Raw genomic sequence first — 281,731 nt, forward strand, 5'->3', positions numbered from 1 at the left:
CTGCTGCCTATACCTGAGCCACGCCTCCTTTTCCTGGTCAAAGCTTCAATATCTCTTGTCATCTAGGGTTCCCTATTCCTGCCATGTTCGCCATTCACCCTAGGAGAAAGTGATGACTGCAGATGCTGGAGATCAGAGCTGAAAAATGTGTTGCTGGAACAGTCAGGCAGCATCCAAAGAGCAGTAGAATCGACGTTTCGGGCATAAGCCCTTCTTCAGGAATGAGGAAAATGTGCCAAGCAGGCTAAGATAAAAGTTAGGGAGGAGGGATTTGGGGGAGGGGCGTTGGAAATGCGATAGGTGGAAGGAGGTTAAGGTGAGGGTGATAGGCCGGAGAGGGGGAAGTGGCGGAGAGGTCGGGAAGAAGATTGCAGGTCAAGAAGGCAGTGCTGAGTTCGAGGGTTGGGACTGAGATAAGGTGGGGGGAGGGGAAATGAGGAAGCTGGAGAAATCTGCATTCATCCCTTGTGGTTGGAGGGTTCCTAGGCGGAAGATGAGGCGCTCTTCCTCCAGGCGTCATGTTACCATGGTCTGGCGATGGAGGAGGCCAAGGACCTTGGCAGAGTGGGAGGGGGAGTTAAAGTGTTCAGCCACAGCTGGTTGGGTTGGTTGGTGCAGGTGTCCCAGAGGTGTTCTCTGAAACGTTCCGCAAGTAGGCGGCCTGTCTCCCCAATGTATAGGAGGCTACATCGGGTGCAGCGGATGCAGTAAATGATGTGTGTGGAGGTGCAGGTGAATTTGTGACAGATATGGAAGGATCCCTTGGGGCCTTGGTGGGAAGTGAGGGGGGAGGTGTGGGCACAAGTTTTGCATTTCCTGCGGTTGCAGGGGAAGGTGCCGGGAGTGGAGGTTGGGTTGGTGGGGGGTGTGGACCTGATGAGGGAGTCGCGGAGGGAGTGGTCTTTCCGGAACGCTGATAGGGGAGGGGAGGGAAATATATCCTTGGTGGTGGGGTCTGTTTGGAGGTGGCGGAAATGACGAAGGATGATACGATGTATCTGGAGATTGATGGGGTGGTAGGTGAGGACCAGTGGGGTTCTGTCCTGGTGGCGTTTGGAGGGGCGGGGTTCAAGGGCCGAGGAGCAGGAAGTGGAGGAGATGCAGTGGAGAGCATCGTCAACCACGTCTGAGGGGAATTTGCGGTCTTTGAAGAAGGAGGCCATCTGGGTTGTTCGGTATTGGAATTGGTCCTCCTGGGAGCAGATGCGGCAGAGGCAAAGGAATTGGGAATATGGGATAGCGTTTTTACAGGGGGCAGGGTGGGAGGAGATGTAATCTAGGTAGCTGTGGGAGTCGGTCGGTCGCCCAAGATAGAAATGGAGAGGTCTAGGAAGGGGAGGAAGTAGTCTGAGATGGTCCAGGTAAATTTGAGGTCGGGGTGGAAGGTGTTAGTAAAGTGGATGAACTGTTCAACCTCCTCGTGGGAGCACGAGGTAGTGCTGATACAGTCATCGATGTAGCGAAGGAAAAGGTGGGGGGTGGGGCCAGTGTAGCTGCGGAAGATGGACTGTTCCACATATCCTACGAAGAGGCAGGCATAGCTGGGGCCCATGCGGGTGCCCATGGCTACTCCTTTGTTTTGGAGGAAGTAGGAGGATTGGAAAGAGAAGTTGTTCAGAGTGAGGACCAGTTCAGTCAGTCGAAGGAGGATGTCAGTGGAAGGGTACTGGTTGGGTCCGTGGGAAAGGAAGAAGTGGAGGGCTTTGAGTCCTTCGTGATGGGGGATGGAGGTGTACAGGGACTGGATGTCCATGGTGAAGATAAGGCGTTGGGGGCTGGGGAAGCGAAAATCATGAAGGAGGTGGAGGGCGTGGGTGGTGTCCCGAACGTAGGTGGGGAGTTCTTGGACTAAGGGGGACATGACCGTGTCGAGGTATGCGGAGATGAGTTCGGTGGGGCAGGAGCAGGCGGAGACAATGGGTCAGCCGGGGCAGTCAGGTTTGTGGATTTTGGGCAGGAGGTAGAAACGGGAGGTGCGGGGTTGTGGGACTATGAGGTTGGAGGCGGTGGATGGGAGATCCCCTGAGGTGATGAGGTTATGGATAGTCTGGAAGATGGTGGTTTGGTGGTGGGGGGTGGGGTCATGGTCAAGGGGGCAGTAGGAGGAGGTGTCCACGAGCTGGCATTTAGCCTCAGCGGTGTAAAGGTCGGTGCGCCAAACTACCACCGTGCCTCCCTTGTCTGCCGGTTTGATAGCGAGGTTGGGGTTGGAGCGGAGGGAGTGGAGGGCTGCACGTTGCGAGGGTGAGAGGTTGGAGTGGGTAAGAGGGGTGGACAGGTTGAGGCGGTTAATATCGCAGCGGCAGTTGGCTATGAAGAGATCAAGGGCAGGTAAGAGGCCAGCACAGTGTGTCCAGGTGGATGGGGTGTGTTGGAGGTGGGAGAAGAGGTCGTCAGAGGGTGGGCAAGAGTCCTTGTTGAAGAAGCAGGCGCAGAGGCGAAGGCGGCGGAAAAAATGCTCGATGTCTCACCGCGTGTCAAACTCATTGATCCGGGAGCATAGGCAGATGAAGGTGAGGCCTCTGCTGAGGACTGATCTTTCATCCTCAGAGAGAGGGAGGTCTGGAGGGATAGTGAAAATACGGCAGGGCTAGGAGCTAGGACCTGGTGTGGGGCTGGAGCTGGGAGTGGGGGGGGCGGGGTTAGGCATGGGGGCAGAGTTGGGCGTGAGGGCGGAGATCGGCGTTGGGGCAGGGTTAGGCGTGGGGGCAGAGATCGGCGTGAGGGCGGAGATGCATGCGGCAGGTTGTGCAGGTGAGTGACATCACTGGGGACAGAAGTAGATGCGGCGACGGCAACTCCGGGGGCAGAAGTGGCTGGAGTGGGGCTGACTGTAGAGAATGTAGGTAGCAGCGCATGGCTGCAAGCATGGAGCGGAGGCTTCAGATTTGTTGTAGGTACTGGTTGTCCTGGTTGGGTCCAAATTTTGTTGGTCTGAATGTAGTCCGGAGTCGATGCGGGGTCAGTCGGTTCCGTAGACAGGTGCTGAGGAAGGAGATGTGGCTGTGGTAGCGAGTCCGTTTGAGGACGTGGCTGAAGAGCTTCAGGGCAGAGGAGGGGATCTGGGAGGTGCAGTGAGAGAGGGACTCACTGAAATCCTTGTAGAGGGAGGAAGTGAGCTTCTACAAGGAAGGCATCCTTGCAAGAGGATTCGCAGTAGGTTAAAATCAACTAGGAGAAAGGGAGGACTGCAGATGCTGGAGATCAGAGCTGAAAACTGTGTTGCTGGAAAAGCGCAGCAAGTCAGGCAGCATCCAAGGAGCAGAAGAATCGACGTTTCGGGCATAAGCCCTTCTTCAGGAATGAGGAAAATGTGCCAAGCAGGCTAAGATAAAAGGTAGGGAGGGGCGTTGGAAATGCGATAGGTGGAAGGAGGTTAAGGTGAGGGTGATAGGCCGGAGAGGGAGTGGGGGCAGAGAGGTCGGGAAGAAGATTGCAGGTCAAGAAGGCAGTGCTGAGTCCGAGGGTTAGGACTGAGATAAGGTGGGGGGAGGGGAAATGAGGAAGCTGGAGAAATCTGCATTCATCCCTTGTGGTTGGAGGGTTCCTAGGCAGAAGATGAGGCGCTCTTCCTCCAGGCGTCGTGTTGCCATGGTCTGGCGATGGAGGAGGCCAAGGACCTGCATGTCCTTGGCGGAGTGGGAGGGGGAGTTAAAGTGTTCAGCCACGGGTTGGGTTGGTTTCCAAGGGTTGGGACTGAGATAAGGTGGGGGGAGGGGAAATGAGGAAACTGGAAAAATCTGCATTCATCTGCCATTCACCCTCACAGGAACATATAGGCCTTGAACTCTAGCTAGCTCGGTTTTAAAGGCCTCCCACCTGCCAAAGGTCCCTTTGCCTGCAAACAAACTACTCTAATCAACCCCTGCAAGCTTCTGACTAATTCCATCAAAATTCTCCTTTCCCCAATTTAGAACTTGAACCTGTCGACCAGTTTTCTTCTGAGATTCTCCTAGTATTTCTGTTTATGTTTCAGATTTCCAATATCCGTAGCTCTTTGTGGGTTTAGAAGGTGCTGTCTAAGGATCTTTGGTGACTTTCTTCAATGTAACTTGTAGATAGTGCATACTGTTGCTACTGAGCACAGCGGTAGAGGGACTGAGTGATTGTGGATGTGGTGCCAATCAAATGGGCTGCTTTCCTTTATTCATTCACAGGATAAGGGCATTGTTGCTCAGGCAGCATCAATTACCAATCCCTAATTGTTAAGAGTCAACCACATTACTGTGGATCTGGAGTCACATGTAGGCCAGACCAGGTAAAGACAACAGCTTTCTTCTCTAAAGGAACATGAAGGAAGTAGATGGGTTTTTCCCCCAACAATCAGTTCACAGTCATCGTTAAACTCTTAATTCCAGATATTTACAGAATTCAAATTCTACCACATACTGCACCAGGACTTGAACCCAGGTCCCCAGAATATTATCTGGGTCCCTAGGTTAACATTCCAGCAATAATACCACTCGGCCATAGCATCCTTTGCCTTGACTGGTGTCAAGCTTCTTGAGTGTTATTGGGGCCGCATTCATCCAGGAAAGTGGGGAGTATTCCATCACACCATGATTTGTGCCTTATAGATGGTGGAGACGCTTTAGGAAGTCAGGAGGTGAGTTAGTCACTGCAGAAGTCCTGGTCTGTGACCTGTTCTTGTAGTCTCTATATTGATAATGGGCAGTCTAATTGAATTTCTGATCAGTGGTAAGCCCCAGATTATTGACAACGGTTTCAGTGATAGTAACACCACTGAATGTCATGGGGTAGTGGTCAGATTTTCTCTAATTGGAGATGGTCATTACCTGACACTGGCAACACGAATGTTACTTGGTCACTTGTCAGCCTAAACCTGGATACCGTCCAGATCTTGTTGCATTTGAACACTGACTTCTTCAGTATCGGAGTCACGAATGGTGCTGAACATTGTACAGTCACCAACTTCTCACCTAATGATGGAGGGAAGGTCATTACTGAAGCAATTGAAGATGGTTAGACCAAGGACACTACACTGAGGAACTCCTGCAGAAATGTCTTGGAGTTGAGATAGCTGACCTCCAACAATCACAACCATCTTTTTATGTACCCAGGTATGACTAACCAGCTAAGAGTTTGCCCCAATTCCAGTTTTGTTAGGGTTCCTTGATACCACATCCATCGAATACAATACTGACATCAATGGCTATCACTCTGATGTTACCTCTGGAGTTCAGCGCATTTGTCCATGTTTAAACCAAGGCTGTAATGAGGTCAGGAGTTGAGTGCCCCTGGCAGAACCCAAACTGGGCATCACTGAGCAGATGCTGCTTGACTGCGCTATTGATGACACCTTCCAGAACATGACTAGCAATTGAGGATAGACCAATGGGGCAGAAATTGGCTGGGGGCTGTATTTGTCCTGGACAGACCTAGGCAATTTTCCATTGTCAGGTAGATGCCAGTGTAGCACATGTATTGGAACAGCTAAGCTCGGGGAGCAGCAAGTTCTTAAGTACAAGCCTTCAGTCCTATTAATGGAATGTTGTGATGGCCCATAGCCTTTGTAGTATCCAGTGCCTCCAACCGTTCCTTGATTTCACATGGAGTGTATTGAACTGGCTGAAAACGGGCAGCTGTGATGCTGGGGACCACTAGAGGAGATTGAGGTGGATCATCCATTCGGCACACTGGCTGAAGATTACTGTGAATACCTCAGCCTAAACTTCTGCACTGTTGCATTGGGCTCTTCCATCATCAAAGATGGGAATCATCCACAATTCACAACTGGATGTGGCAGGACTGCAAAGCATAGATCCGATCCATCAGTTTTCAGATCACTTTGCTCTGTCTATCATTTCCTGCTCATGCTATCTGGCATGCAGGTAGACCTTTCTGGCAGCTTTATCAGGTTGACACCTTATTTTTAGGTACGCTTGTTATTGCTTCTGATGTGGCCTCCTGCACTCCCCATTAGAGTCTGTCTGATCCCCTGGCTTGATGGTAATGGTTGTGTGGGGCATATCCCAGGTCGTGAGGGTGCAGAGGGTAGCACTTTATGAATGCCCAGTGTTGAGCTGCTAGAGCTGTTTGAAGTCTGCTCTATTTAGCACAATGTTAAAAATCACACAACACCAGGTTATAATTCAACACGTTTAATTGGAAGCACTAGCCTTCAGAGGCCACTCCTTCTTCAGATGGTTGTGAAGCAAGGCCATAACACACAGAATTTATAACAAAAGTTTACAGTGTCATCCAAGTAAAATGATATATTTAACAAACCTAGACTATTGTTAAGTCTTTCACCTTTAGAATGGGTTATATTCTCAAGTCATATTCTCAAGGTTTTATATTTAAAAGTGATATCTCAACTCAGACAATGTATTAAAGGTGTGAGGTTAGAGTCTGTCTGTATCCCAGTGTCGAGTGAGACTGGTTCTATTTCCAACGTGGAAAGTGCAAAATATTATATGGATTGATTTCCTGCAGGTTGTGCATTTTTTGAGCAAATAAGAATGCATCTGCAAATACAAATTCACCCCATCGACATAGGTGTGTATGTGTGTGCAGGAGAAGCACACAGAGAATGTGAATGTGTGCATGAGTGGGTGCGCATGTGAGAGTTTGTGTTTTCGCGTGTGCAGGCTTGGTAAAGTTTGGGGGGGTGTGTGTATTTATTTTTTATATATATATATGAGAGAGGGTGTATGTGCCTCAAGTGCGTGTGTGTGTCTATAGTGCAGTTGGGTCACCTGTAGTGTGACATGAACCTAAGGTCTCGGTTGAGGCCATCCCCATGGGTACCAGCTTCACTATAGCCTCTGCTCGGCCACTTTGCATTGTTGCCTGCTCCCAAAGTCAACCTTGGAGGATGGTCGCCTGAAGTTCCGAGGCCAAATGCCCTTGACAGCTGAAGCGTTTCCTGACTGGGAGGGAACACCCCAGCTGGCGATTATAGTGCGCTGTCTATTGATCCATTGTCATAGCATCTGCTTGGTCGCACCAATGTACCATATCTCAGGGCACCCTTGCCTGCAGCATATGAAATAGGCCACATTGGCTGAGTCACATGAGTACTTACTGCATACATGGTGAGTAGTGTCCCCACATGTAATGGTGGTATCCATGTCGCCACTCTGACACGGCTTGCAGTGGTTGCCGTGACAAGGTTGTACAGTATTGTGGTTGACGCTGTCCTGAAGGCTGGGCAGTTTGTTGTGAACAATGATCTGTTTAAGATTTGGCAGTTGTTTAAGGGCAAGAAGTAGAGGTGTGGGGAAGGTCTTGGCAAGGTAATCATCCTCATCGATAATGTGCTTCAGGCTGCGAAGAACATGGCATAGTTTCTCAGCTCCCAGGGAATACTGGACAATGAAGGGTACCTAAGTGTGCGCAAGGATGCCCTCATGTGAACGGGATACAATACTCAACTCATTGATCACCAGTTCCAATGTGCCACAGCGAGAAACTGTAATGACATCCTCAGGAGACAGACAAGGGGTACAACCAATAGGCTATCCTTCGTTGTCCAGTGCTTCTATATATATACACACAAACACACAGGCTTATACACCATCACACTCACTCTACCAAGCCTGTGCGCACACGCAAACACACATGTGCACACTCATTCACACAACCATCTCTCTCTCCTACATGAGTACACACACAAATAAGACTATGGGGTGAACTTGTATTTGCAGAATTATATCGGCAGATACATTCTATCTTGCTCAAAAAACACAATCTGTAGGCAGTCAATCCATGTAGTATTTTGCAATTCCCACTTTGGAAATAGAACCAGTATGATTCTAGATTGGGATACAGACAGACTCTAACCTCTCACCTTTAATGCACTGTCTGAGCTGAGACGTCACCTTTCTTTCATAAAACCTTAAGTTATCTCAAGAATGTGACTTAAAAGTAGTTTGGGATTTACATATTAATGAACAGAAACCTGCAACACATTTTAAAAGATGAAAGACTTCATCTAGGTTTGTTAAATATAGCATTTTACTTGCGTGACACTGTAATCTTTTGCTATAAATTCTGTGTCTTATGGTCTTGTTTCACAACCACCTGATGAAGGAGCAGCGCTCCAAAACCTAGTGCTTCCACTTAAACCTTTTGGACTATAGCCTGGCAGTGTGAGATTTTTTAACTTTGTTCACCCTAGTCCAACCCCGGCACCTCCACATCACGACTATTTAGCAGAGTGATAGTGTCACACAACACAATGGAGGCAATCTCAAAGTGAAGGCAGGACTTTGTCTCCATAAGGACTGTGTAGTGGTCACTCTCACTGATACTGTCTTGGACACATCTGTAGTCAGCACATTGGGAAGGATATTCCATCAGATCCCTAACTAGTGCCTTGTAGATAGTGGACATACTTTGAGGAGTCAGGGCTTGAGTTACACTGCAAGCTTGCTTGCCTCTCTACTGTCAGCATTTACCACTTTGCTGAGCATTTCTGGATAGGAGGTTTAGAATATGACTGATATCCATTAGGCTACAGTATAAACATTGAGATTTCCAAATTCACCACTGAAGACCAGATGGCAGGAAAATGTAGGAATGGTCTTCATGTGATGCACATCAACCCTGCTTGGACAGTACTCCCTGTTCCTGCAGTGTCGTTAGGTCAAAGCCCTGTAACATCCTGCTGAAGCAGCACTGTGAGAATCCTTACAGCACAGGGATGACAACAAGTCAAGATTTAGGCCATCGCCATAACCTCAAGAACAAACCTCTTGCCTTGCCAGTGATGCTAGAGATTTTTAAGTGTGCTGGGGACTACCTATAATTCCCAAGTGAATCCAGCAGGCAGAATCCTCTGGCTTTGGGGAAATGGTGTAAACAAGCTGGTGTTCAACCAGATTCAGTGTGCAGCAAGAGAAACCTTGAGATGCATTCCAGAATTTAAATGCTTTTGGCAAAGTACAAAACGTGCCAAATCTTTGTCAAGACCAAGATTTTCAATAACACAAACAACATTTATCTGGAAAATGCTAGATTTCTTATTAAATAAATTTTGGTGGAAAAATAGGGATGTTTATGATAGTGTTTCACACTTGGAGGAACAGGGCTGAAACAGTCATTTGGAAAAACAAGGGCAAAATAGACTTCAAAAACAAAAAAGGTTTTCCTCTACTACACAGTAAATGCGTTGATCCACAAAACCCCTACAAATACTTAAAGACTCGTTAATAAATGGAGAGTCACTGATAAGAGAGTTGGGCATCAGCTTGAATAGAGGATTGGCTTAAAGACAGAAAAACAAGTTAGAAAACAGGACATGGTTGCTTGTTTTGACTGAAGGATGGTGATGTTTCTGAAGAGTCACTGCTAGAACCACATGTTTTTAGGTAAACAAATGACTTGGATATTGAAATAGAGCAAAGTTTCAAAACTTTCAATGGCACAAAGCTGGGAGGTGTGGCTCTACCTCTGAGCTTAAAGACCTGGGTTCAAGTCTCACCTGGAATAACAATTCTAAACAGGTTGATGGTTTTTCATTTTGGAGGTGTGGCAGACAGTGAGGATGAAACCAATCAACTGCAACAGTATTGATCTTTACCGCAAGTGGAAATATCATATGCTTAACCTATCAAGCCCTTTCATAACCTTAAAGATATCAAATGGATCACCCCTCAGCTTTCTCCTTGTTGGAGAAGAGGAACTCCAGCCTGTTTAGACTCTCCTAGTAGGTGTGACGCTACACATCTGGAGATGTTTGCACCTTCTCTGGTGCTTCTATTTTCTTGTAAACCGAACATGAAAATTGTGCTCGTTATCCTAAGCATATGCTAACAAAATTCGACAGCAAATTAAAATGTAGGCAGAAAAGCAAGCATTTCCCTGTAATTACAGGCCCCACCCATGTCACTTAGCAAATCACCCTGAGACCTTCACAACAATCACATTCAGGTGGAACAATAGATTCTGCTTACAATTAACTAATGTTTCTAATTATACATTCCCACAACAATGTGCTCCTAACCAACCCAGCTGTAGCATGCTATGTCTGAAGTAAATAAGACAGCCTCAATCACAACAGGTTGTAACACTTTCCACAATTACAGTAAACATGCAGCACTTTCCTGCACTTCTCACACATCCAATTTCCAGAGAGAAAATATATTTAGTATGTCAAACAAACAAATATTTTAAAATCTCACACAGGGATTGGTGTGTCTTTTAAACCAAGGAGTTTCCCAAATTCAATTCCCCAGGCTGATCTGGGTTAACATCTCAACCAGGTTGGTAAATGAGTGGGGCGTATGGGAACTGGAAGCTCAGGGTCTTTTGTGGGTGGAACGTAGGTATTCTGCAAAGCAGTCATCCCCCAGTCTATGCTTCATTTTCCCAAAGTAGAGGAGACCACATTGTGAGTAGTGAATGCAGTAGACTAGATTGTGAGAAGCTGGAAATGTGTTGCTGGAAAAGCTCAGCAGGTCAGGCAGCATCCAGGGAACAGGAGAATCGACGTTTCGGGCATAAGCCCTTCTTCAGGAATGGGGAAAGTTTGTCCAGCAGGCTAAGATAAAAGGTAGGGAGGAAGGACTTGGGAGAGGGGCGTCGGAAATGTGATAGGTGGAAAGAGGTCAAGGTGAGGGTGATAGGTCAGACTGGGGTGGGGGCGGAGAGGTCGGGAAGATCTCAGGTTAGGAAGGCAGTGCTGAATTTGATGGATTTGACTGAGACAGGGTGGGGGGAGGGGAAATGAGGAAACTGGTGAAATCCGAGTTCATCCCTTGTGGTTGGAGAAGTGCAGGTGAGGTGCTGCTTCACCTGGAAGGTATGTTTGGACCCTGAGATACTGGGGATGGAGGACGGAAATGGACAGGTGTTACATCTTTGCCTGTTGCAGGGGAGGTTGCTATAGACCAAGGCGTCCTGGAGGGAATGGTACCTATGGAAGGCGAACAAGGGAGGGGAGGGAAATGTGTCTGGTGGTGGCATCTCACTGATGGTGACAGAAAAAGTGGCTAACGATCCTCTGGATGTGGATGCTGATGGGATGGTAGTTAAGCACAAAAACAATCATATTGCTGTTGCTAGAAGAAAGAGAGGGGATGAGGGCAGAAGTGCGGGAGATGGGTCAGACCCGGTTAAGGGCCCTGTCAACAACAGTGCTGGGGAATCCTCGGTTGAGGAAAGTGAATATTTCAGAGGCTCCTTGTTGAGGTTGATCTCATCGGAACACACGTGGAGATGGAGGAACTGGGGGAATGAAATCGAGTATTTGCAGGAAACAGGGCGTGAGGATGGATAGCTCAGGTAGCTGTGGGTGTCATTGGGTTTATAATAGTGAATATTAGTGGCTAGTCTATCCCCAGATATGAAACAGAGATGGTGAGGAAGGGAAGGGAGGAGTCAGGCTAAAGTGAGAGCGGGTGGAAATTGGAAGCAAAATCAATGAACTTTTCCAGTTCCAGACGAGAGATAGAAGCAGCACAGATGATATCATCGATATATCGGAGAAAAAAACTGGGTCCCCAGTTATGCCTGTCTCTTTGTAGGATATGTGGAACATTCTTTGTTCCAGTCCTATTCTGTCCCCCTTTCAAACTCCTCCTCCAGCAACATCTATTTTTGTTTCTGATTTACAGCATCCACAGTTCTTTCAGTTTTTATTTTCCAGTTAAATCCAACTTCAGCGACTCGTCAGAGTGATTCACACTCGGGGAAATTTTTATTTTCTAACTAAGAACATCCTCCTCCCTCACTGAAGTGATTTTATTGCTTGTTGCTAATAGGCTTTTACTCTCAAATCTCTCTACAAGCCATTTCATGGTATATCCTGCTTTACATGTTTTGCAACAGCAGGGTTTCTCCTGCTCACTGTTAAACATAAATATATAGAGTACTTTAAATCATGGGGATACAATATATATATATGTCAACCCCATTTTTCTTGCCCCAAGGATCATGTACTCAGTACAAGCTGACCCTTTCACCTAATTTTCAGCCACAACTTTTCACCCCACAATTGCATGTTTTACTTACCAGTGCTTTAGAACCAGGCGCATGGGACTCAGCAAGTGTTGGGAACCACGTTGCAATGATTGCTAGGAGCTTATGTCACACCCAGTCCAAAATGGCAATCAAACATACTGACTATTCACCTTTAAACTAAGTATAAACTGTCCCCAGTTTCTGGAAGACTTTTTTCTGTGGTTTCTCACACTCAACTTATATTCCAACATCTACACTAATATTACTGTCCCTTTATGGTTGTGCATTTCAGGTCAATTTATGAAACAAAATGTGTCCCTCAGTTAAAAAACACAAATCTATTCCCAACATGGCCGTCCCAAAATTCAAGTTGATTGTAAAACCTTGTGACATGATACAGAGGATCCAGATATACTCCCATACTTAATGCAATTCTCATTTTGCAGTGACGCACAGATGATTTGTGAAACTGTAGAGTAAGGTTGGACTGTAAAACACAGCAGGCACTCACAATTCAGGACAAGGCTGCCTCTGTAATCTGGAACCCATCCTCCACCTGAAAACATCTTGTCTCTCTACCATCTGTGGCCAGACTAACCACATTCAACTTGCCAAGTCTGCTCTGTCAACACCTTCCAAATGGCAACCTTAATCGCCTCGAAAGACAAGGGCAGCAGGAACATGGGAGTTCTGTCACCTACAAGTGCCCCAAGGAATGCACCATCCTGAACTGACGATCTATTGCCATCGCTGAGTCAATACTCTGAAACTAACAGCACATGCTTTGCAGCACTTCAAGACCAGTGACTTGTGATCAATGATGGCTTTGCCAACTGCACACACTTCCTAAGAGTGATTTTTCTTTTCCAAAAAACAAAAAAAAGCTCACTGTTGCATTAAACAAACCTCCAGGGAAACAAGATGCTGGATTTAAACAAAAGCTCAAGGGAGCCTGTATGACCTCCCAGATTCTTTATAACCAGAATATTTATAATGTTGCGAGAACAGGACCCTCCCAATAGCACACAAAACAATTATAACTTTGTCAGGCAGCATGCAGCTCTGTACATGAGCAATTGAAGGTACTCGCTCTCATTCTGAGGTTTAGGGTGCAATTTGTAGCTTGCCATTTAATGCAGCAGTTACTGAATGAATGTACTGGTACATTCCATTCATTCAGCACCTATATTGTGTGATAACTGCAACAGGATTCTCGCCAAATGCATTCCTGAAGACAGGAGAAGCTGCTGTGTTTTCATTGTACTGCAGACAAAACCACAGTGAAGCTTCAACATCTGAGTTTAGCTGTATGTTTTAAACAATAACACATCATTATAAAATGTGAAACATGGTCTTTGGAATTGGTGAATGTAGTTTTTGTGCTCAGCTCGTCCCCAGTGCTTTCTCAAGCTCCACGCTATTTCAGGCAGCTCAACTCTGCTTGATAAGAGGAGCTATTTCGGGCAGCCTCTCCAATGTACAACAATTACGCAATTCTATAAATAGGTATAATTCACGAGTCCTAATTTTATCCGAGTAATACACAAATAAAACTGATTTTTTTTGTGTATACATGCGTTTCTGTCCGACTAAGCATGATGTTCAAACTGAACACTGGAATTACAGACAGACTGACACAAGAGGGCACTGTGCCCAAGTCTGGTATCAGCTGAATCCCATCGCAGACTGGAACACAACATTGATGGAATACAGGAGCCAGTCAATAAACAACAGTAAGATGGCATCTCAAAGCAGAAAGGTTGGTTAATCCACTGTCTGTATTTAAATCCTCTGCTTAATCCGTTTTCTGACCTGGACGAGCTGACATTGGGATGATCTGTTTTTTTATCTTTGAATTCCGTCTAATCCGTTTTCTTTGCAGGTTTCCTGCTTTTCCACATAACAACAGCAATGAACGTTCCTGGAAGAAGAGGATACAGTAAGCACAAGTCCACTTTTGCACAGAATGTACATCACAGAAACGGGCTCATCAGACCAATTTCAGTACAGGCCTCCTCCTACATTCACCCATCAACAACACAGCCTTCTACTCCTTCCTCCCCCTGTCTACCCAGATTCCTGTTAAACATATTAATTGTAACTTCTCCTTGTGATTCCACATTCTTACCTCCCCCTGGGTAAAGTTTGTCTTGGATTCTTTACTTGAAATATTGGTGGACACCTTTTCTTAAAAAAAGAATTCACAGGATGAGGGCATTGCTGGCTAGGCTGCCCGTCCCCAATTGCCCAGAGGGTGGGTTAAGAGTCAATCACATTGCTGTGGGTCTGGAATTACTTGTAGGCCAGACCAGGTAAGGATGGTAATTTCCTTCCCTAAAGGACGTTATAATCTGACAATTATGGGCTCTCGTCTAGTCACCATTACAAATGGAAATCATAGAATCTCGACAATATGGAAGCAGGCCATTCAGCCCATACTGACCATCCAAACAACATCCCACCCAGACACACCCCATCCCTGTATCCCTACATTTCCCATGGCCAATCCACCTAGCCTGCACATCCCTAGACACTATAGGCAATTTAGCATGGCCAATCCACCTAACCTACACATCTTTGGAGTGTGGGAGGAAACCGGAGCACCCAGAGGAAACCCTAGCAGACATGGGTGGAGGTGCAAACTCCCACATGGACAGTTGCCAGAGTCCCTGTCGTTGTGAGGCAGCAGTGTTAACCATTGAGTCTACATCCATCCCACCAAACGCTTCACAATTTTAAAGTGCTCTATAGCATACCCTCAGGCTTTACTGTTCTCATGTAAAATGAAATCCAGTCTGTTTCCAACAAATTCTAATCTCTTATTTCCCTCACAAATGGTGACTATACTTTATTTCTTTAGGCATTGCTCAGTTTCCTACTGGCTACAAATATCACCTTCTCCAATAGCAAGTGACTCAAATGCTACTTTCACAGGCTAAAAACAGACATTGAAAGAACTTTGATTTGTCCTGTATCTTTCATATCCTCAGGGTGTCCAATAGCACATCAGTCTCAGGGAAATATTTTTCAAGTTTTAGTCATTGTAGAAGGCAGCATTTAGATACAGTAACGGCCCACAGACTACAGCGTGACACACAGGCAGATCACCTGGTTTTTGTGATCTTCGACAAGGCAGAAACATTGACCAGGACATGAGAGTCAACTCCCCTGCACTGCTCTGAATAGTGCAACGAGATCTTTCACATCCAGCCGAGGGGGCAGATGGAAAATTAGATTAATGTCTGAAAGCTGGAACTCTCTCGATGCTGGGCTGTATGTTTATTTTGACAGCGATGTTAGGAATGAATCACAAGTTCTTAAAGAAAGTGAATTTGAAAACATCTCAAAGCAGAGTCTCGGAGCATCAAAAGACATTGGAGGAGTGTACAAGGAGGCCATTCAGCCCATTACATCTGCACTGTCATTCTATGAGATTATATTGATTCGATAACCCTCAAATCCACTTCCCCGCCTTTTCCCCACATTCCTTATTGATTAAAAATCAGTCTATCTCAGCCTGGAATGTACTTCATGACCCAGCCTTTACAGTGAAGAATTCCACAAACTCAAAGATTTTATCCCCATCTGTATTAAAATGGGTGACACTTACAATCCTCAGATTCTACCCTCTGCTCCTAGACTCGCTCAAGGGAAAACAATTTCTTCGCATCAACCCTGTCAAGGTGCTGATGTTATGTATTGTTATGTTTTAATAAAATCACCCCTCATTCTCTAAATTCCAGCAAATACAAGCCCAACCTACTCCACTTCTCAAAATCCCTCGATTTTGAGGGTGAGTTCAGTGAATCTTCTCTGAAATGCCTCCAAAGCCAGTGTATTTTTCATTATATAAGTGGACCGTATTCCACCTGTGGTGTCACTTGTGCCTTGTAGAGTTCCAGCAGATTTCCCTAATTGTTTTATTCCACTCCTTTGGAATAAAGGTCGACGATTCATTTGCCTTCCCTATTACCCGTTGTACCTGGATGTTTATGATTAAAGCACAGGGACTCAGACTGGAGGTTGGCTAACATGGTGCCACTGTTTAAGAAGGGTGGTAAGGACAAGCCAGCGAACTATAGACCGGTGAGCCTGACCTCGATGGTGGGCAGGTTGTTGGAGGGAATCCTGAGGGACAGGATGTACATGTATTTGGAAAGGCAAGGACTGATTCAGGATAGTCAACATGGCTTTGAGTGTGGGAAATCATGTCTCACAAACTTGATTGTTACTTCTTCAAAAAAACTCAAAGAGGATTGATGAGGGCAGAGCGGTAGATGTGATCTATATGGACTTCAGTAAGGCGTTCAACAAGGTTCCCCATGGGAGACTGATTAGCAAGGTTAGATTTCATGGAATACAGGAAGAACTAGCCATTTGGATACAGAATTGGTTCAAAGGTAGAAGACAGAGGGTGGCGGTGGAGGGTTGTTTTTCCAGACTGGAGGCCTGTGACCAGTGGAGTGCCACAAGGATTGGTGCTGGGTCCTCTACTTTTTGTCATTTACATAAATGATTTGGATGTGAGCATAGGAGTTACAGTTAGTAAGTTTGCAGATGACACCAAAATTGGAGGTGTAGTGGACAGCAAAGAAGGTTACCTCAGATTACAACAGGATCTTGATCAGATAGGCCAATGGGCTGAGACGTAGCAGATGAAGTTTAATTCAGATAAATGTGAGGTGTTGCATTTTGGGAAAGCAAATCTTAGCAGGACTTATACACTTAATGGTAAGGTCCTAGGGAGTGTTGCTGAACAAAGAGACCTTGGAGTGCAGGTTCATAGCTCCTTGAAAGTGTAGTTGCAGTAGATAGGATAGTGAAGGCGGCGTTTAGTATGCTTTCCTTTATTGGTCAGAATATTGAGTACAGGAATTGGGAGGTGATGTTGTGGCTGTACAGGACATTGGTTAGGCCACTGTTGGAATATTGTGTGCAATTCTGGTCTCCCTCCTATCGGAAGGATGTCAGAAAACCTGAAAGGGTTCAGAAAAGATTTACAAGGATGCTGCCAGGGTTGGAAGATTTGAGCTTTAGGGAGAGGTTGAACAGGCTGGAGCTGTTTTCCCTGGAGCGTCGGAGGCTGAGAGCTAACGTTATAGAGGTTCATAAAATCATGAGGGATAGGATAAATAGACAAAGTCTTTTCTCTGGGGTGGGGGAGTCCAGAACTAGAGGACACAGGTTGAGGGTGAGAGGGGAAAGTTTGGAAGGGATCTAAGGGGCAATGTTTTCATACAGAGGGTGGTGCATGTGTGGAACAGGCTGCCAGAGGAAGTGGTGGAGGCTGGTACTTCCAATATTTAAAAAGGCAAGTGGATGGGTATATGAACAGGAAGAGTTTGGAGGGATATGGGGCGGGTGCTGTCGGGTGGGACTGGATTGGGTTGGGATATCTGTTTGGCATGGACAAGTTGGAACAAAGGGTCTGTTCCCGTGCTGTACATCTGTGACCCTGTGTTGAGGCTTTCGGCCATGGCTCTCCATTTAAATAATACTCGGTTCTCCAACTCTTCCTGCCAAAGTGCAACATCTCACATTTTCCTACATGACATTTTTTTGCCCACTCAATGTCTACAGCCATCTTCAGGCTCAGTGCATCATCCTCACTACATATCTTCGCATCTACCCTTGTGTCATCTGCAAACTTAGCTATAATGTATGCACTTCCCTCAAAGTGATAGATATTGTAAGTAATCATGGCCCCAGCACTGAACCCTTTGTCAAGTCAGTCATAGAACATAGAAGAATACAGCGCAGTACAGGCCCTTTGGCCCTCGATGTTGCGCCGATCCAAGCCCACCTAACCTATACTAACCCACTATCCTCCATATACCTATCCAATGCCCGCTTAAATGCCCATAAAGAGGGAGAGTCCACCACTGCTGCTGGCAGGGCATTCCATGAACTTACGACTCGCTGAGTGAAGAACCTACCCCTAACTTCAGTCCTATATCTACCCCCCCCTTAATTTAAGGCTATGCCCCCTTGTAATACCCGACTCCATACGCGGGAAAAGGTTCACACTGTCGACCCTATCTAACCCCCTAATCATCTTGTACACCTCAATCAAGTCACCCCTAAACCTTCTTTTCTCCAATGAAAACAACCCCAAGTGCCTCAGTCTTTCCTCATACGATCTTCCTTCCATACCAGGCAACATCCTGGTAAACCTCCTCTGCACCCGTTCCAGTGCCTCCACATCCTTCCTATAGTATGGCGACCAAAACTGCACACAATATTCCAGATGCGGCCGCACCAGAGTCTTATACAACTGCATCATGACCTCAGGACTCCGGAACTCAATTCCTCTACCAATAAAAGCCAGTACGCCATATGCCTTCCTCACCGCACTATTTACCTGGGTGGCAACTTTCAGAGATCTGTGTACATGGACACCAAGATCCCTCTGCTCATCCATACGACCAAGTATCCGACCATTAGCCCAGTACCCCATCTTTTTGTTATTCTTCCCAAAGTGAATCACCTCACACTTAGCTACATTGAATTCCATTTGCCACCTTTCTGCCCAGCTCTGCAGCTTCTCTATATCCTGCTGTAACCTGCCACATCCTTCCTTACTGTCAACAACTCCTCCGACTTTCGTATCATCCGCAAACTTGCTCACCCAACCTTCTAACCCCTCTTCCAGGTCATTTATAAAAATGACAAACAGCAATGGTCCCAAAACAGATCCTTGCGGAACACAGCTAGTGACGGCACTCCATGAAGAAACTTTGCCATCAACCACTACCCTCTGTCTTCTTCCATCCAGCCAATTCCTAATCCAAACCTCCAACTCACCCTCAATGCCATATCTCCGTATTTTCTGCAGTAGCCTACCATGGGGAACCTTATCAAACGCCTTACTAAAATCCATATATACCACATCTACCGCTTTCCCCTCATCAACCTCCTTCGTCACCTTTTCAAAGAATTCAATAAGGTTTGTGAGGCACGACCTGCCCTTCACAAAACCATGCTGACTATCCTTGATCACATTATTCCTATCCAGATGTGCATAAATCCTATCCCTTACAATTCTCTCTAAGACTTTGCCCACAACAGAAGTGAGACTCACCGGCCTATAGTTACTAGGGTTATCCCTACTCCCCTTTTTGAACAAGGGAACCACATTTGCTATCCTCCAGTCTTCTGGCACTACTCCTGTAGACAAAGAGGACATAAAAATCAAGGCCAATGGCTCTGCAATCTCCTCCCTTGCTTCCCAGAGAATCCTAGGATAAATGCCATCAGGCCCAGGGGACTTATCTATTTTCACCCTTTCCAGGATTTCCAACACCTCTTCTCTACATACCTCAAAGCCATCCATTCTACTTATTTGTGACTCAGTATTCACATCGACGACAATGTCCTGTTCCTGAGTAAATACTGAAGAAAAGTATTCATTCAGTGTCTCCCCAATCTCTTCCGCCTCCACACGCAACTTCCCACTACTATCCTTGACTGGACCTATTCCAACCCTCGTCATTCTTTTATTCCTAATATACCTATAGAAAGCCTTAGGGTTTTCCCTAATCCTACCGACTAAGGACCTTTCATGTCCCCTCCTTGCTGCTCTTAGCTCTCTCTTCAGGTCCTTCCTGGCTACCCTATAACTCTCAATCGCCCCAATTGAACCTTCACGTCTCATCTTGAGATAGGCCGCCCTCTTCCATTTAACAAGGGATTCCAATTCCTTATTAAACCACGGCTCCCTCGCACGACCCTTTCCTCCCTGCCTGACAGGTACATAATTATCAAGGACACTCAATAGTTGCTCCTTGAACAAGCTCCACATATCATTTACACTCTTGCCTTGGAGTCTACTTTTCCAAGCCACACATCCTAAGTCATGCCTCACCGCATCATAATTTCCCCGACCCCAGTTATAACTCTTGCCCTGTAGTACACACTTATCCCTCTCCATCACGAGAGTAAAAATCACCGAATTATGGTCACTATCCCCAAAGTGCTCACCTACCTCTAATTCTAACACCTGGCCTGGTTCGTTACCCAGAACCAAATCCAGTATGGCCTCACCTCTTGTTGGCCTGTCTACATATTGTGTCAGGAAACTCTCCTGCACACATTGAACAAACACTGACCCATCTAACGAACTTGAGCTATAGCTTTCCCAATCAATATCAGGAAAGTTAAAGTCCCCCATAACAACCACCCTATTACTGTCACTCATCTCCTGAATCACCTTCCCTATCCTTTCTTCAATGATTCTAGGACCATTAGGAGGCCTGTAAAAGACTCCTAACAGGGTGACCTCACCTTTCCTATTCCTAACCTCAGCCCAAACTACCTCAGATGGCAAGTCCTCATCCATCGTCTTTTCCACCACTGTAATACTAAAATTTTCAGATGGCAACCAGTCGTTACTGGTTGCCATCTGAAAATGCCTCCTTTATCCCAATGCCCTGTCTTTTACTATTAGATTAGATTACATTACAGTGTGGAAACAGGCCCTTCTGCCCAACAAGTCCACACCGACCCGCCGAAGCGTAACCCACTCATACCCCTACATTTACCCCTTACCTAACACTATGGGCAATTTATCATGGTCAATTCACCTGACCTGCACATCTTTGGACTGTGGGAGGAAACCGGAGCACCCGGAGGAAATCCACGCAGACTCGGGGAGAACGTGCAAACTCCACACAGTCAGTCGCCTGAGGCGGGAATTGAACCCGGGTCTCTGGTGCTGTGAGGCAGCAGTGCTAACCACTGTATTTAGCCAAACCTTTACCCATAGACTCTTATCTTACTAAGTAGCCTTCTGTGCAATACCTTATCAGAAGGCTGTTGAAAAGCTCAATATCTTTGATTGACTGGTTCCTCAGTATTTATTCTGCTTGTTATCTCCTCAAAGAATTCTTATGAAATTGTCAGGTTTGATTGCCCCTTTGAGGAGCCAATGCCAATTATTGCTAAACTAAAGAGCTACCAAGTTTTAAAAGCCAAAAAGAAACCAAAATAAAAAGAGAGAAAATAAATGGAGGTCAAACAAGACAACAGGATTAAAGTGAACATCAAGAGCTTCTTTATAAATATAAAAAGGGACAGGGAAGCCAAAATTCAGATAGGTCCTTTAGAGAATGAGGCTGGGGAAATAATAATGAGGAACTAGGAAATGGCAAAGGAATTAGATAAAGTATTTGTATCAATCTTGGCGGTAAGGATGTTAATTGCCTTCCAAAAATACAAAGTAATCAAGGGACAAAAAGGGCAGAGGGAATTAATGTATTAACAAATCACTAGAGAAAACATACTGGGAAGTGAATGGATTAAAGGCTAGTAAATCCACTGAATGTGAAGGCTTGCATCCTAGAATGTTAAAGGAATTGGATGCAGAGATAGTGGACGCACTGTAGTAACATTACCGGAACCCTTTCACTCTGGAAAAAGTCCCAGAGGATCGGAAAATTGTCAATGTATTATTCTTGTTCAAAAAGGAAAGGGACAACAGGACAACAATAGGCCATTTCGCTTGACATCTGACAGTAGAGAATATTATAAGAGAATAACAACAGCACAGCATTTAAAACGTGTAGTATAATCAAGTAGGGTCTTCTGGCTCAGAGGTGGGGACACTTCCACTACAGTCCTGTTTTGTAGTGAACTTTGGTTCCTGTAGGAGGAGGAAACTAAAGGGGTCAGCAGTAGTTTCTGGCTGACAAAGCACAGAGTCTTTTGTTGAAACAATTACTGAGCAACAGAAAGAGAAGCCAGGGTACTCACTTACCTACTAATAAAACCAGGAGAAGACCAGCAACTGCAGGCAGGATCACAGCATACTCACGTGGCAGGAAATAACTGTGAAGGATATGGCTACTGTCCACAAATGGCTGCAACACAAGAATAGTTTTGATCATTGGATTTATTCGCAATTTTTCAAGAAGGACAGAGAGTGAAAAGCGTCTTTATTCCAGGGGCAGGCTGCAAGATTGGACAGTAAACTTAAATGTTTGCAGATTGGAGCTTTTAAGCAGTGAATGACATTAGGACTGCTCAATGGCGATTATTGTACATGTAAATAGCCAGATTGCTACCTCACAGGCTGAAAAGGAGATTAAAAATGGAATCTCACTGCAGATTGGGTGGCACAGTTGCTCAGTGGTTAGCACTGCTGCCTCTCAGTGCCAGGGACCTGGGTTTGATTCCAGCATCGGGCGATTGTCTGTGTGGAGTTTGCACATTCTCCTCGTGTCTGTGTGGGTTTCCTCCGGGTGCTCCAGTTTCCTCCCACAGTCTAAGGATGCGCAGGTTAGGTGAATTGGCCATGCTAAATTGTCCACAGTGTTCAGGGATGTATAGGTTAGGTGCATTAGTCGGGAAACGTAGGGTAATGGGTCTGGGTGGGATACCCTTTGGGCCGAAGGGCCTGTTTCTACACTGTAGGAATTCTAATTCAAAGTGATTGCAACACACTTGGTCTCCACAGTCATTTTTGCTCTTGTTGAGTGTTCAGAGCCTCTCCGTGATTCCATGCATGTAGACCAGCGATGGTACGCTGATGATGTGGCATTGACTTTGGATTCCAGAAATCACTGCCACACATGGACCTCAGAGGTCCACACAACTGGAAAGAAAACTAGAGATAATGCTGGTGGCAATCCCCCAGAACAAGGATGACATTTAATCACGGCAGGAACATGCAATTAGTATTTAGGACAGGGAGGCAACTGCAGTGCAGTTCCTGGGCCAATCAGGAAGCTAAAGTCATCTATGTATGGAAATATAGGAGATGGATGAAGTACTAAACATGTAGTTTGAGTCAGTATTTACTATGGAGAAGGATACAGTAGCTGGAGAACTTGGGGAAGTAAATAGCAATATCTTGAAAAGTATTCATATTACAGAAAAGGAAAAGCTGGATGTCTTAAAATGCATAAAAGTGGCAAAATGTCAGGTCCTGATCAAGCATATCCAGAACTTTGAGAAGCTAGGGAAGAGATTGCTGGGCCCTTTGCTGAGATGTTTGTATCATCAATGGCCACAGGTGAGGTGCCAGAAGACCGGAAGGTGGCAAATGTGGTACAATTATTTAAGAAAAAAGCCAGGAAACCATAGCCTGATATCAGTGCTAGGTATGTTGTTGGAGGGACAGGATTTACATGTATTTGGAAAGGCAAGGATTGATTAGGGGTAGTCAACATTGCTTTGTGCGTGGGAAATCATGTCTCACTAATTGATCGAGATTTTTGAAGAACTGACAAAGATGATTGATGAAGGTAGAGTGGTAGAAGTTGTCTATATGAACTTCAGGGAGGAGAAAGTGAGGACTGCAGATGCTGGAGATCAGAGTTGAAGAGTGTGAAACCGGAAAAGAACAGCTGGTCAGGCAACATCTGAGGAGCAGGAAAGTCGACGTTTTTTGCATAAGCCCTACATCAGGAATGAGGATGATGAAGGGGTTATGATGAAGATAAAGATGATGATTCCTGATCAAGTGCTTATGCCCAAAATGTCGATTCTCCTGCTGCTCAGACGCTGCCTGGCCTGCTGTGCTTTTCCAGCATCACACTCTTCGACTCTATAGGAACTTCAGTAAGGCATTCAACAAGGTTCCGCATGGTAGACTGGTTAGCAAGGTTATTTCACATGCAATCCAGAGGGCTAGCCAATTGGATACAAAATTAGCTTGAAGATGGGGGACAGAGGGTGATGGTGGAGGTATATCTTTCAGATTGGAGGCCTGTGACCAGTGGTGTGCTGCAAGAATCAGTGCTGGGTCCTCTACATTTTGTCATTTACATAAATGATTTGGATGTGAACACAGGAGATATGATTAGGAAGTTTGCAGATGACACCAAAATTGTTGGTGTAGTGGACAGTGAAAGAAAATTACCTCAGAATATAACGGGACCTCAATCAGATGGGCCAAGGAATGACAGAAAGAGTTTAATTTAGATAAACATGAAGTGTTGTGTTTTGGTAATGCAAAACCGGGGCAGAACTTATACAGTTAATGGTCAGGACTTGACAAGCGTTACCACACAAAGAGACCCGGGGTGCAGGTGAGGAGTTCCTTGAAAGTGGAGTTGCAGGTAGATAAGGTGATGATGGTGGCATTTGGTACACTTGCCTTATTGGTCAGTGTATTGAATACATTAGTTAGGATGTCACGTTGCGACTGTACAGGACATTGGTTAGACAATTTTCAGAATACTGCATTCTATTATGGTCCCCCTGCTATAGGAAATATAGAACATAGAAATGTACAGCACAGAACAGGCCCTTTTGCCCAGGACTAATCCTAATGTAAAATAAAATAACTAACATTTGCACCTCTCAATTCACTGCTATCCATGTGCCATTGTTGTTAAACTTGAATGAGTTCAGAAAATATTTACAAGGATGTTGCCCAGTTTGAAGAGTTGATCTATAGGGAGAGGTTGAATACGCTGGGGTTTTTTCCCCTGGTGCATCAGAGGCTGAAGGGGTGACCTTTATAGAGGTTTATAAAATCATGAGGGGTATGGATAGGGTGATTAGCCAAGTTCTTTTTCCCAGGGTTGGGGAGTCCAAAGATAGAGGGGTATAGGTTTAAGGTGAGAAGGGAAAGATTTAAGAAAGAACCTGAGGGGTAATGTTTTCACACAGAGAGTGATGCATGTATAGAATGAGATGCCAGAGGAAGTGGAGGAGGCTGGTGCAATTACAGCATTTAAAAGGCACCTGGATTGGTACATGAAAATAGGAAGGGTTTAGAGTGATATGGGCTAAATGTTAGCAAATGGGACTAGATCATAGAATCCTTACAATGTGGCAGCAGGCCATTCGGCCCACTGAGTCCACACCGATCCTCCAAAGAGCTTTCCATTCAGATCCACGTCCCCTACTCTATCCCTGGAATCCTGTATTTCCATAGGTAGTCTACGAAACCTACACATCCCTGGACACTATGAGCAATTTAGCCGGCAATCAACCTAACCTACACATCTTTGTACTGTGGGAGGAAACCGGAGCACCCGGAGGAAACCCAGGCAGTTAAGGGGACAATGTCTGCATGCTTCTCCAAGGGTGAATCGAACCTGGGCTCCTGGTGCTGTGAAGTAGCAGTGCATGGTGCAGTCACAGTTTAGGATTTCTGATTGCATGGATAAATTGTTTCCATGTAGTGTAACTATGAATCCTGCTCTTACCACCTTTGTTAGGTGCACCAGAATGTGATGATCTCCGTCGTGAGCTTCTGGCCTAGAGATAAAGACACTACCCACTGCACGATAAGACATCCTATTTGGAGGTCAATATTGTAACATGTTTCATCATCTTTTCAGGCAGTATCTTTCAGATCACAACAATTTACCTCACATGTACATCAAACCGCCAGCTTTCCTACCTATGGAAATCTGCAACTTCTGGAACTGGCCAACAACTTAATATTCAGACATTACTTTAATAGAAATGGTTAATAATAGATTATACAAATTATGTTGAAACGTTAGAGAACTGTGAGCGCTCAGTGGCCAAATACCTTCCATTCAGACATTGATAGAATTCTGGACACAAAGTGAATTGAAGGATATGGGGAGCAGGTGGGAAAGTGGAGTCGAACTCCAAGATTACTCAATCATATGGACTTGCCTAGAGGGGTCACAAAGTAGGAAATTTAAACAATTCTGGAAATTAATCCAAATGCTTAGCATCTTCTTGTTTCATGGAATTGTTTAAACTATTATCTAAATCTATCTGATGTTGAATAATTTTACAATCAGCACTCACCAAGACAATGACCCAGATTGTGTAGTACGTGAAAACCACCAAGCTGAACCCTACCAGGCCCATTCCAACCACTTGGTCTGCTCCTGTTGCCTGAGAGAAAGAAAATGGGGAGATTAGATTCTCTACAGTGTGGAAACAGGCCCTTCGACCCAACAAGTCCATACCGCCCCTCCGAAGAGAAACACACCCAAACCCATTGAATCTCAGGGAGTCCCTCTCCCACTGCAACTCCCAGGTCATTTCCTCTGCCCTGAAGCTCTTCAACCATGTCGTGAAACAAACTCATTATGCTACTTTCTCCCCACCCCACCCTCCTCTCGCTTATCTCTCCACGCTTCAGGCTCTCTGCCTTTATTCCTGATGAAGGGTTTTTGCCTGAAACGTCGATTTCGCTGTTCCTTGGTTGCTGCCCGAACTGCTGTGCTCTTCCAGCACCACTAATCCAGAATCTGGCTTCCAGCATCTGCAGTCATTGTTTTTACCTCATTGATTTTAACCCTACTGCGAATCCTCTTGCAAGGATGCCTGTCTTGAAGAAGTTTTCCTCCTCTCTCTACAAAAAACTCAGGGAGTTCCTCTCCCACTGCAACTCCCAGGTCAAAACCCAATTCACATAGCATCGTGAACATACATAAATATCCAAGGGTTCTTCACACAAGTCACAAAAGGAAATATTAAGAAAACTAAGAGGAGGAGGAGTTCAATTAACATTTAATGAACATCTTAAAAGAGGAATTCCAAAGGTCAGCCTGAAGGCAGGGTCACCAACGGTGCAGCAGTTAAAATAGCAGGACTAAATGATCAAAAAGAATTGCAGAAGCGTGCATACAAAAAATATTAGGCAGAGATCATCAATACCTGGAAAGTTTGTTCACTCGAGAGAAATTTTATTAAATAGGAATGTAGGTGCAGAAGCCTGATGCTGCATGATCAGTCTAGACCATGGCTGATCATCTACATCAATATCAGTTTCCTGTGCTATCTCCAGACCCCTTGAAGTCATTGCTAACTATAAATCTATTGACCTCTCATGAACTCACTTACTGACTGAGCTTCCACAGTCCTCTGGAGGAAAAAGTTACAAAAATTCACTATCCTCAGGTCAAGAAATTCCTCACCATCTCTGTCTTAAATGGCCTGCCTTCCCTCTCACCTTGGAATAAATCTACTTCAGAGGAATACGTGCAGAATAGTTAAATACTTGCTATAACAAGCAAGTTGGAAAGTTAACAGAATGCTGTTCTTTATTGAAAGGGGAATTGAATACAGAAGTAGGGAGATTTTGCTTCAATTAAACAGGGCACTGGCCAAACTACACCTGGCGTACTATGCACATTATAGGTCTCCTTAATGAGAAGGAAAATATCTTGAAAACTTCAAAGAATGTACAACAGACTAACACCTGAGAATGATTGGTCATCTTATGAGATGTTTGACAGGCTTTTCGGCAGTACTGAAGAACAAGAGACAATGTGATTGAAATATTAGACTCTGAAAGGTGGGCGTGGAAATGGTACCTCGATGTAGAATCGAGAAATAGGAAGTCACTTTAAAAATAAGAGGCCCCCTTTAGGGCAGATCGGCCAACTGTCTAACACAATGGCCATGAATCTTAGGACACTGTGACAGTGCCTGCTCCCTCAGCACTGACCCTCCGACAGTGCGGCACTCCCTCAGCACTGACCCTCCGACAGTGCGGCACTCCCTCAGCACTCACCCTTCGACAGTGTGGCACTCCCACAGCGCTGACCCTCCGACAGTGCGGCACTCCCACAGCGCTGACCCTCCGACAGTGCGGCACTCCCTCAGCACTGACCCTCCGACAGTGCGGCACTCCCTCAGCACTCACCCTTCGACAGTGTGGCACTCCCACAGCGCTGACCCTCCGACAGTGCGGCACTCCCACAGCGCTGACCCTCCGACAGTGCGGCACTCCCTCAGCACTGACCACCCGACAGTGCGGCACTCCCTCAGCGCTGACCCTCCGACAGTGCCGCACTCCCTCAGCACTGACTCTCCGACAGTGCGGCACTCCCTCAGCACTGACCCTCCGACAGTGCGGCACTCCCTCAGCGCTGACCCTCCGACAGTGCGGCACTCCCTCAGCACTGACCCTCCGACAGTGCCGCACTCCCTCAGCACTGACTCTCCGACAGTGCCCACTCCCTCAGCGCTGACCCTCCGACAGTGCGGCACTCCCTCAGCACTGACCCTCCGACAGTGCCGCACTCCCTCAGCACTGACTCTCCGACAGTGCCCACTCCCTCAGCGCTGACCCTCCGACAGTGCCGCACTCCCTCAGCACTGACTCTCCGACAGTGCGGCACTCCCTCAGCACTGACCCTCCGACAGTGCGGCACTCCCTCAGCGCTGACCCTCCGACAGTGCGGCACTCCCTCAGCACTGACCCTCCGACAGTGCCGCACTCCCTCAGCACTGACCCTCCGACAGTGCCCACTTCCTCAGCACTGACCCTCCGACAGTGCCCACTCCCTCAGCACTGACCCTGTGACAGTGCCCACTCCCTCAGCACTGACCCTCCGACAGTGCCCACTCCCTCAGTACTGACCCTCCGACAGTGCGGCACTCCCTCAGCACTGACCCTGTGACAGTGCATCATTTCCTCCCACCTTCACTCACCATTTCCAGTCGCTGCGGCCAACCTTCCACTTCCGGGGTCACGGGGGAGGAGAATTCGCCCAATTGACCAATCAATGAAAGCAGCCCCGCCCCTAACCCGGACCATCTCCCGTCTCTTCCTCTTCCCCGCCCACACCTCAGCATTGGCCCTCTCTGATTGGCCTATATTGCTGCCAATCATCGCCGTCCGTGCCGGAACGCGCATGTCCGTATTTACGATGACGACACGTCCCTTTGCAGCGCCCCATATCGGCGCAATACGGTCATTACCTCAATACACCCTCAGTGCAAACCCAATCCATATTCCCCAACCAAACCCAATCCATATTCCCCAACAAACCCAACTCCCAATCCATATTCCCCAACCAAACCCAATCCATATTCCCCAACAAACCCAACTCCCAATCCATATTCCCCAACCAAACCCAATCCATATTCCCCAACAAACCCAACTCCCAATCCATATTCCCCAACCAAACCCAATCCATATTCCCCAACCAAACCCAATCCATATTCCCCAACAAACCCAACTCCCAATCCATATTCCCCAACCAAACCCAATCCATATTCCCCAACCAAACCCAACTCCCAATCCATATTCCCCAACCAAACCCAATCCATATTCCCCAACAAACCCAACTCCCAATCCATATTCCCCAACCAAACCCAATCCATATTCCCCAACCAAACCCAATCCATATTCCCCAACCAAACCCAATCCATATTCCCCAACAAACCCAACTCCCAATCCATATTCCCCAACCAAACCCAATCCATATTCCCCAACAAACCCAACTCCCAATCCATATTCCCCAACCAAACCCAATCCATATTCCCCAACCAAACCCAACTCCCAATCCATATTCCCCAACCAAACCCAATCCATATTCCCCAACCAAACCCAACTCCCAATCCATATTCCCCAACCAAACCCAATCCATATTCCCCAACAAACCCAACTCCCAATCCATATTCCCCAACCAAACCCAACTCCCAATCCATATTCCCCAACCAAACCCAATCCATATTCCCCAACCAAACCCAACTCCCAATCCATATTCCCCAACCAAACCCAATCCATATTCCCCAACCAAACCCAACTCCCAATCCATATTCCCCAACCAAACCCAACTCCCAATCCATATTCCCAAACCAAACCCAATCCATATTCCCCAAGCAAACCCAACTCCCAATCCATATTCCCCAACCAAACCCAATCCATATTCCCCAACCAAACCCAATTCCCAATCATTATTCCCCAACCAAACCCAATCACGATCCATATTCCCCAACCAAACCCAAACCCCAATCCATATTCCCCAACCAAACCCAATCCCGATCCATATTCCCCAACCAAACCCAATCCCCAATCTATATTCCCCAACCAATCCCAATTCCCATCTATATTCCCCAACCAAACCCAATCCATATTCCCCAACCAAACCCAATCCCCAATCCATATTCCCCAACCAAACCCAATCCCCACCCATATTCCCCAACCAAACCCAATCCCCATCCCAAACCCAATCCCCATCCATATTCCCCAACGAAACCCAATCCCCATCCATATTCCCTAACCAAACCCAAACCCAAACCCCATCCATATTCCCTGACAAAACCCAATCCCCATCCCAAACCCAATTCCCATCCATATTCCCCAACCAAACCCAAACCCCATCCATATTCCCCTTCCCAAACCCAATCCCTATCTATATTCCCCACCCCAAACCCAATCCCCATCCATATTCCCTTCCCAAACCCAATCCCTATCCATATTTCCCTTCCCAAACCCAATCCCCATCCATATTTCCCATCCCAAACTCAATCCCCATCAATATTTCCCTTTCCAAACCCAATCCCCATCGATATTCCCCATCCCAAACCCAATCCCCATTGATATCCCCCATCCCAAACCCAATCCCTCATCCATATTCCCCATCCAAAACCCAATCATCCATCCCAACTCCTCATCCCATCACCCCTCAGTACAAAACTTCATCCCTGCACCCATATTCCCCATCCCATACCTAATCCCGCATCCCAATTCCAATCCCCTATCCAACCCAATTCCCTATCCCATCATCCCCTTAGTCTAATAGATGATAGTACGAATGGTCTGCTCTCTTGTCTCTCTGGTGTCGTCCCTTTCTCCTCATAGAGTTATAGAGGTGTATAGCACAGAAACAGACTCTTCGGTCCAACTCGTCCAAGCTGATCAGATATTCTAACCTAATCAAGTCCCATTTGACAGCGCTTGGCCCATATCCCTCCCCATTCATGTACCCATCCAGATGCCTTTTAAATGTTGCACTTGTACTTTTACAAATTCACTCAGAGGATGTGGGGTATTGCTGGCAAAGCCAGCGACAGCTTGGTTAGCTGTTTCAGAGAGTAGCTAAAAGCCACCCACATTGCAGCGGGTCTGCAGTCATGTGTAGGCCAGACCGGGTAGGACAGGAGAAAGTGAGGACTGCAGATGTTGGTGATCAGAGTCACGAGTGTGGTGCTGGAAAAGCACAGCAGGTCTTCTGCCTCGAAATACTTCAACCCCAGGGCATTAATGTGGACTTCACCAGTTTTCTCATTTCCCCTCCCCCCACCTTACCCCAGTTCCAACCTTCCAGCTCAGCACTGTCCTCATGACCTGTCCTACCTGCCAATCTCCCTTCCCACCTATCTGCTCCACCCTCCTCTCTGACCTATCACCTCCATCCCCACCCCCATTCACCTATTGTACTCTTTGCTACCTTCTCCCCAGCTCCCCCCCACCCCACCCTCTCCACTCTGCAGGCTCCCTGCCTCCATTCCTGATGAAGGGCTTTTACCCGAAACATCCATTTTCCTGCTCCTCGGATGCTGCCTGACCTGCTGTGTTTTTCCAGCACCACTCTGATCTAAACTCAGGTTTCCAGCATCTGCAGTCCTCACTTTTGCCCAGGTGATTCTCATGCTCCTCGGATGCTGCCTGACCTGCTGTGCTTTTCCAGACTAGGTAAGATGGCAGATATCATTCCTTAAAGTAAAGCAGGTGGGTTTTTACGTTAACAAGTGATTTTTTTTCTGGCCACCTTTAGATTAGCTGTTAACTTCACAACTACCAATTTCACCAGAGTCCCTGGTGGGATTCAAACCTGTGAGCCAATGCTAACAGTGAAGTGTAGCAGTCCAGCGATGATATCACTAAACCACTGCATCCTCTGTCACCAGCCTTCTTCTCAAAAAAGGACTCTGCTGTCCTTCCCACATCTCCAACCTCCCATTCCTCTTCAAAGTTCTTGAACATGCTGCTACAGGAAGGATATTATTAAGTTGGAGAGGGCTTAGCAAAGATTGACCAGGATGTTAACGGGATTGGAGTATTTGAATTATAAAAATAGGCTGGGATGTTTTTCATCAGAGAGTAGGAACTTGAGTATAGATGTTTATCACATTATTAGGGGTTTGGATAAGTTGAATAGCACAGGGTTTTTTTTCCCTAAGGTAAGGGAGTTCAAAACAAGGGGGCATATTTTTAAGGTGAGAGGATTGGTTCATGTGTGGAATGAACTGCCAGAGGAAGTGGTAGATGCGGATTACAGCATTTAAAAGACATTTGGATAAGTACGTGGATGGGAAAGGTTTGGAGGGATATGAGCCAAACACTGGCAAATAGGACGAAGTTAGTTTGGGATTATGGTTAATGTAGACAGGTTGGGCTGAAGGATCTGTTTCCGTGCTGTATGACTCTATGACTCTACAATGTGCTATTCTCTCCTAAATTCTGGTCTACCCGTCCTTAACTCCAACCAGGCTTACACTCCTACTCCAGTTGCAAAACAGCTCTAATCAAATGTCACAAATAACATCCTGTGACAAGGTTGAATTTTCCCTCTTTGTTCCTCTCCACCTGTCCTTCCCCTTTGGCCCCACCGACCACATCATTCTCCAACTCTACAGCCTCCCTGTGCTATTCTGTCCAGGGGGTGCTGCTCTTTTACCTGGTTCCACCTATCTCATTGTAGCCCCCCATGGGCTCCTCTTGCTGCCCCTGTCCCACTGTTTCCGGTGTCCCCTCTTCCCCCACCTCTGGAACACATGGGACTCGAACCTGGAACTCCTAGCTGAGAGGTACAGGGCAGGAAATGATCTACTGGTATTATTGCTGAACTGTTAGTCCAGAGACCCAGTATTGTTCTGGGGCCCTGGGTTCAAATCCTGACTAAGATCTAATGATAACCATGAATCTGTTATTGGAAAAACCAATCTGGTTCACTAATCCCCTTCAGGGAAGGAAACTGCCATCCTTACCTGGTCTGGCCTACACGTGACTCCAGACCCACAGCGATGTGGATGGCTCTTAACTGCCCTCTGGGCAATTAGGGACCGGCAATAAATACTGGCCCAGCCAGAGTCACTTACATCCTGCGAACAGATTACTACCACAAGAGCCCTTCCCACCAAGGATGTTCAGTTGGCTCTGTCTCCTTTACACGCTGCCCCTCACTAACATGATCTAAAAGCACTATGTTGGTTTTCACACACCGAGCCCCTCCTGCTAAACCAGGGATCCAATCAGCAGAAAGATCCCGGCAATCACGTCCTGGAAAGGCAAAATCTGTTGGTGTTGTTAACCCCCCTCTCTCCAAACTCTGCTTCCCGACGACCTTTCCATCCCCCTCCCTGAGAACAAACCCGCCTATTACCGAAATAAAACAAAAGAAGTGCAGACACTGGAGATCTGAAACAAACAGAAACACAAACACTCCCTTCGGGTCACGGGACCTGGAATGTTAACTCTGTTTCTCTCCACACAGATGCTGCCAGACCTGCTGAGTTTCTCCAGCACTTCCTGTTCTTGTTTCTTTCTAATTGTTGTGCGCCTAGTCCTGAAATGAGCTTCTGACTGGTATGTTTCTGTGCCGTCACAGAGACTGCCTGTTTTCACCTCTGTAACAGTACCCAAATTTACCCTCACCTATTGAAACCCTCATTTGCATTTTAATCATCTCCAGACTGACTGTCTTTCAGTTAAATTCCCCATCACAATGCTGCACTCTCTGACCCAGTTGTTCCTCAGTTTATCTCTCTGTTTTTCATCCGTGTGTTAAATAAGGACAGAGAGAAGGCACAGGAATTATCGAGTCATGATAGTGCACAGAAGGCAAACATCTGCTCAGCAAGATAAGCTGCAGTGCTTGGGTAAACAACAACAATCCACACTTACTTAGCGCCTGTAAACATCTCTAGTTGCTTCACAGGTGGAAGCACATAAGGAAATATGTGAGTACAAAAGCAGAGAGGTGATGCTGAATTTTATTTAAGACCTTGTTAGATTGCAGCTGGAGTTGTATCATACAATCTCTACAGTGCAGAAGCAGACTATTTGGCCCATCGGATTCATACTGATCCTCTGAAGAGCATCCTACCAAACCAAGCCCTCTGCCCTTTCCCTGTAACCCTGCATTTACCATGGCTAATACACCTAGCCTGCACAATACAGCAATTTAGCACAGCCATTCCACCCTACCCTGCACATCTTTGGACTGTGGAATGAACACATAGCAAACCCATGCAGACACAGGGAGAATGTGCAAATTCTACACAATCACCTGAGGCTGAAATTGAATCCGGATGCCTGCCTCTCTGAGGCAGCATTGCTACCCACTGAGCCACCTGAAAGCACTGTGTACAGCTGTGGGCAATACATTATAGGAAAGATGTGAATGCATGGGAGAGTGTGTATGAATGGTCCCAGGGGATGAGAAACTTCAATGATGAGGATAGATTGAAGAAGCTGGGATTGTTCTCCCTGGAGAGAAGAAGGAAGATAGGAAACCTGGTGGAGGTTTCCAAAGTCATGAGTGGGCTGGACAGAGGAGATAGGGAGAAATGGTTTCCACTTGTAAAAGGAACAAGAACAAGAGGACATAAATTGAAAGTGATCTGCAAACGAAACAAGGGTAATGTGAAGAAAATATTTTTCACTCAGCGAGTAATTAGAGTGTGAACTAGGCCTTGAACTGTGGTGGAGGCAGGTTCAACTGGGGCAGTCAAGAGGGGCATTGGATGGTTATTTGGTTAACAATAAAGTGCCAGGGTATGGGGAAAAGGCAGGAGATGGATGTCATGTCACGATGCTTGTTGACTGAGCAAGTGCAGGCCGAATGGCCTCCTACGCCATAACAATTCAGAGATTCATCAACATGACCAAAAGCTTAATTGGTCACAGAGGCAGATGTTAAGGAGTGACTTGAAGGAGACAGAGGTTTCAAGTGGGAATTCCCGCTAACTAGCTAAAGGCACAGTCACCAGTGTTGGAACGATGAAAGTCCAGGGGGAATGCGGAAGGTTTTGGAAATAGAGGGTGTGGAAATCTCCGAGGGATGTAAGACCATGCGACAAAGATGAGGGAAGGATGTGGAAACCAGGGAACGGTTTGAAATTAAGGATGAGAATTTACAAATAAACAAAGAACTGTGGATGCTGGAAATCTGAAAACAGCAATCGCTGGAGAAACTCAGCAGGTCTAGTAACATCTGTGGAGAGAGAGAGAGCAGAGTTAACATTTCCAATCCAATAACCATTCCTCAGAATTAGTAGTAACTAGGAAAAGGCTGGTATACCTGTCAAAGACAGCAGGTGGGGAAAGCACTGGGGCTAAAGGAGTAAGTGATAGGTGAAGCCCAGATAGAGAGGGAAAGACAGATAGGCAGACAGGAAGAAAGACAAGCCGCTAACGAGTCGCTAAAAATGGGTTTGCTGAAAGTAGCCCATGCTGTGACAAGCCTGGGCTGTGAGGTGGGTAACAGATGTGGAAGTTACTGTTTAGCCCTTAAAATTGTTGAACTTGATATTGAGTCCTGAAGGTTGCAGGGACCCCAAATGGAAAATGAGGTGCTGTTCTTCCGGCTTGCACTGAGCTTCACTGGAGCACTGCAGCCAGCAGCCGGTGACTCAGTGGTTAGCACTGCTGCCTCACAGTGCCAGGGACCCGGGTTTGATTCCAGCCTTGGGCGACTGTCTGTGTGGAGTTTGCACATTCTCCCCATGTCTGCGTGGGTTTCCTCCGGGTGCTCTGGTTTCCACCCACTGTCTGCAGATTAGGTGGATTGGCCATGGGAAATTGCCCATAGTGTCCAGGTTAAGTGCATTAGCCCTGGGAAATACAGCGTTAGGACTGTGTGGGATACTCTTCAGAGAGTCGGTGTGGATTTGTTGGTCCAAATGGCCGGTATCCATACTGTAGGTATCCTATGGAGACAGAGATATTGGCTAGGGAACACCCAAAGCCCCAGATACACCTTCCAGGTGAAGCAGCACTTTACCTGCACTTCTCACAATCTAGTCTACTGCATTTGTTTACCACAATGTGGTCTCCTCTACACTGGGGAGTCAAAACACAGACTGGGCGGCCACTTTGCAGAACACCAATGATCTGTGACGCTGAGCTTCCAGCTACCTGCAACATCAACACACCTCCATGTTACCTGGCAAACATCTTTCCACTTTGGTGTGACGAAAATTTTAAATGGATGAGCAGGAGATATTGTAAAACCAAGTGGCTATCCCAGTTCTGACAAGTGGGCCTGTCCTGTTCCCCAGAAGTTAACGTCATAGCTCAGGCTCCAGTACAAATAACTGACTGCAAACAGTTTCCCTTCAGTTGCCAACTGCAGGACACTTCTCACTCTGATGGTACGTCAATGTGGAATCAGTGTGAGGAATTCCTCTCTGAGATGCCGAGTGTTTGGAATCTCTGGAGGTTGTGCCTGCTGCTGATGTTATGGGTTCCTACCTCTGCCTCCCTGTTAACCGGCTGCATTAAGGTGAACCCCTGCAAATGTATAATGCAGGATGGATCTGGGGTGATAAACCTGGCAGCAATGGGAGACGCCGATGGATTCCTGGAGAGGGATGCACCACTAACAGGTTCGGGCAAGGAATCCGATCCTGAAGGTTCACTCTCATTCAGTCCCTGTCTTCCCTTCAGTGAACCTGCTGGGCTCGCCTTTGAGTGCTTGGAGGTGGCCGTTTGTGTTGTTGTCAGGCCCCGAGCTCCAAACGGGGAGACAGTGGATTTTCTCAACTTTGGAAGACATGGGAATAATGTGTTCAGCTATGACAACGATTCACGAAGCCTTACTGTCACCTACCCTGGTAAGACTCCAAATTGGTTTGCCTTTTGAAAAGAGCCATGCCGGGCTTGGATTGGGGTAGACAAGGTCACACGACACCAGGTTATAGTCCAACAGGTTTATTTAAAATCACAAGCTTTCGGAGCACTGTCACTTGACGAATCATTTCACCTGGTGAAGGAGCAGTGCTCCGAAACTTGTGATTTTAAATAAACCTGTTGGACTATAACCTGGAGTCATCTGACTTTTGATTTTAGAAAAGAGGTGATATGGTGGCTCAGTGGTTGTCACTGTTGTCTCACAGCACCAGGGACTAGCCTCGAGTGACTGTCCGTGCGGAGTTTGCACATTCTCCCCGTGTCTGCGTGGGTCTTTTCCGTTGCTCTGGGTTCCTCCCACAGTACAAAGATGTGCAGGTTAGGTGGATCAGCCATGGTTAAAAATCCCATTTGAGGTTACAGGGATGGGTGGGGATGCTTTTTGGTTGGGTGCAGACTTGATGGGCCAAATGACCTTTATCTGTACTGTAGGGAGTTTTATAATTCTAAAACCAGAGTAAAGTCATTGATCAGACTTCAAAAGACGAGGAGAGTGACACCCTCTCTGGAGGAGCTGAATGGCCTTCCTTTGTTCCTAAATAATGACATTCATGTTGATGTTTAAATTGCTACATGGAAAACGGCAGGAGGAATGAGGGAATGGAAGGAATTTGGAAAGTTCTTGGGAAAAGAAGATTTCTAACAGAGTGAGGGACTGGGGAAGCTATGCAATGTAAAGATGTAGCACGGGAGAGCTAGTGGGATGGATGTGAGTGGGATGCTCTTCAGAGAGTCAGTGTGGACTCGTGGGGCTGAATGGCCTGTTTTCCACTGTTGGGATTCTTTGGAACTGTGGCCAGCCGCATTCAATACCCAAAAATGATCGATTTTCAAAGTTCATTTTGTTTCTGTGAATTTTCAGAAACTATCTTGAGTAAATTGGAACAGCTGCAAAGGATCAGCCTCTGATCTCCTGATTGTGGAGCTAGGTGACTATGAATCCCTGAATCCTGCAGCCAGTTAGTGGGCAAGGGTTAAATGTAGCTCCTATGAATGTGGAGGGGATAGGGGAAGAGCAAATGCAGCCTGTCTGGGTGTGGGGGGGAAATAGTGAATGTACTAGGTCTATATGTTTTGCTTGAAACCATTAAATGCGCTCCATCTCGAGGGCTGTTTTGGAAAAGTGGTAGTGATACTATCTCTTAGCTTCTAGGATGGGTTCCTGTCCCATCTGGTCCAGGTGTAACGACATCTTTAAACAGATTGATTCAAAATTACCCTGTAAATCTACCTTGTATGTGTGCCATACTTTTAAGAGAGTTCATCTTTAAGGACTCCATGTACTAGCGAGTTTTGAGAAGATTTGTAGCTCAGGTTGAGGTTCTAGATGTAAGTTTGCTCGCTGAGCTGGAAGGTTCGTTTTCAGATGTTTCATCACCAAACTAGGCAACATCATCAGTGAGCCTCTGGTGAAGCACTGGTGTTACATCCCATTTTCTATTTAGGTTTCCTTGAGTTGGTAATGTAATTTCCTGTTCTTTTTCTCAGAGGAGAACCAACCCAAGGAAACATAAACACATAAATAGAAAGTGGGTCACTAACACTAGTGCTTCACCAAAGGCTCACAGATGATATTGCCTAGTTTGGTGACGAAACATCTGAAAACGAACCTTCCAGCTCAGCGAGCAAACTTACATCCAGAACTCCATGTAGTGTGTGTGAACAATGTTGTGACTCTGCCTGTTAGTCTGCTTTGGGTTTGCAAGCTGTGCAGACAGAAATCGTCTGTAATGTCTGTTTTATAACTTATAATGTTTTACTCTTTTAAAATAAACCAACCAATTGTAACCCAGAGTTAATCAGTCCTTGAGCAGTGATTGATCAGCGGATGGTTGTCATTAACATGGCAGTCTGGACCAATCATGAAAAATCATCTGATATCTCCATCATTAGCAGAACCAACTTCTGTTTAAAATAATTATCCAATATCCTCAGAATTGTTACAATGCACAAGGAGCCCATTCAGCCCATCAGTGTTAGCACTGGCAATCTGGGCGTTATGACTTGATGCCAAACTCTTGCCTTTCCCCAGAATCTGCGCAGTGTTTCTGTTTAATCAAACCCAGGAGACAGATAAGATGCCCAGTTTTGTAGGTGCCTGTTTGTTAATGTTTTAAAGTTTAATTTTGTGTTTACTGAGCTGACGGATAACGTGGATTTTGCCATGTTGTTCCCTGTCGTACAATTACTATGTAGTTCAGTGATACGTTGTGCCTGATACCGAGACTGAGAAGGTTCTTGGGATGTTTTACAATTAAAGGGGCTATACAAATACAAGTTGTTGTTGAGTTTTACACATTTTCCTCAATTTCTTGTTATCTTGCAGCATCACACAGCAGCCCTCTGCATACAGTGGTTCGGTTTAACTGCAGCTCCAATCACTCTGTGGTCCTATCACGCACTGCGGAGAATCCCAATCTGTTACAGATTGATGTTGACGATCCTTGTGCCTGTCCCAACAGCTGTGAACCTCAGGATGTCGGTCCGAGAACCATCATCTTAATCATGTTCGGCATAACTGTCACATTCTATTTCCTGTTTGGTGGGTGAAACAATTTGCATTTAAATAGTTCTTCTTGTGAACAGAAATCCCCAGGTATCTCACAGAAATGAACATGGAATGAGAGCACACGCTAGTGACAGTGATCAGCGGTTTGATTAATTGATTAGGTGATAGAACCAGTGCAGGCACAATGGGCCGAATGGCCTTCCTCTGTGCCAGAAACTGAACAGGACTAGCAATTATAAATACAGTGGCTACAAGAGCAGGTTAGAGGTCAGGATTACTGCACTGAATAACTCACTTTCTGACTCCCCAAAGCCTGTCCATCATCTCTAAGACAGCAGTCAGGAGTGTGATGGAATACTCCCCACTTGCCTGGATTAACACAGCTCGAACAACACTCTAGATTTTTGACATCATTCAAGACAAGACAGCTTGATTGGCACCACATCCACAACATTGATAAAAATGCACAGCAACAATTCACCAAAGATCTTTAGCACTTTCTCAAACCCACGACCACTTCCAGCCAGAAGGACAAGGGCAGCAGTTACATGGGAACACCACCACCCTGACTTGGAAATCTATCACTGCTCCCTTACAGTCATAGATCTGGAACTCCTCCCCAACAGAACCCACATCCTAAGGACTGCAGTGGTCCAAGTAGGCAGCTCACCTCCACTTTCTCTGGGACATGAGAGGATGGGGCGACAAATGCTGGCCGTGCCAGTGACTCCCACATCCCACGACTGAATAAAAAGAAACTCCATTCCTGTTTGTGGAACCTGGCTGTGTGCAAATTGATTTTTGCTTTTCCTACATTATAGCCAATAAAATAGAATCATAGAATCCCTAGTGTGGAAACAGGCCCTTTTTCCACCAATCCTCCAAAGAGTAACCCATCCAGACCCATTCCCTACCATACCATCCTATATTTACCCCTGACTAATGCACCTAACCTACACATTCCTGAACGCTATGGGCAATTTAGCATGGCCAATTCATCTAAACTGCACATCTTTGGACGGTGGGAGGAAACCAGAGCACCCAGAGGAAGCTCACACAGACAGATGGAAAGTGCAAACTCCACACAGTCACCCGAGACTAGAATCAAACCCACTGAGCTATACCCGCAAAATGTACGTCACTGGTTGAATGCCTTGCTAGTGACTTTATAGAGATTTATAAAAGCATGAGGGGCATGGATAGGATAAATAGACACCGTCTTTTCCCTGGGTTGGGGAGAGTCCAGAACTAGACGGCATAACTTTAGGATGAGAGGGGAAAGATTTAAAAGGTACCCAAGGGGTGACATTTTCATACAGAGGGTGGTGTGGGTATGGTATGAGGTGCCAGAGGAAGTAGTGGAGGCTGTACAATTGCAGCATTTAAAAGGCATCTGAATGGGTATATGAATGGGTAGGGTTTAAGAGGGATATGGGCCAAGTGCTGGCAAATGGGACTAGATTAGGTTAGGATATCTGGTCAGCATGGATGAGTTGGGCTGAAGGGTCTGTTTCTGTGCTGTCTAGCTCTATGACTCTAGTATCTTAAAGCAAAGTGTATGATTGAATCCTGGTGAACCCTGCTTTAAGAATTATCAGGGCGCTTTTTACAATGTGCTGTTTTCACAGTGCACAGACACTGTTTCTATTTCAGGTTTGTAGTAACATTCCACAGTATTTTGCTTTGGACAATATTTTAAATTACAAATACCATCTCCAACACCCTCCCCTCATCACAAGTGCTTGTTAATGAGAGCCACTGAAGTGTAGAATCTGAGATCCCTCTGGTTATTTTCTCAGGGTTGTGCGCGCTTAGTCCAGTCAGAACTCCTAATGGTGTCGAAATCATTCCCAAAGAAAATATCTGGTGCAGTTTGTACTACGCGTGTGTGGAGAGAAAAAGAAGAAAGCAGTGGGACCCAAGACGTTACAATTGAAGTAAGATTCACCAAGCTGGAATTTGTATCGGAAACAATGTTGTAAAGGGTTCAGATCTCATCTTTCACAGTCTCTATTGAGGGATATGCTGCATAAACCAAAAATACTTTCACAGGGTTGGTCTTGGATTGTATTTTCCAAGCCTGCTCCTTGAAGTTCACAACTATTACCTTCAAAATACAAACAGATCTTCACATATTGAACGGGAGAGATAGATGGGGAGGGTGGGTGGCGTGGGGAGAGGTGGTGGGGGAGGTGTAGAAAAGAAAGCGGAGATGGAATCAGCCATTTACAGTATGGAAGCCCATAAAGCCCTCCTCCAGCCTCTCTGACTAACAATCCAGGCAGTCTCAAACCCCTGTAAACCTGATGTGAAGATGCTGGGGTTGGACTGGGGTGGACAAAGTCAGAAGTCAGGGGACACCAGGTTATAGTCCAACAGGTTCATTCAAAATCACAAGCTTTTGAAGTCATTTCATCTTACAAAGGAGCAGTGCTCCGAAAGCTTGTGATTTCAAATAAACCTGTTGTACTATAACCTGGTGTCATCTGACTTCAAACCCCGTAAACCTGTAAGTTATTCCCTTCGAATGCCCATCTGATTTCCTTTTGAAACTATTGCCATTTCTACTTCCATCTAGTTATTGGCAGAGAGTTGCAGGTGGTTACTATAGGCTGCATAAATATTATTACTCATTTTCCCTTGCATCTCATCCTTAAATTCTGAAATCCGGGCCATCCCCCTCTCCCCCACCAAAGGCCTATTATCATCATCTCGTGGGTCAAGATTTTACTTGGTCTAATGTATCCAAGATATAATTTATACACCTCTATAAAACCATCTGTCAGTGCTCGGAGAACAAACCCATGCTTTCCACTACAACCTAGGAACATCGCTCTTTCCTCATCCTCCAATCCCTCCACCCTACAACACACAAGGTTCGAGCCTCTCAAATATTGTGAGATTGTTGCATCAAGGAAGTACTGACACCTGCAGGGACAACCTGTAAATACTAAGTTAAAAATCACACAACACCAGGTTATAGTGCAACAGGTTTAATTGGAAGCACTAGCTTTCGGAGCGCTGCTCCTTCATCAGATGGTTGTCAATCACCTGAAGGAGCAGCGCTCTGAAAGCTGGTGCTTCCAATTAAACCTGTTGGACTATAACCTGGTGTTGTGTGATTTTTAACTTTGTACACCCCAGTCCAACACTGGCATCTCCAAATTATGACTACTGCAAATACTAACACACTTCCAGAGATCTCCAGTTGTAAGTACTGAGACTTGCAACATAGTTGCCATAGCAGCAATGGAAGTGGACTAAAACGTGAAAGTGAATTCAAATGCCACCCAGGGAAATTGAGGATCTGAATTCAGAGTTTTTGCAAAGAGTACAATGGTGGAATGATTTTTACTGATGGATGAGTCATCCAGAGTTCCAGACACACGAGTAACAAGCACAATGGGTTGAATCGACAGGTGCTAGATCCTGCCATTAATACCTTGGAAAGTTGTTTTGTGAAGCAAATACCAAACTGTCCAGACTGCGATGCATGTAGGACCAAACCGTTCACTAGTGCTCGATTGGCTAATCTCACACAACTTCAAGAATTGAAATTTATCTCCCATGCTTTAAACACAAGGGAACCTTCCAGGGTTCCCACTGCAGACTACTAACCGGTGAAGTAGCCTTGTAAAATGTGATGAGCAGAAATTACTGAGATGTGTTAATGAGATGAGGAGAAATTTTTTCACCCAGAGTGTGGTGAGCCTGTCACAGGAAGTGGCTGAGGCCAAAACATCATGCTTTCAAAAAGAGGCAGTAGGTGCAGCTCTTGTGGCTAAAGGAATTAAAGGACATGCGAGGAGGGAAGGATTAGGATATTGAGCTTGATGATCAGCCATGATCATATTGAATGGTTGAACGGACTTGAGGAGTTGAATGGTCTTCTCCTATCTTCCATGTTTCAATGTGCCACAGCGCACAATGTATGTTTGCACAATGGCCACTTGGACAAGGCAAGAAAATGTCACAGGAGTTTAATAGAACCCCAGCAGTAAAGTCTTAAAGGTCCAAACAAAGTCAGATGGAAAAACAGATTGTGCCTTATCCAGCTCACTCAATGAGGACAGCACACCTCGTAGGACCATACATCTCCTGAGAAACAGGTAAAAACCCCAGCAATTGTGTTAAAAATAAGATTCTTACGCTAAACACAAAATAACAGCTTTATTGTTAATACAGGTACCCAATATTATTTATTTCCCAGAAAACAGTATTACATGATACTGCTCCTATACACTTCAAAATATGAAACAAATAGCCTTATTACAAATATTTTTAACCAATTACAGTACATTGTGCATTCTAAACATATCTAAATGTTATACAATATTCCAGCTGATAAACATTTCTATAAATTCCACATCCTCTGGGCATTTTGTTTTAAGAAACCTGTACACTCATCTCCATAGGATCACAAAAATAAGTGTCTAAATATATCTTTCGGAATACATTCTGTAACACCTTTACTTTTAACAAAACCATAAAAATCTGTCATCATTTACCTTTAGTTCAGAGTTAGGTCTCAAAGTGTTAAATCCATCTAGGGAAGGGCCTAATCTCCCAATGCATAGCTTCAAATGCTTTCAGAAATATACAGATTTACTTAAGGCAAGCAGAGTGCCAGGGAGCCACACGTCATTTGCCCAATTACAGCTGATTAAAGGAGTTGTTCAGGATCATTGTTGTACTGTAGGTGCCACATGGTCAGATAACAGGCACATCTGGTCATCTTCAGAATTCCCAAATGGGTGCTTGCTGCTGGCATTTAACACCCTGTCAATTTTTTAAAAAAGCTTAAAAAAATCTTGTATTCCAAATCAATCCAGATTTGAGGGTTGCCGCTTTTTATCCAGAATCTAAAAGATCCCCACAGCTCCCAGGTAAAGCATGGGAACCTCAAAAGAATTCCAAAAGGGAACAAGCAACATCTTACCCAAGAAGTGATTAAAACAGCATTGGTATTTATTTATTTATTTTTACACAAAGCCCCATTGGTAACTGGATGCTGGACTAAATCAGCAATGCTCACATCTTACTGTGGTAGTGAATCTCTGCAACTCCTTTAACCAGCCAATGGGCCACCAGAACACATTATCAGCAGTAGGAAGGACTTCATGGAGTATGCAGCAATTTCAATTTCCCTCATGCCTGGCTTGTTTTGAAAGTGAAGTTTCCAGCACTATCATTAGTTAACAAACTAGAGTTATCCAATTTGCTGAAGTTAGCACAGCTTCAGCAATAAACTTTCCCACAGGGAATTAACTGTTCTTTTGCTTGGAATTAACTCTAGTCTCTTAATGAATTTTCTTCTCTCCACCACCACGTCTCAAAACATTACTGGTCTCTCTCACACACACACACACAAGTCCATCCCTCACACCCTACATGCACACACTCTCCATCCATCTCCCTCTCTCTGGTACAGAAGCTCACAGCCTGCCTGTCAGTCTTCCTTGCTCTCACACAGACTCTGTCTCTCTGTCACACACAACAGTCCCCCCAGTTGCATCAATTAGTTCAAAATAAATAACTGTCAAAATCAATCTTTGGAATTAAGAATGTGCTTCCTTCAGGTTCTATGGCAGATTTTAGTTGCTTCTAAAAATTCCAAGCACAAGGTTCTTAAAGTTGAGGCTCTCACAAAAGACAGCAAACAACTCTGTAGGTGCCTCGTTCAAATGGAAACATCATAACCAGGTTGTCTGCTGCCCACTGAAGCAGCTTCTTGTGGAATTCGAAGGAAGTAGGATGAGGTATTGTGAAATCTATGGACCAAAGGGATTAAAGGCTTTAGCTTTGATTTGGTTTGATATTGCTGCAAGTTTATATTCTTTGGCCTTCCCATCCCTCTCTAATTTACTGAATGATATTCAGCTTTGATGGATTTACCCATTATAAAGTGAGCACACTGTGGCCTTCATAGAACTCGTCCAATTAACTACAGGCAGCATGCATTCTAACAGCCAGAAGTGAATGCATTTGATTGCTGCTGTTATATCCTGAACTGTCGTAGAGCAAAACAGGGTTCTCATCGATAGTTTCCCGATATTGCTGCTGATAAACCATGAGAATGAAAAGGAGTACTGCAAGATTTTGACTAATTAATAACTGGGCAGAGACTGCCTTCGTCAGTGTGGCCTGTTGGCACTCCATCATGCAAATGTCTTTAGTCAGAGGTTACAACAGTCCAATATAAATTCCCACACACTGTAATACCAAAACAAAAATGCTGCCTTTTACAAAAGGAAATCAGGAACACGATCAACACTAATGTGTAACATTCTGAACACATTTTCCGATGTCACACAGGGAGATATTCAAGGGCTATCATCCCATTGTGACAATAACGCAGTCTCCAGTCAGCCTGCTGGCCGGAAACACAGACAGAAAGGATCAAAATAATTCTGAAACAATTTTAAAAAATAAACACAGCTCCTACAACAGTGGTCAATTTTGGACAGTTTCACAAATAAAAGCAATCACCAAGTAGTTATTCTTGTTTTAAAATCTGTGATCAACATCTGATTGGCGGAAGAAATTAAATAGGACTTGGAAAGTAAAAAGTGCACCTGAGCTCTAAAATGGATGAATGGCTACGACAGGATTTTCATTGTAATGGATTGGGTAAAGCAAACTACATGCAAAAAGACAAACATTCTATCCCTGCATTTGTGATCTTACGGGATCTGCAGTTTCCACGTGATGCAGTTCCATTAACAAAGCAGCCCCATCTGCTACCTTGTGTCGTAATTAGACATTTCTGCCATCCCTCCCTTCCAAATGACTGGTTTCACGAACTCTCATCAGTAAATACAATGCGCAGGAAGACTGCTTTGCAAGCCTGCTGTCATTGCTGCCCAGGTGGCAAGACCACTCTCCTACTTAGAAGAGGACCTTGGGTGGTGAATTGGTGTTCTAACAATGCTAGGCCATGGAGTGGTAGCAAAGGAGCCCACACAGGGATAAAAGAACAAAAGACAACGGAAAAAGAGGTAGGTGCCCACTTAAAAGCAACCAAGCAAATTGGGGGGGGGGGGGGGCACGAGTGCATGTCCAGGGGGAGCAATAAAAAAGGGTTTATGAGACAACTGGTCCCAGTCTCAATTATCAAGATGTTCTGCTTTGGTCAAATTAAATTACTTCCTTCAAAGGCAACAGCCACAGCACAAGTGGAGCTCTGAGTTGGTGACAATTTAGTTTGCAATCCCTGCACTTAAAGTAATATACAAACTGAAGCTCTGTTAGTATGATCTGTAGCAAGGTGCTATGCTAACTCCTAACAAAGCAAGTCAAAACAGGAAAATACTGCTAGAAAAAAATACCTCAATTAAAAAACTATTCCAAGTGAATTTACACTAAATTTTGATTAACTAAACACATCAATGCCAATAGTCAAATGTTACTAAAATGTAAAAAAAACGTAACCCTTGATTCAATCTTAACCCTTGATCTGCTGGTTTTATTGATGCTGAGAATATCTGAAAAGTTTATTGATTCTTTTAACAAGCTAAGTTGATTTAGGGAAGGACTGTGGTATTTATGGATGATCTCCGACTTGCATCAAACTCTATTTCAACAAAGATATTCTGTAGAAATCCCTGTAGTCAGCTACTCCATTTCAGCCTTCTAAAGCTGATTACATTGTTTAAAATAAACAAGTTGAAAAACTATATGATCAAGGGCTAAATTAAATACAATCTAAAGGTGGGGCTATCTAATCAAAGGGGTCATGAAACCGTTGGCTTTTTCATCGATAATGACTAAATATACTGGTAGATAGTGTTGGGGTTATTCTTGTTTTAAAATCTGTGATCAACATCTGATTGGCGGAAGAAATTAAATAGGACTTGGAAAGTAAAAAGTGCACCTGAGCTCTAAAATGGATGAATGGCTACGACAGGATTTTCACTATAATGGATTGAGTAAAAAATCTGAAAAAGAAAAGTCACCATAGTCCCAGAGGATCATGGAGCTGCTCTCTCATTAGAGATAGACAACTTGTAGTGGTTTAACTTGAAGTTCACCACGCCTCAGGCAAAGGGAGAGATGAAGGAGGCAGGACCCACACGGAGAACTGGATGTGCACCGTTGGGAGTCACTCTGCATTACAAACTAGCTGTCCAGCCAACTGAGCTGACCAGCTCCCCAAATGCAAAACACAACTGCATATTCAAAATTTTAAGTCAAATGAAAAAAATATTTTTCAATTTAGTATAGTTTTGTCAGTGGGACAGCATTTCACCTTGCAGACGTACGAATAAATATGTTGGCATAAGTCTTTTTAGTTATTCACTCACATTGTCTATCTGTAGGGAGTGTAACTGTGTAGCATCGTATTGCACTCTGATTAAATGTCTCTGGCATTCACTGCCTCAGGCCCACACAACGATGTCTCACTTTGGAATGATTTGGAGATGCCGGTGTTGGACTGGGGTGCACAAAGTTAAAAATCAAACAGCAGGTTTTGTCCAGCAGGTTTAATTGGAAGCACTAGCTTTCAGAGCACCGCTCCTTCATCAACCACCTGATGAAGGAGCTGCACTCCAAAAGCTAGTGCTTCCAATTAATCCTGTTGGACCATAACCTGGCATTGTCTGATTGTTAACTTTGTTCACTTTGGAATTACTGAACACACAGGAATCTCACTTGCAAACATGTTTTGGATAGAACCAGCTTTGGCAGGGGATTAGCATGAAGTCAAGAAGACATCCACTCAGTAAAACGGGAGGGTGAGCTTGATGGGGTTTTACATCTCAGTGTCAACACTGAGTACAAGATTCATTATAATTAAAATGAAAGACCTTCTATTTCTATATTATTTGACTAAATGGGCATTCTTTTGCATCTTCAAGTAACCTGTACTTCAGTGGTTAAATAAGAGGGGCCAGAAAGATGTTTTTGAACGAATATGCAGATTTTAGTTGCTTGAAGGTGGTACCTTTTGTTATTTATGAACCAGTCTGTGCAACAGAGGTAATATCCCAGCAGGTTAAGTGTTAATTTTGGCTCTGCATTTAAAAAAAACTTAAGATTTTCCTCACACTAGTTGTCACAGAACAGTTATTAAAACAGTACAAAAATCAAGAGTTAAGATTCATTGTAGCCTTGAGTTTTAGGCCTCAAATTTACCACAGATACAGATAGTGGACAAGTTAACTGTTCACATTACGTTAAACTGAGCCACAATATTCACAAGTGGCATGCAATAAGCAAGAGGACAAGGCTAGTGTAGGAAATATACAAGTCTTCAAAGTGCATAGCTAACCAAAGCCAGCATGTTCAGACAGGAACAGGAAAATGACATTTTTAAAGAGCTACAGCCTCTCGCGATGAATCACTGGACTCATTTGTTACACCAGTGGCAGCAAACTGGCTCAGGCCTGAATAGACCAAGATCTGGACCCATCAGATTACACACTCGCAGCCCAACAGGTCAGAGACAAGCAACGTGGAGAACTGCAATTCCCAAACTCTCAATTCTCCTCACTAGACACTTCAATGGGCTAGAATCGAGTGTTGCACTAGCACAGTATTGAACAAAATACGCAGCCAGCTGTTAATACTGTGTAGCAAAAATCCATGGCACTTCTTTAGCAAATCCCTCAGATTGATTGGGAAGTAAAAGTGTACTCTAATGGCCCATAATCAATCTGGAACAAAAACAAATTTCACCCCCAAAGATTTACAGTAACTTTGTTTCAAAGCAGGAAAAGCCTGTACTAAAGGCCACTTACTAACGGCTTATGAGACAAGACCAAAGTTTGGAATCAGTAGCTGTCCCTTCCAATATAATTCAACAATAAGGAAACATCAGAATTTCCACAAGGTCAGCATTTGCCCACTACCATTCTGAACAGCTGAGCACAAATAAAAGGTATTAATAGTCATCCAGTGGCTGGTTCAGTGGTGCATTATTAGTCTTTGCAAGAAGATCGTACAGCACACAGGATCCATTTCTCTTCAGAATACCTTCTGACTAGGTTACTGTTATTGCAACAGCACTCCACTAGACTGGAGTCTTTAAAGCCAGCCTTTTAGTAACCGTTCAGATAGTATGGTTAAAACATATATCGGATTTATCTTCTTTTGAAGCTCAACTATAAAAAAACAACTGATTTATGAACATGAACGAATCTGCTCCATGCCCATAAAGAAATACGTTCCAACAACATGCATTAAGGAACAATATATGTGCATGAATATGTCAAGTTCTTGACATGAGTCAGAAGCATCAGAAATCACAAAAAGTGTCACTACTGGACATAGAAACAAAAAAATCCTATTACTTCATTTCAAGAGAAATCCAACACCCCACAGATACACAAATACTCCGTGCAAAGACATCACCGTATTTGATGTGTCCGTTAATAGCATCATGGTTGATACATTGATTTAGAATTGGGACGATCACTATTTTGATTTTTTTTAAAAAATGAACCTCCTTCACTTGACAGCAATTATGCTGAAACTGTTATAATTAAGTGAAAAATTTGTGTTTTCTAGTAACCAAAATCACAATCAATTTTGGTGGATCAAAACAAACTGATTTCCTCACACGCACAGCAACTTAAATGTCTGGGGCGAAACAGAATAAAATTTTCCAAAGCATTTAAAAGTGTCCTCTTTATGCAATATTGACAGTGCGATGTGCAGTCTTTAGCCCTGGTCTCTAAATGGTCGAGGAGGAGGGTAGTGAGCGCACTGCTTTACCATGGAACAACACTGGGAGGACAATATTTCAAGGAAAACCCGTCCCCTTTAAAAAAACACTCAGCCACAAGTGTTTTGGCAATTAATTGTTGTGTTTCAAGAGGATTTCTTGAACAACATTTCAATGTCACAAAAACAAACTATTTCTGAAATTAAATCCTGATCTCTGTACTGGTTCAGTAAGCACTGCAACAGAAATAATGGGAGGTCTTTTCTTTAAAATGGGAGCCACGTCCCAACCAATTCCCTAAATACTTCAATGAAGTCAGAATCAACATCAGCCACTTCTTGAGGTGGGGAGTGGGGCTGTTGTTTGATGTAAGTGGCCACCCTCCTTCTTCAGTCCAGCTGAGCTGGTGGGTGGCATGACCTGAAGGATAAGACTAGATGTGCTGTAGGCAAGGAGCTCAAATGGAAAGTGGTTAAGTAGATGCAGAGTGGCTCAAGTTTCTCAACGGCTCTCAATAACAACAGGCTCAAAGACACCCGCAGACACCCTGTGGAGAAAGAAACAGCACTTGTTACTTGCAGAAAACCGACTGTGAAAATACTCATTGTATTATCTCGCTTGAGCTTTTGACATCTTAAGCATAAGGACTGTAAACACACATTTGAATACAGCACAGGTTGGAGAGTACAAAATGCATTTTCCAAAACTGTAGAAGCAAGGTGCCCATTATGAGAATTAAAACTCTATTGACATGAGAAGGAATAGCTGACAACCCATATTTATTTAACTTTTCACCTTGTAAAACATAACCAAACAAAACACTACCTAGTTGACAGCAGAGGAGGGAACATTCCTTGCATAAAATATTTAATGATTTTAGAAAGAATGTGTTTATAATTTTAGTACCACTGGCACATGAGGAAATGCTTTCCTCAGGAGGTACTGTTCACTGAGATAATGTGAAATAAACCTTCAATCAAGGAACTGGCAGGTCCATAAATTACTGCATCACATTCGAACATTTGCAGCTTTAAATGATCAATAATCTTACTCCAAATTATTTCTCTGAGCAAATAGCAGAAAGACAAGCTGATGATTGAAAGGGCCCAAGTTTGTTAGATAAAATGGAAAAGAGTTCTTATTTCAAAAGTATTAAAGACTCATTTTGAAGAAAATCCCACACCAATAATCTGGGGTCCAGGATAAATTACACAATGGTACAAGACCACTCTGCTGCAATTTCTGAAACTCACCTGTTCCCCAGCTGAATACCACCGAGTGCTGTTGTTCCATCTCTACTTACAAACAGCCTCAAATTACTGTCTGAAAATGAGAAGAATACACAACATCAGCACACTGGGAAAAAAAAACAGCATACATATACGTGGCTGAAGAATCTCTGCCCTCGGCTGCAGCCCTCAGTTTGAGAGCACTGACTCAAATTTGAATTCATGTAGCACCTCAACATGTCTATTAAAGAACGTAATGTATCACAGCACAAAAACAGTGGTTTGGCAGGCAAAGACCTCAGCCATTCGGAGAGTATATTCAAAGCGAAGACAGATAGATTTTTAATGGGTAAGGGAATTCAGGGTTATGGGGAGGGGGATAAAAGCAGGAAAGTGGAGTTGAAGATTATCAGACCAGCCATGATCTTATTGAATGCTGAAGTAGATTCAACAAGCTGAATAACTTACTTCAGATCATGATTTGGAGATGCCGGTGTTGGACTGGGGTGTACAAAGTTAAAAATCAACGAGGTAAATGAAGGGCTTTTGCCCGAAACGTCGATTTTGCTGCTCGTCGGATGCTGCCTGAATTGCTGTGCTCTTCCAGCACCACTGATCCAGAAGAAAGTTAAAAATCACACAACACCAGGTTATAGTCCAACAGGTTTAATTGGAAGCACACTAGCTTTCGGAGCGTCGCTCCTTCATCAGATGGTAGTGGTGGGCTCAATCCTAACACACAGAATGTATAGCAAAAATTTACAGTGTGATGTAACTGAAATTATACATCGAAAAATTGATTGTCTGTTACTTACTTTAGATCATATCTTAAGGTCTGATTTCACAAAAATAGGGAGATAAATTGGCCAGTTAATTATTGCTTGAGGGAGTTTGTACAGCAATGTTATATCAGGACAGCAGGAGAGCTCCCAGCTCTCCTTGACACAATGGGGGCCTCATTTCTTTGCCATTGTTTTTATTGTCATGGTACAAGTCAGTGAAAAAAAGGTGAAGTCTTGGATTTAAAGATTCATTGAAGAGTTGGGATTTCTAATAGGGCAGTGCCCCATCGGTAGCGCAATAGACTGTTGCGCTGAAATGGCAACTAGATCGAGACAGAATCAATTAGATCATTTCTCCAATTTGTGTTTGTGTGACTTTCTCCCTCAAAGGTCAGGTTGCAGGATTAGTGGTTGCCTGATAAGTGTTAGAGGCCTGAGAATGAAATGGGTATCAGTGGAGAAAAATCAGAAAAGGGGCCTAAAATAAAACACAAGACATTAGAAGTCGATCATATGGCATAACGAACCTGCTCTGTCATTCAATTTATCACATCTCGATTTTCAATTTCCTACTCACTCCCCAAAACATGACACAGCTAAATCACAGCTATCCTGGCTTTGAATCTATTCAACAATGCAGCATTTAAACCCTCTTGTGATAGAGACTTCCCAAGATTCACAACAATAGACAATAGGTGCAGGAGTAGGCCATTCAGCCCTTCGAGCCTGCACCGCCATTCAATATGATCGTGGCTGATCATTCCTAATCAGTATCCTCTTCCTGCCTTATCTCCATAACCCTGGATTCCACTATCCTTGAGAGCTCTATCCAACTCTTTCTTAAATGAATCCAGAGACTGGGCCTCCACTGCCCTCTGGGGCAGAGCATTCCACACAGCCACCACTCTCTGGGTGAAGAAGTTTCTCCTCATCTCTGTCCTAAATAGTCTACCCCGTATTTTTAAGCTGTGTCCTCTGGTTCGGCACTCACCCATCAGCGGAAACATGTTTCCTGCCTCCAGAGTGTCCAATCCTTTCATAATCTTATATGTCTCAATCATATCCCCTCTCACAGTCTTCTAAACTCAAGGGTATACAAGCCCAGTCGCTCCAGTCTTTCAACGTAAGGTAGTCCCACTATTCCAGGAATTGACCTCGTGAACCTACGCTGCACTCCCTCCATAGCCAGAATGTCTTTCCTCAAATTTGGAGACCAGAAATGCACACAATACTCCAGGTGTGGTCTCACCAGGGCCCTGTACAGCTGCAGAAGAACCTCTTTGCTTCTATACTCAATCCCTCTTGTTATGAAGGCCAGCATGCTATTAGCCTTCTTCACTACCTGCTGTACCTGCATGCTTACCTTCATTGACTGGTGTACAAGAACACCCAGATCTCTCTGTACTGCCCCTTTACCTAAATTGATTCCATTTAGGTAGTAATCTGCCTTCCTGTTCTTGCCACCAAAGTGGATAACCATACATTTATCCACAGTAAACTGCATCTGCCATGCATCTGACCACTCACCTAACTTGTCCAGGTCACCCTGTAATCTCCTAACATCCTCATCACATTTCACCCTGCCACCCAGCTTAGTATCATCAGCAAATTTGCTAATGTTATTACTAATACCATCTTCTATATCATTAACATATATTGTAAAAAGCTGCGGTCCCAGTACTGATCCCTGCAGTACTCCACTGGTCACTGCCTGCCATTCCGAAATGGAGCCGTTTATCACTATTCTTTGTTTCCTGTCAGCCAACCAACTTTCAATCCAAGTTAGTACTTTGCCCCCAATACCATGCGCCCTAATTTTGCTCACTAACCTCCTGTGTGGGACTTTATCAAAAGCTTTCTGAAAGTCCAGGTACGCTACATCTACTAGATCTCCCTCATCCATCTTCAGAGTTACATCCTCAAAAAATTCCAGAAGATTAGTCAAGCATGATTTCCCCTTCATAAATCCATGCTGACTCTGACCTATCCTGTTACTACTATCCAGATGTGTCGTAATTTCATCCTTTATAATAGACTCCAGCATCTTTCCCACCACTGAGGTCAGACTAACTGGTCTATAATTTCCTGCTTTCTCTCTCCCACCTTTCTTAAAAAGTAGTATAACATTAGCCACCCTCCAATCCGCAGGAACTGATCCCGAATCTATCGAACTCTGGAAAATAATCACCAACGCATCCACGATTTCTCAAGCCACCTCCTTCAGTACCCTGGGATGTAGACCATAGGCCCCAGGGACCTATCAACCTTCAGACCTAACAGTCTCTCCAACACCAATTCCTGGAAAATATAAATTCCCTTCAGTTCAGGTCCTTCAGCCACTGTTACCTCAGGGAGATTGCTTGTGTCTTCCCCAGTGAACACAGATCTGAAGTACCAATTCAATTCTTCTGCCATTTCTTTGTTCCCCGTAATATATTCCCCTGTTTCTGTCTTCAAGGGCCCAATTTTAGTTTTAACCATTTTTTTGCCTTTCACATACCTAAAAAAAACTTTTACTATCCTCCTTTATATTATTTGCCAGTTTACCTTCGTACCTCATTTTTTCTCTGCGTATTTCCTTCTTAGTAATCCTGTTATTCTTTAAAAGCTTCCCAGTCCTCCGTTTTCCCACTTATCTTTGCTATGTTATACTTTTTCTCTTTTAACTTTGTATGTTTCTTAACTTCCCTCGTCAGCCACGACCACCCATGCCTCCTCCTAGGATCTTTCTTCCTTTTTGGAATGAACTGATCCTGCACCTTCTGCATTATACACAGAAATATCCACCATTGTTCCTCCACTGTCATCCCTGCTAAGGTATTGCATCATTGAACTTTGGCCAGCTCCTCCCTCATAGCTCCATAGTTCCCTTTATTCAACTGAAAAATTGTGGAGAAAGGAAACTTATCCTCATGTCAGTACAAAATGAACAGCCTCTCATCTTGAGGCTTGATCCGGTCTTCTAGATTCCCCTGCCAGTGCAAGCAACCTCAGTGCCTGCCTTGTCAAGCCCCTTTAAATTTGGCCATGTTTCAACGAGATCACTTGCCCAGAGAATAAATGTCTAATTTACTCGGCCTCTCGTCATAGGATAACCCTCTGCTCCCAGGGACCAAACTCGAGAATCTTTGTTGTACTGGCTACAATGCATTGTCTTTAAAATGGAAAACGCTCGATCAACACCCTTTCTACCCCAGCACTCCCTCCTCCCACCCACCACCCCTCTACCCCAAAGTATTGTATAAATGCTGTCTCCTCCACACTTTGTGTCAGCTCTGATGAAGAGTCAAGGAGATGCAAACATTCGCTTGCTCCCCCTCCATGGATGCTGCCTGAGCCACTCTGATCTCCACCATTTGTTGTTTTCAGTTCATCTTTAGATATAAATTATGTAATTTTCTGATACCCTAGATTAATATAAAAGAACCAGGTCACAGAAATTAGGGTTTAACTTGGTTCTGCACTTATTAAAAAGCTTTAAAAAAAAAAATTGAATTTAAAAATGCTGAGAAGGTAGTTCAATAGCCCCTATCCAGAAGTTTGCTCAGATGATCATTTTGCTGACTGCGATTTGTTGTTCTTCAATCTCTCTTCCCCAGGTACTTTTCACTTCTTTGCAGAGAGCAAATAGTTCATAACTTACAAAGCCTTTCTCTGATTGGATAAAAGTAATAGCTTACAGCTATTGGTGAGGGAAAATAAACTGGCTTTCTTCAGGTTTCAGGTATGTTCTACTGCAAGGAGAGATGCACCACCTTCCCTTTTGGGCATGTGATAGTTTCTGGCCATATTGATCACATCCACAAGCTGTTCACTTGCACAGGAGCTAATCACAATTGTTAGCAGACAGAGAATTGCTCAACACTCCTCAAATTAATCAGCCTCTTGTTGCTGGCCAAATCTCATTTTGCATACACCCCTAATTGTGTCCCATTTGCAACTAACCTCCCCCACTGGTTGAACAAAGCAGCTACCTAAACACTACCTACAACAAGTATTGGTAACTGTCTTTTAAGTACATTAATCCCTTCCACAATCCTCAAATTTTTAAAACAGTTCTTTTCCCAGTTCTAGAGGGGGGTCACTGGTCCCAAAACGTTAACTCTGATTTCTCTCTATAGATACTGCCACCTGCTAAGATTTTCTAACAATTTGTGTTTTTTCCCCCCCCCATTTCAGTCTACTATCAAAAATACAGAAAAAGGTAGAGTTTTTATACTAACCATAATTTCCCATAAACCTTGTGAGCTGTGATAATGTACTGCATACTTCAGTTTCACTCAAGAATCCAAGATAAGGCAGATTGACTGTCTTATCCTATGTGTAGGCAAGGATGTCTCCCTACGATCAGCTGATGAACTGTTATTCTTTCATGTTGAGCCCACTTAGGACAAATCCTGAGGTTCCAAGCACAGATGGCACTCTGGATGAGGGTCTTCATTCTCCATCATCAAAAGTGACTTGCTATCACCACTACTGACTGAACTGTCCAAGTCCAAAACAACTGGACCTGTAGCAGCTGGTGAGGAACCAAGAGGGGAAAGCCTACTAGACCTTCTCTTCCCAAATCCACCAGTCACACGTGCATCTTTTCGTCAGTAGGAGTGATCACCTCACAGCTTCAGCAACAGAAAGTGGAGCTTTTGAACAACACAGCAGAGGAGAAATCTATTTTCTCCATCAGATCTGTGCCCATTCTTTGTAAAAATTATCCAGATTAGTTCCACTCTTATGCCCTTTCTTCAGAAAGCAGCCAACAGTTTTCCCTTTCACGTACACATCCAAACCTCTTTTGAAAATTACTGAATATGTTTCCACAGTCCTTTTAGGCCTGATTATAACCTGCTGTCTAAAAGACCATTCTCATGCCACCTCTGGGCTCTTTTGCCAATTCCTTAATGTCAGAAATTAAAGGAAAATACTATGTAGGCTGGAGATCTGAAATAAAAACAAAGTGCTTGAGAAACTCATCTGTGGAGCATCTGTTAACTACACAGGAGCTAATCACAGCATCTGTGGAGAGAGAACAGAACTAATGCTCACATCCAATATGGCTGTCCTCTCCACAGACACGATCAGACTTCCAGCACTTTTTGCTTTTATCTCAAATGTTCTCTGCTATGTGACACAAAGATTTTGAAAACATATTACAGCCTCAGCCTCAAATTGTGGCATAGCTGAGAAAGTGACTGGACAAATACTTGGAAAGGGAGCATGAAGGAGTGTGGGAAGGGCAGTTAAGTGGGATGAGATCAAAATGGAGATATAGATGTGAACAGCCTAATCTCCCTGCCCGTGCTGTAAGTTCTACAATACTTGTGTGGTCCAATTGGCAATAGAGAGATAAGATTTGGCAACTGCTGAAATCAACATACTTTTATAGTTGTCTCATCGCAGAGCACACAACATTGTGGTTTTCCCCATGAATAATTGAGGCATTTGACAAACTTTGTGGCAGAGCCCAAATTCTTTACAGTAACATCAATCACACTGTTAGACAGAGATGGAGGTCAGCACACACATCTAAACAACACTGCCTTTTCTTGTGAATGCATATATCATACTAACTTCACAATATATCTGCAATATTAAACAGCATTTTGGAAGAAGGCAACGCTCCAGTTTGGGTGATTTGACCTTTAATAGTCCTCCTGTACACTAAAAAGGCAGCATCGCCACATGGATGAATAGTGGACAATGTCCCTGAATTAAGAGTGGGAACGTGGCAAGCTTACCTTCAGCATTACTGACATCTGTGAAATCTTGACTCTGCACAATTTTCTCCACAATGTCATCTGCATCGATTCTGGTATCATCAACCCAAGTAGGTTGACTCTCGACAGTTTCCTTTTTTCGTCTGTGGAATGAGAAACCAATTAGGAGCAGTACAACAATGCACTTAAAAATTACATCCACAGCCCGTGCATGAGGAGCCCTGAAATTCAGAAGTTAGCACAACCTTTCCAACCAATACTTTACTGGAGTGCCAACTCTGGCAGGCCTTTCCGGTCAAAAACATTTTAGCTGCAATATGGCATTGCATCCTGCAAATCACCAAAATCAGAGCAAACTTTCCCCCCAGCAATCTACACACTTGCATTTTCCAGCTGAGGCTGTAAAATTAAAAGACCAACTGCAGCATCATCCAAACAGGCCAGGTAAAGCAGCACTGCACTGGGATCAATTTCGTGATTTAGACAAGTACTTGCTTGCCAAGCCACCGGGGCAGCAGCACTCTGGTTTCATTAAAGCTCTGCTAGTGATCCACAATCAGAATGGAATTTGCAGTCAGTACTCTGTGGTGCTGATAGATTGCACAATACTTTTGTGGCACAGACACAAATAGCATTGGCCAAGGTCACAGACCCAACGATACATTAAGTTGCTTTTTTGTCCCTACATTATCAGGAGTACATTGTTGACGCACTCCAGGTTTGATAATTATTTCTAAATTTTATGGGTTTTTTTTGCACAGTTGAATACAATGCAGGTCAGATAAAGATTTATGTACTTTTGACTCTGACCACATTCCTGCAAGACCAACTCTTGAATTCTTTTTTGAAGGAGGCTGCACATTCAATGCCAAACAATAATGGAATATTTCCATCTCTGGCCACACAGAATCACCCACCAGAATATCAACTGGGATTTCCAGTGGTCACTCCATATAGTACATGTGCTACCAGCAGAAACAACTTCCTTCAAATGAGCCTAAGTTGGATTAGATTGGCCTGTGAGGTCAACTTGTCTCTGCAGTCTGTACTGTCTATTTTAAACACAAATCAATACAATATCTCTGAACACCTTAACTTGGCTATCGGACTGGTTACACAGTCAGATGCTAAATTCTAGACTTTGAGCTATTTGAATCTTGCTAATTCCAATTCTTTTTTTTTAAATAGAATCATGCAGCATAATTTCAACTTGAATAAACAGAGAATGGAAAGTTGCTTCATTTGAGTCATGAATAGAATGCCTGCAAAACCCAAGCATCTGGAGCTATAAAGCATCCACCCATTTAGTGAGGCTTTTCCAGTTCGGGAATGCAGGTTGTGAAGATGCATTTGCTGACAGAGTAAAAACCTTGAATTGGACAGGAATGTTTTATCCACCATTTTTTAATTTCATAAAATGTGAAAAAAGTCAGACTATAGACAAACATTTTCCGATCTGGAACAGACAGATCTCAGAAACAGGACAGTGTGGAGTTTAAAGAAATGCAAAGACAAAAAATATCACAAACTGGTAACAACAACACCCTTCAAATCAAAACGGTACACACAACATTCCGTGGTCTCACCTTCTGTGGGTCCTGCTATCAGGATGTGCACTATCCAGAGATAGGGAACTACCTCTTTTAAACAGAACAGCTGTGTACCTGGGTGGCCTTTCTGGTGGGTGTGCTGGCCTTGGGGGCCTGGGTGGTCGCTCCACTTTGTGTTCCTTCTCTCCATCTGTGCTCTCAATGGTTATGCTGAGCCCTCCAGAGGCACTGCTGCTGCTGGATGTGTTACGCCGGTGAGTTAGGTCCGAAAGGCTAGAGGACCGAGAGTGCTCAGTGCTGTAACCTGTGTTTTAAACAATATTGAAATTGGAAATAAATGTCTCAATTACAAACAAAGATGTTTCCCTATGGATCTCAACCATGCACTAATTTTCCAATTTTGGGATCATCCTTCTTTTTAGTTCTAATTTTAGTTAATGACAATTAGCTAAAAATTGTGATTCCATTTGCGCTATTAAGAACTAAGCTATTCATTTGCAGCATTACTTGTACAGTATGACTAATACAATAATTTGACTTGCCCCCAGCACTTGAAAGAGCAAACTACCTCAAGGGGACATGGGCGTCATGTAATAAGCTGTGAATCATGTAATTCTACTCCTCTGCATATGATCATAATAGGCTTTTATTGTGGCATTAATTTTACTTCATCAAGATCATTTTCACATGAGATTACAATGTGCATTAAAATAATAACTGGGAGTAAGCAGAATCTGGTGTTTAATCTGTTCATGACATCACCCAAAGTGTAAACAAACTGCAGCTGCAATATGCATACCAGATGTTTAATATCTCATTATGACAGTTACCATGATCATCAACATGAGCATTCTTAGCTTAGTAAAGACTTACATTTTTCCCAAATGGGACGTGGGTATTGCTGGCAACGATTACACGGATTCCTGAGGAAGGGTCACTCGACCCTAAATATTAACTCTGACTGCCCTCCACAGATGCTGTCAGACCTGCTGAGATTTTCCAGCAATTTCGGTTTTTGTTCCAGACTTACAGCATCCGGAGTTCTTTCGGCTTTTATTAAGGATTACACTGGTTGCCCTTGAACTGAGGGGCTTGCCAGGCCATTTCAGAAAGCAGTCAAGAGTCAATCACATTGCTATGGATTTGAAGCCACACGTAGACAGATCAGCTATGGACAACAGATTTCCTTCCAAACAAGCATTTAATATGGTAAGAGATTTGACAGTGTAAATAGAGAAAATGTTCCTTGATGGGGGACTCCAGAGTAAGTTGGTAATGAATATTGGCCTTGTCAGTGTCATCCATTTCCATGATCTTGACAGCATTATCAAAACAGGGGAGATGAGACCTAGACTACACCTCCTCCCACCCTGCCTCCTGTAAAAACGCCATCCCATATTCCCAATTCCTTCGTCTCTGCCGCATCTGCTCCCAGGAGGATCAGTTCCAAAACCGTACAACCCAGATGGCCTCCTCCTTCAAGGACCACAATTTCCCACCAGACGTAGTCGACGATGCCTTCCACCGCATCTCTTCCACTTCCCGTTCCTCCGCCCTTGAGCCCCGCCCCCTCCAACCGCCACCAGGACAGAACCCCACTGGTCCTCACCTACCACCCCACCAACCTCCATGTACAACGTATCATCCGCCGTCATTTCCGCCACCTCCATACGGACCCCACCACCAGGGATATATTTCCCTCCCCTCCCCTATCAGCGTTCCGAAAAGACCACTCCCTCCGTGACTCCCTTGTCAGGTCCACAGCCCCCACCAACCCAACTTCCACTCCCGGCACCTTCCCCTGCAACCACAAGAAATGCAAAACTTGCGCCCACACCTCCCCCCTTACTTCCCTCCAAGGCCCCAAGGGACATTTCCATATCCGCCACAAATTCACCTGCACCTCCACACACATCATCTATTGCATCCGCTGCACCCGATGTGGCCTCCTCTATATTGGGGAGACAGGTCGCCTACTTGCGGAACGTTTCAGAGAACACCTCTGGGACACCCGGACCAACCAACCCAACCACCCCGTAGCCCAACACTTTAACTCCCCCTCCCACCCACTCCACCAAGGACATGCAGGTCCTTGGACTCCTCCATCACCAGACCATGGTAACACGACGGTTGGAGGAAGAGCGCCTCATCTTCCGCCTAGGAACCCTCCAACCACAAGGGATGAACTCAGATTTCTCCAGTTTCCTCATTTCCCCTCCCCCCACCTTGTCTCACTCAAATCCCTCGAACTCAGCACCGCCTTCCTAACCTGTAATCTTCTTCCTGACCTCTCCGCCCCCACCCCACTCCGGCCTATCACCCTCACCTTGACCTCCCTCCACCTATCACAATTCCAACGCCCCTCCCCGAAGTCCCTCCGCTCTACCTTTTATCTTAGCCTGCTGGACACACTTTCCTCATTTCTGAAGAAGGGCTTATGCCCGAAACGTCGATTCTCCTGTTCTTTGGATGCTGCCTGACCTGTTGCGCTTTTCCAGCAACACATTTTCAGCATTATCAAAACCCATTGATCTGGACAGGCAAACCCAGATCATCAATCTCAGCCACCTATGTAGTGGCGCACTGTCATAGAATTAATCTATTCCACTGGCCTAAGAGCAACGAGATTAATTTAGTCCCCAAAGCCAGTATAGAGGAAATGTTGGAGAGACTAGGTTTGTATCTATTGGAATTTAGATTAGAAAGTACTTTGATTTAAACATAAAAGATCCAGAGGAGTCTTGACAGAGTGGACATGCAAAGGATGTTTCCTTTTATTGGAGAATCTAAAATTAAGGGGTCACTGTTTAAAAGTGTTGGATCACCAATTTAAACATTTAAATATTTTTGAGTCACATGTCTTTGAAACTCTCTCCCCAAAAAGGCAGGAGAGATAGAGTCATTGAATATTTTAAAGAGAGAGTTGGATAGATCCTTGGTAAACAAAGGATGCAGTGTTACGGGGGAAGGTGGGAATGTGGATATCAGGAACAATCAGATCACCCAGGATCTTATTAAATAGCCGATTTAATAAAGCTGTATTTTGGGCGGAGGGGTACATGGCAACTCCTGCCTCTCGTTCATAGTTTGTAGAAGACGTATGTAGAAGACAGGCTATATGTAAACTCTGTTAAATGCGCTTGGTTTTTTTGCACCTGTATCCCCGCATTGAAAACACATGCTGGGACAGACACAGCGGATTCCACAGCGGGCAACTCCATTCCACTGCACTGCTTCTGAAGCAAGTATGCAGATTTGACAGATTAGCGGAAAAAAAAGCTGTGTTTTATGACCTTAATCGTAAACAGCTTTAGTTCGTCATTACTTAAACTTGACTCAGGTCAAGCTGCTGCAGCTTTCCCAGGACTTGCTTTGAAATGGTTAGAAGTCAGGCTGCATCCAAAGCATGGGACAAGAATTTACACAATACCTGAAAGAGTGTATTTTAATTGTTTATATGAGTAAGACAATAAGAGTTAAATCAGATGGCTTAGGGACAAAATAAGAGGTAGAAATGAGCAATATTTCCTTTCCTGGTAGCTTGGGATTTGTTGTGTAGAATGTAAGGAGCTTTGGTCTGCAACTGCTTGGAATTATAGATGCACTGGTGTGAATGACAATAACAAGGTGTTGAAATAAATCAGCTCTCCTTTCCTCAGAATTGACCCGCTTTGTTTTAATGCCTTGCTGAATGAGAGTTAAAAATCAGTTTAAAGAAACAAATAAAACAAACACAAAAGATGACAATCCAGGATAAGATACATTACACTGGAGCGTTAAATCTGAAAAACAACTGAATTGTACGCCACCCCTAAAACAGGATCGAGTTACTTTCACAAAATGGAACAAAAGACAAAGATGTTTGCCGACAAATCATTGACAAGGTCACTGCAACAGAAAAAGCCACCAGGAATTCTCTGAAGTCTTCTGCTGCTGTCAGTTCTTTACATTTGCTTCACCTGAAAGACTGGGTCATAGGGCATTTCTTTGCATCTTGTTCCAATCCCTAATTTTTTTTTTTAAAACTTCAATCCTTTATCCTAGGCCTAGCTAGTTATTACTGCTCGAATCAAGTTCCCATTTGTCAAACTGAAAGTGCACTGGATAAAAGAGACTAAAAAGATCAGATATTTTCTGAAGAGACACTACATAGAGTAGGGTTGTTTTCCTTAGTGTAGAGAAGGCTGAAGGGAACACCTGATTGAGGCTTACAAGATTAGGAAGGGAATAGATAGTCATTAGGAATGAACAATTCCCCTTAGTAATGACTAAGGGGCACAGTTTTAGGGTAAGGGGAAAGCAGTCGAGAGGAGGTTTAAGAAGAATCTTTTCACCTAGAGGGCAGTGGGTATCTGTAAGGGTGGTGGAGGCAGGAACTATCACAGCATTTAAGAAGTCTTTAGATGATCACTTGGAATCCCACAGCATATAAGGCTATGGGGCCAAGAACGGGGAAATAAGATTAGGTTAGATAGGTACTTGTTGACTGGGCCAGACACAATAGGCTGGAGGGTGTCTTTCTGTATTGTAAAACTCTATGTCCATAAGTTGCTTTTACTGCAGTACAGGAAAAATCAATTAATCTAATCTTAAAACAAAGCAGCAACTAGAAAATGGGATTGAAGGGTTGTGTGGAAGTATTTATTCAGCTTCTAATCACATACAGCTTTGTTTCTCTGAAAATCCAGCCTCATCCTCCTGTTAGCTCTGCATCCTTCCTTGGTAGCCTCATGTCTCCTTGTTCTAAAATCTTCTCATCTACACCATCCAGTTTTACTGTCCGAGAATTCTTTTCCCTCTTTTTAAGATAATTTACTATTCCACCGAGGCCAGCTGTGTATTATGTGCTGAACACAAGGCTGGAGCAAGAAAATTAGCCAAACAATAATGAAACCCACATTCCTGTCATTAGATCAGTACTGTATTACTCAGCACTTTACAGACAGCATTATCCTGAACGTCTAAGACTGCAACTCCGAGCCTACAGGCTCCCCAGAAGATGGCAGAGACACAGGAAGAAGCAAAGGAAACACTTACCTGACACTTTTGAATGCTGACTGGCATAGCTGGAATTCCGAGAATGACCAGTTTGAAATACTTCATCTGGGCTGGACGGGGTCTGATCGGCATCTTCAGTCAGACCTAACAGAAACAGTACAAACACAGGAGATACTGCAAGCAGTTCTTGGTTTTCTTATAACGTGATTAATTCAAGATTCACTCAGGACAACGGCAAACTGGAACACAATGGTGCAAAGAGACTGTGGTGAAGGTAGAAAATGTCCCACCCTGAAACTTGCAGAAACCTCTCTCTGCTCAGCTAATCAAGCACTTCGGGGGCTCTGGGTCCAGTCTATTCCACCTGCCTGAGGACAGGAGCTTCTGCTGTGGAATAACGAATGGGTGGGAGAAAAGCCATATTTATATTTGCCTTTATAAACAAAAGCCATTACAACAGGAATGAGACTCCCTACCCCAGCACCATCCAATATATTACACTCAATAACATTCTAATCTTAAAATATTGTCGCAGTGTGTGCACTGATCACTTGGCCTTTTAAACAAAAACATATATTCTAGCAAACTTGCCACGGCATCGCTGGTGGTATGGTGGATGATGACTGGCAAAGTGTCAGAGGTGGAAGGAAGAGGAATGTCTTGAAACAGTCTGCTAATATGAACTGGAATGCAGTGCCTGAAAGGATAGTGGAATCTAGTTCAATAACAATTTTCAAAAGGGAATGTAATAAATACTTGAACCTAAGAAAACTGCAGAGCTATGGTGAAGGAGCAATGGAGTGCAAGTAATTGAATAGCTCTTTCACAGGGACTACAGTAGCTGAATGGCTGTAATGTTTTGCAATTCTTGATGATCTATTGTCTATCTTAATGGTAGCTTCATACAATGAAACACACAAATCATGCTGCTAATATGCAGTTGGGTATAACTAGCGTGCCCCCTCAGAGGACACAAAACACAAATACTGTAAATAGCTATATCCTAACATCAATTGATGAGGTAATATTTTCTCATTTTAATTGTAAAGTTTACATCCCTGACTCTAATGCTGAGGAGCCAGCAATTGACTGCAGTGAGTGAGATGGGTCTGATCCACACAAGCAGTAGCGGAGGCCTGCTCAGGTTACTAAGGACGGTAAAATCCAACAGAAGGAAATGACAGTTTACTTGCTTGAAACACAAGGTTTGCACAGACTGCTTCAGAGACACATCCAATGTGCTTCTTAAAAATAAAAATACCAATCTGTATTTCCTTCCACAGGCTGGAAGAGGAATAGAGGAGCAAACAACTCAAGGTACCCAGTGCAAATTATGAGACTTTAGAAACCCTCAGATAATGAGGAATAAGTGAATGATAAACAGTAGTGTCTGCCCTGTTTAACCAAGTCAGATTAATGGGTCTGTTGCATTAGATCATCCTTAACCTTTTCAGGAAATGTAATGACTCTGAGGAAAGCTGTGCTGTTAGAATCATGGAATGGAATCATTGGATCCCTACACTGTGGAATCAGGCCCTTCGGCCCAACAAGTCCACACCAACCCTCCAAAGATTACTCCATCCAGACGCATTCTCCTACTATTCCACATTTACCCCAGACTAATGCACCTAACCTACACATCTTTGGATTTAGGAGGAAACCAGAGCACCCAGAGGAAATCAACACAGACATGGGGAGAATGTGCAGACTCCACACAGACAGTCTCCCAAGGGTAGAAATCAGACCTGGGAGCTGGCGCTGAGAGGGAACAGTACAGAGCCACCGTGCCACCCCAACCCTGAGCCCCTGTGCCATTAGCTGTAGATTGGTCAAAATGACTATAATAGCAGCTGCATTTCATAATTTATATTTATATAATCATTAAAACAGCCTAAGGCACTTCACAGGAGCACTGGAAAACAAATCCAGCATCTTAAGCAAAGCACAGAGATATTAGGTTAAATGATAAAAAGCTTGTTCAAGGAAGTAGATTTTAATGAGTATTATAAATGTGGAAGAGATGTGGAAGGGAATTCCAGAGATTATCCAGATATCATAGAATCCCTACATGGTGAAAGCTGGAAGCACGGCCATTCTGCCCATCAGGTCCACACCGACTCTCCGAAGAGCATCCCACCCACCCAAATATGGGTCAGTGAGCACAGTGTAAGCAGAGAATGAGACTTCCTGCAAGTTAAGACAAGGAAAGTAGTGTAAGTAACATCAATATGTGGAGGGTACAAAGTGGGAGGCCAGCTGCAAGTGCATAGGAATAGAGGTCTAGAGCAATGAAGGCAAGAATGAGGGTTAACATTCATTTACTTAAAACCCATAATATCATGGTGAGAAACTGATATTATTCAGGTCATAAAGATAGAAAACAATGTGGCCTTGGCTACGACTAGAATAACATGTACCTGAACTGAGTGGAGGCCGAGGTTTTGGCTGCCTCACTGAATGCAAGCCCCCGGAGGCAACAGTATTGTCTATGGTCCCATCTCCCTTACAGTCCAGCTGTAAGGAGCTGTCTTGGCCTGGTATTGAAATAGACTTGGCAGTACACGCAGGCCTGTGGAAACCAACACAAGGAATTAGCTGCAATATTTTTGAAATTCCACACTTTCGGTTGAAATACTTTGACTGGCAATACAATTTTTACAGTTAGGCAGATGATATGGCAGACGGATCTTATGCCTGGAACTACAAACTTTATTTCAGTTCATCTCTCAGCTGGGCTGGTAAAGAGATTGTATTAATCTGCAGGGCAACCTCTTCAATTGAAACCATATCAAAATGCCAGAAGGGTCCATAAACCTACGTCCCTCTGATGAGAAACAATATTTCTAAAGGAGATCTTCAATTGTTCAGCTGAGCAAAAAAAAAAAAACAGACAAGCTGATGGTTTGTAAGTTTCTGGCAGTCTGTAGAATATTAGCCAGTGCAGTCTAAACAATGGTCACTGCAAACAAGTTAATTTCAAGGGTATTGCAGAGTTTCCATGTTAAGATAAAAAGGATATAAATAAATTCAAACATTTATTGTCATGAGTTTGATCACTCATCTTAGATTAGGCAGTGGTGTGGCTTTAAGACCAGAGTCAATGTCCTTGGCCAGAGGTACCATAGGTGGGGCAATAGGGGAGCGAGGAGTTGGAGGAAGTCAGGCAGACTGCTGTTTAGTGATGTAGTAACGTAGTGATGTGCTGAAGTACTACTAGTTGCCATGAACACCCACAAGCACTTGGCCTGCTGAGACCTTGGGCTTCAGCAGAGAATAACTTGTCAAAGAGTGGGCTATTAGCACCTGTGTAACACCAGTTTGTTACATTACCTTCAGGAGGGAAAGTGCTGAAAAGAAATCACTAGAAACAACTTTGTAAAATTCTCAGAACAAACTCCCAGTTAACGATCTAAAAGTACCTCCAGGAATCAGAACAGCACTTTTGTCATCACTGCAAGCATGCAGAAGGATGTGTGCCGGAAGTAAACATCGGTGTCAATAGATCTCTGAAAACTTGATGGGGTGAGGCAAACAGCTTGACCACTAATCTCTGAGCTCGAGGCTGGGAGTATTCCATGCTGCCTCAGAATGGCAACGTGCCCATCAGCATCGTTTAAGATACCCTTTATCTTCAGTAAATGTCAAAAGGAAATCTCCCCTACACCATGGACAAACTCCATTTCAGCTTCCCTTCAGTGAAGGACACAACATTTTTCAGTCCCAGATAAAAAGAGAGAGAGAGATGAGAGAGGTGGGGGAGGAGAGACAGAAGAATTGGAGGGGGGTGGGGGGGGGGGGGGGGGGGGGGGGGGGAGAGCAAGAGCGAGGTGAGAGTATCTAAACGCAAGCCTCCAGAATTGCAGTCAATGTCTCTGGATGACCATTGTTAGAGGCAGCAGTGAAGTGGGAATGTCACAGGGCTCATACTCCCAAACCTTAGGATAATCGTCTATTAAATTATTTTGAATCCCACCATAATAGATGGTAAAATTAGAATGTAACAAAAAACAAAAGTGTGGAATAAAAATGGTGACTATTCAGTGATCACCAACTGTTGTAGAAACCCATCTGATTCATTAATGTCCTTTAAAGGAAAGGAATTCACTGTCCTGATCTGGTCTGGCCAGTCACGCCATGACCATTCAGCCCATCATGTCTATGCTGGCTATCTGGAAGATTAAGGAGAAAGTGAGGACTGAAGAAGGGCTCATGCCCGAAACGTCGATTCTCCTGCTCCTTGGATGCTGCCTGACCTGCAGCGCTTTTCCAGCAACACATTTTCAGCTCGTGGCTGAAAGATCAACTCAGTCTCACTTCTCTACCTCTTCCCATAGCTTTGCAAGTTCTCTCTTCTGATAACTGAACAACTCTTTTGAAGATGTTGATTGAGTTGCACATCCAGCATGTTTGTAGGCAGAGTAAGGTAATGAGTCTTACCAGACCTTAGGGCTGCTCTCTCATTATAGATAAAGACAATGGTGGTGGCTAAACCACAGGGTCACTACTCTTTGGGTGAGGAGAGAGGTTGAGGAGGACAGTCCTTCATGGTAACCTTAGCTGGTGCAGAATTGAACCCACGTTGGTGGCATCACTCTGCATTGCAAACCAACTATCCAGCCAACTGAGCTAACTACATAAAGAAAGAACCGTTTTCATCTTGACTGTAGACATTCAAAGCTCACAATAACTTTGTTAATTATCAAGCAACTGCTGCTAGGCAGAGTACTCCAGACCCTAATCACATACTGTGTACATTTTTAATGTTGCCATTGCTGATCACCTTAAGATCAGTGTCCTCTAGCTCTAGACCTTTATGCCAACCTGTGCAGTTTCAACCTATCCAATCTGGCCAGATGTTTATGTGATTTTGAATACCTCTCAGATCTTGGTATGGAATATGACCCAGACAGCCAAGAGCACTAGAGGGCAGCAGACACACACACACACACAGGCACTTGGTACTCCGAAACAAAATGGAGATTCTCTAACTGGAATTATAAAGTAAGATTGGTTCGTGACTGCAAAGGAAACACTGATAGGTAGCAAGTTAGCTTCAGTTCTGTATGTACCGTGAAGCTAATAAAAATTCAAAACATTCACAATGCGAAGAGTAATTTTGGAGAGCCAAGAGCACAGACTAGAACCTGCTGAAAAGTCTGCCTTTGACAGATAGAGGATTACTGACAATATTTCCCCTTGACTGTGCTGTGTCCAATCATTACTACAATCCCGAAATGTTGCCAGCTTTGCCTCAGTGGCTTTAGATCAGTGACCCCTGAGTTTAAGTATCATTTCAACGATTCAAACATCCAATCGCCCAGATTACCTAGAATTTAAATCAGCAGCAGAATCACCCTTGCAAGGAACCTCAAGCACAAGTTCGTTGTGATCTAAATAGATCCTGGAAGTCAAGGTTTAATTGTTCAGTTATGTATTGATTATGGAAAAAAAAAATGGAGATTGTTATGCAGTAACAGGCCCAGGCGGTGTGTATGGATTGCTGGCGAATGCAGACACGAATTAGGCTGGTGTTGACTCAAACAAACACAATGGTCAATCTCTATCTGAGGCCATTCTCAGTAATTGCCACATAGATGTGCCCAAATGTGGTGTCAACACTCCTGCAAACTGAAGTAACACCAAAAGTCTGCGACAGAATGTAACTCAGCAACTCTGTCTCCAAGTTCCGTTTTCTCTTCTCCTGAAGGTCATTATTTGATATAGAGTTCCTTGGACCTGTCAGATCCCTCAATCATTTGTCCAAAAATTCCTTAACTTATGCTGAGACTTGCATTGGCCACCCGTTACCCTGTCCTCATCCAACAGCCTCACAGTAGGGAGACTGTGGCAGGATGCTGACCAGCCACAGCCCAGACTAGCACACTGCATTTAGTAAATGTCCTGCGGCTGTTGGAAGTTAAATTCAATGAATACTTCATGGAGTTAAAAACTTACCTCAGTAATGAAAAGCATGGGACAATCATTGATGGTCATATACATGTGACTGCAGATCCACAGTTAATACGCATGATCCTTAACTGCCCCTGAAATGTCACAGCAGGTTACTTGGTTAAGGAACAAGTGTGGATGGGTAACAAACATTGTCCTTGCTAGCAACGCACAGATCCCATGAAAGCAGAAAGAACCACCCATCAAAGCCAGTATGTTACCCTCTGCAGGCTTCAATTCCACACTGTATCACGTCACTGCTAACCAGCAGGAGCCGTAAACAATATGGTTATATATAAAATCACACCGCTCAACCGAGCGGCAAGAAAATCAATCAAGGTTTCATGTGATACCTGAGGTGCTCTTCATAACCTGCCACCTAGTTTAGATTTGAGAATGTTCAATTTTTAAAAAGAAATTTTGGCATCCATTTGAAGTCTCTTGTGATATGATATGAGGTCAACCTCCAAGTGTCCCATAATTACTGCTCTTTCCAGCAAGAGCGCTCTTCCTGCAGTTACTGACAGCTTCCTTTTGTGGTTTCTTCAATCTTTTTGCAATACTCCGCTTATTGTTCAAAGGTTACAAGCTGGATTTTCTTCAGTTTGTCACACAGAGTCAAAAAAATAGTCTTAAGTCATTCTTCAGCAATGTAGCCTTGGCACCATTTTGCATTATGCCTGGTTCTGCAAAACCTGTGATTGCTGCTACAGTTAGTACATAAATAAAGGACCGTTTTCATTTTTACTATAGACATTCAAAGCTCACAATAATTCTGTTAATTATCAAGCCACTGCACTCATCCTCACATGGACACCCCATCTCATAACTTAATTGACTGAGTAAATGAAGTGCTTTCAGAGTTCCTTTGGACACAAAGAAGGGGAGAAGGGAAGAGAAAGATGTGAAGGAAGCATCAGTCTGTTAGCAACTTCTCACAATCAATCAGTTACACTGATGTCCAGACTGCAAGGGGTAACATCCTAACATGCACTCTGTCAGAGGCAGAATACCAAGCTCCAAGAAGTGAAGCAGAATTTTTACAAGAGCGAGTACACTCCTCAATGGTTGAGAAGAGTGATTCTGTAGTTCAGTGCACTACTGAGCCAATCACAGCAGCATTATCCATGATTTCTATCTGCGCTGGATCAAAACATAACAACCAGAGGCAAGAGAGAAGACTACCAATTCTAATGCCCATTCTAACAAAACTGGCCATTTAGTCAAGATCTTGCTTGCCTATGAAATTGTTGTATGAATTTCACAAGGGGAAAAATACTAAAAGACTAATGTTTTAAGTGCTGATAGCTGATGGATTTTCATGCATTGCATGGTGCCATTTATCAAGGTCTCCCTTGTATTACTGTACAAGCAGCAGAGTTAATGCACATCCATCACATATTCAAAGCCGAGATTGATTTTTAATCAGTAAGAGAATCAAGGGTTATGGGGAAAAGGCATGAAAGTGGAGTTGAGGATTATCAGATCAGATCAGACATGATTCCATTCAATGGTAGAGTAGACACTGAGCTGAATAGATTACTTCAGCTCCTAAGCTGAAAAGTCCCAGTTTCGGAGAGGGCAGGGAGATGATATATAACTACAACCTAACAAAGAGGAGAAAATAAGGAAATTATGGGGATATTTGGGAGGAAAGATTCATGAACCTCAAAATGCTAACTGCATTAGGCACCAGCCCCCTTCACAGACTTCAGTTCAATGTTCTTTGCAAATTGATTTTCCAAGAACTGATAGAAGATTTCACCAACATGTTTCAACTGGAACACCAGATCTTTAAAGTCTACGGAACATTAAATGAGGATTTAGATTAACAATATACTCAATTCTTATGCAAATATAGTCACAGAATTGAATCTGTTCTTCACAACTTCAATTTTTCAATAACTGAAAGGATTATATTAATAAATAGAGTTATAATTGCTAAGATTAAAGCTACTATATGTGCACAGTGCAGCAATAAATCATTCTGTTGATCCTACTCTGCTGCATTTTGCTAATATCACTATGCCAACAAGACAAATACTGAAGTGTATTTTTAGTAGTTAGTTCATTATCTAGACAAGTGATGTGCATATATTCATCTGAAAAATGTCACAGAACAGCATCAGCTGGATGTCAACCAACCTTTGTTCAATTTGTTGAGTATGCATTTTAAGAGAAAGGGAGAGTGTGTGTGTAGTGCCAGAGGTTAATCCATCACACCGATAGATTCTTTGTCTCTGTACAAACCTCACCGGCAAGACTGCATCAAGAAAATGTTTTCTAGCCTATTTGATTGCTTTTTCTCTCCAAAGTGAGAGTATGGAACCATCCTTCACCATCAGTACAACCTCGGTTTTAGAAAAAGATTGTATAATAATTCCATCAAATAAATGTCTTTGTGAAGAGTATAAATCAACATAAAACTATACTGAAAACAAAACAATGCTGGCGATCACAGTGGGGTTAGGCAGCATCCATGGATGCGCCAACACAAAACTATAGTTAGGAAGCCTTTCAAATAGAGAGAGCAATTTGTTTTGTTCATTCATGAGATCTGAATGTTGCTGTCATCTGTAATTGCTCTTGAGGTGGTGGTAGTGAACATTCTTGACAATAAAGTGGTTTCCCAGACCATTTCAGAGGACTGTTAAGAATCCTGAAACTTTTAAAAGTCAGCCTCCCATGTCATCAGCTCAATGCTTCTTATAATATTGAGTCAATCGGGGTATTTTACTCAACTTGATTACTATACTTAATTTCTCTTAAAAAAAAAGGGGAAATGGAGATTAAGAATTGAGACTTAAGCTTCATTAGAAATTATAACACCAGAGGATCTCTACACATTGCATTGAAAGCAATGTACAGCATCGCTGCACTTACTGTTTAATTTTGGAGAGCAACTAACCCACACAGGAAGTTTCCCAGGTAGAAGAGTTTCAAGCTAATTAGCAAGATCCCACAGATTGCGAAGCACACTGCATTCTGAAAGGAGAACTATTCTGAATCTCTGCCCACACAATGAAATCCAGTAAGAACAGGTTATACCAGCTGTTGATCTATTGCAGACACAATCAACCTTGAAGAAGATCTGTCCCAATCTACCATTTCAGAAAGCAACAAAGTGGTAAGATTTTTAAAAATCCAATGTATAGCTCAGTGGGACAGCCACTAAGATTAATGCAGATTAGTCCCTTTTAGTAAACACTTTCAGAGACTTCAAAAAAATTCCATCTGCCCTTCTTGATATAGTAAGCAACTGTTCCATGCAAAAACTTGAAAAACATCTGCCTTTTAGATTAGATTAGATTACCGACAGTGTGGAAACAGGCCCTTCGGCCCAACAGGACCACGCCGACACTCCGAAGAGCAACCCATTTAATGTGTGGAGATTCACAATTGAATCTCGTAATGAAGTTAAGTTCGATATGGATCCCAGAAGAAACTGGCATTTTTATTCTGGAAAACTCAACGCTGAAAGGTTTCTCATTGGATAAAACAAACAAACAGTCACTTTACCGTTTCAATTGCTGAGCAATTAATACAAATTGGATCTATTTTATTATACATGGATAAAGTTATTGTTTTGTCCTGACCAAACAAATGTGAACAGCTTTAAACATTTCAATAAAATTGTTTTAAAACTTTCAGTATCATTTTACCACCTTTTCACAGTTATCAGCCTACCGATCATCACTAAATACTGTCTAAGGATAATATTTAAGCAATTTGACCAGTTTAGTTTTTTTTATATGGAGGGAATAGACAGAGAATGAGATATATTGTCATACTCAAATGGAGTGATTCATTCAGGCTGCTTCACTGAATACATTTGGGGTTTTGCTTGAGCACCTAGTAAACGTTTCAATGAAGGGAAGGAAACAATTTTTTTCGAACAGCCCTGCCGCTCTCAAACTACATTATTAACAACTTTAAAACAAAATCTGTATCAGAGGTTGACAGTCAGACTTCAATCTGGGTCACTGCTACACCAGAACGTAAAGGAGTAAATACCCCTCTGCTGCATTGATTCTGGTTTTTCCTGTGTTCAGACAGAGATGGGAGATGCAAGGCAGCCTCCGAGTGACTTCTTGCCACAAGCGGTTTCATTTGACTGAAACAGGCTGCTGGTAACTGCGGTGTCAGTATCTGATCTTTAAGGTGACAGTAAATGCAAAATGAAGGAACTGATGTTTGGAGCTCAATCTTCCTGGTGCATTGCTCTGCTGCTGACCCAGAACCAACATCTATGTGACTCTCAAGAAAATCTGAACCAGCCAAAATCTCAACATAAAAAACTTGGAGCTAGAGCAATCAGTTACTTTATTTTCCTGTTTTACAAAGTATGTCACAGGGGGTTGGGAGGGGAGCATAACATCCTTTACATTATATCAGCATCTAGAAAAAACAAGTCAGATGATTGATTCTTTTGCTGTGGGCTCAGCAAATTGCTGAATTCAAGCTCAAAGCTTATATGGTTGCTGTTGAAACACTTACGTTTTGAAACAAGGATCTCCTGACAACAGTTGCATGCCTATAGTGACCTGTGAAGAGAAACAGTTTGAAAGAATAACTAAATAAGACCTTTACTAAGAAAATTAACTTTTGCTTTTGAAGTAGCCATGAGAATGAGAGATATAGCTGTTAAACAAAATTAAATAATAGATAATGGTGAGACTAAAGTACTGATTTTGTCCTGCAATCAGAGAATCTCAAACCAAAAGGTTATAAGTCAGCTAAATTCCAGTACAAAATTGCAAAGCTGTAACTACCGCAAATCCCTTCCCTTCCAATTATATTTGATAATATCTTTGCAAGTTTGAAAACATGTTGCTTGTATTCTATTGGCGGCATGCAGATCTGTAGTTGACAACAGAACAGTACTTTTTCAGTGGGTCCATGAAACCCAATCCACACAGCAATCTGTCTGCTAGCAAATCTGAGAAGGTAACAAGCAGGACAGGTAACGAGAAACCAGGAGATGAAATATTTTGAGTTCCAAAGGCATTTGATAAGGCCTAATTTGCATAAGGCTACTCAATAAATGCCTCAAAAGGGATATATAGTTGGATTAATCGAGCAGGCAAAAACTTAGCAAACTGAATATAACGTGGGCAAATTTGTGGTTATGCACTTTGGTATAAAGACTAAAACTAATATAATTTAAATGGAGAAAGACTGTGGCAAGTTGCAGCACAGAGGGATTTGGAGGTCGCCATGCATGCATCATTAAAAAATTAGCATCCAAGTTTAGGAGGTAATTGGGCAGGCAAATGGACTGCTGATCTTTATTTCAAAGGGAATGACATATGAAAATAGCACAAGATACTAGTCAGACCACTAAGGGAATGCGTGAACCGTTTTGATTCAATAATCTGAAGAAAGATGTATTGCAATTGAAAGCAGTCCAGTGAAATTTCACTGGGTTGATTCCAGAAATGGAGGGATTTTCTGATAAGACGAGGTCGAATGGGTTAGGACTGTATTCATTGGAGTTTAGTTTTTTTTTAAAAAAAAGGTGACCTTATTGAAACATACAAGTTTCTTAGGGAGCATAACAGGGTAGATGCTGAGAGGTTACTTCCCCTTGTGGCAGAGGCTAAGACCAAAGGGCACACAGCAAATGGCTGCCCCTATTTAAATCAGAGATGAGGAGAAATCTCTTCTCCCAGAGGGTAGAGAATTTGTGGAATTCTTTATCGCAAAAAGGCTGTCAAGGCTAGGATGCCATAATGTGGCGGTGCTGGTGCTGAACTGGGGCGGGTCAAAGTTAAAAACACAACACCAGGTTACAGTCCAACAGGTTTATTTGGAAGCACTAGCTTTCAAAGCACTGCTCCTTCATCAGGTAACTAGTGGGACAGGATCTTAAGACACAGAATTTAAAGTAAAATATCACAGTGTCATACAATTAAAATGATATATTGAACAAACTTAGATTGCTGTTAAGTCTTTCATCTTTTAGAATGGGTTGCAGGCTTCAGTTCATTAATATGTAAATCCCAGAACTACTTTTAAGTCGCATTCTCGAGATAACTTAAGGTTTATTCTCTAACCTCTCACATTTAGTACATTGTCTGAGCTTAGATGCCACTTTTTTTTAAAATATAAAACCTTGTTAGCTCAAGAATGTGACTTAAAAGTAGTTCTGGGATTTACATATTAATGAACCAAAACTTGTAACCCATTCTAAAAGATGAAAAATTTAACAGTAATCTAGGATTGTTCAATATATTGTTTTAATTGCATGAGACTGTGATCTTTTGCTATAAATTTTATGCCTTATGATCATGCCTCACTAGTTATCTGATGAAGGAGCAGCGCTCTGAAAACTAGTGCTTCCAAATAAACTTGTTGGACTATAACTTGGTGTTGTGTGATTGTTAACTAAGCCTGGGATGAACATTTTTAATCTGTAAGAGAATCAAAGTTTATTGGAATAAGACAGGAAAGTGGAGTTAAGGATTATCAGATCAGCCATGATGAGACGAGGTTCAATGAGCAGAATGGCTTACTCCTGCTCCTGTATCCTATGGTCCAAGTCTTTTTTTCGGAAGAAATAAATGCTACATGCTTCTGAAGCTGTAGGCCCTGTGACTTGGTCTGCAGTCTCAGGAACACACGGCGCGGTGGCTCAGTGGTTAGCACTGCTGCCTCACAGCACCAGGATCCTGGATTCAATTCCCAACTGTCTGTGTGGAGTTTGCACATTCTCCCTGAGTCTGCGTGGGTTTCCTCCAGGTGCTCCGGTTTCCTCCCACAGTCCAAAGATGTGCAGGTCAGGTGAATTGGCCATACTAAATTGCCCATAGTGTTAGATGAGTTAGTCAGGGGTAAATATAGGGTAGGGGAATGGGTTTGGGTGGGTTTCTCTTCGGAGGGATGGTGTGGACTTATTGGGCCGAAGGACCTTTTTCCACACTGTAGAGAATCGAACCTAATCTAAAAAAAAAAAATACCTGCTGCCCAAAAACTAGACAGAAGGCCCATTGGGATCCTCTTAATTAATCACTTCCTTATGGGAGGACTCCTGGATATTTTAGTTTGGGTCAGAACTCGGAAGTGATCCTGACTGATGCTCATATTCCAGTAAGGGATGCTTCCTTTAATGGCGTCTCAATATGCATATATTGCCAGATTTGCTGAGTTATGCCCATTTTCTTTTATTAATTATTTATTTCTTTTTATTCCTTTTATTAATGAAACAAGTGACCTATTCATGCTGTTGAAAAGAGGTATAACAACCAGACACTAGAAGAATTATCTTTTTCGAATAATAAGTCATGGGATTTAAAAAACAAATTGACCTGCCTACTCACAGAAGCTGCAATGATCTTAGTTCAGCTTTGTTATTTTTAAAAATTATATTTTACACCTCAGTATCCCCTCTCTCCCCAACAGTACCTTCAGGATAGAGTTGTCCTGTCGTGTATTCTTTGTGTCATAACCCTCCAATAAACAGCAGCGAGCAGTGGAGCCTGAACCTGCAAACTCCGCTAGGTTGAGGTCAGCAAATCCGAGCTAGTTGAGAAAAAAAGAGCAACAGAGTTCGATGAGATTCATTTGACACATCCTCACACTGATACACAAGTTCATTAAATCTTAGAACAGAACAGTTCAGCACAGTACAGGCCCTTCGGCCCTCAATGTTGTGCCGGCCTTTTATCCTTCTAAGATCAGACTAATCTACATACCCTACATTGTACTATCTATCTTCGATGTGCCTATCCAAGAGTTGCTTAAATGTCCCTAATGCATCTGACTCTACCGCCACTGGCAGCGCATTACACAGAGTGTGGTGGGTGCGTGGAAAGAACCTACCTCTGGTATCTCCCCTCAACCTTCCTCCAATTACCTTACAATTATGCCCCCTTGTGATAGACATTTCCGCCATGGGAAAAAGTCTTTAGCTGTACACTCTATCACGTCACCTCTCATCCTCCTTCGCTCCAATGAGAAAAGCTCTGGCTCCCTCAACCTCTCTTCATAAGGCATGCCCTCCAGTCCAGCCAGCATCCTGGTAAATCTCCTTTGCACCCTCTCTAAAGCTTCCACATCTTGGCTATAATGAGACAACCAGAACTGAACACAATATTCCAAGTGTGGTCTAACCAGGACTCTATAGAGCTGCAGCATAACCTTGCAGCTCTGAAACTCATTCCCCTAATGAAAGCCAAACATCTTAAGCCTTCTTAACAACCCTACCAACTTGGGTGGCAAATTGCGGGTTCTGTGGACATGGACCCCAAGATCCCTCTGTTGCCCTGAAGTCTGCATTCAAATTCACCCTTCCAAAGTGAATGACTTCACACTTTTCCTGGTTGAACTCATCTGCCACTTATCAGCACAGTTCTGCATCTTATCAATGTCCCATCGCAAACTACAACAGCCCTCCACACTATCCACAACTCCAGCAACCTTCGTGTCATCGGCAAACGTACTAACCCACCCTTCCACTTCCTTGTCCAAGTCATTTATAAAAATCACAAAGAGCAGAGGTCCCAGAACCGATCCCTGCGCTACACCACTGATCACCTAGCTCCAGGCTGAATACTGTCGAGCTACCATCACCCTCTGTCTTCTATGGGCCAGCCAAATCTTCTAAAATATCCCATTGGATTAGCATCACTCAGCCTTAAATTTATTAAAAGTAAATAACTCTAGAGAAAGACACACATGCTATCCTTACGTTGAAGTTCACATCTGTAATCAAATTTATAGTTTTATTATTAGATAGCTAATAAGATTTTTAAAAAAATTGTAACTGAACTTTATAATTGCGTCCCCAGGCCTCTTAGAATAAAAGGAAACTGTATCACCAAGGAAATCACACTGGATAGACAGCGACAATAATGCATGACTTTCCCAGAAAGTACACTGAAACAATGCTTACGTGGCAGTGGCTACAAATCAAAACTATAAACTACATTTTCAGGGACTGGTTAAGCATGACAACAGAGAAAGATGACCTCTAATCACTTCCAGCAGTTAAAACTTGTAAACTAAACAACACAATTGCCCTTGGGTGAAATGTAAAACTGCATATTTTAAAGCTGCAGTCTAAGTTTTCCCAGAAAAACAACCACATCAAGCTGCAAGTTCCCTGAACTGAACCGTAAACAGTTTGGAACTATCAATGTTAAGGAAAGACATTCAACTTCCAGAAACTGCAGACAATCAGTTCAAACACGAATGTAAAAATGGAGATCAATTACAAACTTTGAAGTAGTGGGAGACAGTGCAAGCTTACAACAAACCAGTGACTCCAGCTGCACACTGTCAGCATACATATGGAAAACGTCAGTTTTCAAATGTACACTGATCAGTCAGCTCTCTCGCTAGCACCTCAATTCTTAGTGTCTACATGGTCACATTTCACGACTAACATCCAGTCTTCCAGAGTGCTGGTACCTACTGAAATCATGTCCATTGCTTCCAGGGCAATTTGAATGTGCCCATTCATGTTTCAGTCCCCACCAGACAACCAAAACGGCCATCTCCAAATTCACAAATGACATCCTAAATGACTGTGTCAAATGTAAACTAGCCCTCATCATTTTCAACCTGTCTGCAGCCTTTGACAAGGTTTTCTACTCCATCCCCCACAACATCTCTCTCTCAGTGTCCAGAAGGGTGTCACTGATCTCACTGGGTTCCACTCTCTCTTCAGCACAGCCAGAGAGTCATTTGCAAAGGTTTCTTTTCCTGCTCCAATGCCAATATCGCTGGTGTGCCCCAGGGTGTATATTTGGCCACCTCCTAGTTTTTATCCACATCCACCCATATGGCGTTGGTGTCTACATGTACATTGGCAGCTTGCAGCTCCACCTCACTACCACCTGCTTGGCATCTCCACTGCTGCTAAATTATCAAACTTCTTATCTGGGAAGAAACTTCCTCCAGGCAAATTCTGGGATGATAAACTACTGATTTCAAATCCCCTCCAGATTCCATCAATCATTGATTCCATCCCCACCTGTGGCAATAATCTGAGACCAAACCAGACTGTTTGGAACTTGGTATCATACTTGACCCCAAGATAAGCTTTTGATCCAAGCTTTATGTCATCACTAAGACTATTTTCACCTCCATAACATTGTCAGACTTTGTCTGTCTGAACAGCAGATGAACTGAAACATTTGTGCCTCTGATACCTCAAGATTTAACTGGTACAACACATTTGCAGCTCGCTTCTCGCATCCTACCCTCCCACGTAAGTTCATCCAAGCTCTGGCATCCACATCTTAACTTGCTCAACTTCTGCCCATATGTGACCTTTGCTCAGTCACCTACAGTAGCAGGAGCCAAGCAATATGCTTATAAAACTGATTCTTATTTTCAAATCTCTGCCACAACCCTGCCCCACTTCCCTAGCTTTATAACCTCCTTCAGCCCGCTAAACTCCGAATGTTTTTACACACTAATTCAGGACTCTTGACCATTCCCACTTTTAACTACTGATGGCTAAGCTTTCAAGTGCCTTAGCCCTAAATTCCGGAATTCCCTTCCTATGCTTCGCCATCTCTCTACTCCCTTCAAGACATTCCTTACAATTTGCCTGTTTGACTCAGACATGGACGCCTCATCTGGCTGTGTCCAATTTTGTTTGATAACGCTCCTGTGGAACATCCTGGTAATACTTTAATACGATCCAGCACTTTGCAAATGCAAGTTGCTGCTTATTTCTGGCAAGATAAATAGTTAGAGACAGTCAGACATATCTACTGCCTAAGCACAATTTGCCCTGCTACATATTCCTGCCACAGCTTCATCGACATCCAAATTAAAGATGTACGATATTGTTTGCACGTATGAAAAAATTGTGAAACATGAGTATTATGGCTAAGGAGCTGTTCCAACAGCTCAAAGTCCAAAACAAACAGTAATACATTGAATTCATCCAGTGGATTTGAGCAACGCACAAATGAATAAATATTCGTGAAAAGATACCAAAATATTTTTTAAAATCTAAACATGAGTTTTCATAAAATATTTTGAAAAACTTCTGAACAAAACGTCAAAAGAAAGGTCACTGATGAAGGTGGCCTCCCACGGCCTTAGCCAATTAACGCAGTGACTGGTTCTGCTTGACTGGCGTCTTGCCCTAAAGTAAATCAGTTACATTTTCCAGTAGGAAAGACTTTGTGCATTCACAAAGTTCACAATATAGCTTTGTATGCAGTCAGGATGTGTCAATCTTTTAAAGATGGAAATTATTTTTCATATATCCATAAACACTTATTAAATTGACCTGCACAGTGCTGAATAACATAAGCAACAATGTGGGTCAAAATAAGTCATTTTGAGTTAACAATTTTTATCTCACTGCTAATCATCTGTTCAATCGTCACTGTTTCACCCCCACAAACTAAAATCACATTATAGAAAATTGCAGCAAGATAAAGAGGAATGTGATGCCACCAGAGATAGAGCTCCCTGCTGATCTCTCAGCTGTTAATGTTATTCTACAGACACACAATATACATACATTTGCAAAAAGAATTGTTTATCAAACATTGTTTTCCCAAACAAGTTGCCCAGATTATTAGAATTTTACTAAGCATCTTCCACTGCTACCCTGTAGAAAGGGCATTACAGTAAAACTCCAGAGTATTGGAAATATTAACAGAAAGAAAGTTCCCGAATTTTGCTATGTTTACAAATCTACATGACGAGATTTTCATTCAAAGGCCTTGATGTTCAAAAAGCACCAAAAATCAATATTTTTTTCTCAATATAAACATATTCCTCTATAAATACTTGAACAGTAAAACAGCAAATCAAAAAGAATTGCGTTTCTAGCTCCTTATTGCTATGATACACAACAGGCAACTACTTGGTCTACACTATACACGCTGCTGCCATATTATTCTAAGTAACAGACACTTTTTTAAGTATCCACAAAGGAGATTCTGTTCTCATTACATTTAAAAGACTCACCATCTGTAAAATGCCCTTAGGCAAGACATGCCAGTTAATGGGTTATCCCAGATATACAAGCAGGTGTTTGCCACCGAAGGAGTTTAATTGCATACTCTTGTTAACGATGCTGATTAAATTGACAAATTTAGACTATGCAACTCTGTTTAGGAGGAGGTCATTTCAGAATGAAACAAGAGCCTCATTGTTGTAGTCCCTTCAGAGCCTATCCTAGGAGAGCTGTAAATACTGTTTTAGAAAGTCAAACTTCCTCTAACCCGCAATGTAAAGGATAATTTAAGCTTTTGCACATTTTCTCAAACAAGCACAAGATGTTAGCATTTTTCCTGCCATTTGTGTGAGAATTGATTTATCAACTGCAGAACAGACCTCAAGTATTTTGTGCTCCTTGTAACAGATGCCCTTCTCGTAATTGGGGGTGGACAGAAACACACAAAAAAGCATCACATGCACAAGAACGGCACAAGTAACAGTTCTGCGTGCCTCAGAGCTTTCTCAATATTTCTGTCAATGTCCAGATATTGTCAACAGCCTCAAAGTCAATGGGCTCTTGACATTTAAATTTAAGTAGAAGCCACATTATCCACAGGGTGCACAACTATTTCCATCTTCGCATTGAGATGGTTGGCAGCCTCTATTGTCTTTCAAAACAAAAACAAGCACAATCTAATGGAGAAAAATTCAACAAATGAAACTTGAAAAGATTGGAGGGTTTGCTCTATAGGCAGAGGTTGAATAGGCTGAGGCTATTTTCCCTGAAGCCTCGGAGGCTGAGGGGTGAGCACATAGAAGTTTATAAAATCCTGAGGGGCATGGAATAATTTAAAGGGATATGGGTGAAATGCTGGAAAATGGGACGAGATTAATTTAGGATATCTGATCAGCAATGGATGAGTTGGAGAGAAGGGTCTGTTTCCATGATGTACCCAACTCTATGACTCCATTTAAAAAAAAACTGCAGATGCCTTAAATCAGAAACAGCTGAAAAAGCTCAGCAGGGCTTGCAGCACCTGTGAAGAGAAATCAGAGTTAATGTTTTGGGTCCAGTGACTCGTCTTCCTGTAAAGACTTTACTGCATTCTCCCAGTTCCTCAGTCTTTGTCGCATATGTGCAGACGATGCCAACTTTGACAAGGAAGCCTCCAAAATGTCCAGCTTCTTGCTCAACCAGGAAGTCCCCAGAATCATTGTTGACAGGGCCTTGAACCAGTTCCGACCCATCTCTCGCACTTCCATCCTCACTTCCTCTCTTTCCCCCCCACAACAGTGACAGGATTCTCCTTGTCCATATCTACCATCCCACCAGCAAACTCAGTGTAAGCTGGAAGAACAATACCTTATTTTCTGCTTGGGCACCCTGCAGCCTTCTGGACTCAACTTTCTGGCTTGAACTTTCCTGTGTCTTCTTCCCCCATCCCACATTATCTGCTATTACACACAACCCATTGTTAGTCACAAACACACTCAATTAACAGCTATTCACCGTCCAAGCCAGATCCTTGGTCTGTCCAATTGTTCTCCCTCTTTGGGGCCTATCCCCACCTATCAGTTACTCCTTACCACCTCCCCCCACCCTATCTTCTGCATAAAACCCAACATTTTCCTAACGACCATCAGTTCTGAGAGATGGTCACCAGACCCAAAATGTTAACAGATTTCTCCTCACAGATGCTGCCTACCTGCTGAGCTTTTCCAGCAATTTCTGTTTTTGTTGTTGTTGTCTATGACTCTACAACTGTCAAAACCTGGCATACAAGTACTGGCAGCAAAACCTGCAACTTGTGTCAGATTATTTTGAGAGTTGAATGCAAAAATATGCTAACAGCATGGAACAGAACAATAAAGTGGGTTTTATTTGTTCACAATGGAGATGTCAAGTGATCTTATTCCCAAGGTGGGATGCAAAAACATTGAAAATGCCTCCAACTGTGCTTGCTGTCAGCTAACTAGGATGCATAGGAGAAGTCTTTGTGATAAACAAAAATAGGACAGATGTAAACAGCTGAAAACTTGGAGAATAATGAAATGGTCAAGCTAGTTGTGAATGAAGGGGGAAGGAGAATGAGAAGTTTTAAAACAATTTAAGGCTAGTGGAAAGAGATTAGATCTTTTGCTTTTTAATACATGCAATCTAAAAAATCCACAACTATTATGAATTAATGTAAACTGGTAAAACAGAAAATCATGTTAACTTTCTCTAAAATAATCCCATTTAATATGGGAGTGAGGCACCACTTTTGATCAGGTGTAAACTGGTATTCAAAATATTGCTCGAGCATTGTTCATGATCTGACTCTTGATCCGAATCCTTAGGTGCTCAAGGAAATAAAATGTTTGCAAATGGCTTACTTTACCAAAAATTTATATGCAATCATAGAATCTCTACAGTGTAGAAACAGGTCATTTGGCCCAAGTCCCACCAACCATCCGAAGAGTATCCCACCCACACCCATTCCCCTACCCTATTACTCTGCATTTTCCATGACCAATGCACCTCATCTACACATCCCTGAACACTATGGGCAACGTAGCGTGGCCAATTCGCCTGCACATCTTTGGATTGTGGGAGGAAACCACGCAGATACGGGGAGAATGTTCAAACTTCACACAGTCTCCCAAAGCTGAAATTGAACCCGGGTCCCTGGCACTGTGAGGCAACAGTGGTAATCACTAAGCCATTGTGCCGCCCTAGTAAGATGTTTTAATTCAACCTTTGAGTCAAGACATCAGATACAACACATTTCTTATTGCCACAGTTTTGAGAAAAGCAAAACACATTGAACCAATGAGTGGTTGAAGCAGTCAGCGTTTCCGACTGACCGACCCTGAAAGTCAGAACAGGAAGAGGAACAGCACCGAACAGGATTTTGTATGTTTCTTTGTTAAAAACAGCTATTAAAAAAAAGTATGAAAATAAATATCTAGCAAGGCCATGAAAATGCAGTCAGATTGTACAGACCCTCAAACCATAAAACCTCTTCAAATATCAGACCAATGGGGAAAAAAGTACTTGCTCAGCATGGAAATAGTATAATGCTGTATACAAAAATAACCCTCCCCTCCTTCAGTCACAGCACAAAACATAACTAACACAGCCTGTGTTATTTAACTGGCCAGTTAACACATTGTTCAGCCTATTCATTATTGTTCAAACACTGAGAAACACGGCAGGCCTTGGAAATAATTTGCCTCTGGGTGAATATTCACTGTATGTAGCAACACAACCCTTAAAAATAGTCCAGTGACAAATTTGGTGCATATCCAATAACCATTTGAGGTCATACTGAAAGTAAAATGCGTATTTGCATTGACTGCTATCTTGCAGCTTCACCATGGCAACTGCAACTGGCAAAATAAAACTGTTGACTCTTTTGGAAAAATTATGTCACTGTTGAAACTTGCATTAATCAGGGAACCATGCAATCTTTTCCTTTCAGGGTCAATAGACAATATTCAATCATCGCAGGAAAGTGTTATTTTAACAGGTCATTATTATAGGCCTTTACAAAAATACAGATATATCATGCTTTGCTGGAAGTAGTGCTAATGACCAAAAGGCTATGAGCTCTAATTCCTGGCACAGGGCAATGACAGCACATTAAATTTTCCCAATCCACTGCACTTCATAACCACATCCAATCATTAAGGCAAGGAAGCAAAAAAGCATTTATTACAGATGTTTGTCATATTTCTGAAAAATATCTCTTAAGTGTTTCACACATTATTATTACTGAGAATGTATAATGTTTTTATCCTATAAACTGTATGGACCAAATTACCCAAGCTGATTTTTTTTTTGAAGCAGTGTTGGTTAACTGAGGAATACTGGCCAGGATAACCAGAGAACTCCAAGCTATTCGCTGGCATTTTTAATACCTATCAGAAACAGTGAAAATGCAGGCAAAACTTGTTTTTAACATGAGCCAAAGGACAGAATTGTACAAGTCCATTGTTTATTTATTGCTGCATTGTAACATCAGGTGAGATTAGCCACTCGTGTTCTGGATAGGAAGGTCCTAAACCCACTAGCATTCAGGAGAAGCAAAGACTTTACCACCTGAATCAAGGGTTCTACGAGACTTTGGGTAGAGTTAAATTCTACGGTCAGGAAACATTTGCTATGAGTTGGGAAAAAGGGGACATTTGGGCTGAAATTACAGTTAATTCTTTGACAGGAGGTGGCAAGACTGACATTTGCTGCCCATCCTTAACAGCTCTTGAACTGAGGAGCTTACTTGGGCACTGCAGAGGGCAGTAAAGAGACAATCTTGTGGATGTGGGTCTGAAGTCTTTTGTAGGCCAGACTAGGTTAATAAAAGAACAGCAGATTGTGTTCCTTAAAGGACATGAGGGAATCAGATGGGCTTTACAATGACCAAGGTGGTTATCACAGTCACTATCATTAACAATTGGTCCATCAGTTACTGTGATTTAAATCCATTTATAGCATTAGCCTGGGACTGTGGATTACTTGAATGTAGCGTTGGAAAAGCACAGCTATTCAGGCAGCATCCGAGGAGCAGGAGAGTCAACGTTTCGGGCATAAAGCCTTCATCAGGAACATTCATACTTTTCGACTCTGACTCGCCAGCATCTGCAGTCCTCACTTTCTCCTCTAGATTATTAGCCTAGTGATACTACCACTATGCCACCATCTTGCCCAAATAGGTGGTTCACTGGGTCAATTCCCTCTGAAGTGACTTCTCAGCAGATGCTACTTGTCGAACTCAAAAATACCAACAGCCTGACTGCGTGAATCTTGTAACTCACTACCTCAGTCTATGCTTTATACGTCAATGTCTGTAAAAAGATATGTAATCCTACCTTAGAAAATGCCTTTCCACCTTTCAGTTCCTGAAACAAAATAGAAAGGAGCAAAAATTACAAAAAAACTCTATTCTTAGCATTTTGAGAGAATCGCAGAATGGACAACAAAATTTACTCTATTTGCAGTGAGGGGTATTAGAAGGAGCTCCAGAAGCACTTTTCTTGCTGAAATTTAGTTGCATGTGTAATACTTCAAACAGGAAAATACGTATTTGCAAAATATTTCAACAATATTCCGAGATGAATAAAGGACTGTGGAAACTATTAAATGTTATGTTGATTAAAGAAAGAATCAATTAAGATATATGAACCATGGTGAATGGAAGGACAACTTTCTGAACATCAAATGTTTAAAAGGAATACGAAAATATGGTCAGAAACTTGACTGAGCCATGAAAATCTTGTGAAGCCATACATAATATTGACCTAAGATCACAATGTTCCAATAAATCCAATGTGATGCACAGGCCTTTTCACTTATAAAACAATACTGTAATATTCTTTTGCATTAAAAAGAAGAAAATTCATTACAAATTGCAAGTAGGGAAATACATTAGGAGAGGAGGAGCAATAATTGTGTATTGAGAAAATAGCTAACAAAAACAACAGGCTGGAATAGCAGTTGAGAACAAAATCTTTAGATCTCAGAGATCATTAATCCATTTCAGACACTGAAAGGGACATCACTTTTGAGCTCAGAGTTCTGAAATATTGTTACTGGACTCGAAATTTTAACTCTGCTTTCTCTCTAGAGATACCGGTAGACTTGCTTCAGTTTCTGCAGCAATTTCTGCTGTTATTGCTTTTCTGAGAGGAAAATCTAGGTCATTTGTAAACCCCATTCATTCAACTCATGTACAGTTACTCAGGCTTGTCTGCAGAACTTCTACTGATCCTTCACTTCAAACGTTGTGTTCTTAGTGTAAATGTGGAATCATAGCAGGCATGCTCCATGAGATTCTTTAACCAATCAGATAAAAGAATTCTCACTGACAGGTTCAGCGAACATGAAAGAGGAAGAGAGAGCGAGAGTGCAAAAGAGTGAGGGTGCAAAAGAGCGAGTGTAAAACAAAAATATTTTAATATATTAATTTATATCTCTCACAATAATTGTTTTCTGACAGAATGAGACTCCACACTTGCAATTTTCTCTTCCCTCGTACAATCCCAACCACCACCACCCCAGGCCAGACAGGCTGCTCAACAGGAGTACTCACTTATCATTCAGTCAAAACAAACTTACATTAAATGCCCTTACCCTAATTTTAATCCCATCATTACTATTAGAATAAAATTTGGGCCACTTTGAAATCAAGTTCTTCATGATTACAATGCGCAACATAAAAAGGTATTTATTTTAAGATCCTCTAGGAACACACAGGTTGCCCCAAGTTGGGAAGTAAAGTTACATATGAATAGATTAAACAAAAAAAAAAAATCTGTTCAGGCAAAGGAATCTATTCCCACATGTGAAATTCACTAGTGTTGAACACAATGCAACACATGGTGGTTATGTCATTTCACAAAACAAAATTCAAAGTAAAACAGGTCTCTTACATATGTTTTGCACTGAGATAAGATTGAAGTCTAACATTCTGGGATACCCACCTTTCGTACTGATACTCTGCAGATACAAGGATCCAGTACACCAGTTGCTGGATTTGCACTCATCTTGCAAATGAAACTGAATTTCTTCTGCCAACGAACACAATTCTCTTGAACTTCCTCCCTGTGAAAAAAAATGACAAATTTGTGCCTTGGATCTGACATCGCATTTTCGAAGTAGTACGGTTTTAGGATCAAGTAAATTGGAATTTTACCCTCTATTCATCTGGCCAATTTTTAAACTAACAGATTTTGTACCACAAACACCACTGGATACCCCTTCCCACCAAGGCTTTCAGTATCTGAGGTCAGTTCCAATCAAAGCCCTCTCACCACTGGTCAGTCTGGAGGGAGACTCATGATTTTGTTTTAAGCTTGTGGCCACACTTTGTAAAGGTTTAAAATGGAGGTTAAGATTGGGAAAACACCTTCAAGGGAAGAAAGGAGAGAGGCTCCGCTTTATTTATAATCTACATACACGTGGCAAGACTAGGTCAGACATGACCTTTAGAACTGGGCAAGTTCTGTTTAGCATTACACATTCATAAAGAAAGCATATCATTTTGAAAACAGAATACAAATTATCTGTCAAACATCTCGTGCTGGCGTCATTGAATGATTTTCTTCAGGCAAACCAAAGTAAGTTGCTTTTATTTAGTACATTTAACACACTAAAGTATCTCAAGAACTACAGCAGTGCTAGCAAACAAAACTTATTTGATGCAAAACCATCCAAGGGAGATATTAGAATGGATGGCCAAAAACATAATCAAAGTAGTAGGTTTTAACAAGCATTGTAAAGGAGGAGACAGTGTAAGCCAGTGAAGACTACCAAGGCAATCACAGAAATTAAAGCCTAGGCAACTGAAGGTACAGCTGCCAATAGTGCAGCAATATGAATTGGGGGGGGGGGGGGGGGGGTTAAGTGGCCAGAATTTGAGGGATGTGGCAAGTTGACTTTAGACTTGGGGGAGGTTTCGGAGCAGAACATGGAACTATTAAGCCAAGATGAATATCTACCATGTAGTCAAGAGCATCAGGTCATTTTATAACAAGAAGCAATATAATTTTGGCAATAAAATTTGAATAGGTTGATTAGGATGAATTTTGATTACATGGGATATGGGGTACAGAAACAGCCATTTGAGTAACAGGTTCCACACGTTCTCCACTCTTTGAGAAAACAAATTATTTCAAATTCCCGAATGGATTTCTTGGGAAAGCATTGAGCTAGATGGAACACTGGATTGAGGATCAATTAAATGTCAGTTTGAATCTTGTGGTGTCAATTTAATTAATTTGACTCCTACTCTTGTGTCACTGATAGAACCTGCTTTTCCCATGCTAAATGTGGATCTCCAACTCTGTAAATATAATGTGCCTTGTTTAAAAGGAAATGTTGAAGATATACAGTTTCAAATCAGAGGCAGGTATATTTGAAATACTTTTCTCTACTCTGGTTGTAAAACAAAATAACCAAGTTTTCAAACAAAAATCACAAAACTAGGACAGCTTTCCAACAGTTAGGCGTCATACTTGGTCTACATAGGGTTATTGTCAAAAGGTGTGGCACTACAACAGCATAGGAGGTTAGGCAACATCGGAGGAGCAGGAGAGTCAATATTTTGGGCATAAGCCCTTCATCAGGAATGCTGTACTTTACCACACTTTTCAACTGGAGATAACAAGACTCCAGAAACAGTATATTCCTGTCAGGGTGAAAGGAAAGGCTGGTAGGTATAGAGAATGCTGGATGACTAAACAAATTGAGGGTTTGGTTAAGAAAAAGAAGGAAGAATATGGCAGGCATAGACAGGATATATCAAGTGAATCCTTAGAAGAGTATAAAGGCAGTAGGAATATACTTGAGAGGAATCAGGAGGGCAAAAAGGGGACATGAGAAAGCTTTGGCAAATAGAGTTAAGAAAATGTATTTGTAAAAACCCTTTGAATTTAAGGGCAAAAGGACAACTAGGGTGAGAATAGGGCCCCTCAAAGATCAACAAGGCAGCCTTTATGTGGAGCCGCAGGAGATGGGGTAGATATTAAACGAGTTGTGCATCAGTGTTTACTGTGGAAAAGGACATGGACAATATAGAATGGAGGGAAATAGATGGCGACACCTTGAAAAACATCCACATTACAGAGAAGGAAGTGCTGGATGTCTTGAAATGCATAAAAGTGGATAAATCCCTAGGACCTGATCAGGTGTACCCTCGACTTCCATGGGAAGCTGGGGAAGTGATTGTTGGGCCTCTTGGTGAGATATTCGTATCAGGTGAGGTGCTGGAAGACTAGAAGTTGGCTAACGTGGTGCCACTGTTTAAGAAAGGTGGTAAGGACAAGTCAGGGAACTATAGACCAGTGAGCATAACGTCGGTGGTAGGCAAGTCACTGAAGGGAACCCTGAGGGACAGGATGGACATGTATTTGGAAAGGCAAGGACTAATTAGGGCTAGTCAACAAGGCTCTGTGCCTGGGAAATCATGTCTCACTAACTTGACTGAGTTTTTTGAAGAAGTAATACAGAGGGGCTGGTACAATTGCAACATTTAAGAGGCATTTGGATGGGTACATGAATAGAAAGGGTTTGGAGGGATATGGGCCAGGTGCTGGCAGGTGGGACTAGATTGGGTTGGGATATCTGGTCGGGTTGGACCTAAGGGTCTGTTTCCGTGCTGTACATCTCGATGACTCTATGATTGATGAGGGCAGAGCGTTAGATGTGATCTATATGGACTTCAGTAAGGCGTTTGACAAGATTCCCCATGGGAGACTAGTTAGTGAGGTTAGATCTCATGGAATACAGGGAGAACTAGCCATTTGGATACAGAACTGGCTCAAAGTTAGAAGACAGAGGGTGGTGGTGGAGGGTTGTTTTTCAGACTGGAGGCCTGTGACCAGTGGAGTGCCACAAGGATCGGTGTTGGGTCCACTACTTTTCATCATTTATGCTATGCCCAAATCATTTGTATAAAAATGTATAGTTAGTAAGTTTGCAGATGACACCAAAATTGGAGGTGCAGTGGATAGCAAAGATGGTAATGTCGGATTACAATAGGATCTTGATCAGATGGGCCAATGGGCTGAGGATTGGCAGATGGAGTTTAATTCAGATAAATGCAAGGTGCTGCATTTTGGGAAAGTAAATCTTAGCAGGACTTATACACTTAATGGTAAGGTCCTAGGGAATGTTGCTGAACAAAGAGACCTTGGAGTGCAGGTTCATAGCTCCTTGAAAGTGGAGTCACAGGTAGATAAGGATAGTGAAGGCGGTGTTTGATATGCTTTCCTTTATTGGTCAGAGTATTGAGTACAGGAGTTGGGAGGTCATGTTGCGGCTGTACAAGACATTGGTTAGGCCACTTTTGGAATAATTGTGTGCAATTCTGGTCTCCTTCCTATTGGAAGGATGTTGTGAAACTTGAAAGGGTTCAGAAAAGATTTACAAGGATGTTGCCAGGGTTGGAGGATTTGAGCTACAGGGAGAGGCTGAATAGGCAGAGGCTATTTTCCTTGGAACATCGGAGGCGGAGGGATGACCTTATAGAGGTTTATAAAATCATGAAGGACAGGGTCTTTTCCTGGGGTGGGGGTGAGAGGGGAAAGATATAAGAGAGACCTAAGGGACAACCTTTTCATGCAGAGGGTAGTTACGTGTATGGAATGGGCTGCCAGAGGAAGTGGTGAAGGCTAGTACAATCGCAACATTTAAAAGGCACCTGGATAGGTATATGAATAAGGAGGGTTTGGAGGGATATAGGGTGGGTGCTGGCAGGTGGGAGTAGATTGGGTTGGGATATCTGCTCAGCGTGGACGAGTTGGACCAAAGGGCCTATTTCCGTGCTGTACATCTCTATGACTCTAGGTTGCAACTCACAGAGCAGTGGGTGCAACTCCTCCAGCCTTGGTCATGACACTTTTTGAATTTCATGATAGCAGAAACAGATATCTTGCATGAGAGATTGCAAGCACCTACTTGTGAATCCACTAGTATTAGCTTAATCATCTCAAGTTATTTCATTACAGGTCCAAATTTTCTGGACATTACAGCTACATGTAGAATTTAAATAGCAAATTATTTGAAATATACATTATGCTGTTAACAAACAAATGGAGAGAGAAATTTACCCAAACAAAAATAAAAATGCCAGATCAACCTTACCAAGAATTTGGAAATCAGAAGTAATAGCAGTTGTTTTACTACAGCCAGTCACAGCAGTGGGCAGCAACAGCACAACCCAAGGCAGCAATGGCTAATCCTGTTAAGGGTGAGAGTAATAGCAAAAGAAATGCTCCAATCTTGGAAGTCTTTCCATACAATAAATTGCAGGCAAGAGCTAGTCAGAAACCATCAGGCAATGTAGCAGTCATAGAGAGAATACAATATAAAACTGGTCCTTCATCCAAAGCACTTGAGTTCTGAATTTAACCAAGATGAATAGTTTGATTGAATTATGAAGATGAAATACTGCAAAAGCATTATGCTATACTTCAGTTAGCAATGCTCAAAGTTAATATGAATGCAAAAAACATTAAAAACATTGTTTCACAGCATCAACACAGTTCTTCTCAAACAGCACAAAATTCACCTTCTGATCCAAAAGAATTAAAAACATCCTGGTGCAATGACTCACGGGCAATCTTAACGCAGAATAACAACCGGGTACATGCTGTGTTGCACGATTTCGGAAGGTATTCATGGAACACAGTATGCACGGTTGACACATTCAGGATGAAACAAAGGCGTCTTAACTTTCTTACTGTTACAAATATGATGCAATTCTGGTGATGTCAGAATTGAGACCTTCAAGGACTGAAATAAATTCAACCTCAAATTTCATCAGAATAAAATCAGTCAATTTGAGGGTGACAATGATGGACCCAGACATTAAGAGGGAAAGAGAGGTTTTTCTTGGGAGGGGGCAGGCACTGGTTGCAGAGACCCACAATTGGTCCACTCTCAAAAATACCAAATAGCTATAAATAAGAGTCTGCATATTTTCCATAAAGCAGATATAACAATATTAAAATTTAAACAACAGAGTTTTAGCAGGAGTGAAGATAAATAATTTTCAGTCCTCTAACAGAATTACACAGTGGAAATGATATATTGCTATTAAAAAGCCAGTGGCCCCAGACAGAAAGCTTATAATGTTCGGCAAAATTAAGCTAACACAAACTGCAAACACAAATAATTGAGTTTGCACCAAAATATGTCCACTGACTACACCACAGATGACTCAAAGCATAAAGGCAGCACACAGTCTTCAAAGTGTAGCAGTGATCTGCTTCATGCTAAAACAACAGCTGTAGAGAAATGCAGCTCCAACTGTCTGCATAAACATTGCATTTGGTAAAGGAAACACTTTTTTTCAAATTAACATGTCTGCACAGTGCTTCCCTGCAGCCTTGTGAATAGGTTTGGAGACTGAAATTGGATTCAGGTCAAGTGTAACCAGTGACGTTCTGTTCACAAAAGGTTTGAGGCTGTGCGAGGATATTGGCAGTCCCTGCCCCCAACCCCAAATTTCTTCCCCAAAATCCCCCCACCCCACCACAATTCCTGTTTGCGCGCACACAGCACAGCCACGGGGAATCAAGATGTGCTCGGCTCTGCTCAGCAGATGCCGAGTCAACATTTGTAACACAAATGTCCGTTACATCTGCCATGCGCGTAGTGTGGTGGGAAAATACCTGCAACATTTGAAGCATACACATTAATACTGAGGGATAGATCAGTGCTTCTCAAATCTTTTCTCACTGTGACTCCATTTTGAGGGTGGAAAATTGTCACGAGCTTCTCACTATGAACTGAGACTGAGGCAGGGTATGGGGGGGGGGGGGAGGTGGAAAGACTTGAGAGAGTCAGATGGCTCCATAAGGAGCTGCACAGAAGCTATTGCTGCTTCTGAACCGGAGACCTGAGGATTTCATCCTGTGGGTAGCAGAGATAAATTCACATATTGTCAAAGCAAATCTTCATGATGTTGATTGCATTCATTTCAAATCCACATTTGAGTTAGTTACATGTCAATATTTAAAATTCAGTTTTTTTTGTTTAGCTTACTGCTTTAATCAGCATTTCAGAGATGTTACTAAACACTCCTGCAGCAGGGGGGCATGAACCATGGCCTCTCTATTCAGGGGTAGGGACGCTACCACTACTGTTAAAATTAATTTCATTTGATTTTGAACAGAAATCTCTTAATGAAGCTTACATCAGCATCAGGTGCTGCAGATGACAGAACAACAAGGCACGTTGAAAACTGAGGCAGAATCAAAACACTTACAGCCAGTGAAGTAACATTTAAGTACAAGGGGTGGAAATGAATGCCCCTGTAATCAATGTTTTTCTTCTTTATTCTTTACTGAGATGTGGCAAGGCCAACATTTGTTCCCCATGCCTGAGGTGCCTGCGAGGCTATTTCAGAGAAGCAGTTACAAATCAACGAAATTGCTGTGGATGGAGAGGTGATTTAGGTTAGGCTAGATAAAGACAGCAAGTTTCCTTGTTTTTTTTATTAACCAGTGGGTTTTTATAACAATTCATGATAGTTGCCATGGTCACTGTTATTGGGACCAACTTTCAATTTATTGACAATTTAAATTCAAAAGTAGTCATTGTGCAATTCGAATTATAAAAACCGTAAGTAATAGGAACAGGAGCAAGTTGTTTCAACCCTCGAAGCTGCTGTTATTCTATAGGATCAGGGCTAATCTGATACTCCTCACGTTCACTTGCCTGCCACTGACCCATTACTTTTGATTCCTCTACAACGTGCACACAGCATTTGTGTGGGCCTCTGGATTAACAATACAGTGCCATTGTCACTACGCCATCATTGTGCCCCCTTAACTGAGCTGATACGACCTACATCAACACCCTGGCAAAGGAAAACTTCTTTTTGCTTCATATCCCCAGTCTGTCAAAGGCCAGGAACTGACATTTCCCCTTGTGTAATCGAAAACATGTAGAGTCTTTGGTCAAGGATACATCTGTGTACTGTAGGTACGTCGGAATAAGGATACTAAAATGTTAGAAAAATGTTACAAAATAAAATCACTCTCTTCCGCCCCACCTCTAAAATGATGTGCCATGCCAAAAACCTAGGAAAACGAAAACATTGACGGAACTTCAGAAAACGTTTTGCTTTGGGGGTCCCAAAAGCCACACTAACTCATTCTGGAAAGCAAGGTATTTGAATCTTATGTACATCTTACAGCTGCAGATACTTCACGGCAACTTTGCTATATTATAAATTCTTACAAATTTACAAATGGAAGTTGCCTATATAAACTTGTGACATTGTAATTACACCTCCCACCAATGTGTCTCCGTAATTACACCCTAGCACCCCTGGCCTGCTAAATTTGCAGGGGTAATTTCCATTGCAGACATGTACTCAAGCATTTAGAATTGGAAATCCAAGAGAAAAGGTACATTATTTTAAAATGAGGACTAATTTAACCCTTTGTAACTTGATCACAGTATTCCCAGACCTCTATCTACTTCCCAAAAAAACAATGTCTGGCCCTCACCTCTAGTGTTGTTATACAAGTTAATCGGGTCTAAGCAGAGCTCCTTTACTCTGTGTGGAAAAGCACCAACACCAAAGATAGAAAATGTGATCATTCCCAGCTTCATACTCTTGGCTCTCAGCACAAGACTCATTCTTTAACAAAATATAGCCTTAGAATTTTAAATATTATCCAAAGTACTAACACTAAAAGTTTTCAAAATAAGTTTCAATTTTACAAAACAATAAACACTAGTCAGTTTCATGACTGGCTGTTATTCACAGATATTTTATGGGAACACCTTGAGACCATAAACAATCTGTTGCTTACTAGTTGCAAGGAATGCCATCTACTGAGATTGGACTAGTCCCAGCCAAACACTTCTGAAGATTAGAATTAAGGGAGCTGTTCTTTTCAAAGTCAAGCTTAACACATAGCTCCTGTACTCTGGAATCACTGTGGTATCAACATTTATTTTATTGCATGTTTCATGCAAGAAGAATTCAAAACTAATGTACTGTAAGATAAATTATTTTGAAAATTCTGAAACACTAAATACACCTTCCATTCAAACTTACTTATTTGGCAAAAACGTTTTTATTACTAACTGAACACATGCTCCCAAATACAAAATTTATTTTCCTCAAGGTGAGGAGCCCTTGAGCTATGCAGCACTTTTACAGAGGTTGAAAAGTAGGAATGGAAAGCAGCCAAAAATGTAATCAGTCCACAGACATGCTGATGACTTTGCACATCGAAAAGGTCAAATTTTCAAAAAAATTTGCAGAAGCAATATAGGTTGTGCTATTTTTAAAAAAAAGGGCTTGATCACCTTGCATGTTGGGTTCAATTGTTTTAACAATGTCAGCGAGGGCAAGTGCATCACATCATTCTTACAATTCAGAAAAGTCTCTCATCTCTAGTCTGCCCTAACCTAGCTAATCTTGCTGTGGTTTACAGCATAGGGGCGACAAAAGTCAAGCCGTCCTTTGGATATGGAGACAGAGGAAACAAAAATATCCAAGTTCCCATTTCTTAATTGCTAAATAACACAGAAGAACTTCAACTGAGACCAGAGGTCGGTTCACTATGATAATAGATCCCTTAACCAATTCACCATTCTTAGCAATCATCCATGAACTGGGGCAAAACTTAAATACACCACACGAACAAACGGGAAAACCATCTTCTAAAAGAAAAAGTCAAATCAGAGGAAAAGATTAAGGATGCAATCGAGATCAAATTCCTGCGCTAAACTTGAACGCTTAATTTTCAAAGTTATACAAAATCTATGGTGACAAAAGCAGGAAATAAGGCAATGGAGACTAAAACTGGTGACCTTAGGAAGAATGCACAAGTTTGTCTAAAGAACTCTTACTTCCTCATCCCACCTCCTCGATTAGGCCACACGAAATAAAACTTCAAATTCAGTAATTTAGAACAATTTTACTTTGTCGTGGGGCTCTGGTGAACAAAGAAGCCTTAATCTCCAACCACTAATTCCAAGCATTGGATGCTCCAGATCCAATTACAGGCCCAAAATCAAATGGCTGATATTGGTGTAGAACTACAATCATAACTTTACCATACAATTGGCCAAACCAATTAGTTGCATTGGGAGTAACAAAGTATATCACACTGATGCTTTCTTCACAATTGGAAATCCAGCATTAAGTCATTATATGTTTCATAATGGTTCTGGGTGCCCACTATCACACATCAGGCTGCTTAAAGTTTATTCTTATGCACTCAGCATCCATATCTGTTATGGTTTGTAGAGATGCAGTTTGGTGAACACAATTGGGCTTTCCAAGCTTCAGCAAGGTCAAAGATTAAGTGCACGAATCCAAAGGATTCTGCCTTTGGTCCTGGCTGACAGAAATGTTGGTTTCCTACAACTTGCAAAGCATTGCAGTGTCACAGTAAATTGATGAGGCAGCATTTTTTTTAAAAAAGGTCACTCTGGGATATGAGTATTGCAGTCTACGCCAGCATTTATGTCCCATTCTCAATTGCCCTGGAGAAGCTGATAGGTAAATGCTTTCTTGAACTGTTGCAGTCAATTTGGTGCAGCTCCACCAACAACACTGATGGAGGGGTTTCCAGGCTTTTTGGGAAGAGTTTAAATTAACACAGTAGGAGTTTGAGAACCAGGAAGAAACCAGAAAACCAGGATGCTCAAAAGTAATACCAGGATGCTCGAAATGCTAGGAGAGGCAGATAGCACTAAATTACAGACTATTTATTAAAAGATGAAGTCAGAGTAAGGAGAAAGTAATGAAGCTTAAAGTCAGGGTTATACTGCAAAAATGTGAATGCACAGAGTACGATTAAGATGACCGGGGCATTACAGACACAGATTGCTATGTGGGATGATGATATTGTGGCGGTAATGTAGATCTGACTTAAGGGAGGGCAGATCTGGGTGTTAATTATTCCTGGTTAAAAGATATTCAAAAACAATAGGAAAGGAAATAAAACAAATAGTATCATTTGGGGTAATGAAAGCTGTGCTGGGAAAAAAGGATATTCCAGAAGCTTCAAGGACAAAATCCAATTTGACTAGAGACAAGGAACAAGAGTGCAATTACAGTGCTTGGTTATCTGTGGATCACTGACTAGCAGGAAAGATTCAGGAATAAATCTACAATGAAATTACAGAGAGGTGCAAACATCATACAGTGGCTATAATGGGACATTTAAATTACCCGAATATCAAGTGGGAAAGTGGTAGTGAAAGGGATAGCATGGGGCAAGTGCTCCTGGATTGTATTCAGGAAAATTTCCCACAGCAGGATATGTCCAGCCCAACAAGAAAGGAGGCACTGCGAGACTTGGTTCTTCAGAAAGCAGTGGGCCAAGTTAGTCAAGTGACAGTGAGGAAACATTTAGAACAGTGATCATTGTATCAAAGTTTACACTAATGGTGGAAAATTACATTAGTCAATCCAGAATAAGAATAATCAACTGTTTGCCAGTTCCAGCTGTTCATTGTAGTGGCTGGTATTCTCTGGCTGTCCTCTGTTTGGCTTGTCCTATGACCATTGTGTTGTCCCAGTTGAATCTGTGTGTATGGCTACTAGGGAGGGCTAGTCATGGTGTTTAGTGGCTAGTTGGTGCTTGTGAATGTGGATTATTAGTTGTCTGCCTGTTGGCCCTATATAGTGTTTGGTGCAGTCTTTGGTGGAATCTTGTGAATCACGTTAGTTTTGCACGTGATGGGTATAGAGTCTTTTGTCCAGCTACTGGCAACTGGAAGCAGCAGGAATTGAACCAAATAAATTCCACAAGACACAGTACAGCAGCGCTTCACAGGAGATTCCAAAGCCCTGAAGATGTCACCTAGACAGGGGATGTAATGTCTGCAAACCAACTTCCCACCTCAGCAAGCATACCCACAACCACAACAACCAGCACTGGGCTACAAATCTTTACACAAACTTTGATAAAGAGTACTACTTCAGAAGAACTGGGTGCATTTTTGCATAATTCATTAAAGGTAGGCAAGTAGAGAGAAGTGCTTAATAAAGCAGTATTACAACAGTATTGTAAAGGCAAAAAAAACCATAGTAGGAATTATGTACAGACCTCCTAACAGTGGTCAGGACCAGGGGTGCAACATGTACCAGGAAATAGAGAAGGCATGTCAGAAAGGCAAGGTCACAGTGATCATGGGAGACTTCAATATGCAGGTGGACTGGGTAAATAATGTTGCCAGTGGATCCAAAGAAAGGGAATTCATGGAATGCTTACAGGATGGCTTTTTGGAACAGCTTGTCATGGAGCCCACAAGGGAGCAGGCTATTCTGGACCTAGTGCTATGTAATGAACCAGACTTTATAAAAAATCTTAAAGTAAGGGAACACTTAGGAAGCAGCGATCATAATATCGTAGAGTTCAGTCTGCAGTTTGAAAAAGAGAAGGCAAAATCAAATGTAATGGTGTTACAGTTAAATAAAGGTAATTATGAGGGCATGAGAGAGGAACTGACGAAAATAGACTGGAAGCAGAGCCTAGCAGGGAAGACAGTAGAGCAAAAATGGCAGGAGTTTGTGGGTAAAATTGAGGACACTGTACAGAGGTTCATCCCCAAGAAGAGAAAGATTATCCGGGGAGGGATTAGACAGCCATGGCTGACAAAGGAAGTCAGGAAATGTATCAAAGAAAAAGAGAGAGCCTATAAGGTGGCCAAGAGCACTGGGAAATCAGAAGATTGGGAAGGCTACAAAAACAAACCGAGGATAACAAAGAGAGAAATAAGGAAGGAGAGGATCAAATATGAAGGTAGGCTAGCCAGTAACATTACAAATTATAGTAAAAGTTTATTTCAGTACATAAGAAACAAACGACAGGCAAGAGTAGACATTGGGCCACTTCAAACTGATGCTGGAAGCCTAGTGATGGGAGATAAGGAAATAGCAGGAGAACTCAATAAGTACTTTGCATCAGTCTTCACAGTGGAAGACATGAGTAATATCACAACAATTAAAGGGAGTCAGGGGGCTGAGTTGAGTATGGTTGCCATTACAAAAGAGAAAGTGCTAGAAAAGCTAAAAGGTCTTAAAATTGATAAATCTCCTGGCCCTGATGGGTTACATCCTAGAGTTCTGAGGGAGGTGGCTGAGGAAATAACGGAGGCGTTGGTTGAGATCTTTCAGAAGTCACTGGAGTCAGGGAAAATCCCAGATGATTGGAAGATCGCTGTTGTAACCCCCTTGCTCAAGAAAGGATCAAGGCAAAAGATGGAAAATTATAGGCCAATTAGCCTAATCTCAGTTGTTGGTAAAATTCGAGAATCCATCATTAAGGATGAGGTTTCTAAATTCTTGGAAGAGCAGGGTCGGATTAGAACAAGTCAACATGGATTTAGTAAGGGGAGGTCATGCCTGACAAACCTGTTGGAGTTCTTTGAAGAGGTGACAAGTAGATTAGACCGGGGAAACCCAGTGGATGTGGTCTATCTAGACTTCCAAAAGGCCTTTGATAAGGTGACACATGGGAGGCTGCTGAGAAAGGTGAGGGCCCATGGTGTTCGAGGTGAGCTACTGGTATGGATTGAGGATTGGCTGTCTGACAGAAGGCAGAGAGTTGGGATAAAAGGTTCATTTTCGGAATGGCAGCCGGTGACAAGCAGTGTCCCGCAGGGTTCAGTGTTGGGGCCGCAGCTGTTCACATTATATATTAATGATCTGGATGAAGAAACTGGGGGCATTCTAGCGAAGTTTGCCGATGATACAAAGTTAGGTGGACAGGCAGGTAGTACTGAGGAAGTGGAGAGGCTGCAGAAGGATCTATACAGTTTGGAGGAGTGGTCCAGGAAATGGCTGATGGAATTCAATGTGAGCAAATGTGAGGTCTTGCACTTTGGAAAAAAGAATAGAAGCATGGACTACTTTCTAAACGGTGAGAAAATTCGTAAAGCCAAAGTACAGAGGGGTCTGGGAGTGCTAGTCGAGGATTCTCTAAAGGTAAACATGCAGGTTGAGTCAGTGATTAAGAAAGCGAATGCAATGTTGTCAATTATCTCAAGAGGGTTGGAATATAAAAGCACCGTTGTGCTACTGAGGCTTTATAAAGCTCTGGTTAGGCCCCATTTGGAGTACTGTGTCCAGTTTTGGTCCCCACACCTCAGGAAGGACATACTGGCACTGGAGCGTGTCCAGCGGAGATTCACACGGATGATCCCTGGAATGGTAGGTCTAACATATGAGGAACGGCTGAGGATCCTGGGATTGTGTTCATTGGAGTTTAGAAGATTAAGGGGAGATCTAATAGAAACTTACTAGATAGTACATGGCTTGGAGAGGGTGGACGCTAGGAAATTGTTTCCGTTAGGCGAGGAGACTAGGACCCGTGGACACAGCCTTAGAATTAGAGGGGGTAAATTCAGAACAGAGATGCGGAGACATTTCTTCAGTCAGAGAGTGGTGGGCCTGTGGAATTCATTGTCACAGAGTGCAGTGGAGGCTGGGATGTTAAATGTCTTCAAGGCAGAAATTGATAAATTCTTGATGTCACAAGGAATTAAGGGCTACGGGGAGAATGCGGGTAAGTGGAGTTGAAATGCCCATCAGCCATGATTGAATGGCGGAGTGGACTCGATGGGCCGAATGGCCTTACTTCCGCTCCTATGTCTTATGGTCTTATGTAGGTCTCATTAAAAGGGACACAGAATACAACAGCAGGGAAGTTATGAAGAACTAATATAAGACACTAGTTAGACCTTAGCTGGAGGAATGCAAATGCATTGGAGAGTATACAAGAGTTTTATGAGAATGATCAAAAGATGAGACACTTTTTATGAAGAAAAAGTTGGGACTGTTTCCTCAGAGAGAAAACTAAAAGGAGGTGAGATAAAAGTTTTCAAAGTCACAAATGATCTAAACAGAATACACAGGGAGCAACTACACTTGCTCGTAAACCAGATAGTGCAGTGCAGTCTAAATTGTTTTGCAAAAGAGGTGTATAGTGACAGAAACGAAGCAGGGCTCATGCCCGAAACGTCGATTCTCCTGGTCCTTGGAAGCTGCCTGACCAGCTGCGCTTTTCCAGCAACACATTTTCAGATCTCCAGCATCTGCAGTCCTCACTTTCTCCTATAGTGACAGAAACCTTTATTATGTACAGAGCAGTTTGGGTCTGGAATGCACTATTTGGAAGTTGGTGAAGACAAGTTCAATTGAGGCATTCAAGATGACATTGGACTATTATTGAAAAAGAAACTATGTGCACAGCTACAGGGAAAAGGCAAGAAGTTGACACCAACTTAAAATTCTCAGCGATAGTGCAGCTACAGTGGGCTAAATAGCCTCCTGCACCGTAACAATTGTGATCTTGAGCCAGCAGCAGTGAAAGGATATAGTTTCAAGTCAAGATAATTAGTGGTTGGGAGGGAAAGTTGAATCTACTGCTCTTGTTTTTCTAGATGGTAACAATCATGGGTTTAGAAGATATTGTTCAAGTTGGCTTGGTGATATGAAAAAGTATAGGCAGCCAGACAGGTGACTCAAGTGATGCTCTACCTTGCAGAGTTCAGACCAATCACTTAAAAGCCTCTACTGCCCCTTTTTTTTGATGTTTTGCAAATAAACATTCAAGGTGAGGTAATCGGGGTTTGGGATGGGGCGGGGTAATGGGGTGATAGTGACACAGCTGCTTAAAACCGACAATAATTTAGATAATATTGTAAAGGAGTGGTTCACAAACTGGGGATCATGACCCACAGAAACAGTGAATGAAATTTCAAGTTTCTCCAACACAATCTTCACCCCACACCAGCACCAAGACTAACATGGCACCCCCAGAACTATGCTCATCTTGCTATCTCTCTCCGTCCAGGTCATGAACTGTCTGCAGCCAATTCACTGAAACTTCTGTCTCTAGATAGCTATTCTGGAGGCTACACCAAACAGCTGTGAAATGTGGCAGAAGTATTTTTAAAAGTGGAGAGGAAAATAAAAGCACACTCAAGAGTTCTTTCAGAATTGTAATAATGGCATGGGAGTAAACTGAAAACTGAAAAGGTTAATTTAGCCCATGAGTGGTCACAGGGCTTGTTCTCAACTGCTGTTGTGGCATCTGCAAGCTGGATGTATAACTAATACATCTGAACAGAGTCTTTCACATCCTCAGGATGTGATAAGTACTTTATAAACAGTTTCTGAAGTGCAGGCACTTCTGGTTTGCAGACAAATGCAAGGGGCCAGTTTGCACACAGCAAGGCTACAGCAATGAGACGACAGCTCTGAAACACACTGGTTAGCATAATTCAACATCAAACTATCACTGTCTGAGGTACAGCAGTTGATTTGTTACTTCCAGTTCTGGTAGATTATATTTCTGGGCTTATCCAAATAATCTAGAGTCCTTGAGATATACAGCTTGGAAACAGTCCATCCAGATGCCTTTTAAATGTTGTAATTGTACCAGCCTCCACCACTTCCTCTGGCAGCTCATTCCATACACACATCATCCTGTGCGTGAAAATGTTGCCCCTTCGGTCCCTTTCATATTTTTTCCCTCTCACCCTGAACCTATGCCCTCTAGTTCTGGACTCCCTCACCCCAGGGAAAAGATCTCGTCTATTTATCCTATCCATGCGCCTCATGATTTTATAAATCTCTATAAGGTCACCCCTCAGCCTCTGATGCTCCAGGGAAAACAGTCCCAGACTATTACTCTTTTTAAAAAATATATAAAAATATGCACAAAAATATAGTCTGAAGTACTGAGAGCAAAATTGTTTTTTTGCCTTACAAAAATGTGACAGTGGTCCCTCAGGGAATATTTGTGCCGGACAATAAGGGGAACTAAGACGATTGTGGTTTCCAAAGTGGTTTAAACAAAATGCAGAAAATAAAGACAAACTTTCAATGGAAATAAGATTAAACACAACTTATGGAACCAACTGGTTCTTTCCAACAAGCAAGGCTGAATATTGCAGAGTTGATAGTGCCCACAAATTAATCCATTTAGAACTTAATATCAAGATTAACAATACAACCAAGAGTAATGTTTTGGAACTGGTCATGGGAAACAAGACCTTTGCTTACTATCATATGATTCAATTGCAACCGTATCCTCTGGTAATTATCTTGTTTCTCTATACAGCAGATTTAGGAGTTGAAATGAAAGTGATGATAATTTTTTAAAAAGCAACCCTGATCCAAAGAAAAGTCTTTTTTGGGTGACTTGGAAAGCTAATTGTCATCTCTCTGCCTCTCCACATACACTTCCAGACCTGCTGAGCTTCTCCAGTATTTTCTGCTTTTTTACAGAAACTTAAGACTTGCTGTGCCAAAGTTTTATCAAGAATCGACAGCATAAAATGAAGGCCATTCAGGCCAACTGGTTAATGGTGTTCCTACTCCTTACAAAACTCCTCCCCACTTTGCCCCTTCCCCCCCTTATTTATACATCTGCTACAACCACACCACTTGGTGCAAATTGCATTCGTCACTAACTTGGGAAGGAAATTCCTCCTAAATCATTTATTTGATCTACTCACATATGGCTACCGTACATTTAAATGCCATGTTGGGGTCAGCCCAGAACTAGAAGCAATTTTCCCAAATCGATTCTGTCAAGTTCTTTCTCAACTTTAAAAACATCTTAGCAGGTCTCATTATAGCCTTTGCTCTCCTAGTTCATCCCACCCCCTCTCAACTGAGAATGGAGCTTCCAACCTACTTCAGTTTTCCTGATAGTTGCATCCTCAGTTCCAGGAACATCTTTGCAGATACTTAATGCTCTTCCTCCAGTGCTTTGGTACTTTTTCTTGTAATATGGAAAGCAGAGATACAGACAGCACTCCTAGTACAGATGCTACTTTTATATTTCAGCACGATTCAGTGAATTCAAATTCAACTAGCTGCCATGGTTAGATCTGAGCCCACATCTCTTGGGCATTTGCCCAGGTTTCTGAATTACAAGTCCAGCGATATTACCACAATGCTGCCTCCCTCCTTAAATGAGCTGGATTGTTGTCTGGTGAGAGGTGAAAGGTGCAAGTGCAATACAACAGGATAACACCAGAGCCACAAAGGAAAAGAAGAATCCAAAAGCGTGCTGAGATTACAACATTGGACAAGTGATCCAGAAACAACAAATTTGATCCTAAACTTTTCAATCATGAATCAGAAACAAGGACTTTATTTAAAATCCTCAGTTCTCTCTCTTGCTCTCATCATTTTCCTGCTGACACCAACAATTTATACACTACACTTCCACTGATATTGGCCGACTTCCAGTATCTTAACGCCTGATCCCAGATTGTGTCAGTGAGCTTAATGACCTTGACAGGCACTGGAATGGAGCCCAACACTGTCATCAACTAATATTTGTCACAAGCAAGTCAGTTGACAGCAATGGAAACCAATAGTCAATGCATGCTCAACACAAGGTTTGTTTTTTTGAGATGGATTGTACATCTGTGCTACCCAGTGCAATGCAACTTAGTGCTCATTTTGTTCATCCACTACAAATTCTTAGCTGGATAACAGGATTTTTATTTGGTGGGAAGGGGAATGGAAAATATGATGGAACCAGGACACTGAAAAGATGGAATCTTCTGATAAAAGGCAAACTGTTCCAGTAAAATATTCTTCTGGCTCAAATAATGAGCAGACATGATTGAAGTGCTGCATGCTGATGATATTCACTTTACAAACACAAAGATATTAACAAAAGAACTTTACTCCACATCGGCAGAAGCTGGATGTATAAAGATACACCATTCTTTGTTTCTAAATCAATGTTAAGCAAACAAGATAGATTGGTACTAGTATTGATGCCTGCACTACCTGCATGGTATCTCAGTGCGATGCAGATTACTTTTGCTTTTGAATCACAGAATGGTTACAGCACAGGAGGTCATTTAGCCCATCATTCTGCCCTGGTTTTCCAAATGGAGCAATTAACAGGATGCACTCCATTAGAGAATTAAAGAATAGATCTATGACTGAGATAGGGTTCTGATAAGAGTGGTGCTGAAAAAGTACAGTAGGTCAGGCAGCATCCGAGGAGCAGCAAAATTGATGTTTCAGGGAAAAGCCTTTCATCAGGAAGCCCTTCCTGATGAAGGGCGTTTGCCAGAAATGTCGATTTTCCTGCTCCTTGGATGCTGTCTGATCTGCTGTACATTTTCAGCACCACTCTAATCCATGACTGAGATAGATAGGTTCCAGTGTATCAAGGAGATCAAGGCTTACAGGGAGAATGGGGCCGAGAAACTTATCAGCCATGAATGAATCGTGGAGCATACTCGATGGCCTGAATGGCCTAATTCCTGCTCCTATGTCTTACGGTTTTATCAAGGATGTTTTGTAGAGTCTTAGAGATGTACTGTACGGAAACAGACCCTTCGGTCCAACCCGCCCATGCCGACCAGATATCCCAACCCAATCTTGTCCCACCCGCCAGCACCCGCACCATATCCCTCTAAACTCTTCCTATTCATATACCCATCCAAATGCCTCTTAAATGTTGCAATTGTACCAGCCTCCACCACTTCCTCTGGCAGTTCATTCCACACACGTACCACCCATTGCGTGAAAATGTTGCCCCTCATGTCCCTTGTACATCTTTCCCCTCTCACCCAAAACCTATGTCCTCTAGTTCTGACTCCCCACAAAGAGACCTTGGAGTGCAGGTTCATAGCTCCTCGAAAGTGTAGAGGCAACACTGCTGCAGAGGTAAAGTACTATAGTCGATGTTTTATTTCATGACAAATCAAGGAATTTGTAGAAATTTTCATTTTTAAAACAAACGCATACAAAAAAGGAAATACTAATCTTCTACATGGAACATGAGACAGAAAACAATCATACTCTAAGGGATTTAGAACAGAATGCTTGAAGGTTATGAGAACAATCACAGTTTGCTTTTAACTTAAAACAACTGTTACCAGCCAGTGGTTTCAAGTGCCATTAGTGTTCAAGGAACATTACTCCCTTGAAAACTGGGTAGATTTATTTCCACTTTACACAGAGCGGAATGTTAGGTCACATACTATTTTCAGAATGTGACCTGATGCAAAACTGAGATTCCTCCCAAAAGTACATGGCTTTTATTTCAAAAGATAACTATCCAAAACTGCAGCTATACATGTTAGGCTTGTTCATATGGCTCCAGGTTTCACTGTCGAATCACGACAGCTTAGGAATAATGGACTTACACAGGTTTTAAATCACAGTGCAGCCAAGATCTTGAATTACGCTATGCAGAATTTCATCTCAACAACTGCACATCAATTCTAGCAGGGAACAAAATCAAAATACACAATTACTATGCCTAAAGAAAGAATAGCTACGACTAGCTCTTTATTTTCACAGCTTTCTGATGTATCGTATGTAAATGAATATATTGTTTTTCATTTGTTTAACACCTCCATAAAAACTGTTGCATCTAAACAACTTCAAATAAAAGGTTAAACGCTGTAGGGTGCCAAAATAATGCAGAAAATACATGAGAAATGCGAGAGAGAAACAGTTAACGCTGAGTCCAATATGACTCTTCTTTACAACAATTTCAAATGTTTTATTCCCTTGTACGAAGCCCAAATCAATCTAGTGTCACTTATGAAACCAATTGCACCAACAAAATGGCCATCTTTACCCCCAGCTTCCCGTGCAATCACTCCCATATTGTCGAGATTGCCTGCTGGGACTCGTGAAGCTGCGACAAAAAGCAAGTTTTAAAAAAAAAATCCTCATCCATACAGTCACTGGTTCAGATGAGTGACTGAATCAGGGACAGCAAAGTAATCTCAAGATCAATTCCCAAGTTCATATTGTTTCAAAATCACATGCAGTCAAGGTAGTATGAGTGGGACTTCAGCATTTATAGATTGACAAAAGGTTGGTAGGATTAGCCAATGTTCCCACTAGTGATCGCTAGATGAAATTGCATGCAAGATGATATTTCCTGTAATTATGATACACCTCATAGCTTCACTCAAGGGAGCTCCAATAAGGAATCAATATCTTCAGGGGAGACAAAGAAGGGACAAAGTTCACATGAAATATGGTCGGAGAAGCAAAGAAAATAAATCATTCATTTTGGATTGACCAAGGACTCCTGAACAAAAGAACTTCAGAGTGATGCATTGCAGTGGTTAGAGGAGACAAGAAAAAACACTGCTGAAGGGAGATCATGATAGGGGGATCAGAAAAATTGTCTTGCGTAACAGGAATACAAGGGCACAAGAAAGCAATGAGAAATAGTCCCCAATTAAAAATTGAGCACGTTCACTTTCCAACTCCAAGTACCTTTCATTATGGGAAGTGTAAAAATGTGAAACACAAGCATGGAAAAGCTGTCTCTGGTATACTACAAAATAATTGTAGTATTTTCTTCCAAATGAGGAAAGTTAGTCTGGGATCATTTACTTTTCTTCTTCTAATACTGGCAAGATTTGCTCATCAAGAGAAATTGCATTATGACTGGAAACCTTAACTTAGCAAATTGCTGTCTGCCAGGATGTGGTTTTTAAATTGCAATGTCTACATACAGCAAAACAAAATGGGTGGAAAAGATTTTGCATTAGTTGGATAATGGAAAGGAAGACTTTCAAAAAGGTGCACAGACCATTTCTTTATAAACGTTGCAGACGTGGAAGAGATAGAACATACATAGAACATTACAGCACTGTACAGACCCTTTGGCCCTCGATATTGCGCCAACCAGTCATACCAATCTGAAGCCCATCTAACCTACACTATTCCATGTACGTCCATATGCTTGTCCAGTGACGACTTAAATGTACTTAAAGTTGGCGGAACTGCTACCGTTGCAGGCAAAGCATTCCATACCCTTACTACTCTCTGTGTAAAGAAACTACCTCTGACATCTGTCCTATATCTATCACCCCTCAATTTAAAGCTATGCCCCCTTGTGCTTGCCGTCACCATACTTGGAAAAAGGCTCTCCCTGTCCACCCTATCTAACCCTCTAATTGTCTTATTTGTCTCTATTAAATCTCTCAACCTTCTTCTCCCTAACGAAAACAGCCTCAAGTCCCTCACCTTTCCTCGTAAGACTTTCCCTCCATACCAGGCAACATACTAGCAATTCCCCTCTGCACCCTTTCCAAAGCTTCCACATCCTTCTTATAATGCGGTGACCAGAACTGTACACAATACTCCAAGTGCGGCCGCACCAGAGTTTTGTACAGTTGGAGCATAACCTCATGGTTCTGGAACTCGATCCCTCTCTTAATAAAAGCTAAAACACTGTATGCCTTCTGAACAACCCCGTCAACCTGGGTGGCAATTTTCAAGGATCTGTGTACATGGACACAGAGATCTCTCTGCTCATCTACACTACCAAGAATCTTACCATTAGCCCAGTACTTTGCATTCCAGTTACTCCAACCAAAGTGAATCACCTCACACTTGTCCTCATTAAACTCCATTTGTCAGTTCTGCAGCTTATCTATGTCTCTCTGTAACCTACAACATCCTTCGTCACTATCCACAACTCCACTGACCTTAGTGTCATCTGCAAATTTACTAACCCACCCTTCTATGCCCTCATCCAGGTCGTTTATAAAAATTATGAACAGCAGTGGACCCAACACCAACCCTTGCAGTACACCACTGGTAACTGGACTCTAGGATGAACATTTCCCATCAACCACCACCCTCTTCCTCGGTCTTCTTTCAGCAAGCCAATTACTGATCCAAACTGCTATATCTCCCACAATCCCATTCTTCCACATTTTGTACAATGTGGTGCAATCCAGAGGTCTGTGCACATGGGTTGAAATTCAATTAAAATCTGGAAATTAAAACTAATGGCAACCATGAAACACACAGTTTTCATATACTAAAAAAAACAACCTGATTTCTACAGGGGAGAAAATCTGTTGTCTTACCTTACATGCAATGCCAGACCCACAGCAATGTGGCTGGCTCTTAATGGCCTCTGAAATGAGTGAGCGCGCCAATCAGTTCAAGGGCAATTAGGTTTGGGCAGCCATGGACAACATCAATAAAGTTAAGAATAAAACTAAGTTGGAACGGTCTTCTCAAATATGTACCAGCTACACTGGTACCAGTTACCAGTGTAGAAAAAAGAAACCTGAAATAAGCAGTTGCCAACAATCACTTCATGCTACGATACATTATCTCTTACTTTTTTTAAAAAAACAACAGCTCTTTGTATCTGTTTGAATAATGAATGAAATTCAAGAAACTAAACTCAAACCTGAAGGGGAGACAATGAATATTTTACTGCGCTGAAATATCAAACAACTTATTTCATCATCACCCTTGTGGCATTCAAACCAACTGCAAAAAAACTTTAGAAAGGAAGGAAAGCAGTAGGATTTTCAAACATACATCCTTTTATTACATTATTTGTGGTTTAGTCAAAGGAGCTTCGAAGTAGCATAGCTTGAATAAGGTTCTGATGTCAAATGTATTTAAACACACATATCAGATTAAACGTGAATTTCGATTAGACAGACCGCAAGATCCTTTCATCTCATAAAAGGATCAAGACTGATTATACAGAATGTGGTCCCAGAATACATCAATAGCTTAGAGACACAGGCAGACAGCCGTTACCCCACTCTATACATCCGTATAGTCCAACAGGATTTAATTTGCATTAGCTGCCTCAGACTCCAAACAGGTTACCTTTCTTATTATTATCCAACCATATACAAAAACAAAGTAGTGATGTGCATGTTATAGGGTAGGCTGGATCCAGAGGTTGTGATGGGTGCAAAGATAGATTTGAAATTGTATTGTGCCTTTCATAATCTCAGGACACCCAAAGCACATTATATCCAATTAAGACCTTCTGACGTTTAGCCATGTGTGTAATATATCTATTTGAGTGCAGCAAGGTCCCATTAACAGCAATGCAATGATGCTGCGATAATCTGCTTTAGTGATGGTGGTTGGAGTATGAATCTTAGTCAAGTTAAAATTGATGAAACAGCCCTGCTTTTCTTTGAAAGAGAGGCACAAGGTCTCTTGCCCTCTTTGGGGGATATAGTTGGGAATTTCATTGAGCAGCTCACCTAGAAGGCTTTTGTTTCTGAAAAGTGTGCATTAACTTTAAACATAACTTGTTACATAGACTGACCATAAACAAACTCAACCTGTTGAAATGGATTTCTCTTGGTAGGAAACTGACTCAGTCTGACCTGAATGATCAGCATTCATCAAATCTGTAAATTTCTGATGGTTTTTCAGCTGGGGTGACCAAACAGTTTATTTTTAGTGGTCAGGGCAGTGAACAGAGGATATAAATCTTTAAAGGTAATTGCTAAAAACAAAAGGAGAGGGCAGGAAAAGTTTTAAGCAGAGAACTACAATGACCTGAAATGGATTGCCTGCAAAAGCAGGGGGCATAACCTTTGAAAGCAGGCTGGATGCATATTTGAAAAGTAGAAATCTGGTGGCAAGCACAGGAGTAGAATTTAACTGGAAAGCACGATCAAAGAGTTGATATAGTGTTGATGGGCTAAATGGTCTGCTTTTTGTGCTGTATCATTCTATGTGGGATAAGGGTTTGCTGACAGAAATCTGAACATGCCAAGAGTTGAAATAGCTAAAGTCAATTAAAATGAAAACTGGACACTTTTCAGAGTGGAGATTAGAGTGATGCTGGAAAAGCACAGCAGGTCGGGCAGTATCCGAAGAGCAGGAAAATCGACATTTTGGGCACCCTATTCCTGATGAAGGGCTTTTGACCGAAATGTCGATTTTCCTGCCCCTCGGATGCTGCCCGACCTGCTGTGCTTTCCCAGCACCACTCTAATCTAGACTCTGGTTTCCAGCATCTGCATTCATTGTTTTTACCTATTTTTAGGAGTGTGCCTTATCAAAAAGAACTGTGTCAAATGTTATATTTTTAGCATTTCCAACCTTAAGAGGCCAGAATTAACCTAAGAGTCGCCCAAGGTTAATTGTGTGCAACATTAAATCTATCATACAATGGACCAACAACTCTAACTTTGCCAGAAAATCTGGGCGCCATCATCAAATACTTGCATTCTGTTGCAGTCGAGCATCAGTACCATCTTCAGTGGTTGTTGGCACTGACCAGCACCTCAACACTGAAAAGCGTCTCACTGTATGCAAACATGCAACATCTAACATGGCATGAAATTTTGACCGGTTCAGTTGTTAAAAAGCAATTATCAAGCCTGTGGAGCGCATCTCACTAGAGAACCAACAATGCACCACATGTCCTATGGTCAACAAAAACAAATGTTCAAATAACTCACTGACAACGCAAACAACGTTTTCTGTGGGATTGGCGAGAGAGGAAAAGGAGAGAGTGAGCATGAATGTGAGAGGCATGAAAAGTTTTGAAAAACACTAACAAGAACACAATGTGCAAGAATTTATAAAATGTTATCTGCAGCACACTACAAAAAAAAAGGTCAAGTTGAAAGGCTTTTCTGCACCATTTGAAACTAATTTGTGCAATAGACAGATCACATTTCTCAAGCAAAACCAATGATTTTAAGAAGAAATCATTTCCATTCCTTGTCTGAACCATTTGAAAGGTTCATTCGGTCACCTTATAATGTAGAGTATGTACAGGTTAAACCGCGACACTAAAATTTAAAGAAATTGCAAGGCAGATTGATGTTTGGTAGCTTTGCTGCTTACATAAATTGTAGTTGCACTTGTGAATTAATTTTCATTTAAAACCTGCCGACTATTCATAAAAGTTGGAGCAAAAAGTTGCCATGCAGCTATTTGGAAGATGGTAAACAGGAAAATCAAAAACTGAGTGACACTCATGAAAGGAAGTCACCTTCCCTGTAATTAAGCAATCATGTCAAGCTTGGACAATCAGCAAGAAAACAGGAAGAGTCAAGCGCAACACAATATTTGCTCCAATCCATCTCCAACTCCACTAGCGTGCACAAAACACCAAGGCTGGGAGCCAAATAAATGCTTTCCCCTCACTCTCAAGAGTAGGAAGTCCGTTATTAAACTGGAATATTCCAGTCTGAAAACGTCAATAAACCGGCTACAAACAAGTTCCTCATTTCCACAGATTACTGGACCAACTGGAGGAACAATAAACTTACAATTACAACAGCCCCCTTCAAAACTTCAGGATGTTCCAGTGCACTTTGTAGCTAACTAAGTACATTGTGCTGTACAGGTACTATTGTAATGCAGGAAAAATGGTAGGCAATTTGAACAAAACAAGGTTGCTTAAACAGCAACATAACAATGGCCAGACCATCTACTTAAGTCATGTCAGGTTGAGGACTAAATGCCTGTCAGGACACAAAGCAGCACGACTGCACACTACTTGGAAATAGCAACTCAGGCGCTTTCACATTCAATTGAGAAGCCATGTGAGCCAGTGGTTTAATGACTCATTCAAAAGGCAGCACTGTGAACAGTGCAGCTCACCCCTTGGTACTACAATGAAGTACAGAAAGAAAAATAGTCTAAAAATGTCCACTTTTTCTAAACTTTTGCAATTCAGACATTTAACCATAATTTTTAACCGTACTTCAATGTTTATTTACATTTCACATTGAAAGTGGCATCTGCAATAATCCATTGCCAAAGTGATGCATGATGTACATGTGGAAATGGCTGAATGTTTCCTCCAGGTTACCTTTGTCACTGTTACCTGAAGATAGATGATGATAAATATCAACAGTATCATTTAGCTCCCCCCCTCTCCCAACAACTCTGTGAAATAGCATCACAGGATTGTATTTCACGCAGTATACAGCTGAACCATGCAAACCAGCAAAGCTCCAGAATCAAACAAGAGAACATTATCAAATTCACATAGACATCATGTAAGGATAGAGCTGTTATGGTCTCCCACAAACAAGCAGCATGGCAGCTTTCAATGTTTAAAGCACCAAGTGCCAAATGAGGTAACAAAGCACAGCTCTTAGTGACATATCAGTGAACTTATGATACCAGAAATGTACTGCAGTCAGCAATTAATACGAGAATAAAAAGGAAGAGAAAGAATTAAAAGGAGTCAGTCCCAACTCCCAAAAAGCAAGCAAGTAAAACATGGGTTGCAATTCTGTAGAAATGCAGCACAGGAGGCTGTTGGTCCATCGCCTCAATGCTTTCTGGAATGTTGAACTCACCAGAAACAACATGCTATTTTCTCTGGGGCTGTTGGACAACATGACCATGTAGGAGTGGACCTTCTCACCAATGAATGCGCAGAACTCCAATCTAGATAGCCAAATCATTCATGTCACATAAAGATCCTTCGGTATGTGTGCCAAAAGGTTAAAAAAATTCACAACTAGTTGTAACAGACACAAATTAAATCAGGCAAAAAAACAAAATACTCTTCTTGGAGCCCTATTGGACTCAAAATGTTAATTCTCTTTCTCTCCACACATGCAACCAGACCTGCTGAGTTTCTCCAATTAATCAGGTGTCCTATGGTACTTCACATTTCTAATCTAACAGTCACCTACAGTGAATCATATTGGATTTACACAGAAAAAGCATGGATTGATTTCCAACTGCAAGATGCCCACCATCTGGAGTTATTCTGTTTATACTACCAAACTAATTTCAATACATAGGCAAGTGAAAAAGTGAACTGAATAGATTACAGAAATAATGATGGAAAACTGAAAAACAGCCAGGACAAGAGGTCCATATTAAAAAAAAACTGGATTTCAACAGCCACTAACCACCACCTGACAGCTCTTCCACACATTCACTCGTATGCCAAAACAGTGGTACCACAGTCAAATCTGAGCTGAGCTAGTCTTGTAAGCTCCACAGGTGTACTGGTTGATAGTTCCCATTCTGAGTTTAAGAATACAGAGGATAATTTTGGTTACCCTATTTTGCCCCAGCTAAAATCAGGCAACACAAAACAGAGTAATATGAACTCAAAGTCACTTATTCAGTGTGGTTAAGTAATGCACGCAAGATATGACAGGACCCATCTCATGACTGATGGTGGAACCACAAAGATTCTATCAGTAGCTGTCTGTGCTGAAAGAATAATACATGTATATTCATGATTTAGGAAATAAGCAACTTTGCATTTTTTAAAAAGTGTCCGCATGACTAAAAACAAATGAAAATCTTTGAACTTCTTCGTATTCATGTCAATTGAAATTTCTGCTCTCCAGCCAAAAAGCAGGTCCACAAAATGGCATGGACTTAGCAAGTGATAGACAAGTTCAACACTTAAAGCAAGATGAGGAGATAACTTCACAACTTCAAAGAAAACCCTAAATCACTATCTAGAACATTTTGAAGGTTAAGGTTATGCAGATCATCTGAAATGAACAGGCCACGATGGTTGGGTGAGGAAGAGAAAGACAAGTTCCCAGGCTAAACTATGTTCCAGAGAAGGTAAAACAGATTCCATCTGGCTTAAACAATTAGCTAAATAATCACACTCTAGAAAACCATAATAATAAAAATAATCTCACTATTAGCTCATTAACAGCTAGCTACCATTAAATTTCACCTGTGAAGTATTGAAGAGTTAGTCACGTCATTAATAACATAACTACACTGTGCGTTATCTATCCAAAACTGGCATGATCTGAAGTAATGCTGCACTTGAAACAATGAACTACCAATCGTGCGATGGTTAACCAAGGAAATAAAACCCATTCTGGCTTTCAAAACTGAATGAAAAGCAATTTTGAGGATAATTTGAAAAGAAAGTTATTGCATATTTTAAGGTTTCAGCTCTCAAACCACTAGCGCTGAAACTTTACTCTTCAATTGACATATGCAACATAAACATTCACAGACAATTATAAAAAATGGGATGAGAAAGCCATCAAGTCTGCTCCGCCATTCAATATAATGGACCCCAAGGTGCAGCTTTTTCATGTGGATGGAATGAGATGCCAGAGGAAGTGGAGGAGTTTGGTACAATTACACCATTTAAAAGGCATCTGGATGGGTATATGAATAGGAAGGGTTTAAAGGGATATGGGCCAAATGGGACGAGACTAACAGAAATCTTGGCGATGTGGATGAGTAGGACTGAAGGGTCTGTTTCCATGCTGAAGCATCCAATGTTTTGGTCTCAACCGTTTTCTGTAGCAGAGAATTCAACTGGCTCACCACTCACTGGGTGAAGACATTTCTCCTCATCTCGGTCATATATGGCCCCCCGTGGGAAAAGATCTGCCACCTGGCCTACCCATAAAGGCCCACACAGAACATAGGAAAGCAAGCTTGGCCAAACTATACCAGAAACACCCAGAATGCCTCAGCACTGACCAAACAGACTGACAAGTGAAACCAGACAGAATTATAGTCACTCGCAGACAAGGGAATACACTTCCCAAAACACACCAACAATATCCGGTCAACACAGCTGTCCCAAAGCCCCAAAGGCAGTCTCAAAACACAGCAATACCAAAGCCACACAAAGGACAGGTCAGACAGAGAGGCACCAAAGGACCTCACTCCCAGGACAGTAACAATGGAAGCACCTTACTGTTTCAGAAGAACCACCTGATGAAGGAGCATCACTCCGAAAGCTAGTGCTTCCAATTAAACCTGTTGGACTACAACCTGGTGTTGTGTGATTTTTAACTTTGTTTCAAAAGAGACATTCTCACCTACCTGCAGAGAGTGCTTGAATCTCCTGATCCCATCATTAATACTGTCAGGATGTTACATTGTATCGAGAATCAGGACATTCTTCCAATAACTGTTTTTCAATTATCATCATTGTAACTGGATTACTTAATTTCCAAATACATTGTATCTTTCCCCATTTTTAATTAACCTCATTGTACAAGATTCCTATAAAACCTGGCTTCATCCTCAGCTCAAGGAAGAGAATTCTCAGCTACCTGGACAGACTGTCTCTGTGTTGTTTCAGCTTAGTCAATTTCTCTTCCACCATAGCTGTACTAATTTCACTTCGAACTGTGCTTTGTGATCTCTAACTTATTGGGCTAATTTCTCAGACACCCTCCTTATCCTTAAACTGATACCCGGTTCTGGAATTCTCAGTTATCGGAAACATCCTTCCTGCATTTAGCCTGTATATTCCTATTAGAACTTTGTAGATTTCAATGTGATGCCCACCCCCCTACGCCATTCTTCTGAACCCCAATGTATATAGTCCTAAACAATCCAGTCTCTCTTCAGATGTCAGTCCTATCATCTCAGGAATCGGTGGAATAAACCCTAATTTGTACATTCTTCAGAGCCAGAAAACCCTTCCAAAGAAAAGAAGACCAAAGTGCACACAAATCTCCAGGGTATGGTCTCACCAAGGCCCTGTTTGCAGCAAGATATCTCTGCTGCTGTACCTGAATCCTCTCACTAGCAAGGGCAAACATTTGCCACCTTCACCATCTGCTGCACCTGCATGCTTACTTTCAGCGACTGGTTACAGCAAGCCTTTTATTAATCGGCATCTTTGGGGCAGAGAGTGTGCCGTTGATAAAAGGTCCACATAATTAATATGAAAACACACACAAGTAATAGAAACATAATGCAGGAGTTATACACATTGTTATAATTTACAGTATTAATCATTTAAATAATAATGCAACTTTGCCTTAAATAAAAGTTACTGGCAGACAGCCTTTTCATTCGCATCCTCAACTGACAACTTGGACATTGCAATAATATAGTAAACGTCTGGTATTTCAGGTATATAACTTTTGCCAGTTTAGAGTGCGCCAATTAAAACAAAATTTGCTATACAAGAACACCAAGTCTCATTGCCTCTCTGTTTTCCAAACGATGTCCATTCGTATAATATTCTGCCTTCCTGTTTTCGCTAACAAAATGGATAACATCACAATTATTCACATTATACTTCATCTACCATGCATTTGCTCAACCACTCAAATTGTCCAAGTCACAATAAAGTACTGCTGCATCCTCATCAAAGATGCAAGAATCTATGATTTGATTAGATTAGATTCCCTGCAGTGTGGAAACAGGCCCTTCAGCCCAACAAGTCCACACCGACCCTCTGAAGAGTAACCCACCCAAACCCATTTCCCTCTGACTAATGCAACTAACACTGCCAGCAATTTAGAATGGCCAAATCACCTGACCTGCACATCTTTGGAGTGTGGGAGGAAACCGGAGCACACTGAGGAAACCCACACAGACACGGGGAAAATGTACAAACTCCACACAGGCAGTCACCTGAGGCTGGAATTGAACCTGGGTCCCTGGCGCTGAGAGGCAGCAGTGTTAACCACTGAGCCACTATATAAATATTTAAAGAGTTAACTTATAAGGTTAGGAGAAAGTGAGGACTGCAGATGATGATGTCGGGTTTATGCCCGAAAGGTCAACTCTCCTGTTCCTTGGATGCTGCCTGACCTGCTGTGCTTTTCCAGTGCCACACTTTTCAACTTACAAGGTTAGATTGCTTAAATTTGATTTGCATACCTTTGAGTTTGGAAGGTCAAATTATGTGATTTTGCAGACCTAGCAACAGAAAAATAGTTGTTCTTATGTAAATATTGTTCCAGAGTCATGTTTGCTCAAGTCCGACTATGGAACTTCCCGATGTTTGAGTAAGGCCTGACAGGTTAACATGCAAATGTTGTTGCTATCCTGAGAGTTGAGCTCTTTAGCAGTTAGACGAAAATGCTGAATCCAGTCACAGTCTTCTATCTCAACTGATGGCATGTGTCTCCTTCCATAGGCAGAGAACTACCATTTACAATGATGTTCTCCATGGCCATGTTAATGAGGTTCCAAGTACAAATTTTACTGAACCACTGATTCCAGATTGGGATCAAGGGTAATACTATTGAACCAAAAAAAACCTCACAGGAAAAACAAACATGAGCAATTTATTTCAACCAAGAAAATCTATCAAATATTTTTCTTAGTCAAACTGTTGCTTAATATTTTCTCTCCTTTGTATAACAACTGAAACACTACTTCTATCAGCAAAACAACCACTCAATACAATGACCATGGCTTGCAAAAAGAAATCTTAACTACTCACTTTAAAATGTTTGTTAAATTGACTGTGACCCATCAATACCCATTACTCGCACAAAAGTCTCTAAAAACTGACAATAAAGATGTGACATTAAGAGTTAAACACACCGCTCCTGTTCATTACATTTCAGCAAAACGAGACAGACAGCATTTGAATTTCAATTGCTGCAGCTTCCCCCAAACATCCCCATCGAAGGAAAGCTAATAATTCTGGCCAGTGTTTTTGAAAAATGTCAGGCCATGTAACAAAGATATTTCCTCAAGTGTTAAGAACTGTGGAATTCTGAGGGAATGTCAATTACTTCTCCAGGTCAGGGTAGTTTGTGACTTGGAGATATAATTATTATGTTACCATCTCTTTCGGAGGTGGAGCAGAGAGCTAGCTGTGTTGCTGAAACAGGTTCAAATGAATTGTTACAGTGCACCCGATAACAATATACTGCGGATGCAGTACCTATTAGCAGAAAAAGAAATTACTGTGCAAGGAGACAAAATTACTAAATGTTTAGCAGATAGTTTTGTTTTCTACAAGTTGTTTGACTATGGCTATTGAAACAAGTACTCGTATGACTATAGGCCTGATGCCTTCTGCATTAAACAAAATAATTTTAACATTTCCAGAGAGTCATTTTCCTCACATACTGACTAAAGAAAACGAGGCAAGCACTGACTCAATCCTAAGTGAACTTAGGGTGTGTGGAATACTGCATCATCTCGGCTCAACCAGTTAACCTGTTGTTAAATCGAGATGTTGGAACATTTATATTCAAATCTATGCACAAAATTTGTTGTCAAAAATTGCCAGCGAGAAGTCAGAGATTGGACTAGGGACCCCATCAATGACTCACTGGATTAATTACATTCCATACAGATCAGGCTTTCTGTCTTGTTGATTATTCACTCGTCAGGACAGCAATGGCCATGATACAATTGGCCTACTTTCCAAGGCAAATGCTGTTGGGCATCAGCAGGCCATTATTTAGTGATGCTTCAGGACTGTGGAGAAAGTGAGGTCTGCAGATGCTGGAGATCAAAGTTGAAACTTTATTGCTGGAACAGCACAGCAGGTCAGGCAGCATCCAGGGAACAGGAGATTCGACGTTTCGGGCACAGGCCCTTCTTCAGGAATGAGCAGAGAGTGTTCAGCAGGAGAAGATAAAAGGTAGGGAGGAGGGACTTGGAGGAGGGGCGTTGGAAATGTGATAGGTGGAAAGAGGTCAAGGTGAGGGTGATAGGTCGGAGTAGGGTGGAGGCGGAGAGGTCAAGAAGACGACTGCAGGTCAGGAAGGCGGTGCCGGGCTGGAGGGATTCGGCTGAGACAAGGTGGGGGGGAGGGGGGATGAAGAAACTGGTGAAGTCCAAGTTCATCCCCTGCGGTTGGAGGGTTCCCAGTCGGAAGATAAGACGCTCCTCCTCCGACCGTCGCGTTGTTGTGGTTTGGCGGTGGATGAGTCCAATGACCTGCATATCCTCGGTGGAGTGGGAGGGGGAGTTGAAATGCTGGGCTACAGGGTGGTTGGGTTGGTTCGTCCGGGTGGCCCAGAGGTGCTCTCTGAATCGCTCCGCAAGTAGGCGGCCTGTCTCCCCAATATAGAGGAGGCCACACCGGCTGCAGCGGATGCAGTAGATGATGTGGGTGGAGGTGCAGGTGAATCTGTGGCGGATATGGAAGTTTCCTTTGGGGCCTTGGAGAGAAGTGAGGGGGGAGGTGTGGGCGCAAGTGTTGACAGCTGACAGGGCGCCAGCTGACAAGGGAGGCGTGGGAGTAGTTTGGCGCACTGACCTTTACACCGCTGAGGCCAAACGCCAGCTCGCAGATACCTCCTCCTACCGTCCCCTTGACCATGACCCCACCCCCCACCACCAAACCATCATCTCCCAGACCATCCATAACCTCATCACCTCAGGGGACCTCCCATCCACCGCCTCCAACCTCATAGTCCCACAACCCCGCACCGCCCGTTTCTACCTCCTGCCCAAAATCCACAAACCTGACTGCCCCGGACGACCCATCGTCTCAGCCTGCTCCTGCCCAACCGAACTCATCTCGGCATACCTCGACACGGTCCTGTCCCCATTAGTCCAAGAACTCCCCACCTACGTTCGTGACACCACCCACGCCCTCCACCTCCTCCAGGATTTCCGCTTCCCCGGTCCCCAACGCCTCATCTTCACCATGGACATCCAGTCCCTGTACACCTCCATCCCCCATCACGAAGGACTCAAAGCACTCCGCTTCTTCCTTTCCCGCCGTACCACCCAGTACCCTTCCACCGACACCCACCTTCGACTGACCGAACTGGTCCTCACCCTGAACAACTTTTCTTTCCAATCCTCCCACTTTCTCCAAACAAAAGGAGTAGCCATGGGCACCCGCATGGGCCCCAGCTATGCCTGCCTCTTCGTAGGGTATGTGGAACAATCCATCTTCCGCAACTACACTGGCCCCACCCCCCATCTTTTCCTTCGCTACATTGATGACTGTATCGGCGCTACCTCGTGCTCCCACGAGGAGGTTGAACAGTTCATCCACTACACTAACACCTTCCACCCCGACCTCAAATTCACCTGGACAGTCTCGGACTCCTCCCTCCCCTTCCTAGACCTTTCTGTTTCTATCTCAGGCGACCAATCAACACGGACATCTACTACAAACCAACCGACTCCCACAGCTACCTGGACTACACCTCCTCCCATCCTGCCCCCTGTAAAAACGCCATCCCATTCTCCCAATTCCTTCGTCTCCGCCGCATCTGCTCCCAGGAGGACCAGTTCAAAACACGTACAACACAGATGGCCTCCTTCTTCAAGGACCGCAATTTCCCCCCCGACGTGGTCGACGGTGCCCTCCACCGCATCTCCTCCACTTCCCGCTCCTCCGCCCTTGAGCCCCGCCCCTCCAACCGCCACCAGGACAGAACCCCACTGGTCCTCACCTACCACCCCACCAATCTCCATGTACAGCGCATCATCCGCCGTCACTTCCGCCACCTCCAAACAGACCCCAGCACCAAGGATATATTTCCCTCCCCTCCCCTATCAGCTTTCCGTAGAGACCACTCCCTCCGCGACTCCCTTGTCAGATCCACACCCCCCACCGACCCAACCTCCACTCCCGGCACCTTCCCTTGCAACCGCAGGAGGTGCAACACTTGCGCCCACACCTCCCCCCTCACTTCTCTCCAAGGCCCCAAAGGAAACTTCCATATCCGCCACAGATTCACCTGCACCTCCACCCACATCATCTACTGCATCCGCTGCAGCCGGTGTGGCCTCCTCTATATTGGGGAGACAGGCCGCCTACTTGCGGAGCGATTCAGAGAGCACCTCTGGGCCACCCGGACGAACCAACCCAACCACCCTGTAGCCCAGCATTTCAACTCCCCCTCCCACTCCACCGAGGATATGCAGGTCATTGGACTCATCCACCGCCAAACCACAACAACGCGACAGTCGGAGGAGGAGCGTCTTATCTTCCGACTGGGAACCCTCCAACCGCAGGGGATGAACTTGGACTTCACCAGTTTCTTCATCCCCCCTCCCCCCACCTTGTCTCAGCCGAATCCCTCCAGCCCAGCACCGCCTTCCTGACCTGCAGTCTTCTTCTTGACCTCTCCGCCTCCATCCTACTCCGACCTATCACCCTCACCTTGACCTCTTTCCACCTATCACATTTCCAACGCCCCTCCTCCAAGTCCCTCCTCCCTACCTATTATCTTCTCCTGCTGAACACTCTCTGCTCATTCCTGAAGAAGGGCCTGTGCCCGAAACGTCGAATCTCCTGTTCCCTAGATGCTGCCTGACCTGCTGTGCTGTTCCAGCAATAAAGTTTCAACTTCAGGACTGTGAACAGGAATGGATATTGAGTAAAATCTGCTGTGTTTTTCCCACTCCTCTCAAATAATATTCTCCACACAAAGGCGGAAGGGAGGACACCTGAAGGGGGCAATAAAGGAAATAAAAACAATGGCTAACTGGTGATACAGTAGTTTACAAAGTTAAATAATAGAAGCACAGAATTTAGCAAGATAGAAAGAGCCATTAAACGCATTGTACCAGTTCTGGCTCCTGAATAAACTACCCAGCCACTCCCACTTGCCAGCCCTACCCCCACAGTCCTCTAAATTCATCACTTTTCAAATATATATCCAGCTCACTTTTGAAACGTCCTATGGAATCCACCTCCACCACTCTCCCAGGCAGTACATTCCAAATCCTGACAAAGAAGTTTGTCTTCATCTCACTCCTGGCTCTCTTGCTGAATCTTGAAATTGTGACTACCTTGTGACCAAAATACCAACTAGTGGAAAAATAATATCGCTCTTTATCTTGTCAAAATTATCTGTAATCTTGAACGCTTCAAAACAGGTCAACTCTTAATCTTCAATGCGATAAGGAGAACAAGCCCAACCTCTCTAATCTTTATTTGTATCTAAGATCCTTCATCCCTGGTGTTATTGTAGTAAATCTCCTTTGAATGCTCCCTCTAGGACTTTATCATCATTCCTTATTCAAGATGCCCAGAACTGAAAAGAATACTCCAAATGTGGTCGAACTAAATGATTTGTAGAGGTATTGTGTCACTTCCTAGCTTTTATACTCTGTGCCTCTATTTACAAACCTGAGGATCCGACAAGTCTCCTTCCTAACTGTTTCAACAAGACTAACCATCTTCAGTAAATCATGTGATCCCCAAGGTCCCTCGGTGCTCCCCTCTAAGTTGTACCATTGAGCCTGTATTATCTCACTGTCAATGTGCCTCCATAATCATTAAGCACCACCCTCACAAATCATTATTCTCCCGAGCTGAGAATCATCTGCAAATTTAGAGATTTTGTCCCCAGCACCTATCTCCATATCACTGATATAAATCAGGAAAAGCAAGGGTCCCAAGTTCAATCCCTTCCAACTCGTCACCGATCTGAGTAATGCGCATCTATTCCTACCCTCAGGTTCCTAACTTTTAGTCAACTTCTAGTCCGTACTAGGCCAAAGTGAGGGCTGCAGATGCTAGAGATTGAAGTCGAGTGTGTGGTGCTGGAAAAGCAGAAGATTCAATATTTCAGGTGAAAGCCTTTCATCAGGAGGGCTGATGAAGGGCTTTTGCCCAAAATGTCGATTCACTTGCTCCTTGGATGCTGACTGACCTGCTGTGCTTTTCCAGCACCACACTCTCGACTCTAATCCATACTGCCAAGGACCCATCAACCCCAGACATGCCTAGTTTGATTAGATTAGATTAGATTACTTTACAGTGTGGAAACAGGCCCTTTGGCCCAACAAGTCCACACCGACCCGCCGAAGCGCAAACCACCCATACCCCTACATTTACCCCTTACCTAACACTACGGACAATTTAGCATGGCCAATTCACCTGACCTGCACATCTTTGGAACTGTGGGGGGAAACCGGAGCACCCGGAGGAAACCCACGCAGACAAGGGGAGAATGTGCAAACTCCACACAGTCAGTCGCCTGAGGCGGGAATTGAACCCGGGTCTCTGGCGCTGTGAGGCAGCAGTGCTAACCACTGTGCCACCGTGCCGCCCACTGCCACCGTGCCGCCCACAATAACTTGCTAATAACTTGTCTTATACACCATAACAAATGCTTTCTGAAAGTCCACTGTCTATGTCACCTCAACAAAGAACTCTAAATGCAACTCATACAAGCAGCACAAGGCATTGATTAGAAAGAGGCGGAGGCATCACTAGATATTTCTGCAATGTGAAAACTGGTACAATTCGACAAAACTGGAATTATCAAATCAATCTGTTGGATGCCTCTGATCAACGTAAATAAATAATTCAACTGACTGACCAGATTTCAGCACTCAATTTCATCAAATGAAAAAACAACTTTTGAAAAGAAAGACTTTTCGTGCTCTTTGAAGATTTATTCAGTACTTCGAATGAATGTTAGCTTATTTTAACTCCTTCCAATTTTTGAACTTTTAGAAATCCTGAACCTCCATCCCCATTAATCCCACAACCATCTGGTATTAGCCACACCAGGAAGCAAGATGATTAAACAAATACACTGCAATGATGGTGCAGTCGCAAATTCTTTTCCTTACAAACTTTCTGTCCCAACCACCATTTAACTCTTTTGATCTAGGTTATCTTGTTACTCAAAAAAAATTACACAACTCTGAACTTGTATTTATTTTAGAAATAGAACCAAATCAAGATGAGACAGTAAATAGCAACAGAACAATTTAAATTCTTGTTTGTTCCTCCAAACCTGCAATTAGGCAGCTCTTAAGGAATCAGACATTAAGTTTTTAATTCAGATCATCCTGCCAGAGACTAGATCAGAAATATAGACTTGTTACGATGTGATTTGGCTACTTAAATGTTAAATACATCAGCGTCAGGAAGAGGAAACCAGGAGCCAGTCTTTCCATGTCTTCAACATTCCACAGCAGTGGCAGCAATCCAAACTGAAAGCATTCAGGAAGACTCCTGGCTAAACGTTACCATCTGATGTAAAATGTTCTCACAGCTTTTCAGTTTCTTCTTTCCGGCCTACCTTCATGAAACAGACAGCAGTTATTTTATGGAGTAGAGTGGTGCCGGAAAAGCACAGCAGTTCAGGCAGCATCTGAGGAGCAGGAAAGTCGACGTTTCGGGCAAAAGCCCTTCATCAGGAATACTATTCCTGATGAAGGGCTTTTTGCCTGAAACGTCGATTTTCCTGCTCCTCAGATGCTGCCTGAACTGCTGTGCTTTTCCGGCACCACTCTAATCCATAATCTGGTTACCAGCATCTGCAGTCATTGTTTTTACCAAGTAGTTACTTTATGTAAAATACGTTCACAGGATATGGGCATTGTTGGCAAGCCCAGCAATTTTTCCCCTAGAGAAAGCAGCTTCCTTGAATTTCTGTAGTCCACTTTTATTAGAGAGGGCATTGTAGAATGTTGACCTGGCAAGCATGAACAATCAGCCCGAGACGTGCAAGCAGTGTGGTGTTCCCAACTACTAACTGTCGTTGTTCCTTTATATAGTAGAGTTAGCAGGTTTCCAAAGGAAACCTTGGTAACTTGCTGCAGTGCCTCTTGTGTATGTTGCCCACTGCAGCTATGCTGCACCTTTGGTGGGGGGACTTAATGCCTGAGATGGTGGATAGGACATTGATCAAGCAACCTGGTGACTCTTGAAGGCGTGCAGATCCTTGAATGTTGTTGTATCTACAGTAGCGCCTCGACATACAAACGATTTGTTCAGGAACAAATCGGTTTACGAACAGGATCGTACGTAAAATTTTGCTTCAACGTACGTACGAAATGCAAGGTACGAACGAAGATACAAACGAAGGTACGAACGCAAGAAGCCCGTGTGCGACCATGTGGTTTCGTTGTTCTGCTTTGTTACGCGCGCTTTGAACGCAAAAGCTCTCGGGCCCTGTGTGATCTCATTCAGTTAGTCTTTGGCGCACGTGCTGTGAATATCGTTCGTTGCTACGTCCAAGCATTCTTACACCTTTTTTTTGAAAAGTGGTAGTGATAGTGGTGTTAAGAAGCCCAAACGTATTATTGTGGAAACGAAGAAGGAAATAATAGCTGAACACGAGAATGGTGCTCGCGTATCTGATCTGGCTAAGCAGTACGACATGGCGAAACGGATCAATTGGCATTCCATTAATTCAAATGGGAAAAATTGATTCAGTTCGCGAACTTTTCGGTTCGTGAACCGGGTCCCGGAACGGATTAAGTTATATTCGTCCAGGTAGTGGAGAGTGGTCCATACACTCCTGACTTGTCCCTTGTAGGGGAGACACTTGAAAAAGTTAGGTGAATTACTCATTACACAATTCCCAGCTTCTGATCTGGTATTGTGGTCAAGAGTATTAATCTGGTTGGTCCAGTTACACTTCTGATCAGTGGTGATGTTCAGGATGTTGATGGCAATGGATTTAATAATGTTTTCTTGCATAATGCCATTCAATGCTGAGGGATGGGTTAGACTCTTACTCATTGGAGATGGAGACAAGTATCACAAATGATAAACGTCACCACGTACTAAACAGGCCAAACTCAAATGTTTACAGAATCTCAGAAATGTCACACAGCATTAACCCATATTGCACGCATCGGATGTCTAAATGAGCACCATGATCGCGTGGCTATTGTCCCGCTCTTTCCCCACAACCCTAAACCTTATTTTTATTCCAATTATTATCTGATGTCCTTTTGAATGCTTTGACTGAATAAGCCTCCATCACATTTCCAGGCAGCGCAGTCCTGACCTGAACCACTCACGATGAGCAAATGTTTTCTCAAGTCACACTTGCTTCTTTAGCAAAACGCTAAACCTGTGCCTTCTCATTGTTGATCCATTTGAACTTCGTAGCTTTCTCCTCTCTAAGCAATGTCGTTCTCGGAGGTGATTGTTTAATGGTATTGTCACTGGATAAGTAATCCACAGACCCAAGTAACATCTGGGGCGCCCAGGTTCAAATTCTGCCATGGCAAATTGTGGAATTTGAATTCAATTTTAAAAATCTAGAATTATGAGTCTAATGATAACCATAAAACCTCTGTCAATTGCTGGGAAAACTCATCTAGCTTAATGTCCTGTAGGGAAAGAAACCGCCATGCCCACCCAGTCTGGCTTACAAATGACTCCAGACCTATAGCAATGTGGCTGATTCTTGGCTGCCCTCTGGGCAATTAGGGATGAGCAGTAAATGCTTGCTCAGCCAGAAGCACCAATGTCCTGTAAATGAAGAAAAAAGTCCCAACTTTGCCAATCTATCCTCATAATGGAAGTTTCTCATTCCTGGAACCATTATACAGATCTCTTTGGCAATCCAATGCTTTCACATCCTTCTTAAAGTGTGGAGCATAGAATTGCATAAAACATTCTAGGTGAGGTCTAACTAGTGTCTTATACTTGCTCAGCAGAACCTCACTGCTCTTGTAGTCTATGCCCCCATTTTGTCCTTGGCTTGCTCTGTACATGCACAACTGTTTCATTATCTAAGCAATTACAAGCAAACAAAAATCTTTCCAATTTGCCCAGATCATGAACCATAAACTTCAAGAACTGATCAGATCATGCACAAATGCAAGTTTTTATTTCTTTTGATTAAGCTCACTGTTCATTTTCAATTAATTTTCATAGGTTTCTCGCCTTTTTTTGACTATCTTGCACTCATTGAACATTATATGTATGCTAATGAATGATAAGTTACATTAACCTGTGACAAAACCATGACATCAGTGCTGTGAAGGGTAGCCTTTATTTTCCACAAGCTATTTCAGTTAAGCTCCAACTCAAAATGATTCCAAGTTTATTTCTTTTTGAAACACATGATCACAACTCACCAAATATACCAGCATTCTTCTGAGCTGAAATTACTGCAGAAGGCTTCTTTAGTGTCTGTGACAAAAGCAGTTCTGCAATCAATTTTCAGAAAAAAATATTTCCAAAATAATTATTTCACTCTACTGTATAATAGAGCACAAAAAATGTTGTATGTAGAATACAGCTCAGATTCATGTTCCAGAATAGATGACCAAATGAAAAACCAACTAGTGCTACAAAATTGTCAAATACTGCAGTACAGAACAAACTCAACATTTGCATTCTTCTTACACCACAGAATATTACAATAAATGTGCCCCATGTGATGTAACTGCTTATTAGGTAACTGGAAACATCAGAACTGAAAGGGGTTAATTAGCCAGAGCTCAAGCTCTTTTGTACAAAGGATTTTCTGTATTGTGAGATTGTGAGCTGAATGAGAATAAGACTAATAGTCTGTGCAGTGCTGGGGATGTCTGGTGCCACATTAAGATAGACACCTTCTTATATTCACTCGTGTACTGTTCAAAAGCTGCTGTTGACTAGACAAGAAAATGATTCAATATTTTGGCTGAAACAACAGTCTTCATTGAAAACCAGACTGGCTAGTACAACGGAATTTGGAAAAAAAAATGCAGTTCTATCCTGCAAGGAAATTTTCGACTTGGATCAGCATTTATGCAGTCTGCTTATTAACAACAAATGTATAATGTCTGTGTTGCAGTGTACCTAATCATTTGTGCTACAATCAAATGAAAATTCAAACAGTTACACAGCATTGATTTCAAAAGGGTGCATATGAACGATGAACCACTATGAAGATCGTAGACCTCAGAATCATTTTTAACGATTTGTGCCAGATCAAGAATATGCATTTAATTAGTATTTCAGAAAGGAGTCCTTTACAAGGGTGAACACGATTTTATAAAAGGGAGTGAGCTGCGTGCATTGGAAAACAAAAGGAGTTTTAAGTGAGCTTGTTAAGACAAAGGTTCAGTCTGCTAAATGTGAAACATGAACTGACTATCCCCATAAACGGTAAATACCTATTCCACCATCTGAAGTTCCACAAGTATCAGGAGAATGGTTTAAGACTTAAGTATTTCACCTACAATTCAGTTAGAATTTCAATAATATTAGTTTTAGACATGTGAGGAAAAGGTCATCAAAGTCACTGCCATCCTGAAAATAATTCAAACTTCAAAAAAAGAGAAATGATGGGGATTCTTAGTCCAGTCTGATCATTTCTCCCTTGCACAACATTTCATGATAACCTGACATTGCAGCAACTTCAAGATCCCTTCTAAGCTGCAAAACATCTGGCCATTGTGTGGTTTTATGTACTTTTGCACTTAAAAATAAGTGATCACAGGATAGACTTCTGAGGACTGCTGGTCTATACCAAGCAAAATCAGTTCCAATTTGGGAAACGCCAACAAGTCTTATTCAGACATTTTGGGCAGACATGTACATTTGATAGGTTTATCACAACACATCTAAAGCTGCACTTCCAACAAATGCAATTTACAAAAATTCTGCTAAATAGAACACATGCAATTTTTATTGTATTAAAATTACATTTTATAAACCAAAATTAGACATATGAAACAAAACTGCAGCCAATTCATGCGAAATGGAATTAACAGTTTTGACTTGAGAGGAAGGGGGAGCAGGAGGGGTTCAGCTCCAAAATCTATTCTGCAATGAAAAAGGCAACAACTTAATTCTTTAAATAAAACTTTACTCAAACTACCAGTGGAAAATATTATTGATGAATTAGAAACTTAAAGGATCTGAAAGCAGACTATCCAGCAGTAATCAATTTTTTAAAAAGCTGCAATAAGCTCATGTCAGTTGAATTTGCAAATTAGTTTAAATACATTCATACAAAGAAAACAGGCTGCGGTACAAAAGAATATATCTTGCAAAGTCTGTGGTAAGGTTATCGCATACATAACCAAAACATAGAGTTAATAAAAACATGGGTAACAGTACCTCTTCTGTCCAGGTGGTACAGTGCATAAGCAATTCACAAATTAGCATCACTCAGCAACAAAGCTATGTGGCTGAACTTCAAATCATACCTGACTTACACCTATTTGAACACAATTGCTGGATTAGAAATTGCAATGCTGTAAATTTACAGCAGTTTTAAATATATAGTATTTCTTAGTATTGAACAAACACATGAAAAACTAATATATAACCAAGATTTAAGAATTTAAACTACTTAAATACTATCTAATAATTAAATGAGCTCTCAAATTGCATGGCATAACACCAACAATTGATCCTGCAGCAAGCAGTTCTCCTGTCGATCATTAATGTACAGTGATACCATCTTCAAACAGAATTGCAGGTGGTTAAAACAGAAATACATCCAGCATAAAGGTCATGAACAGAAATCACTGAATACTCCTATGTCTGGCTTTAGCAACACTATCTTAACCACAAACACACAGATCGTAGTATGAATCACCTCAAATATATCTTCCACAAAAGAGGCAAACTTTATTCTTGCATGGAATGTTGGCATCTCTGGCAAAGTCAGCATTTGCTCTCCATTTGAACTAATGGATTTGAACTAATTGGCTTTCTAAGCTCTTTCAGAGGGCACTTAAGAGTCACCCATATTGCTGTGGGTGGTATCACATCAGGTAAGGATGACATAGAATCAGAGAATCTGTACAGTGTGGAAACAGGCTATTTGGCCCAAAAAATCCACACTGACTCTCTGAAGAGCATCCCACCCAGACCTAGCCCCCTACCGCAACCCTGTATCCCTGCATTTCCCAAGGCTAATCCAACTAGCTTGCACATCCCTGAACACTGCGAACAATTTAGCATGGCCAATCCATCCAACCTGCACATTTTGGACTGAGAGAGAAAATTCACGTAGACATGGGGAGAATGTGCAAACTCCACACAAACTGTCGCCCGAGGGTGGAATCAAACTCAGGTCAATGGCACTGTGAGGCAGCAGTGCTAACCACTGAGCCATCGTGCCTCCATCTTTCCTTCCATAAATGGTGCTTGTGAAGTAAATGTTTTCTTTTAAATGACAATCAAGAACAGTTACACAGTGGCCATCAATCGAGCATTATTTTCCAGATTTCAGTGAAATCATATTTTACCAACTGTCATTTGAAACCATGCTTCAAAAAACTAGCCCGGGGTGCTGGATTACCAGTATAGTGAGATTGCATTAAGCAACCACCTCCCTATAAATATATCCATAAAAAAACATTATGCTGCAGTCAAGGAGGAAAAAAAGCACTCACAAATGATCAAAATCTCTTGTTGGCTTACAATTTTACCAACAAATACACAAATGTTAAGGACCCAGCTATATGCTGTTAAAATCCAAGAATTGAGATCATAAGCTAATAATATTATCCAACAGATATTCTTTAATTTACTAATTAGAAATGCAATTCTTTATATCTGGTTAATTGTCATATGCTTACACACTGGACAAGCCAAGGTCATAAATAATATGAGCGGTTGACAGTCTGGCTCCTTCGTATTGCTCTGCCATTGAATAGGATCATGACTGATCATTGACCTTAACTTTCCTGCATGTTCATCATATCCCTTGACACCCTGAGGGATTAAAAATCAAATACACTCAACGGTAGAGAATCCACAACTCCCTGGCATAGAGAATTCCAAAAATTCATAATTGTTGGAGTGAAGAGACTTCTGAAAGGAAGTTACATCTCTCCCTAAAAAAATTAACAAGCTTATTTTTATCAAACTATGTAGCAAGGGGAGGTGGAAGTTACACTTGGAAATGACAATCTCTCACCACATCTTTTGAGATTGAGAGCTAATGCAGGATAGACAGACAGACTAATCATAATGCAAGGCCCTGGAGCTCAGGGTTCACAAATGCGCATTTAATGTAATTTGCTCTGAATAGCTTCCCTGTTGCGAACAGTGCAAAGACAATAAGTGAAATTCTATTTATTTAAGGACTCCAAGGGACTGCAACAATTTTGCAGTACCTTGGAGTAGGGATGTAAATGAACTACAGAAGAGAAAGGAAAACCATGATTCATTCAAATAGGAGTAAAAAGCTGTGCGGATATATCTCAGCCACATGTTCAGTCACAAATTGAGCATTTGGAATCAAAATGGCTAAAAATATTAAGTAAATAGACCAATATGAAATTTCTCACACAAGATGCCAAGTCCCTTGAGAAGATGCAGAAAAGATTTACTTGAATAGTTCTGGGGACGGTGGCATTTTGTTACAAAGTTAGTTTGGAAAGGGTTGGGTTTTCTTCTTGAGCTAAAGGCGATCTGATTGAGATGTACAAGGTTATCACCTAAACTAAAGATTTTTTCTTGTCTGCATTATACAAATTCATCATAACCTTGAAGACAGAGATTGAAGACACTCGGCAGGAAATTTAGGAGACTCAGGAAGAACATTCTGTGCAGAAAGTTGAATTGACCTGGACTCCCAAGAGCAGCGGATGCCAAAACAGTGACTACAAATAGAAATTTGGATGGACGCGAAGGAAATAAAATTCCAGAGATACGAAGATTAATGGGGGCATGGGATTAACTGAACACGTGTGGGGTAACTGGCACGAATGCGAGGGGTCAAAGGCCTCCTTCCTTGCCCTAAACAACTCTAAGTAAAGTCCAGTGTGCTGGATAGAGCAAAACCACAAAATAAAATTATTTTTACATAAAAATTACAAAACATGCTCAGAATATACAATGTTAAAGAAATTTTATGCAGACATTAAATATGGATTCTGAATTTAAATGCACACCATGCAGGGATGATCATCTAGTCAACCCCAGTGTTTAAACTTTTTGCAAGTACTTCAGGTGCACAGAATTCCAATCATCCCAAATTATGTTGCCAGTTCAGTTCAGAGTGGCTGCGCAAATTCAAAGGAGACCTTGGCATTTCCCAAAAATCAGACAGTAACTCCCCAACTGCCTGAAACTTTAATTGTTCATTCATGTCAGCATGCTTCAAGTATATCACAACCATTAAAGTGTTTTGTTTTACTGATAATGTGCTACAATATTCCACTCTGGGATATTAACAGATACAGAGGTCAGTTTAAAGATATCATACTGACATTATGCTATTAATGGCATGAGTACAGTACTTCCACCAGTAACCGCCTTGGATAATTACTATGAAGGCGACCTCCAGGTCTCAAAGTACAAGAGCTGGCTTTTTCCGGATTTGAATTGTGGTTGAAGGCATGGGAAACTAACCATTTTTCTTCAGAGCCCTCAAAGAGAGTGCAATTAGCAGCACTACTCTGCAACATTAAGGCAAACAGTGCATGCCAGGTCACAGATCTCTTACAACACTACTTCTTGCAAATCACCATACATGAAAACCGCTCTAGATTCAGTTTACAGTGCCATCTCTTTTCATCTGATTTGGCCATGAATTACTTTTAAACGAAAACTTTTGTTTACTTAGTTTTTGAACAAGACAAGCTCAGGGGACCTATTTTTGTACATCCTCTTGGAATTTCTGTCACTTTAAAAAGCACAAGATCAAAAGGGTTCTTTCCAATGCAACAAATAAGTGTCAATCGAAGCAGGGACTTTTTAAAAAATTCAACTTTTCCTTTTCACTCCTTAGGTAGACACTTGTTTTAAAAATACAACTGCCAGCACTTCACTCATGAACCACTCTGAAGACCAAACAACAATTTGATCTAAGCACTACAAAGTAATTACCTGCGTCCACAAAATATCACTTGCTCCCAGGTGAAATCATAGATACAAGGACAGACGTGGACTGCATTTCGCAGGTGCTTAAGCACAAGTTCAAATACTTTCAGCAAAACAAAGACAACAGATTTAAATGGCACATGGCTAAGTATTCTGCAATCTTACCCCTGCAAATTCCAAGGCAAAGACTTTATAAGAAAAATAATCGATCAAAAAGAAGAGTAGTGGACCAGGGTGGTTCGGTTTAAATGGATGAGTTAGGATGTACAGAATGTACTTTCTAGCCTGTCTATCGAAACGAAAAACAGGTACTGGACCTTCTCCATGTAGAATACATTGGGATTCAGCAGGTGGCCCAAAGCATTAAACTCAAAGCTAATTATATCGGACTCCATGACTCCTCTCATTCAGACCATCAAGAAATGTGAGAAAACAAGATTAGAGGAAGAAATTACCACCATTCCTATTGGTCAGCACATTTTTCTGAAGTTCTGAACCATAAAAGCTCACCCACAAAAGTACACACCATCGAATACAAGGGGTGATCTGATGAACTCTTAAAGATAGTAACAAGAAAAGGCAGGTTATATAAAGAAATTATTTCCACTAGTTGGAGATTCTTGAACTAGAGGCCATAGCCTCCTAATTATTAGGGCCTGACTGCTCCAAGGAGATCAACCCCAGCTTCTCAAGTTTATTCAAATCACTGTAATCCTTCACGATGGAATTGTTCTCATAAATCTACTCTGCATCCTCAGGAAAACCTTCAAAATCTTCCACTGGACTTTAAAACAAGTGGGTTCCCTACACGTAAGATCACAAGGAGGCATTCTAAATGGGATGGAGACAATGGGTCACATATTAGTCTTTCAACTCTGGGACCAGGATTCAAACCCAGCCCAATCTTAATACATAGAAATGTCCTCTGTTACCTTGCTTTAAAAAGATCTTATCTGAAATGAAGTTTGTTTCAATCTCAATCTTGATGGACATATGTTTCAGCAAAATGGTTCAATTTCTGCACTAATTGGTAACCTCACCAAAGGTCGCCTCTTATTCTAGCTGACATGGGAGAACTGGATGTGGACCCTTGAAACATTCAAATGCAAAACTATAACAGCTTTCACTCAGATCAATTTTACAAAATAAACTGCAAAGTTACAGTGAATTACATATAACAAGTTTAACAAAGTTTTCTGACAATTGACAGCAAACACATTAGTGGTTTAACAGAAACACATTATGCTACTTATGATGATACAACTTTCAGTAATACCTCCAGCAATATATTGCACAATTTCCATTGAAAATCCTAGGCTCTGCTAAAGAAGCACTTGGATTCTGCCTACTGCCACCTTGAATTCTGTAAATCCAACTTGAGTTTCAGCTTCTAACAGGAAAGATTTGCTGTGGTTCTGTTCGCCGAGCTGGAAGTTTTTGTTGCAAACGTTTCGTCCCCTGTCTAGGTGACATCCTCAGTGCTTGGGAGCCTCCTGTGGTGTTTCCTCCGGCATTTATAGTGGCCTGTCCCTGCCGCTTCCGGTCGTCAGTTTCAGCTGTCCGCTGTAGTGGCCGGTATATTGGGTCCAGGTCTGTGTGTTTGTTAATGGAGTTTGTGGATGAGTGCCATGCTTCTAGGAATTCCCTGGCTGTTCTTTGTTTCGCTTGCCCTATAATGGTAGTGTTGTCCCAGTCGAATTCATGTTGCTTGTCGTCTGCATGTGTGGCTACTAGGGATAGCTGGTCGTGTCGTTTCGTGGCTAGTTGATGTTCGTGGATGTGGATCGTTAGCTGTCTTGCTGTTTGTCCTATATAGTGTTTTGTGCAGTCCTTGCATGGGATTTTGTACACTACATTAGTTTTGCTCATGCTGAGTATCGGGTCCTTCGTTCTGGTGAGGAAAGATTTATAGAATAATAGAATCCCTACAGTGTGGAAGCAGGCCATTCAGCCCACTGACCGCCAAAGAGCATCCCACCCAGACCCAACTCCCTACCCGATGCCTGTGACCCTACGTTTCCTGTAGCTAACCCAGCTAGATTGCACATCCTGAAACACTATGGGCAATTTGGAATGACCAATCCACCTAACCTTTATATCTTGGTATTGGAAAGAAAGTCAATGCTCCCGGAGGTAATCCATACAAACACGGGGAGAATGTCTGTATGGAGTTTGCACAGTCGCCAGAGGGTGGATTGAACCTGGATCCCTGGTGCTGTGAAGCAGTAGTGCTAATCATTGAGCTCATGTGGCACTAGTCAGAATTCCAAAATCCCAAATAAGGGGCTTTATCTAAACAGAGAATTCAAGAATTTTAAAATTAGTCAAAATAATGTCCCAATTATTATTTTGTAGGTAGGTTTATGGTATGGACTGTGGGATTTTGAAGCGCTCTCAGACTCTCTCACCCTCACACACTGTATCAATGGGCACAATACCAAGGAACGCAAAACCCAAATGACAAAATCCCCAGGATGAACTATGGTGGAAATAAGGCAGAGCTCTGACTTCTGGCCACTATCTGGCGGTCTGGCAAAAATAAGCATACAAGGAAATTAAGTGATGTCATCAACAAAAAGGGATATGACAGAAGCAGAATCTAGTCCCAAAGTGCACCAGTTGCACATTGAACACAAATTGACTGCACTCTGAATTGTAATTGACAACAGATTCCATTTTCAGGCTCACTAAATAGCCACGAGTAAAAACAAGCAACATGGATGATAACCAGACATGCAAGTTGCAGATTAGAAAAAAGAAACTTTAAGAAATGAATTTATGCACCACAGTACGGATTTTGAATGTCATGAGAAATGCATTTGTCGAGGTTAACGAACCGACTCAACCTTCAGCCCATGGAGTTAAAAACTATTTTACAGAATTCAATTATCAATGTACAAACACTTGTTGAAAAAGAAAATCTCAGTAGGCAAATAATATTAAGTACCTGCATTGTAATCAGGTTAAAAGCTCGCTCCTCAGGAGCATGTGACAATTCACATTAGCTGTTCTCATGGCACGCACTTCAACTTAGATTACTTATGACCAACAGCATAATCTGTCTGAGTTGCAGAGATATGCTGAACAGGTAACTTGAGAAAACAATAATTCAACAAGTGAACAAAGTTTGTGGTCTACACGTCGGATGTGATTGCACCAGTTTCCACAACACAATATACACTGGAATGAGAGACAACTTTCTCAGGAAATTTCAAGGTTTTTCCATACATTTGCCTATAACAGGATTGCGGTGGCCTAGTAGTACCGTTGCTAGACTATGAAGCTAGAAACTTAGCTAATGTTCTGGGGACCCAGGTTCAAACTTTGCCAATAAAGAATCTGGAATTAAGAGTCTAATGACAACCATTATACTCTTAGCATTAAATTTAAATCATTGTCAATTGTTGGAAAAACCCATCCAGTTAACTTTCGGGAAGGAAATCTGGAGACCTTACCTGGTCTGCTCTACATGTGACTCCAGTCCCACAATAGTGTGGTTGACTCTCAACTGTCCCCTGGGCAAGAAATGCTGGTCTAGCCAGAGTCATCACACCCCATGAGTGAATTAAAAACTATTCAAACTTCAACTAGCACATACTGCAACTAACCAACATACAGATCCTGAACTGTTGATACGGTGTGACACTGAGTTTAAAGATCAGGAATATCACACATCCAATACCTAATCTGTACTGAGTTAGATGCTCTCAGCCAGTACTATGTTGTGAATTCTGGTTAAATTCAGAGTGGGCTTATATGCCAAAGTTCTGTTCTCAAATGCAATCCAATGACATCCATCAGTCTCTGTATGGATTTCACCTGACTCAAGGCATGTTAAACCCTAGTGAGAAAGGAATTAGTAGTGCAGAGTAGGAGTGGCTTTGCATTTTGAAAATGCCAACCTTCTGGTTGTGCATTAAGCCAAGGTCATGCCATGTTATTCAAGTGGATATAAAAATTCTCAAAGAGCATAAGATACCACCGAGAGACCTGGAAACACTTACTCTTCAATTATTAACAAAACTGACTATTGACATTCATTTCAATGCTTCTATGGGGTCTTGCTGTGTGCAAACTAGTGGTTTGTTTACCTACAGCAACTACTTCTGATTGCAAAACACATTAGCATTGAGTGGATAAAAGAGGAGCTACACAAATGTAACATTTTTTTCCTTCCCATTGAAAAATAGATTCTTTGGTAATAACTTGGCAACAATCCCCATGTCAAAAAGCTCAGACACCAACAGTCTAATCATGCACATGATGAGTGGCCATTTGGGAGTTATACAAGGGAGCTGCCAATATCTGATTGAACTGTACCCAGAATGAGTCATTGCCTTTAGGAGAGTAGATAGAGAGGGGAGGGAAAAGAAGAAAAAAAAAATTGGGTGAAGGATTTAATACACAGTAACTTAAAACAAAATACACATAAAACAGATCCCATATTTGGGCTTTGATCTCTAGAGTTTAGAAGAATCTTGACTGAACCAAAAAGTTTCCCCAATCCATTTGGCCACGAAGTCAGCTGCAATCCATTCTTTTAGTACCACAGCAACCACTGAACGAAACCACAAAAAAATCTGTCAATGGTCCAGTAAATGTCAGTGTTCTGCATTGCGTTTCCCCATAAAGGTCCCCTTCAGTGTAACCCAATCCAATTACTCCCATCCCCCATATCAGACTGCACTTTCATCTGACCCTCAACTGGTGAACGCTCTCTCCTTTTCCCATACATTCCAGTGTAAAACCCAAAACCACTGCCATGCAACTTTCTTTCATTACTGTTTTGTACAGAATTAAAAACAGAAGTGCTTTCTTTTGCCTTTGGCTCTAATAAACATATTAAAACTGCACATTTGGTACCAAAGGAACATGTGTCTTTGATGTGATTTTAACCTGGAACTTTATTGTCAAGTCTGCGCAATCACTTCCGCACCATTTATCAATCTTGCCTACAGAACATACTGACTGACCGTCTGTTCCAATCACCACTTCATGTTCGAGACTGAAAACTTCCATTAGAAAACCTCATGCCCTTTATCCCAAAGGGGATTACAACAGGGACTGTTTAGAATTGTTAACACTCAACACAAACCACACTGTACTGACGGCTACATCAATAACCATTTAAAGGCTCCTAAGTGCACTCCACGCAGATTTTGGAGCATGCACTTTCTGTGGACTTGGGATGATGTAACATGCTGTGAAAATAAATTGCTACCAATTAAATGAGACAGTTGATGAGAAGAAATAATTTTCAATATCAGTAAGAGATTTTTTTGGAATCGTTATTCCCTTTTATTATGTAATTGTGTCATACAAACAGGAAGGCAAATTGCTTTACCCCTCACTACTCTATCCTTAACCCAGATTAGACCATTTTTAACGTAATAGACCAAAGCTATCTCAAATCATAGAATACTGTGGACTTCTGTTCAAAGAAATAAAACACTTCACTCAAGCATGAAACCTCAAGAAGCTGATGTTCTATTTCTAAAAAAAGTAGAAAAGTTGGGTGTGGGTGAGAAGAGGACAACGGAGGGAGAGAGAGAGGGAAAGAGAGAGAGAGAGAGAAAGAGAGCGCGCGGGGGGGGAGAGAGGGGGCGGGGGAGAGAGGGGGCGGGGGAGAGAGGGGGCGGGGGGGAGAGAGGGGGCGGGGGGGAGAGAGGGGGCGGGGGGGAGAGGGGGCGGGGGAGAGAGAGGGGGCGGGGGAGAGAGGGGGCGGGGGAGAGAGGGGGCGGGGGAGAGAGGGGGCGGGGGAGAGAGGGGGCGGGGGAGAGAGGGGGCGGGGGAGAGAGGGGGCGGGGGAGAGAGGGGGCGGGGGAGAGAGGGGGCGGGGGAGAGAGGGGGCGGGGGAGAGAGGGGGCGGGGGAGAGAGGGGGCGGGGGAGAGAGGGGGCGGGGGAGAGGGGGCGGGGGAGAGAGGGGGCGGGGGAGAGAGGGGGCGGGGGAGAGAGGGGGCGGGGGAGAGAGGGGGCGGGGGAGAGAGGGGGCGGGGGAGAGAGGGGGCGGGGGAGAGAGGGGGCGGGGGAGAGAGGGGGCGGGGGAGAGAGGGGGAGGGGGCGGGAGGGAGAGAGAGGGGGGAGGGGGCGGGAGGGAGAGAGAGGGGGGAGGGGGCGGGAGGGAGAGAGAGGGGGGAGGGGGCGGGAGGGAGAGGGGGGAGGGGGCGGGAGGGAGAGAGAGGGGGGAGGGGGCGGGAGGGAGAGAGAGGGGGGAGGGGGCGGGAGGGAGAGAGAGGGGGGAGGGGGCGGGAGGGAGAGAGAGGGGGGGGGGCGGGAGGGAGAGAGAGGGGGGAGGGGGCGGGAGGGAGAGAGAGGGGGGAGGGGGCGGGAGGGAGAGAGAGGGGGGAGGGGGCGGGAGGGAGAGAGAGGGGGGAGGGGGCGGGAGGGAGAGAGAGGGGGGAGGGGGCGGGAGGGAGAGAGAGGGGGGAGGGGGCGGGAGGGAGAGAGAGGGGGGAGGGGGCGGGAGGGAGAGAGAGGGGGAGGGGGCGGGAGGGAGAGAGAGGGGGAGGGGGCGGGAGGGAGAGAGAGGGGGAGGGGGCGGGAGGGAGAGAGAGGGGGAGGGGGCGGGAGGGAGAGAGAGGGGGAGGGGGCGGGAGGGAGAGAGAGGGGGAGGGGGCGGGAGGGAGAGAGAGGGGGAGGGGGCGGGAGGGAGAGAGAGGGGGAGGGGGCGGGAGGGAGAGAGAGGGGGAGGGGGCGGGAGGGAGAGAGAGGGGGAGGGGGCGGGCGGGAGGGAGAGAGAGGGGGAGGGGGCGGGCGGGAGGGAGAGGGAGGGGGAGGGGGCGGGAGGGAGAGGGAGGGGGAGGGGGCGGGAGGGAGAGTGAGGGGGAGGGGGCGGGAGGGAGAGAGAGGGGGAGGGGGCGGGAGGGAGAGAGAGGGGGAGGGGGCGGGAGGGAGAGAGAGGGGGAGGGGGCGGGAGGGAGAGAGAGGGGGAGGGGGCGGGAGGGAGAGAGAGGGGGAGGGGGCGGGAGGGAGAGAGAGGGGGAGGGGGCGGGAGGGAGAGAGAGGGGGAGGGGGCGGGAGGGAGAGAGAGGGGGAGGGGGCGGGAGGGAGAGAGAGGGGGAGGGGGCGGGAGGGAGAGAGAGGGGGAGGGGGCGGGAGGGAGAGAGAGGGGGAGGGGGCGGGAGGGAGAGAGAGGGGGAGGGGGCGGGAGGGAGAGAGAGGGGGAGGGGGCGGGAGGGAGAGAGAGGGGGAGGGGGCGGGAGGGAGAGAGAGGGGGAGGGGGCGGGAGGGAGAGAGAGGGGGAGGGGGCGGGAGGGAGAGAGAGGGGGAGGGGGCGGGAGGGAGAGAGAGGGGGAGGGGGCGGGAGGGAGAGAGGGGGGGAGGGGGCGGGAGGGAGAGAGGGGGAGGGGGCGGGAGGGAGGAGTCGAGGAAAAAGCCAAGACAGAGAGAGGAGTGAATGTGGAGCTAAAAAGTCACCAGACTTGGATAAAGTGTTATCAAGTGACAGTTGGATAGTTATGGATTCAGGGTGCAGTTCATGAATTAAGCGTTGGATTTGGCTTACACTTATTCTGCGTTAGACTGTTGGAGTGCTGCTTTGCAGATGAGATGTCAAACTGTTAACCTAACAACTTTAATATTTCAAAGAAGGTTGGGAGTTAAGATTTATCCCTCAAACAGATGTCTTGGTATCCAACTCATTAATAGGCTACTATTTATGGGATATGCACCACCTGGTTGTCACATTATAACAGTAACTTCACTTCGAAAGTACTTGATTGGGAAATGCTTTGACATGTCTGGTGGTCTTAGAAAGCTCTACATAAAACACGGACAATTCCAAAGTTAAAAATCACACAACACCAGGTTATAGTCCAACAGGTTTAATTGGAAGCACACTAGCTTTCGGAGCGACGCTCCTTCATCAGGTGATAGTGGAGGGCTCGATCGTAACACAGAATTTATAGCAAATAAATTTTGCTATAAATCCTGTGTTACGATCGAGCCCTCCACTATCACCTGATGAAGGAGCGTCGCTCCGAAAGCTAGTGAGCATCCAATTAAACCTGTTGGACTATAACCTGGTGTTGTGTGATTTTTAACTTTGTACACCCCAGTCCGACACCGGCATCTCCAAATCATGACAATTCCAAAGGAACGGTCACTTATCTAAGGTCAAATATCTTGGATATGGAAGAATCGCAGGCAAGAATGAAAACATCCATTTTGCACAGAATGCCTTCTCACTTTACACTACTTCATCCTAATTAAAAAATAACTTTTTGTTTACAGCTTCCACATCTTTATACATTCAAGTAAACTACATATTTTAATCACAATAAGTAAAGTTATCACCAAAGAAAGCAATGTTTTCTCTCTATGAAATGATAAATTGTTTACCCATTATCCCATGGTCTGCAGCTCATCACCACATTCAAAATTCACGGCATCAGGGACATTTCCCTTCAGAAAAGGGACACATGGTAGCCTTGTAAAAACAACGAAGAACTGTATGCAATGTTATTGCGCATCACTCCTCCATCCTCCAACAAACAATAGCTCAGTCTCGGCAGTCACACTGTACAAAGCACTGCAGAGCTCCAACTTCCATTCCAATTAAACTGCAGGCAGGGTGACGTATCAGCCCTTTGTCTATACATTCAAAGATCTGCCAAAGACGGGCACTACCATCAGCTGCCTGGTACAGCTGAATCCTGATGGATTTCCTTACATCAGAATTTGAATGTAGTTGAAGGCAGCAGGATGGGACAATGCATGTACCATTAGCCATTCAATTGTTTTGCTAAACTGCAAACATCTAATAGCACCCTTAGGAATGCTAGCATCTGCTGACACTTGTCACCTCCGAACTATGACCTGAAGCAACACCTGCTCATCACCAACAAAGAAACAGCAAAGACAAAACAAGGCACGCTATAGTACAAAGCTCATTTACAATAAGTCTCACACTGGTCAGGAAACAACGTCATCAGACAAGTCAAATTTTGCAGGATGTATAAAAATTATTGAAGCATTCATAATGAATTTCAACATTATTTTTGTAGATTTACAACAAACTTCATTAGCAGAAATACACTGATCTTTATCATTTTAAAAGATTTTAACTGCACTGTGCACGGAATCCATCCTAACAAAATGATACATTTACCCATCAGACTTTGCAAAATAAACTCAAAGTTTAGCTTAGGCGTTAAATAATTACATTTGCCACATCAGTTCTACAGGGATATCATCTTTCATGTTAGGAGTTTCCCCAGGCATAGTCTGAAAACAATGCTGAGCTTGAAATGCTACAATGTCTTGCTGCTTTTCAGCCAACCCATCTGGTTACGGTGACTGTGCAGAAAGTGTTCAACAGGATGAGGCTGAGTAAGGAAACATCTGCTGCTATTGCCTTACAAACATAGGGTAGACATGCAAGGTCACATCACTGCCATTCCGTGAAGTATGTCAACTTTGAAAAAGGCTGCTCTGCCCCAAAACCTCAAAGGGATCCGAATGTGTGGGGATCCTCACTCCCCAAATTTCTTAAAGTAAATCATACAATTGAAAAAGGTTTCAATTTAATGCAAATGGATTTTTAACTCATAAGTCAAATTAACTGAATTCCCAACTGGATAATTAGTAGCAGAGCTAAGAACTCGAAGAGGCAGCTAGCATATGGTGTACCCTTGAGCACATTTTCCTTCAAATTCTGTTAAAGGAAACCCAGTAAGAAAAAAAACTGATTTAAACTGCATTTAATGGGGGGAAAAAAGGACACGTTAAATATTTAGGCTATTTCTTTGAATTCACATGCATTCCATGCAACAACGGTTTTCTTGGACAATTGGTGACATATTAAACAAAAGACAGCGTATTGGAAACACAAATGATCTGTCAGCATTGGTGGAACAAACACATTTTGAGTGTAACCAATCACCAGTATGAATTTGGTGAACGCTCTTTATCACAGTGGCAATTTACACATTCTTCCCACAAGTACAGACTGGCTGACCAGTTCTGTATTCCCAGCTGTACCTTTTTGGTTTGCAACACTAGCAGTTTTTCATTTACTCTGATTTATTATTATTTAAGAGGTGGGGGAAATATCATTTTTCTGAAAGAAACACTGAAATAAGCAAAACTAATTGCATAAACAATCACGAATAATACTGCACAATTTCTTCATGTAAATAGTTATAAAATAAAAATAAATATACAGGACATACAAAGCTCATGAAAACTCTGCAGGATCCGCACTCAAATTGCCTGTGATATCTCTGGATACAAAAGTAAAGAGCTGTGAGAAAGCAAATTTTTTTTTAAACCCTAAACCTATGTGGCTCACTGCATTTAGGAGGCAAATGAAAACATCTGTGTGAAATTCAGCATCTTTATCTAAATAAATGCCACGTTTCAAACTACTTATAAAAGTTACTTTCCTCCCTCCCTCCCATCTGCAAATCCTCTCAAGTGTTCATGCTGGAAAGCGAACACGAAAATGGCTAATTACAACCAGAGTTTCATCAGATTGTGTTGTCAATGGACAGCACAAGTAGGACCTCAGGCCAGAATCACTTATGGAATACTGTTCAGAAAAGCAAACATATACATGATCTTTACTTTAAATTGCCACAAAACCAGTGAGTGTGAATTTGAAATTAGGCCAATTTAATTTCTCAGCGAGAAATCTTTACTCAGCGAGTCGTGAGTTCATGGAATGCCCTGCCAGTAGCAGTCCTTTACGGGCATTTAAACGGGGATTGGATAGGCATATGGAGGATAGTGGGCTAGTGTAGGTTAGGTGGGCTTGGATCGGCGCAACATCGAGGGCCAAAGGGCCTGTACTGCGCTGTATTTTTCTATGTTCTATTTCAAGGCAGAGCTAGACGCTGCTTCATCTCAGATTCAGGGTATATTCTGATTCAGCATTTGAAATGCATTTATTGTATAAATGGTAGAAAGTAAAATCTCTCAAAACATCTAAAGCTCATGACCATTTTTGCCCTGAAACTCATCACATTTTAACTGTGCTGATTTTTTGACCCTGGGCAAACGTCAATGTCTTGATTTTAAAATTCTTCTCTCTCTCTGATGCCAAATCCCTACATTTGCTTGCCGTTCCCGCATTCTACAACCTCCTCTTGCGCATCCTGAAATTTTAATTGCTCCACCCCCAAAGGTCGTGTCCTCAAGTGTTGGTGTTATGAGCACTGGACTTGCCTCTCAACACCTTTATTTCTCACCTTCCTCTTTTAACGCACTCCTTAAAATCTACCTCTTAGACTAACCTGTTGATAATCTGATCTAATGTGTCATGTCACTGGTGTAACCTCGTTGCTTCTCAATTCTCTCTACAAATGAAATTTCTTTACTTGATTTAAAAGAAATGTCAAACTATTTTAGTAACCCCTGTCAATACTTTGTCAAGTTCTGACCAGCCATAGATGACAAAGGTCATCTTTATGCCAAGAATTATGTGGTTGGCTTCCTGAATAGCTGAAGAGTTTATGGATATGAACAATATTGCCAGAAGGGAGGTGGTGGGGCTGGGACCTAAGGAGATAGTGAGGAAAGAGATCAATCTGAGAATGGCACAGTTGAAAAAAGAAGCGAGTCAAACAATCAGGGCAGGCAGGGACAAAGCAGGACTGATAAATTAAACTGCATTCATTTCAATGCAAGGGGCCTAACAGGGAAGGCAGATCAACTCAGGGCATGGTTAGGAACGTGGGACTGGGATATCATAGCAATTACAGAAACGTGGCTCAGGGATGGACAGGACTGGCAGCTTAATGTTCCAGGATACAAATGCTACAGGAAAGACAGAGAGGCAAGAGAGGAGGGGGAGTAGAGTTTTTGATAAGGGACAGCATTACAGCTGACTGATGGACAATGTTCCCAGAAGTACACCCAGGGAAGTTATTTGGGTTGAACTGAGAAATAAGAAAGGAATAATCACCTTATTGGGATTGTACTTATAGACCCCCGAATAGTCAGAGTGAAATTGAGAAACAATCTTGTAAGGAGATCTCAGTTACCTGTAAGAATAATAGCGTGGTTATGGTAGGGGATTTTAACTTTCCAAACATAGATTGGGACTGCCATAGTTTTAAGGGTTTAGATGGAGGGGAATTTGTTAAGTGTGTACAAGAAAACTTTCTGATTCAATATGCAGATGCTACTCTTGGGAAATAAGGCAAGGCAGGTGACTGAGGTGTCAGTGAGGGAGCGCTTTGGGGCCAGCGACCATAATTTTATTCATTTTAAAATAGTGATGGAAAAGGATAGACCAGATTTAAAAGTTGAAGTTCTAAATTGGTGAAAGGCCAATTTTAACGGTATTAGGCAAGAACTTTCAAAAGCTGACTGGAGGCAGATGTTCGCAGATAAAGGGTCAGCTGAAAAATGGGAAGCCTTCAGAAATTAGGTAACGAGAGTCCAGAGACAGTATATTCCTGTTAGGGCGAAAGAAAAGGCTGATAGGTGTAGGGAATGCAGGATAACTAAAGAAATTGAGGGTTTGGTTAAGAAAAGGAATGAAGCATATGTCAGGTATAGACAAAATAGATCGAGAAAATCCTTAAAAGAATATGCTTAAGAGGGAAATTAGGAGGGCAAAAAGCAAAAAGGGGACATGAGATAGCTTTGGCAAATACAGTTAAGGAGAATCCAAAAGGTTTTAAGAACAAAAGGGTAACTAGGGAGAGAATAGGGCTCCTCAAAGATCAGCAAGGGGGCCTTTGTGTGGTGCTGCAGGACATGGGGCAGATACTAAATGAGTATTTTGCAACAGTATTTATTGTGAAGGAGGAAATGGAAGATATAGAACGTAGGAAAATAGATGGTGACATCTTTCAGGTGTACCCTCGAACTCAGTGGGAACCTAGGGAAGTGATTGCTGGGCCTCAATATTTGTATCATCGATAGTCACAGGTGAGGCGCTGGAAGGCTGGAGGTTGGCTAATGTGGTGCCACTGTTTTCTTAAGGACAAGCCAGGGAACTACAGACCAGTGAGCCTGACGTCTGTAGTGAGCAAGCTGTTGGAGGGAATCCTGAGGGGCATGATGTACATGTATTTGGAAAGGCAAGGACTGATTAGGGATCGTCAATATAGCTTTGTGCATGGGAAATCATATCACACAAACTTGATTGAGCTTTTTGAGGAAGTAACAAAGACGATTGAGGCGGCAGAGCAGTAGACATGATCTGTATGGATTTCAGTAAGGCATTCGACAAGGCTCCCCATGGAAGACTGGCAAGCAAGGATAGATGTCACGGAATATAGGGAGAACTAGACATTTGGATAAAGAACTGGCTCAATGGTAGAAGACAGAAGGTGATAGTGGAGGATTGTTTTTCAGACTGGAGTCCTGTGACCAGTGGAGTGCCACAAGGATCAGTGCTGGATCCACTACTTTTCATCATTTATAGAAATGATTTGGAAATGAGCATAAGAGGTATAGTTAGTAAGTTTGCAGATGACACTAAAAGTGGAGATGTAGTGGACAGCGAAAAAGGTTACCTCAGATTACAACGGGATCTGGACCAGATGGGCCAATGGGCTGAGAAGTGGCAGATGGCATTTAATTCAGATAAGTGCGAGGTGCTGTATTTTGGGAAAGCAAATCTTAACAGAAATTATACACTTAATAGTAAGATCCTAGAGTGCTGCTGAACAAAGAGATCTTGGAGTGCAAGGTTCATAGCTCCTTGAAAGTGGATAGGATAGTAAAGGTGACATTTGGTATGCTTTCCTTTATTGGTCAGAGTGTTGAGTACAGGAGTTGGGAGGTCATGTTGCGGTTGTACAGGACGTTGGTGAGGCCACTTTTGGAATATCGTGTGCAATTCTGGTCTCCTTCCTATCAGAAGGATGTTGGGAAACTTGAAAGGGTTCAGAAAAGATTTACAGGTATGCTGCCAGAGTTGGAGGATTTGAGCTATAGGAGAGGCTGAATAGGCTCGGGCTGATTTCCCTGGAGGCTGAGGGGTGACCTTCTAGAGGTTCATAAAATCATGAGGGGCATGAATAGGATTAATAGACAAAGTCTTCATTGGGGTGGGGGAGTCCAGAACTAAAGGGCATAGGGTTTAGGGTGAGAGGGAAAAGATATGAGACCCAAGGGGCAACTTTTTCACGCAGGGGGTGATATGTAATGGAATGAGCTACCAGAGGAAGTGGTGGAGGTTAGTACAAACGCAACATTTAAAAGGCATCTGGATGGGTATTTGAATGGGAAGAGTTTGGAGGGATATGGGCCGGGTGCTGGCAGGTGGGACTAGAGTGGGTTGGGATATCTGATTAGATTAGATCCCCTACAGTGTGGAAACAAGTCCTTCGGCCCACCAAGTCCACACCGAACCTCCGAAGAGCAACCCACCCAGACCCATTCCCCTACATTTACCCCTTCACCTAACACTACGGGCAATTTAGCATGGCTAATTCACCTAACCTGCACATCTTTGGACTGTGGTAGGAAACCGGAGCACCCGGAGGAAACCCACGCAGACACGGGGAGAATGTGCAAACTCCACATAGACAGTCGCCCAAGGTGGGAATTGAACCCGGGTCCCTGGTGCGGTAAGGCAGCAGTGCTAACCACCGAGCCGTCCCAAAACAACTTGCGGTATTGCATGCTGTTAGGCAAATACCACCTCAAGCATGATATATCCCAAACAATTTAGACTGAAAGCATGGCGAGAAATGTAGCAGATGACGTAGTCGGCAGGATGGCATGGACGAGTTGGACCCAAATGGTCTGTTTCCGTGCTGTACATATCTCTATGACTATGACTTCAGACCTCTGGAAAAGGGGTTGGTGTGTCTCTCTGTAGAATAAAGTACCTAATGTCTGAAGAAAGCCAGTTTATTTTCTCTCAACAGATGCTGTAAGCTGTTGCTTTTAAACTATAAGTCAGATATTTTATAGTTAGTGAGCCAGTCACTCTGTACCTCCTCCAAGCAAGTAGAAAAGTAAAAGAATGAAGAACAAGCTCGAATAAACAGAAGGATCATCTCAGTAAAGCTTATGGAGAGAACTCATTGAACTTCCTTCTGAGTTTTATTTTCCTCCACTCATAACACCAATTGTTTTCTTACTGTGTCTGTAGGAGGAGATTTATAATCAGGTTAGAGTTTTAACGAGACAGTTAAACTGCTGACAGCTCATAGATTCTAGCTGAAGGTAAACAACTATTTGTTCATAATAACAAGCATCACTATTTAAGTACAAAAAACTGGACCATGCTCAGTCAAACTAGGGTCTACGAACGTTCAAATTGGGGATTTTGCACACATTGATAAAATCTTTAACTTATGTGACAACTCCTGAAACAGCAGGGACTTGATTTCCAGCACGCTACACCCAGGGAGATATGACAAGGCTATGCCAGAAACAAAAAAATGCTTTTATTTATATAGTACTTTTAACAGAATAAAATATTCTAAGGCATTTCACAGGAACAGCATAAAACAAGGCACTGACCAACATAAGGATATGTCAGGGCTGGTGACCAAAAACATGAGCAAAGAGATAGGTGCCAACTTATGAAAGATTGTCAGCTTGAAATTTGACTACTGTTCTATTGTCTCCCTGTGGATGCTGTCTGACCTGCTCAGCATTCCCAGTACTTTGTCATCATTTCAGGTTTCTAACAAACATAGTATTCTGCTTTGTGAAATTTTAACAAACATCTGAAGAGTAGGAATGGAAAGTAGCATGGCACAGTGCTGTAGGGTGACAGTACAGAAACTAAACAGTTAAAGAAACACAATAAATTAGAGAAAAATAATATATGCAGCCTGTCTGGTACTGTACACAAACTTAAAAACAAATCAGGAGTCCAGGGCCCAATCTAGGTCAGTGAGAACATTAGCAATGACAAGGAGGATTAGGTAGGACTTAGATTTTCAAATGAACTGTGTGAGCCCTTGGACTAAGGCAGTCAATTGGTGCCTATTATTATCAAGTTAAGGATAATTTTATGCAGACATTTTAATCAGCCCTGCTCTGATAGGTTATGACATACTTCTGGAGGAAGAGAGATTTGAAACTCGACTCACTACATCACAAGAGTCATAATTTTGTGTGTAGATATTGTTAATCAACATGTTCAGAGATAATATTACATTGTGCTGGAGCAAATGGGACTTGAATGTTGGTCTCCTAGTTCAAAAGGTAGAGAATCTACCAGAGCCACTAGAGAATTGAAATAAGAACAAAGACTGCTGGAGAAACATAGCAGGCCTGATAATGTTGGTAAAGAGAAAACAGAGTTAACATTTTGAGTTCAGTGGCCCTTCATCAGAACTGAAGATAACTGGGAAAGGGAGGTTTTTATGCTGAAGACAGGTTTGGAATCGAGGAGGGGTGGGATGGGGAAATAGAGTAGGGACACGGTGAGTGTGAGCGAATAAGTGACAGTGCACGAGAGTGACAGGCAACCAAAGAGAGAAGGCCGAGAGAGTGTTAAATACTAGTGAGAGTGCCAACAAGAATTACCAACAACTGAAAAATGGATTGGCTGAGCAGGGAACACCTACACAACACAGGGCCTATAGATGGGGAAGACAATCAACATGATCATATTCTGCAATTGTCAAACTCAGAGTCCTGAAGCCTGTCAGGTGCCTAAGCAGATGATGAAATGTAGTCCCTCCAGCTTGCATTGAGGCTGGGCGGAGCATCGCAGCAGGCTTGAGATAGAAATCTTGGCATGGGAACAGTGGTGTGTTGAAGTGGCAGGCAACTGGAAGCTCAGGGTCATTTTTGTCAACCGTGCATAGGTGCTCAGCAAAGCAGTCACCCAGTCTGCACTTTGTCTCAGGCAAAATCTATGAAATACTTTGACAAAACACAAAGGTTTGAGCAGCACTTCCCGGAGAGAGGGATGGAACCCCAAGTTTTTTTTTCTGACAAGCTAGGAGGTTGGGTTTCAATGTGAAGCAGCAATGTTGCTCCACACAGCAAAGTCTCCCCTCGACAACATAGTTTATACAGACATGCATGTTTTACAATGCAATGCTTCCAGTTAAATTGATAACCATTTTTTATTGATTCAAGCTCTTATCATTACATATCCTTCATTTAAATGAAGTATGTAACTCAATTAAAAAGCTACGAACTTGTGGAGGTCAAGAAAACACAAATTAAATGGTCCATTTTACAAAATAAAATAATCTAAACACTATGTACATCCCAAAAGTTACAATATTCTTCAACACAGTCCAATACAAAATTCAGGAAATTACATTTGCATTTTACTCCCTGCTCCCCATTTGTAAACTTAACCTCAATTATTTACAAAAAAAATTGAACAGGTAATCCATTACCCCCTACACCTTGCCCCCAACCCCACAAAATCTGGTATAAAAGAGTAAAGCAGTTGCTTTTCAACAAAACTTGGTAACTTGAAGTCATCTGGGACTGACATTTAGAAATAATATTGGATTTTATCCAGAATAATTGTTCCACTCCCGTTGCAGTTATCAAAAATATCTTCACTTGTTGGATTCAATTGTTTTCTTCACAGCAGACAGAGAGATCTTTATTTTGACAAACTACATATGGATATATTATGAAACAAACCAAATAGACAGTAATCCCCAAAGAACTTTCAAGGACACAAGATTTTTCCATGATTCTCTGAGTGGTTGAACAATGACTAATCATTTCAAATTAACTCTTTTGGGTGAACGAATGAAAGTCAGACATGAATTTGAAAATTCTTATTGTATTATAATGGAAGTAACAGGGGCTTTTGTGGTGCAGTGGTAATGTCCATATCTCTAGGCCATGAGGCCTGGGTTCAAGTCCAACCTGCTCTAGTATGCCATAACATGTCTGAACAGGTTAATTAAAAAACCTGCAGCAGAAATACATGCATTGCTCATCTCACTGTATTTGAACTGCATGTTCATTTGGCTGAGTGAAGCAGCACTAAAGCAAGTCATGAGGCAGTGTAGGTCACCAACACTCACCTAACCTTCAAAATGACAGAAGATGACAAAGCGATGTGAAAAGAGAGAGAGAAAGAAAGATCTTATAAAACAATTGCTTATGATCACAATTTGGTGGACCTCACAACATTCACCCATGACTGTCTCAATACAATATCCTGATTAGACACGGGTGGGCTCAGTAGCAATTATGATTTTTGCAACAGAATCCACTCCTACTGAATGGGTTAAAATGTGTTCTGTAGATGGATACCTCCCAAAAATTAAAGAATGAACTGCAGATGCTAGAGAACAAAAATAAAAACAAAACCTGCTGGAGAAACTCAGCAGGTCTGGCAGCATCTATGGGGAGAAAGCAGAGTTCATGTTTCGAATTCTCCATCAGAACTGTTCAACCAGTTCTTCAGAAACAGACAGGGCTGGCACTCCATTCATTTATCCACAATCAACATATTACTTTGGTGAAAATCCAAAACATTTCTCCCAACTGAAGTAGAATAATTAGAATTATATTTAGAGACAGAACATCCATTAATGCCAGTTAAGTGCATAATGTTTAGAAGGAACTGGGTATTCATTATCCAAAATGATCTTGGGGTATTCACAAGAATTAAAACCCTTAGCTACCTGACAGATTACATGTTGAAAGTTTGAACCCATGTTCACCTCTCCATGGATATGCTGGTTATTAATATAAAGTGCAAAAAGCCCTACAAAGCTTATCACACTCCTCAATCTTCTTTTACAACAGATGGCTTGCCATTTCAATTCTAGATACTTCGTAAGTGAAAACAAAACTAAGTCAGAACTAAGTTCATTCATGCAGGGTGTTTTTTTTATATATTTGCACCATGGTGAAACGATAGAACACAATGAATGCAAGCACTGGATTAAAACAATATCATTTTATCAGTGAATTTCAACATTAGACTTGTTCATTACTCAAGTACTCAGAAAGACCCTAGCTAGATTCAGGTGTACATCAGTTAATTACAATTCATCTAACTAGTTTGAAGTGAAAGACAAAAATTAAAATACATCAACCACTACAGCTGTGTTCATCGTGGATCTGGATTTTGACAGATTAAGTAGAGTGACACATAGCCATTAATTATTTGGATACTTCATCATAATTCAATTGTGAACATTTACAAAATACACAACAGGAGTTCTAAAATCGAGTCATTGCACAAACTGTCCTTGCGTGCAAGCACAGCAAAAAGCTAGGTCACCCAAGCTAGCATTTGTCAACATTTCAACAGATCCACTTAAAGCCACAGAACCAATGTCACCTTTCCAACCACTGCTAATGAGCCCCGTGGTCACAGAGATAACCTCGACTTCTGCAGAACAGAACAACATGGAATGACTGAGCACGTACAATCAATCAAATGTTTTCAAGCAGATATACATGAATGTAAACATCTATTCCACTAAAAACTCTGCATAGACCTCACTCGATGCCAATTACTTAAAAATCAGATTCTTTCCTCTTCTGATGATTTTGGAGTTAAAAGCTACAATAGCTTTTGTTTGTATCCATGGGCAAATGCCCTAGCTTTCGCAATACAGAATCTCAGTTCAGGATGTTATTTAATTCGCTTGATTTTTTTATGGGGAAGAGGGAGTTAATAGCAGCAGCAGCCGTGCTGAAGTTGCTTACCAGTATTTCCATGTCCTTGGCAAGGGGCAGGAGATTAAACAGGCCTTGCCTCAGTTTCAATTTTCACATATTAACTCTTGCTTGCATGTGTGTTTACACACACATCTTAAGAATGACAATCAGCTCTCCTCACCTCCCCTCCAGCCAAATCATCTGTACTCATTCTCTAGCCTCACATATTAGATGACTTACAACATGGAAACAGGCCCTTCGGCCCAACAAGTCCACACCGACTCTCCGAAGAGCAACTCAGACTCATTCCCCTACGTTTACTCCTTCACCTAAAATTACGGGCAATTTAGCATGGCCAATTCACCTAAGCTGCACATTTTTGGACTGTGGGAGGAAACCGGAGCACCTGGAGAAAACCCACACAGACACGGGGAGAATGTGCAAACTCCACACAGACAGTCGCAAGAGGCGGGAATTGAACCCGGGTCTCTTGTGCTGTGAGGCAGCAGTGCTAACCACTGTGCCACCGTGCTGTGAAGGACAACGTTTTGTACAAGGCAATATAAGGTATCAAACAAGCATCACATCCTAGTATGAGTTAGCACTGGAGAAAGAAAAATCTTTTTTACAAAACGTTTAATAGATATGTTGTGTGCGAACAACACCTTGCTATTGTGGACCAAATCGGTTTACCTGCATAATTTGTCGTGTCCAATGAAAAGCAAATTTGTTTTCATCTGTATACTTTACAGGAAATGCAAGGAACAGGAGATAGCAAACATCATGTCACTTGACTAGTAATACAGAATCCCTGGCTAATTTTCTGATGACATGTATTTAAACCCCACAATGGCAAATAGTGAAATTTGAATCTTAAAAAAATCTGCAGTAAAAAGATCATTTCATGCAACATTGCCAATGGCTGTAAAAACCTATCTGGTGCACTAATACCCTTTTGGGAAGAAAATTTGGCCTACCTGGTCTGGCCTACATGTCATTCCAAATTCACAGCAACATGATTGACTCTTAACGGCTCTTTGGACAATTAGGAATGTGCAATAAAGGCTGCCTAGCCAGTGGTGCCCACACCCGATGAACAAATTAATAAAACAACAATGGGATATGATTTTGAAGTGGCCTCAATTAGGGCAAATAAATCCATCTCCCTTTGAAACAAAGTATTGAGTGCTTTAACTTCAGGGAAAGGAGACTACTACTAAAGCTTAAACCTCAAATAACACCTCGCTATTACACAAACAGCAGTTGGGAAGTACAACTCTTCCAAACTGATCTATACAAATTGGGAAATGTTACGATGCAGTACACAAACCAATAGCAATAATCAGGAAATGGTGTGTGACAATTTCATGGTCTGATCAACAAAGTTGCAACCAAAATAGCAATAAATCAATAATATATAAACACAGATCAAGGATTATTGATTACAAGTCCAAATACATTATCCTTTCAAAGATGATCAGTTGGACCCAATTTCAAATTGCGTGTGAAACTGAAATTATGAAATGAACTTTTTTTAGAAATGGCCCTTTCTGGCATATATTGCATTTATTGGTTCTTTCGAGATGCTCTGGGAAAGTAGTAGTGCTCCATGGATTGTATAACTATTGTTGATCACCTGAAAGTATTAGGCTTTAACTAAGTTCAGACTTGGAACTACATTAACACGAAACTGGTTGGAGGTGGCAGGTACCCCTCCATGAAAGCAGTTTTTCCTCTAGTGTTGTAATGGGATGTAGGCTTTGGACTTGCATGTTTGATAATCCAGTATTGTGACACCTATCTTTTGTCTGTGTCTGTTGAGCAGGGTTGAGAAACAAAACTCATCCTAGAAACGAAAACTGAAAATACAAATTAAATTAAGGTCTTTGTAAAAATACCATTAAAATAATAAAAATCTTAATTGATGTTAACTTAAACAGTTTGGGAGCAGAAAAATACAGGACAAGGGTTTAAGGATTAAGCAACTGCAGGAGTCACAAAAACATCTGTCACAACCTCAAAAACATTTTACAACTGAACAAGTACTACAACCTAGTCAGTATTGTTTAAAATATACGTAAGAAATATTAACTCTGTTCTTCACTGAAATAAATTTACAGAACAGATTAACAAGAAAATCAAAGTTCCAAGAACAGATACAAAATACTAGTAGATTAACTACTCCACACAGGACCTGATATTGTTGGTCCGCTGGAAGCAGAATGAGGAGGAAATGGCTGTGCTCCACAAGAAAAGTAAGCTAGAAATCATCAGTGGAGATGTAAGAGTGGATAGATTTCCTTGAGAGAAAGTGAGGGCTGCAGATGCTGGAGATCAGAGCTGAAAATGTGTTGCTGGAAAAGCACAGCAGGTCAGGCAGCATCCAAGGAGCAGGAGAATTGACGTTTCGGGCATAAGCCCTTCTTCAGGATAGATTCCCTACAATTTTAACCAATTAGCTTTGAGAATCAAGAAATACTTAATATAGCATTTCCTCTGCAAATTATGAAAAAAGCATAAGATAAAGTTACCATATTCCGAGAAACCATACAGCTGCACTCATGTTAGAGAGTACAACTGGGAATGAGTTGAACTAAGGAGCACCACGCTTCAGGTGAAGGGCAAGGTTGAGAAGGCTGGATCTTCATGGCAATCGGAATTGGCGTGGGAATTTAACACATGCTGTTGGGCGTCATCCTACATCACAAACCAACTATCCAGTCAACTGAGCTAACCAACCCATCAAAGTGACAGCAAAACGTGTGTGGAGTGCAGTTGCCACAACTCCAGAATGAAATGAGCTGGTTCTCTCAACCAGGAGCAAAATGCACATGGAGCACCACAGAGAATGGCATTCAAGTAGCTGATGAAGAGTCATTGAGACTCAAAGTTTGCTTGCTCTCTCTCCATGGATATTGTCTGACCTGCTGTGATCTCCAACATTTGTTGTTTCAGTACAGATTCCAATATCTGTAGTACACACTTATACACACCATAATTTAGATGGGTGGGTGCATGATTATTAATCCACATGAAAGGAGGCCTTTTCATCAAATGTATTCAAAAGCCACAGTTCCGGAAAGCTACCTCATAGGCTAATAAATACATTGGAAGTCCAGTAGAGGAGGTAAATAAAGTAATGGGTTCAGCAGTATTGCATATATTAAATTGTGCTTTACACTGAAACACACCTTTACATTACTCAGAAAAATTAGCAAAACTAATAACAAGCGCAGTCAAAAGTAATTTATAACCCACAAAATTAAAAGATTAAATACACTCATAAGTATTGAAAAATGTGTTACAAGGGAAAAATGTCTCGTCCCAGCATGCTCTTGTACAACATGGTTCAGGGATCAACATTGCAAATTCTCCCCCTTCCCACCAAACCCCATCGCAATTTCAAAGCATTCCAGGGAATATTTGCTCGAGCCATGGATCAAAACAATAACTAAAATCTCACAATGCTATCCACCCTCCTGTTCCCATCTACCTCCAGGTGATTCAAGAACAAAAATCAGCAGAGGTAGCACCTGTCCAACAAGAGAACATTCAAGAGGAAGTTCATTACAAAATATAGCCGAATAAAGAACAATTCAGCTTGATACGAAGCAAAAACAAAACGTGAATACAACAAGTCCTCCAATCTCCTACTAGTGGGTAAGTCATCAACTGCAAATACTGGAGATCAGTGCATTGAAATGGATGACAAAACAACCTGGCTATTATACTCCAGGTAAAAGAGAATGCAGTTATTTTAAAAAAGACAGAGACATGGTCAAAATCTGAAAAATGCAAGTGACATGAATTCCAAATTCCTTCATCTTGAGCTTCAGGTAGCAGTTCTGCTGTTCTAAGCTTTGACTGAATCAAGGAGAAGAAATTGCATATCTGAGCCACTCAGACGCAGCTCACTGCAATACTGTGAAAATACTGCACTGTTAGAGTTGTTTCATCAACACATTGTCCCTTTTGTCTTTTGAGGTGGCCCTAAAAGATCGCATGGCATGACTGCAAGAAGAGCACTGGGTGTCCAGATCACTAATTATCCCTCAATCATCATTAGAGACATAGATTATGGGGTCATTCTCACAGTTGTTTGTGGTGTCCAAACTGGCTGCCACATTTCCTACATTATAGCAATGACACTTCAAAAGTATCTCTTTGCCTCTAAAGTATTTTGAAACATAATAAAAGGTATTACAGTATATAAATGCAAGCCAGTCTTTAATGCAAAGGGAAAGAAATCACTCAAGAAATTTTCTTGCAGGACTTTAGCAATACAGCGAGACAATTAAGATTACAGTGTGGAAACAGGCCGTTCAGTCCAACCAGTCCACACCGACCCTCCAAAGAGTAACCCACCCAGAACCATTTCCCTCCTAACACTAACACTAGTGGGCAATTTAGCATGGCCAATTCACCTGATCTGCACATCTTTGGATTGTGGGAGGCAACCGGAGCACCCGTTTTGTATCTAGTCACAGAATTGTTACAGGGCAGAAGGAAGCCGTTCAGCCTATCTTGATGATACCACCTCTTTGTCACTTGGGTGACATGCTCATTTGGCTGCTTTCCCTAAATAAACCTGAGCATTCTTCCTTTTTAAATAACTATCTAATTCACTTTTGAATGCCTGTTTTGAACCTACCTCCACCAAATTCTCAGGCAATGTTTCCATATCTTAACCACTAGTCCTGCGGAAAAGTCTTTCTCTTGTTGCCACTTCTTCTTATCCAATATTTAAACCCCCTCATTCTTGATCCTTCCATTCGTAGAAACATTTTCTGCTATCTACAATTTATCTCGAGAATAGAATTTCAGATGTGACACCCCTTTGCGCAAATAAAATTTCTCTTTTTGAGAGAGAGAGAGAAAGAGAGAGAGAGAGAAAGAAAGAAAGAAAGAAAGAAAGAGAGAGAGAGAGAGAGAGAGAGGGAGAGAGAGGGAGAGAGAGAAAGAAAGAGAAAGAGAGAGAGAGAAAGAGATGCACAGCACAGAAACAGACCCTTTCAGTCCAACTCGTCCATGCCGACCACATATCCTAAATTAATCCAATCCCATTTGCTGGCATTTGGCCCATATCACTCTAAACCCTTCTTAATCATGTAATTATTCAGCTGCCTTTTAAATGTTAGAAGTCACATGACATTAGGTTATAGAAAACAGGTTTATTTGAAATCACAAGTTTTTAGAGCATTGCTCCTTCATCAGGTGCAATCAAATGTTTTAAATGCCGTAATTGTACCAGCCTCCACCACTTCCTCTGGCAGCTCATTCCAAACACACCACCCTCTGTGTGAAAACGTTGTGCCTTGGATCCCTTTTGAATCTTTCTCCTCTCACCTTAAACCTATGCCCTCTAGTTTTGGACTTCCCTTCCCTGTGTCTATTTATCCTATCCATGCTCATGATTTTATAAATCTTTATAAGGTCACCCCTCAGCCTCCCACACTCCAGGGAAAACAGCTCCAGCCTATTCAGCTACTCCCTACAGCTGAAACCCTCCAACGCTGGCAACATCCTTGTAAATCTTTTCTGAACCCTTTCAAGTTTCACGACATCTTTCTTAAAGCAGGGAGACCAGAATTGAATGCAGTATTCTAAAAGTGGGCTCAGTGGTCAGCACTGCTGCCTCAAAGTGCCAGGGACCCAGGTTCAATTCCATTAACCAGTATGAATCAGTACTAATGTATAGCTTTTGACCTGAAGTAGGTTAACTCTGCTTTTCTCTCGAGATGGATTTGACCTACAAGGTGAAATCATTCTGAACAGCTGTACTCCTTTCATGTTGAGCATTTTGCTACTTATTATGGAAAATTACTGCATGTATTGTTTTTTCATGATGATAACTTGCTTAAAAACCGCACATTTTCAAATGCAGTGGGGGAAAATGTTTGAAGAAACGAATGATAATCCTTGCTGACTGTCGGAAAAATTCCACCTGGTCCACTGATGTCCTTTAGTGAAGGACATCTCTCCTTATCTGGTCTGGCTTACAAGTGACTCCAGACTGTCAGCTGACTCTTAGCTGCCCTCTGGGCAATTAGGGATGCACCATAAATGCTGGCCTGGCCAACAATGGTCACATCCTGTGAATTAATTAAAAATAACACTGGACCCAAAGCTTAACTGAAGTATCCTGGAAGTAAAGAGGGAGTCTGCAAGTTTGATAAAACACAAAGTAAAATGCCATGAAACTGATACAATACTGCTCACATTATCACATGTGCAATGCAGTATCTGGGATGGTTTTAACACTCCATACTTTAGTGCTGAAAATAGTGTGAGGCAGCAGTCTACAACCACAATATGAAAAATATAATCTTATCTTTGTTTTGATTATACAAGCTATATTATACTTGCTATCACACTGTACAAACACCATTACTTTCCTGATGCCCCATAGCTTTATTGCCACCTCAGAAACTCCTTCTGCATCAGATACTTCATGACTGCTCTAACGTCAGTCATCCAATGATGACCAACAATGCCAATACACCTGCCTACAATTCTTTCCATTTGCTGGCTCATGGAAACAGAACTGCATTATTTGTTGTAACCTGCTTCATTCATTTAAAAATAAATGCTTAGTAGTTTAGACTTTAAACATAGCCAACTTGAAGTTGAAGCTTTTCGCTTTGCACTCTCAGAACCACAACACAAGAAAAAATTGAAGGGGGAATGAGAAGAAAGTGCTGATTGGTTAAGCCATAACTGACATGGCTTTACAGCAATAACAGTTAACTGTCTATTTTAATTCTTAGACCAAGCACACAGATTCTGATTGGTCAGTGTTATCATGGGGATGCAGAAGGCTGACTCTTTAACCCTGTTTTTTGAAAAAAGTGCAAAGGACGTACAAAAAGCGTTTGGCTACATAAAGCAGGGTTCTGAGTAATTATTCATACAGCTTCAAGCAAATGCATCACACTACAGTACCAGTTAATGATCTGAAATGGCTTTCAGTGTAACGCTTAGCACAGCCTCGATTATTTATCAAAAGGAGGGTCACTGGACTCAAACTGTTGACTCTGCTTTCTCTCCAGATGCTGTCTGACTTGCTGAGTTTGCCCAATTTCTGTTTTTGTTTCGAATTTTCAGTGTCCACAATTCTTTTTTTTTCACTGAATTATTTAATATCTTACTTTCAATTATTCTGTTATCAATTAAGAAACCCAGAATGCAAATCACTTGCACTTAACAGGTTTAGCCAGAAAAATTTTCGCTCTTGAAATGCTCTTTCTTCTCTACATTTCTGGTAGGCAGAAAACATCAGTGAAGTGAGTTCATTTTCAATACATTTCATTTTCTGCAGCACAGCATTAAATAAAATGTCTCAAGAAGAATGCCAAATAGTTTGGATATCCCGATAACTGGAACAGAACATAAATCAGTCACAATATGCTCTCAACAACCAACAAGACAAAAATGAGCTGTCATACAAAATCAGGTTGCGCACTGTACTTCCAAAGGATTTGAGAACAAAATCTAATTCAAAAGATCAGACTTGATCAAGTATTAACAGGTTCAAGGACAAGGCATGTACATAACAGATGTCAGAGATAGCACAGATCTGACAAATTGCTCAAAACCCATACGATGCCTTCAAACACTACTCGTAACATTGTTACTCGGTGAAAGCAACTTTTGATTTGTGTAAAACAGCTAAAATATTTGCAGGCATAGATTTTTTTTTATATATGGTCCTGATTCATTCTCTGAGCTCCCTGACAGAGGGTAAATATTCGTGTCATACAGAGCCAAACAGATTAGAAACCCAAGCTTAATTACATGCTTATGGCATGCCAGCTGAAATGGCAATGACATGTGCTACAATTGGCTTCAACAAGCCTAAGAATTAGACAGGGAATTAAATTAGCTGGAAGAACTTGTGCACACAACTGATGTCAGGACTAAGTTTTGCTGTAATGCATTCACAGACAAATAATAGCACACCTACTCTCACGGATAAAGGATAGTGACTAAAGAGCATCCTACACCGAACAAAACACGTTATTTATTGCAAAAAAAAAGTTATCACCCTTGGGGAACAAACAGGAACAGAAATTAAAACTAGCCAAGTTAAAAAGTAAATAACTGTTTTGGAGGCAGTCCAAATCAACATTACATCATTCACCAGTTGACAACAGCGACATAATGCCATGTTAAGAATGCAAATTGTAAACAAAATCCTCCAGATTTCGAACAAAGTCCACTTCATATTGAAAATGCATTCAGGCCAACTGTTCCATATGCTCCACGCAAGCATCCTCATATCCCTTCCATTTAAATTGATGAGCAACACTTCCTCTTCCTCACTCGCCTCAAGCTTCCCTATAAATGCATCTAAACTATCTGCATCGACTACTGTCAATCATTCACTCATGACATATGGGCATTACTGGCTGGGGCAGCATTCATCACTCATCCCTAGTTGCCTTCGAGAAAGTGCAGGTGAGCTGGCTTCTTGAAACTCAGCAGACGATTTTGGTATCGGGACTCTCACAATGCCATTAGGGAGGGAGTGAAAAAGATTTATCCAAATTCCCGACTGAACGTATTAGTGAACCCTAGTTTTAGTCTCTTCCAGGAACAGGAACATCTTCGCAGACTCTGCTCTAGCAAACATTTCCTTCATGAGACAGTTCCCTTAAGAGGCACGGTGGCTCAGCGGTTAGCACTGCTGTGTCACAGCACCAGGGTCCCGGGTTCAATCCCAGCTTCGGGTGACTGTCTCCGTGGTGTCTGCATGCTCTCCCTGTATCTGCGTGGGTTTCCACCTTGTGATTTAGTCTCCTCCCACAGTCCAAAGCTGTGCAGGTTAGGTGGATTGGCCATCGAAATTGCCCATCTTGTTCAGGGATGTGCAGGCTGGGTGGATTAGCCATGGGAAACGCAGGGTTACAGGGAAAGGGTAGGGGGGTAGATCTGGGTGGAATGTTCTTTACAGGGTCGGTGTGGACTCAATGGTCTGCTTTCACACTGTAAGGATTCTATGATTTTCATCTCAAAGATTTCAAGACACTGCCTTGAGAGAAAGGTTACATTTTAACCACGTACTACAGATGTCAACTAACATAAGGGAAGAACACACTAATCTCATAAATGCAACAAGTGAACAAGTAATTGTATACATTCAGCATATGTACATAAAGGGAATAATGAGCACCTGAGATGGTCCATGTTATCCCCTCTTGAATGTTCAGGTAATACCATGCCATATGAACAACCAATCACAAGCAGATTATCTCGATTTTGCTTTTGAAATCTTGCTGAACATGGATGGGCCAAGTTCTCTACTTGAAAGTGTTGTCATATTCCAAAAGCACTCAGTTTTAAAAGAGCTTTTGCAGCATCTTCAGGACTGTGAAAGGCACTATAGAAGTTCAAATTTGAGCATATAATCCTAGGTTTTTGACAGTGCTACACTAGATTAGATGAGATTAGATTCCCTACAGTGTGGAAACAGGCATTTCAGCCTAGCAAGTGCACACTGCCCCTCCAAAGTGAAACCCACCCAGACCCATCCCCCTACCCTGTATTTAGGCCTGACTAATGCACCTAACACTATGGGCAATTTAGCATCGCCAATTCACCTGACCTGCACATTTTTGGATGGTGGGAACAAACCGAAGCACCCGGAGGATACCCACACAGACACTGAGAATGTGCAAACTCCGCACAGACAGTTGCCTGAGGCAGGAATCGAACCCAGGTTCCTGGTGCCGTGAGGCCCAGAGTTCACCCTTCAGAAGGTGCACCACTCTGTTGCAAGGTCACTGACCCAACATGTTAACCTGCTTCACTCTTCACAGATGTTGAGTAACCCAAGCATTTTGCCAGCTTTGAGAAACTGCCGTCACCTTGAACTTGCCTTTCTTAAGTTTGACCTTGTGTCCGGGTTCAGCTCCTACAGTTTAATTTAAATCATCTGCAGACTTACCTTTAACTAACTTACATAGCTGTAAAACAATCTCCTTCCAGAAACAAAATCCCAACTTTGACCATTCCTCACTTTCAGTTTTGCTCTGGGGCTAGTAACCCATTGATTTTGTGGCCCCTTTTGTCTGGCCTGTTTCTATGTCTCTTGAGTAGGATTTGAAACAGCATACCCCAAGAGAACAGCCCAGTGTTAACACTGAATTCTTCAGACTGGTACTGTTTAGTTCAGTGTTCAATGGGCTGTGCTGCACAATGAACAACACACTGGCATCAAGACCACACCAAAAGTTAAACTGCAAAAGAAAACAACACTGACACTTTCCTGTACAGCCTCATCTGGGAATAAACCAACACAGCACAAAGCGAGGTTTATATGCTTGCAATGACACTCAATCTTCTTCTACAACTTACAATTGAGGATACTGTCACAATCATGCCCCAATTAGAGCCAAAATGGAGGTCAAGTGGCAGCCAGTCAATTGCCCCGACACATTTATTCCTCTGGACAAAGTAATTCTCATTGAAAAGAAAACTAATTTTCTGGACTTACACAAGCTCAAACACAAAAAAAAAGTTTGGCAAATTATGTACAATTCTGTGTACCACCAAGTTATGGTCAGGAGGACGGGTGTCAGCAAGGGAAAAAAACTGGTCTCTCCACCCAAGGGGTCTCCACGCAAGAAAGGGGAGTGATGGCAACACAGCACTGGGGAAGGATGACTGATCATGCAGGCATGGGAGATTAATAGGGGTCTACAACAGAATATCGAAGTTTGGATTTGTGGGGGGAGGAGGACAAGTTGTGCATGATGGAACAGGTCAGTAAGAGTGGGTAGAGAATAGAGTTGATGGAAACAAGACTCAGGGAACAATGGGACATTGGGGATTCGACTGGGCAGTGAGCTAAGGGATGCATTGGGGGTTCAACAGGGCATCAAGATAAAGGACATCAGGGTCACAACAGAACAGCAAAGCATGGGGGCACCAGGGCTCAACAGGGCAATCAAGGCATCCGACCAAGGGGCATCAGGGGTTTAACAGAGCATTGGACCAAGGGGCATCAGGAGATTAACAGGGCATCAGACTATAGGGCATTAGGGATTAACAGGGCATCAGACTATAGGGCATTAGGGTTTAACAGGGCATCAGACTATAGGGCATTAGGGTTTAACAGGGCATCAGACTATAGGGCATTAGGGTTTAACAGGGCATCAGACTATAGGGCATTAGGGTTTAACAGGGCATCAGACTATAGGGCATTAGGGTTTAACAGGGCATCAGACTATAGGGCATTAGGGTTTAACAGGGCATCAGACTATAGGGCATTAGGGTTTAACAGGGCATCAGACTATAGGGCATTAGGGTTTAACAGGGCATCAGACTATAGGGCATTAGGGTTTAACAGGGCATCAGACTATAGGGCATTAGGGTTTAACAGGGCATCAGACTATAGGGCATTAGAGTTTAACAGGGCATCAGACTATAGGGCATTAGGGTTTAACAGGGCATCAGACTATAGGGCATTAGGGTTTAACAGGGCATCAGACTATAGGGCATTAGGGTTTAACAGGGCATCAGACTATAGGGCATTAGGGTTTAACAGGACATCAGACTATAGGGCATTAGGGTATAACAGGACATCAGACTATAGGGCATTAGGGTTTAACAGGACATCAGACTATAGGGCATTAGGGTTTAACAGGACATCAGACTATAGGGCATTAGGGTTTAACAGGACATCAGACTATAGGGCATTAGGGTTTAACAGGACATCAGACTATAGGGCATTAGGGTTTAACAGGACATCAGACTATAGGGCATTAGGGTTTAACAGGACATCAGACTATAGGGCATTAGGGTTTAACAGGACATCAGACTATAGGGCATTAGGGTTTAACAGGGTATTGGACCAAGGGGCATCAGACATTTAACAGGGTACTGGACCAAGGGGCATCAGACGTTTAACAAGGCATCAGACCAAGGGGCATCAGACATTTAACAGGGCATCAGACCAAGGGGCATCAGGGGTTTTACATTGCATCAGACCAAGGGGCTTCAAGGTGGGGTTTAACAGGGCATACAGTGGGGCGGGGGGCGGTTGTTTATTTTTACCTGCTTGAAAGCTGGGTGAAATCCCCACCATCCAGGAGGCGGATTTTACAGAAGAGCACCCCGTTGACGAACGGCACGGCGGCCAGCTCCTCCAGGCTGAAGATGGTCTGGAACTTGAACTTCTTCTTCTTCATGATGAAAGCCATGGGGCCCGGGCGGTGATTCCGCGGCTCGGGGGAGGCAGAGAGTGACTGACAAACCGACTCCCCGCTCCCCACACCCCCTTGCAACCTTCGGGATTACCTCCCGCCCGGAGGGTGAGGGGGGGGGGGGGGGGTGTGCAGCACAGGGACAGAGGGGGGTGAGAGACAGGCGGAGATGGAGCAGCGGGAGACACCCCCCCGCCGCCCAAGCCCGCGGACACACACAGGCCCGGCGTCGCTCACTCAGCCCGGGGCTGCCGACTCGGTGCGGGACTCAGGCCCGGGGACGCACGGCTCGGCGCTCGGGCCGCATCCGTTGCCCCTGGAGCTGGGCATGGGCGCCGTGCGGGGCGGACCAGCTCCTCATGGGCCACTCGGCGGTAACTGAGGGCGGGCGGGGATGTGAGGGAGGGGGGTGTCTCGGCTTTCCCTTTTACTCCCCCCCGGGGTGGACGCGGATCCGCACACGGAGGCTCTGTACCCCGTGCTGCTGAGTGTGTGAGTGACTGCCCGCCCTCGCTCGCTCTCTCCGGCCTCCCGTCCCCGCCGGCCCGCCTCCTCCTGTCAGCGGCGGACTCTCCGCCAGCCAGCCCGCCCCCCTCCTCAGAGCGCGACGCCCATTGGCCCAGCCGCCCCGCCACCGGTGACTCCGATTGGTCGCGACCGACCCTGACCGTCACAACCGTCAACGTATCACGATGCTGATTGGTCGGGCCTGGGACGGATGCGACCTCTCCAATGGTCCGTACGGGCCCCTCGCGGCGATTGACCTCATGTCGATTGGTGGAGGTCAGCCTCCTTCTCTGATAGGACGTAGCCGACGCCTCTGATAGGCTAGTATCAGACTTGAATCTGATTGGTCATCTGAAGGCCACTGTGGATTAGCGTTTTGTTGGTCTTCCTGTATTGGTTGTATCAGTTGTTGTTGGTTAGTCACTGGAATGGGAATGGTGTTCTATTGACCTCCAGCTGATTATATAGCATTTCTAATGCCCCAGTGAGGTTTAACTGGGCAAATGCACTGAACTGTTAGAGTTGGAGGCCATCCAGCCCATCGCATCCATATTAGCCCTCTAGAAGATCTTTGAATCTCCAGAAATTACAAAAATGTTACATCGTAGAAGGCACATCATGCCTGCTTCAACTCTTCAAACAAGCAGCATTAGCTGTACAGCTGGTTTGCAAAGCAGAATGATGCCAACAGTGTGGGTTCAAGTGAATCATTCCATATCATAGAATCCCTACAGTGTGAAATCAAGCCATTCAGCCCAACAAGTTTACACTGACCCTCTGAAGACTAACCCACCCAGAGTCATTTCCCCTACCCTATTGGGCAGCAGGTGGTTCAGTGGTGGGTACTGCTGCCTCACAGCGCCAGGGACCAGGGGTTGATTCCAGCCTCGGGCAACTGTTTGTGTGGAATTTGCACATTCTCCCCGTGTCTGAGTGGGTTTCCTCCAGATGCTGTAGTTTCCTCCCACAATCCAAAGATGTGCAGGTTAGGTAAATTGGCCATGCTACATTGCCCATGGTGTTGAGGGATGTGTTAGTTAGGGGTAATAAAGTAATGGGGTAGGGGAATGGGTTTGGGTGGGATACTTTTTGGAGGGCCGGTGTGGACTTGTTAGGCCAAAGGGCCTGTTTCCATACTGTAGAGATTCTATTATTCTACATTTACCCCTGACTAATGCACCTAATGTACACATTCCTGAGCACTATGGGCAATTTAGCATGGTCAATCCACCCTAATGTGCACATCTTTGGATTGTGGGAGGAAGCTGGAGCACCCAGAGGAAACCCACCCAGATACGGGGAAAATGTGCAAACTCCACACAGTCACCCTAGTTTGGAATCAAACCCAGGACTCTGGCGCTGTGAGATAGCAGTGCTAACCACTGAGCTATCATGCCACTCTAACCTTTCTTTTTGGAAAAACTTGTAAAGCGAAATGGTCAGCACATGGTGACACAGAGACCTTTCAGGAAAAGGAGATGGTGTATCCTGTAGCGTGGCGTGTCAAAATAGAGTCCCAGAGATGTATAGCACAGTAACAGACCCTTTGGGTCAACTCGTCCACAGCAACCAGCCATCCCAATCTGACCCAGTCTCATTTGACAGCATTTGGCCCATATCCCTCTAAACCCTTCCTATTCATGCACCACCCTCTGCATGAAAAGGTTATCCCTCAGCTCCTTTTTAAATCTTTCCCCTCTCACCTTAAACCTATGCCCTCTAAATTTGGACTACCCCACCCTGGAAAAAATTACGTTGACTATTCACGCTATCCATGCCCCTCATGATTTTATAACCCATTATAAAGTCACCCCTCAGCCTCTGACTCTCCACAGACAAAGACTCCAGCCTATTCAGCCTGTACCTGTAACTCAAACCCTCCAGTGCCAGCAACATCCTTTTAAATATTTTCTGCACCATCTCAAGTTTAACAACATTCTTCCTATAGAAGTGCAACCAGAATTGTATGCAGTATTTTAAAAGTGGCCTCACCAATGTCCTGTCTAGCTGCATCATGACATCCCAACTCATATACTCAATGCCCTGACCAATGAAGACAGTGTGACAAACACCATCCTATCTACCTGTGAATTCACTTTCAAGGAATCATTTAGCAGAATGCCTCATCGCCAGAACTTCCTAACAAGCTCCAAGATGTAGGCAGTGATAAAACACTGCCCACCAGGTCCTTCATGAATGCCGGTTTCTGTGCACCACTGAATGCTGCCCTCGAAGCAGCTGTGCTACTGAAAAGATTGTCACACTCCTTCTGGAATGGGTCTTAGCAAAGGAAGGCTGAAGAGACTTCCTGTGGTTTTTGTCGAGGTTTGTCCCGAGCAGCTCCATGATATGGGACTCTGTGCTCTACGGGTTGTTCCCCAGAACACATACTGAGACAATAATTCACTGCCCCTGGAGGACCATCAATGCACTGAAAGACACTCTTTGGTCTGCCCAAAACCTGTTGGTCTCCCAATGCAAGGAATTGACCCTGACCAAGTGTTGCAGACTGGCATATTCTGAGGTCTGGGACTAAGTGCTGAAGGATACACCAAAGCTTAAGGCAGCTGGCACCAAGGCTCAGTGAGGAAAGACCACCATGTAAGGTCCTTCCACTGAAGTATAATGAGGGTCTGTTCAGTTATTAGACCCTCTCTTTGCCTCAATGTATATAAATGCTCTCCGGCATGAATAAGAAATGCCTTTGGTTTTTGTAACTGCATGGAATGTCAAATTCCAATGTTTGTTTTTTTATTGATACGCAAAGTCTGTACAGAACTACTTCAGTGCCTGTGAATGTAGATAAAGATTTTTTATGAATGAAGTATATTTTCACAATAAAAAAAGTGTGGTTTCAATTCCTGCAGCAGCTGAGGTCACTATGAAGGACTCTTTTTCTCAACCTCTCCCCTTGTCTTAGGCCTGGTGACTAAATGTCTCTTTTCAATGAGAGAGCAGCTGTATGGTCTGGTAGGACTATGGTGACCTTTTCTGTTTTTACAACAGAATCCAATCATCTACTTTCTCCCCAAACCCTGCACACCATTTCTGTCCAAACAATCATCCAATGCTCCTTTTGAGTCCCTCAATTGAACCCGCCCCCACCACATTCTTAGGCAGTGTATTCCAGATCCCTACTGCACGCTGAGTGAAAAAGATTTTCACCCCCTCTTGTTCTTGTTCCATTTACGAGAAGGCGTTGTCAAAATAGAGTCATACAGATGTAGAGCACGGTAACAAACCCTTCAGGCCAACTTGTCCACACCAATCTGACCTCATCCCATTTGCCTGCATTTGGCCCCATATCTTTCAAAACCTTTCCTATTCATGTACCCATCCAGATCCCTTTTCAACTTTGTAAGTATACTAGCCGACAGTTGTGTAGTTTCACCCTATCTACTCTATCCAGCCTGCTCATGATTTTGAAATCCCATCAAATCTCCTCTCAGGCTTCTTCTTTCCAAGAAGAACAGTTTCCAATTTTCATCCTCATAACAGAAAATACCTCGTCCCTGAAACCATCTGTAAACCTGCTGCTGTGCTCTTCAATCCATTCACATCTTTCCTTTAATGTGGCACTCACAGCTGTACACAATACTCCTGCTGCAGTCTAACCAGTGCCTTTACTCAAGGTCCTTGTTCTCGGACTCTATTACTGCTCCTGCTATCCTGGTTGGAATAATTTGGAAAGATAGGGATGAACCAAGGACATCCCTGTTCTGAGTGGCTCATGTGAACGCATGAATTAGGCACAGGAATCAGGCATTTGTCTTCTGAAGTATGTTCCATTGTTCATTAAGATTGTGACTGATCTGATTATGCCATAGCCCTCACCCCACTCTGATAATCTTTCACCCCCTTGTTTATCAAGAATCCTTATAGCTCTGTCTCAAACACATTCAGAATGTTGCCTGTGATAGAGCAATTCATAGAATAGAATCCCTACGGTGTGGGAACAGGCCCTCGGCCCAATAAGTCCACACCGATCCACCAACGAGTATCCCACCCAAACCCATTCCTCTACATTTACCCCTGACTAATGCACTTAACCTACACATCCCTGAACACTATGGGGCAATTTCCCAAGGCCTATTCAACTAACCTGCACATCTTTGGATTGTGGGAGGAAATCAGAACACTTGGAGGAAACCCATGCAGATACAGGGAGAATGTACAAACTCCGTACGATCACCCGAGGCTGGCATTCAACCCGCCCTAAGATATGAAGCGACACGAGAAAACTGGTGCTGTCTCCCCAAAGCAGAGAAGGTGAGACCTTGTTGGGGAGTACAAAGCTATGAACAGCACAGGTAGGGTAGGGAGGAATGTCTTCTCTTCGGACAGGACTCAATTTGCAAGGGGCACAGTTTTAGGGCAAGGTGTAGGATAATTAGGGGGCATTTGAGGAAAAAAGGTATCAGGAACCAACCATTCAAAAGGTGGTGGCGTCTGAAATGGAATTATTTTGATGACCTCTTGAAACACCATGGCATCTAAGGCTACTGGCCATTGCTGGCAAATTGAATTAGGCTACATAGAAGCTTCTGAGGGAGGATCACTGGACCTGAAACGTTAACTGTGATTTCTCTCCTCAGATGCTGCCAGACCTGGTGAGCTTTTCCAGCAATGCTTTTTTTATTAAAATACAGGCTTGATGACCAGCATGGACATGATGGGCTGAATGGCTTTTATCTGTGCTGTGAAAATTCTATGAATCTCTGTTTCCATCGCCTCTCAAGGGACAGAATTCCAGACACTTTTTATGATCCTCTGTGAAAAGAAAGAATTATTGTCTCTGTTTTTAGTGGTTGACCCCTTATTTTTAAACCGTGATCCTTCATTCAGAATTATCACAGTGTGTAAGGAGACCATTTGTCTGTTATAGTTATAGAGGCCAGTTCATGAATGGAAGTTCCTTCCCCACAGCTGACACAGATGAACAGTCTTGGCTTGAGGTCAAGTTATCTTTTGAAAGGAAAAGCTCTCTTTGGCACAAAGTGTTTAAATCTAAAGTGAGTTCAGGAATAAAGGGATCCAGAGGTATAAATGTACAAATTGTTGCAGGTAGCAAACCTGGTTGAGACAACAGTTAAGAAAGAGATAAATGGAACCATGGGCTTTATAAGTAGTGGTGTCGGATACAAAAGCAAGGACATTAAGATAGTAACTGGGATGTGTGTTCCCAATGCACTCAAGATGGCTTCTTGGACCATCTGCAAAACGTGCAAATGGTTTCCGTGACACTGTGCTTCCCTAGTTCTGCCTTCTGCTGCAAATTCCTGCTGGAATTCTGTGCTTCAGGGCAATCTGTTTCACTTTCTGTGTCTGCGGATGCTGCCAGACCTGCTGAGTTCTCCAGGACTCTGTTTTTGTTTCAGATTTCCAGCATCCGCAGTTAGACTGTAAGAAATAGGAACAGGAGTAGGCCATTCGGCCCCTCGAGCTTGCTCTGCCATGCAATAGGATCGTGGCTGATCCAACATTCCTCACACCCACTTTCTTGTCCTTTCCCCTAATCCTTTATTCCCTGACTGATCAAGAATCTATCAATCTCAGTTTTAAATATACACAATGTGTCTGCCCCCACAGCTCTCTATGTTCACAACCCTCTGACAGAAGAAATTCTTCCTATTCTCAGTCTCAAGTTTGCCCTTCAATTCTGAATCTGTGTCCTTTGGTCCTAGTCTGTCCCGTGAGGGGGAAACATCCTCTCAGTATCTGTTTTATTTTAGTGAATGTATTTGTGTTGGTTTCGATTGGTTTAGTTGCAGTCCTTTACGGATCTGCAAACTTCCTTACTGTTTCATCATCATTATTAGATGTGTCACCAAAACAGAAATCATTGGAGAAACTCAGCAGGTCTGGCAGCATAGAGTCATAGTCATAGAGATGTACTGCATGGAAACAGACCCTTCGGTCCAACCCATCCATTCCAACCAGGTATCCCAACCTAATCTAGCCCCACTTGCCAGCACCCGGCAAATATCTCTCCAAACCTTTCCTATTCATATACCCATCCAAATGCCTCTAAAATGTTGCAATTGTACCAGCCTCCACCACTCCCTCTGGCAGCTCATTCCATATGCGTACCACCCTCTGTGTGAAAAAGTTGCCCCTTAGGTCTCTTTTATATCTTTCCCCACTCACCCTAAACCTATGCCCTCTAGTTCTGGACTCTGCGATCCTAGGGAAAATACTTTGCTTATTTACCCTATCCATGCCCCTCATAATTTTGTAAACCTCTATAAGATCACCCCTCAGCCTCCGAAGCTCCAGGGAAAACAGCCCCAGCCTGTTAAGCCTCTCCCTATAGCTCAAATCTTCCAACCCTGGCAACATCCTTATAAATCTTTTCTGAACCTTTTCAAGTTTCGCAACATCTTTCCGATAGGAAGGAGACCAGAATTGCATGCAATATTCCAACAGTAGCCTAACCAATACAGCCACAACATGACCTCCCAACTCCTGTACTCAAAAATCTGACCGATAAAGGAAAGCAATCCAAACACCTTCTTCACTATCCTATCTACCTGCAACTCCACTTTCAAGGAACTATGAACCTGCACTCCAAGGTCTCTTTGAGAGAAAGCAGAGTTAATATTTGCTGCTGGACCTGCTGTGTTTCTCCTGCAATATCTGTTTTTGTATCAGACCTTCAGCATTCGTAGATCTTTGTCTTAATCTAATTAAACGTGTGTCTGTCACAGTGATATTCCTGTTTCCTTTCATGGGTTCCTTTATGTCACTTTACACTGAGCGATAAATAATGGATATTTTGGGCAAGGTCCTATTTTAATGGTCCCCCAGTGTAGGGTAAAGCCCCTGAACAGGAACTGAATGGTTTTTTGGACATACATTGACAGTGGGTAAAAAATTGCTAACAGTCAAGTTGAAGACTGATGTCTGGGATTCTGTGTAATTAGTATCTGGATTGATCTGAACAAAGGGGTCGATTTAGTTCTCGTTGGTGTGATTTTGTGCATTTCTGCACGGTGTTCCACCCAGCAATGGCACTGGTCACAAACACACCTGATAATAATAATTGCAAGTGGTTGGCACAGTGGCTCAGTGGTTTGCACTGCTCACTCACAGCACCAGGGACCTGGATTTGATTCCACCTTCAGAAGACAGTTTGTGAGAAGTTTGCACACTCTCTCGGTGTCTGCGTGGGTTTCCTCTGGGTGTTCCGGTTTCCTCCCACAAATCAAAGGTGGGTCAGCCATGGGAAATGCAGGGTCACAGGGAGGTAGGCTTGGGTGGGATGCTCTTTGGAGGGTTGGTGTGGGCTGAATGGCCTGCTTCCACACTGTAAGGGTTATGATTTAAAGTGCTAAAGAAATTCTGCAGGCCTGACAGCATTTGTGGAGAGAGACACAGTCAACATTTTGAGTTAAATACGAGATCACTCTTTCTGTATTTTGTCTTCCCAGACTCCACTGATATTCTGGTATGATTTAGTTACTAACTGTAAACCCCAGCTGAAGTGGATGGACAGACTCAGTTTTTCTCCCAGTGCACGCCACATAATGAGCAGATATACAACATACTGAATAAAACAGGGAAGGAGAGGAGGGTCAGTGCAGGAAATTGAACAGACACAGTTAAGGCTCTGGTCAACCACAATGGATAGGAGTTCACAGTCAAGTGAAAGGGAAGTTATGTCAGAAGCAGCACTACAGAAGACAGCATGGTCACAACAAAGAGCATGGTGAAACCATGTGAATGGAGCAGACTCCTTACAGTAGGTTATATAACTACGGTAGTTTTGGGAATCAGAGAGCTTCCAGCTAAAAGAAGAAAAACAAAACAAAAAGGGTTTAACCGTTAAAAACAGAAATACGAAGTTTTTTTCTCTCAGATAGGATCGAAAGATTTGGAATTCTCTCCCTCATGTAAGCCAACTACTTTGACACATATAGCATGGGGAAAGGCCCTTCTGCCTATCATGTTCATGCTGGTAATCAAACATCTATCACCTGTGAAAGAAACATCTCCCCCACTGTAGAAACTCAGCATGTGTGAAGAGAGAAACAAAGTTAACTTTTCAAGTCCAGTGTACCTCGTCTTTAGATCTTTCTTATGGTGCATACAAATTGACATTCTGAAGTCCCCAGAGAAATCAGGGAAGAATTTAAATGGGCATGGGAGGGGTGGAAATTATAAGCAACATTAATGACATTTTCTCATTTGGAGTGAGAGCTGAACATAGGATCGATATGAAGGAGGAGAGCTGAGGGGGATTGGAGTAAAGAATATTCCACGTAACATGAATCAGACATATTGCAGAAACCATAGAATTCCTACAGTGCAAATGGAAGCCAATAGGCTCATCAATACATATTTAAATAGGCAAGGACTGATTAGAGATAGTCAACGTGGCTTTGTACATGAGAAGCCATGTCTCACTAACTTGATTGAGTTTTTTGAAGAAGTAAGGGAAGAGTGATGGACGTGATCTATATGGACTTCAGTAAGGCATTCAACAAGGGTCCTCATGGGAGACTGGTTAGCAAGGCTAGATCACATGGAATACAGGGAGAACTAGCCCATTTGGATACAGAACTGGCTCAAAGGTAGAAGACAGAGGGTGGTGGTGGAGGATTGTTTTTCAGACTGGAGGCCTGTGACCAGTGGAGTGCCACAAGAATCGGTGCTGGGTCCACTACTTTCCATCATTTATACAAATGACTTGGATATGAGCATAGAAGGTACAGTTAGTAAGTTTGCAGATGACACCAAAATTGGAGGTGTAGTGGACAATGAAGAAGGTGAACTCAGATTACAACGGGATCTTGATCAGATGGGCTAATGGGCTGAGGAGTGGCAGATGGAGTTTAATTTAGATAAATGTGAGGTGCTGCATTTTGGGAAAGCAAATCTTAGCAGGACTAACACACTTAATGGTAAGGTCCTGGGGAGTGTTGCTGAACAAAGAGACCTTGGAGTGCAGGTTCACAGTTCCTTGAAAGTGGAGTCGCAAGTGGATAGGATAGTGAAGAAGGTGTTTGGTTTGCTTTCCTTTATTGGTCAGTGCATTGAGTACAGGAGTTGGGAGGTCATGATGCAGCTGTACAGGACATTGGTTAGGCCACTTTCAGAATTCTGCATTAATTTCCTGCTATATGAAGGATGTTGTGAAACTTGAGAAAGATTTACAAGAATGTTGCCAGGTTTGGAGGTTTTGAGCTATAGGGAGAGGCTGAATAGGTTAGGGTTATGGAGCAGCGGAGGCTGTGGGGTGACCTTATAAAATCATGAGAGGTATGGATAGAGTGAATAGATAAGGTCTTTTCCCCAGGGTAGATGAGTCCAAAACTGGACAACATAGGTTTATAGTGAGAGGGGAAAGATTTAAAAGGGACCTGAGGGGCAACATTTTTCATGCAGAGGGTGGTAGGTGTATGGAATGAGCTGCCAGAGGAAGTGGTGAAGGTTGGTACAATTACAACATTAAAAAAGGCACTGGATGGAATTATGAATAGGAAGGGTTAATGCTGGCAAATGGGCCCAGATTAATTTAGAATATCTGGTCAACATGGACCAAAGAATCTGTTTCCATGCCGAACATCTGTATGACTCTAAGTCTACACTAACCTTCCAAGAAGCATCCCACCTAGACCCACCCATCCCTTGACATTACCATGGCCAATCCACCTAACCTGCACATTTTTAGACTGTGGAAGGAAACCCACACAGACACAGGGAGAACATGTAATTCCAGCCCAAGGCTACCCTCACCATCCACACTTCCCTTTTATTCAGAGGAAGTGAGTGGAGTTGAAGGAGATATTGTTCAGAGCACGAAGGAGTTCAGTCAGTTGGAAGAAGGTGTTGGCCCGTAGGCCCTTGTTCAAGGAAGAATCAGAAGGTGTGCCCCAGCCCTCCAGGGTGAAAGGGTGGGGTGGATGGAGGTGGAGAGGTTTTTGTTCTTTTTGGACGTATTCCATCAGACTCTTGAGAAGTGATGTTCAGAGAATCAGGACCATGAGGCAAAAGCAACAGTGATCTCATGAAATAAAGTCAGCTCAGTGAAGTCACCCAATGGGTGATCAAATTCCACAATACATGGCCCCTCCCTTCAGGATTTGGCCCCATGCTATTTAAAGATAGTGACTAAACCATTGACACTTGGCCAAATAACTGCTCTAAATGTGAAGACGAGACAATAGTTGTTTAACTGGAGTCTATAGATTGGAAGCTGTGTATGAGTTCATCAGGATTCAGAATTGTATAACTTGTCTGTGTTTCTTCCATATTTTGGACTGATTGACAGATTAACATTGGCCATTCCTCCCTTTAGGCAGATGACATTGTGTTTTGGAAATGTCAGCCACTGCAGAAGTTGGACTTTCATTGGTTCAATGACTTTAATCGTTTATATGGTGTGGATGTCAATGACAAGGCCAGCATTTGTTGCCCAACCCGAAGTGCCCTTGAATAGAGCAGTTTGATGGCCATTCAAGAGGGTTGTTACATTGACTATGTGTGACTCTGGAAACACATGTAGGCCAGACTGGGTAATGATGGCAGATTTCCTTTCGTTAGTGGGGCATTAATGAACTGAATGGAATTTTCATGACTCAAAACAATTGGTGGCTACCATGATTAACATTATGTCCCAGATTGCGTTTTTGGTCAGTTGCATTTAAATTCTACCAGAGACCACCATGAGACTTGAATCCCTATTCCCAGAGCACGAGGAGAAAGTGAGGACTGCAGCTGCTGGAGATCAGAGTCGAAGAGTGTGGTGTTGGGAAAGCCCAGCAGGTCAGGTAGCCACCTGACTCTCCTGCTCCTTGGATCCTGCCTGACCAGCTGTGCTTTTCCAACACCACACTCTTCGACTCCCAGAGCACTAGTCTGGGTTACTGGATTACAAAGCACATTGACAAAACTACAAAGCCATCAATTCCCTACAGAGAGAGCAGCTTTCGTTGCAAGGTAACTGGGATCATGGCCCTGAGCTTATTTTACCTCTTTCAATCTAGACATAAATGAGTCTCATACAATCCAGCATACAGTCATACAATTTCACACAATACCTGAGAATGTCTTACTTTTATTTCTCATTCCTCCACTCTGCAGTGGTATAGCTAAAGCCCACTTGTAACTGTCCCTAAATGACTAGGCTTCTGCTGTGTGCCTATACGCATACTTTAGAAAACACATTGGTGTAGAAGCAGGCTATTCGGCCTCACAGGAGTACACTGATTCTTATGTCCCTCAGGAGCCTCCTCCCCCACCTCTTCATTTCACCCTTCACCACATCCTTTATTGCTCTCTCCCTCATGTATTGATCTGGCTTCCCTGTAAAGAACTGATGTTCACCTCAAGTATTCCATTGCGTAGCAAATTCCAGATTCTCAACATTCTCTAAGCAAGTATTTATCCCCAAATTACATCCTGATTTTCTATTTAATTCATTTGTGACCATCTTATTCAGATGGTTTCTCGATCTGATCTCCCCCTCATGTTCTCCAGATCTACTCTATCAGATCTTAGAACAACTTTACAAGTTTCAAATTGGTCCAACCAATAGGCCTTCACCTTCTGAGTGAAAAGTATCTCTCAACTTGCATCATCCTTGTCGAAATAAAAAGTCAACCACATTTTCTCCAGTGCCTCTTTATCCTTCCCAGAAACATACACAAGCTGACTATATACTGCAGCTTTCACAAGCACTGCACACAAAGGACAGAAACGTTCCATTCTCCGGTTGGTGATTGCAACCCAATGCTGCTGCTGAGGAAGTTTGGACACTTGGACAAGGGCAGCATCAGTATCCACTCCAACAGCACCCAGAGCTGTTCAGGTTTGGAGGTCGAGAAGTGGGGCACTTGGAGATGGGTGAAGGTACATCTCCCGTGGACTGAATACCTCAACATGAATCACAGAGGAGGTCACTCAGCCCATCAAGTCCATACTGGTTTTCGTTTCCTCACCTTATGAGGCCATTTCCCTCAGGTGCCCGATCTATTTCCCTTTGAACTCATTCACTGATCCCGCCTCTTCTCTCCTCAATTACGTATAGTGTGGCACGGTGGCTCAGTGGTTAACACTGCTGCCTCACAGTGCCAGGGACCCAGGTTCAATTCCAGCCTCAGGTGACTGTCTGTGTGGAGTTTGCACATTCTCCCAGTATCTGTGTGGGTTTCATCCAGGTGTTCCAGTTTCCTCCCACAATCCAAAGATTTGCAGGTTAGGTGAATTGGCCATAGTGTTCAGGGATGTGTAGGTTCGGTGCGTTAGTCAGGGGTAAATGTAGGGGAATGGAGGTCTGGGTGGGATACTCTTTGGAGGGTCAGTGTGGACTTGTTGGACCAAAATGGCCTGTTGCCACACTGTCGGGGTCCGTGAACTGAAGAACACTCTTCCTCACATTGCCCCTGCATTTCTTCAGCCAGAGGCTCAGGGTAATGTTCTAGTGATATGGGTTCAAATCCCACCACAGCAGCTGGTGGAATTTAAATTCAATTCATAAACTCCAGAATTAAACATTTGCCCTCGCAGTGGCATGGAAATACTGACAACAGTCACCAATCATAGAGTCGTACAGCACAGACACAGATCCTTAGGTCCAACCTGTCTGTGCTGGCCAGATAACCCCCACCCCCCCAATCTGACTTAGTCCCATTTGCCAGCACTTGGTCCAGACCCATTTAAACCCTTCCTATTCATATACCCATTCAGATGTCTTTTAAATGTTGTAATTGTACCAGTCTCCACCACTTCCTCTGGCAGCCCATTCCATCCATGCACCACCCTCTGTGTGAAAAAGTTGCCCTTTAGCTCCCTTTTATATCTTTCCCCTCTCACCCTGAATCTATGCTCTCTAGTTCTAGACTCACTGACCCCAGGGAAAAGACTTTGTCTAGTTATCCTATCTATGGCCCTCATGATTTAATAAACCTCTATAAGGTCACCCCTCAGCCTCCGATGTTCCAGGGAAAACAGCCCCAGCGTATTCAGCCTCTCCCTGTAGCTCATACCCTCCAATCCCGGCAACATCCTTGTCAATCTTTTCTGCACCCTTTGAAGTTTCACAACATCTGCCCTATCTATCTACTCTTATCCCACTTTCCAGCACTTGACGCATGGCCTTGTATGTTGTGGCGTATCAAATACCTCTTAAATGTCTTAAGGGTTCCTGTCTCTGCTACCCTTTCAGGCAGTGAGTTCCAGATAGCCACCATCCTCTGAGTGAAAACAATTCTCCTCAAATCCCATCTAAATCCCCTGCTCTAACCCCCAGCCTATCCAACCTTTTTTGAGAACTGAATTTGTCTGTCCCCGGTGAATCTCCTCTGCATCCCCTTCAGTGTAATCATATCCTTCCTGTCGTGTGGTGACTACCGCAGCACACAGTACTCCAGCTGTGGCCTAACTAATGTTATCTGGGTCACTAATGTCCTTTAGGGAAGAAAATCTACCATCCTTATGTGGTCTGGCCTACATGTGACTCCAGACCCACAGCAATGTGGTTGACTATTGACTGCCCTCTGGGTAGTCAGGATGGATAATAAATGTTGGCCTAGCCAATGATGCCCACACCCCATGAACAAATTAAAAAGAAAAGCTCCATCCTAACCTCCTTGCTCTTAGATGTAATGCCGCCACTAATAAACGTAAATATCCCATATGCCTTTGTAATCACTTTATTGACCTGCTGCCCTTCAAGGACCTGTGTACACGTACACAGACATCGCCCTGAATTTCCTTACTTTCTTGAGTCATACCGTTCATCGTGTCCTCCCTCCAGGGGGTGTTGTGGTGGCTCAGTGGTTAGCACTGCTGCCTCACAGCGTCAGGGACCAGGGTTCAATTCCACCCTTTGGTAATGGTCTGTGTGGCATTTGCACATTCTCCTTTTGTCTGTGTGGATTTCCTCCAGGTGCTGCGGTTTCCTCCCGCAGTCTAAAGATGTGCAGCTTAGGGTGGATTAGTCATGCTAAAGTGCCCGTAGGTGGGTTATCCATGGGAAATGCAGGGTTAGTGGGTTTTGGTGGGATGCTGTTTGGACGGTCAGTGTGGGCTGAATGGCCTGCTCCCACACTGCAGGGATTCTAAAGGCATTACCTCACACTTTTGTCAATCAAATCTCCCCTCAGTCACTTTTTGTTCACTGGCTTTCAGAACAGGAAGGGGCAAATTCAGAACCAAAGGATCCAAAATAACACTCCTCTCCATGTTGTCTTATGGGTCCCACCAAACACATAAGTGTTCCAAATCTACATGAGAGGTGGCTCTTTAACAGGCTTGCCCTTCACAAAGGCACATTGTGGAAAGTAGTTAAAAATCACACCACACCAGGTTATAGTCCAACTGGTTTATTGGGAAGCACTAGCTTTCGAAGCGCTGCTCCTTCATCAGGTCGTTCATCACCATCATCAACCACCTGGTGAAGGAGCGTCGCTCCGAAAGCTAATGCTTCCAATTAAACCTGTTGGACTATAACCTGGTGTTGTGTGATTTTTAACTTTGTCCACCCCAGTCCAACACCAGTGCCTCCAAGCCATGTGGTAAATAGAACACTGTGATGTAAAACTCTGCAGTGAGTGGCGCCATCTGGTTTCTTGGAGTCACAAGCAGGAGTCAAAAGAGTCGCAATTTCAGAGGAAATCAAACTCAGCCCACTACTGATAGTAAATGATTAATGTGTGTTCCACAATTGAACAGCTGGAGTACGTTCTCAGAGGAGCACAGTTGAACACAAACAGAAAAAGTCCCATTGTCACAGTGTGCCTTCGGAATGGACATGGTCAGGTCAAATCAAAGCTGGGCCTGTCAGTCCTGATTAATCACTGAGGGTGCAGTGGGCTGATTACACTGAATTCTGTATTCACTCAATAATTGAGCAATTATCATGACCTCATTTATTCCAGAAAGAGCCAGCAGAGAGGGAACCAGTCTGATTCACACCACACCACACCAGAGACCCCGACAGGGGGGATTCATAATATCTTACAGATTGGAAAAATTGGATTGCAGAATGGTTAACTAGCAAAATACATTTAAATGCCATAAAAAAGGACATGTGGATCAATTTATGACCACAATAGTGTATTTAATTGTTTTCAGATAGATTAGTATTAATGTTAAAATAATTTGGACATGTTCATTTACCTTACAGAGAGAGAAAGACACACAAAAAATCTTGTACCTCTGTTAAGACACTCCTTAAAGCCCCCGCCCCTCTGTCCAAAGATCTCCTAATGGACTCAGAGCCAAATGCTGTCCTGTAAATGGTCCAATGAAACACTGTAAGACCTTTCATGAGGTTAAAAGTTAAGATATGTAAATGAAAGTTTGTTGTTGTCTTTCAAAACCACAGGACAGCCCAAAGCCCATTACTGTACAGCCAGTGAGGTATTGTTGAAGCGTCATTGTTGTGTAAGCACTTCTGGACTGCAGAGCGACCTTGAAACCATGTCACAAAGCTACACATCGCAGAGTATAAATATCACAGTGTCGGTAACATTCCAGAAATTTTACAACTCCAGATAACCACACCAGACCAGATGCGATGTGGACATGAGCATGCAAAGAAGACATGTAAATTACCTGATGTAACTAAGACCCAAGTGTGTCGATTATTAAAAGACAGTATTAATGAATTTAGATCTTGTTACTTTGAAGACTAAGCCTGAAGTCAGTTCTTGACATTGCCTTCTCCTCAACCAGTCTGTCTTGAACCCAAACCATCACTGTACATCAAACCAACTCAAATCATCACCTACATACCAAACCAACCCAAACCATCACTGTACATCAAACCAACCCAAACCATCATTGTACATCAAACCAACTCAAATCATCACCTACATACCAAACCAACCCAAACCATCACTACACATCAAACCAACCCAAACCATCACTACACATCAAACCAACCCACACCATCACTGTACATCAAACCAACCCAAACCATCACTACACATCAAACCAACCCACACCATCACTGTACATCAAACCAACCCACACCATCACTACACATCAAACCAACCCAAACCATCACTACACACCAAACCAACCCACACCATCACTACACATCAAACCAACCCAAACCATCACTACACATCAAACCAACCCAAACCATCACTACACATCAAACCAACCCACACCATCACTGTACATCAAACCAACCCAAACCATCACTACACATCAAACCAACCCAAACCATCACTGTACATCAAACCAACCCAAACCATCACTACACATCAAACCAACCCAAACCATCATGACACATCAAACCAACCCAAACCATCACTACACGCCAAACCAACCCAAACCATCACTACACATCAAACCAACCCAAACCATCACTGTACATCAAACCAACCCAAACCATCACTACACATCAAACCAACCCAAACCATCACTGTACATCAAACCAACCCAAACCATCACTGCACATCAAACCAACCCAAACCATCACTACACATCAAACCAACCCAAACCATCACTGTACATCAAACCAACCCAAACCATCACTACACATCAAACCAACCCAAACCATCACTACACATCAAACCAACCCACACCATCACTACACATCAAACCAACCCAAACCATCACTACACATCAAACCAACCCAAACCATCACTACACACCAAACCAACCCACACCATCACTACACATCAAACCAACTCAAATCATCACCTACATACCAAACCAACCCAAACCATCACTACACACCAAACCAACTCAAACCATCACTACACACCAAACCAACCCACACCATCACTACACACCAAACCAACCCACACCATCACTACACACCAAACCAACTCAAAACATCACTACACACCAAACCAACTCAAACCATCACTACACACCAAACCAACCCACACCATCACTACACACCAAACCAACTCAAACCATCACTACACATCAAACCAACCCACACCATCACTACACACCAAACCAACCCAAACCATCACTACACATCAAACCAACCCAAACCATCACTACATACCAAACCAACCCAAACCATCACTACACATCAAACCAACCCACACCATCACTACACATCAAACCAACCCAAACCACCACTACACATCAAACCAACCCAAACCATCACTACACATCAAACCAACCCAAACCATCACTACACATCAAACCAACCCAAACCATCACTGTACATCAAACCAACCCAAACCATCACTACACACCAAACCAACCCAAACCATCACTACACATCAAACCAACCCAAACCATCACTGTACATCAAACCAACCCAAACCATCACTACACATCAAACCAACCCAAACCATCACTGTACATCAAACCAACCCAAACCATCACTACACACCAAACCAACCCAAACCATCACTACACATCAAACCAACCCAAACCATCACTACACATCAAACCAACCCAAACCATCACTACACATCAAACCAACCCACACCATCACTACACATCAAACCAACCCAAACCATCACTACACACCAAACCAACCCACACCATCACTACACATCAAACCAACCCAAACCATCACTGTACATCAAACCAACCCAAACCATCACTACACACCAAACCAACCCAAACCATCACTACACATCAAACCAACCCAAACCATCACTACACACCAAACCAACCCACACCATCACTACACATCAAACCAACCCAAACCATCACTACACATCAAACCAACCCAAACCATCACTACACATCAAACCAACCCAAACCATCACTACACATCAAACCAACCCACACCATCACTACACATCAAACCAACCCAAACCATCACTACACATCAAACCAACCCAAACCATCACTACACACCAAACCAACCCAAACCATCACTACACATCAAACCAACCCAAACCATCACTACACACCAAACCAACCCAAACCATCACTACACATCAAACCAACCCAAACCATCACTACACATCAAACCAACCCAAACCATCACTACACACCAAACCAACCCAAACCATCATGACACATCAAACCAACCCAAACCATCATGACACATCAAACCAACCCAAACCATCACTACACACGAAACCAACCCAAACCATCATGACACATCAAACCAACCCAAACCATCATGACACATCAAACCAACCCAAACCATCACTACACACCAAACCAACCCAAGCCATCACGACACATCAAACCAACCCAAACCACCACTACACATCAAACCAACCCAAACCACCACTACACATCAAACCAACCCACACCATCACTGTACATCAAACCAACCCAAACCACCACTACACATCAAACCAACCCAAACCATCATGACACATCAAACCAACCCACACCATCACTGTACATCAAACCAACCCAAACCACCACTACACATCAAACCAACCCACACCATCACTACACATCAAACCAACCCAAACCATCACTGATCATCAAACCATCTCAAACCATCACTGTACATCAAACCAACCCAAACCATCACTACACATCAAACCAACCCAAACCATCACTACACATCAAACCAACCCAAACCATCATGACACATCAAACCAACCCAAACCATCACTACACATCAAACCAACCCAAACCATCATGACACATCAAACCAACCCAAACCATCATGACACATCAAACCAACCCAAACCATCACTACACATCAAACCAACCCAAACCATCATGACACATCAAACCAACCCAAACCATCACGACACATCAAACCAACCCAAACCATCATGACACATCAAACCAACCCAAACCATCATGACACATCAAACCAACCCAAACCATCACTGCACATCAAACCAACCCAAACCATCATGACACATCAAACCAACCTAAACCATCACTACACATCAAACCAACCCAAACCATCATGACACATCAAACCAACCCAAACCACCACTACACATCAAACCAACCCACACCATCACTACACATCAAACCAACCCAAACCATCACTACACACCAAACCAACCCACACCATCACTACACATCAAACCAACCCAAACCATCACTACACACCAAACCAACCCAAACCACCACTACACATCAAACCAACCCACACCATCACTACACACCAAACCAACCCAAACCATCACTGTACATCAAACCAACCCACACCATCACTACACATCAAACCAACCCACACCATCACTACACATCAAACCAACCCAAACCATCACTACACATCAAACCAACCCACACCATCACTACACATCAAACCAACCCAAACCATCACTACACATCAAACCAACCCAAACCATCACTACACATCAAACCAACCCAAACCATCACTACACACCAAACCAACCCACACCATCACTACACATCAAACCAACCCACACCATCACTGTACATCAAACCAACCCAAACCATCACTACACATCAAACCAACCCAAACCATCACTACACACCAAACCAACCCACACCATCACTACACATCAAACCAACCCACACCATCACTACACATCAAACCAACCCACACCATCACTACACATCAAACCAACCCAAACCATCACTGCACATCAAACCAACCCAAACCATCATGACACATCAAACCAACCTAAACCATCACTACACATCAAACCAACCCAAACCATCACTACGCATCAAACCAACCCAAACCATCACTACACATCAAACCAACCCAAACCATCACTACACGCCAAACCAACCCACACCATCACTACACATCAAACCAACCCAAACCATCACTACACATCAAACCAACCCACACCATCACTACACATCAAACCAACCCAAACCATCACTACACATCAAACCAACCCACACCATCACTGTACATCAAACCAACCCAAACCATCACTACACATCAAACCAACCCAAACCATCACTGTACATCAAACCAACCCACACCATCACTGTACATCAAACCAACCCAAACCATCACTACACATCAAACCAACCCAAACCATCACTACACATCAAACCAACCCAAACCATCACTACACATCAAACCAACCCAAACCATCACTACACATCAAACCAACCCAAACCATCACTGTACATCAAACCAACCCAAACCATCACTACACATCAAACCAACCCAAACCATCACTACACATCAAACCAACCCACACCATCACTGTACATCAAACCAACCCAAACCATCAGTACACATCAAACCAACCCACACCATCACTACACATCAAACCAACCCACACCATCACTACACATCAAACCAACCCAAACCATCACTGTACATCAAACCATCTCAAACCATCACTTCACACCAAACCAACCCACACCATCACTACACATCAAACCAACCCAAACCATCATGACACATCAAACCAACCCAAACCATCACTACACATCAAACCAACCCACACCATCACTACACATCAAACCAACCCAAACCATCACTGTACATCAAACCAACCCAAACCATCACTACACATCAAACCAACCCAAACCATCACTACACACCAAACCAAACCACACCATCATGACAAATCAAACCAACCCAAACCATCACTACACATCAAACCAACCCAAACCATCACTACACATCAAACCAACCCAAACCACCACTACACATCAAACCAACCCACACCATCACTACACACCAAACCAACCCAAACCATCACTACACATCAAACCAACCCACACCATCACTACACATCAAACCAACCCACACCATCACTGTACATCAAACCAACCCAAACCATCACTGTACATCAAACCAACCCAAACCATCACTACACATCAAACCAACCCACACCATCACTACACATCAAACCAACTCAAACCATCACTACACACCAAACCAACCCACACCATCACTACACACCAAACCAACCCACACCATCACTACACACCAAACCAACCCAAACCATCACTACACATCAAACCAACCCAAACCATCACTACACACCAAACCAACCCAAACCATCACTACACATCAAACCAACCCAAACCATCACTACACATCAAACCAACCCAAACCATCACTACATACCAAACCAACCCAAACCATCACTACACATCAAACCAACCCAAACCATCACTACACATCAAACCAACCCAAACCATCACTACACATGAAACCAACCCACACCATCACTACACATCAAACCAACCCAAACCATCACTACATACCAAACCAACCCAAACCATCACTACACATCAAACCAACCCAAACCATCACTACACATCAAACCAACCCAAACCATCACTACACACCAAACCAACCCAAACCATCACTACACATCAAACCAACCCAAACCATCACTACACATCAAACCAACCCACACCATCACTGTACATCAAACCAACCCAAACCATCACTACACATCAAACCAACCCAAACCATCACTGTACATCAAACCATCTCAAACCATCACTTCACACCAAACCAACCCAAACCATCACTACACACCAAACCAAACCACACCATCATGACACATCAAACCAACCCAAACCATCACTACACATCAAACCAACCCAAACCATCACTACACATCAAACCAACCCAAACCACCACTACACATCAAACCAACCCACACCATCACTACACACCAAACCAACCCAAACCATCACTACACATCAAACCAACCCACACCATCACTACACATCAAACCAACCCAAACCACCACTACACATCAAACCAACCCACACCATCACTGTACATCAAACCAACCCAAACCATCACTGTACATCAAACCAACCCAAACCATCACTGTACATCAAACCAACCCAAACCACCACTACACATCAAACCAACCCACACCATCACTACACACCAAACCAACCCAAACCATCACTACACACCAAACCAACCCAAACCATCACTACACATCAAACCAACCCAAACCATCACTACACATCAAACCAACCCAAACCATCACTACACATCAAACCAACCCACACCATCACTACACATCAAACCAACTCAAACCATCACTACACACCAAACCAACCCAAACCATCACTACACATCAAACCAACCCACACCATCACTACACATCAAACCAACCCACACCATCACTGTACATCAAACCAACCCAAACCATCACTGTACATCAAACCAACCCAAACCATCACTACACATCAAACCAACCCAAACCATCACTACACATCAAACCAACCCAAACCATCACTACACATCAAACCAACCCACACCATCACTACACATCAAACCAACTCAAACCATCACTACACACCAAACCAACCCAAACCATCACTACACATCAAACCAACCCACACCATCACTACACATCAAACCAACTCAAACCATCACTACACATCAAACCAACCCAAACCATCACTACACACCAAACCAACCCACACCATCACTACACATCAAACCAACCCACACCATCACTACACACCAAATCAACCCACACCATCACTACACACCAAACCAACCCAAACCATCACTACACACCAAACCAACCCAAACCATCACTACACACCAAACCAACCCAAACCATCACTACACATCAAACCAACCCAAACCATCACTACACATCAAACCAACCCAAACCATCACTACATACCAAACCAACCCAAACCATCACTACACACCAAACCAACCCAAACCATCACTACACATCAAACCATCCCAAACCATCACTACATACCAAACCAACCCAAACCATCACTACACATCAAACCAACCCAAACCATCACTACACATCAAACCAACCCAAACCATCACTACATACCAAAGCAACCCAAACCATCACTACACATCAAACCAACCCAAACCATCACTACACATCAAACCAACCCAAACCATCACTACACATCAAACCAACCCACACCATCACTGTACATCAAACCAACCCAAACCATCACTACACACCAAACCAACCCAAACCACCACTACACATCAAACCAACCCACACCATCACGGTACATCAAACCAACCCACACCACCACTACACATCAAACCAACCCAAACCATCACTACACATCAAACCAACCCAAACCATCACTACACATCAAACCAACCCAAACCATCATGACACATCAAACCAACCCAAACCACCACTACACATCAAACCAACCCAAACCATCACTACACACCAAACCAACCCACACCATCACTACACATCAAACCAACCCAAACCATCATGACACATCAAACCAACCCAAACCACCACTACACATCAAACCAACCCAAACCACCACTACACATCAAACCAACCCAAACCATCACTACACATCAAACCAACCCAAACCATCACTACACATCAAACCAACCCAAACCACCACTACACATCAAACCAACCCAAACCATCACTACACATCAAACCAACCCAAACCATCACGACACATCAAACCAACCCAAACCATCACTACACATCAAACCAACCCAAACCATCACGACACATCAAACCAACCCAAACCACCACTACACATCAAACCAACCCAAACCACCACTCCACATCAAACCAACCCACACCATCACTACACATCAAACCAACCCAAACCATCACTACACATCAAACCAACCCAAACCATCACGACACATCAAACCAACCCAAACCATCACGACACATCAAACCAACCCAAAGCACCACTACACATCAAACCAACCCAAACCACCACTCCACATCAAACCAACCCACACCATCACTACACATCAAACCAACCCAAACCATCACTACACATCAAACCAACCCAAACCATCACGACACATCAAACCAACCCAAACCATCACTACACATCAAACCAACCCAAACCATCACGACACATCAAACCAACCCAAACCATCACTACACATCAAACCAACCCAAACCACCACTCCACATCAAACCAACCCACACCATCACTACACATCAAACCAACCCAAACCATCACTACACATCAAACCAACCCAAACCATCACTACACATCAAACCAACCCAAACCATCACTACACATCAAACCAACCCAAACCATCACGACACATCAAACCAACCCAAACCATCACTACACATCAAACCAACCCAAACCATCACTACACATCAAACCAACCCAAACCACCACTCCACATCAAACCAACCCACACCATCACTACACATCAAACCAACCCAAACCATCACTACACATCAAACCAACCCAAACCACCACTACACATCAAACCAACCCACACCATCACTGTACATCAAACCAACCCACACCATCACTACACATCAAACCAACCCAAACCATCACTACACATCAAACCAACCCAAACCATCATGACACATCAAACCAACCCAAACTACCACTACACATCAAACCAACCCAAACCATCACGACACATCAAACCAACCCAAACCACCACTACACATCAAACCAACCCACACCATCACTGTACATCAAACCAACCCACACCATCACTACACATCAAACCAACCCACACCATCACTACACATCAAACCAACCCAAACCATCACTACACATCAAACCAACCCAAACCATCATGACACATCAAACCAACCCAAACTACCACTACACATCAAACCAACCCAAACCATCACTACACACCAAACCAACCCAAACCATCACTGTACATCAAACCAACCCACACCATCACTACACACCAAACCAACCCACACCATCACTACACATCAAACCAACCCAAACCATCACTACACATCAAACCAACCCAAACCATCACTACACATCAAACCAACCCAAACCATCACGACACATCAAACCAACCCACACCATCACTACACATCAAACCAACCCAAACCATCACTACACACCAAACCAACCCACACCATCACTACATACCAAACCAACCCAAACCATCACTACACATCAAACCAACCCAAACCATCACTACACACCAAACCAACCCAAACCATCACTACACATCAAACCAACCCAAATCATCACTACACATCAAACCAACCCACACCATCACTACACATCAAACCAACCCAAACCATCACTACATCAAACCAACCCAAATCATCACTACACATCAAACCAACCCAAACCATCACTACACATCAAACCAACCCAAACCATCACTACACACCAAACCAACCCAAACCATCACTACACATCAAACCAACCCAAACCATCACTACACATCAAACCAACCCAAACCATCACTACACACCAAACCAACCCAAACCATCACTACACATCAAACCAACCCAAACCATCACTACACACCAAACCAACCCAAACCATCACTACACATCAAACCAACCCAAACCATCACTACACACCAAACCAACCCAAACCATCACTACACATCAAACCAACCCAAACCATCACTACACATCAAACCAACCCAAACCATCACTACACACCAAACCAACCCACACCATCACTACACATCAAACCAACCCACACCATCACTACACATCAAACCAACCCACACCATCACTACACATCAAACCAACCCAAACCATCACTACACATCAAACCAACCCACACCATCACTACACATCAAACCAACCCACACCATCACTACACATCAAACCAACCCAAACCATCACTACACACCAAACCAACCCAAACCATCACTACACATCAAACCAACCCAAACCATCACTACACACCAAACCAACCCAAACCATCACTACACACCAAACCAACCCAAACCATCACTACACATCAAACCATCCCAAACCATCACTACATACCAAACCAACCCAAACCATCACTACACATCAAACCAACCCAAACCATCACTACACATCAAACCAACCCAAACCATCACTACATACCAAAGCAACCCAAACCATCACTACACATCAAACCAACCCAAACCATCACTACACATGATACAACAAAGCCTTTAGTTATTCTTCACTCATGGCATTTGGGCGCCTCTGGCTGGGCCCAGCATTTATTGCCTGTCCTGAGCTGTCCTTGAGAAAGTGGTGGTGAGCTGCCTTCTTGAACCTCTGCAGTTTGTGTGGTACAGATTTTGACCAAGCGACAGTGAAGGAATGGCGACATATTTCCAATCCATGATGTGAGTGGCGTGGAGGGGAACTTGAAGGGGATGGTGTTCCCATGTGTTTCCTGCCCTTATCCTTCTAGATGGAAGTGGTCATGGGTTTAGAAGGTGCTGTTAGAGGATTTTTGGTGAATATCTGCAGTGCATCTTGTAGATGGTACACACTGCTGCTACTGAACATCAGTGCTGAAGGGAGTGGATATTTATGAATGTGTCCCGGGGACTGCTTTGTCCTGGATGTTGTCGAACCTCTTGAGTGTTGTTGGAGTTGCACCCACCCAGGGCAAGTGGGGAATATTCCATCACACTGCTGGCTTGTGCCTTATAGATGGTGGACAGGCTTTGGAGAGTCAGGCAGTGAGTTACTCGCTGCAGTATTCCTTGCGTCTGTAAAAACAAACAGTAGATAATGTAGAGCAGCAAGCACAGAGGGGAACAGGAGAATGGGATTTGTTGTGAGTTCGGAGATAGCTTTGGAAGACCTCAAGTTTCTGGAGAGTAGGAGATGGGATAATGCACAGGAATGCATTGAATAATCGAGTCTGCAGGTAACAAAGCTAAGGGGTTAAGGAAACGCATTTGTCTGGAATTCAGAATGAATCACATGCCTCACAAAAACTTTCCACAGTGTGAGAGGCAGGCTAAACATTTACTTCTGTCTTTTTTCCATTGCATACGTTGTTCTGGAAGGGCTTTGTAAGTGAGACATACTGATTTAACTCAACCTGGACCTGAGTGTGGGGCACTATTCACATGAAGTATAGCTGACCCAGAGACTCTCGTCCTCTCCCCTCCTACCAGATGCACATTGAAGAATTTATGGGTGACAGTCAATGTATTTGGCTACGTTCCAGACACATCGTCCACAGGGCAAAGCCGTTTCACAGTGTGGACATCACAGGACCCATATTCCCGAGCTCTGGGCTGATGTAATGTGGGCTCGGGGCAGCAGGTGAAATTTGATTCCGAAACAAAAATCTGGAATTTTTAAAAAAGCATGGCTTAATGCTGACCATATCACCACCGTTGACTGTCAGAAAAGTCCATCTGATTCACAAGAACAATCTGTGTCATCTGTTAGGGAAGGAAATCTGCCGTCAGAACCCAGTCTGGCCTAATCGTGACTCCAGTCCCAATGTGGTGAACGCTCAACTGGCCTCTGGGCAATTAGGGATAGCCTTGCCAGTGATGCCCAAGTTCATAAATGAATGGATAAAAACATTGGCTGTGAGAAACAAGCCCAGTCCAGCTCAGAGGCAGCCCACTGCACCACAACATCTTGCAACCTCTGCGATTTACTGGAGTCTCAGAAATGACAAAGCTCTCTTTGGGAGCGATGCTGATGAACTCATGTCTCCAAGACCAATGTCTCCCCCCGCCAAAGGACCAGCGAGACTAGCTGCTGGAATCCCAGTGACATTCCTGACCTCAATTAATGGGCATGCTACCACCTAGTGGTCATAGTGAAAACTGCTCCTCTGGTTTGAAAAGACTGAGTCTGCGTAACACAGGATCTGTCCAGATGAGGAGGAACATTACAGACACCTGAAGGTGCTCAAGGATGCCCTCATAAGAACAGGATACGATGCTCAACTCATCAATTGCCAGTTCCGATGTGTCACAGCGAGAAACCGTAATGACCTCGTCAGGAGAGGGACTCAGGGTGCAACCGATAGGGTACCCATCGATGTCCAGTACTTCCTGGGAGCCGAGAAACTACAACACGTTCTTCGCAGCCTGTGACACATTATCGATGAGGATGAGCACCTCGCCAAGACCTTCCGTACGCCTCCACTTCTTTCCTTTAAACAACCGCCAAACCTTAAACAGATCATTGTTCGCAGCAAACTGCCCAGCCGTCAGGACAACATCAACCACAACTTCCTGATGAAGGGCTTTTGCTCGAAATGTTGATTTTCCTGCTCCTCAGATGCTGCCTGACCTGTTGTGCTTTTCCAGCACCACTCTGATCTTGACTCTGATCTCCAGCATCTGCAGTCCTCACTTTCTCCCACAATACCATACAACCCTGTCACGGCAACCACTGCAAGACGTGTCAGAGTGTTGACATAGATACCACCATTACATGTGGGGACACCACCCACCATGTACGTGGCAGGTACACACGTGACTCTGCCAACGTTGTCTATCTGATACGCTGCAGGCAAGGATGCCCAGAGGTATGGTACATTGATGAGACCAAGCAGATGTTACAACAACGGATAAATGAACACTGCACAACATTCGCCATACAGGTATGTTCCCTCCCAGTCGGAGAATACTTCAGCAGTCAGGGACTTTCAGCCTTGGATCTTTGGGTGACCATCCTCCAAGGTGGACTTCAGGATACACAACAATGCACAGTGGCTGAGCAGAGACTGATAGCCAAGTTTGGTACCCCTGGGATGGCCCCAACTGGGACCTCATGCTCTCTCTCATATATGCACACATACCCCCCACACTCACACCCAAACACACATCCTCTACAGGTTTATACCCCATCACACCCACGCACACACTTTACCAAGCATGCACACACGCAAACACACACTCTCTCATACGTACTCACACTCACATGCACACACTCATACTCTCTCTCATAGACATACACACATATATAAGTCTATGGGGTGAATTTGCACTTGCAAAATTATATTTGCAGATACATTCTGTTTTGCTCAAAAAGCACACAACCTGCAGGCAGTCAACCCATATAATATTTTATAAATTCCTACTTTGGAAATAGAACCAGTCTGACTCAAGATTGGGATACAGATAGACTCTAACCTCATACCTTTAATGCATTGTCTGAGCTGAGATATCACTTTTTTTTAATAAAACCTTAAGTTATCATGGGAATGTGACTTAAAGGTAGTTCTGGGATTTACATATTAATGAACCGAAACCTGTAACCCATTCGAAAAGATAAAAGACATAACAGCAATCTAGGTTTGTACAATATATCCTTTCAGTTGCATGACACTATGATCTTTTGCTATAAATTCTGTGTCTTATGGCCCTGCTTCACAACCATCTGATGAAGGAGCAATGCTCTGAAAGCTAGTGCTTCCAAATAAACCTGTTGGACTATAACCTGGTGTTCTGTGATTTTTAACTTGGTCCACCCCAGTCCATCACCGGCTCCTCCACATCTGTACAGCAGAAAGTGAGGACTGCAGATGCTGGAAGTCAGGGTCAAAAAGTGTGGTGCTGGAAAAGCACAGCAGGTCAGGCAGCATCCCAGGAGCAGGAGAATCGACGTTTCGGGCATAAGCCCTTCATCAGGAATCATCAAGAAAAATAACCCCAGCCTATCTAGTCTCACTTCATAGCTGAAACACCCAGGCAACATCCTGGTGAATCTCCTCTGCACCCTGTCCAGCACATCCTACCTGTAGTGTGGTGACCAGAACCCCACACTGTACTCTAGCTGTGCTCTCACCAATTACCTACAACTCCATCATAACCCACCTGCTCTTGTATTCAAAATCTTGACTAATAAAGGCAAGTGTCCCATATGCCTTCTTATGCACTTTATCCACCTGCCCTGCTGTCCTTGAAGAATCTATGGACATGTACACCAACGCCCCTCTGATCCTCTGTGCTTGGTCACCCTGTGCTTTATTGCCATGTTAGAGCTCCCAAAATGCATCACCTCACACATTTCTGTCTTTTACGCTCAAGAGTCCAAACTTTATTCAGCCAAACCTTACTTGCATTCCCTCCAAGGTCAATATGTCTTTCTTAAGATGCAGTGATCAGAATGCTGACAATTACTCCAGATGTGGTCAATCCAGGACTCTCCAGGACTGTGCCCTGAACTGTACCCATGCCACATGTAGGTAGTTCTCTTATAACGCTCTTATAGGTTATTGTGAAACCTTGCTACATAGAAAATTGCATAACATAAATAATGGGCCCAATATGGAAAAGTGGGATTAAGGGCAGAATATCACCCACAATCGCTCAAAAATCACCCAAAGATCTAACGCAAAGTATAGCACAGTCTGACTGAAGGTATAAATTATATTTATCAATGAAACAAAAGTAAATTTTGCCCAGTACAATTAAAAATATATTGTTAATGCTGGGACAGAGGGTCATCATGGTGTGAAAGGTAGACTCCCTCATTCCTGTTAAGCGAGCTAGATCACGTATTCTCTCCTTACGCTCCAAATGCTTTATAATATCGAGCTTCTCTTCTGATGTTATAGCCTCTCTTTTGCAATTATATCACCAGGACGCTTCTTGCTAACGTTCTTGTCAATATGCCCCTCCATTTTTTCAAGAAAAGCTATAATCTAAAAGTAGTGTACCTTTCACAGGAAGCTGTCCAACGTATCTCTCTCAGAAAGCTGCTCTGTTGGCAGCTGACATTGATGCATTTGCAGAGTGGACCGCACAAAACGACCCTCCCGGGAATCGCAATGTTGCAAACAGAGGTAAGCAATACCGTTCCTTAATTGCTCAGTGACATTATAAACAAATCACGCTGCTGTAACACATGTTATCCAAGAAGTACCTGTACCCAGTAAGCATTGATCACCAGTCACTGACCCTGATAGAAAAGGCCATCAGGACAGTAAGAAATAAGAACAGGAGGAGGCCATTCAGCCCCTCAAGCCTGCTCCACCATTCAATAGGATCGTGGCTGATCCAACGTTCCTCACGTCCATTTTCCTGCCCTTTCCCTGTACCCCTCGATTCCCCGACTGATCAAGAATCTGTCTCAGCCTTAAATATACACAAGGACCCTGCCCCCACTCAGCTCTCTGTGGCAAGGAGTTCCAAAGACACAGAATTCCTCTGCCTGAAATTAGTGTTCCTTTATTCTGAGATGATGCAGTCTGGTCCTAGACTCTCTCATGAGGGAGAAACATCCTCTCAGCATTGACCATTTCAGAATCTGTTATGTTTCAATGAGATCTCCTGTCATTTTTCTAAACTCCAGTGAATAGACATCCAACCTGTTTAGCCTTTGCTCATAAGACAATCCGTACCAGGGATTAATTAGTGAATCACAGAACCCCCAACAGTGTGGAAACATGCCATTTGGCCCAACAAGTCCACACCGACCCTCTGTACAGTAACCCACCTAAACCCATTCCCCTACCCGATTACTCTACATTTATACAGTGGCTCAGTGGTTAACACTGCTGCCTCACAGCACCAGGGACTCGGGCGACTGTCTGTGAGGAGTTTGCACATTCTCCCCGTGTCTGCGTGGGTTTCCTCCGGGTGCTCCGGTTTCCTCCCACACTCCAAAGATGTGCAGGTTAGGTGAATTGGCCTGGCTAAATTGCCCATAGTGTTAGGTGCATTTATCAGAGGGAAAGGGGTCTGGGTGGGTTCCTCTTCGGAGGGTTGGTGTGGACTTGTTGGGCCAACGGGCTTGTTTCCACACTGTAGGGAATCTAATCTAATCTAAAATCTAATTTATCTCTGACTAATGCATCTAACCTACACATTCCTGAACACTGTGGGCAATTTAGCATGGCCAATTCATCTAACGTGCACATCTTTGGACTGTGGAAGGAAACCGGAGCACCCGGAGGAAACCCACGCAGACACGGGGAGAATGTGCAAACTCCACACAGACAGTCGCCCGAGGCTGGAATTGAACCCTGGTTTCTGGCGCGGTAAGGCAGCAGTGCTAACCAATGAGCCACCATGCTGTCCAAAGTGAATTATCTCTGAACTGCCTCCAGTGAAATGATATCTTTCCTCATTTTTCAGTTCAATAATATTGTGGTTAATCTGGTTATAGTGTCAACTTTGTTTTCTTATTTCCAACCCACTCCATAACCCTTATCTTCCCCTGTCTATCAAAAGTCTAATGCCTTCAGTCCTCAGTGAACTCAGTGACCCAACCTCCACTGTTCACAAGGCCATGGACTGGAATAACATCCCTGTTACAGAAGAGAGGGAGGCAGAAGACAGGAATCTGTAGGGCAGATAGCATGATCTTGGTCATTAGTAAGAATAGAGACTTGATTATTAAGGATGTGATAGCAGAGTATTTGGAAGTAAGGCTGAGTCAGCATGGTCTTGTCAAGGGAAGTCATGCCTAGCAAATCTGTTTGAATTCTTTGAGGAGGTAACATGCAAATTAGACAAAGGGGAGCCAGTTGACATGATCTATTTGGATTTCCAGAAGGCCTTTGACAAAGTACTGCACAGGACGCTGCGAAGTAAGATTCGAGCCCTTGGTGTTAGGTCAACTGGCAGAAGGCAGAGAGTAAGGGTCGTTCAGAATGGCAGCGGTCACTTGTGGATTTCCATTGATGTCAGTGTTGGGACCACAACTCTTCATATACAGTAACAATTTTGATGAAGGAACTGAGAGCATTGTTGCTAAGTTTGCAGATGGCACAAAGCTAGGTGGAGGGACAGGTAGCGTTGAGGCTGCAGAAGGACTTGGACAGACTGGGAGAGTGAGCAAAGAAGTGTCAGATGGAATAGAATGTGGGAAAATGGGAGGTTACGCATTTTAGAAGGAAGAATAGAAGCATGGACTATTTTTTAAATGCTTTAGAAAGTTGAATCACAATAGGACAAGTTCAGTCCCAGACTTACCTATTCTCTGTTTGACTCTCAGGGACATCCTGGACCTCCAGGAGAGCTTGGACCTCCAGGACCAATTGGACCACCTGTAAGTAACCCAATCATTTTCTGGATTACATTTTTGGATCTCTCAATGTTAGGGAGCCTTGTGAATGATTTAATTGAACAAAAAGACACAGCTTAATCTTTTTTATCTTGAACTGTCTTTCAATGCTTCCATTTATTCTTTCAACAATGTTAAAGTATAGATATTTGAATCAACCAGACATAAGAACATGAAAACTAGGAACAGAATCAGACAGTTCAACCCCTCAATTCTGCTCTGCCACTTAATATGATCAGGGCTGATCTCAAATTGCTCTCTAAATGGGGGAAAGCTTCGGAAATCTGAAGCACAACGGATTTGGTCCTCGTTCAGGATTCCCTTCAGGTAAACATGCAGGTTCAATTTGCAGTCAGAAAGGTAAATGCAATGTTAGCATCATTTCAAGAGGGCAAGAATACAAGAGCAGGGATGTACTCATGAGGCTGCATAAGGTTCTGGTCAGATCACATTTGGAATATTTTGAGCAGTTTTGGGTCCCGTATTCAAGGATGATGGGCTGGTGTTGGAGGCCGTCCAGAGGAGGTTCACTAGAATGATCCCGGGGACAAAGGGTTTGTCACTAGCACAAGAGGACACAGCCTCAGAATGGAGGGACAATCCTTTAGAACTGAGATGAGGAGGAATTTCTTCAGCCAGAGGGTGGGGAATCTGTGGAACTCATTGCTGCAGAGGGCTGTGGGGGCCAAGCCATTGAGCGTGTTTAATTGCAGGTGTGACTATGTACTATTCCTCTTACAATAACCACTAAAAGCAAAAAAAATCAAAATAGGCCAGTTGGAATTGGAGGATTACAAAGACCTTAGGGGGCCTTTGACCTGGAGAATGTTACAAAGACAGGGAGGAGGGAGGTCATGGACAGATTTGAACACTAGGAAGGAGATTGTAAAATAGAGGTGTAGCTGAAATGAGAGCGGCTCAGGAGATGGGGAGTGGTGAAGGACACTCAGTGGGAATTAGGAATCAAGCTGAAGAATTTTGGATGAATTCAAACTGAAAAGAGTCTGTTCAAGAGGAGCTGCTGGTGGGCACTGGCATTTGTCAGGAGGCTGTGCCTTTTTATGACCAGCTTGGTTTCGTTTTGCCTTGTGCTTCTAACAAGCACTTCCCTCCGGCGGTGAATCACTTCCTTTGCTCATTAGTTCACATCAGGAGGAGAATCGGAGGCTGGATATTGATCCTAATCCCCTATAACTGAGGTGATCTTAAGCTGGCCAGCACTGAAAAATAACATTGACTCCATATTGCATGTTTTAAAGGATAATTGGGTCATAAAACCACTCAGAAGGCTTAGTCTGAACTCAAAATGCATTCACCTGGACTTAATTAAAATCAGGAGAACTTCTCCAAGGTAGGCATCCTTGCAAGAGGATTCGCAGTAAGGTTAAAATCAACTAGGTAAAAGTGAAGACTACAGGTGCTGGAAACCAGAGTTTAGATCAGAGTGGTGCTGGAAAAGCACAGCAGGTCATACTCTATTACTCCATGTGCATCCCTGAGTAATGCACCTAACCTACACATCCCTGAATACTTCAGGCAACATAGTATGGCCAATTCACTTAACCTGCACATCTTTTGGATTGTGGGAGCACCCAGAGTAAACCCCCACAGACACGGGGAGAATGTGCAAACTCCACACAGACAGTTACTGGAGGCTGGAATTGCACCTGGGTCCCTGGTGCTGGGAGGCAGCAGTGCTAACCACTGAGCCGCCGTGTCGCAGATCTCAGGGAGTGTTGAAACAAGGGCCAAAAGGCCTCCTCCATTTTCTTGGCTGTCCTTAAGTTTTGGACTGGATGGAACAACCCGGGGTACTCAGATGGCCAGCCCAGCTGGTCAAAGTAGGACAGTCACACTCCAGAGTGTATCACTGGGCACACGGAGCCAGGCTACAGGCTCCTGCAGCATCGGACAGCAGCCAGACAATTAAACAGCCCACATTTAATATTCAAGAAGACTAATGATCAGATTCAATGAAACACACACGTTTACATCTAGGGCCTAGTTACTGCCAGAGCCACAGAACACCCAGTTAATTTAGTGTGTGGTCTTTGTTTTAGGAGAGTTTAGTGAGGGAAAACTGATTGCCTATCCAAGCATTCCTCTCTCTTGCTCTCTCTCTCTCCTATTTACTGAATGTCTCTTTCCCATATCAGCCACAGACTGTGTGGGGAGCAGCTGATGAAGAAGTTAACCCCTCTGTCCAGGAACACTTGATGTTAGCTATTACTGCAGGGAGCTGTGTCGCTTACGTAAGGCCGATACTTGCTCAGCTCAAACTTCCAGAGGGACTGAAGTTTCTCGAGGGCAGCATAGCTGCCTCACAGCGCCATGGACAACTGCCTGTGTGGTTTGTACATTCTCCCCATGTCTGCTCCAGTTTCCTCCCACAGTCCAAAGATGTGCAGGTTCGGGGGAGTTGGCCATGCTAAATTGTCCCATAATGTCCAGGGATGTGCAGGCTAGATGGGTTAGCCATGGGGAGTGCAGGGTTACAGAGATAGGGTAAGGGATGGGTCTGGATGTGCTGCTCTTTGGATGGTCAGTATGGACTCGATGGGCCCACAATGCTTCCACAATGCAGGGATTCAATGGTTCTGGGAAATTCACAGCAAGCCCATTTCACTCAGATCATGTCACCTGGGGCTGGGAGACCCAACCCTACAGCAGAGCAGTAAAACCCAGCAGGTGTCAGTGTGACTGACAGATCCACCCTTAGCTCACTGGATGGGGCTCTGAGTCAGAGGGATGTGAGTTCAAACTGCAGAGACCTGAGCACATTAATCAAGGTTTCTTTTTATTATTACAGAAAAAGTGACAGCTTTGAGAATAAAGTTTTTTATACAGTGAGACATCAAGCCACTTTATGTTTAAATTGTTCTGCTAATTAACTTCCAGTGTCACACAACACCAGGTTTATTTGAAATCACAAGCTTTCAGATGCTGCCCCTCCATCAGGTTCTCACCCACCCAATTCAGCACTAGCACCTACACATCATGGTTAATTAACCTGTTCAGTAATGTTGTTACACACCTCTGAGGCAGGCAGGACTTGAACCCAGGCCTCCTGGTCCGTGGGTAGAGACACTACCACTGAGCCCAAGAGGGCCCTTGTTAAACAAGCCAACAGTGAATCTATCAAGGCTTCTTTACTGGTTAAATACCAAGGAGTATTTCCGGAATTTTCTGTCTTGATTACAGATTGGCTGTATTCAGCTTCGTGTTAAAATTGATGCTGTTGTATTAGCTGCTGTCTCTCCATCATACACCAGATGGCAGTGTCGCCCTCCTTCCTGAAACTCAGACAGAACAAAGAACAGTGCAGCAAAGGATCAGGCCCTTCGGCCCATCTCGTCTTGTGCTGACCATGATGTCATTCTAAACTAATCCCACCTCCATCACTGCAGGTTCCTGTATTTTGGTACAGAGAGAGGAAGACAATGCTCAGTTTTACATAACGCCTTCAGACGCAACAGAGACTCAAACTGGTGATCATCTGAAGCAGCGAAATTGACGTTTCGGGCAAAAGCCCTTCATCAGGAATAAAGGGCTTTTGCCCGAAACGTCGATTTTACTGCTCCTTGGATGCTGCCTGAACTGCTGTGCTCTTCCAGCACCACTAATCCAGAATCTGGTTTCCAGCATCTGCAGTCACTGTTTTTACCTTTTTAGTGTGGAACTGTCTGATACAAAACCTCTTTGAGATGCTTCTGCATTTGTTTGCTCAGCTACTCCCATCCTCCTGGCTAGCCATCTGATGTCCATTGTAAATGAACCCAACTGTGGAGCAACCATCAGAGATTTTGAGTATGAGGTTTTCATTTCCTCTTTCATGGGATGTGGATGTCACTCAGCATCCATTACCCACAGGGCAGGCTGGAGTCACATGGAGTCGAAAAGTATGGTCCTGGAAAAGCACAGCAGGTCAGGCAGCATCCAAGGAGCAGGAGAGTCGGCGTTTCAGGCATAAGCCCTTCATCAGGAATGTGGGGGAGGGGCTGGGGAAGATAAGTGGGAAGGCGATAGGTAGATGCAGGTGGGGGGTGATGGTGACAGGTTGGAGGGAAGGTTGGAGTGGATAAGTGGGAAAACGATGGTCAGGTGGGACAGTTCAAGAGGGTGGTGCTGAATTGGAGGGTTGGATCTGGAAATGAGGTGGTGGGAGGGGAGATGAGGAAACTGGTGAGATCCACGTTGATGCTGTGGGGTTGGAGGGTCTCAAGGCAGAAGATGAAGCATTCTTCCTCCAGGTGTTGGTTGGCTGGGACTTGGCAGTGGAGGAGACCCAGGACTTTCATGTCCCTGTGGGAGTGGGAGGGGGAGTTGAAGTGGTCAGCCACAGGGCAGTGGGGTTGATTGGTGTGTGTGTCTGAGAGATGTTAGGCCAGACCAAACAGATTGACTGCTTATATTTCTACAACACTCTGCCACTGCTTCCGGCAACTCATTCACTTACTGAGAGACAATAAAACTGCAGATACTGGAATCAAAAGTAGACAGGCAGGAGGCTGGGAGAACACAGCAAGCCAGGCAGCATCAGGAGGTGGAGAAGTCAATGTGGGATGTGTGTGGGGGGAGCTGCAGATAAAGGGGGAGGGTGGAGGGATGGATGGGGAGGGTTATGGGGTGGGGTGAGGGGTGGAGTGGTGAGATGGTGATAGGTGAACACAGGTAGAGGGTATAACCTGGTTGGTCAATGGGAGGAATGGATCCGGTTGGTGGCTGGAAGGAAAGGTCAGTCAGAGGAATAGAAGGGAAGGGAAGGGTCTGGGAATGGAGTTGGGGCTGCTCCAATTGGTAACTGGGCCCGTAAGAGTCAGCCTGACCTCCCGGTCACCACCCATTTCAATTCCCCTTCCCACTCCCTTTCCAACATGACCATCCTTGGCCTCCACCATCGCCACAATGAACCAAACTGCAAATTGGAGGAACACCAACTTATCTTCCGCCTGGGCAGCCGACAGCCCAGAGGATCTCAACATTGAGTTCTCCAATTTCAAATAACCTCCCTCCCACATCCCCAACTCCCTCCCAACCGCTCCCTCTCCCTACCCACGCCGCTTACCCCCACCACCCAGTACGGAAGGAGGCTTATACCCAAAATATTGACTTCTCCACCTCCTGATGTGGCCTGCCTTGCTGTGACCCTCTCCCTCCTGATGCTGCCTGCCTTGCTGTGACCCTCTCCCTCCTGATGCTGCCTGCCTTGCTGTGTTCCCTCCCTCCTGATGCGGCTTGCCTTGCTGTGTTCCCTCTACCTCCTGATGCTGCCTGCCTTGCTGTGTTCCCTCCCTCCTGATGCTGCCTGCCTTGCTGTGTCCCTCTCCCTCCTAATGCTGCCTGCCTTGCTGTGTCCTTCTCCCTCCTGATGCTGCCTGCCTTGCTGTGTTCCTCTCCCTCGTGATGCTGCCTGCCTTGCTGTGTTCCCTCCGTCCTGATGCTGCCTGCCTTGCTGTGTTCCCTCTCCCTCCTGATGCTGCCTGCCTTGCTGTGTCCCTCTCCCTCCTGATGCTGCCTGCCTTGCTGTGTCCATCTCCCTCCTAATGCTGCCTGCCTTGCTGTGTCCTTCTCCCTCCTGATGCTGCCTGCCTTGCTGTGTTCCCTCCCTCCTGATGCTGCCTGCCTTGCTGTGTTCCCTCTCCCTCCTGATGCTGCCTGCCTTGCTGTGTCCCTCTCCCTCCTGATGCTGCCTGCCTTGCTGTGTCCCTCTCCCTCCTGATGCAGCCTGCCTTGCTGTGTTCTCCCAGCCTCCTGATGCTGCCTGCCTTGCTGTGTTCTTCTCCCTCCTGATGCTGCCTGCCTTGCTGTGTCCCTCTCCCTCCTGATGCTGCCTGCCTTGCTGTGTCCCTCTCCCTCCTGATACTGCCTGCCTTGCTGTTGCCCTCTCCCTCCTGATGCTGCCTGCCTTGCTGTGTCCCTCTCCCTCCTGATGCTGCCTGCCTTGCTGTGTCCTTCTCCCTCCTAATGCTGCCTGCCTTGCTGTGTCCTTCTCCCTCCTGATGCTGCCTGCCTTGCTGTGTTCCCTCCCTCCTGATGCTGCCTGCCTTGCTGTGTTCCCTCCCTCCTGATGCTGCCTGCCTTGCTGTGTCCCTCTCCCTCCTAATGCTGCCTGCCTTGCTGTGTCCTTCTCCCTCCTGATGCTGCCTGCCTTGCTGTGTTCCTCTCCCTCCTGATGCTGCCTGCCTTGCTGTGTTCCCTCCGTCCTGATGCTGCCTGCCTTGCTGTGTTCCCTCTCCCTCCTGATGCTGCCTGCCTTGCTGTGTCCCTCTCCCTCCTGATGCTGCCTGCCTTGCTGTGTCCTTCTCCCTCCTGATGCTGCCTGCCTTGCTGTGTCCTTCTCCCTCCTGATGCTGCCTGCCTTGCTGTGTTCCCTCTCCCTCCTGATGCTGCCTGCCTTGCTGTGTCCCTCTCCCTCCTGATGCTGCCTGCCTTGCTGTGTCCCTCTCCCTCCTGATGCAGCCTGCCTTGCTGTGTTCTCCCAGCCTCCTGATGCTGCCTGCCTTGCTGTGTTCTTCTCCCTCCTGATGCTGCCTGCCTTGCTGTGTCCCTCTCCCTCCTGATACTGCCTGCCTTGCTGTTGCCCTCTCCCTCCTGATGCTGCCTGCCTTGCTGTGTCCCTCTCCCTCCTGATGCTGCCTGCCTTGCTGTGTCCTTCTCCCTCCTAATGCTGCCTGCCTTGCTGTGTCCTTCTCCCTCCTGATGCTGCCTGCCTTGCTGTGTTCCCTCCCTCCTGATGCTGCCTGCCTTGCTGTGTTCCCTCCCTCCTGATGCTGCCTGCCTTGCTGTGTCCCTCTCCCTCCTAATGCTGCCTGCCTTGCTGTGTCCTTCTCCCTCCTGATGCTGCCTGCCTTGCTGTGTTCCTCTCCCTCCTGATGCTGCCTGCCTTGCTGTGTTCCCTCCGTCCTGATGCTGCCTGCCTTGCTGTGTTCCCTCTACCTCCTGATGCTGCCTGCCTTGCTGTGTCCCTCTCCCTCCTGATGCTGCCTGCCTTGCTGTGTTCCTCTCCCTCCTGATGCTGCCTGCCTTGCTGTGTCCCTCTCCCTCCTGATGCTGCCTGCCTTGCTGTGTTCCTCTCCCTCCTGATGCTGCCTGCCTTGCTGTGTCCCTCTCCCTCCTGATGCTGCCTGCCTTGCTGTGTTCCTCTCCCTCCTGATGCTGCCTGCCTTGCTGTGTCCCTCTCCCTCCTGATGCTGCCTGCCTTGCTGTGTTCCTCTCCCTCCTGATGCTGCCTGCCTTGCTGTGTCCCTCTCCCTCCTGATGCTGCCTGCCTTGCTGTGTTCCCTCCCTCCTGATGCTGCCTGCCTTGCTGTGTTCCCCTCCCTCCTGATGCTGCCTGCCTTGCTGGGTCCTTCTCCCTCCTAATGCTGCCTGCCTTGCTGTGTTCCCCCAGCCTCCTGATGCTGCCTGCCTTGCTGTGTCCCTCTCCCTCCTGATGCTGCCTGCCTTGCTGTATCCCTCTCCCTCCTGATGCTGCCTGCCTTGCTGTATCCCTCTCCCTCCTGATGCTGCCTGCCTTGCTGTGTTCCCCTCCCTCCTGATGCTGCCTGCCTTGCTGTGTTCCCCTCCCTCCTGATGCTGCCTGCCTTGCTGTATCCCTCTCCCTCCTGATGCTGCCTGCCTTGCTGTATCCCTCTCCCTCCTGATGCTGCCTGCCTTGCTGTATCCCTCTCCCTCCTGATGCTGCCTGCCTTGCTGTGTCCCTCTCCCTCCTGATGCTGCCTGCCTTGCTGTGTCCTTCTCCCTCCTGATGCTGCCTGCCTTGCTGTGTCCCTCTCCCTCCTGATGCTGCCTGCCTTGCTGTGTTCCTCTCCCTCCTGATGCTGCCTGCCTTGCTGTGTCCCTCTCCCTCCTGATGCTGCCTGCCTTGCTGCGTTCCCCTCCCTCCTGATGCTGTCTGCCTTGCTGTGACCCTCCCTCGTGATGCTGCCTGCCTTGCTGTGTCCCTCTCCCTCCTGATGCTGCCTGCCTTGCTGTGTCCCTCTCCCTCCTGATGCTGCCTGCCTTGCTGTGTCCCTCTCCCTCCTGATGCTGCCTGCCTTGCTGTGTCCTTCTCCCTCCTGATGCTGCCTGCCTTGCTGTGTCCCTCTCCCTCCTGATGCTGCCTGCCTTGCTGTGTTCCTCTCCCTCCTGATGCTGCCTGCCTTGCTGTGTCCCTCTCCCTCCTGATGCTGCCTGCCTTGCTGTGTTCCCCTCCCTCCTGATGCTGCCTGCCTTGCTGTGTCCTTCTCCCTCCTGATGCTGCCTGCCTTGCTGTGTCCCTCTCCCTCCTGATACTGCCTGCCTTGCTGTGTCCCTCTCCCTCCTGATGCTGCCTGCCTTGCTGTGTTCTCCCAGCCTCCTGATGCTGCCTGCCTTGCTGTGTTCTTCTCCCTCCTGATGCTGCCTGCCTTGCTGTGTCCCTCTCCCTCCTGATGCTGCCTGCCTTGCTGTGTCCCTCTCCCTCCTGATACTGCCTGCCTTGCTGTTGCCCTCTCCCTCCTGATGCTGTCTGCCTTGCTGTGTTCCCCTCCCTCCTGATGCTGCCTGCCTTGCTGTGTTCCCCTTCCTCCTGATGCTGTCTGCCTTGCTGTGGCCCTCTCCCTCGTGATGCTGCCTGCCTTGCTGTGTCCCTCTCCCTCCTGATGCTGCCTGCCTTGCTGTATCCCTCTCCCTCCTGATGCTGCCTGCCGTGCTGTGTTCCCCTCCCTCCTGATGCTGCCTGCCTTGCTGTGTCCTTCTCCCTCCTGATGCTGCCTACCTTGCTGTGTCCCTCTCCCTCCTGATGCTGCCTGCCTTGCTGTGTTCCCCTCCCTCTTGACACTGCCTGCCTTGCTGTGTTCCTCTCCCTCCTGATGCTGCCTGTCTTGCTGTATCCCTCTCCATCCTGATGCTGCCTGCCTTGCTGTGTCTCTCTCCCTCCTGATGCTGCTTGCCTTGCTGTGTCGCTCTCCCTCCTGATGCTGCCTGTCTTGCTGTATCCCTCTCCATCCTGATGCTGCCTGCCTTGCTGTGTCCCTCTCCCTCCTGATGCTACTTGCCTTGCTGTGTCGCTCTCCCTCCTGATGCTGCCCTGTCTTGCTGTGTTCCCCCAGCCTCATGCTTGTCTACATTTACCTATTAAATCACCTCGGGAGTGATTATATGCCCACTCCTATTTACCATTTGCGTTTCTTTTACTGGGAGAATTGTTAAATTTGGCTTTACATTGAAATACAAAGGGTTTTTCTTTGAAATCATTCATAGGATATGGGTGTCACTGATTAGGCCAGCACTCTATGGCTGTAACACTATGTTCTGCGTTCTGTTCCATTACCCTGCTGTACTTGTGTTTTGCCTGGGTACATTTCGCTGTATATTGGTATGTGATAATAATAAATCAAATCAACATATTGCCTAGAGGGAAGTTATGAGTCTACCACATTGTTGTGGGTCTGGAGTCACATATCGGCCAGACAAGGTAAAGATGGCAGATTTCCCTCCCTGAAGAACATTAATGGACTGGATGGGGTTTTATAACAACAGTTGCTGTTAGATCAGACATGACTTATTCAATTCAAACTTCACCACCTACTATGGTTGGATTCAAACCCAGGGTATTAGCACATGTTTCTGGATGACTAGCCCAGTGACATTACCACTACACCATCAACACCTCATGACCAGGCCATTCGGCCCAACAGGATACTGCTAATTGTTGTGTATTTATGAGGTACGTTGGACTGTCATTTTAAGAGTCGGATCACGTTACAAGTCTGCCATTTTGGAGGGAAGCAGCTCAGTCTAACCTTAATCCCCTCTATAATAAAACTCCTGCTGCTGTTAAACACATCAGCCTTCCTGATTGAAATGTAACACAAGAATAAAACTGAGGAAGAGGCCAAAGAGTTTAACAGCAGTGGGAGCTTTATTATATGAGTTGTTCACTCGACATGGTACCAAGGTGAGACTGAGCTGTTTCCCTCCAAAATGGCAGACATGTCATGTGATCTGACTCTTAGATTGACAGTCGAACATACTTCTACAAACACACAACACAGTGTTTCTGCTTCGTCGGTGTCTCCTACTGTCCCTTTTTCCCCTTCAGCCCATCACCATCTCCTTCTATTCCATTGTGTGGCTTCTCCTTCAGTCCTTCACCTTAGCCTCTCCTCATGGTAGTGGGTTTCACGCTCACAAAGATCTTTGGTCAAGAGCTTTCTCCTGAATTGCTGTACGGATTCGCTGGGACTGTCTTTTGTTCATGGCTCTCTGTTTCAGCCTCTCTTGTGGGGTGGATAAATCTTCGCTGTCTTCCTAAGAATCCCTTTCAGAATCTCAACCCTCCCCATCCACTCACTCTCCTGGGATCATCTTTGCAAAGCCCAGCGTACTGACTGTGCACACAATCCTGGCAAAGCATGTTAATTTGATGAAGTGATTGGTCGCAGTGTGCCTGAACTGGATCATGAGGCAGGAATTAAAACAAGAAACAGCCCAGTCTCATGAGGGTTGTTCGGGGGATAAACACACCGGGGAAAATTCCATGGGACACCAAACACTTTCAACAGTGTTTGCACATTGCACATTGGTACAGAAGCCCAATAGATTTATTACCAAACTGATTAGGACCAAGTCAGATAGCACCAGAATTTAGCAAGACTTGGTGAATTGCTACATTTTGGAGGCAAAGGTTACAAAGGTACACACACACAGACACAGTCTCTCACACACACAGAGACAATAAAAGACTCTGTGAAGTCTAAATATTTGAGCGTAACCTTTTCTACAGACTCAGGTCACACAGAGGTAAAAAAGCCTCCTCAGTTATTGTGGAAAGTAACAAGATGGATGAATGAATGAAATGATTGATTGTCATTTGTATCTTACAGTAAATAACACGGTAAAATACAGAGAAAAACTTCAATTATTGCCACAATCCAGCACCATTTTGAATAGTTTAAAAATAAAATGGGTAAAAGGATATAACCAAAGGAGAGTCTAAATTTGTTCCATTGTCCTCACCATGAGTCCTGTGCTGCCACCCCTCCTCCACCACCTCACCGCCATATACATGGACCCAGTCTTTAGGTGCCATCTCTTTGTGACTGGACCCACCCTGTGCTGAACTCACACTTACCCTGCAACCAGACGTCTCCAGTTTCACTGCCACCTGGGCCTTGCTGATAACCAGGAGTCCCTGCTCTGGGCCCACTGCAACCAGGAGTCCCTGCTCTGGGCCCACTGCAACTAGGAGTCTCTGCTCTGGGCCCACTGCAACTAGGAGTCTCTGCTCTCGGCCCACTGCAACCAGGGGTTCCCGCTCTGGGCCCACTGCAAACAGGGGTCCCCGCTCTGGGCCCACTGCAAACAGGGGTCCCTACTCTGGGCCCACTGCAAACAGGGGTCCCCGCTCTGGGCCCACTGCAAACAGGGGTCCCTACTCTGGGCCCACTGCAAACAGGGGTCCCCGCTCTGGGCCCACTGCAAACAGGGGTCCCCGCTCTGGGCCCACTGCAAACAGGGGTCCCTGCTCTGGGCCCACTGCAACAGGAGTCCCTGCTCTGGGCCCACTGCAACCAGGAGTCCCTACTCTGGGCCCACTGCAACCAGGAGTCCCTACTCTGGGCCCACTGCAACCAGGAGTCCCTACTCTGGGCCCACTGCAAACATGGGTCCCCGCTCTGGGCCCACTGCAACCAGGAGTCCCTACTCTGGGCCCACTGCAACCAGGGGTCCCTACTCTGGGCCCACTGCAACCAGGGGTCCCCACTCTGGGCCCACTGCAACCAGGGGTCCCCGCTCTGGGCCCACTGCAACCAGGGGTCCCCGCTCTGGGCCCACTGCAACCAGGAGTCCCCGCTCTGGGCCCACTGCAAACAGGAGTTCCCGCTCTCGGCCCACTGCAACCAGGGGTCTCCACTCCGAGCCTACTGCAAACAGGAGTCCCCGCTCTGGTCCCACTGCAAAAAGGAGTCCCTGCTCTGAGCCCACTGCAAACAGGAGTCCCTGCTCTGGGCCAACTGCAAACAGGAGTCCCAGCTCTGGGACCACTGCAACCAGGGGTCCCCACTCCAAGCCCACTGCAACCAGGAGTCCGTGCTCTGGGCTCACTGCAAAAAGGAGTCCCTGCTCTGGGCCCACTGCAACCAGGAGTCCCCACTCTGGGCCTACTGCAACCAGGAGTCCCTGCTCTGGGCCCACTGCAAAAAGGAGTCCCAGCTCTGGGACCACTGCAACCAGGGGTCCCCACTCCAAGCCCACTGCAACCAGGAGTCCGTGCTCTGGGCCCACTGCAAAAAGGAGTCCCTGCTCTGGGCCCACTGCAACCAGGAGTCCCCACTCTGGGCCTACTGCAACCAGGAGTCCCTGCTCTGGGCCCACTGCAAAAAGGAGTCCCTGCTCTGGGCCCACTGCAACCAGGGGTCCCCACTCCGAGCCTACTGCAACCAGGAGTCCCTGCTCTGGGCCCACTGCAATCATGAGTCCCCGCTCTGGGCCCACTGCAAACAGGAGTCCCCGCTATGGGCCCACTGCAAAAAGGAGTCCCAGCTCTGGGCCCACTGCAAACAGGAGTCCCAGCTCTGGGCCCACTGCAACCAGGAGTCCCCACTCTGGGCCTACTGCAACCAGGAGTCCCCACTCTGGGCCCACTGCAAAAAGGCGTCCCTGCTCTGGGCTCACTGCAACCAGGGGTCACCACTCCGAGCCTACTGCAACCAGGAGTCCCTGCTCTGGGCCCACTGCAAACATGAGTCCCCGCTCTGGGCCCATTGCAAACAGGAGTCCCTGCTCTGGGCCCACTGCAAACAGGAGTCCCTGCTCTGGGCCAACTGCAAACAGGAGTCCCAGCTCTGGGCCCACTGCAACCAGGAGTCCCCACTCCGAGCCTACTGCAACCAGGAGTCCCTGCTCTGGGCCCACTGCAAAAAGGAGTCCCTGCTCTGGGCCCACTGCAACCAGGAGTCCCTACTCTGGGCCCACTGCAACCAGGAGTCCCTACTCTGGGCCCACTGCAACCAGGAGTCCCTACTCTGGGCCCACTGCAAACATGGGTCCCCGCTCTGGGCCCACTGCAACCAGGAGTCCCTACTCTGGGCCCACTGCAACCAGGGGTCCCCACTCTGGGCCCACTGCAACCAGGGGTCCCCGCTCTGGGCCCACTGCAACCAGGGGTCCCCGCTCTGGGCCCACTGCAAACAGGAGTCCCCGCTCTGGGCCCACTGCAAACAGGAGTCCCCGCTCTGGGCCCACTGCAACCAGGGGTCTCCACTCCGAGCCTACTGCAACCAGGAGTCCCTGCTCTGGGCCCACTGCAAACATGAGTCCCCGCTCTGTGCCCACTGCAAACAGGAGTCCCCGCTCTGGTCCCACTGCAAAAAGGAGTCCCTGCTCTGAGCCCACTGCAAACAGGAGTCCCTGCTCTGGGCCAACTGCAAACAGGAGTCCCAGCTCTGGGACCACTGCAACCAGGGGTCCCCACTCCGAGCCTACTGCAACCAGGAGTCCCTGCTCTGGGCCCACTGCAAAAAGGAGTCCCTGCTCTGGGCCCACTGCAACCAGGAGTCCCCACTCTGGGCCTACTGCAACCAGGAGTCCCTGCTCTGGGCCCACTGCAAAAAGGAGTCCCTGCTCTGGGCCCACTGCAACCAGGGGTCCCCACTCCGAGCCTACTGCAACCAGGAGTCCCTGCTCTGGGCCCACTGCAAACATGAGTCCCCGCTCTGGGCCCACTGCAAACAGGAGTCCCCGCTATGGGCCCACTGCAAAAAGGAGTCCCAGCTCTGGGCCCACTGCAAACAGGAGTCCCAGCTCTGGGCCCACTGCAACCAGGAGTCCCCACTCTGGGCCTACTGCAACCAGGAGTCCCCACTCTGGGCCCACTGCAAAAAGGAGTCCCTGCTCTGGGCTCACTGCAACCAGGGGTCCCCACTCCGAGCCTACTGCAACCAGGAGTCCCTGCTCTGGGCCCACTGCAAACATGAGTCCCCGCTCTGGGCCCATTGCAAACAGGAGTCCCTGCTCTGGGCCCACTGCAAACAGGAGTCCCTGCTCTGGGCCAACTGCAAACAGGAGTCCCAGCTCTGGGCCCACTGCAACCAGGAGTCCCCACTCCGAGCCTACTGCAACCAGGAGTCCCTGCTCTGGGCCCACTGCAAAAAGGAGTCCCTGCTCTGGGCCCTCTGCAACCAGGAGTCCCCACTCTGGGCCTACTGCAACCAGGAGTCCCTGCTCTGGGCCCACTGCAAAATGGAGTCCCTGCTCTGGGCCCACTGCAAACAGGCGTCCCTGCTCTGGGCCCACTGCAACCAGGAGTCCCTGCTCTAGGCCCACTCGCAACCAGGAGTCCCAGCTCTGGGACCACTGCAACCAGGGGTCACCACTCTGAGCCTACTGCAACCAAGAGTCCCAGCTCTGGGCCTGCTGCAACCAAGGGTCCCTGCTCTAAGCCTACTACAACCAGAAATCCTTGCACTGGGCCTACGACAACCAGGAGCCCCTGCCACTACTGTCAGGCCAGACTCCTGCACCAAGACTCCCACTCAGGACCACCCTGATCTGAGAAGCTGCCATCTTGAAGATTCAGCTGCCGCTACATCCGATCGCTGGAGAACTCCGTTGCTGCCCCTGAACAAGGACATTCTTGGCTCCAATCACCAGGAGGTGCCAGATCCACTACCATCTCTGACTGCTGGGGAGGGCTGCCATCATTACCACTCAAGGCCCCAATCTCACTGCTGCCCCAATCCCACCGACTAATCCGCCAAAGAAAAGAGAAACGAAAGAATAAGTGCAGAAGTAAATGGAGAAAAAGAGAAAGGAAATGGATGGGAGTGGATGAGCCCTGGGCCTAAGACAACAAGCAGCCCTGCTATCCCACCGCCATCTTGGATAGAACACCCCTTTCTAAATGTAACCCCTGATTTGTATGGTTTCAGGGGAAAGTTTGCAGACACGCAGAAGTGAGGCCGTCCCCTCTTTGAGAGATTCCCCGAGTCTTGTGAAAAAGAACACTTGCATTGCCAGAACGCTTTTCATTACCAGGTGGACACAAAGCACATTGCAGCCAATGAATCACAAAATTGTTACAGTGGAGAACAAGGCCATTCAGCCCATCATGTACAAGCTCTTTGAGTGGACCTTGTGTGAGTCTCTTGCTTGCTCCTGTGCCCATGCACATTATTTCTATCTAACCCTAATCCTAACCCAATGCCCCTCTTGGATGCCCCAGGTGAATCTTCTTCGACTACATTTCCAAACAGCCTCATTCTTCACCGTGTCAATAAAAATCTTCTCACCTTGCATTTGCTCTTTCTGCAAATCACTTTAAATCTATGCCCACTCGTTACTGATCCTTTTATGAGCAGGAATAATTTCTCCCTGTTTACTCTCCCCAGAGGAATTTTGAAAATTCATCATTTTGAAAACCTCTGTCTGACCTCCTCTCAGCTGCCTTCTCTCCAAAAACAACAGTCCCGGTGTCTTCAATCTATCCTCATGACTGAAGTTCCTCACCCACCCCCAGAGTCACTGTTGACACGAAGGAAATGCAGTTTGCACAGAGCAGGCTCCCACCCATATCAACAGAATAATACCTTACGTATTTGAAAGTCATTAACTTCGAGGATGACAGAGATAGGGCTGGAGAGTGGGACTAGCTGGGTAGGTCTTTTGGGTCAAATGGCCTCCTTCTATACTGTAAAATTCTCTAATGATCAGGCAACTGGAGGGATATGGGCCAGGTGCTGGCAGGTGGGACTAGATTGGGTTGGGATATCTGGTCGGCATGGACAGGTTGGACCGAAGGGCCTGTTTCCATGCTGTACATCTCTATGACTCTATGACTCTATAACTGATTAAATGATGTTACATGAGGGATAAATATTGGCCGAAGTGAGGCAATGACCTACTGGTATTATCACTGGACTATTAATTCAGAAACCCAGATAAAATTTTGGGCACTTGGGTCTGAATCCTGCCACATCAGATGGTGGAATTTGAATTCAATAAATGTCTGGAATTAAGAATCTAATGATGGCCATGAATCTGTTGTTGATTGTTGTAAAAGCCCATCTGGTTCATCCTTACAGGTGACTCCAGACCCACAGCAATGTGATTGACTCTTTGATGTCCCCTGGCAATTAGGGATGGGCAATAAATGCTGGCCTGGTCAGCGACACCCTCATCCCCCAAATTTTTAAAAAAGTGATATTATAAACTTCAGAACTTTAATAACTGTTCATCAATTGAAAGGATTAACAAAGATAAACGGTTACATATGAAGGGATCAACAATAACTCTGTACAGAATAAATTGCAAAGGGACAAAGGCAAGTCACTGTATTGGGGATTGACAGTGACTAGCTAGACCTGGGAAAAGAATCAAGGTGACACCAAGCAAACTATTTTGACATTTGCTTGATAACCGGTAGCTTTATGTCACAAGGGCAAATAATTACCCTCCAGAAAAAATTAAGGAGTTAATCACAGGAAAGCTGTGTCTTCAAACAGACAGCTAACACCAAGTGTAAAAGGAACAAAGAAAATACTTCTGCTGAAGAAACAAGCTGCTGACTCAAGGACTCCAAAAGAGTAATCAATATTCTGGATCAAAGAATCTGAAGGATTATCAATAATGTCACCCCATAGATCTGAAGGATGAAGATCTGTACAATCCAACACAAGAACCCTTCGGAGAATCCCTACAGTATGGAAACAGGCCATTCAGCCCAATGAGTCCATGCTGACTCTCTGAAGAGCATCCCACCCAGATACATCTCCCTTCCCAATAATCCTGCATTTCCCATGGCTAATGCACCTAACCTACACATCCCTGGATACTGTGAGCAATCTAGCATGGCCAATCCACCTAAGCTGCACATTTTTGGACTGTGGGAGGAAACCCATGCAGACACGAGGAGAATGTGCAAACTCCACACAGACAGTCGCCTGAGGCTGGACTTGAACCCAGGTTGCTGTTGCTGTGAGGCAGCGGGGTCTAACCACTGAGCTACTGTGCCACCGCAACAGCAGAGTTTTGAAAAACAGGACATTGGTTAGGCCACCTTTGGAATACTATGTTCAATTCTGGTCTCCCTGCTGTAGAAAAGATGGTGTGAAATTTGAAAGGGTTCAGAAAATATTTACAAAGATGTTGCCAGGGTTGGTGGGTTTGAACTGTAGGGAGAGACTGAATAGACAGGGGTTATTTTCCCCGGAGCATCAGAGGCTGAGGGGTGACCTTATAGAGGTTTATAAAATCATGAGGGATGTGGACAGAGTGAATAGTCAAAGTCTTTTCCCCAGGGTAGAGGCTCCAAAACTAGAGGGCATAGATTTCAGGTGAGAGGGGAAAGATTTAAAAGGACCCAAGGGTCAACTTTTTCACACAGAGGATGGTACGTGTATGGAATGAGCTGCCAGAGGAAGTGGTGGAGGCTGGTACAATTAAGCATATAAAAGGCATCTGGATGGGTATATGAATAGGAAGGGTTTAGAGGGATATGGGCCAAGTGCTGACTAGGTTAATTTAGGATATCTGGTCTGCATGGATGAGTTGGACTGAAGGGTCTGTTTCCGTGCTGTACGTCTCTATGACTCTAATAATATTGCACAAGGATTGAACCTTGGATAATTCCAGAGACAGACTGTTGTTTTTTAATTCAGTCATGGGATGACAGTTAGGTCAGCATTTACTGCTCATCACTAATTGCACTTTAAGAGTCAACCGCATTGGAGTTACACATAGGCCAGACCAGGTAAGGATAGCAGATTTCCTTCCCTGCAGGTCATTAGTAAACCAGCTGGGCTTTGCTGACAATTTACTCAAGGTCATCATTAGACTCTTCATTCCAGATTGTTACTGAATTCATTCCACCCTGTGGCCTGGTGGGTTTTGAACCCAGGTCCCTGGGACATTACCTGGGTCTCTGGATTGATAGTCTCGTGATAATGCCACTCAGCCATCACCTCCCCTCAAATTGGAATTGTAGCTAAATTCCATTGTTAATCGGGTAATAGCCAAATAGACTTAACTTGTTTACTTGAGGGATCTTACTTTGGTTGCTACATGCAGTAAAGTTAAAATCAGCGTTTCAGTACTTAATTGTGAGATTTCTTAGTAAATACTGAATTAAAGGTAGCTTGTGGTGATTTACCCACAACAGTCAGAACACCAGGTGAATTCCCCTGCCCCTCTTACTGTCACAGGATCTTTTACATCCAGAATTCAGACAGGGTCCTGGCTTGTCAATTCACCCAGAAGACAACCTCTCTGACAGTGTGGCACTCCGTCACCAGGGCATCACACTCAGTCCTCTGGAGTGTGATTTGAAACCACTACCTCTGTCTTGAACACTACCCAGCTGGACAAAGAGAGGGACAGGATTCGAAGGAGTTACACCAAAAAGGTGCTGAACGTTGGTCAGACCACTCTTGGAATATTGTGACCACTTCGGATCTCCATGTAATATTACAGGGACACAGGGTAAAGTGCAAAACTGAATGACAAGGATGATCCCAGAACTGAGAGGCTCTCAAATTATCATCAAAGACTGAATGGATTGGGGCTTTTATTGAGACTGAGGGGTGACCCAATAGAAGACTTTACATTACGATAGGGTTAATGTTGAGATTATGTTTCCAACGCTGGGGGAGGCCAGACTTGGGGATATAAACGTATAACAGCCATGAATAGATTCAGTCAGGAATTCGGGACACTGATAGTGGGGATAAGGTGGAACTAGTTCCCACAGGCGAAAGGGATGGAGGCATTTCGAGAGACCTTGATAAGTCACACGCGTGAGAAAGGACCAGAAGCACATATTGTTGGGATCAGACAAATTAGCTGGGTGGAAGCATTAATGCTGGCATTGGCCAGATGGGCTGAGTGGCCTCTTGCTGTCCTGCAAACTAACTTTGATGTCTTTGATTTCTGAGAGGCACTATAGGAATGAAAGCCATCCTTTTTTTCTTGAAGCAAAGGGGTCTTTTTTACTGGTCAGCATCTCTGATGTTTAGGGGATTTTGAACCTTATCGCCACATCATTGACATTTCCATGGAGGAGTCCAGTTCCCATTGTTTGGTTCCCACACTGCTCTTCGTGACTACTTTTTTAATGCCAGACACCCCCTTGGCCATGTGGCCTGGGGTGGGGGAGCAGCGGGGTGGTGCAGCTAGAGGTAGGTAGCTGGGTAGCAGTGGGAGGGGGCAGAGAACAGGCGTCTCTGAGCTGTTTCCGGACCAGAGCCTGTGGATTGGCTAATAAACCCTCAAGGAACGGTCATTGACATGAAACCCTGTCTCTGTGTCCCTCTCTATTGATGCTGCCAGAGCTGCTTGCCATTTTAAATTTGTCTTTTTATTCTGAAAGGTTGGTGATAATGTGTAGCCTTGGGTACGATTTCAGAAGGCAGCTTAGTGAAATAGGGCACAGAGTGATGACAGGAGGATTATTTCAGCTGCTAATCTATTTATATTATTCTATTTTTGAACTAGTCCCAGTGAGAGCCCTGACAGCAGGAATTTACTTCATCATTTCACAGATTAAGGACACCATATGTGCACCATTACAGAGACGGTTTAAAATATTCAGTCAATCCACCTATAGGATCCATCAAAACAGATTCAAGAACAGCTTCTTCCCTGCTGTTATCAGATTTATGATCGGACTTTCATATATTAGAGTTGATCTTTCTCTGCATCTTCTCTGTAACTGTAACACTATATTCTGTTCTATTACCTTGTTGTAATTATGTAAGGTATGATGTGTCTGGAATACAATACAATACAATCTCTGTGTTATAGGAAGGATGTTATTAAGCTGGGGAGGATTTTGAAGAGATTTACCAGGATGTTGGTGGGAATGGAAGGTTTGAATCATAAGGAAAGGCTGGATAGGCTGGGATGTTTATTCACTGGAGTGTAGAAGGTGATCTTATAGAGGTTTATAAAATCATGAGGGGCATGGATAAGATGAATAGCAGGTACCTTTTCCCTCCGGTGGGGGATTTCAAGTCTGGGGAGGCATACATTTAAGGTGGGAGGAGAAAAGTTTTAAAAAGACATGGGGGCTTTATACACAGACAGTTCATGTGTGTGTGAAATGAACCGCGAGAGAAAGTGGTGAATGTGTGTACAATCATCATGTTCAAAAGACCTTTGGATAAATACATATTTAAGAAATGTTTGGAGGGATATGGGTGAAGCACAGGCACGTGGGACTAGTTTAGTTTGGGATCATGGATGGCATGGACTGATTGGACTGAAGGGTCTGTTTCTGTGCTCTATGACCCTATAACTTTTCACTGCATCTCAGTACATGTGACAATAATAAATCAAATCAAATCAAAAATCAAATCATGTCCCTGCACACCACTATGCCCTGACCAGTTTGATGCTCCTATTTGAATGCATGACCTTCAAAGGTTAGACTTCAAAGGAAACACCAGGCTGATAAGATGTTGCACAAAATATATCAGTTTGGAATAGCTTCTCACTCAACAATCTTTATCGGCTATAGAAATTAACATAGACAAGCAGGAGGCTGGAAGAACACAGCAAGCCAGGCAGCATCAGGAAGATGGAGAAGTCAATATTTCAGGTGTAATCCTTCTTCAGGACCCTTCTTCAGAAATTAACATCACCACCACCTTAATTTTCTTTGCAATGACTGAGTAAAACTGCACTCTAAAAGCCTTTGAGCAGCAAACACACTCACCAATACAGAACAAATATTGTTGTTTCCCAAAAGTATTTTGGAAAGTGCTTTGCGGTTTGCAAAAAGAGAAAGAAACTTTAAAAGGGGGAAGAAATATAAACTATGATAACAATTGTGGAGCTTTGTGGTTTTGGAACTGACTTATCTTTGGTTTAACTGGCATTAAAGAGGTGCTTGAAACAAAGGGATTGTGTACTGAGCTTCCAGGTGATGGTGACAACAGAGCTCATAACATTTTGTAAACGGCTTTTGTGTTGGCCTTTGCAAATACAGCTTTCTAGCATGGGACATGTACGCACTAGATGGCAGGTTGGTCAGGTATTGTAAAGTATAATTGTTCTGTACACTCTAATTGGACCACCACCCCTGTATCCACACAGTTCTCTCCATTCATGCCAAGTTGCCAAGATACATAATGTCAAACAAAAAAGTCAATTCCACCGCACTGGATGTTTCTCATGGACACTTGATTTTGTTAAACAGGTTAATTGGCCCATTCTCACGTTCTCTCAGAAATCCAGGTGTCAATTGCACTCTAGATGTTTGGATGCCCATATCCCACATTTGGATTCTGAACCTGGTTTAATACAATGGAAGCCTCTCGATGTATTTGGAGAGAAGTGAGCACCATAGGGGGATGAACTGGTTTATCCCCCCTTCCAACTCCATTTTCATTTTGCCCCCTCCCTCTCTCCCTTATCTTTACTGGCTTGCATTGATCTCAAAGGGCTCTGTGTGTAAACAGATTAATTGGAAACAAAAGTGATTTACTGGTAGAGGACAATGGATGACAAAACACCATGGCTGGGAAAATAGCTGTTTGGTTGTGTATGATGACACTTCAGGATTTTAAAAAAGCTATAATGGAAGCAAGGATAAATAATACAATGAAATGAAAGGGTTCTTGTGGTGCAGTGGTAGTGTCCCTACCGCTTAGCTACTGCTTAGGTTCAGATCCCCCATTAGTGTAACACTTCCAAATGGGTCAATTGTGAATATTGAATTCAATGGAAGTAGATCAGAGATTGGCATGTCCTTATTTGCTTTGGACCCCTCAGCACTAAGTGATAGTTTCACACATTCTTTCATAAGATATTGGAGCAGAATTAAGCCATTCGGCCCATCAAGTCTGCTCCGCCATTTGATCATGGGCGATATGTCCTTCACCCCCATTTTCCTGCATTTTCTCCATATCCCTTCAACCCATTACCAATTAAAAATCAGTCTAACTCCTCCTTAAATTTACTCACTGTCCCAGCATCCATCGCACTTTTGGAGAGTGAACAATGTGTCTTAACACAGAGCAATGAGGGATATATGCTGGCCCTACCAGCAATGCCCATATCCCATGAATGGATTTTTAAAAATTCAGAATCATTGGTTATTAATACTCCTGCTTTTAAGAGGCATTTACAGTTCTTAAAAAGTCCTCATTGATCGTGTTGGGCAGAAAATGGTGAGGGGTTATGATTTTGAGGGGTAGAGGTTCCTATTTCTTACGGTCTTGTGGTTACAGGAGTAGAAGGAGGCCATTCAGCCAAATGAGTATCTGCTGCCTTTCCAAATGAGCATTCCCTGGACATTTCCCTTTACCTCTACCCATTATTTCTGTTCAAATGATAACTTAATGTCTTCATTAAGGCCAAGGTTGGAAAGGAATGGCATGCAGGGTTACAGGTGGCGGGAAGGGCACTAAAATAGCTATGAACAGAGAGGACAAACTCTATAGGCCAAATGGTCCCCTTCTGCACTTTGACAATTCCCTCGCTTGGGAGTACCCAAGGCTTCTTCACTGGCCAACGTCTATTGGATAACATAGTTATCAATCATTTGATAACCTTCACTCGATGGTTAATAGTTTGACCAGCTGCTTAGCAACCTCAATTCTATCAATCAAAGCCACAGCACACCCACCATATATTATTGGCTTACCGGACAGAGTTCTGAATGGGGATTGATGAATGCTGATGTCAATCCTAACGACCGCCAAATCATCCCGCCCTGCCGTCTTCGGGAGAATGGGCACGTTTATTGGTCATTACCGCTGTCAATCTCCGTCCAGGCATCGCCTTTCCGCCAGCTGCCACGTTTCATTGGCTGCTCTGGAGAAGCTTTTGTATTACCATTGGTGAAAGGCACCGTCGATCAGATCGGTCCGCCAATCTGTCCACATGAGTGGATGCCTCAGCTCAATTCCGAGGTTCTATTGGTGGATGGAGCTGTCAGTCATAATGAATCTCCGGCTCAGTCTGTCCCACCCCCAAACGACAACTTGCTTCGGGACGGTTGTCTCTCACGGAGCTCTCATTTTCCCAACCGCCCACGAACCACCCCCTCCCTTCATGTGGCGGACCCCAGGCAGTCCTATTGGCGGACCGGGCTGTCAGATACGTTTGCGTCCACCATCTAATTGGCTGTTTCGGAGAGAGCTGCATTACCATTGGTGAACGCGGTGGCTACCGCCTCCCCTCCCGTCGATTGGTTGTTCTGCCGCGGCCCCGAAGCCCCATTGGTAGTCGGGTGCTGTCGGTCATGACTGCCGGTCGTCCCGCCCCTTCTCGTGTTTCCATCACCTGAGGAGCGGAGCGCCGGCCCCGCGAGAGTTTCCCGCCAGCGGCTAACGGTCATCTCCATCCCGTTCCCTCTTCAACCCGAACCGCGATGAAAGGAGTTGGAGCCGCCGCCTGTTGCCGTTGTTCGGGCGGCCCGTGGTGTGAGTGTGAGGGCGTCGACACTGCGGAGCAGGAGCAGCAGCAGCAGGCGGCGGCGGCGGCGGCTCGCCTGGAGCAGGAGCGCCGGCTGCAGCTCCTCTTCCAGCAGCTCGATGTCAACCAGGACGGCGGCCTGTGTGTCAACGACCTGGCGGCCGGCCTGCAGCGGCTCGGCGTCTACCGCACCGAGTCCGAGCTCAGGGTGAGTGCGAGCCCTCGGCGCTGGCAGGCTTCAAAACGCCGGTCCCGCTAGGCCGCAGGCTGGCTGGGTGTGTGGAGGAAGCTGCTGCTGGGACTGGGGAAGGCAGGACGGGCTGCGTCTCGGGTGGGAGGGGGGCGGAGGGTGAGGGTCTGGGGTGGGAGGGGGGGGCGGAGGATGAGGGTCTGGAATGGGAGGGGGGGGCGGAGGGTGAGGGTCTGGGGTGGGGGGGGCGGAGGATGAGGGTCTGGGGTGGGGGGGGCGGAGGATGAGGGTCTGGGGTGGGAGGGGGGTGGAGGGTGAGGGTCTGGGGTGAGGGGGGGGCGGAGGGTGAGGGTCTGGGGTGGGAGGGGGGGGCGGAGGATGAGGGTCTGGGGTGGGGGGGGGTGGAGGGTGAGGGTCTGGGGTGAGGGGGGGGCGGAGGGTGAGGGTCTGGGGTGGGAGGGGGGGGCGGAGGATGAGGGTCTGGGGTGGGAGAGGAGGGCGGAGGGTGAGGGTCTGGGGTGGGAGGGGGGGGCGGAGGATGAGGGTCTGGGGTGGGAGAGGAGGGCGGAGGGTGAGGGTCTGGGGTGGGAGAGGAGGGCGGAGGGTGAGGGTCTGGAATGGGAGGGGGGGCGGAGGATGAGGGTCTGGGGTGGGAGGGGGGGGCGGAGGATGAGGGTCTGGGGTGGGATGGGGGGGGCGGAGGATGAGGGTCTGGGGTGGGATGGGGGGGGCGGAGGATGAGGGTCTGGGGTGGGATGGGGGGGGCGGAGGATGAGGGTCTGGGGTGGGAGGGGAGGGCGGAGGGTGAGGGTCTGGGGTGGGAGAGGAGGGCGGAGGGTGAGGGTCTGGGGTGGGGGGGCGGAGGATGAGGGTCTGGGGTGGGAGAGGAGGGCGGAGGGTGAGGGTCTGGGGTGGGAGAGGAGGACGGTGGGTGAGGGTCTGGGGTGGGAGGGGGGGGCGGAGGGTGAGGGTCTGGGGTGGAAGGGGGGGGCGGAGGGTGAGGGTCTGGGGTGGGAGGGGGGGTGGAGGGTGAGGGTCTGGGGTGGGAGGGGGGTGGAGGGTGAGGGTCTGGGGTGGGAGGGGGGGCGGAGGATGAGGGTCTGGGGTGGGGGGGGGGGGGCGGAGGATGAGGGTCTGGGGGGGGCGGAGGATGAGGGTCTGGGGGGGGCCGAGGGTGAGGGTCTGGGGGGGGCGGAGGGTGAGGGTCTGGGGTGGGAGAGGAGGGCGGAGGGTGAGGGTCTGGGGTGGGAGAGGAGGGCGGAGGGTGAGGGTCTGGGGTGGGAGAGGAGGGCGGAGGGTGAGGGTCTGGGGTGGGAAAGGGGGGCGGAGGGTGAGGGTCTGGGGTGGGGGAGGGGGGCGGAGGGTGAGGGTCTGGGGTGGGGGCGGAGGGTGAGGGTCTGGGGTGGGGGGAGGGGGGCGGAGGGTGAGGGTCTGGGGTGGGGGGGGAGGGGGCGGAGGGTGAGGGTCTGGGGTGGGGGTGTGGGGGCGGAGGGTGAGGGTCAGGGGTGGGGGGGCGGAGGGTGAGGGTCAGGGGTGGGGGGGCGGAGGGTGAGGGTCAGGGGTGGGGGGGCGGAGGGTGAGGGTCAGGGGTGGGGGGGAGGGGGCGGAGGGTGTGGGTCGGGGGAGGGGGGGAGGGTGTGGGTCGGGGGAGGGGGGGAGGGTGAGGGTCTGGGGTGGGGGGGAGGGGGCGGAGGGTGAGGGTCTGGGGGGGAGGGGGCGGAGGGTGAGGGTCTGGGGTGGGGGGACGGAGGGTGAGGGTCTGGGGTGGGAGGGGGGACGGAGGGTGAGGGTCTGGGGTGGGAGGGGGGACGGAGGGTGAGGGTCTGGGGTGGGGGGGCGGAGGGTGAGGGTCTGGGGTGGGGGGGCGGAGGGTGAGGGTCTGGGGTGGGGGGGCGGAGGGTGAGGGTCAGGGGTGGGGGGGAGGGGGCGGAGGGTGAGGGTCAGGGGTGGGGGGGCGGAGGGTGAGGGTCAGGGGTGGGGGGGCGGAGGGTGAGGGTCAGGGGTGGGGGGGAGGGGGCGGAGGGTGTGGGTCGGGGGAGGGGGGGAGGGTGAGGGTCTGGGGTGGGGGGGAGGGGGCGGAGGGTGAGGGTCTGGGGGGGAGGGGGCGGAGGGTGAGGGTCTGGGGTGGGGGGGCGGAGGGTGAGGGTCTGGGGTGGGAGGGGGGACGGAGGGTGAGGGTCTGGGGTGGGAGGGGGGACGGAGGGTGAGGGTCTGGGGTGGGAGGGGGGACGGAGGGTGAGGGTCTGGGGTGGGGGGGCGGAGGGTGAGGGTCTGGGGTGGGAGGGGGGACGGAGGGTGAGGGTCTGGGGTGGGGGGGCGGAGGGTGAGGGTCTGGGGTGGGGGGGCGGAGGGTGAGGGTCAGGGGTGGGGGGGCGGAGGGTGAGGGGTGGGGGGGCGGAGGGTGAGGGTCAGGGGTGGGGGGGCGGAGGGTGAGGGTCAGGGGTGGGGGCGGAGGGTGAGGGTCGGGGAGGGGGGAGGGGGGAGGGTGAGGGTCAGGGGTGGGGGCGGAGGGTGAGGGTCGGGGGAGGGGGGGAGGGTGAGGGTCTGGGGTGGGGGCGGAGGGTGAGGGTCTGGGGGGGAGGGGGCGGAGGGTGAGGGTCTGGGGTGGGGGGGCGGAGGGTGAGAGTCTGGGGTGGGTGGGGGCGGAGGGTGAGGGTCAGGGGTGGGAGGGGGGGCGGAGGGTGAGGGTCGGGTGGGAGGGGGGGCGGAGGGTGAGGGTCAGGGGTGGGAGGCGGGGCGGAGGGTGAGGGTCAGGGGTGGGAGGCAGGGCGGAGGGTGAGGGTCTGGGGTGGGGGGCGGAGGGTGAGGGTCTGGAGTGGGGGGCGGAGGGTGAGGGTCTGGGGTGGGGGGCGGAGGGTGAGGGTCTGGGGTGGGATGGGGGGGCGGAGGGTGAGGGTCTGGGGTGGGATGGGGGGGCAGAGGGTGAGGGTCTGGGGTGGGATGGGGGGGCGGAGGGTGAGGGTCTGGGGTGGGATGGGGGGGCGGAGGGTGAGGGTCAGGGGTGGGAGGCGGGGCGGAGGGTGAGGGTCAGGGGTGGGAGGGGGGGCGGAGGGTGAGGGTCAGGGGTGGGAGGGGGGGCGGAGGGTGAGGGTCAGGGGTGGGAGGGGGGGCGGAGGGTGAGGGTCAGGGGTGGGAGGGGGGGCGGAGGGTGAGGGTCAGGGGTGGGAGGGGGGGCGGAGGGTGAGGGTCTGGGGTGGGGGGCGGAGGGTGAGGGTCTGGGGTGGGGGGCGGAGGGTGAGGGTCTGGGGTGGGGGGCGGAGGGTGAGGGTCTGGGGTGGGATGGGGGGGCGGAGGGTGAGGGTCTGGGGTGGGATGGGGGGGCGGCGGGTGAGGGTCTGGGGTGGGGGGGAGGGGGCGGCGGGTCTGGGGTGGGAGGAAGGGGGGTGTGGGTCTGGGGTGGGAGGGAGGGGTCGGATATTTTTTTTAAAGCCCATCACAATTGTCGCATTTTCTAATTTGAAAAATTGCACGCGAGCACATTTCTTCAGGAATAAGACTGTTGTATTAAATGAGAAGTCAGCTATTCGCAGAACTAATAGCAAAACCTAAATGCCACAGGATAAATGGTACTGTTACAGTAAATTTACTTGATATTGTTGTCTGAATCTGAAACTTGAGAACGTGACCTTTATTCTTAAATTTTTTTCCTTGACATAGATGTTGATGCTACTGAATTTATTTCTGTTTTCAGTAGACTGTTTATTTTAACTGCAAATGGCAAATTTGATAATTTTATCCAAGATTTTGTTTTAAGGCTGTACTTGTGATTTTTTTGTTGCGTAGTGTTGGTATTTTTTAGTTCTAATATTTGTTTTTTGAGGGAACACCAAAAGTGAAATATAACTGACCATGTTGCAATGTGGCTGGATGGAAATTAAAACCTGTAATTTCATTCGAGGGTTGAAATGATGTTTATAAAATGCTTTAGCTTTGCTTGATTGTTGTCATGAAGTCTTGGATAAGATTAGTGTTGTGGTCTCTTGGGGCTATCTATCACGATAGTGACTAGCACAAGGTTTATATTGACAGAGTTGCTTTGGAACTCTAGAGCACGAGTTTAGTGCTGTTTGTAGCATGTCACATATGATTTACTTTTTCATTATAAAATGAATGGTAGTCCTAAGAAAAATAGTGAAGATACAATGTCAAGCATATAGTCTTTTTGCAACCACTTGTGCCCCCTCTCATGCGCATGTGTAGATACAATGTTAAAATGGTGTAGTATCCAGTATAAAGAAAAAGAATATGCAGTCCTGTGTCCTTAAGGTTTTAATCCATCTTACACCTAGTGACATGTTGTATTTCATGGTGCTCTCGTAAATAAATTAGATGCCATTGGAAATGCTATAACATTGAGATTCTTAGTTTATCTCAATATTGCTGCTAGCAGTCTTACTACCATTTCTTCACTCTAATAGTCTCTCCAAATGTAGTTGAGGTTTAGTCCTTCCAGAATTGGCGTGGTATTTTTAGATCATGTTATTTAATTAGTCACACAACGAAAAGCTGAATTGCATGTTAAGAATAGTTGTGGAAACAGTAGGGAGTAATTACTTACAGAACATAGGTTTAGGTGTGTATGTAGAGTCAGAATCAGAATTGTACAGCATGGAAAAGCCCAGTCCAATTTATCCATGCCTACCAAATATCCTAGTTTAATCTTGTCCCATTAGCCAATATGTTTGCATACATTGTAACTACTATACAAATGCAGGTTGTACAACTATCTTGACGCTTACTCTAGTGTGTCCTGTGCCTCTTAGCTGCTGCACATGTTTGAATTCAGCTGTGTTGTAGGGTCTTATTTCATTGTGCATTTTGCTGATGTTTATTTATATCTGTCAATTTTGATTTGAACTCAGGGCATCAATTTGTATTATGTCCCACTTCTAAAACCCTTTATTATAAAAATGCTGAAAGTCCATTAAAATTTGAAGAATTGTGTGGCATTTTCAGGGAATGGTAATAGAATGCGTGCCTTCGTTTTCTTTTATCTTGCAAGTGCTGATGCTGCAAACGTGAGCAGTTGTGTTTATGGCTCAGCAAGATTATTTCTCATTTAGATTTGCATGTAGACTTTTTGTCCATTTTCATAAATCTTGTTCAGCACAATTTGTCTTGTCAGTCTCTAACCTGCTGTGCAATGAGATGCCCCTTCTTTCCCCAGGCCTGGGGAATTCCATCCTTGTTTTTTGCCCTTGTTCTAACTGCCCTCTAATCCTCTCGTGATGCCAACAGTGCGAGTTCAAAAATAGACTCTCCACTTCTCAACCTCTCTTTCTTGCCTGAGGTGGGGTGACCCTCAGTTGGGCATCATGGTGGCTCAGTGGTTAGCACTGCTGCCTCAAAGTGCTGGGGTCCTAGCGTTGATTCTGCCCTTGGGCAACAGTATGTGTGAGATTGCATGTTCTCAGCGTCAGCAGGAATTTTTTCCCACAGTTCAAAGATGTGCTGGTTAGGTGTGTTGGTCAGGCTAAATTGCCCATTGTGTTCAGGCATGTGCAGGCTAGGTGGATTAGCCTTGGGAAATGCAGTGTTACGGGGATAAGGTGGTGGGGACGGGTCTGGGTAGGATGCTCTTTGAAGGGTTGGTGTGGAACTAATGGGCCGAATGGCCTATTTCCACACTGTAGGGATTCTATGATCGAGTTGTCTTTGTATCTCCAATGAGAGAGCATCCCTATGATTCAGTTGGACTACTTTACCCTTTACTTTTTAGACCTTTCTCTGCTTCCATAAGCAATGTTCTGTTCCGTACATAGTTATGCATATTTCATAATGAAAGTGCCAGAAAATGCTACATTTCAAACTGAATTTTGCATTTCCTTGTTATGTGAAAGGATGGGCCTTAATACAATAAAATTCATGGCTCCTTACTGAACATTGGATGCTGTAACAAGTTGTTTTGCTACAGCTCCTCTTCAATGTAAACTGAATGTGGATTCTAATTTATCTAGACTAATACAGTAATTTAATGGCATAAGAAGCAGGTGCTTGAGTATAAGTATATACTATATACTATCACGTATAAGTCACCTGCCATCTTGATTCAGATATACCATTGGTTCCATCATCAGCATTCCATCAAAACCCTGAAACTCAATACCTAACAGAACCTTCACAATATGGATTGCAGTTGTTCCAACAAGATAGGGTGTCAAGGTATGGTGAGTAAGTGTTAAGTTTGCACTAGTGTCCACATTGCATTGCTTTAAACAAAGCACCTCAGCTAATCGTCTAAGCATAAGTGCCTCCCCCGATTTGGTGAGGCATTTTATTTTGTAGTTCTACTTTTTGAATCTTGTTCAGTCATTCAGGGTACGGTTGGGACAGTGGGCTATGGATATCATAGCAATTACAGAGATGGACCGGACTGACAAATTAATGATTCTAATAGGAAGGACAGAAGGGTGGGGGGAGGGGGTGCAAGAGAGGAGGAGGAGGAGTGGTGGTTTTGATCAGGGATAATGTAATGGCTGTATTTAGGGAAGATATTCCTGGGAATACGTCCAGGGACGTTATTTGGATGGAACTGAGAAATAAGAAAGGGAAGGTCACTTTATTGGATTTGTATTATAATAGTCAATGGGAATCGAAAAACAAATTTGTGAGGAGATTTCAGTTATCTGTAAGAATAATAGGGTGGTTGTGGAAAGGGATTTTAACTTCCCAAACATTGGCTACCACTGTCACTGTGTTAGGGACTTGGAAGGAGAGGAATTTGTGTGTACAAGCAAGTTTTCTATTTAGTATGTGGATGTACCAACTAGAGAAGGTGCAAAACTTGACCTACTGTTGGGAAATAAGTCAGGGCAGGTGACGAGGTGTTAGTGGGGGAGCACTTTGGGGCAAGCAACATTCAACCCAAAGAAACCCAAACATATAAATAGTAAGCAGGAATTACCAGCAGTGCTTTGCCTGGAGACCCACGAAAGATGTTACCTAATAAGGTGACGAAACGTCTTGAAATGAACCTTCCAGTTCAGTGATTAAACCTACATCCAGAATCTCAACCTGAGGTACAAATCTTCTCAAAGATGGATGTTTGAAGGTAAAGGAACAGCAGGAAATGGGAAAGATTCAAAAATGAGAGTGTGTCCAGAGACTCTATGTTCTTGTTGGGCTGAAGGGCAAGACTGGCAGGTGCAGGGAATGCTGGATGAACATTATCAGTGAGGTTTTGGTTAAGATAAAGGAGGAAGCATTTGTCAGATATAGACAGCAGATATTGAGTGAATCCCTAGGAGAGTATAAAGGCAGTAGAAATATACTTAAGAGGGAGATCAGGAGGGTTGAGGGCAGAGTGATGGACATGAGCTTATATGGACTTCAGTAAGGTATTCAATAAAGTTCCTCATGGTAGACTGGTTAGCAAGGTTTTGATCACATGGAATACAAGGAGAACGAGCCAAATGGAACTAGATTTATTTCTGATGTCTGGTTGGCATGGGTGAGTTGGACCAAAGGGTCTGTTTCTGTGCTGTACAGCTCTATGACTCTGTAAGTAGACAAATTCTAAAGTACACAGATCTGGAATTGAACTTATTTTATATTTCTTGTTGGTTAGTACCGAAAAGAGGGATTGGTTAGCTCAGTTGGTAGAACAGCTGACTTGCAATGCAGCGTGATGGCAACAATGTGGGTTAAGTTAAGGACCCTTCTTCATAACCTCTCCTCTCACCTGAAGTGTGGTGACCCTTTGGTTAAACCACTACCAGTCATGTCTCTGTAATGAGAGAGCTGCCTTATGGTCAGGTAAAACTGTGGTGACTTTACCTTTTTACCCATTCAAAAAAAGCTTTGGATTTTAATGTTGCATCACTGGTGTGAAATCTGGCCACCTAAGCAATATATTGACCATCTTATGTTTCACTTTAAAATAAGCTTTCTAAATCTGATACAGATTAAAGATGTATTACATTTGGAGTTATTCAGAATTGGACTTTGGCATAAAACAAAATGATAATGACAGTTTTGCATCATTACTGTCTGGTTGCCTACCTAATCAAAAGAAGGGAATTAAATTCTTTTGTGGTAAATGTAGGTTAAAAATGATTACGACCTGTGGAAAAACCTCTGCTTAATTACTATTTTTATATAGTTTTGTACTGAGTGGAGAAACCATTCATCAAGCTTTGCCTGTTTCCTTGATGCATCCTGTGGAAACAAAGGTGCTAGTTAATGTTGATTGTATTTTCCATGAGCTTGTCTGATTCAAATATTCTAGTCTAACACATGAAAAATTGGGTGGATTTACGCAAACTGCTCAGCAGCTTGTCATCAACAGTGACTCCAAAGGTGCTTCAGCATCAAAATCGATAATTTGATTGGCTAAAGGGTGGTACTTTAATAAAGCATCTTAGTATCTTGTTCTGTGAATGGTTAGTAAAGTACTGCATTGAATCTGCAGGTTTTGCGACACTGCAGGGAAAATGATTCTCCTCTGCATTAACTTTCACAACCTTTGTGGCCTGTTGTTCAGTTTATATAGCACAGTGTATTGTGCTGCAGCATTTCCCGAACAGGAGTCAAACACATTTTTTAGTCTTAAATTCTTAAGATACAGAATGCTTAAGACTATTTATGAGTATCTATATAATATGTTCCTGAATGTGGTGTGTCAGAATGCAGGTATGGGGAAGGAACAGGCCTGTAACTTGAACAATGCAACTGAAACACAGGGGAAACCCAGTGACAGAGAGGATGGGAATGATGCTGACGGAAAGCGACATTGGCAGACACAGAAAGATGTGCAGGAACCAGTAAAGGTAGTGTGGAGATTCTTGTGGTCCAAGAGCAATGCAGCTTTGTTTCAAAAACTTTAGAGGGTATGTTGCATGTCCAAGATCCAATTTTAATTTCTTGAGCAAACATCCCTGGAGCTGTTAATACATTTATTAATGTGAAAAAAGTTTGCCAAGTTAAAATAACTATTTATAAAACTCTTTGCATTTAATGTGTTTTGAAAAATGAACGTTGCTTCTCCCTTTTGCTATGGAAAAGGTTTTATACAGCAATTTTTACAGTAAATGTAAAAGGATGATTGCCTGTGTGGTATGAAATGTGTTTTGCCTTATTGCTTTCTCCATCAGAATGCATTGTTCAATCCGTCACAGGAGTTTTTTTCTTTTGTTGTCCTTCGTAAGAGTAAGCATGCCTACTCATTTATTGGCTTAATGGGTAATGATGTATGCTTGCTTGTGATCGTTTTGCTTTGGAGCAATGGCCATGATGCACCTAAAGCAAAAAAAACAAATTAACTTGTCGCAGTGCAGTGCTTATCAGTCTAACCTGCAAACATATCCCTGTTGTTGACTTAGTTTAAAATCTACATTGTTTTAGGCATCTTGAAACAATTTCTGCATCTTTGGATGTAATTTTCATTATGCCAGCTGTGACTATGCAAGGTCTGAGGCTTGATGACTTCGCAGAATGGGGTATTACTTGAGCAGGTTTTAGAGTTCATTCAGGACTGCCTCCTTTGCCTGTTCACATTAAGCTGCAACCGAAATATACTTCGTACGACAAGAGGCTTAGCAATCAACCTTGACTTTTTGAGAAATCTTGCAAAGGCTACTGAGCTGTATTTTCAACATTAAAAGCTGCTCTTTTGAGAATTTTTGGCAAGTTGGAAAATTGAGGGAACCAATAATTGTATTTCTTAGCGAAACCGCATCTTTAATTTTAGTCATTTTCGTAAGATTTATTTAGTCCTGATTGGTCTGTTTTGTTTTTATGCTTGAGAGGTATGTAGTGGCATTGTTGAAAACTGGTTTGAACAAAACTGAATGTCAAGAATTATTGTACCAACTAGTTTAATCAAAAAATCCAAAATGCAGCTGTTTCCTTCTGGTGCATTGATTCCTTTTGTTCTACTGCAATTTGGGAATAGTTTAACATCCTGAATGTAAATTTGCATTTAGTTGTGCAGTGTAGTTATCAGTTGTGGTGGTTGTTATTTATCCTGAATGTTTTATGGTCTCTTGGCGAAATATGGATAAGCTCGAGTTGTTGCATGTTATGCAATTAAGTAATTCTTTAGTTTGCTATGAGCTGCTTGCACCATAGGGAATAATTCTTAAATTTGAAGTGGAGATGTAGTAGAACATATCCTTCCGCAAATAGCATTTCCATCTAAAATGTAACTGGGATTCTTTAGCATCGTAAAATGTTATTTTTTTTTGCTTTCTAGTTTTCCAAGTCTCAGAGGTATAGAGTAATAGTTGGAAATGCATTTTGAAATAACAACAGTCTTACAATTTGATCTGCATATTTTGATCTGTAAATTGCCACTTATCTCAACTAGAAAGATAAGTGCTCTCTACTTTTTGATATTGCTGTTGGTTTGTCTAGCCTGCCACTTTAATTGCTTTTTGACACTGAATCCTGAGTCATTTTAGAAAGTGTTAATAAACCCAAAAACCACAGATACTCTTCTGAACATCTGAAACGAAAATGAAATTGCTGGAGAAACATAGCCGTTTCTGTAAGAGTTAACATTTCATTTTGATGGAGAGTTGCCAGACTCCATGCTGACTTTACTTTCTCCCTATGGATGCTGTCAGACCTCTGCAGTTTCTCCATCAATTTCTGGCTGTAGGTTTGCTTGCTGAGCTGGAAGGTTCATTTCCAGACGTTTCATCACCCCACTAGGTTCCATCTTCAATGGACCTCATGCGAAGCAATGCTGAAAATTCCTGCTTTCTATTTATATGTTTGGGTTTCTTTGGGTTGGTGATGTCATTTTCCTGTGGTGAAGTCACTTCCAGTTCTTTTTCTCTGGGGCTGGTAGATGGGTTTTAACTCGGTGTGTTATATTGATAGTTTCGGTTGGAATGCCATGCTTCTAGGAATTCTCGTGCGTGTCTTTGTTTGGCTTGTCCTAGGATGGATGTGTTGTCCCAGATGAAGTGGTATCCTTTATCATCCGTATGTAAGGATACTAGTGAGAGAGGGTCATGTCTTTTTGTGGCTAGTTGGTGTTCATGTATCCTGTTAGCTAGTTTTCTGCCTGTTTGTCCAATGTAGTGTTTGTTACAGTCCTTGCATGGTATTTTGTAAATTACATTAGTTTTGCTTGTTATCATTATAGGGTCTTTCAAATTCATTAGCTGCTGTTTTAGTGTGTTGATGGGTTTGTGGGCTACCATGATGCCATGGGGTCTGACTACTTATATTGAGCTCTTGCACATCTATATTACCTTGAGAAAAATCACAATTGAGTGTATACTCTTCAGTAAAATGAGAGCCAGGCTGAAAATTCTTCCTTGTAATTGTTTCACCTGTGTTACTTGGATGGGTGAAATATAGGAAAACTGAAGGTGCAAAGCTGTTTGGTGGGTTGCCCATCATGGAGAAAATTCTTCCTTTAGAGAATTTTAGGAAACAGCTGAAACTTTGGGAAGAAATAATCTATTTTGCACTTGTGTGGTATTGCTGAAATTACATTAAGTGGAAAAAAGAATCAGTATGATGATTGTAAGAAAAAAAGGTTACTGTAAGTTGGTTGCCATTGACATCATGGTTGTAAAACCTGGTCCCTGGTATCTTGAGTCTGCTTTGTGTCCAAGTCTTAGATAATTCATCATCAAAAACTGAGAAATTACTTTTTGCCTTTTGATGTTTACAGCAGTTTGCAATGTCACTATTGTGCCACTTGGAACACCCAGAACTGGCCCCCAATATATTACATAGCTTCCTTTCAGCTCAAACATGGACAGAGGGGCTGTGGGAGGAGCAAGCTGTTGCTAAGAGATTTTGTTAATCAAACCTTGCTTCCAGTTGGGACTACAGCTTAAACTTAGTAGGAGACTCCGGTTGGAAGGGGAGTTTGGATTGCAGGATGTCCTTGCTGGGACCTGATGCAAACTGTTCCTGATTGCTGCCCAAAATTATGTTGGGATCAATTTGTTTATGGTCATGTAGGGGGTGCCCAGTGTAAGTCAGACCCAAGTTTTCTGGAGTAGCAGTGGTGCTTTTCCTGGCCCAAAGGAACTTGAGATCCAAGGGTGCACTCAGTGAATGGACGATCTTTTTAGATGAGGAATTTCTTCAGCCAGACAGTGATGAATCATTGAAATTACTGGCCACAGAAGACTGCAGAGGCCAAGTCATTGAGCCTCTTTAAGAAAGAGGTTCTTGACTCGGCAAGTTGGCGGCGATTTTGTAGAATTGCTGTGGACAGCTCTGCCTAACAGCCAAGGCATACTGGTGTTTTTTTGCCATCCCTAGCCAACTTATGTGGTGGAACTATTAGTTTAAAACTTTACAGACCTGACAGACTCTCAGGAATTGGCTGTGGCGATGGAGAGACTTACCTTAGAAGTTGGGGCTGTGATTGAGGAGATCCGTGGGGAGTTTCGTACTCTGGTCCAATCTATCACATCCATGCTGCAGGAGATCCAGGGCCTCTGGGAGAGGCTGGAGGAGGTGGAGGGTCGAACTAAGGCCTCGGAAGCTACAATGGAGTTCTCATCTAGTCGAATCCAGGTGCTGGAGCGAGAGGGGCGGGCCTTGCATGACCATATCGACAACCTCGAAAATTGAGGTCAGAGGATAAATCTCTGAATTGGGCTCCCTGAAAGTGAGCAACCAGTGAGATTCTTTGAAAACTGGCTGCCAAAGGTTTTGGGCCTTCACATAGAGTCCAGCAGGCTCCAGATTGAAAGGGCATATTGAAAGTGCAGCACCCCCACTCTGTCCTAGTGCACTTTCATTCATCTAAGGACAAGAAAGAGTTCTTGATTTTAGTGAGGGATCAAGGGTAATAGGGAGAAAGGGAAATGGGAAGACACTATCCCCATATTAGTTGAAGCAAACATTCAAAGACACAGTATGGCTTTACTTCCTTCATCTTTATTCCGGGCCCTGGAGGGAGAGAGAATGATTGCCCATGTACACAGAAACATGGGTTCTCTGTCCTCTCTCGAACAGCAGATTCTTAAGGAACTATATAGTCAGTATAGGAAACAGCATCCAAATAAGGCAACAGCTATATTGATTGGGTGACTGTTATAGTCAATGAGCATCAACAGTAAAGGTTCATCCATTGTATAATGGGTGTTCTTAAACTTGGTAACTGGCATTACAAAATGGATGCTTTTCACTTTGTTTAACTGGTATTACCATAATGGATACTTTTCATCTAGTTAACCCACTACCTTTGTCTCCAGCATCTAATTGTTTACTGCAAGTTCTTATCTGGTTAAAGTCATGCTAGCTGAGCTGTTACACAATGCAAAACTGAACTCTTTCCCTAGCTGCTCATACCTTATACTTTCTCAAAAGCAGGAGAATGGAGTTGAGAAACATATTGGCCACGATCAAATGGCAGAGCAGGTGCCAATAAATGGCCTAATTCTGCTCCTATATTTTATGGTCTAAATGTTTTACTGCACCAAATCTACTTTGGTCCTTTATCCAGAGAGGAGAAAGATTTAAAAAGGGACCTGAGGGGCAATGTTTTCCATAGAGAATGGTGAGCATATGGAACGAACTGCTGGATGAAGCCGTATATGCAGGTACAGTTACTACAATTAAAAACATTTGGACAGGTACATGAATAAAAATCATGATTTTAGAATGTTGTAGTGGTTACCATTGCTTTATTGCTCAGATTTCTGGTTGAATATATGGGTAAGGTGAAATGGGCTAGATTGGATGGGTGAAGCTGCGACAATACTGAAAAGCTCAAACCATCCAGACTGCAATTGATTTGTGCCCCATCATATGCTTTCCCCAGTGTTGACTTATTTTGGCTGCAGAGTGCACAATAACAAGTCACCAAGTTAATTGAGTCATAGTCATACAGAACAAAAACAGACCCTTTCGTCCATCTTGTCTATGCCAACCAAATTTACAAAACTAAATTAATCCCATTTACCTGCATTTGGCCCATCTCCCTCTAAACCTTGCCTATTCATGTACCTGTCCAAATGTTTTTAATTGTAGTAACTGTACCTGCATATACGGCTTCCTCCAGCAGTTCGTTCCATATGCTCAACATCCTCTATGGAAAACATTGCCCCTCGGGTCCCTTTTTTAAATCTTTCTCCTCTTAGCTTAAAAATATGCCCCCTAGTTTTGAAGTTCTCTACCCTAGAGGAAAAGAAAGTCTTTGCTATTCACCTTATCTATGCCCCTCATGATTTCATAAATCTCTACCAGGTCAACCCTCAACCTCCTACGCTCTAGTGAAAGAAGTCTGAGCCTCCCCATCACTCAACCCTCTAGTCCTGCCAACATTCTTTTAAATCTTTACTGTACCCCCTCCAATTTCATATCCTTTATATATCAAGGCAACCAGAACTGTCCACAGTTCTCCAAAGTTGCCTCACCAATGTCCTGTACAACCTCCAGATGACTTCTCAGTTCCTAAACTCATTTGTCTGAACAATGAAGGCAAATGTGCTAAATGTCTCCTTAATCACCCTGTCTAACTGTGATGCGACTTTCAATGAATTATGTACCTGAACCCTTGGATCTCTTTGTTTGAAAACACTACTCAAGCCTGTACCATTAACTGTATAAATCCTGCCCTTGCTCGTTTTACCAAAATGAAATATATTGTGTTTATCTAAATTAAACTCCATCTGCTACTCACCTGTTGACCCAATTGCTCAAGATCTCTTTGTAATCTGAGATAACCTTCATTCTCCACTATACCACCATTTCTGGTGTCATCTGCAACTTTGGTCACCACTCCTTCTAAATTCTCTTGCAAATCATTTATATGAATGACATGCAACAGTGGACCCAGCACTGATCCCTGTAGAACACTGGTCACAGGCCACCTGTCAGAAAAACAAATCTCCATCACTATTCTGTCTCCTACCATTTAGCCAATTTCCTATCCAATTGGTAAGCTTTCCCTAAATCCATCTGCAGTCATTGTTTTTACCTAACTTTCACTAATCAGTCTACCATATGGAACCTTGTCAAAGGCCTTGCTGAAGTCCATGTAGACAACATCTATGGCTCTGTCTTCATCGATCTTTTTAGTTACATCCTCAAAAAAAAACTTGTGGTCAAGTTTGAGAGACATGATTTCCCATGCTCCAAACTATGCTATCTTGAATCAGTCGTTGCCTCTCCAAATAGATGTGAGTCTTATCTTTCAGAATCACTTGCTGCAACTTACGCACCACTGATGTCAGACTTGCTATCTATAATTCCCAGGCTTCTCCTTACAGCCTTTTTAAAAAAAAAAGGCACACCATTAGCCATCTTCCAGTCCTCTGGCACCTCACCTGTGGCTACAGAAGATACAAATATCTCTGCTAGGGGCCATGCAAAATCTTCCCTAATTTTGCCCAACATCATCCTGGGATGCACTTGATCAGATCCCAGAGATTTTTCCATCTTTGTTATTTTTTAAGACTTCCAGCACTACCTTTTCTGTAATGTGGACTATTTTCAAAACATCAAATATTTATTTTCCTGAGTTCCTTAGCCTCTGTGTCTTTCTCCAAAGTGAAAAGTGTTGTAAAGAACTTGTTTAGTATCTCTCGCATCTCCTGTGGTTCCACGTGTAAACAACCTTGTGAAGTGAATGTTAAATCAACCTCCTTACACTTGGGTAACAGTTCTAATGGCATGGCACCTTTTAGGTTCCTGCCTTTTCCAGCTATATGAACATATGGTTTCTAAGAAACCCTGATAAAATGAAAAGCAAGTAAAAATATTAGAATGGACTCAGCCAAGTGCATTATTAAAAGGTATTGAGCACATTCGAGATCTCTTATTTCTCACATCCAGGAATTTGTTTAGTTTCATGTTTGTTCACTGACTAGCCACTCAGTAGAAATAATGTTTTTTTTTGTTAGTTTTTAAAAGGAGTGAATTAATATTTGAACAATTTAAGAGAATGGGAAAAAGGGTAAGAGAAAGGGAGAGGTGATGACCTAATGGTATTATTGCTGGATAATATTCTGGGGACCCAGGTTCAAATTCTACCATGGCAAAAAAAAATCTGGAATTAAAAGCCTAATGATGACCATGAATCCATTGTCTACTATTGAAAAACCTATCTGGTTAACCCCATTCTCTTAAATTGTTAAACTAACAAAAAACTGTTGTTTCTACCAATTGTTGCTATCAAGGCACTGTACAAGCAAAACATTTGCTTGTCTTGTTTCCCTTCCCAACCATCTCCATTCTTTTTGAAGAGGAGGTGTGGGTAATTGAGTCGTTAGCTCACTGACTAGCATGAAACTAAACAAATTCCTGATCAAGGGCTCTTGCCAGAAATGTCGATTCTCCTGCTCCTTGGATGCTGCCTGACCTGTACTTTTCCAGCACCACACTCTCTGCTCTGATCTCCAGCATCGACAGTCCTCACTTTCACCTGTATCCATAACTTGTCATTTAATAAGAAGAAAGACAAGGTAAAATTTAATGCAAAGTTCACCTCGGATCGATTTCAGTTTGGAGAAAGCTGAATAAAATGAGATGCCCAGAAGTTGTCGCCAAACTGAGACTCCCTTTGGTGCAAGGCTACTGCCGCACCAGGCTGTTGGAATACATGGCTCGATACCTCCATGCCAGAGAAGACTGCCAGGTTGGAATACCCAGAAGCTCCAGCTGAAGACTACCTCCATGCCAGTATAAGATCTCCACGCTGAGATAAGATTGCCATGCCAAGCTGAGACCGCCCCTCTAAAACAAGGCTGCTATTAATTTGCCATTTGGCCGAGACCTCCACGTCGCTGGGCATGGGCTGAGAGGAGACCCCTTCCGTTGAAGCTGTTTAAAAGAGACAAGGTGATAAATGGGAATGTTTGTTTCAAAAAAAAGGAAAACAAAGTAAAAGGTGGATGGATTAGATGGGCTCCACATGCTGCGCTTCTACTTCAGTGCCATCTTGACACTAGGCAGTGCTAAAAAGGCATCTTTCTGGGGTCCTGCCCCTATCCAGAGAGGATGGTAGAGAGTATAAGAATTTTTGTAATTTCTCAAATGGCCATCCAAATATCTAGAAACTCCAACTTGTCCAAATTTTTGTGCCAAGTGCTTTGAGCGGCAATGTTTCTTTGGAGAACCCCAAAACACTGCTACAACTCAACTGAAGATAAAGATGAGATATTTCTTCTGCCTTAGTCAGTCTGTGAAATTCGTTCACACAGAAGACTGAATATTCTTAATTACCCAGCCTGTACAAAGTTGAAATGTAGAGAGTTTTTTTTAAATCCAGGATTATGGGAAAAAGGCAGTTGAGTTCGGGATTATTCGATCTGCCATGGTCTCATCAAATGGCAAAGCAGTCTCTATGGGCTGAATGGCCTGCTTCTCCTGCATCCTGCATAAAATGACCTCCTTTTAAGATAGAGGCACTGGCACATAAATCTTGTGATGCCACCATTTAAACATGGTGTACAATGGTCTGCTTTGTGCCATTGTGTCCAGCATTAGCTGTTTCTTTGAACACTATTGTACAGGCAGAGGGGAGCAGGAGAATAGCAGCATGAATGATGTTTGGAACCTGAAAGGGTGAACCAGGACTTAAGAGGGTTGGTGGCAAGGTTCACAAAGATGACTTTGGGTTCACAAATAGTCTCCAACTCTCCTTGAGGTATCTATTTAGATCTCTGGCAAAGCTTGTCTCAACAAATGTTGATGCACGTGTAAATGAAGTCAAAGCAAGGGAACGTGAGATTTAAATTGAAGTAAAAACGAGCTAACTCTGTTCTAAATTGTCTTGTTTTTGGACTGGAAATCCTGGCTGTGATCTGGAGCTTCTATTTCATTTCATGACAGACACTTCTGGTTTCACCACAGTGTTGCACCACAGATAAAATTGTCTCAAGAATATGACGTGTCTAAGCCAGAATCACCATAATGAAGGAAGCAAGAATCTTACAGGTATTGCTAATGCCAAAAAGTAATTTTGTGTTGGGTATCTGCAGGCTACTGTGATTGGTAGTTCTCAGTAAGGGACGTTTTTTTTTGTTGCATTTATGCACAGCTAAGTAACCAAGTCCACACTTGATACTTTTTTTTCTTCCGTGCAGCAGTTGAAGTTAAGATAATTCACTCCAGTTGAATTTTAATGAGCTGTTCCTAGTTAATTGTTAAACTTGCATGGAGGGTGGACTAGAGAGATCTTTATTCAGAAAGCCTGAGTTGGTCCATTTTGCTTCATTCCTGCTATTCAATTCAAATCTTATCCTGTACTTAAACTGTAAAGTAAAACTCTAAATTATGGTACTGAATTATGGGGCTATTTGTATTGGCAAAAAATTTCTAGACTGGAATCCTGAAGTACAGAATGTGAAAGGGTTTTTTGGGTTTGCCAGTGATACTTGTGGTGATGGGTCATCAGCTGATAAATTGTTTAAATTCACTGAAAATTGTGGAAAAAAGTTGATGTGCCAATATTTGATAAAGTGGGATGGTCATGCAAGCTGCTGGACTGGTGTTAAATTATTTGGTAAAACTCATGCTGTGAGACACTGACTGCAGGTCAGACACATCTGACTCTAGTCCAGTGTGATTAACTGTTAATGCTTTCCATAGTGTGCTTATGAACAGCTCCATTGTAAAAACACTCACTATTTAAAACACACTGTCATCATTTCAAGCCACCTAAGATTGAGCACTACATGCTGTTTTGAGAGGTTTGCACACATCCCTAAACTGATTTTTAAAGGAAGTCATTCACTGTTGTAGCACTGTGGGACCTTATTCAGCTGCCACGTTTTCAAAGAGGAATGAATGACCAGATAGTCTGTTTTTAAGAGAAAGCTAAATGGTGACCCAAATAGCAAAGATCTTCTGCCCTTGAAATTATCTTGGGATATTTTACATCAAATCTTGAGGGAAAGATGGGACTATGAAATAGATTAGATTAGATTAGATTACTTACAGTGTGGAAACAGGCCCTTCGGCCCAACAAGTCCACACCGACCCGCCGAAGCGCAACCCACCCATACCCCTACATCTACCCCTTACCTAACACTACTGGCAATTTAGCATGGCCAATTCACCTGACCTGCACATCTTTGGACTGTGGGAGGAAACCGGAGCACCCGGAGGAAACCCACGCAGACACGGGGAGAATGTGCAAACTCCACACAGTCAGTCGCCTGAGGTGGGAATTGAACCCGGGTCTCTGGTGCTGTGAGGCAGCAGTGCTAACCACTGTGCCACCGTACCGCCCACAATATTTCTGCCTGAAAAATGGTACCACGGACAACATAGTGCTCTTTCAGTTCTGCACTAAATTTCACAGTTCAAATCAAGGGAATTTGAAGGAGATGGGGGGGGGGGGTCCAATGTCATATGAGGAGTGGTTGTGGAGTCTGGGTTTGTACTTGATGGAGCTTTAGAAAGATGAGGGGGTGTTTGATTTGAAACTTGCAGAATACTGAGGTGTGCATAGATGGACATGGAAATGAGGTTTCTATTGGTCAGAGAGACTAGGCTCTGAAGGGACAGACCTTTTAGAACTGAGATAAGGGATTTCTTCAGCTGGGGATGGTGAATCTGTGGAACTCATTCCTGCAGAGGGCTGTGGAGGCCAAATCCCTAAGTGCCTTTAAGGTAGAGATCCCTGGTTAGTAAGGGGATCAAGGATTGTGGGGAGAAGGCAGGAGAATGATGGTGAGAAACAAATCAAATGATAGGCTGAATGGCCTTAATGGTCAGATCTTATGGTATTATGGTGTTCCGAGATGGTTAATAGGTCAGAATGATCTGCTATATTGCGGTGCTTCTGGGTTGGTTAGATGACTACTTTGTAAATTTGCATGCACTCTCTAGCACTTTACCTTGACGTAATCCTGACAAAAATCTTGGTGTTTGGTATGTTCTCAAATGAGCCATCTCCATTTTGGTCAGTTTCAAATCTAGGGTTTCCCGTGAGTAGTTGGGCTATTTGTCCTCTTCAGGGATGTTTTTGAGGACATCCTAAAAGCACTTCTGTCTTTGAGATCCTTCTGCAGTGATAAGTTCAAATGGTTTGGGAGTTGCTTTGCTTTGGGAATCTGTCATTCATAAGCATGCTGAGTCGTGGTGAGTGATTTCCATCTCCAATATTGAACTTGTTGACCGTAGAAGAAGTTTCATTACAATCCTAAAGGAATATAGCAGGATAGAATGAATTCAAGCATGAACCTTGGGGAATTGAAGTACTTTAAATTTGAAGTACTTTGCCTTTCGGCTAATGTTTATCGAACAGAAAGATCCTGTTGTGGTTTAGTTCATATGAAAATCATTGAAACAAAGTAATTGCAGAATAATTTAAAATTTTCTCCTCATTAAATTGTTGAAACTTGGTTTTTAACTGTAAAGAAATAACTTGTGTTATAAAAATACATTTTCCAAGTGTTTGGATGCCCCAAAATAGTGACTTTTCTTGATGTGTGGTCACTGTTCTAATAGAGAGAGAGAAGTGTTTCTAATTAACAGTCATGAGGGTTCTTCTCAGCAAGCTACCAGCACAGACTGACAAAAGTAATGGCGTGGGTTCTATATCTTTCGATCCATGTAAGTAGTATAGCAGAATATTTGGGTCGTGGCTGAGATATTTTAAGCAGCTTGGATTGATGAATTGTTTTCGTCCTAATTTATGACCTCCATTGAAATACTGGTAGAAAATGGCCTTTGTACAAAATTGGAATGCCTGCAGCTTGTTTGGGAATGAAAAAGAGTTCTGTTCCTAGGATAGAATTAACTAATCACTAAACTGTGAGATGAATTATTTGGGGCTATGCTGTTTCCTTGATACATGACAAATTGCAGAAACATTTGTCGTAACTCTCTCATGCTGACCCAAAAGGATTCCCTAATCAGCTTCCTCTCTAGTCTCAATTCTCATCATTTTGGAAAGTTTCTTCTCTTGGAGCAAGTGGTTAGTTTTGACAGTCCAGTTGTGATCAGGAGCAAGTTTTGAGGCTATCGCCCCTTTTTCTCCCCTTTTTTACTTTGCAGGAGAACCTGTGCAGCAAGGTATTTATTAAACATTAGCCAATGTTATTTGTTTTAATAGACACAGATTGTCTGGAAAACCTGGCTGCTTCTACATTCAGACGCTTGAGTCCTCTGCGGAAAAGGAAGGATTCCATAACACCCCTACAGGGGAGGGGAAGCCAGTTAATTTTAATCATTGTTTAGTATGAATGATGTTTGGCTATGAATAGTGGATTTTAAAAATCCACTATGTACACATCAGTGGAGGAAGGAGAACTACGGTTTCCTGATTCCTAATTCAAACAAATTCAGTATCTGACCATTTTATATTGATTACATTCGTGACCAGTACAGTTTGGTTAAAGTAAAATATTATTTTAATTATCTTCATTTTCCATTGGAAGCCAGGCAATCCATGTGGGAAATTGCTCTGAATATCATGTTGTTGATCTGTACCATGTGACTTCTACAGTGGCCAGTCAGCTCAGTGCCTTGTCATGGGCAGCTTCTGTTGTTTTTCCATGTAAGTGATTTGTCATTCAGATTTCCATCCATTGTAGGAATGTATTTCCAAACATTAACAGAATGATTACAGTACAGAAGGAGGCCATTGGCCTGTCATATCTGTCAGAAGTTCAAATTGATGCCAGTCATTGCCTTTCCAAAAGAAATTAGGGATTCAACCGATTTCTTAAACACTATTCTAACCCAGTAGTTTAGAAATTTAGGGTTTTAAGGGATGACTGCTTAAAGCATTCATTACATTTAATTTCTATTTTTAGCAAAAGTATTAACCTATTTGAATTAAGCAGGTTAACACTGTAAGATACCTGGGAGGAATGTCATTAGATTGCTAGCCAATATCTATTTCACAAATCAACTCACCAAACAAATTACCTGATCATTTGTTCCATTGCTGTTTGTGGTAGCTTTTATTGATGGGCTTCCTCTGTTATGATGGTGACTAAACTTCAAAAGCATTCCATTGGCTGTGAAGTGCTTTTAGGTTTTCGGTGATATATAAACGCAAGTTGTCATTGTCTTCATTTGAGTCAATCATTAGTATCTGAAATTGTTTGTAAGCCACTATCTACTTTTGTAAAGGTCAGATATTTGGTCTTGTTCAAAATGTTCTATCCTAGTAACTGACCTTGACATCAAGGCAGCAAGCATTTCTGTGCCAACAAGAACTCTTAAAGCTGGTCACTAGACCTAGATACTGCCTTTGGGAGAGAATTCTTCAGTGGCTGAATTGCACCTTTATAAGTGAAGTTTGTATGATCATTATAGTTACAAAGATTGGCTTCCAAGGTGTAGGAGCAGAATTAGATCATTTGGCCCATTTGAGTCTGTTCCAACACTTAATCATGGCTGATATGTTTCTTAACCCCATTCCCCTGCTTTCTCCCTGTCACTTTTGATCCCTTACTAATCAAGAACCTATCAATCTCTTATCTTAAAAGTCATTCAATGACCTGGCCTCCATAGCCTCCTAAGGCAGTGAGTTCCACAGAGGCACCACCCTCTGGCGGAAGAAATTCCTCCACATCTCAGTTCTAAAGTGTCATCACTTCACTCTGGGACTGTCTGCTCACATCCTAGTCTCTCCCTACAAGTGGAAACACCTTCTCTATGTTGACTCTATTCAGACTTCTCAATGTTCTGTAAGTTTAGATGAGATTCCACCTCCCTCACCATCCCAATTCTTCTTAACTTCAAATGAATTCAGACCCATTGTCCTCAGGGAGGGGCAAGGGGGAACCAAAACTCTATTCCAAATGCCACCTGATCAGAGCTTACTACAGCTTCAGATGTACATCCTGGTTTTGTATTCCATCCCCTTCCAAAATGAATGATAACGTTGCATTTGCTTCCCTAAATGTCCATGGATGACTTTTTTTACTCATTTGTGGAATGTGGATGTCATCAGCCAGGCCAGCATTTACTGCCCATCTTTAGTTCCAATTGAGAAGGTGGTGGTGATCTGTTCTCTTGAAGCTCTGTAGTGTATTTGGTGTAAGTAGACCCACAATACTATTGGGAGGGAGTTGCAGGATTTTGATCCAGCGACAATGAAGGACCAGTGATTATAGTTCCAAGCCAAGATGGTGTGTGTCTTGGAAGGGAACATGCTGTTGGTATTCCCATGTTTTTGTTGCCCAGGTCTTTCTAGCTGGTGGTGGGTGAGAGTTTGGGAAGTAATGTCTGAGGGGGTTGTGTTGTTTGTATTCTTTAGGTGGGACTACGACTGTGTGTAAATGAATGACCTCCGTCCAGGATAAAGTTGAATGTTGTGGATGGTTGCAGAATTTTCAGTTGTACTGGTAATAGGACAGCCCATGTCTGCACACTTCAAGAATTGGGCAACCCCCCATTGGGAATAAGTAGCAAGTAGCATTTACAATGACTATCTACAGCAAGAAAGAACATGAACACCTTCCTGCAACACTGCAGCACATTGTCCCTCTTACCCATAACATCCTGATGGTCACCACTGAGCAAGAACTGCAGTGCATCAGCTACAAAATGCTGTTGCTGTGTAATATGCAATTCACTGCACACTTCCTGATTTCTCAGCCTCTCTAGCACCTACAATAAACAAGTTGGGTGCATGATCTCTTACTTTGTAATTGTCAGATGGTGGACCTCAACAGCGCTCAAAGTTTGACACACATCCAGGACATAACTATGCTTGTGAGGAACAAGAGGATGGCCATAGTGAGGATAGGGCCGATCAGGGATAATGGAGGGAACTTGTGCCTGGGTCAGAGAAGGTAGGGTGGGTCCTTAATGAATACTTTTGCTTTAGTATTCACTGATGTTTGAAGACAACATGAAACAGACTGATATGCTAGAGCAGGTTGATGTTGGGAAGGAGGATGTGGTGAAAATTTTGAAAAATGCAAGGATAGATACTTCCCTTGGGCCGGGCAGGATATAGTTGAAACTTTATTGCTGGAACAGCGCAGCAGGTCAGGCAGCATCCAGGGAACAGGAGATTCGACGTTTCGGGCACAGGCAGACCTCACTTTCTCCCCGGACAGGATATACCCTAGGTTCCCACAGGATGCGAGGGAAGAGATTGCTGTGCCTTTGGCAATGATCTTTGTGTCCTCTCTGTCCACTGGAGTGGTGCCAAATGTTATCCCTTGTTCAAGAAAGGGAAAAGGGATAATCCTGGGAATTCGACCAGTCAGTCTTAAGTCAGTGGGCGAAGTATTAGAGAGGATTCTGAGACAGGGCTTGTGATTACTTGGAAAACCATAGTTTGATTAGAGATAGTTAGCATGGCTTTGTGAGGAGCAGGTCATGCCTCACAAACCTTATTGAATTCCTTGACGTGACAAAACACATTGATGAAGGTAGAGCAGTGGATGTGGTGTATATGGATTTTAGTAAGGTGTTTGATAAGGTTCCAGGAGAAAGTGAGGATCACAGATTCTGGAGATCGGAGTCAAAAAGTGCAGCGCTGGAAAAGCATAATCTCTCAGACAGCATCTGAGGAGCAGGAGCATCGACGTTTCAAGCAAAGCTCTTCCTCAAAAATGTAGGTGAGGGGGCTAAAGGTTTGATAAGGTTCCACATTGAGTAAGTAAAGAGGCATGGGATACAGGGAAAACCTGCATTTAGTCTGGAGCTCAGTGACCAGTGGTGTTCTGCAGGGATCAGTTTTTGGGACCATTGCTCTTTGATTTTTATAATTGACTTGGATAAGGAAATGGAAGGGTGGTTTGGTAAGTTTGTTGATGACAAAGGTTGATGTTGTAGGTTGCAACAGGACATTGATAGCATGCACAACTGGGCTGATAAGTGACACATGGAGTTCAACCTAGAAAAATATAAAGTCATTCACTTTGGAAGATCGAATTTGAAAGCAGAATATAGGATTAAAGGCAGGATTCTTGGCAGTGTGAAGGAGCAGAGGGATCTTGGGATCCATGTCCATAGATTCCTCAAAAGATGCCACCCCAGTTGGTACGGTTGTTAAAAGGCATATGGTGTGTTGGCTTTCATTAGCGGGGGATTGAGTTTCAGAGCCACAAGGTTATGCTGGAGCTCTAGGTAAAAACAAGGAGTGCAGATGCTGGAAAGCAGAGTCTAGATTTAGAGTGGTGCTGGAAAAGCACAGCAGTTCAGGCAGCATCCGAGGAGCAGGAAAATCGACATTTCCTGATGAAGGGCTTTTGCCTAAAACGTCGCTTTTCCTGCTCCTCGAATGCTGCCTGAACTGCTGTGCTTTTCCAGCACCACTCTAATCTAGAATCTATGCTGTAGCTCTATAGAGCCCTGGTTAGACTGCACTTGAAATGTTGTGTTCAGTTCTGGTCTCCTTATAGGAAAGATGTGGAAGCTTTAGAGAGGGTGCTGAGGAGATTTACCAGGATGCGGCCTGGACTGGAGGGTAGTGTCTTATGAAGAAAGGTTGAGGAAGCTAGAGCTTTTCTCATTGGAGCGAAGAAGGATAAGAGATGACTTGATAGAAGTGTGCAATATGTTTAGAGGTGTGGATAGCCAGAGACTTTTTCCCATGGCGGAAATGTCTACCACAAGGGGGCATAAGTTTAAGGTAATTGGAGGATGGTTTAGGGGAGGTGTCAGAGGTAGGTTCTTTACACTGGTGGGTGCATGGAATGCACTGCAGCTGTGCTAGTAGAGTCAGATGCATTAGGAACATTTAAGCGACTCTTCGACAGGCACATTTGGAGTTAGTACAATGAAGGCTAAGTTGGTTAGTCTGATCTTGTAGGATAAAAGGGCCGAATATCAAGGGCCGAACTGTGCTGTACTGTTTTATGTTCATAACAGTCCATCTGATCGCCTTCTCTTCTGGTTTCAACGTCAGCTCTCTCCACCAACACAGAATGCCTACCCTTTGTGATATCTGTAGGATGTGCTGTTGCCAGCTCCTTTGAGAGCACAACCCATTCCAGCAATCCCTGTCCTCTGAAAGACGAGCGCAGTAGGTGCTTGGAAGCTCAAGCACCATCTGATAAAGGGCTTTTGCCCGAAACGCCGATTCTCCTCCTCTGTTGCCTGACCTGTTGTGCTTTTCCAGCACCACACACTCTACTGATCTACAGCATCTGCAGTCCTCACTTTGGCCAAGCACCATCTATGTAACAACATCCTGAATTTTACACATTTTGTTGATTGTTGGGTCAGTATCCTGGAATATCCACAGCATTTTTAGAACACCTAAACCTCAACAGTTAAGGTCCATCGCCTCAAAGCAAGGTGTCAAATGGCCTACTAAAACTATCACTGAAGATCAGTTGAACCAACTCTTCCCAACCATGAAATCTTAGGGCTACTGTTTGTGTTTTTTAAAATTGGAATTTATTTTTAATTCCCTCTGTTTATACTGACCAAAAGTTGGTATCTTGATCTAAGTTGTAGCATTGTGCATGGTGCCATCCTGCTGGTATTTTTACTGAGGCACCCATTGTCCATCTCTGTTTCATTACCTGAGCAGCAGAATCATAAGTTCAAAATTGAGTTCACTACCAGGATGACCAAGTTGAATTAAACTCAAGGTGGCAGCTTATGACATTCAAATTAAAACAATGCCAGCTTAAAATCAACTTTTAAAAAAATTTGCAAGTGGTTCATGGGCATACATTGAAAGCAAGGATTGATACGCTGAATTTAAAAAAAAATCAGCCCTGTCCTATTTACTTTCCCTTCTTCAGCTTATCTTTGCATATATGTAGTGTTCTGTATAAATGGTACAAATTGTGTATTTACCTATAGTCATTGGGATACTTAGGTTTTTGTGAAATTAAGGTGCAAAATGGAAAATAAATTTTCTGCACATGGAAAATTTTGATCTGTTGCACTTGTGAACTCCAGTACTGTGAAAGACGCAACTTGATCCATGCCTAAATCTAGACACTGATCACCCAACAGTCACACTTGCTTGTTGGAATGACTGATATGGCTACACCTCTTTTTTTTGCCTCCTGATCTTGATGTGATATATGTTTACAGCCATCTTTGATCCATTTGGTACAAAAGCACAGTCCATTCTCCTATGGAATGGCCGTATAGTACCCTATATGGCATTCCAGTGCAGGGTCATTGCATCACCTATGGTCAAACTTTTTAACCTTGGTGGAGTTCAAGTAAATGTTATGAAATAGTGTACACATGCTTGGTCACATGGCAATCCACAGTATCTATTAAAATATGATATGTTGAACTATTTGAACTTGTCACAGCACTTACGTTAATGAACTTTATTCATGTGCGTATGTTTTAACGTCAGTATGCTCCTTGCAAAACGCCAGAAAATTGCCAGCCGATTATTGATCAGTACATAATCGATACCTTTTTGGCCAGTGTACATCACTGAATCAGATGATAGTGTAATTACTTTTTTAACTGAGTTAAGGTTTGCTGAGGATTTTCTTGTGTGATAATATTATGTAGACTTGTGCTCAGATTTGGCGAGAGCAACATAGAGACTACGTATACAGGAAGGGCAGGCAAAGCGGATCTCTGCTATAAAAGTGACGTAAATGCCTTCCAGTAATGTGATTCTCAGTCAGCAGGCATTTCAGCAGTACCTCAGTGGTGGCTGACTACATCATAATTGCTTAATTTAACTTATTTATTTTATATATCTGAATTTGTAAAGAATTATACTTTTGGACAAATTAGTCAAAATGTTATGTTTATGTTTAACTGTGCCAGTTCTGGATAATTTGGAAAGGGAGTTTGAATACTTTGAATCAGAACGGCTGCCTGCTAAGTTAAAATCTTTGTTCAGGCTTAGCCTTTTCATCCCTTCACAGGAGTTATCAACCTATCGTAAGTGGAGACAGGTAAATCCGCATGTTCATGAAGTGTTTCTTGTTTGAGAATACTTTTTCTCGTTTCAGGTTTTTAGAGAATTTTGAGTTTTTTTTTAAGGAATTCTGAGCTGTTTAATGGCTGTTCAGAGGATACTTCCTCTTCTTTCCATGTGTTCCATACTTATGCAACTTCGACTGCCTTCTGAATGAGTCACTGTGGAGTGGAACAGACTAAAAATTTCCTGCTTACGAGTTCCTGTTAACAATATCATTGTCCTGTTACTGGAAGCTGTACTGACAATATCACAGCAAATAGACTTCCTTCTGGTCTCCCCACAGCTGCACAACTTAAATGAGAATTCTTGAGTAGGTGGTTAGCCTTCCAATTTGATGCGTGGTATAGTGCATTTGTCTTGGTTTCTCTTGTGGCTGTGTTTCATCGTTACTACTTTGCGTATTTTATCATGAGATACTTTGTGACCAAATAAAGATGTAAATATTGAGAGCGCGCAGTAGGTGTCCCTCAGTAGAACCTTGCCTCAAAGGAACTATAGCATCTGTGAGGAAACTTTGGAAATATCTATCACTGAAGTGTTCTGAGTAGCCAAAAGATAAGAATTTGCATTTCTCTTACCTTTTGAAGGGGTTCCTATTAGATTATCATCTTTGGATAAATTGTTTTAATAATTGATTAGGATCTTTAATTTTTTGCCTATGTACCTCAAGGTATGTAAATGCTTTCTTTATATGTGACTGCCAGCCCACCTTAGGATTCCAAGTAACATGAAAGACTCTTATCAAATCCATAATACATAGGTTTATTCTTAATGTTGCAACTGTGTTCACTGCATTAGTATCACAGTTTACAGGGTTCTTCTTTTGATATTGCTGGTAGATATTGGCAGTTATCCCAATAACTTGATGAGAAACAATTTAGAAAAACTTTCTCTTTCCAGTGTTCCATACTGTTTCCTGGTCAAGAAAGGCAAGCAGCCCTTACACAGTATGTCTCATTTGCTCCAATGCAATGTTTGGAGTTTGTACTCAGAACATTGCCTGAATGATTTTTAAAGTCTCCTGTGTCAAGCAAAACTGAATTCTTTTTTTACTAAACCCACTGCACACAATGTGAGACTATACAATCTTGGAGTCCTGGGTCACTAAACTACCTTCAGGATTAATGTCTTTATTTATCTGAACCAGTTTATTAAGTGCATCTGCTTTGAAGTAAGGAACAACAAAAATCATAAATCTCACAACAAAACCATCCCTGAGTTAGTGGAGTTGTCTGGATTTCTAAGACTGATCTGCTTACCGTCAGCTGACATTGAATTCTACTCCCTGAGGAACTTGATCCTTGAATACAAAGTTTTATTGGAGATTGACCTTTGGTGTTGATTGCGTGTATAATTGCAACTCTAACTATTTAAAAGTCATGCTCCAAAGTACATCTTGATTAACTAACTGTATTCAGAAATGGGAAGGAAATAGAAGCTACGGGATAAATTTTGACAGTGGAGCAGGAGGATGTTTGTCAATTGAATGAATGAATTATCTTGTTATACAAGATATGTGCATAGATTGTTTGGGTATGAGGTGATTTCATTAACGGTGAAATTGGCAATGTTAGAGAATGGCAACTTATTACATATTATAATTTTGGAAAAGAAACACCATTCAGACAAAGCTATCAGTTTGTTTTGGATTATACCCTCCAGCTTTAATGCAAATAATGTTTAGGTATAGATAGAATATACAGTGACCTGAAGATGATACCATGTACCTTTACAATTTATGCATTGATCAATATTCTATTCAAGCTTGAATGATGGACCAATGCTTAGTTCATCTGAGTGGTCAAGGTGAATTATTGGAACGCTGATAATATGGTTTGTTTAGTCTCCAGTAAAAGGGAAATCCTCCATATTAAAGAAACCTGAAACTGATCTGAATAAGGATATGGGACAAAATTATGAATGGTTACATAAATCCATTTTAAGTGTGACTTCCTAAAGGATTGCAATTAATCTTAAAAAGTGACCTAAAATGGCAGACATAGACTTTGATCTTCATGTTTCAAGATTGAATTGCCTGTATGGGGGACAAAATGCATGAGGGTACTATGGATATTTTTGTCCTGAATCAATTTCACACAATCACATTTTTCCATTTTTTAAAAAAAAATGTTTCTTTTGTCTTTTTAAAACAGAAAGTTGTAAAAGCTGGTGACAAAGACTGTGATGGCCAACTGGATTTTGAAGAATTTGTGCATTATTTAAAAGATCATGAGAAGAAACTCCGACTGGTTTTCAAAAGCCTGGACAGAAAAAATGATGGTAAGAACTTTATTGTTTAGTTTCCAGTACCGTTTGTATCAATCTAATAATACAGTTAAATCAACTCCACCCTCTTCCTTAAATCCTAAACACTGCAATGCAGTGAGCCTTCTAGTGTAATGCAGATGTCTTTATTGCTCAGTAAGAAGTATAATTGAAGGTAGTTACATATTTAAGTTGTTTTTCAGGTAAAATTGATGCACAAGAAATCATGCAGTCATTACGTGACCTTGGAGTACATATTTCAGAGCAGCAGGCAGAAAAGATCCTGAAACGGTGAGTCATGTTACTTAAAAGATGAATAGCTTTTTTTAAACAAATCCATTATACATGTCCTGCATAATTATGAATTTTGTCTTTTTTTTATTAAGAAGTTTTGTTCAGCTATAAAGTATATATTTCCTCTTCTGTGCTATGGTTATATTCTAAACATCGCTTGTATGGAGGTACATGAGGATAGAACTGTAATGATGCATTTTTTTCAGTTTGGCTTATGGCCTTGACTTAGTGCCTTCCTATGCATTAAGGCTATAAATTTTACAATCAAACTTGTAGCTCATCACTTAGGGTAGCTGGTACTCGAGCAAAAGCACTACTGCACAACCTTCAGTTGACTTTGATTTTGTAAAAACTCTAAACCTCTTAATCCAGAATACCTTTGATCTTGTAATTATGTGGCATATTAATGCACAGATGTTGTTACATTAATTTTAAATTTGTGGTATCCTTAAAAAAAAAAACATAGCATAATTTGAAACAAAAATGCATTTGCTATCTATCTTATGCACACATTGACAAGATCAGCATGTCTCTGAACTCCATTTTGCTACTCGCTATGTTCCTTAGTATAATGGAAATGTCTGTAATAATCTTTTGCTCAAAAGAGATTCCTGATCACTTAGCCCTGAGACTATCCTTTGCGGGATATCTAGGAGCTTCTAATTTAATGACATTCCTACAATGACTTGAGAAAGTTGTATCGTAGCTTTGCCGAACCAAGGTGCCCCAATGTACAAGTGGTATTAAGGGAAGTGTCAAAATAACTTTCAAACGAAATTGCATTTCTTTTGTAACAGCATATCAGTGGCAGCTTTTCCTAGGGACGGTGTACAATTTGTAGTGATGGGGATGAGGTAGTGAAGTGATTATTCTATGCTTTATTTTTAAATGTATAAAATGCTTTATCTGTGCTGTTTTCTGCATCTTTTGCTTTCTGTCCTCAGAATTTGGAGAGGGCACCTCTGGGGCCCTATTGTATAGTAAGTACCTGTGTATGCCTGTCTGCTTTCTGTTTTCCTCTCCTTCATAGAAATTGACTAAGCACATTTTATTTCCATCTTATGCAGCTTCACCCTTTCCTGATTTGTAAAATGAATTTTAATAACAACCCCTGCACAACTCCATCCTATAATGCTAGTCAATTACATGCTGATAAACCTTCCCCTCCTATTCCTGCAACAATAGCTTATAATACAGTATTTTAGCATTTTAAAATATTGAATTGTCATGTGTATGTAGATCATAACTTCCATTAAATGGTAGAGTTTTAATATACAGTGTCAATTTAAGTTTTTTTTTGTCTTGTTCGTTTTTTTTTAATAGCATGGATACAAATGGAACAATGACGATTGACTGGAATGAGTGGCGAGATTATCACCTTTTACATCCAGCAGACAACATTCCTGAAATAATCCTGTACTGGAAGCACTCCACAGTAAGTCCAGAACATAATCTACTGAAAATGACTGACTATCTATGAATATCTAGGTGTAGCAATGTTCTCAGTTACAATATTTTTCAGTTCACCTGTCTCCAATGTCATCTTGACTCCTATATGTGTGCTCCAAAGGAGCATGGTGTAAGTCTCTAATAAAATTTTAATCAGGTAATCAGAGAGAGAGTAATGAACATTCTCAGTCATCAGTTGTTACAGCACCTTATCAAAACAGAACCTTCTCCCCTGTGAACTTCATACTGTGAAATGATATTCTTGTGCTTTTTGAAATTATATAAAACCTGGATAAATCATGTGATTTAAGATCTCATTTAGCAAAAATTTAATATGTAAATGATGCCTCAAAGGTAATCCAGGGAGGAAATTGGGCTTTAGATACAATGAGGGAGTTAAATGAATTTTGGTATTGTTTCTTGGAACAATAGATAATTAAGATGATGTGATAGAGGTCACTAGGTTTTTGAGCTAAATAGGTAATTTTAGTGGTCAGTAATTTGATTAACCAAAAATGTACACCAAAGATCGTCATGCAGCACCTTTCAAATCCACAGCCACTTCCACCTAGAAGGATAAGGGCAGCAGATGTATAGGAATACTACCACCTTCAAGTTCCCCTCCAAGCCACTCACCATCCTGACTTGGGAATATATTGCAGTTTCTTCACTGTCACTGAGTCAGAATCCTGGAGTTCCCTCCCTAAAGCATTGTGGGTCAACCTATAGCAGGTGGACTACAGCAGTTCTAGAAGGCAGCTCAGCACCACCATCTCAAAGGCAGCTGGGGACAGCATTAAGTGCTGGCCCAACCAGTGACACCCACATCCTACAAATGAATTAAGAAAAAAATTAGTGTAATTTGAAGAACAAAAGAATGAAGTGAGAGATTTAGTTTATATACTGATGTATGGAAGGAATGCCCCTGTGAAAAGAGGAAGAATCTTTGCTCGCTTATAACAGGACTTCCCAAGGTGGATTTGGGATCCAGGTTTGTGTTGCAGGCTCTGACTTAGCAATGGATGTCATGGAGCTGCCCTACTGTTGCTGTCATACATTTTCCCCAATATAAATCACATTTTTCACCACGGAGTCCTAAGTTTTTGAGCCTGAAAGGGGGCCACCGATGGGGAAAATTTGGAGGGCACTGCTTATAATGTGAAAATATTTGATTAAAATACATTTGTGTATACGCCAAAGAGAAGTAAATAGAATAAGCCAAGAGGTATTTCAGAGCCAGCACAGGTACGAATGACTCACTGTTTTCTTTACCCTTGTATTTCATGCTTTTGTGTAGACCAGTTGAGCTGCCCGCTCTCAGACCAAGTAACGTTTAACAGGATAGGCAGATTGTTCTGGTTTTACAGTGGAATGACCTGGTGATTCATGGATTGGAATTTTGACTTCAACTTTACGTTGATTACTTGTTCATGAACTTCTGAATCTGATACTTGGCAATGTCTCAATGTCAGATGTCACAATTGGATGTTCCTATTTCTTTGCAATATGTTTGCCTGTACAGTTGACCCCTAGTACGATCTGAAATCAGAAGGAGCATAACTATTGACACAAGTTGCCATGGTGCTTTCGCAATTATGTCACAAGGTAAAAGGTAACTTTGGAAAAATCCATAGTCACAGGTTTGAGGGAGAAAAGTAAATGGATCCTGGAATTCAGTGCCTCGTGGAATTTTTTTAATGAATAATTTCAAACTTGGTTTTGATTTAGTAAATTGTTTTTTTTGTGTGAAACAGAATTTGTTATTTCAGGTGTGTTGTCACCTGAACTTGTGTGCATTTGATTCAGGAAGGGGTGGGTTGTCTGTGGTAGAGTACAAGTTGTGATGAGAATAGAACTTGGAGCATGTTTAAAATGCTCAATTATGCTACAAGGAAATTGGGATCCAAGCATTGTCCTACAGCATTAAAGTACAAAAGAATCTGATTAATTACTTGTGAAGCAGTTGGATTGAGCGACAGGTCTGAGTTTAGCTAACCTTTGGACTTAGCGCGTGAGTTTATAGATTGAATCAGAAAACCTTTTTGAGATCATTTGCTTCTGTCTTTCTTTTTAAAAGCAGCTATCTTTAAACAGTAAATGCCATTGTTTATTTGAGTGAAAATATCTCTCTTACCTTAACTGAAAAAGATTGTTACATCAGTTGCTACTGTAATTATTTATGGGCTATTTTGATAGAGGTGTCTAACTATGAATTTAAAACCCTCCTCACCTTGTGTTCCAGATCTTTGATGTAGGTGAGAGTTTAACAATCCCAGATGAATTCACAGAGGAAGAAAAACAAACTGGGATGTGGTGGAGGCAGTTGGTGGCAGGGGGAGGTGCAGGTGCTGTGTCCAGAACATGCACTGCTCCCCTTGACCGGCTCAAGGTGCTGATGCAGGTGAGTTTTCCATTTTGTTGCAAATGTCAGCTACTTAATTGAAACACCAATGTCACTGGATCAGAAACCTTCTGTTTCCTCACTGTTCGCTCTTTTGCATGTTTACTCTGTGTGCAGACTGATGAATTTGCCCACTGGGCCCTTGGAATGATTGAGTAATTGGACAGTTATTTAATGACTGACTTCTCTTTCACCTCCTTCCCCTCTTGAGCACACATGTGCATGCCTCAAAAGCGTGTATCTCTGATCTCTCAGGGTTCATCAAAAACCTGGCCCTTGAGTCGTAATCAGGACTAGGAAGTGGGGCTGATGCATTTTCTTCCTTCTCTCTGACTTCTATCACTGATGTATTGAAGTCAGTTGCTATATCCTTGTCATGCTAGATGAGATCAGCTAGCTTAATGAAAACAAGCCAGCTGCAGGAAAATTTGAAGAGTAAACCCTTACTGCAGTTTACCTGGGTTACCTGCCTCAACAGTCAGAAATTGCAACAACCAATAAGAGATATGGCTGCAACTACAAGAAATATGTAGTGTAATTATGCATAACCCTTAGTGCGTTTGTGACTTGCATGTTTTACGTCAAATGGATACATTTTAGGGCCTGAGCACCTTGTCCTGTGTGCTATCTCTGGCTCTCCTCAGACAAAGATTTTAACCTCCCTCCCCTCCCCATTCAGCATATATGCCAATCTTTTGCGAGCAGCAATCAGTTCTGAAGAAGGGTCAGTTGACCTGAAACATTAACTCTGTTTTCTCTCCACAGATGCTGCCAGACCTGCTGAGTTTCTCCAAGCTATTTCCATTTTTGTTTCTGAAATTCTTGGGGTTTTTTGTATTAATTTAAATGTTGATGGTTATGGACAGAACCACTTCATCTGTTGTTTTCCTGTTTTTGAAAATGAAAGGGAACAATTGATTCAAAGGAAAAAGCGCAGTTTTAAACAGTTTTTACCATCTTAATTAGCATGCTGGAGGCTTTCTTTCCCTAAATGACCTGTCCCTTCGCCTGCAGGATTTGTGAAGCAGAGAACCATATTACATAGTTCATAATTCACAACTCTACCTACCAAGTCAATTAGGTATAAATAAATGGGTAGAATTCATTTTTAGTTGGCTATGTAATAGCCTTTCTGCTTTGCTCTGTTAACTCTTGAGCAGGGTGCTGATCTCTGACTAATGGTCTAAATATTGCTCTAGAAAAAAGGCATGAGTAACATTGATTTAATTTTAAGAAAATTATGGCTGACTTGGCATTCTTCCATCAATGCTAAAGTAAATTTAGCTTGATTGCCTAACTAGTAAGGGATTCTTGGAATAAATACTTGCACAACTGATAAATATGTTGATCAGTAGTCCAGTCCTTTGTGAAATCCACCTCAGTTATATGTTCTCTCCATTAAAATTTAATTGTTAGCAAATGAGTGAAAGGTTGAACATTGGTATAAAATTAACTTTGTTCCAATTTATTATGCTTCTGAAAACAGAGCCTTACTAAAAATGTTCATATGCTCTATATAGCATTTACCTTGGCAGGAAGGTCTTGCTGCATCTCAAACATACTTAGTAATTTTTAAAATATATTAAAAGCATTAGTTCCTGTTACCAAGAAATGAGCAGAGAATTAAATGTTCTTTAGTTAAATAAGAAACAATACTGCAAAAAAAAAATCAGTGTTTGTGAAAACTGAAGGAGAACTGGAGCCAGTGACATATGATGCCAAACTGATACTTGGTCCATCAGTTAGTTTGGCAAAATTTACTTATGAATACTCATCAAAGGGCTTTGAACCTTTTGGCTATGTTTCTGGAGACTGTACTTTAGAAAGTCAGTTGATTACCTTTTGGACCAATCCTTTTAGATTCCAGTGGGTCATATGATAGATGTCTGTTGGGTCCCTGGCTTTTTGTTCCCTTGCCTCCAACCTGGGTGTTGAGATTATCAGAAAAAGCTCCATTTAGCGTAGGCTGGAGAATCAAATTTTGCCTCCCCCTTGGTCTGTGTCATGATCGTGCTTAATCAACTTCCTGAATGGGGGAGCTGTATTGAATTAAGATGAAGCTTTTTAAAGAATGTTGGTTATTGCAAGATTAGCAATGTAATTGATTAGGGTGGGGGGAGAGAGAGGAGTGTTTTTAATGTGTTTGCTGTTCCTTTAATCCATGGCATTGAATCATTTAAACATATACAAAGCAGATTCACATTCTTGCACCTTGCTTCTAATAGTCACATTATAGTCACAATCATGTCGACCATGATATCTGATAAGTTGCAATAATGATTGTGTTCTTACTGAACAGGTACATGCTTCCAAAACAAACAATATGTGCATCGCAGGAGGATTTAGCCACATGATTAAAGAAGGAGGATTGCGATCGTTGTGGAGAGGAAATGGAATAAATGCAATCAAAATTGCACCAGAATCTGCTCTCAAGTTCATGGCATATGAGCAGGTAACAGGGATCATGGTCATAACCTAGGTTTCAGACAAAAGTGAAATCGCCAATAGTTTTACTGACTCCATTTTTTGACATCATAACAAATGTAATCCTGATGATTAGTGATCCAGTCAGACTGACGAGAGACACTGGAATGAAAATGTTGATAATGACATTTTAGCAAGCATAATCTGTCTGATGTACTGTTCAATGTGGCCATAACTTTAATTGCAAATGTTCATTTACAGATAAAAAGACTAATTGGTAGTGACCAGCAGCCATTAGGAATTCAGGAGAGATTGATTGCAGGGTCACTAGCTGGACTAATTGCACAAAGTACAATCTATCCGATGGAGGTAATGTTTAATTCTGAGTTACAATCTTTAGCAATTTATAAGGTTTTCATTTAAAATGAACACTTATTTGTGCTTCTGGCTATAACTCTGGGTATTCACTTCAGGTGCTAAAAACAAGATTGGCATTGCGGAAAACTGGGCAGTACTCAGGAATGCTCGATTGTGCAAAACACATATTTAAGAAAGAGGGGGTTAGAGCATTCTACAAAGGATATGTTCCCAATATGCTGGGCATCATCCCCTACGCTGGAATAGACCTGGCTATTTATGAGGTGAGATTTTCAACTTGCAGAATTTTTAATGCAGTAATTTTTTAAAAAAAGCTATTTGCAGCTCTTGGTTTGTTGACTCTTTTCAGTTCTGTTGTCTGCTATAAGGCTGCTGTTATCTTGCACTCTGCAGTTGATGCTCATTTTAATTGTCTATGTATTTCGTTAATCAGAACTGTTCGTTTTTCTGTAGACTTTGAAGAATTCCTGGTTGCAGCGCTATGCTACTGACAGTGTGGATCCTGGTGTTTTTGTTCTCTTGGCTTGTGGCACTGTTTCGAGCACCTGTGGACAGCTAGCTAGTTACCCATTAGCACTTGTCAGGACACGAATGCAGGCACAAGGTAACCATCTTGCACTTTTGATTTTCCTCAAATAACTGGGAGAAATTTACTTCCCAATTAGCGAGGCAGTTACCCTCTATACTGCTCAATCAATGGATTATTTGTCATTTCAAAAGCCTCTTGTAGGACTGAGCATTGAACTGTCTTCAATCCATAGAAGTCTGAACTTGGCTTACTGCAAGCAACCAAGATTAGGAGTACGTTTATTTAAATCTGCTCCCAAGAGGCGACTTGGTAATTCTGCAAAAATGCAGATTTGCTAAATGTCATTGTAGGTCACTGTGAATGAAACCAAACTCCTCCTAATTGATTGCAAGTTTTTTTCCTGCTCTTACCTTTCCTTCCATTTTGAAGATGAAGACTTTTGGTGTGGCATATTTTTGAAGATTGCAGCAAACCAGATAGGAGCCTATTGAATGAATATATTTGTAGCTGAGCCTGATAGAGAGTCAGCCAGAGTTCACAACTCTGCTTGCTCTGATCTCCGGGAGCTGGACACTAATTATTTTACAGTGAACTGCTGTCATAACTGATATAAGACAGTTCTGCTCAGGGGTAGGGTTTACCTCTGGGACCTGCCCTGTTGGTAACTGAAAACCCAGTATGTTTACCTAATTAGCAAAGTTTTGATCGGTATTTCTAGTATCATGCATTAATATGAAGGTAGGAGATGTTTTAGTGTTAGCTTTGAGGTTTATCTTATCAAAAGCTACTATTTGGTTGGGTTTATGTTTCTGCAATTAATTTAATGCAGATATTTGCATCAAATAAATATGCATTTATTTTCCTTTTGCTTTACAGCTACCACTGAGGGAGCACCTCAGCCCACAATGCTTGGACTCTTCAGGCACATTCTGAGCACAGAAGGAGCAATTGGACTATACCGTGGTTTAGCACCCAATTTCATGAAAGTTATTCCAGCTGTGAGCATTAGCTATGTGGTGTATGAAAACCTGAAAATGACACTTGGAGTCACATCGCGATGAAACTCAGAAGGGACTTGAAGCTGATTAATCTTGGGTGATCATCCTGGGGTTTCAACCATTTCATTCTGTGAATGTCATAAAACACTAGTTAAGTAAGGACACCATGGGGAAGAGGGTTAAAGGGACCATTTCCCCAACACGAGTCAGCAGGTTTATTTTCTGATTAGCCTTTGATTTTTGACAGAAGTTGAAAAATGCAGCTTGGATCCTTATTGGAGCTGATTTGTGTAGCACTGTCTCCACTGCATCAGTTATTCAAAGACCACTTGAAGCTCTTTAATTGTTACATGACACTATATTACAAATACCCATGTGAAAAACACTTCTTGCAATCATGTGGTATTCCTCATCTGCTGATTTTAATCGTAGTGCTGCCCTAAATTTTAAAGTAAGTGGGTTGATGCTGGTGTTAAAAAGGCAAATGGAATATCATAGGAATGCATCAAGGTGTTAAACAACTAGCATCGGCATTCATCATTTGTATTGAGGGGGAATGGAAAATCGAATCTTTTTTGATGAACAGGTTGGGTCTGTGGAGCATTAGAACTTCTGCAATCGAATGTAATGTGACTGTGGATTTCCCCTCTGAAATTGTAACTTGATCTGCACAACTGGGAAGCTCCAGAAAGGATTCTGGTTTCCTTTTTTTTTTAACTTCTGGAGACAAAAGTATTCTCATTCTTTTGTCACATTTGCACATTTCTTGAGTTTCGATATTAGCTGGGTTAATTTTATCATGGTGTCTGGTTTTATCATGTACTGCAGATGTAAACTGGATATTTATGTTATTTATTGTTTACAAGTTTGCTAAAGGCTTATAATCTGATAATGGACACATAATCATCTGGTAAAGGAACCAAATATTAGGTCCATGTAAGATTATATTAGACCATCATGAGTGAAGTTAAACCCACCCTTTCCAGTTTCTTTTAAATCTGCTTCACTTTGTGCTGTGTGGGTGGTCAGCTCTCTTATGGAAATCTTAAATGATTGTCTCGTGTTTAGAAAGGGGTTAAATTATTTATTTTTATACACCTTGCTGTGCTAACCAGATATTTATTAATAAATGTGACTTAAATGAGGGCAGATTGTGTTGCTGTCTTTTGCACGTCCTATAATTTAGCAGTTCATTTTGTATGAGTTTTAAATCCTCTTGAGCCCTTTCTAATGTGTGGAAGCATGAATTAACTTTCAGTCATTTTGACTTTTTTGTTAATTCCAAACTCTGGTTTGAATGAGAAATGAAAGGAATAAAAGCATGTGTACAGCACAGGCCAGTTTTCTCCTGTGAAGTATGGCCATTTTCCATGTAGCATATTACTGCAGAAACATCTAGGTCAAATAGTTGACAGGCAATAAGTCACAAGGCACTAACTTCAGTCTGAAAGGTGCTCAGGAAGGTGAGCTACGTTATTTGGAGTATTCCACTGATGACAAATGACGGAAGTTGATATTGAGTATTGATAAGTGGCAAATCTGATCCAGCAGGTGTTACTAGTTTCTAACAGCTACTGCTTTTCATGTAAGCTACAAAGTCAGAATATCTATTTTTCACCAGAAAGGCGAGAAAGATCTGCAGTCTGGTGCTGCAAATGTGTTCTTCCATTTCTTGAATTCTAAATCTTTAAAAGAAAGCGTGAAATCTGTCTGTACGCTGTTGGAGCTGGTCAGATAGACAAGCCTTTTCTGTTTTTTGTAAGGGTTTGATGGAGGGTGGTGCAGGTGACAAGCCTGCAGCAGTGGTGGAAGACAGCAAGACGGTTTGAAAGTGTGGAAGGATGTTGTGAACAAAGAGGTTCATGAAGTTGTGGTACAGTGAGACTTGCAGAACTTTGGGACCAGATTCTATATCCATCTGGTGAAATGCAACTAGCATCTCAAATCTTGTGCTCCTTTAGCAAGATCAGTCCTTGTTCGTCTGCACGTCACCACAGTGGATTGTGGTTGGAGTGTGGTTTGTGCTGCAGATGAGCAAATGTTCTGTGTAGTTTTGACTTTAATTTTAATAAAAAAAGTATTGCCTATATTTGTAGCAGTTGAAGGCCTTGTGTTGATTTTGTTTCTAAAAAAGGGCACTTTTCTGAACTAATTGTTTTTCATTAAACATCACATTACAATTACAAACTGAATTTTGTGTAGTGCAAGTTGAGTTTTCAGGTGTTTCTCCCCCTCCAACCCCACCCCCACCTAATTTATGTATTTATTTTGGAAGTTTGTGATAAGTAAATTGTGTGTAACTAACTGTGATCACCTAAACTTAAAGAAGTTTGACTAAAAGAATGGCTTGATCGCTACCTTGTTGAGACTCCTTCTTCTGTTTTAGCTGTTTATCTACAAAAGTTACCAGGGATGTGAAACTGCTGCTCTGCAACCTTCTGTGGATATTTATTTATTTTTGTTTGTGTTGTTTAAAAGATGCTAACTTCCTGTTGGTATTGTCCTGCACACTAAGTGCGCTGTAAGATTTTCTCAGGCATTTGCAGCCTATCTTCCTGATCTGACTTGCAAACCTGGAATCTGCACTGTTTACACTTTTTTCTGAGGATTGAGGGAAAGAAAGAGAATGAAGTAGCTTTGTTTTATGTGGGTGATTTCCTTCACAAACACAGAATTTATAATTATATTACTGGGACCAGAAGGTATTTTCTGCTGGATGATTATTTTCACGTTATGAACCAGTTGACCATGGAAATACAGTTTTAAAGTATGAATGTTTGTTTATTTTTAACAAAAAGCTGTTTTAGCGAAAAAGATGAGGGCCTGTAAACTGTGATTATTGGCCTCCAGCCGTGAAGTGCCTCTGCAGATCCTGATTTTCCCTCTTTGAGGGCTGTGCTCTGAGTCCTCTTCTGTTGGTGCAGTATCTCCAGAGAACAGATCCAAATGTCCCACGACGCTGTCCTTTAGCTCAATCCTTTACTTGATAAATGAATCAAGGTCACTATTTGTTTTGGGATTTAACAGTGAAACCTGATTTTGCCAAAGGCAGCCTGTGATTAAGTTTCTTAAATTATGAAATACAAGTTGTGCAGAATCAATGCAAGCAAATGTTCCTGTTTTTTTGTGATCCTATTTGTGTTGTAGAGCAAGACTGATAATCGACCCTTTATGTATTTGTGTTCAAATAGGGAACAGTCTTCTAATAAAGTTATTTCTGTGAATAAAATCTGTGGGCATTATTCTTTGGTGTTTGGATATTGTCTACTGGAGCATGCTGCAAAGTTCAGGTCATGTGGTCAGAATGACCTAGAGTTTGTACCCAATCTGGTTGGTGACTAAAATTATCTTTGTTCCCCCTTTTGCTTCTGCTCTAGGATAAGGCAAAAGCAATCTGCCAGGATTTCTTCTGTGTAAGAAATGGATGGATTTTGTTACAATACTGGGTAAACCCCTCAGCTAATTTAAACCAGCAAAACACAAGCTTCACCCTGTGCTATAGTCTGTTAAAATTAGAGAGGCAATTTAAAGTAAAAATTAGCAACTTTAAGTCCAACAGAGAATATTCAAAACCAACAACTATTTACAACTCCTTTCTCTTAAGCCTATCTTTTAACTCCTCAACAATAGTAGTCCGATTTTTAAAAGGTTCCGATTTAAGATTTACAAAAATTTCAACTTTCAAAACCAGTCAGCTGTCAAATCTCTTTGTATCTTTCTCTGCAGATTTTCCTCTGTTGTCTTTTCGATTTCTGCGCAAACTTCTAGACAAGTACCTTTCAGAGTGCTGTTCTGCTGGCAGTCTGTACTTGGTGGCTTGGCAGTTCTCCCCTAACTGTTCAAAATGTCCGGTTTTATACCCCAAACGACAGATCACTTGGTTTTAATATTATCAAAATACTAAATTCAAATTTGATTGGATTCTGGTATCTTAGGGCATACTTTAAACTGGCCAAATTTGTTTGGTTTTTTGTTTCGTGGCAACCCAGATGCTGCTAGCTGTTTCAACCAAGTGTTGTGTTGTTACCTTGTTCTGGACTCTATGCTTTGTCCTTAGCTTTTCAACTCTTAAAGGTATCTCTACGTCTTCATAGCAATTTGCTCAGCAAACAAAGGATAAGATCAGGCTTGCAAAGGTCTTGGAGAAAGGGTGACATGGTTCAGTGGTTAGTACTGTTGCCTCAGTGTCAGGGACCCTGGTTTGAATTCCATTCCTCAGGCACCTGTTTCTGTGGAGTTTTCATGTTCTCAGTGTCTGTATGGATTTCCTTCAGGTGCATCAGTTTTCTCGCACAGTTCAAAGATGTGTGAGTTAGGTGAATTGGCCATGAGAGATGCAGTGTAGGGTGGGGATGTGTCTGGGACTGGGTAGGATACTCTCTGGAGGGTTGCTATCTATTCAATGGGCCAAATGGATTCCACACTAGGGAATTCTATGAAATTTGCTGTTTCAGGATGTGAAGCATAACTGACCATTGGAGTGAATTTCTGTGGACTGTAATGGTGTGGATCAGAGGGTAGTGCACTTGCCTTGGAGTCCAAAAGTGTGTGTGTGTGTTCAAGTCCTAGTTGTGAAGTTTGAGCACACGACCTGTGCTTTATTGAAGGAGTGCCATATTGTCAGTGGTTCTGATTTTTCAGGTTAGGCCTTAAGGTGAGTTCCCATTGTGCCTGTTGTGGGTGTAGAAGAGTAGTGGTGTGTTCCCTGCTTCCCGTGCCAATTGTTATACCTCACCCAATATCAATGAATCGATTATCTTGTTACTCTCACATGTACTGCTCCATTTCTGACATGTATCACTTCAAAAAGACTAAGACGTAGGAGCAGATGGAAGCCATTCATCTGCTGTACCAATCAGCTTGTCTCTGTATCATGTCCTCCTTTTCTAATTAACTTTGAGGAGAGCAAGATTTGGAAGCACCTAAGGTTGTGCAAGGTACTACAGATTTTACTCCCAAGTGTGTAGTAGTAAATGCTTATCTCCAATCTTTTCTGGTCTGCATTTTGTCCAAGTAACTCCTGATCGGAGTTCAGTGCTGAGTTGATTCCATCGCTCGTAGTTTAGAAGCAGTCACTGATGGCGCTCCTTTCACTGTATTTATTACCAACGTGACCAGTCGGTGGCTGGGTAGGGAAGGGTCTAGTGTGAAGGCAGGTGACCTAAAGTGGCAGCAGCCAGCAGGAAAGTGATGGGGAGAGCCTTCAAGACAGTAGGCTCAGCTGTGGTGCTGTAAAGGCATTACCACTGTCTGTGTTCGCGCAGGTTTCTGCCAGCCACCATCTTTTCGATGGGGAGCATAGTACTTGGTTTGTGGGTGGATGAGGAGAGACCAAGATCGGGAGTTCATCTGGCACCTTTCCTATCTCTGACCAAACAATGGTGTTGTTGACTAACCATGGCAATTGATCCATCTGCCATAGCTGTGAAATGAGGAAAGCCTTGCAGAGTGTTAGCAAACATTTATACCTGGTGTGTTGTGCTCATCACGTTTCAAGAGTCTAATTTTCATGGCGTTGCCATGAACCTTTTTACAAATGGTAGGTGGGGCCTTGCTTTGGAAGTCTGGCTCCCAAACCTGGTATCTCACTCTTCATTGGTAATTGAAACAAAGATACTCAAGGGAGCCTAAACTCTCTGAAGCCATTTGAACTGAGTGGTGACTTCCAACACACAGTTGTAGTATAGGTACAAACCCAAAGTGTGCGGCTGTATGTTTTCAGGTTGCAGGTGAAGAACAGAGAGGGGGTCTGTATAACAGTCTGCTCGTGACATGCGGGCTGAATTGACGTGGAATGTATGGACTAAATGTGGAAAGTGGAGGTGCAAGAATTGACACTCCACTGACGTTAGGGCTTTTAAGGGACAATGGGTTGGGTGGGGAGTGTGATTTGGTATGTTGGTGTGGAGGTGGGATGGGAAGTAGTCAGGGCTCAAGTGGGATGCACAGTTCTGGAAAGCAACCGCAGATCTTTAGACATTTGATTTGCAGGGCTACTTTCTTCTGAGGTGGGTGAGGCATGTCTGGAACATTCAGGTCTGCTCTGAACAGCTGGGAAGGACAACAATGCTGAGTGTTTAAGCTCCAACTGAGGGGTCAAAGAGCAAAACAAAGCAAGGATGCGTCTGGGTGGGTGCAAAGTGAGGAAGCAAGCCAGCAGTTGTGACAGAGCCTGATCCAATATTGGAGTTGGCTGCCTGTCGATGTGCACTCTGTGGTCTCATTGCAGCATTTCCTTGATGGTCACCAATGCTCTGCAAAGTGCAGGAGTATTGGAGACACGCCATGATCGTGTCGAGGAGCTGGCATATGTCTGAGGTCAGCATCCACAGACGGGTGAGTGTGGCCATTGCCTGAGTGCACTGAAACATTGATGCAACGCATCCAAGATGGCAGTCTGAAGGAGTACACTGGCAAGCTGCAGTGCCAGTTGCCTGCTATGGTAACAAGAGTTCTCGTGATAAAGCTAATTGGCAGCTGCCAGGATAGGAGGGTGCATGTTAATGAGGCTGGCAGCAAGCAATCATCCCCCTGAGTAGGCATCTCCGCTCTGCCCAGCAGAAAACTTGCTTCAAAACTGACTTCCTCCTCCTGACTTTGGGATGGTCTTTGCTTGACTTATCAAATGATTGCCTGAAATTTCTCAGCATAACCTACATCATTAACGTCGTGGTCAGATATCCCCCATCGTTCTTTAGTTTTTAATTGCAGCATAATGTTTGTCCCCTACTTCTAAACATTTTTTTAGGAAAAAGGCAGCAATTATGGTAAATAAATAAAAGTAGAATAGTGATTCACACAACCTTGAAAAGTATGATGCTTTCTATCAGGATATGTCAATTGAGTGGTGAGTTTTAATGTGAAAGTTGTCTGGATCTTGCAGTCAGAGTAATTAGCATTTAGACAAAGTATGTAGAACATCTTTCAAACGTAGAGCGTTGCAATTATGTAGTCAGCACAAGGGAAAAATAGGTCAATGGGTTGGAAACCTTTTCTATTCAGGCACAATTCTGATGGAATCTATCCAAAATGTTGCACTATCTTCCTTTTGAATGTTGCCAAACGTATGTGGCATCGTAGTTTGGATTTGCTGCATTAACAGTTTTATGTTTTGTCTTGGATCTAGTTCCAGCTGAACAGATGTGTGATCTTGAGCTCTTTGTAAAACAGGAGTAATTCAAAACATTTCCAGAGATACATTCGGATGGCATTTTTCCATTGGGAATTTTGTAAGATCGTCAAAGCTGTTAGCAAAATATACTGTCTCAAATGATGAATTGAGTCAGTGGCCCAGAAATCAGGTTCATTTGGTTCTGTCACATCAAAACCACTCAATTTAATTTTGAATTAGTTCAAACTCTGAATAAGAATGTATTTTAATAATACCAATCTTTAATAGCACTGTCCAGTTAGTTCCTGTGCTCTTTACCCAGATCCCTGCAATTTATTTTCCTTCGTGTATGTATCTAAATCACTGTTGAATCTGTTGGCATTATTCTTTGAGCGCATTCCAGGTCATCAGCTTTCCTCTTCATCTTTCAGCTTTTCCTGTACTGAATTGAATTAACTTTATTGGCTCACGTACTCAATTGTGTCCTGTGAAAAGTTTATAAGCCGCCACTTTCAGCGCCATCTTAGTTTATAAGCCGCCACCTAGTTACAGCTTCAGTTACAAGATTAGTTACCGGGTAACAATGTCACCAACACATGGTACCATCTTTAGGTACAGTGTACCTAGGTACAAACCTTAGAAAATGCAGAAAATAAGTTATATTGCAACTATACACAAGTGTTACACAGGATTGGCACAATACAGGTTGATCACTTGTGTTGAGTTCATATTTGGTAGGTCAGTATTAAAAATGGATGCCCTCCTGCACTAACCCTGTTTATCTGGCCTCAAGACCCCAAAAGACACTAACATTCCTGCTCCAGAGGCTTGTTTCCTACATAACCCCCAGCAAATCCTGGGTAAGGACCGGAACACAGGACCTTCTGGCCCAGAGGCAGGAGATCTATGACTGGGTCACTCCATCTTTCCCCAGTCTAGATCGCCATACCGTATTAAAGACATGTTTCTCATTTCATTTCTGGTCCTTTCGTTAATTAAATCTGTTTCTTTGAATTGCTGTCCCTTCTGCTGCTGGGATCTGTTAATATCACACATCTTCTCTGTCAGAATCCTTTCTGGTTTTGCACACCTCTATCATGAGATTGAGGACACACATCCTTGTACCATTCTGATCAATCACCTCGCCTCCATCTCTAACAAGTTTTATATGAACTTAAGAATAAAACTGAGGTCAGTATAGTTACAAAATCATGTTCACCTGTACCTGATTTTGACTCTGGTGCGCAGCTTTGTTTTGCAAAAGAGAAACTCTAGTAATGATTGTGGAACTGCGTCAGAGGTCATTGTAAATGTCTTTGAGCTGGAGCGGTTTATCAGAAGGATAAACTGATCTCCGATGAGTGTAGCAGGAGATGGCTGAATAACTCAATTTGTGGTTCTGGATTTGCTTGACCTAGGCTAAAACCAGATTGGTGAAACATGCCTTGAGGATGTTGTATTCTTGACAACCTGACTCACCTGAACCCAAGACTAAATGGACAAATTCATTCAACCTTGAAATGTACACCAGCGCTCAACATCTGTGAACCAGCAACTGACTTCTGTAAGCTCCATATGCACATTGTCCAGTGGCTTCCTGAGGTTAAACGTGAGCATGTCATCCTGAAATTACAATTTGATATTCACTTAGGAGTATAGGGTATAGGACTTGAGTCTCTCTGAAAGGTCAACCATGTAGCCAAAGCTGCGCACGTCGGGAGAGAGGCAGGCATGCCACATTTTGAATTGTCACAGCAGTTTATACGACAGGAGACAAGGGTGCTGTTTGTTTGATGTTTACAACATGTAAAGTATAATGTCCACTGATTCCACAATTGGACAACACTTGCAGAACAATCCCAAGTGTTCCTGTCTCAGCATCAACAAACAATATTAGATAATCAGTTAGGCTCATAACATGTCTTACTGACACTCACTTTGTACCATTCTGTGTGCGCAATGGCCTTTAGTAGAATGATATGTGCTTCTTGTCAGATGGAGTTTAGAGAGTTTAAGGGTTACTGCGGATTATGTCTGCAATAAATGCTGTTGGTTGCGAATCTTATCTGATTCGATGGATCAGTTGGAGAGACTCTGTAATTTCCCTTCAGAATCTCAACCTTTTCCCTTCCTACGTCGTTGGAAGCGATGAAGAATTTGCAACAGCAACAGTATGTGATGGATGGCAGTTATATGAGGGGGGGGGGGGGGGGGGTCTCAGGTACAGTCACATAGATGGGTTAACTCCAGGGAAGGTAAGAGAGATAGGCAGCTAGTGCGGGAGTCTTTTATGGATATACCCATTTCAAACAGGTATGCTGTTTGGAAAATGTAGGGGGTGATGGGTTCTCAGGGGACCGTAGCACGAACAGCCAAGTTTCTGGTATTGAGACCAGCTCTAATGCAATGAGGGGTACATCGGGTTCCAAGAGATCAATTGTGTTAGGGGATTCCCTAGTCCGAGATACAGACAGACATTTCTGTGGCTAGCAGCGAGAAATCAGACTGGTGTATTGCTTCCCTGGTGCCAGGATCACGGATGTCTCAGAGAGGGTGCAGAATGTTCTCAAGGGGGAGAGGGGCCAGCAAAAGATCATTGTCCACATTGGAGCCAATGACATAGGAAGGGAAAAGGTTGAGATTCTGAAGGGAGATTACAGAGAGTTAGACAGGAATTTAAAAAGGAGATCCTTGAGAGTAGTAATATCTGGATTACTCCCGGTGCTACGAGCTAGTGAGGGCAGGAATAGGAGGATAGAGCAGATGAGTGCATGGCTGAGGAGCTGGTGTATGAGAGAAGGATTCACATTTTTGGATCATTGGGATTTCTTTTGGGTAGAAATGATCTGTACAAGAAGGACGGTTTGCACCTAAATTGGAAGGGGATTAATATACTGGCAGGGTGATTTGCTAGAGCTGCTCGGGAGGATTTAAACTAGTATGGTGGGGGGGCGGGGGGTGAGGGCAGAGCGGTCGATGTGATCTATATAGACTTCAGTAAGGTGTTCAACGAGGTTCCTCATGGGAGACTGGTTAGCAAGGTTAGATCTCATGGAATACAGGAAGAACTAGCCATTTGGATACAGAACTGGCTCAAAGGTAGAAGACGGAGGGTGCTGGTGGAGGGTTATTTTTCAGACTGGAGTCCTGTGACCAGTGGAGTGCCACAAGGATCAATGCTGGGTCCTCTACTTTTTGTCATTTACATAAATGATTTGGATGCAAGCATAAGAGGTATAGTTAGTAAGTTTGCAGATGACACCAAAATTGGAGGTGTAGTGGACAGCGAAGAAGGTTACCTCCGATTATAACAGCATCTTGATCAGATGGGCCACTGGGCCGAGAAGTGGCAGATGGAGTTTAACTCAGATAAATGCAAGGTGCTGCATTTTGGAAAAGCAAATCTTAGCAGGACTTATACACTTAATGGTAAGGTCCTACAGAGTGTTGCTGAACAAAGAGACCTTGGAGTCCAGGTTCCTAGCTCCTTGAAAGTGGAGTTGCAGGTAAATAGGATAGTGAAGGCGGCGTTTGGTATGTTTTCTTTTATTGGTCAGAGTATTGAGTACAGGAGTTGGGAGGTCATGTTGCGGCTGAACAGGACATTAGTTAGGCCACTGTTGGAATATTGCATGCAATTCTGGTCTTCCTATTGGAAGGATGTTGTGAAACTTTAAAGGGTTCAGAAAAGATTTACAAGGATGTTGCCAGGTTGGAGGATTTGAGCTACAGGGAGAGGCTGAACAGGCTGGGGCTGTTTTTCCTGGAGCGTCGGAGGCTGAGGGGTGACCTTATAGAGGCTTACAAAATTATGAGGGGCATAGATAGGATAAATAGACAAAATCTTTTTCCTGGGGTGGGGGAGTCCAGAACTAGAGGGCATAGGTTTAGGGTGAGAGGGGAAAGATATAAAAGGGACCTAACGGGCAACTTTTTCACACAGAAGGTGGTGCGTGTATGGAATGAGCTGCCAGAGGCTGTGGTGGTGGCTGGTACAATTGCAACATTTAAGAGGCATTTGGATGGGTATATGAATAGGAAGGGTTTGGAGGGATATGGGCCGGGTGCTGGCAGGTGGGACTAGATTGGGTTGGGATATCTGATCGACATGGACGAGTTGGACCGAAGGCGTCTGTTTCCATGCTGTACATCTCTATGACTCTAAATGAGTACATTAAACCCTTGTGCCTTTTTTAAAAATTAATTGGAAGCACAGGGAGCTTATAGTTTGCTGCTGCCATTATAATAATCACAGCTGAAAGTACCACTGGACAGGGTAGATCCGAGAATGTAATTTGGTTTGATAGATCATTTTCATTGTTTAGTTAGTGAATATGGCTGTTAGACACTGAAATATTGATACAGGGCAGGCAATGGTCTAGTGATATTTTCACTGGACTGTTAATCCAGAGACCCAGGTAATGTTCTGGGGACTTGGGTTAGAATCCTGTCATGGCAGATGTTGGAATTTAAATTCAATAAATATCTGGAATTAAAGAGTCTAATGATGGCCATGAATCCATTGCCATTTGAAAAACCCACTTGAGTCTCTATTGTCCTTTAGGGAAGGAAACTGCCATCCTTACCTGGTCTGGCATACTGTGGGCAGCACAGTGGCTCAGTGCTTAACACTGCTGCCTCACAGCACCAGGGACCTGGGTTCAATTCCAGCCTTGGGCAGTTGTCTGTGTGGAGTTTACACATTCTCCCTGTGTCTGTGTGGGTTTCCTCTGAGCTCCGGCTCCCTGCCACAGTCCAAGGATGTGCAGTCAGGTGGATTGGCCATGCTAAATTGCCCATAGTGTTAGGTGCATTAGTCAGAGGTAAATATAGGGTAGGGGAATGGATCTGGGTGGGTTACCCTTCAGAGGGTTGGTGTGGACCTTTTTGGGCCAAATGGCCTGTTTCTATACTATGGGGAATCTAATCTAAACATGTGGCTCCTGACGCACAGCAATGGGGTTGATTCTTAACTGCCCTCTGGGTAATTAGAGATGCAGTTGTAACTGTTTAGAAGTGGATGTGAGGGGACCTGTTACATGCTGAATTCCTCCAATACTGCCCTCTTGAGAATTCCTGATTCACTTGCTCCATCCTTGGTGGCTGAGCTTTCTGCATGGACCCTCCGCTTCCCTCTCCTTCATGCGAAAGCACTTTCTAAGACACCTCTGAAGCCTGGATTTCGTTCATCTGCCCTAATACACCTTCACATTACCTGGTGTCACTTTAATTTATGTTGCTCCATGAAGCAGTTTGTGATGTTCTATTGTACAGTCACACAGCACAGAAACAGACCCTTCATTCCAACTAAGGGTTAATCCAGAGACCCAAATAATGGTCTGGGGACCTGCGTTTAAATGCTGTCATGGCAGATGGTGGCATTTGAATTCAATGAAAGAAAATCTGGAATTAAGAATCTAATGATGACCCGAATCCATTCTCGATTGTTAGGAAAATCCATCTGGTTCCCTAACAACATTTAAGAAATAAACTGTTATCCTTATTCAGTTTGGCGTGCACGTGACTCCAGACCCACAGCAATGGGGTTGACTCTTAGCTGCCCTCTGGGCAATTAGGGAGGGGCAATAAATGCTGCCTGGTCAGCAGCACCCACAACCCATGAATGAATTTTTAAAAAACCAGTCCATTCTAACCATAATCCCAAACTAAACCAGTCCCATCTGCCTGCTCCTGACATATATCCCTCCAAACCTTTCCTATTCATGTACTAATCCAAATGCCTTCTAAATGTTGCAATTGTGCCCACATTCGCCACTTCCTCAGGAAGTTCATTCCACACAAACAACCTCTGCGAAAAAATATTTACCCTTCATGTCTTTTTAAAATCTCTGTACTCTCACCTTTAAAAATATGACCCCCTAGTCTTGAAATCCCCCATCCGAGGGAAAAGACACTGCCATTCTATCTTGATTTTATAAAGTTCTATCAGGTCCCCTCTCAACCTCCTGTACTCCAGTGAAAGAAGTCCCAGCCTATCCAACCTTCCTTAATGACCCAAACCTTCCATTCCTGGCAACATTCTGGTAGATCTTTTCTGAAGCCTCTCCAGCTTAATGATATCCTTCCTGTGACAGGTCAACTAGATGCATGTTAAATATGTCATATAAATATAACTTACTGAAGCTTTTTTAAAAATGTTAGATTGTCACCTACCCAGTGCCCATTACAGGGAACACAGTACAATGGAAGATCAGTACAAAGGAGCAGCATTTTATAAAAGCATTTTAGCAAAACCAGAGGGTTATACTGCCAGGTGTGTGAGAAAGACTGAACAGAGATCACCTGCAAGGATTTAGAGACACAGCATATTATAACGGATATAGTGCAGAGATTGTGGGATTGTCACGAATAAACAGAAATAATCTGGATTTTGTGATTAATAGCCAGGTATATGGAGGTCATTGTTATTACAGAATAAATCAGACAACATTGAACATCTACACAAGTGCCATTAAACGCAGAAATCCAGATTTATTTTGTACAGACTTTACTCCCACAATATCTCATTGATAGATTCTGAAATAAAGTAAATGTAGGGGCAAGGAGTTGTTTTTTATTCATTTGTGGGACGTGGGTCTTCCTGGCTGGCCAGCACTGATAACCCATCGCCAGTTGGCCCCCTTGAGAAGGTGGGGGGTGGTGAGCTGCCTTCTTGAATCACTGCAGTCCACCTGCTGTGGGTTGACCCACAATGCCCTTAGGGAGGGAATTCCAGGATTTTGACCCAGTGACACTGAAGGAACGGCAATATATTTCCAGTCAGGGTGGTGAGTGGCTTGGAGGGGAACTTGCAGGTGGTGGTGTTCCCAAGTACCCGCTGCCCTTGTCCTTCTAGATGGAAATGGTCCTGGATTTGGAAGTTGCTATCTAAGGATCTTTGGTGAATTTCTGCAGTGCATCTTGTAGGTAGTAACACTGTGGCTACTGAGCATCGGTGGTGGAGGGAGTGAATGTTTGTAGATGTGGTGCCAATCAAATGGGTTGCTTTGTCCTGGATGGTGTTAAGCTTCTTGAGTGTTGTTAGAGCTGCACCCATCCAGACAAGTGGGGAGTATTCCATCACACTCCTGACTTATGCCTTGTATTGACTTTGGGGTGTCAGGAGGTGAGTTACTTGCCACAGTATTCCAAGCCTCTGACCTGCTCTTGAGTCTGTCACTGTGTTTATGTGGTGAATCCAGTTGAGTTTCTGGTCAATGGTAACCCCAAGGATGTTGACAGTGGGAGATTCAGTGATGGTAATGCCGTTGAATATCAAGGGACGGTAGTTAGAGTATCTTTTATTGGTGATGGTCACAGCCTGGCATTTATGTGGCGTGAATATTACTTGCCACTTGTCAGCCCAAGCCTGGATATTGTCCAGATCTTGTTGCATTTGAGCAGGGACTGCTTCAGTATCTGAGGAATTGCAAATGGTGCTGAACACTATGCAATCATCAGCCAACATCCCCATTTCCGACCTTATGAGAGAGGGAAGGTTGTTGATGAAGCAGCTGAAGATGGTTGGGCCTAGGACACGACCCTGAGGGACTCCTGCAGAGATGTCCTGGAGCTGAGATGACTGACCCTCCACAACCATAATCATCTTCCTATGTGTCAGGCATTTGAGAGTTGCCCATCAGACATACCAGAATGTGATAGGTATGGAGCTTTCAAAGAACAAAGAACATTACAGCACAGGAACAGGCCCTTTGCCCGCCAATCCAGATCCTCTATCTAAGCCTGCCTCCTATTTTCTAAGGACCTATATCTCTGCTCCTTGCCCATTCATGTATCTGTCTAGATACATCTTAAATGACACTATTGTTCCCTCCCCTACCACCTTCGCTGGCAACGCACTCCACCACCCTCTGCATGAAGAACTTTCCACGTAAAGCTCCCCTAAACATTCCCACTCTCACTTTGAACTCGTGACTCCTAGTAATTGAGTCCTCCATTCTGGGGGGAAAAGGTTTCTTGCTGTCCATCCTGTCTACACCTCTCATGATTTTGTAGGCCTCAATCAGATCCCCCCTCAACCTCCTTCTTTCCAATGAAAATAATCCTAATCTACTCCACTTCTCCTCATAGCTAGCCCTATCTATACCAGGCAACATCCTGGTGAAACTCCTCTGCACCTTCACCAAAGCATCCAAATCCTTTTGGTAACGTGGCTACCAGTATTCAAAATGTGGCCGAACCAAAGTCCCATACAACTGTAAGATGACCTGCCAACTCTTGTACTCAATATCCTGTCCAGTGAAGTAAAGCATGTCATATGCCTTTTTGACCACTTTACTGACCTGCGTTGCCACCTTCAGAGAACAATGGACCTGAAAGATCTCTCTGTATATCTTTCCCCAGGATATTTCCATTTACTGTATCGCTCTGGAATTGCATCTGCCATAATGCATCACCTTACATTTGTCCGGATGAACTTCATCTGCCATTTCTCTATCCAACTCTCCAATCTATGTATATTCTGCTGTATTCTCTGACAGTCCCCTTCACTATCTGCTACTCCACAAATCCTAGTGTCATCTGCAAACTTGCTAATGAGGCAACCTACACCTTCCTCCAAATCATTTCTGTATATCACAAACAACAGTGATCCCAGCACAGATCCCTGTGGGACACCACTGGTCACAGGTCTCCATTTTGAGAAGCTCCCTTCCACTACTATTCTCTGTCTCCTGTTGCCCAGCCAGTTCTCTATCCATCTAGTTAGAACACCTGGACCCCATGCGACTTCATCTTCTTCATCAGCCTACCATGGGGAACCTTATCAAATGCCTTATTAAAGTCCATGTATATGACATCGACATCCCTTCCCACATCAATCAACTTTGTCACCTCTTCAAAGAATTCTATTAGGTTTGTAAGACATGACTTTTCCTGCTCAAAACCATGCTGCCTATCACTGATAAGCCCATTTTCTTCCAAATGGATATATATCCTATCCCTTAGTATCTTCTCCAGTAGCTTCCCTACCAGTGAGGTAAGGCTCACAGGTCTGTAATTACCTAGATTATCCCTGCTACCTTTCTTAAACAAGGGGACAACTTTAGCAATTCTCCAGTCATAGTGTCATAGAGATGTAGAGCATGGAAACAGACCCTTTGGTCCAGATATCCCAACCCAATCTAGTCCCATCTGCCAGCACCCAGGCCATATCCCTCCAAACCCTTCCTATTCATATAACTATCCAGATGCCTTTTAAATGTTGCAATTGTACCAGCCTCCACCACTTTCTCTCGCAGCTCATTCCACCCTCTGTGTGAAAAAAGTTGCTCCTTAGGTCTCTTTTATATCTTTCCCCTCTCAGCCTAAATCTATGCCCTCCAGTTCTGGACTCCCACACCCCAGGGAAGAGACTTTGTCTATTTACTCTATCCATGCCCCTCATGATTTTATAAATCTCTATAAAGTCATCCTTCAGCCTCTGATGCTCCAGGGAAAACAGGCCCAGCTGTTCAACCTCTCCCTATAGCTCAAATCCTCCAACCCTGGCAACATCCTTGTAAATCTTTTCTGAACCCTTTCAAGTATCACCACATCTTTCCGATAGGAAGGAGACCAGAATTGCACGCTATATTCCAACAGTGGCCTAACCAATGTCCTGTACAGCCACAACATGACCTCCCAGCTCCTGCACTCAGTGCTCCGACCAATAAAGAAAACATCCTCTGGGACCTCCCCTGTGTTTGAGGATACTGCAAAGATATCTGTGAAGGCCCCAGCTATTTCCTCTCTTGCTTCCCTCAGTAACTGGGATAGATCCCATCTGGACTTGGGGAGTTGACTATCTTAATGCCTTTTAGAATATCCATCACTTCCTTTCTCCTCATGCCAACTTGACCTACAGTAATTAAAAATCTATCCCTAACCCCAACATCGATCATGTCCCTCTCCTTGGTGAATACTGGTGCAAAGTACTCATTACGAATCACCCATTTTCTCTGACTCCATGCATATTTGATAATTTTTTGATCATAGAAACATAGTAAATAGGAACAGGTGTAGGCCACTCGGCCCTTCAAGTCTGCTCCACCATTCAACATGATCATGACTGATTATCCAACTCAGTCCCCGTTTCTGCTTTCTCTCTCAGACCCTTTAAGCCCTATGAACTATATCTAACTCTTTCTTGAAAACATTGACCTCATAAAAACCGAAAGAGCTGTGAATGCTGTAAATCAGAAACATAAGCAGAAATTGTTGGAAAAGCTCAGCAGGTCTGGCACCATCTGTGGAGAGAAATCAGAGTTAATGTTTCAGGTCGTGATACCCTTCCTTAGAACCAGGGAAGTTCTGAGGAAGGGTCACCAGACCTGAAATGTTAACTCTAATGTCTCTCCACAGATGGTGCCAGACCTGCTGAGCTTTTCCAGCAAATTTCTGGAATTCAGGAGAGATTTGATTACAGAGAAAATGATGAGAATGTGGAGCTCCCCAACACAGGGAGAGGTTGAGGGATTTTAGGGGAAGCAGGATAAATACACAAGGGAAGGAGAAATAGAAGGATATTATATTAGCATGCGAAATAGGGGTTGGATAGACCATCCAGCTCCCTGTACCTACTCCCCCCAAACCCCGTTCAATAAGGTCACTTATTAATCAGTTTGTGTTTCAAATTTCACATTCCCTCTCCCCAATAACCCTCCACTCCGCCACCTAAAAATAATCTAAATACCTCTACCTTAAAAATATCCAATGACCACCTCCCCAGGCCCCCACAATCCCTGAGGCAGACGATTCCAAAATCCTCACCAGGTCTGACAATTCAAAAATAAAACCTGGCAGCAATTAAAGCAACAGTCACCGGGAAGCAGCCAGATTAGTGTGGTATCTCACCTGGTTCAGCCCTGTCCTGGAGAGGAGGGAACCTGCTGCTGCTTCTGGTCTGGGTTTATCTGAGACTCCAGTCCCGCAGCGATACGCTGGAGCTGTCACTATACCCTGGCATGACCCATTCCAGTCTCCCATTTTTACCAAGCAAGAGAAAGTGGCTCAGGATTAGAGTGGTGCTGGAAAAACACAGCCGGTTGGGTAGCATCTGAGGAGCAGGAAAATCGACATTTTGGCAAAAAGCCCTTCATCAGGAACCGAAACATCGATTTTCCTGCTCCTCGGATGCTGCCTGAGCTGCTGTGCTTTTCCAGCACCACACTGATCTTGACTCTAATCTCCAGCATCTGCAGTCCTCACTTTCACTAAGAGAATGTGACTCTCTGCAACTCAACGTGGGAAACTAATGCTGGTCCCACCAATGGCATCCACATCCCTTGAATAGATTCCACAGATCCCCGGAGGAGGCAGAACACATTAACAGGGTCGATAAGAAGACATGTGAGAGGCCAGCCTTCATCAAATTGTAAGGAGCAGGGAGGGTTATGTTGGAGCTTCACACTGCTCTGTTTACGCGGTTCTGGTCACCAAACTATGGGATGGATTTGACTGGAGGGGTGCGGGGGAGACTCACCAGGAGGTTGCCACAAGTTTAAAAAGTTGTCTGTGATGGAGCATTTAGCAATGGAGAAAGTTGGAAAGGCTCAGGTCGTTGGTAGGGCAGGGAGGGGTGTGTAAGATGATGAGGGGCATGGACCGGGTGGATAGGAAGCAGCTGTTCCCCTTGGTTGGAGGGTCAATAACAAGGGGGCATCATTTTAAAGCAAAAGGCAGGAGGTTTAGGGGGGATTTGAGGAAAACATTTCTCCCCCCGAGGGTGGTGGGGATTTAGAATGCACTGCCTGGGAGAGGAGTTGAGGCGGGAAACTTTTCCAACCTTTAAAAAGCATGTGGATGAACACTTGAAATGACACAACATGCAAAGCGCTGTGCCTAGTGCTGGGAAAAGGATTAGTTTCAATATTTTGGCACGTAATCGATGAAGGGCCTCATCTGTACTGTATGATCCTGTGGCCATGAATCAATTAAAGAAAATTGACAGGTGGTTAAAATCTGCATCTTCAAAGGATTACACTTTTTAAATTCATCGCTGGCTGGGCCCAGCATTTATTGCCCGTCCCTAGCTGCCCCTTGAGAAGGTGGGGTGAGCTACCTTCTTGAACCGCTGCAGTCCACCTGCTGTGGGTTGACCCACAATGCCCTTAGGGAGGGGATTCCAGGATTTTGACCCAGCGACACTGAAGGAACGCTGATATATTTCCAAGTCAGGATGGTGAGTGGCTTGGAGGGGAACTTCCAGGGGGCGGTGTTCCCTTATATCAGCTGCCCTTATCCTTCGAGATGGTAGAGGTCATGAGTTTGGCATCTCATTTCTCTCATTTACGTTGTGTGTTGGTTTTAAACTGGAGTGACGTTATATAAACAGAGTGGTGTGTCATTGCATGGAGACTGATGCACCCCTATTGTCACAGCTCAAGCAGAACCTTGCTCATATTTCTTAAAAACTTGTTCCTGCTTGTATGTTTGAGATATTGCTAGTACTTTGCCTGGATCAGGCTTATATCAGTTTGACTTTCACAACCCAAGTATACAATATCCTATCATGGAATCATAAAATGGTGCTTCACTGAATGAGCCTGTTGTCCCTGAAAGAACTCTCTGAGTAGTCCCACTCCCCTGATCTGTCCACATGCCCCCTCACTCTGCAAATAGATGGGCTCCACAATAAGGCACCAGTTTAATAATTCCCACCTACCCAGTCACCAATGTGAATGTTTCACAATGTCACTGAATTCCTTGAAAAGTATTCTTTCAAATGATTTTTAATGAAAAGCATGGGCACGATGATTGGTGAGGGGGTCAGTTAGCTGGGTTAGCCAGGCAGCTGGTTTTAGATTCAGAGAGATGCCAACAGCGTGTGTTCAATTCCCGCACTGGCTGAGGTTATGGTGAAGGGTTCTCCCCCTGGGATGGAAGGGTTATCGTGTTGAGGAAGATTGAGACATTCAGAGTTTAGAAGCTCAAGAGGTAACCTTATTGAAACATGAGGTTGTCATACAGAAGACTGAGGGAGCTGGATGGAGTAATGTTCCACAGCAATGTGACCAGGTCCATCTCTCCACCAGTCTTAAACATCTGCCTGATGTTCTTCGTCACTGGATATAAAGCTCTCCTTCCTGTGCAGACTAAAATTCTAATTACTGCACTTGTTGAATTAATGATGGGATTACAAGATCACTCACTTACTCCCCATCCTTTGCAATAGCAGGAACAGAACTTGTGTGTGCAGTGACACAGTATTGTCCAAGGATTCTCTGCACAGCTGCAGGTAACTGCATTTAAAGGTGCCCTGCAGGATGAGAGCAATGATAGGTAGGTTTCACAACCGCATTTTTTTTCCCCAGCTATGCCGTGAGATTTGTACCATTGTGTCCGTGTGAATGGTGTCCATTTGGTGCTCTGGCTTCCTCCTGTAGTCCAAAGATGTGCAGGTTGGGTGGATTGGCCGTGTTAAATTACCCACAGTATGCAGGGATGTGCAGGCTAGCTAGCTTATCCATGGGAAATACAGGGTTACAGGGATAAGGAGGGATTTGCTATTCAAAGGG

General features: G+C 43.8%; 4 protein-coding genes and 1 long non-coding RNA gene across 11 annotated transcripts; 2 read left to right on the plus strand and 3 right to left on the minus strand.

The window, feature by feature from the left end:
- Window positions 1-13,222: 13,222 nt before the first annotated feature.
- dpm2 (dolichyl-phosphate mannosyltransferase subunit 2, regulatory) lies at window positions 13,223-27,278 on the minus strand. The gene is made up of 4 exons (XM_043720530.2): window positions 27,068-27,278; window positions 25,666-25,755; window positions 21,683-21,785; window positions 13,223-13,849 (listed from the first exon to the last, which is right to left on the minus strand). The coding sequence occupies exons 1-4, from the start codon at window positions 27,083-27,085 to the stop codon at window positions 13,791-13,793; spliced, it is 270 nt and encodes an 89-aa protein (XP_043576465.1). The 5' UTR covers window positions 27,086-27,278; the 3' UTR covers window positions 13,223-13,790.
- An 8,742-nt stretch (window positions 27,279-36,020) lies between these two features.
- Window positions 36,021-40,962, plus strand: LOC122564967 (uncharacterized). Its single transcript, XM_043720528.2, has 3 exons — window positions 36,021-36,441; window positions 38,844-39,059; window positions 40,826-40,962. The coding sequence occupies exons 1-3, from the start codon at window positions 36,021-36,023 to the stop codon at window positions 40,960-40,962; spliced, it is 774 nt and encodes a 257-aa protein (XP_043576463.1).
- Window positions 40,963-43,177: 2,215 nt separating this feature from the next.
- On the minus strand, window positions 43,178-166,485 carry LOC122564966 (early estrogen-induced gene 1 protein-like). Of its 2 annotated transcripts, none has more exons than XM_043720527.2 (11): window positions 165,856-166,485; window positions 88,290-88,410; window positions 86,679-86,708; window positions 77,319-77,435; window positions 74,412-74,458; window positions 66,383-66,534; window positions 64,005-64,109; window positions 59,082-59,271; window positions 57,439-57,560; window positions 50,946-51,015; window positions 43,178-50,239 (listed from the first exon to the last, which is right to left on the minus strand). In XM_043720527.2, exons 1-11 carry the CDS (start codon window positions 165,999-166,001, stop codon window positions 50,194-50,196), a joined length of 1,146 nt encoding a protein of 381 aa, XP_043576462.1. In that variant the 5' UTR covers window positions 166,002-166,485; the 3' UTR covers window positions 43,178-50,193. The 2 variants fall into 2 exon arrangements, with proteins under 2 accessions (XP_043576462.1, XP_043576461.1); XM_043720526.2 differs by having other exon boundaries at window positions 59,004-59,271.
- A 55,853-nt stretch (window positions 166,486-222,338) lies between these two features.
- Window positions 222,339-264,332, plus strand: slc25a25b (solute carrier family 25 member 25b). 6 transcript variants are annotated; one of them, XM_087998230.1, is made up of 11 exons: window positions 222,339-222,626; window positions 252,519-252,645; window positions 252,834-252,921; window positions 253,869-253,904; window positions 254,248-254,359; window positions 256,616-256,774; window positions 259,074-259,226; window positions 259,460-259,567; window positions 259,672-259,839; window positions 260,030-260,180; window positions 260,982-264,332. In XM_087998230.1, exons 1-11 carry the CDS (start codon window positions 222,375-222,377, stop codon window positions 261,164-261,166), a joined length of 1,539 nt encoding a protein of 512 aa, XP_087854356.1. In that variant the 5' UTR covers window positions 222,339-222,374; the 3' UTR covers window positions 261,167-264,332. The 6 variants fall into 6 exon arrangements, with proteins under 6 accessions (XP_087854356.1, XP_087854357.1, XP_087854360.1 ...); XM_087998234.1 differs by lacking the exon at window positions 222,339-222,626 and adding an exon at window positions 231,354-231,376; XM_087998232.1 differs by lacking the exon at window positions 222,339-222,626 and adding an exon at window positions 249,883-250,339.
- On the minus strand, window positions 231,685-244,522 carry LOC148146088 (uncharacterized). Its single transcript, XR_015760771.1, has 3 exons — window positions 244,413-244,522; window positions 242,375-242,679; window positions 231,685-231,845 (listed from the first exon to the last, which is right to left on the minus strand). It is a non-coding gene; the product is annotated as an uncharacterized LOC148146088 (long non-coding RNA).
- Window positions 264,333-281,731: the final 17,399 nt, after the last annotated feature.

The sequence above is a fragment of the Chiloscyllium plagiosum genome, unplaced genomic scaffold, assembly GCF_037043375.1.
Source record: "Chiloscyllium plagiosum isolate Xiang-an unplaced genomic scaffold, Cpla_swu_hap1 HiC_scaffold_21, whole genome shotgun sequence".
NCBI classification, from domain to species: Eukaryota; Metazoa; Chordata; class Chondrichthyes; order Orectolobiformes; family Hemiscylliidae; genus Chiloscyllium; species Chiloscyllium plagiosum.

What these genes read in the sequence shown, in the direction of transcription:
- LOC122564967 (XM_043720528.2), top strand. Translation starts at nt 36,021, where the DNA reads ATGCCGAGTGTTTGGAATCTCTGGAGGTTGTGCCTGCTGCTGATGTTA. An exon ending in CCTTACTGTCACCTACCCTG is followed by an intron (nt 36,442 to 38,843) that starts GTAAGACTCCAA and finishes GTTATCTTGCAG; the next exon opens with CATCACACAGCAGCCCTCTG. An exon ending in CACATTCTATTTCCTGTTTG is followed by an intron (nt 39,060 to 40,825) that starts GTGGGTGAAACA and finishes TTATTTTCTCAG; the next exon opens with GGTTGTGCGCGCTTAGTCCA.
- LOC122564966 (XM_043720526.2), bottom strand. Translation starts at nt 166,001, where the DNA reads ATGGCTTTCATCATGAAGAAGAAGAAGTTCAAGTTCCAGACCATCTTC. An exon ending in TCAGCATTCAAAAGTGTCAG is followed by an intron (nt 59,272 to 64,004) that starts GTAAGTGTTTCC and finishes TTTAAAACACAG; the next exon opens with GTTACAGCACTGAGCACTCT. An exon ending in GATAGCAGGACCCACAGAAG is followed by an intron (nt 57,561 to 59,003) that starts GTGAGACCACGG and finishes CTCATTCCACAG; the next exon opens with ACGAAAAAAGGAAACTGTCG.
- dpm2 (XM_043720530.2), bottom strand. An exon ending in CAATCTGGGTCATTGTCTTG is followed by an intron (nt 21,786 to 25,665) that starts GTGAGTGCTGAT and finishes CTTGTGTTGCAG; the next exon opens with CCATTTGTGGACAGTAGCCA. An exon ending in TCTCCTGGTTTTATTAGTAG is followed by an intron (nt 13,850 to 21,682) that starts GTAAGTGAGTAC and finishes CTCTTCTTCCAG; the next exon opens with GAACGTTCATTGCTGTTGTT.
- slc25a25b (XM_087998230.1), top strand. Translation starts at nt 222,375, where the DNA reads ATGAAAGGAGTTGGAGCCGCCGCCTGTTGCCGTTGTTCGGGCGGCCCG. An exon ending in CCTGGACAGAAAAAATGATG is followed by an intron (nt 252,646 to 252,833) that starts GTAAGAACTTTA and finishes GTTGTTTTTCAG; the next exon opens with GTAAAATTGATGCACAAGAA. An exon ending in CTCTGGGGCCCTATTGTATA is followed by an intron (nt 253,905 to 254,247) that starts GTAAGTACCTGT and finishes TTTTTTTAATAG; the next exon opens with CATGGATACAAATGGAACAA.